This window comes from Somniosus microcephalus, chromosome 5 (genome assembly GCF_052327205.1).
Source record: "Somniosus microcephalus isolate GS21.2 chromosome 5, FLI_Smic_1.0, whole genome shotgun sequence".
Classification (NCBI taxonomy): Eukaryota; Metazoa; Chordata; class Chondrichthyes; order Squaliformes; family Somniosidae; genus Somniosus; species Somniosus microcephalus.
In genome coordinates, this window is record NC_140991.1 from 60,540,200 (window position 1) to 60,827,689 (window position 287,490).

Here is a 287,490-nt window from a genome sequence, read left to right on the forward strand (position 1 = left end):
CGCATGGGAGACTGGTCAAGAAGGTAAGAGCCCATGGGATCCAGGGCAATTTGGCACATTGGATCCAAAATTGGCTTAGTGGCAGGAGGCAGAGGGTGATGGTCGAAGGTTGTTTTTGTGACTGGAAGCCTATGTCCAGTGGTGTACCGCAGGGATCGGTGCTGGATCCCTTGCTGTTTGTAGTGTACATTAATGATTTAGATATGAATGTAGGAGGTATGATCAGTAAGTTCGCAGATGACACAAAAATTGGTGGCGTGGTAAATAGCGAGGAGGGAAGCCTCAGGCTACAGGATGATATAGACAGGTTGGTCAGATGGGCAGAACAGTGGCAAATGGAAAAGTGTGAGGTAATGCATTTTGGGAGGACTAACAAGGCAAGGGAATACACAATGAATGGTAGGACCCTAGGAAGGACAGAGGATCAGAGGGACCTTGGTGTGCATGTACATAGATCCCTGAAGGCAGCAGGACAGGTAGATAAGGTGGTTAAAAAGGCATATGGAATAGGCTGGGGTTGTTTTCTTTGGAACAGAGAAGGCTGAGAGGAGACTTAATTGAGGTGTATAAAATGATGAGGAGCCTAGATAGAGTGGATAGGAAGGATCTATTTCCCTTAGCAGAGAGGTCAATAACCAGGGGCATAGATTTAATGTAATTGGTAGAAGGATTAGAGGAGTTGAGGAGAATGTTTTTCACCCAGAGGGTGGTGGGGTCTGGAACTCACTGCCTGAAAGGGTGATAGAGGCAGAAACCCTCATCGCATTTAAAAAGTACTTGGATATGCACTTGAAGTGCTGTAACCTACAAGGCTACAGACCAAGAGCTGGAAAGTGGGATTAGGCTGGATAGCTCTTTTTCATCCAGCACAGACACAATGGGCCGAATGGCCTCCTCCTGTGCCATAAATTTCTATGATTCTATAATTCTATGACTGAAGGAAGTGCCTCTGATGGTGAAGCAGAGGGAGTGGAGAACTAGCAGTAATCTACAGTTGGGATACATGCAGAGATGTGTTGCTGGAGAAAAATTCTGAGATGAGGTGAAGTCAGGCCATCATCGTGATCATTTTGTATCTTCTCACTCTCCCCTTGGAGAACAGTGTGAAGTAGTGGGAGGATCCGCAGGCTGATTAACAGTCTGACAGGCCACGACGTGAACGCTCCTTCCATGGCCATAACCATCTTTAGACCAGCCGATAGGGTGGTTAGTCCTATACGGCGGGAGGGTTTTATGGGCTCCCACAACCCATACAATGAGGGAGGACCATCCACACCCACTGGACGCGAGTATCCTGCTGGATGTCAACCCAGAATTCAGAGCTGGTGCTTCGACTCCACTCGCCAGGACTGTCTGGAATGGGGTTCAAACTCTGCACCTTCTGGCTCAGAGGCCAAAGGCTCGTTCCAAGTCAGGCCATGAAGGGATTTGAAAATGAATATGAAGAACTTGAAATTGATCAAACCTGCTGAGCATCAGTAAGAGAGAATTGGAACTCTGCTGTTGTCTTGGCATTGGTGGCACTTTACTGTGTCTACACTAGTGCTGGTTATTACCAATTGATGATCTATCTTGCCTCAGATAGCAGCTTTGCAACAGTTAGCTCCTTATTTAGGTTTAGATCAAATGTTCTATTGTACTGAAGAGCATTACTATTGCAAAAGTACATCATCTCCAGGGTAAAGTAAACCTGTCTCACATGATCTAGTCTAACATCCATTAATTGTTCAACAATCCAAAATGTGGTGAACTCTCTTTCACAATAAGAGGAATGGCCAACACAAATGTTTAGAAATATTGAGACTTGGCTGTTATAAGACACTTATCTCTATTGTAAATTTTCTGCCTCTTCCTGTTTAAAAGTCTGTAGGAACATGAGGCCCTGCTTTCACAGTTGATCTGTATTGAAACATCAAGAATGAGTGATATTTACCTCTGGGTTGTGTAGGACCTTTGGGCATTTCGTATCATGAAGGGTGTGTTTTTCATGGTCTTTCTGGTGGCCAATCTTCTTATCTTTAAGTTTTGGAAAAGACTGTTTCCTCCTTTGATACAGCACTTGAGAAATACAGCCATGGATAATAGTAACTTAGAGCGATTATTATTGTATACTTGGGTAAAGAAGCTTAATCTGGGGTCAGCTGGAGGCCATATTGACTCAAAAAACAGATCAGTGGGGCATATGTGACCAAGCTGCATAGGAACTATTTGAAGCAAGGCAGCAGTTAATGAATGAACTGGCACTAGTTCCTTGGCATAGTCAAGTCTGGCATAAAATAGTGTTGATCTGTTTGTTTCAAATGTTATGCGCCTATGTGGGCAAACATCTTTATTTGTGTGGTGATGTCATTGTGTAAGTAGCTTTAAGTCATTGGCTGAATGCAACTCCTGTGGGGCGTGGGAGTACTGGAGCTGAGTGGGGGGGCAGCTGGTGATTTAGAGCTGAATTGTCAGTCCTTCCACTTGGAAACAGGGCAGTAGCTCCAGGAAAATGGTGGGCAATGACTTACCGCCCCATTCCCATCATAACTGTGCCCGCGGCAATGTTCACCAGAGCCTACGGTTCACCAGGCCTTACAAGCACAGCCTTGGAAATAGAAATCGGGAAAGTTGTAAATGGGCTGCCGACTGGCTATCATCCGCTTTACACTATCGCTCAAAGTCAAGATCTACCTCTTTGCCCCTACCTGACCCTGCAAGGCTTTGTAATCTCCATAAACACATAAACACAAGATAAGTGCACCTTCTTTTATTGCAACTAATTTCATCCTACTCTTGCGGATTGTACTTTCCCAGGGTGTATAGATGTGATCTCTCCATGGCCTTGCACCCTCCCTATCTCTGTAATCTCCTCCAGCCCTACAACCAATGTTCCCTGTAAGCTGTGCGGCCGCGTGGCTACGCAGCGCTCCAGGGACACCACACAGCCGGCTTGCCGGCTTTTCAATGCAAAAACCGCGCATGCGCGGTATTTTGAATAGCCCACACAGCCCCTTAAAGGGGCTGCACGGCACCAATAAAAATTACAGGGAACATTGTCTACAACCCTCCGAGAGCTCTGCATTCCTCCAATTCTGGCCTCTTGTGCATCTCTGATTTCCTTTGCTCCACCATTGGCGGCCGTGCCTTCTGCTAATCTCTGGAATTCTCTCCCTAAACCTCTCCGCCTCTCTCTCCTCCTTTAAGACGCTCCTTAAAACCTACCTCTTTGACCAAGCACCTGTCCTAATAGCTCCTTATGTGACTTGGTGTCAAATTTGACTGATAACGCTCCTGTGAAGCACCATGGGATGTTTTACTACGTTAACGAGGCTAGATGTTGATTTTATTTTTCTTATTCTAGTGCTTCTCCGAGATGCAACCTCCGGGCCAATGTCACAAGAGGTGGTTGACTGTTCTTCTGATACAAAAAGCTCATTGGATTGAGGTGACCCTCTGCTCATGGCAGCTTAATCCTGGGAAGAACCTGCTGTGGCAGCATTTTCTTGACGTTCTGCATGGGTAGACTGGTCTCGCCTCCTATCGGCCAGTTGCGGGAGGGGAGAGGCAGAATGTCTGACATGTGCTGCTGTCTGAGAAATGGCAGTCTCATGGAGGTCACCCCCGGCCATCATCATTGCCCTGGGCCCTGGTTATTTTTGTCCACTGATTAGCGGAATGGCTGGTCCAACGGCAACTATCAGATCCTGAAATCTCTGAAAGGCAGCAGCCTGCATTCCGCCCCCAAGTGACTGAAAGCCAGTACAGAGGGTCCTGTCTAATGAGTCTCCCACTGCCAACAGGGCAGCAGTCTGTACTCCTTTGGAGGCAGAGGGGCTGTGGACTCCAGACTCACGCCTGTCAGTGACTCAACATCCTTTGGAGACTGAGCTCAGAGCCTGCATTTACGTGTGATGTCATTTGAACATCCTTTTCAAGCGAGTACTCTTGAGTACTCCCTGATCTCAATGCAATGACAAATGAATGGGTGTAGTGTTCAAGAGCAGAGTTCGACAGATTCATTATGCAGGCACGTATGTTGCTATACTTAGAATGCTCCTTTTTGATCACCCACAATCTAATTTCATTTACACTAGATACACTGGATAAAATGATAGAAATCTAGGACCTAAGAAGCATCTTTGATGTGTTTTCTTTTAAGACATTGTTATGTGGTGGTATTAATATTTGCCCTTTATCTCTGTAACCCCAATTTGGATAGAGCTCAAATAAAATAGACTAACCAGGGTGGCCTGGAAGTTTGAGCAGTGGGAGTGCTTGACTCCCAAGAATATCGTAAGTCCAGAGTTGCCTGAAACTCCAGCTCTCTTGCCTTGCTCGGGTGAACATCGCCAGCTTTCATCCAGGCCACTGAACACCAAAAGGAGGCAAAGTGCTGTAGCTCTACGGAAGGAAAGTTGACAAAGACCAGCCTGATTCTTCAGATCTCTTCCTTAATAATCAGCGAGCTATGTTGACAACTGCTCTTGATGTACAGAGGGCAATTCTCCACTGCCAGCCACCCGTTTCTTGTCTGAAAAACGAGCAGCCTGCAATTATAAATTAGAGAGGTGGGACACCTCAGCTGTCCAGGGCCTGCCTGTTGCAGTTTTCAGGTGGGCCTGTAAATGGGTGAGCAGCACACCCATCTGAAGCAGGTGGGAGGCGGCTTAAATATGCAAATAGGGCTCCTATCCCTGATTGCAATTTTCAGCTACAAATGGGAGGAATGGGCACCCAGTTGTACCAGGCACTGAACAGCCTTAAAGGACACTGAGGTCAAAAAACAGCCCGGGAAGCTATTACATTTTTTTCAATGCTCCACCTGGGCTCCCAAAAAAACTCTGGGTCACTGCCGGTGCTTCCCCCCCTAGGCCCAACCTGCTGGCCAATTCACTGAGAGTCAGCCGATTTCCTGCCCTTTCAGAACTGGTGAACTGCAGTGAGGCACCCACTTGGCGCCTGCAGCTCGCTGGCGGCCTGTTAATGAGGCCCGAGCCTCGAAATGGCTCGGATCTCACGCTGGTGGATCGGTCGTACTGCCAACTTCACACCTGTTTTGAGCGCTACTGGAAAATCACACCCATAGTGTCATTAAAAATAAGGGGTGGGGGAAGCGATATAGACTAAAAAAAAATTAATTTGCTTTATTTCTTTAAGAAAATGGTTTGATAGGAATGTGGTAAAGCAATGAACGTTACAGGGCTCAAAATAAATTTTAGACCGGCTTCTAATTAATGTTCATCCTCGTCCTTCTGAAAAAAATCAGCTCAGTGAAAATACAGCAACCAGAAGAACAGAAATAGGTTGCTGGAGACAGGTTTATTGATGATTTTGAGTGTAAGGCAGAGATTTCAACTTTAGTATTGAATGCGGTGACTCATGTAAACAACATGTCTGGAAATTGTTATATTCCCTTCTGCATAAATGTATGATTTTGGATTAACATTCTTTTGCAAAGAACTGATTTATATCTCATGTCAGATCCAAGATAATCTGTCTGCTATTTCTACAAGGACATGAACTGAGCTTCAAACTGTCATAAGCCAGCCGTCATGGCTGTTATTCAAGAAAAGTTCAAACCAAAATGGAAACGTTGCTAAACTGCTTAGTCAGTGAGCCAAGAGTAAGTACTTATTAGGGGTGACAACGTGCACAATGATTGCTCTCTGACCCTTAGTAAATAATATAGATAGTGCAGTCATACAGTCATATCAAACGCCCACTGCTGAGCACTGTGAAAATAGGGATCTCGAGTCGGATTGTGCTAGTGATATATGCTGGCAGGAGGGAAAGGCCGAGATGTACCATGGGTGATTTAAATGTGTAGGTGGTCATGAAAGCATGCCAAACACTGTATTAATAGAGGAATGGTAATAAATGAACGACAGAGAAAAAGTGGGAAGATTTGACAGGGTGTAACCACACTCTGGGGTGCTAGTTTGGGCTACGTGTCAATTGAGAAACACAGGCGAAGGGCCAAGAGCCATAATTCAGGACTCCATCAAAGCTGAAAAGAGTAGGACAGAAGATGAGTCAAATTGAGAAGCAATAATTAGCGGAGGGTTTTAAAAAGCCTGCAAATTGTAAAAGGAAGGGGAGCCTGAGGGAAGTTAAGAGGTGCCACAGTTTTGAGGGACTGGTAAATAAAGGGGGAGGATTTGGTTAACGCTGAACTATGGCGTGTTGCCAGCTTGCACTCACCCCACTCTTGTTTGCCCCCTCCCCACCCCATGGACCGACCTGATGGTCACTGCCTGCAGTATTGCTGTGGAGCCAGGAGGAAAACCCCTGTTTCTCCTGGTTTCACATTCTGGTAAGTTAACAACGCCCATAGTTGAGTGCTAAAACTTTGTCTTCGGCGGCTTCAGCGGTCCCTTTAAGGATCGCTGGTTAAGGCCACCACTGAGCCCAGTTTTTGATGAATTTTGGAGATGGGTTCTTAACAGGCGTTGGGCCCCTCATTGGCATATGCAAGGGGCATAATGCCTGTTTGAGGCAGCTGCCAGAGGCGCCTGAATATTGCCCGAGTCAATATGGCATCAGATGTATATTAGGGGCCCTTGGGCACGAGATATAGCTGGGCGAAACAAGGTCCAATTTTGCCCCCAATGTGTTAGAATTGGAGGCAGTGTGAACTCAAGAAGCAGGCCAAGAAAAACAATGCTGTGTGTTTCTAAGAAATGTTTTACGGTGTTGCTAACAATGAAACCATCAGAAATGAATGTGTGGGTTATTGAGAATGTTGTAACCATTACAATAATTAAGTTACTCTGCTTGTCCTCATTATGACATGGTAGCTATGGATTTAATATATCCTAATTTTCAAGCCATTTTGTTCATTTTCTCTGATCTCTCCATATCGCACTATGTATTACAAACTTTTAAATCCCAGTAGTCTAAAGATGAATCAGTACTTTTATTACACATGAAAATCACTGGGTCTGGCTAAATAGCTTGTGTAGTCTTGTATGACAGTATTATTACAGATAATATTGTTCTACACTTTTATCAACATATTAGGATGTGTACATATGCTTAAGATATTTTATTGTAGCACAGATTCGGCCTCTACAGAGCAAATCAAATGTATTAAAAAAAAATCAGTAACATTGGTGCCTTAAATTTCTTGCTCGCAATGCATTAAGTTACAAGGGGGATCATAACGTGAAGTTATGATGGATTTGCAGGAAAGGAGGGTACACGCGAAGAAGGGTAAATATAATCCCCTTGACAGTAAGGAGATAAAGAAGGATATGAAAGCTTATGCCTGTGTCCTGCTCCACAGAGTTGCCATGGCAATTGTGCAAATGTGTATCTACTAACCTGCCACTGGCAGTGTGCCAGTGACCTCGCCACCTCTCACATCCAGTGCAGAGAACCTCCCCAGCAGCTCAATGGCCTGCTCCTGGTCTGGGCTGAGGTCTTTAATGTTGGAGATGCCTTCTCTGGTTCCGTGGCTGTCGAAGACATTGTGCGCAGGTTTCTCCTGCAACAAGACTGAGTGAATTAGGTGAAGGGTACTAGCAATTGGGGATTGTCTTCCCAATGGCATCATACAGCTGATCATAAAATCATACAAGCAAAGAAGGAAGTCATTCAGCCCATCGTGTCTGTGGTATCTTGAGCTGGCCATAGATGGAGACAGACACAGGTTAACTCCGTAACATGGTTTAATCAACACTTGCACATAAAAGCTTCTGCCATGAGGCAGCAAAAAACAAAGAGTACAACCAGTACAGATCAGACTTAACTCAGGAGAGCAATTGCCACAGCACCACCTGGTGGATCAGATTACACATAACCTCCCAGGTTACTACACTCCTCCCCCCTTAAGATTGCCGTATGCAATTCTTAAACAATAACCCTTACTAGGTGCTACGTTTTAACTAACCAGTATGCTCTAACCATGGTTAACCCCTGACTAATTTAACAGGTTTGTATAAGTCTTTCTGGTTGCTTGCAAATCCTTTGTGAACGTCTTAATTCCACTTGTGGTGGATTCTCAGATTCATTCGCACTTGAGATTGGAGTAGTCTCTGATGTTGGTTTTACTCTGTCCCGCTGTGGCCTGGCAGTACCAGTGTCCACTGGCACCTTATAAGCCGTGCTGGGTCCTGGAACAGCCTCCTCTACTGCCCTTTGTTCCATCTGAGGCAGTTCCCCCTGCTGCCAGCTGAAAAGCTGATCCACATGCCGACAAACCGCTCGACCATCCCCTAGTAACACGGAGTACGACACAGGTCCTGTAATGTCCTGGATTAGTCCTGATATCCATTTAGGTCCATAACCGAAGTTCCGGGTGTACACAGAGTCCCCTATGGCGAAATGGCGAGCTTTAGTATGTTTGTCATGGTACGCTTTTTGGTTTGTTTGTTTTGTCTCAACCTTGCTTTTGAGATCTGGGTGTATCAGGTCTAACGTGCACCGCAACTTTCTCCCCATCATCAACTCAGCCGGAGAAAGCCTCGTGGTAGCTTGGGGTGTTATACGATAATTAAACAAGGCTCTATTGAGCTTGGTCTCCAGGGTGTCACCTGAGCTCTTCCTCATGAGCTCCTTAAAAGTCTGCACGGCTCACTCGGCTAACCCATTTGAGGCTGGGTGATATGGAGCCGAGGTGACATGTGTGATTCCATTCCTTACCATGAATTCTTTGCTCCCTTCACTAACAAAACACTGTGCATTGTTGGATACAATCATTTCTGGAATACCATGCGTGCTGAAGCTGTTCCTGAGACAATTCAGTGTGGCATCAGTCATTGCAGAGCTCACTGGATAAACGTCGATCCACTTTGAGTGAGCGTCAACCAGCACCAAAAACATTTTGCCCATAAAAGGTCCCGCATAGTCTATGTGAATTCTCCTCCAGGGTTTGCTGGGCCACTCCCAGGGATGGAGTGGTGCCCCGGCAGGTGCTTTCCTCTGTTCCTGACATATAGTGCATGACTTTACCTTTGACTCAATTTCAGCATCCAAGTTAGGCCACCACAGTCCTTTCATTCTAGTCATTCCTGGGTGCGATTGATGCAACTGTTCCATCAAAGTAGAGCGTCCCCGCTCTGGGACTATGATGCGTGCTCCCCATAGCACACATCCATCTTGGACACTGAGCTCGTGCTGTCTCTGTCTGTACGGCGCGAACTCCGGTCCCTCACGGTGATCTGGCCAGCCTTTCAACACATACTCACGGACCCTTGACAGAATGGGGTCCTTGGCTGTCCAGCCCTGGATTTGCGCTGAAGTCATCAGGGGACTGATCTCCTGATCCAGCATCAGGACGTGCTCCTCAGGGGAAGTACTGCGAGGAGATTTTGAGAGGGGCAGGCGGCTGAGAGCATCCGCGTTCCTGTTTTCCTTGCCGGCTCTGTACGTGATCACATATTCATAGGCTCTTAGCATTACTGCCCATCTCATTATTCTCTGTGATGCCATTTGAGGCACCGCTTTCATCTCATTCAGTAAGCTAATAAGAGGCTTGTGGTCAGTACTGATTACAAACTTCCTCCCATATATGTACTTATGGAATTTCTTTACTCCAAATATAATGGCTAACCCCTCTTTATCAAGCTGTGAATAGTTCTTTTCCGCAGCTGTGAGCGTGCGTGAAACAAACCCGATGGGCCTTTCCGCTCCATCTGGCATGCGGTGGGCCAACACTGCCCCCACTCCATAGGGTGATGCGTCGCAGGACATTATCAGCTCCTTCTTCTCGTCATAATGCACTAACACCCTGCTGGACTGAAGTAGCTCCTTTGACTGCTGAAACGCTTTCGCTTGCTCTGGCCCCCAACGCCATGGCTCCTCCTTTCTCAGCAGTTTGTGCAGGGGTGCCAGCAGCATCGATAAGTTTGGAAGAAACCGGTTATAATAATTCAGGAGCCCTAGATAGGCTTTCAGTTCAGTCACTGAGGTGGGTGCCGGTGCATCCTGCACTGCCCGCACTTTCCCTGGTAATGGATGGAGGCCTGTGGCATCCACCCGATGTCCCAGGAATGTAACTTCCTTCTCCATGAAACTACACTTACTCCATTTCAGGCGTAGCCCCGCCTCTTCCAGCCGCTGTAGCACTTTGTCCAGTGTTTTTAAGTGATCCTGATCATCACTTCCTGTTAGCAGAATATCATCTAAGTACACGGCCACCTTTGGAATGCCCTGCATAACGGAATAGTCCGTTGGAATATTGCTGGGCTAGAACTGACACCAAATGGTAACCTGGCATACGTGAACAGCCCCTTGTGCGTGTTCACCGTGACAAACTTTTTTGATTCTTCATCTAGCAATATCTGCTGATACGCATGACTCATGTCCAGTTTGCTGAATCTTTCTCCCCCAGCGAGCGATGTTAACATGTCCTCCATTCTCGGAATGGGGTACTGTTCCAGTGATGATACTCTGTTCACTGTTAACTTATAGTCACCAGACACCCTTACGTTACCGTCGGGCTTCAATACCGGGACTATTGGTGCCGCCCAGTCTGAAAATTTCACTGGTTCTATTACTTTGTCCTTTAGCAGGCGATCTAGTTCCGCCTCAACCTTGGTTTTCATTGCAAAAGGTACCGACCTTGGTTTAAAGAAACGAGGCGTGGCATCACTGGCTACATGAATCTTGGCTGTGGCTCCCCTTAAGGTGCCCAGTTCATCCTTGAACACTAACTCATGCTTCATCAGCACTTCTTGCAGTGCCTCTGTACTGTCCTCCATTTTATTCATTGCCTGCCAGTCCACACTCAACTCACTGATCCACCCTCGCCCTAACAGGTTTGGCCCTGACCCTGCTACCACTACCACTGTAAGCTCTTTGGTGACTCCTTTGTGTTCCACTTGTACTTCGGCCGCCCCCAAAATGTCCACCTTCTGTCCTGTGTAGGTTTTGAGACTAATGGGGCATGTACCTAGCTCTGATAATTTTGCTTCCCCCCGTAGCTTGGCGTACTCAGTCTGCGACATTATGGTTACACTACATCCGGTGTCAATCTCAAACTTTACTTGACCTCCGTTCACTATCAAATACTGAGTGAGAGGGGGTACGTTGGGCCTTGAAGTGTCTATACTGTATATAGTGAAAACCTCCTCACTAGACTCACTAGACTCTTCCCCCTCTTGTATGTAATTTGCCCGCTTTGTGTACTTCTCCCTCCCCCCTTTAGCATGCTTTGCCCCTTTAGCACTGCTTCTCTCACTCACTGCCCTTTTACAGACTTTCTTTAAGTGCCCTATTTTTCCACAATTGTGGCACTTTGCCTTTGCAAACCTGCAGTCCTTTGCATAATGGCTTGTCCCGCCACATCGGTAGCAATCCCCAACCCCGACTGGTGGACTTTTTGCGCCAGCTTCCATCTTGAAAACAGCTCCTCCCACTGGTTTACTCCATTTCTCCTTGCTCATACTGTTTAAGTCCTTAATGTCCTTGTTAGTCATCTCCATGGCTTGTGCTTTTTTAAGTGCCGTCTCAAACATTAATCCTTCTTCTGACAGCAACCTTTGCTGTATACTGTCGTCGTTAACTCCGCATACTAGTCTGTCCCTTAACATGACTGTGAGCGTATTTCCAAAATTACAGTCCTGTGCGAGCTTCTGAAGCTCCTCCACATACTCAGTAACGCTTTCTTCCAGCCTCCTAATTAGGGTTGCAAAGGGGTGGAAAGTTTCCGGTAAATTTCCGGAAATTTTCCACGGGAAGTTTAGCTTGGGAATTTTGCCCAAAAAAGCAAATGCTAGCATAATATTGTTTTTTTGTATTTCTTTCTTTTTTTTCCCCACAGGTCCTCTCTTAAAATTACTAACAGAGATGGAATCTTAATTATTAAGGAATTTCTTAATCAATATATGTTTATCTTCTTACTTGGCTTGTTTTAATAATTATAAGTTTTGTGTGTGACTGTGAACAAATGTGTCCTGATTGGTTGGATGAGTGGATGAGCGATTAGCTCCCTCTATTTGTAATATTTGCATATCGAATTGTGATTGGCCTGCAGGCATCTGTAAGACTGCTATAGTTTTTTTAAGATCCAGGTTAGGGGTCCTGAGGGAAGTCATTTTGTTTTCTGCTGATGTTGTGATGTTGCAGTAAGTAAATCAGACTTTATACCAAATAAACCAGTTACTTGTTGAACTCTGTTGTCCTTCAATTTAAAATATACAAAATAATACACTATTGGTGATGTAGCGTCGTGTGTGTACAGGTCATGCTTCCATCACATGGAGCATCAGCAAAAATGTACTCACCCTGTTGCAATCGTGCTGATCGACCGCAGTTCGACACAGAGATGAATGCCCTTTATTTCTCTGCAAAGAACAATGCCACGTTTACCGTCGGATGTGTGGAAGCATTTTACCCCAGGCATTAAAGATGGAAAGACTGTGTACATGTGCAAACACTGTAGAAAGCCATATGTAAAGAATGCCACAAAGATGCAGCAGCATTTATCCAACGATCTTGGATCACAAAAGGTCTTTGCAGTAGTTACTGACAATGCTGCGAATATGAAGGCTGCTTGGGCTCAAGTGGAGGAGGCCTACCCTCATATTACGTCTATTGGGTGCGCAGCTCATGGGCTTAACCTGCTCAAGGGCATCATGGGTTTGAGAACCATGGAAGCACTGTACAAGAGAGCCAAGCAAGTTGCTAAGTATGTCAGGGGAAAACAGGTAGTTGCAGCAACCTACAACTCCAAGCAAATGACAAAGAACAAGAACACCACACTGAAGCTGCCCAACAACACTAGATGGGGTGGTGTTGTCATAATGTACAACAGCCTTCTGGAGGGTAAGGAGTCGCTGCAAGAAATGGCAATATCCCAGTCTGGGGATATGGAAACCACCATCAAGAAAATACTGCTGGATGATGTGTTTTGGGAGAGAGTGGTTAGCAGCCTTAAACTACTCTCACCAGTAGCATCTGCAATTGCTCAGATTGAAGGAGATGACGCTGTCTTGTCAGATGTTCTCAGGCTTTTTACTGATTTAAAAGAACAAATCAGCATTGCCCTACCCACATCCCTGCTGCTCAAAGCAGAGGAGAAGGCAATTGTTCAATTCATACAGACGCATCAAGAATTTTGTGTCAAGCCGATTCATGCTGCAACATACATGCTGGACCCAAAGCATGTTGGGAGACCAATACTTTCTGGAGAACAGATCAACAGCGCTTACAGTGTGATTTCTACCCTCTCACACCATCTCAATCTGGATGTGGACAAAGTTCTGGGAAGTCTGGCAAAGTTCTCTACCAAGCAAGGTCTTTGGAATGGGAATGGGATATGGGAATCATGCAAGCATATCAGTGCACATACCTGGTGGAAGGGACTTTGTGCATCTGAGGCCCTGTCACCTATTGCATCGGTAATACTCCAAATCCCACCTTCATCAGCGGCCTCTGAACGAAACTGGTCACTTTTTGGGAATACGCATACAAAGGTGCGCAACAGGCTGATTAACAAGAGAGTGGAGAAACTGGTGGCTATCCGGGCGAACCTACAACTTATTGAGCCAGATACAGAAGTGTCCACCACACAGCTAGACACTGACACAGAGGAGGAAATGGACACGTCAGAGCCAGAGTCAGAGAATCAGGAGGAGCAATGAGGAGTAGAAGACTCAGAAGACTCATGAGTAGAAGACTCAAAGGGACAAAATAAAGACAAATTACAGGCTAAATAGGCTGACGCTCTTTTTATTTTATTTTAGATCGGTCTTTTTTGTGGGGGTTCAATAAAGTTCAAAATTATAACCTAAATAAAGTTTTGAAAGCCTGTTTTTATTTGTATGGAACAGTATGTCTATTTTGACGACAAAGATAATATAAGGGTCAGAGACAAAAACCATCAGTGTGCAAAAAAACTCAAAATTCCCATAAATTCCCAAAAATTCCCATGGAAAGTTTCCTCTTTTAAAAATTCCCAGAATTTTGCAACCCTACTCCTAATCCTCGAATTGAATTTCCATCTCTGTACTATTTCACTGGGTTTCGGATTGAAATGATTCTTTAGTAGACTCACCAACTCGTCAAAAGATTTTTCTCCTGGCCGCTCTGGGCTCAGCAGATTCCTCATCCGTGTATAGGTTTGCGCTCCCACACAACTCAGTAAAATGGCCCTTTTCTTTTCAGCACTGTCCACCTCGTTTGCCATAAAGAAATGGCTCAGTATTTCACAATACTCCTCCCAAGACTGCGACTTGCTGTCAAAAGGTGCCACGGAGCCTACCGTTCCTGCCATCCTTGGAGTCCGGTCACTTCAGCCAAAAAATCAAACTCCGTTTCGACTCCCGCGGCCTAGCCTCGTGCTTTTCCGACTAGTTTGCTAACCAACCCGAGCACCTCTTCCGAATACTCCAAAACTTTTCCGTCCTTTATTCTCGTCGCCATATGTGGTATCTTGAGCTGGCCATAGATGGAGACAGACACAGGTTAACTCCGTAACATGGTTTAATCAACACTTGCACATAAAAGCTTCTGCCATGAGGCAGCAAAAAACAAAGAGTACAACCAGTACAGATCAGACTTAACTCAGGAGAGCAATTGCCACAGCACCACCTGGTGGATCAGGTTACACATAACCTCCCAGGTTACTACAGTGTCTGTGCCAGCTCTTTGAAAGAGCTAATGTAAGAGATCTGCTGGTGTCACGTGTTAACATGGAGGAAGGAGTTTTAAGGTTCTGCATTCAAGTAATGGCTATTAAATCCTGAGTTAGTGGCTCACTTAACTAGAGTGAAGGTTTAAATAAGAATATGAAATAGGAGCAGGAGTAGGCCATTTGGCCCCTCGAGCCTGCTCCACCATTCAATAAGGTCATGGTTGATCTAATCTTGGCCTCAACTACACTTTCCTGCCCGCTCCCCATAACCCTTGATTCCCCTGCTTTTCAAAAATCTGTCTATCTCCGCCTTGAATATATTCAATGACCCAGCCTCCACAGCTCTCTGGGGTAGAGAATTCCAAAGATTCACGACCTTCTGAGAGAAGAAATTCCTCCTCATCTCCATTTTAAATGGGCGACCCTTTATTCTGAAACTATGCCCCCTAGTTCTAGATTCCCCCACGAGGGGAAACATCCTCCCTGCATCTACCCTGTCGAGCCCCCTCAGAATCTTATATGTTTCAATAAGATCACCTCTCATTCTTCTAAACTCCAATGAGTATAGGCCCAACCTGCTCAACCTTTCCTCATAAGTCAACCTCTTCAACTCAGGAATCAATTCTGAACTGCCTCCAATGCAAGTATATCCTTCCTTAAATAAGGAGACCAAAACTGTACGCAGTACTCCAGGTGTGGTCTCACCAACGCCCTGTACAGTTGTAGCAAGACTTCCCTACTTTTATACTTCATCCCCCTTGCAATAAAGGCCAATATTCCATTTGCCTTCCTAATTACTTGCTGTACCTGCATGCTAACTTTCTGTGTTTCATGTACGAGGACACCCAGATCCCTCTGTACTGCAGCATTCTGTAGTCTCACTCCATTTAAACAATATTTTGCTTTTTTATTCTTCCTACCAAAGTGGATAACCTCACATTTTCCCACATTATACTCCATCTGCTAAATTTTTGCCCACTCACTTAACCTATCTACATCCCTTTGCAGACTCTTTGAGGTAGGTTTTGCCGAACCTGTTGGGAAGAAGGCGGGACTTCCCCTTTCGGGTTTTTGACCCGCCTACTTCAACGTCCGGCCAATCCGCGTGATTTTCCCTTGATTGACCTTGTTAAGCCCGCCCAGCGGGCTCAGCAGGCCAATTAAGGGCCACCCGGCAACAGGTGACGTCACAGACTGAAATTTTATCTGTCAAGAGTTCTTGACAGATGAAATATCAGTGTCTCACAGCTGTTTGAAGCTGTCAAACACTGACACTCTGAGTTCTAAGCTGAGTCATTCTGCACAGACTCAGTTAGAACTCTCACTGGCACTCAAAGCTGAAGGCTGTCACTTTTGACAGATTGCAGCAGTTCAGCTTTCAGTTCCGGCTGAGTGATGCACTCCCGACGGCTACAGGAAGAAAGGCTGTTAAGGTAAGTACAGGTAAGTAAAAGTTCTTTACACACTTTAGACACACCAAACACACTTACCTTTACACTCATGCACCCATCACTCACCTGAGCACTGACATCGCGACCCCTCCAACTCCTTCAACCCGACGGCCCGCCTGCTCTAACCTGGCGTGGTTTGGAGCCGTCGGGAAACCCATACGAAACCCCTCAAAATAGGGATTAGGCTAAAAACTGCCTGTTAACTACCTGTTAACAGGCAGTTAATTGGCACTAATCCCTTCCCACCTGGTTTCGGCAGGTCCCAGTACAGGGCGGGTACCCGCCGCCCCTGAAATTTACGTGGGGCGGGGTTTTGGGCGGGATGGTGTCGGGACCCCCGAATTCGGGATTCCCCCCCCCCACACGCCTGAAACACCGCCTGACGGCTCCCCGAAAATCTAGCCCTTTGTGCACTCCTCACAACTTGCTTTCCCACCTATCTTTGTATCGTCAGCAAATTTGGCAACAGTACGCTCAGTCCCTTCATCTAAGTCATTAATATAGATTGTAAATAGTTGAGGCCCCAGCACTGATCACTGTGGCACCCCACTAGTTACAGTTTGCCAACTTGAAAATGACCCATTCCGACTCTGTTTTCTGTTAGTTAGCCAATCCTCTATCCAATCTAATATATTACCCCCAACACCATGAGCTCTTATCTTGTGCAGTAACCATTTATGTGGCACCTTATCAAATGCTTTCTGGAGTTTTGCAGCTCATTATTTTAGAGACTGAAGAATGTGTTGGTGAGTCTTTTTTTTTTGCAGCTTCTTCCCATGTAAATCCAACACTTAGGCCGGAAATTTCCCACTGTGGGTTTGGAGGCGGGTCGGCAGTAAAAGTTGCAGAAAATGCGAGTGCGTCGGGAACCCGCCGTCATCCTGTCTCCTTGCGCCTTTAACTCGGGCTCGTTTGCAAACACGCCACAGATCCAAATGGCAGAGGCGGACGACCTAATTAAGCTCATTAAATCCTTGTTGTGATACCCTTAACAGAGGTTTTAACCAGACCTTTTTATTTTCGCTGGATGACCACAGGAATCACGCAGCTCGGGAACCACGTCTGTCAACCTGAGACGGAAGCTCAGTGGCCATTGTGCGAGGTCATTAATGGAGAACAGGGAAAGCGCAATAAGTACTCCCACATGACACCTCATTACTTGTCTAAGGGAAAGGCTCTTGCTGACTCCAATTTGAGCACAGATTTAGGTGCCTAGAGTTTGCAAGTCTTCTGAAACCTCAGAAGCCACTCCTACCACATTGCTAGTCAGTATCACAACATTGACAGATTGCTCCTCTGATCTCTACTTGACCTGCCATCTATTACATCAGCATGGGTGCCGCTTATACTGTCTCACTGTGGACCTCACAATCGGATCAGGATGAACCCCACCACCAGCAGCAGCAGGCACACCACCAACCTCCTTCTCAAAAACCTAATGCTGCACAGGATGGAGGGCAGTAGTGCAGGGCTGCACCGCGCCGGAGGCGATACCCCCAGTACAGGGTGTACAGACAGAGGATGAGCTTCCTCAAGGTGACTGAGCAGCAGTGCCAAAGGAGGCTCAGGCGATCGCGCCAGGTCATCGCAGACATTTGTAGCTTGCTGGAACAAGACCTGCTTCCCAGAGGTCCTGATGGACATGCCTTACCAGAGACTGTCAAAGTCACCAGTGCCCTCAACCTCTTCACTCAGGTTCCTTCCAGGGATCTGCAGCAAACATTTGCGGCATCTTACAGTCGGCCACCCACAGATGCATCACACAGGTCACTGATGCCATGTTTAACAAGTCAGCCAATTATGTGAACTTTGCCACTGATGAAGCCAGTGTTACTGAGTGGGCGCTGGGCTTTGCGGCTCTGGCTGGCTTCCCACGGGTGCAGGTCGTCATCGACTGCACACATGTGGCCATCAGGGCAACCCCACATCACCCAGGAGTGTTTGTGAACTGCAAGTGCTTCCACTCCCTCAATGTGCAGCTCATCTGCAAGTTCATCATGCATGTGTGCGCCAAATTCCCTGGCAGCTGTAATGACTCTTTCTTCCTGCGCCATTCCACCCTCCCTCAGCTCTTTGCATCACCAAACACACTAACCGGCTAGCTGCTTGGAGACAAGGGCTATCCACTGAACATGTGGCTCATGACATCCTTGAGGAGGCCAAACAATGAGGCTGAAGAATGTTATAATGAGAGCCACATGTCCACCAGATGTGTCATACAGCAAGCAATAGGCATGCTGAAGATATGCTTCAGATGCCTTGACAGAGCTGGAGGAGCCCTTCAGTACACACCAGCCAGGGTCTCCAGAATTGTCGTTTGCTGCGCGCTGCACAACATAGCGCAACAATGAGGATTGGAGCTGCATGAGGAGCAAGGCGCAGAGCACACAGCCTCTTCAGAGGAGGAGGAGCATTAGCTGGAAGATAAGGAGGGGGAGCAGGAGGAAGCTGAGGTCCAGTTGGCACCAGCACCGGAGCACATTGCAGCCCGGGAGGCCAGGGATGGCCTCATCATGGCCAGATTTATTTAACTTCCTGCATTGCACCCATACGGCTGCCACATGCTGTTCCAAGTTCCCCCCACAACAGCACCATAAAGCATCCCTACAATGAACAAGCCATTCCTTTCACACTGACCACCATTGCTGGAGGTAACATTATGTCTCACCATTCGTTCCAACTCACAAAGCCACTTCTAAAGTAGCAGACAAAAATGGGCATGACCGGAATGTGGTGAAAATAAATAGATTTATCTGTGTGATAACAGTAACGGAACCTTAACAATAACACTTCTTTATACACCTATGTGCTTACCCATGTGCATCTACTTCTGTGTCATTTTTCTTTTACACGTGTTTCTACGAGGTGCACCCCCATGGCTTTAGCAGAGGTAGAGGCAGGCTGCTCACTTCTCTGCTGCGACTGCACAGACACTTTTGGTGGACATCCTCTGGGTTTTGGAGCATGTGAGGGCCCCGCCAAAGTCTGCTCCTCCTGCGATTTTGCTGGGGCAATCTTGGCCATTGCTGTCCGAGGAAGCATCTGGGGCTCTTACTGGGTGGGGGAGGGCAACGGAGGGAGAAGTGGGAGCGCTTTGAGAGGAGTCCCCCCTTCCATGTCCCCTCTCACCATCATCCCTTTCATGGGCCACGCCCACTTCCCTGCTAGCAAGGTGCTGGAGAGCACCTTGCTGCACAGCAGTGGGGCCATGAGGACCCAAGTCTACGTTTACATCCCTCCTAGATAGGAGGTCTATGAGCCTCTGCCATCTGTTCTCCATAGCTAGCACGTGCTCATGTGAGTGGTGCATAGCTGCCCCATGCAGGTGGCCATCCTTTCCATGGAAGAGCATATCATCGCCATCGCCTGCGACACGGTGGTGCTCATGTTGGAGATAGACTCCTTCATTCTCTGCACATTTGCAGACATCGCAGCTGCAAAACCTGCCAGAGCCTCCTACATTTCTTGTTGCCCCTCCAGGATCACCATCTTTCTCGATGGCCCCCGATGCTTAGCGTCTGCATACAGCTGAGCAGAGCTTGGAGCATCCTGCGCCTTCCAGCGAGGAACCTCCACTGCTGTCCCTGTCTCCATCATCTGCTCTTGTTCACTTGTGAAGTGTGAGACACCAGGTGGCAACACTACTCTATCTCGTACAGGACCCACCGAGGTGTGTGTATCTGCGCTGGTGCTGGGTGCGCTTGGGTCTGCTGACGGTGCACCCTCAGAGGCTGGAGGCTCCTCTGCAGAGTCATCTTCCTCCTCTGGCTGGACAGTGTGGGGTGCTCTTGATGGACCAGTGGGAGAGTAAAGAGATGATTTAGAAATGTTATATTTAAGAATGGGTAACGTTACCATTATGCATGTAATGAACATTCACTGGCTGCTGACATCAGTCACCATATGAGTGACTGCTATATGCTATGTGGCTGTATGAGATGCAATTCTGTCACCAGGTTGCTGAGAGGTTCCCCGCTCTCTGACTCCCACCGCCAGCAGCTCTGCAACTCTTGAGACCTCCAGAGCCACCTCCTCTGCTGCAGTTAAGGTACTGAAGGATGGCCACCTCCGGTTCCCTCCCTTTTCCTGTTGTTGTGGGCTCTCTTCTCCTGCAAGGAGGGAAAAGAAGAGAAGTTTGAGTGAGAGTGATGGAATGAGTGTAAGGGATGTGTGGGTTACATCTGTAGAGGGGTAAGGGAGTGTGGTGCCATTGCGAAATGGACTCCTTCTGTGGTGTTACTTAGTATGATTACATTAGGATGAGGGTGAGTGTAAGGTATTTTTGTCAGATGGGGATGTGATAATGTAGATAGAGAGAGAGGGATGGGTGGGCATGCAAGGTATGTTGGTGTGAAGAATGATGTGCAGGAGCAGGCTTGGGAAGGCAGAGTGATGGGGATGCGGTGACAAGTACATCAGGATGAAAGTGAGTGTGGCTTTGCACTCATCTTTCCTGATCTCATCAGATCTCTGAAGCACTGCACCCAGGTCCTCCTCATCACGTCCCTGCTGTTCACCTCCTCTGTAATTTGGAGCCAGGCTCTTTTGGTCTTTTGGGGAGGTCTCTTCCGCCCATCAGCAGGGAAGAGGACCGCCCTGCATGCTCTGACTACCTCCACAAGAATATGTAGTGATTCATCGAAAAAAACAGGGTGCAGCCCTCTGTCTTTGTGAAGTAATTTTTCTATTTCTCCACAACAAGACACTCCTCTCCAATCCTCCCTCCACACTCCTACATCAACCTTCAAATGCAATATGGCCAAGGCTGCTTTAAATATCCCCGCTGGAAATGAGTCATCGATGACATCATCAGACCCGCACCATTTAATAGGGCCAGGTCTGCCTTAATAGGAGCCATTACGCTAAAGTTGCTCTGAAGAGCGGGCTGATCAATACGTTGCGGTACCGACCCGCTACGCCGCCCGCACACACCCGACCCAACTCGGCCTTAGTTTCTCTCTCATCTGCTAAGTCTCCTCAAGGAGGGATTATAGGACGGTCTCGTTGAATTTATGCGATCTTCTTAGGTACTTCTCTGAAATATCCTTCTCTCTAATTTGACTGTCTCTGCCAGATCCTCCAGTGGAAGGTATTCTTAAAAAGTGGGACAAAATCACCCATAAGCCATCCAGTGCAGCTACTTCATTGTCACCTCAGTGAGATAAATACTTTCCTATTTGCCTGCTGCTCCCTTGCTGCAACCTTCAGCTAGACCAGGCTGTTTAAAAGGTTACACTCGAATTTCCAATCACCCTCAGCGCAGTAGTCCTGGTTTTTCTTCGAGGATTTGTGCTGTTGTAGAACCATCAATGGATATTCCAAAGATCTGCCCCAGCAAATTATAACAGGATCGGTGCTGCTGAGCATCAGCAAGCGCAAGTTGGGCCTCATTGGCACAAATGCGGTGCAATTTGCTAGATGCAATTTTGGGGCCTATATGTGTGTGACTCCAATTCCCACTCAGTAGAACTGAGCACGCTCTCTTGAATAAGGAGATAGTCCCACTGGATCGCCTTCTGATTATTACAACAACTTGCATTTACATAGCATCTTTAGCCTAGTAAATTGTCCCAAGGCACTTCACAGGAGTGTAATCAGAAAAAACTGACACAAGCCCAAGAGGGAGATAATAGGACAGGTGAGCAAGAGAGGTAGATTTTAAGGAGCAGAAAATCCCCAAACCATTGTTCTTTCCAGGTATTCACAAATATTAGATTGGGACTGTGGGGCAATGGGAGATTTCAAGCACTGCCATGTGGTTTTTTTTAACTGCTGTACTTCCTTAAGCGAAGATGTATATGAATTTGTTGGAATGGGACTATTAGTTACTCAAGTCACCATCTTGGTATTTCCACATTAACACCTGTTGACAAATGATAGTTGATATGATAGTTAACAAGTTGTCCTGTTTATGTGTTGTTTTCATAGTTGTTCCCCAAAGTTTCATTTGGATGTTTGACAGAATCGCTTCTGCTTACTATTAGTCTACTGACATTTTACTATTGATTGTTATTCTCAAAACAATGTGAACAAATGAAATTGTGAGAAGATGTGCACCAAGATCCTAAACCTGTTCTTTAGAAACATATTCATGATTTTGTTACACGCAGTTCACAGAGGCAAATCTTCCCCTAATGTTAGTTTTTGGTCAGAGATTTACTTTGTTGGGTACTTCTATATCTGAAATCCACACCTCATTTTTACAAACGTGCAAAGTAATTAGTAGCTGGGATTCATCTTATTGAGGTTTACTGACTATAATGGAGCTTCAGCTACAAATCAGTATGGTATGTTATGATGAATGTTTAACCGTTTAGTTTAGTTTGGTATAGTCCTAATTTTAAGCTCTAAGTCCCAAGTCCCCATCTGCAAAAGTATAGTCCTGATTTGGCAAGTCCATTGGTTTAAAAAAAAACTTTTGCTTAATTAGTTGAGCAGCTTATATCGACAGAGACAGTGTTGAAGCGTTGAAACAATATACAGGAGTTGGAGTGTCTCCCATACACTGAAAGTCATGAGCTGGATCCAAATAAAGATTCCAAAGTTATGAATTGTCTGGAAGTCTAAGTACTATGAAGGGTCAAGTATTCTTCATTATAAACAAGTACTTTGGTGGCCGACAGTGAAAATCTGACTGTGGGACATCAAACCACTTTTTAGCACTTCCAGACATAGCCTTAATATTGATTCCCTCCCCATATGGGTCTATATTTCTGTTAATCAGAAGTTGGCAACGTTGGTACCAGACAGTTTATAATAAGCTAACAGTCTGTTATAACAAAGATCAACACAAATTTAGCCTGGGGCTTTTGATCTACTTAAGAATTAGATGCCAATTCTTTTCTCAGTTTCAATTACATTTAAAGTTTGCTATTATTTTGGAGACAAATTCAAAAATGTACAACTTTAATTAGTTGATTTAGACTGAACACTCTATCCTGACAAGTTTAGTCTTACGTTAAGTTCTGTTCCAATTCTTCCATATTTACAATAACTTTATTAAAATGAAAACTGAAAAAGTAAATCAAAAACTGAGTTGTAGGAGCAAGCTTGGTTACCTTGCATTAATACTGTCACAAAGTGACTCCATGGGTAATTATAGACCAATTGGGATGTTTCCCTTGAGTTGCTTAAGCAAATATGAGTTTGTGGCGGAGACCACATAGGGACAATAACACAATTCACAATGTATAGCCAATGCGGTTATATGTACCTAAACACAATTCACTATGCATAGCCAATGTTGTTATATGTACATACTTGGTTGGGTTATCGGGGCAGGGTCCCTTTAAGAGCGTCGGTAGCGTGATGACGTCATGCGTCGGTAGCATGATGACGTCATAGCCCTGCAACGAGGCTGAGAACCTCAGTCCTCATGGAGAGTGAATAAAGTAACACGCGTTTTGCCTTTGCTGCAACAAAAGTCTCAGAGCCTGTTGATTTCTAGCGACTCCAACATTGGTGATCCCGCTGCTCTTTTGGACGATTCCAAAGACCGCATCCAAAATGGCGACGAACGCCGTTTCCATCAAATTACCCGAGTTTTGGGAACGACAGGCTGTCGCTCGGTTCGCCCAGGCTGAGGCTCAATTTGCACTCCGGCACATCACTGCAGATGACACGAGGTACTACTACGTCATCTCTGCTCTCGGCAGCTCCACCGCGGCCAGAGTCGTGAGCCTGCTCGAGAACCCCCCGGAGCTCAACAAATTCGAAACGCTGAAAACGCACCTCTTAGAAACTTTTGGACTCACCGAAGCCGAGCGCACACGCCGGCTTCTATCTCTACTCGGGCTTGGCGACTCCAAGCCCTCGGAGCTGATGGACCACATGCTGGCCCTCCTGGGCACACACAGGCTGTGCTTCCTCTTCAAGGAACTGTCCCTTCAACAGCTGCCAGGTCAGGTACGGTCGGCTTTAGCCAACTCTTCCAGTACCGATTTCCGCGACCTGGCCAAGGAGGCCGACAAATTTTTCTCCGCCAGGCAACAGTGCTGCGCGGCCACGCGGAGCCCTGCCCCCACCGATACAGCCCAATGGCGGCAGCCCCCAAGCCTCTGCTTCTACCATGCGCAGTTCGGCCCCAAAGCCAGGAAGTGCCGGTCCCCGTGCAGTTTTCCCGCGTCGAAACAAACGAAAGACCACTCGTCGGCCGCTATGGCTGTCGGCCGTTCAGGCAGTTTGTTATTTATTATGGACACCGACTCCGGACGTCGTTTTCTTTGCGACACGGGTGCCCAGGTGAGCGTCCTGCCCGCATCAACCATAGACATGCAAGGGGGGAACCACGGCCCCGTCCTCAAAGCCGCCAACGGCAGTTCCATCTGCACCTTCGGGAAACAGAGCGTGGCGCTTTGTTTTGGCGGGCAGCGGTTCACCTGGGACTTTGTCACGGCAAAAGTGTCCACCCCCCTTCTCGGCGCTGACTTCCTCTGCGCCAATGGCCTTTTGGTGGACATCAAGTACCGACGTCTCATCAACGCTGAGACTTTGAGCTCGCTCCCGTGTTCCCTCAGCGGGTCCAGCACGATGAAGTTGTCCAGCGCACTCTCGGCCTCCGATGAGTTTTCCTGCCTCCTCGCCGAGTTCCCGGACCTCACGAAGCCCACGTTCTAGTCCGCCGCCACCAAACACAGGGTAGAACACCACATCTCGACCACCGGTCCGCCCGTCTACGCCTGCACTTGGCGCCTCGACCCGGGGAAACTCGCCATCGCTAAAGCCGAGTTCGACACCATGGAGCGCCTCGGCATCATCCGCCGGTCGAACAGTCCATGGGCCTCGCCCCTCCACATCGCTCTGAAACCAGGTGGCGGGTGGCGCCCGTGCGGCGATTACCGGCACCTCAACGTCGCTATGACCCCCGACCGCTACCCGATTCCACACATCCAGGACTTTTCCACCTGCCTGGCCAGGAAAGTGGTGTTCTCGAAAGTGGACCTCGTCCGGGGTTACCACCAGGTCCCTGTCCGGCCGCAGGACATCCTGAAAACCGCGGTGATCACCCCGTTCGGGCTGTTCGAATTCCTCCGCATGCTATTCGGCCTCAAAAATGCCGCCCAGGCTTTTCAACGCCTAATGGACACCGTGTTACGGGACCTGACATTCCTGTTCGTACACCTGGACGACATCCTCATCGCCAGCGCCTCCAGGACGGAACATGTGTCGCACCTTCGGACTCTCTTCCAATGCCTCAGCCAGCACGGCCTAATCGTCAACCCGGCCAAGTGCCAGTTTGGGCTGTCCTCGATCGACTTTCTTGGGCACCGCATCACAAAGGACGGGGCAGTGCCACTGCCATCGAAAGTGGAGGCCATGATGGACTTCCCGCGACCCCTCACCGTGAAGGCCCTGCAGGAGTTTTTGGGCATGGTGAACTTTTACCATCGCTTCGTCCCCCGAGCAGCCCAGCTTATGTGGCCCCTTTATGAGGCCCTCAAAGGCAAGCCCGACAAGCTCGCTGTCAACTGGTCCGAGGAGATGGCCAATTCTTTCACGGACACGAAAAGGGCCCTGGCTAACGCGACCATACTGGCGCATCCGTTACCTGATGCGCCGATCGCTCTCACCACCGACGCCTCGGATTATGCGGTCGGCGCCGTCCATGAACAGTGGGCCAACGGCACCTGGCAGCTGCTCGCCTTCTTCAGCCGGCAGTTCCGCCCCAACGAGCGGAAGTACAGCACCTTCGATCACGAGCTTCTCGGCCTCTACCTCGCCGTCCGACACTTCCGTTTCCTACTGGAGGCTCGCCCATTCACAGCGTTCGTGGACCACAAACCGTTGACCTTTGCCATGGCCAAAGCTTCCGAGCCGTGGTCGGCCCGTCAGCAACGCCAGCTGGTCTTCATCTCTGAATTTACAACGGACATCCAGCATCTGGCTGGGAAAGACAACCCCGTCGCCGACTGTCTCTCCCGAGCCGTCGCCAGCGCCGTACACCTCGGCATCGACTACACCCGCATGGCGGTCGACCAGGCCTCCGACCTGGACGTCCAGGCCTACAGGACAGCGGTCACGGGCCTTCAACTAGCGGACGTCGCGTTCGACAATGCCGGCACCACACTCCTGTGCGACGTCTCCGTTGGGCAGCCACGTCCCATCGTGCTCGACGGGTGGAGACGGCAAGTTTACGACGCCGTCCATAATCTTTCCCACCCAGGCAGGAAGCCATCACAGAAGCTGATGGTGGCTAAGTTCGTCTGGCACGGGCTCAGGAAGGACGTTTGCGACTGGGCCAGCACCTGCGTGGTATGCCAACGCTCGAAAGTGCATCGCCATACTAAGGTCTCGTTGGCACCTTTCGCGGGACCCGACAGACGGTTCGACCATGTTAACGTGGACCTGGTGGGGCCCCTGCCGCCCTCCCGCGGGTTCACCCACCTCCTCACAATGGTCGACAGAACCACCCGATGGCCGGAAGCCGTCCCGCTGTCTTCAACGATCTCCGCCGATGTGGCTCGGGCGTTCATCAGCACTTGGTCACCCGGTTCAGCACCCCATCTGACATTTCCTCCGACCGGGGGCCCCAGTTCACGTCGGAGCTCTGGAACGCTGTCGCCCGAGGCCTCGGGTTGAGACTCCACCGCACCACAGCATACCACCCTCAGGCTAACGGACTGTGCGAATGGTTTCATCGCTCCATGAAGGCCGCGCTCCGGGCCAGCCTCCGGGACGACAGTTGGATCGACAGACTCCCGTGGGTCATGCTGGGACTCAGGACCGCCCCCAAGGAGGACCTCCAGGCCTCGTCCGCTGAGCTCGTCTACAGACAGCCGCTGCGGGTTCCCGGGGATTTTGTTCCCAACGCAACGGAACCTTGGTCCGCAGCCCGTCAGCGGTCCGCCCTCCTGGACAACACCAAGGTTTTCGCGCCGGTGCCCACGTCGCAGCACGGTCTCCCGCAGTCCCACGTTCCGCTCGACCTTCGTGCGGCGGAGTACATTTTTGTCCGCCACGACGCCCACCGGGGACCTCTTCAGTCACCCTACGATGGACCATTCCACGTCCTGGAAACCGGGGACAAGACCTTCGTAGTGGATGTCGGCGGTAAGCCGGACTGCATTTCCATGGACCGTCTTAAGCCGGCCCACCTGGATCTGGACCGACCCGTTGAGTTGGCACAGCCCCCGAGGCGGGGCCGACCTCCGGTTTCTGCACCCTCAGTCCACCACCGAGCGCCCGAGGTCCCTCCGACGAACCCCCCAGTCCCCGCCCCGGAATTGAGGAGCTGTTCTGGCCATGTGATCCGGCCCCCCCAACGACTGACATTGCCAGTGCTAGTGAATTCTGGGGGGACGTATGTGGCGGAGACTGCATAGGGACAATAACACAATTCACAATGTATAGCCAATGTGGTTATATGTACCTAAACACAATTCACTATGTATAGCCAATGTTGTTATATGTACGTACTTGGTTGGGTTATCGGGGCAGGGTCCCTTTAAGAGCGTTGGTAGCGTGATGACGTCATGCGTTGGTAGCGTGATGATGTCATAGCCCTGCAACGAGGCTGAGAACCTCAGTCCTCATGGAGAGTGAATAAAGCGTTTTGCCTTTGCTGCAACAAAAGTCTCAGAGCCTGTTGATTTCTAGCGACTCCAACAAGTTATCCTTTCAGCGATATGTCTAATGAAACCATAAGCATGTTTTTTTGATTTTGTTACACATTGTAAGTAAAGAAAATCATTACCAGTGGAAGCTCCTATGTTTGATCCTCAATCTGTGCTGAGATATTTGATCTCCAGCACAGCAGTAGTCAGGGCATTACAACTGGCGACAACATTTCTGAGCTGGGTGAGGAAGGAATCAACCTGGGTTGCTCTATGTGCTTGGTAACCAGTAACTCCTACTGGGAAATGAACCTGCGTGAACATGAGGTGTTGACAGGATCAAGCTTTGGTTTGATGTCTCCAGCAACCAATTAGCCTGCCAGCCCTGTCTAGACTCATACAAGATGAATGGGCAACTGGATGAGCAACTGGTGGCTTACCAACGCCACTAAAATAGCACTCCAGAAAGACTCTTCAACTTCAAGAGAGCACAGGGAGAGAAGGGGGAAAACATGGGGAGAAGAACATAGAAACATCGAAACATAGAAGATAGGAGCAGGAGTAGGCCATTCGGCCCCTCGAGCCTGTTCTGCCATTTAATGAGATCATGGCTGATCATCAAAACTCAGTACACTGTCCCTGCTTTCTCCCCATATCCCTTGATCCCTTTAGCCTTAAGAAATATATCTAACTCCTTCTTGAATATATTTAATGAATTGGCCTCAACTGCCTTGTGTGGTAGAGAATTACACAGGTTCACCACTCTCTGGGTGAAGAAATTCCTCCTCATCTCTGTCCTAAATGGCTTACCCCTTATCTTTAGACTGTGACCCCTGGTTCTGGACTCCCCCACCATTGGGAACATCCTTCCTGCCTCTAGTCTGTCTAGTCCAGTTAGAATTTTATAAGTTTAATTGAGATCCCCTCTCATTCTCCTAAACTCTAGCGAATAAGATCATAATAATAATAATCATAATCAACTTTATTGTCATTGTTAGTGCACAAGTGCAGTACAACGAATGTAGGCTTGCGGCTCCCGAGAGTGTACATTTAGATTAAGACATTTAAACATTCAACATTCATTTGGCTTGTAATACATTAACATAAACATAACCATAATAAAGTGCATTGGCAGATGTGCAGGCTTTAGAGTTTATTTGTGGAGTTCAGTAGGATGACAGCCCTGGGAAAGAAGCTGTTCCTAAATCTGGTTGTTCGGGTGCGAATGCATCTGTAGCGTCTCCCAGATGGCAGGAGGGCGAACAGACTGTGGCTGGGGTGGGTAGGGTCTTTGATGATGGTCCGTGACCTCCGTAAACAGCGTTTCTGGTATATGTGCTCTATGGTCAGTAGCCGGGTGCCGGTAATGCGTTGGGCAGTTTTGACTACCCGCTGCAGGGCTTTCCGGTCATAGTAGCTACAGCTGCCATACCATACTGTGATACAGTTCATCAGGATGCTCTCTATTGTGCAGCGGTAAAAGTTAAAGAGGATCAGGGGTGACAGGTTACATCCCTTCAGCCTCCTTAGGAAATATAGGCGCTGCTGGGCCTTCTTCACCAGAGAGGAGGTATTGAGGGACCAGGAGAGGTCTTCCGTGATGTGGACTCCGAGGAACTTAAAGCTGTCCACCCTTTCCACCACAGCCCCATGGATGTGGATGGGGGTGTGACTTCCGCCTTTAGACTTCCTGAAGTCCACAATGATTTCTTTGGTTTTCTTGATGTTAAGGGCCAGGTTGTTATTGGCGCACCGCTTCACGAGATACTGGACCTCCTCCCTGTAGGCTGACTCATCGTTGTTGGTGATCTGGCCTACTACCGTGGTATCATCCGCAAACTTGATGATGGTGTTGGAACCATGAACAGCCACATAGTCGTGGGTGAAGAGGGAGTAGAGGAGGGGGCTCAGCACACATCCTTGTGGGGCCCCCGTGTTCAGGGTCAGGGGGGGGGGGGGTGGGGGAGGTGTGGTTACCTAATTTGACAGACTGGGGTCTGTTTGTTAGGAAGTCCAGGGTCCAGTTGCAGAGGGAAGTGTTCAGCCCAAGAGTGTGGAGTTTGGTGGCCAGCTTGTTGGGGACGATAGTGTTGAATGCTGAGCTGTAGTCTATGAACAGCATTCTGATGTAGGTCTCTTTACCATCTAAGTGATTCAGTGCAGAGTGTAGAGCAGTTGTGATTGCATCCTCCGTTGATCTGTTTGCACGATAGGCAAACTGGTGTTGGTCAAGAGAGGCGGGAACACTGGCTTTGATGTGAGCCAGGACCAGTCTCTCGAAAAACTTCATTATGATGGGTGTGAGTGCGACAGGTCGATAGTCGTTCAGGCACGTCACAGCCGTTTGCTTTGGCACAGGAATAATGGTAGTGGTCTTGAAGCATGTAGGGACTACTGCCTGGGCCAGTGACAGATTGAAGATGGCGGTGAAGACATCAGCCAGCTGATCAGCACATTCCTTGAGTACCCATCCAGGGATGCTATCCGGTCCAGCAGCCTTTCGTGTGTTCACTCCGCGTAGAACACCCCTTACGTCGGAGGTCGACAGAGTGAGCACCTGGTCTTCCGGGGGTGGCAAGGCTTTGGTAGGCCGGCTCCCTGTTGTCCCTGTCGAAGCGAGCGTAGAAGTTGTTAAGCTCCTCCGGAAGGGAGGCATCGCTAACCGGGGGGCTGGTATTTTTGCTCTTGTAGTCAGTGATGGACTGGATGCCTTGCCACATGCGCCGGGGGTCTGAGTTGTTGTGGAAATGATCCTCTATCCGCAGTGTCTGTTTCCTTTTGGCAGTCCTGATACCCTTTTTTAGGTTGGTCCTAGCTGCACAATACAAACCCAATCGACCCAATCTCTCCTCATACGTCATTCCTGCCATCCCAGGTATCAGTCTGGTGAATCTTCGCTGCACTTCCTCCATGGCAAGAACATCCTTCCTCAGATAAGGTGACCAAAACTGCACACAATACTCAAGGTGTGGTCTCACCAAGGCCCTGTACAACTGCAGCAAGACATCCTTGCTCCTGTACTCGAATCCTCTTGCTATGAAGGCCAACATACCATTTGCCATCTTAACCGCCTGCTGCACCTGCATGCTTACCTTCAGCGACTGGTGCACAAGGACACCCAGGTCCCGTTACACTTCCCCTTTTCCCAATCGATTGCTGTTCAGATAATAATCTGCCTTCCTGTTTTTGTCACCAAAGTGGATAACCTCGCATTTTTCCACATTATACTGCATCTGCCATACATCTGCCCAATCACCCAACCTGTCCAAACCATACTGGAGCTTCTCTGCATCCTCCTCACAGCGCACACGCCCACCCAGCTTTGTGTCATCTGCAAACTTGGAGATATTACATCTAGTTCCCTCGTCTAGATCATTAATATATATTGTGAATAGCTAATGACATAATAACTTTGATTTTCGAAGTCCACGAGGATTGTCATTGCACCCATGCCTGGTGCAAGGAGGGCTGGCTGGCTGAAATTTCTGTCCCTTCACCTCATTTAAATGGGCTTCCTGTGTAGGGAAAATATATTTAGGGAGTGAGTCAATCAGAAAATTAGGTCAGTCAACAGCACTTAAAGGGCTGCTACTCGCCCTTAATGAGGAATTCACAGGCGTGTACTTGGCTGGAGTTAGAGCCACGGGTAAACTGGTTCTAATTTACACGAGGGTGGCCATGGGAAAGGCTCCAACATTGGAGGTCCTGATGGGGCAGGTGTGCAAAAGGACACTCTTGAAGCTAGGCATGGGAAGAGATCGCGGGGCAATTGAATGCTGTTTACCTGTGAACCATTGAGGTAAAGCAGCATCAGAAGACATGCCAAGATATGTGTACTCACTGCAGCATACATGCATATTCCTCCTTTGTTAAGGAGTGGCCCCAATGTAACTGACCATTTGTTGTACCCTCAAAGAGAGCAGCTGCAAAGGCACCACACTACATTGGCCTCTTGTTACTACACATCTTTATTCTACATAAGTTAGAGTCATAGAGTCATAGAGTTTTACAGCACAGAAAGAGGCCCTTCGGCCCATCGTGTCTGCGCCGTCCATCCATCCCTGTCCAGTCTAATCCCATTTTCCAGCATTTGGTCCATAGCCTTGTATGCAATGGCATTTCAAGTGCTCATCCAAATGCTTCTTGAATGTTGTGAGGGTTCCTGCCTCTACCACCCTTTCAGGCAGTGAGTTCCAGATTCCAACCACCCTCTGGGTGAAAAAGTTCCTCCTCAAATCCCCTCTAAATCTCCTGCCCCTTACCTTGAAACTATGCCCCCTGGTTATTGATCCCTCTACTAAGGGGAAAAGTTCCTCTTTATCTACCCTATCTATGCCCCTCATCATTTTGTACACCTCAATCAGGTCCCCCCTCAGCCTTCTTTGCTCCAAGGAAAACAACCCCAGCCTGTCCAGCCTCTCTTCATAGCTGAGGCACTCCATCCCAGGTAACATCCTGGTGAATCTTCTCTGCACCCTCTCCAAAGCAATCACATCCTTCCTATAGTGAGGCGACCAGAACTGCACACAGTACTCCAGCTGTGGCCTCACCAGCGTTTTGTACAGCTCCATCATAACCTCCCTGCTCTTATATTCTATGCCTCGGCTAATGAAGGCAAGTATCCCATATGCCTTTTTAACCACCTTATCTACCTGTTCCGCTGCCTTCAGGGATCTATGTACATGTACACCAAGGTCCCTCTGACCCTCTGTACTTCCTAGGGTCCTACCACTCATTGTGTATTCCCTTGCCTTATTTGTCCGTCCAAAATGCATCACCTCGCACTTTTCAGGGTTAAATTCCATTTGCCACTTTTCCGCCCATCTGACCAACCCGTTTATATCGTCCTGTAGCCTGAGGCTTTCCTCCTCGCAATTTACCACCCCACCAATTTTCGTGTCATCTGCGAACTTACTGATTCTTACGAACTGCGAAGTTGCATGGCATGTTGATGCTGGGGGACAGGATTTTCATTCATTAATTCTTCGCAGATCACACACAAAAGAGCATATATGCAACCTATAAAACTTGAATGAATGTGGAAGTGGAATGAAAAAAAACACCTGCAAGCCATCTTTAAATGAAGTACCAAAGCAGGCCAGGCTCGTTTCATCAAATGTTTCCATTTGTAGCAATGGGGAGATCACTGTGGGTGGAAACGTCATCCGAAGTCCAAAAAAAATCCAATGTGTGATCTTATTTGAATACTTAAATAAGGGTTAAGCAGGCTGACAGCAAAGGCCTACATTTTGGTAGAGAAAACGGCCATCAGAATATCCTACTTGGGCTGCCAACAGCATAACACAGGTTTAATTTTCTGACCTGCACGCATTGCTACAGAGGCTCTATGTCAGGTGCAGGGCCTTGAGAAATCTGCCCCAGTATGTATGGAATTCAACACTTCTCCCTATCATGAATTCTCAAGGCTCAAAATCAGCAATTGGTATAAACATGGTTCAATCTGAACTTCTTACAATTTCTTTTTAAAACTTCCTGACCTTGATTCAAGAACAAAGGGAAGCACTTGGAGTACAGAAATGGCACATTTCAAAGTCCTACTGCAACAGTACACATTAAACCTCTGTAAACTTAATAATAGACGACAGAATTTTCAGGACTATTGACTTCAGAGACTCGTTTGTTAAGTGGACACCAATTTGAGGGTGATCTTTTGCAAATAAATACTTTTATAGGGCTTATTTTTGTAAATTTTCTCTATGGCAAGAGCAACACTATCCTATTCAGCTCCTTCCAAACCTTCCATACCCTTGCCCCTGACTCTATCTCACTCTCTGGCTGCTTATTTAGGCCAAACCTGACATTCACAACCTCAGTTCAGTGTCTGAAAATCCTATATGCTAACAATCATCAAGACCACTTATTTCCATCTCTGCAACACTGCCCACTTCTGCCTTTGCCTCATCCTCACTACTGCTGAAACCATGCTTTCCTCGCTGGCCTCCTCCCAATTCTACCAAACTATGTTTCCTGTATTCAATCCTGCACCCACCCCCATTTGCGAAACCTCATTGGTTCCTCATCCATAAACACATTGAATTCAACCTCCGTGTTCTCATTTACAAATCCCTTCATACCCTACCTGCAACCTCGTCAGCCCTATGCCCCAGCCTTTGACCTTTAGGCTTCCGACTATGATTTCCTGTGTATCTTCGCTCCCTCCGCTCCATGACCAGTGGTAAAGCCTTCAGCCATCTCAGACATACTCTCTGGAATGCTCTCCCCAAATCTCTCTGCTTCTCTCCTTATCCTTAAAAGCTTTTTCAAAACCATGCTTTCAGTCATCTCCCTTAACTCTTCTACTTTCAGCTTTTATTTTTTTTTCTGGTTAGGCGGGCATCCATCTTTGGAATAGATTTAAACCCCCAAAATCCTTGCACAAAGGGAGAAATAGCTTGGGGTTGAATATAACCTCCAGGACCAAAGGATGGCATGACAGCGGCAAAATACTTAATGAAGTGCAGGGTAAAAACAGCCAGCAAAAGCATTCAAATACAAGAGGAACCGATTGAGGAGATCCTGGGAGTAGAAGAAGCTCTCTGAAGCTGCATGTAAGTTGGGGTAGTTTTTTTTAGCTTTGGAGATTAAGAGAGGGTAAAGGTAGAGCCTCCACAACTACATCCATTAATTTTTCCCAAAGTATCTAGAGGCATGAATGCCCCTCCTGGCCACAGAAAAATCTTCCCAACTGCTGCCGATTGCTCAGTGCACCCCCCCCCCCCCCCACCGCCCATCCTTAGACTATCTCCACCCCTCCCTTAAATGCCTAATTCCACATTGGCTTTGTGGAGGAGCCGCCAGATGTCCTGTTTCCTCCCACCCCCACCTCGATTGACGCGCTGCCTGCCTGCCAGCTCACCAAATGTATTGTAACGCGGCCTGACTGTGAAAATGGCCTCTCACTGGTGCCATCGGGCGGATGGCACAATCTCTCCGCCCACCGTAAGTTGAATGTGCACTCAAATCGAAAACTGCCCCTGCTGTATCTGTGTAGAACAGTAGCAAACTCTAATTGCTGTGATATATTTACATAAAATGAAACAGTGCAGAATGCATTCCTAATTGATTTGTTGCTGTTGTAACCTCTAGTCAAATCAATAAAATTCATCATGTAGTTACGACGGTGTTGTAACACACTGTAATACAATTTAATTCTAATCTCTCCACAGAAGACCCAGGACCTTCACTCCACAAACAGCACTACAAAGCACAAGCACCACCATTGGAAGAGATTCTAACTGCTGCACAAAACATGCTGGTGCTTCAATACTACATAAACGGGAAACTGGCACAGAAGACCTAATACTACCAGCAGAGGAACGCAAGTCAGAAAGAACCATATTTGGTTGGAGGCTTTGCAGGCCTAAGGCGTAAGGGTAATCAGCAAAGTTCCAGAATATCCATCCATCTTCACACCTCATTTTTCAACCCTATCTTCTGTCCTCTGGGCATCCACCCCACCCCCACAACACAGATGTTTACTGATGTTTACTGGTATTGTTTGTATTATAGATTCCTGAGCTAAGTCACTAGATCTGGAATCTAGTCTTCATTTGTGAAGAATCTGATTAACAAGTTTGCCATTCCCTAATCCTCTGTAATTATCTCTTTCCAACTTATCCGTGAATATTATCAACATTAATAAATAGGTTCAGGTGTACAACAGTTACTATACTTCCAATGGGATAAGATATATATATCATAGGATAATCCATCCAACTGGCAAAAACAGGGACAACAGCCCCTTCAAGAAATATTTTGGCAAGAATCTAGATGACTTTCCCAGAGCTCCAATTTCAGGTATTTTCACCATATGAGGTATTTTATAAGATTCAGCTGTAACAATATTTAGGTCCCATTTTGCCAATGATAAAAAAAATGATAAAATTTCACCAAAATAACACATTTTTATTATTTTATGGTGGATGGGGACGAATATTTTTTTCTCTCCTGGTAGATTATGGCCATTTATATTTTGACCAGAGTAACAGCTATATGTTTCTTTTTGGGGGTCTTGTATAAGAAATAAAATGGTTTACAGAACCAGTTGTGCACACTGCAGTAAAAAACAAAACAGCCCTGAGATTTGGCAGATGGTCAGGAGTATGGCGGTTGAGAAGTATAAAAATACAAAATGACACCAATTTTAAACTATGTAGGAGGTGAATTTCCTGACCGTTTTGGCTTATTTCCCGTGTATAATTGGAGCTAGTAAATTTTGTGGCGGGAAATTGGGCAGATGCGGTTTCTGTTTGTTTCCCACCATTAACTTAATTCCCCCAAGTTTCCTCGCACATTTTGGCCCTGCCCTTGATCCGTCCGCCAAGTCCCAAGTTCCCTCATTTGAATATATGGCCAATAGTGTTGCAGCTCCAAGTTTACTGCTTTTACATTCTCAATGCACTCAGTGTAGCTTAGACTGAGATTTATAATGGGCAGCTGTTGCCAGGCACCACTGAGCCAAGTGGAAGTGAGAAGTTTCTGAGTCTGAGGAGGCTGGCTAGCAATTTTTTTCAGATGAGAAACACTTTCTGCAGCGATTTTTCTACCATTCTCCCTACACACATTTGAATTTCTTTCTCTATGTTTCTGACGTGGTCAGACCGCAGGCAGATTTCCCCCCCCCCGCTCCTTCCCCACCAACCAACACATCCCCCATGCACCCTGCCCACAGTGAGGGCTTCCCAGGAGCAGGTATTAACAATGGGCATAGCCTTATATGGCCTCTCACTGGTGCAATCGCACCAACCGTCTTATATGTCAGTTGTCGCACATCCTTGGAAACTGGCCTCAGAGCCTGTGCGTAGGTACAATGTTTCTCGAACATCCTTCTGTTCAATCGAGTACCCATGGGTTCTGGATCACACAACTCTGAAGCCATGGAGAGCCTTCTCCTCTGCTTCCACTGGGAAGGTGGTACATCCCACTCTCTGGGTCCCACGTCCTCACCAATAGTATCTAATTGATCCCAATGAAAGTATCTGAGCTGGTGCATGGGAGTGAAGTAGAAAGTGATGCAAGGGGTGAGTTGAAGGGGGTTTCCTGGGATGTGGGCATCACTGGCAAGGCCAACATTTACTGTCCATCCCTAATTGCCCTTGAGAAGTTGTACCAGGGAAACACAAGGGCAGGAGTACTGTGCAGGAACTCAAGCTTTAGTCCACCTTCATCTCCCTTTTCATCATTGTTTTCCTCGCTTTCCACCTCCTCATCATCCTCATCATCATCATAGCTAACGAGAAGTAATTGTGTCTGTGTTGTTCTTCGTCCTCCCCATCCTTATCTTCCTCCTCCTGTGCTGCCTGTTCCTAGAACATAAGAACATAAGAAACAGGAGCAGGAGTAGGTCAATCAGCCCCTCGAGCCTGCTCTGCCATTCAATAAGATCATGGCTGATCCAATCTTGGCCTCAACACCACTTTCCCGCTCTCTCCCCATACCCCTTGTAGTTCAAATGTGTCAATCCCCTCCTTGAATAAATTCAATGACTCCGTCTCCACAGCTCTCTGGGGTAGAGAATTCCAAAGATTCACGACCCTCTGAGAGAAGAAATTCCTCCTCATCTCTATCTTAAATGGGTGACCCTTTATTCAGAAACTATGCCCCCTAGTTCTAGCTACCCCCACTAGGGGAAACATCCTCTCAGCATCCACCCTGTCAATCCCCTCAGAATCTTATATGTTTCAATAAGATCACCTCTCATTCTTCTAAACTCCAATGAGTATAGGCCCAACCTGCTCAACCTTTCATCATAAGACAACCCCATCATCCCAGGAATCCCTAGTGAACCTTCTCTGCACTGCCTCCAATGCAAGTATATCCTTCCTTAAATATGGAGACCAAAACTGTATGCAGTACTCCAGGTGCAGTCTCACCAGCGCCCTGTAAAGTTGCATCAAAACTTCCCTACTTTTATACTCCATACCCCTTGCAATAAAGGCCAACATTCCATTAGCCTTCCTAATTACTTGCTGTACCTGCATGCCAACTTTTTGTGTTTCATGTACTAGGACCTCCAGATCCCTTTGTACTGTGGCATTGTTCCTGTGGTGAATCTGCAGGAAAGGAGGGTAGAAGATAAGAATGGGTGAGCATTACCCCCTTGAGATTAAGAAGGCAGAGAAGGGGGTGGAAGGTTGCATCTGTCTGGACATTCATAGGAATGCCACAGTGACAGTGTTGGTATTCAGTCGCTAACCTGGCGCCAGCAATATGCAGCCAACCTCATCATCTCCCAGGGCAAGAACAGAATGCCTCCCCACAAGCACCAAGCACTTCTCCTCGGAGAGCATGTGTTGTTTTAAGGTGGGGATGCCTTCTCCGGTGACCTGCCTCTCACAGGCATCATGTACCCATTTCTCATACCAGAAGATTGAGTAAATGAGAGGAAGGCTAGCAGTTGAGGAGTGTGTGCCAAGTGGCATGGGAGAGCTGAACTAAGATTTGAGAGGGAACGAGCCTGTTAAAATGGAGGAAGCGGTTTTAGGGTTGTGCAGGTAAGTAATTGCTGTTCTTGGAGTTGGGTGGCCATAGTGCAAGATCCTGGGTTTGAGCCCCCCCTCCCCCCACCCTAACCAGAATTAGTTGAACAAGTGTTCTTTCTCAAGGGTGATGACTATACTGGTGCCCAGGTTGGACAAGTAAGAAAAGGGCAAGTGTTCAGTGTGTTATCTTGCCTTTTCATTGCGGGGTCATTGAACTTATTGTGGCACTGGTCTTTGGTCCTGGGGGTGAGATACTTGGCACCCAGTGCCAGCGCCACCTCTTTCCATGTGTTACAAGTGAGATTCCTGGCAGTTTTGCTGGAACAGGCTTCCACCAGTCTGCATCCATAGCTCTATTTCTTCCAGGAGGGCTTGGCGGTCCATGGTTGTAAAACTCTGGGTTCTTCTTCTATGCCCGAGTCTTACGCTCCGCTACCCCATTTGGTTGCTTGCTCCAGCAGTCCCAGCGGTAGATATTATTAAATAGTGTGCGAACAAGATTGATAAGACATGCAGTGAAGTTACCTGAGAGTCAACTGAGCGAGCCAAGCAGTGCTCCTTCCTTACCTGGCTGTCCCCCAGGTTTCTTGCAGTAGTGTTCAGCCAGAAGTGCCTTTTTAAAGGCGGCTCTCTAATTTTCCATGCACTCCAGTAGCTTACACCTGTTTTACACAGGATTTACGCCAATCAATATTCCAATAGGTATGCAAATGAGCTGACCCAGGAATGCCTCAAGTCTTTGTCTCCCCTGACCACCAGTGGGCGCAAATCGCAAGAAGTACTTCGTTGGCCATAAAGCACTTTGGGGCGTCCTGAGATTATGAAAGGCGCTATTTAAATGCAAGTCTTTCTTCCATTGGTGTGGCAGCGGCACAAATCATCACGAGAAAATTCACGCCTGTAAAAACTCCACAACAAAGCTCAATAATGCGCAACACAGTATTATAAACGAACCCAAGGAAGTGCCAGAACCAGAGAGAAAGCGGTTCTCTGAATACCAGCAAGTCTGAATAAAATATCAAACATGACTAAAAGAAATCTGTTAATCCCTGCGAATAGAGTGAAGCACCACAGGGATTTATCTCAGGCCGATGATCCCAATCCAAAAAAAAATGATTATCAACAATCCTGTCTGCCCGGGTTAAATTACCAATAGTAACAGTGAGTCAGCCCGCCTTCCTCTGAGGTGTAGGTTGGACAGCACTGCAAGGGTTACACTTACTCTACAAGCACAGTTAGCTTGCCTCCGTCAGTTCAGTAGTTCAGAAACAGCACTGAAAAGGATCAATTAACAGGAAATGCACGCACAGTTCTGGCATTTGCACCTCAACAAATACATTAAACACAACACTGGAAGGACAATATTATCAACAGTTAAGAAAAGACATGAACGTTTTCATCTTTTGCTAAAAAGTAAATGACAGGAGGTGGCTATTTCATAAGCATTAAAAATGACGTTATTCCCCTAGTTCTGTATTCCTGGTATTACCTCCCTCTTTTTCTCTGTTTTTCTCACCAGTATTAAAGGAGTCTCATAAAATCATGTGGAAAAAGAATCATGTATCTGTAGAGAGGCTTAAGTGAACAAAAAGCAAACATGTTCATTACTTTTAGTGTATAATCCTTAAGACAAAGTGTGTCTGTGAATTCTACCAATAAAACTCATAATTGTAACCTCTACAGACTGGTGAAGTATTGTGTAAATTACTGGAGAACTAATGAACATTCAATTAATGCACTAAGAAAAATGAAATGATGTAACATTTTCCACAGTATTGCAAGCACATTATCTCATCGGGATACTCCACTTCTTAAACAACAATAACTTGTGTCTGATTTTCCCAGCAGAAGATGAAGGTATAGGAAACAGTCTTGGGATTTACACAATAGCACAAACAATTCATGGAACTTTCTGTAGGAAGTGAGTCACGTCGTAATTAGTTGCACTTGTGGTCTTTTATTTTGTTCTAGCTTCAGATGGAATACTTGGCTGAACTGTTCTTTTAGCACAGCCACTACGTGACAGGTAATTAAAGCCAAGGCACAGCAGTGTTCTTCATGTAAAAGCGTCATTTGCAGGGCTTTTTATGCAACGCTTCAAGCACCGAGGAGCAAATTACTCAAATAAGTAAAGGAAATGCTGTAAATACACAGCAGGTCCATCAGCATCTGGAGAAAGAAGATTGGTTGGAGACCGACCCACTCTGCTGATATCAAATAATTGATGACAGCAGTAAAATGGGGTCGGCCATTTAGGACTGAGATGAGGAGAAATTTCTTCACTCAGAGGGTGGTGAATCTTTGGAATTCTTTACCCCAGAGGGCTGTGGAGGCTCGGTGGTTGAGTATATTCAAGACAGAGACCGATATATTTTTGAATATTAAGGGAATCAAGGGATATGGGGATAGGTCAGGAAAGTGGAGATGAGGTAGAAGATCAGCCATGATCTTATTGAATGGCGGAGTAGGCTCGAAGGGCCAAATAGCTTCCTCCTGCTCCTATTTCTTAAGTTCTTATGTTCTTAAAATGGTGGAGGTGGGAGGCTACTGCAGATGTGTTTACAGGTTTGTTAAAAACACACAAGAGAGGAAATTAAACCATTTGATTTTGACCTGAGAGGAGAAGGTGAAACACAGAGCATAATCGAGGAGCACCAAGTGCAGGTAGAATCGGAAGATTTACAACTTGCTATCTGGAGAGTCAACTTAAGGGCTCCAATGGCTGCTGAGCTCAGGGATTTAGAACTCACAGGACCCGCCTACCAGCACAGTTTAGTGGCTCAACATCAGCAATTCATATAGTCATTTGGGTGTATGTCAAGCAGCCTGCACAGTTTGGGGATGTGTATGGAAGAGCCCACGACATTCGTTTGTGCAATCCTGTAAGACCACTTCACTGAGCTACAGACCACCATGGAGAGTTTTTTAAAATTTGTTTATGGGATCAGGGCATCGCTGGCAAGGCCAGCATTTATTGCCCATCCTTGGTTGCCTTTGAGAAGGTGGTAGTGAGCTGCCTTCTTGAACTGCTGCAGTTCATGTGGTGAAGGTACTCCCACAGTGCTGTTGGGTAAGGAGTTCCTGGATTTTGACCCAGTGGCCATGAAGGAATAATGATATACTTCTAAGTCATGATGGTGTGTGACTTGGAGGGGAACTTGGAGGTGGTGGCGTTCCAATGCGCCTGCTACTCTTGTCCTTCTAGGGGTAAGAGGTCACGGGTTTGGGAGGTGCTGCTGAAGAAGCCTTGGCGAGTTGCTGCAGTGCATCTTGTAGATGGTACACACTGCAGCCACGGTACGCCAGTGGTGGAGGGAGTGAATGTTTAAGATGGTAGATGGGGTGCCAATCAAGCAGGCTGCTTTGTCCTGGATGGTGTCGAGCTTCTTGAGTGTTGTTGGAGCTGCACTCATCCAGGCAAGTGGAGAGTATTCCATCACACTCCTTACTTGTGCCTTGTAGATGGTAGAAAGGCTTTGGGGAATCAGGAGGTGAGATACTCCCCACAGAATACCCAGCCTCTGACCTGCTCTTGTTGCTACAGTATTTATGTGGCTGGTCCAGTTAAGTTTCTGGTTAATGGTGACCCCAGGATGTTGATAGTGGGGGATTCAGCGATGGTAATGCCATTGAATGTCATGGGGAGTGGGTTAGACTCTCACTTGTTGGAGATAGTCATTGCCTGGCACTTCCGTGGCATGAATGCTACTTGCCACTTATCAGCCCAAGCCTGAACGTCGTCCAGGTCATGTTGCATGCGGGCATGGACTGCTTCATTATCTGTGGAGCTGTGAATGGCGCTGAACACTGTGCAGTCATCAGCAAACATCCCCATTTCTGACCTTATGCTGGAGGAAAGGTCATTGATGAAGCAGCTGAAGATGGTGGGGCCTAGGACACTGCCCTGAGGAACTCCTGCAGCGATGTCCTGGGGCTGTGATGAATGACCTTCAACCACCACAACCATCTTCCATTGTGCTAGGTATGACTCCAGACAGTGGAGTGTTTTCCCCCTGATTCCCATTGACTTCAGTTTTACTAGGGCACCTTGATGCCATACTCGGTCAAATGCTGCCTTGATGTCAAGGACAGTCATTCTCACCTCACCTCTGGAATTCAGCTCCTTTGTCCATGTTTGGACCAAGGCTGTAGTGAGGTCGGGAGCCGAGTGGTCTTGGTGGAACCCAAACTGGGCATCAGTGAGCAGGTTATTGGTGAGTAAGTGCCGCTTGATAGTACTGTCGAGGACACCTTCCATCACTTTGCTGATGATTGAGAGTAGACTGATGTGGCGGTAATTGGCTGGGTTGGATTTGTCCTGCTTTTTGTGGACAGGACATACCTGGCCAGTTTTCCACATTGTCGGATAGATGCCAGTTTTGTAGCTGTACTGGAACAGCTTGGCTAGAGGCGCGGCTAGTTCTGGAGCACAAGTCTTCAGCATGGTAGCTGGAATGTTGTCGGGGCCCATAGCCTTTGCTGGATCCAGTGCGCTCAACCGTTTCTTGATATCACGTGGAGTGAATCGAATTGGCTGAAGAATGGCTTCTGTGATGGTGGGGACCTCGGGAGTAGGCTGATATGGATCATCCACTTGGCACTTCTGGCTGAAGTTGGTTGCAAACGCTTCAGCCTTGTCTTTTGCACTCATGTGCTGGGCTCCACCATCATTGAGGGTGGGGATATTCTTGGAGCCTCCTCCTCCCGTTAGTTGTTTAATGGTCCACCACCATTCACGACTGGATGTGGCAGGACTGCAGAGCTTTGATCTGATCCGTTGATTGTGGGATTGCTTAGCTCTGTCTATAGCATGCTGCTTCCACTTTTTAGCATGCATGTAGTCCTGTGTTGCAGCTTCCCCAAGTTGGCACCTGATTTTTAGGTACGCCTGGTGCTGCTCCTGGCATGCTCTTCTACACTCTGTCAAGGTTGGTGTCAAAGGGGCCGTGTAGAAACGGGGCCGTGCTGTCCGGGCAGATAGACGAGGAGAGAAGCAGGTATGCAGTCTTAAATAAAGGTACTTTACTAGAATCACACAGGTAAACAGTACAAACATAGGAGCTCAAGACAAGCTACCACATAGGCAAATGGCTAGTCAATATAGGAACTCAAGACAAGCTACCGTGAGGCAACCGGCTTGTCAAGACTGAGCTCAAGACAAGCTACCACAGGGCAACTGGCTTGTCCAAACTGAGCACCTTATCAAGACCGAGCAACTTGTCAGCACCTTGTCAAGACCGAGAACAAAGGGAAAAACCACAGAACTTAAATACAAGCAAAACATAACACAGATAAACAGTTATAGACATAGGAGCTCAAGACAAGCAACAACTAAGGCAACCGGCTTGTCAAGGCAAGCTACCACAGGGCAACAGGCTTGTTGAGACTGAGCACCTTGTCAAGACTAACTCCCTTGTCAGGACTGAGCACAGAGGGAAGAAACCACAGAACTTAAATACCAGCAAAACCAGGTGAAACCAATGAACCAGATAAAAGGCAGTTAACTAATAAACACAAGAGACTAGAAACAATTAACAAAGGGAAACAAACAAGTGAAGGTGCCATCTAGAGGTTACTGAAGGAACTGATCGGCACCCTCACACACTCATTGTTGAACCAGGGTTGGTCGCCTGGCTTGATGGTAATGGTAGAGTGAGGGATATGCCGGGCCATGAGCTTACAGATTGTGGTGGAATACAATTCTGCTGCTGCTGATGGCCCACAGTGCCTCGTGGATGCCCAGTTTTGAGCTGCTAGATCTATTCTGATTCTATCCCATTTAGCACAGTGGTAGTGCCACACAACACGATGGAGGGTGTCCTCAGTGTAGCCACTTCAGGACTGTCTGCAGTGCAGCTCAGCCATAGCTTCCTTAATGCATGCTATGCTTGATGTTTGAGAGATCTTGGTCTCCAATGTACAGCGGTTTGACTTCTCTGCCTTCATCATGAACTGGCATGAAATAATGGAATCATTGACAAGTGCCAAGGTAGCTGGCATTCATGTGCATGAATCTGATTACTTTTGGTCACAGACAAGCTGAAATCTCTTATTGCTCACGAAGGAGGCAGCACTGGGAATACATTTCAGTAGGCCTACATGTGTGGCATCACCATGGCTACCCAGCAGTACCATGTATTGGCTAGATGACCCACTATTGCATGTCACAATGTGTTTCCTGTCAATCTGTTCCACATTTACTGCTTACCCAAGCCATGCCCTCACACCTCTTTCCTTGCATCTCAGACATACCCATACTTCAGCTGGGCACACATTCACGATGCAACATACAATTAAAACTTTGCCACACTCACAGCTTCCATGAGCCTAACAGCTCAAGTCTTTGTAAAATAACCTAACTACATGATGCACAGTCACTCACTGACATTCGGGTTGGCATGCAGGCTGTGCACATTTCTGTCACTGTGTATGTGCTCCCTCAACTTCCAGCATCTGAAGTCTACCTTTCTGCTTGTACAACAAGATGGCATCTCAAGGGCACAATCCCAACCTGGAGAAAGACCTACCTGGTTAAGAGCACTTGCTGAAGGTGAGTCCTCTCATGCCCAGATGGTTCTGATGAAGTTGAGTGAACCCATACACTTGGATAATTGCAGTTCTGTGCAGCCCACCTCAGGTAAAGGCAGACCTCACTCTGATCATTCCTCTGGAACTCCTTGTTTTGTAGTTTCCTGAGGGCAAGAGGAGTTCCAAAAGGACTACCCATCCTACCAGCGGCAAACGGTTGCAAATCCCAGTGAAATTGCGAACGACAAAATAAAACTAAAATGCAAAAAGATTTTGGAGTAAGTAGTGTGTAAAGTGAAGTAAGGTCCCCAGTGTATTTAATATTCTAACTTAGAGGAAGTAAAGGGAGCAAATTAAGGGTAGGACATGGCAGGGCAGCTTGGCTGTGTGGAGTGCTCCTCCTGTGCTTTGTGGGAAGTCAGGGACACTTTCAGTGTCCAGGGCGAACACGTATACAGGAAGTGTCTCCAGCTGCAGCTACTTGAAATCCGCGTTTCGGAGCTGGAGCTGCGGCTGGAGTCACTGTGGAGCATCCGCGAGGCTGAGATCTTCGTGGATAGCACATTTAACGAGGTGGTCACACCGCAGGTAAAGAGTGCATAGGCAGAAAGGGAATGGGTGACCACCAGACAGAGTAAAAGAACTAGGAAGGTAGTGCAGGAGTCCCCTGGGTCCATCTCCCTCTCCAACAGATTTTCCATTTTGGATACTGCTGGGGGAGATGGTTTCTCATGGAATGCAGCAAGAGCCAAGCCCATGGCACTACGAGTGGCTCAGCTGCACAGGAGGGGAGGAAAAAGAGTGAGAGAGCAATAGTAATAGGGGATTCTATCGTAAGGGGAGCAGATAGATGTTTCTGTGGCCGCAGATGTGACTGCAGGATGGTATGTTGCCTCCCTGGTGCCAGGGTCAAGGATGTCACTGAGTGGTTGCAGGACATTCTGAAGCGGGAGGGAGAACAGCCAGAGGTCGTGGTCCATATCGGTAATAACGACATAGGTAGAAAGAGGGACAAGGTCCTGCGTGCAGAATATAGGGAGCTAGGAATTAAATTAAAAAGCAGGACCTCAAAGGTAGTAATCTCAAGATTACTCCCAGTGCTAGCGAGAGCAGAAATAGGAGAATAGACCAGATGAATGCATGGCTGGAGAGATGGTGTAGGAGGGAGGGATTTAAATTCCTGAGGCATTGAGACAGATTCTGGGGAAAGTGGGACCTGTACAAGCTGGACGGGTTACACCTCGGCAGAACCAGGACCAATATCCTCGCAGGGGGGTTTGTTAGTGCTGTTGGAAAGGATTTTAACTAGTTTGTCAGGGGGCTGGGAACCTAAGTGTGGGCCCAGAATGGAGAGAAACAAAGCTGGAAGTGCAAGTTAGAAAAGTAGTCAGCAAAACTAGTAGGGAGCAGAAACAAAGGCCAACAGTAAAGAGGGTCAAAGTGCAGAAAAATATTAAACAGGCAAAGTTGAAGGCACTTTATCTAAATGCACGTAGCATTCGCAACAAGGTGGATGATTTAATGGCACAAATAGAAGTAAATGGGTATGATGTAATTGCCATTACAGAGACTTGGGGTCGATTTTCCTGAAGCTGTCGGGAAGGAGGCGGGACTACAACGTTCAGGTTTTACACCCGCCTACTTCGACGTCCGGCCAATCTGCGCGATTTCCCCTTGATTGACCTTGTTGAGCCCACCCAGCGAGCTCAGCAAGCCAATTAAGGGCCGCCCGGCAACAGGTGATGTCACAGACTGCAATTTCATCTGTCAAGAGTTCTTGACAGATGAAATATCAGTGTTTCACAGCTGTTTGAAGCTGTGAAACACTGACAGTCCGAGTTCTAACATGAGTCCTTCTGCACAGGCTCAGTTAGAACTCACACTGGCACTCAAAGCTGAAGGCTGTCACTTTTCACAGATCGCAGCCGTTCAGCTTTAAGTGCCGGCTGAGTGATGGGCTCCCGATGGCTACAGGAAGAAAGGCTGTTAAGGTAAGTACAGGTAAGTAAAAGTTCTTTACACACTTTAGACACACCAAACACACTTACCTTTGCACTCATGCACCCATCACTCACCTGAACACCGACATCGCGACCCCTCCAACTCCTTCAACCCGACGGCCCGCCTGCTCTAACCTGGCGTGGTTTGGAGCCGTCGGGAATCCCACACAAAACCCCTCAAAATAGGGATTAGGCTAAAAACTGCCTGTTAACTACCTGTTAACAGGCAGTTAATTGGCACTAATCCCTTCCCGCCTGGTTTCAGCGGGTCCCAGTGCGGGGCGGGTACCCGCCGCCTCTGAAAGTTGCGTGGAGTGGGGTTTTGGGCGGGATGGTGTCGGAACCCCCGAATTCAGGATTTTCCCCCCCACACGCCTGAAACCCCGCCTGACGGCTCCATGAAAATCGACCCCTTGGTTGCAGGGTAACCAAAGCTGGGAACTGAATGTTCCAGGGTACTCAACATTTAGAAAGGACAGACAAAAAGGAAAAGGAGGTGGCGTTGCGCTGTTAATAAGGGATGAGATTGGTATGGTAGAGATAAAAGATCTTGGCTTGGCAGATCGTGATGTAGAACTAGAATCAGTTTGGGTGGAGCTAAGAAACAGCAAAGGGCGGAAAACATTGGTGGGAGTTGTGTGTAGGCCACCAAACAGTAGTGGTAATGTAGGGCACAGTATCAATCAAAAGATTAGAAGTGCATGTAACAAGGGCAATACAGTAATCATGGGGGACTTTAATTTACATATTGACTGGGCAAATCAAATTACCACTAATGGTGTGGAGGACAAATTCTTGGAATGCATGCGAGATGGTTTCCTGGATCAGTATGTGGAGGAAACAACCAGGGAACAGGCTATTCTGGATCCGTGTAATGAGAAAGAGCTAATCAATAATCTTGTGGTAAAGGGGCCTTTAGGGACAAGTGACCATAATATGATTGAATTTTATATTAAGCTTGAGAGTGATGTAGTCCAATCTGAAAATAAGGTCTTCAATCTAAACAAAGGAAACTACAAGGGTATGAGGGACAAGTTGGCCATGGTAGATTGGGAGACTACACTAAAAGGTATGAAGGTGGACATACAATGGCTAACATTCAAGGAAATAATGCATAATTTGCAACAAACATATATTCCTCTAGGGCATAAAAACCCAAAGGGAAAAGTGATCCAACCATGGCTAACAAAAGAAATTAAAGCTAGTATTAAGTCAAAGGAGGAAGCTTATAAAGTTGCCAGAAAAAGCAGTCAGCCTGAGGATTGGGATCTTTTTAGAAATCAGCAAAGGGGGACCAAGAAATTGATAAAGAAAGGGAAAATGGAATATGAGCATAAACTAGTGAAAAATATAAAAACGGATTGTAAAAGCTTCTATAGGTTTGTGAAAGGGAAAAGACTGGCGAAGGTAAATGTAGGTCCTTTCCAGTCAGAGACGGGAGAATTTATAATGGGGAATGAGGAAATGGCAGAGAAATTAAATAAATACTTTGTTTCTGTCTTCACAGAGGAAGACACAAAAAACCTCCCAGAAATACGAGAAAACCAAGGGTGTGGCGAGAATGAGAAACTTAAAGAAATTATTGTTAGTAAAAAAACAGTACTAGCAAAATTAATGGGACTCAAAGTCAATAAATTCCAAGGACCGGATGACCTACATCCTAGGGTTTTAAAAGAGGTGGCCATTGGGATAGTGGACGCATTGGTTGTTATCTTCCAAAATTCTATAGATTCTGGAATGGTTCCTGCAGATTGGAGGATAGCAAATGTAACCCCGCTATTTAAGAAAGGAGAGAGAGAGAAAACGGGGAACTACAGACCTGTTAGTCTCACATCAGTAGTTGGGAAAATGCTGGAATCTATTATAAAGGATGCAATAACTGGGTACTTAGAAACTAATAGTAAGATTGGGCAGAGTCAACATGGATTTATGAAAGGGAAATCCTGTTTGACAAGCCTACTGGAGTTCTTTGAGGATGTAACTAGTGGAGTAGACAAAGGGGAACTGGTAAATGTGGTGTATCTGGATTTTCAGAAGGCCTTCGATAAGGTCCCACATAAGAGGTTGGTGAACAAAATTAGAACACATGGAATTGGGGGTAATATACTAGCATGGATTGAGAATTGGTTAAAAGACAGAAAACAAAGAGTAGGGATAAACGGGTCTTTTTCAGGATTGCAGGCTGTGACTAGTGGGGTAACGCAAGGATCGGTGCTTGGGCCGCAGCTATTCACAATCTATATCAATGATTTGGATGAGAGAACTAAATGTAACATTTCCAAAAAAGCTGATGACACAAAGCTAGGTGGCAGTGTCAGCTGCGAAGAGGGTGTGAAGAGGCTTCAAGGGGATCTCGACAGGCTCAGTGAGTGGACGAGAACATGGCAGATGGAATATAATGTGGATAAATGTGAAGTTATCCACTTTGGTAGAAAAAACAGAAAGGCAGAGTATTTCCTAAATGGTGAAAGATTGGGGAATGCAGATGCTCAAAGGGACCTGGGTGTGCTTGTACATGAGTCACTGAAAGTGAATGTGTAGGTGCAGCAAGCCATTAGGAAGGCAAATGGTATGCTGGCCTTCATTACAAGAGGATTTGAGCACAGGAGTAAAGAAATCTTACTCCAATTATATAGGGCCTTGGTGAGACCACACCTGAAGTACTGTGTACAATTTTGGTTTCCTTACCTAAGGAAGGATATACTTGCCATAGAGGGTGTGCAACGAAGATTCACAAGATTGATTCCTGGGATGGCAGGACTGTCGTATGAGCAGAGATTGAGTAAACTAGGCCTGTATTCTCTTGAATTCAGAAGAATGAGAGGAGATCTCATTGAAGCATACAAAATTATTACAGGGCTTGATAGGGTGGATGCTGGGAGAATGTTTCCCTTGGCTGGTGAGTCTAGAACCAAGGGCCACAGCCTCAGGATAAAGGGTAAGCCATTCAGGACTGAGATGAGAAGAAATTTCTTCACACAGAGGGTGGTGAATCTTTGGAATTATCTACCCCACAGGGCTGTGGAGGCTCAGTCATTGGGTATATTCAAAACAGAAGTCAATAGATTGCTGACTAGTAAGGGCATCAAGGGACATGGCGATAGGGCCGGTGAATGGAGTTGAGCCAGAAGATCAGCCATGATCTCATTGAATGGTGGAGCAGGCTCGAAGGGCCGAATGGCCTACTCCTGCTCTATTTCTTATGTTCTTATGATCCAGTGCACATCAGGCCTCTCCGCTTCCTGATGCCTGATGACCCACCAGCGGATTTTGCAGTCAGCAACAAACGAATGGCGCTAGCTGTTCATTACACTTACACTTGCCCACAGACTTTCCATGGGCTTTTACACTGGAAGTTGCGGTTATTAGAAATCAAAAACAGCGCAACGCCCTCTACAGGGCATCTGGGACCTGTGTGAACAGGACAAGCAACGGTGTGTTTCCTTAACAATCAGATTGAAGAACCCTTACAGCGCAGCGCCGAGTCTAAACCAGGAAGTGTAAATTAGAATAGTTAATACAATGTATAGAAAGCTAAATAAAGAGAGGGAAGGAAAGATGGGATTAAGAAAGAAAGATAAAAGAGACAGAAAGAAAAAGTAAATCTAAAGTATTTATATTTTTTACATTTTACATTTTAAAAAAATCTCCAACAGTAATTAAATTCTGAAGGAATGAGACCCCACACTTGTAAAAGTTAATTTTCAGTGCCAGAAAGGTTGTTTGACAGTAATTAAGACTTATCACACAGTTAAAAATAAACTTACACTTGAATGGACCAGCCCTAGTTTTTTCTGGCGTGTTTAGTGGGCATCTAGTGGGTAAGTACAGCAACTTAATGCCCTTCATGTGTTTTAATGCTGAGTCTCTCAGCGAGGTACCGGTATCGCGAAGCTTGTGTCTGATTGTTTCCCTGCTATCTGCCACAGGGAAAGTCATCGCAAGAATCCTCCTCAATCGCCTTCTCCCAGTGGCCGAAGAGCTCCTCCAAGAGTCGCAATGCGGATTCCGCCCACTAAGGGGCACAATGGACATGATCTTCACCACACGTCAATTACAAGAGAAATGCAGGGAACAGCACCAACCACTGTACATGGCCTTCTTTGATCTCACAAAGACCTTCGACACTGTCAACCGTGAGGGATTATGGAGTGTCCTCCTCAAATTCGGCCGCCCTCAAAAGTTTGTCACTATCCTCCACCTGCTTCACGATGACATGCAAGCCGTGATCCTGACCAACGGTTCCACCACAGACCCAATTCACGTACGAACCGGGGTCAAGCAAGGCTGTGTCATCGCACCAACGCTCTTCTCAATCTTCCTTGCTGCAGTGCTCCATCTCACCCTCAGTAAGCTCCCCACTGGAGTGGAGCTAATTTACAGAACAAACGGGAAACTGTTCAACCTCCGTCGCCTCCAGTCCAGATCCAAGGTCATCCCATCCTCTGTCATCGAATTACAGTATGCAGACGATGCTTGCGTCTGCGCTCACTCGGAGGTCGAACTCCAAACCATCGTAAGCACCTTTAGCAAAGCATACGAGAGCATGGGCCTTACACTAAACATCCGTAAGACAAAGGTCCTCTACCAACCTGCCCCCGCCACACAGTGCTGTCCCCCAATTATCAAAATCCACGACAAGGCCTTGGACAACGTGGACCACAAGATACAGACTTAGCGAACATAGCCTAGCGATCGAAAAAGGCAGACACAGGCAGACCAGGCTGCCAAGAGAAGACAGGATATGCTCTCACTGCAGTCAGGGAGTAGTGGAGACAGAGATGCACTTCCTCACAGCCTGTGGAAAATATCAGGGCATCAGGGAGAATTTCTACCAAAAATTCTCACAAATATGCCCTGAATTCAGAAATCTGAATGACAACCAAAAACTCCCATTCCTACTGGGGGAGGAGAGAAGCTGTGTAACACTGGCGGCACACTATGTTACAGCTTGCCATGAACAGAGGGACAACCAGTAAATTAAGAAAAGAGTATATATAAACAAGGCGAATGTATATTTATACACTCAGGGATATACCTGTTTATACACTGTATGAATAGAACTGCGTTTATGTGGTCAACCATAAATGTATTTTGATGCTTTGGCAACATAAGATGTACCTTATCATGCCAATAAAGCGATTTGAATTTGAATTTGAATTTGAATTCCATACCTCGGGAGCCTACTGTCAACAAGGGCAGACGTCGACGACGAAGTCCAACACCGCCTTCAGTGTGCCAGTGCTGCCTTCGGTCGCCTGAGGAAGAGAGTGTTTGAAGACCAGGACCTCAAACCCGGCACTAAGCTCATGGTCTACAGGGCAGCAGTGATACCTGCCCTGCTGTATGCCTCAGAGACATGGACCATGTACAGCAGGCACCTCAAAGCACTGGGGAGGTACCACCAACGCTGCCTCCGCAAGATCCTGCAAATCCATTGGCAGGATAGGCGCACCAACGTCAATGTTCTTGCTCAGGCCAACATCCCCAGCATCGAAGCTCTGACCACGCTCAATCAGCTCCGATGGATGGGTCACATTGTCCGCATGCCCGATACGAGACTCCCAAAACAAGCGCTCTACTCGGAGCTCCGGCACGGCAAGAGAACCCCAGTTGGGCAGAGGAAATGCTTCAAGGATACCCTCAAAGCCTCCTTGAAAAAGTGTAACATCCCCACCGACACCTGGGAATCCCTGGCCCAAGACCGCACAAAGTGGAGGAGAAGCATCCGGGAAGGCGCTGAACACCTCGAGTCTCTTTGCTGGGAGCAAGCAGAAGCCAAGCGCAGGCAGCGCAAGGAGCACACGTCAACCCAAGCACCCCACTCACCCGCCCCTTCAAACACCGTCTGCCCCACCTATGACAGAGTCTGTAGGTCCCACATTGGACTCATCAGTCACCTGCGAACTCATTTTTAATGTGGGAGCAAGTCATCCTCGGTTCCGAGGGACTGCCTAAGAAGAAGGAAGAGCAGGGCAACTCGGACAGAAACGTCCTGATTTCCACGTTTAACTGCGCGTGTGCCGGAAGCTGTCCAATTTACTCCTTAATAATGGTAAGCACTGATAGTCTCACCGTTATCCCTACTGCAAAATCTGGGCTTTTATTAGCCCTCAGATGTCTCCTGTATGGTTTGTAATGTATCCTTATTTGTAAAGTCCTCTTGTGACCTCTAGTGGTAAACCAAGTACTAATCAAGTATTTTTTAATGAATCTTCACAGGTGATTTGGGTGGGTTGAAATTTATCTTGGGATGGATCACTTTCTCATTTTACATGATGTATTAATAGAAAAGCTATAATAAAATGTGTTTAATGCCGTAATGACCACATGACTTATAATGCCACATGGTTAGCATGAAACAATCAACAGGGCTACAAGCACTCTGCCATTATACACTTTCTACAATCTTTTTTTTGGATTCGTTTATGGGATGTGGGCGTTTCTGGCAAGGCCAGCATTTATTGCCCATCCCTAATTGCCCTTGAGAAGGTGGTGGTGAGCCGCCTTCTTGAACCACTGCAGTCCGTGTGGTGAAGGTACTCCCACAGTGCTGTTAGGGAGGGAGTTCCAGGATTTTGACCCAGCGACGATAAAGGATCGGCAATATTTTTCCAAGTCAGGATGGTGTGTGACTTGGAGGGGAACTTGGAGGTGATGGCATTCCCATGCGCCTGCAGCCCTTGTCCTTCTAGGTGGAAGAGGTCGCGGGTTTGAGAGGTGCTGCCGAAGAAGCCATGGCGAGTTACTGCAGTGCATCTTGTAGATGGCACACACTGCAGCCACGGTATGCTGGTGGTGGATGGAGTGAATGTTTAAGGTGGTGGATGGGGTGCCAATCAAGCGGGCTGCTTTGTCCTGAATGGTGTCGAGCTTCTTGAGTGTTGTTGCAGCTGCACTCATCCAGGCAAGTGGAGAGTATTCCATCACACTCCTTACTTGCGCCTTGTAGATGGTGGAAAGGCTTTGGGGAGTCAGGAGGTGAGATACCCACCGCAGAATACCTAGCCTCTGACCTGCTCTTGTTGCCACAGTATTTATGTGGCTGGTCCAGTTAAGCTTCTGGTCAATGGTAACGCCCAGGATATTGATGTTGGGGGATTTGGCGATGGTAATGCCATTGAATGTCACGGGGCGGTGGTTAGACTCTCGCTTGTTGGAGATAGTCATTGCCTGGCACTTCTGTGGCGCGAATGTTACCTGCCACTTATCAGCCCAAGCCTGAACATCATCCAGGTCTTGCTGCATGCGGGCATGGACTGCTTCATTATCTGAGGAGTTGTGAATGCCGCTGAACACTGCAGTCATCAGCGAACACTCAATTTCTGAACCATTTTCCTTTGTGCTAGGTATGACTCCAGCGAGTGGAGAGTTTTCCCCCCGATTCCCATTGACTTCAGTTTTACTAGGGCTCCTTGAGGTCACACGCGGTCAAATGTTGCCTTGATGTCAAGGGCAGTCACTCTCACCTCACCTCTGGAATTCAGCTCCTTTGTCCATGTTTGGACTAAGGCTGTAAGGAGGTCGGAAGCCCAGTGGTCCTGACAGAACCCAAACTGGGCATCAGTCAGCAGGTTATTGGTGAGTAAGTGCTGCTTGATAGCACTGTAGATGACAACTTTCATCACTTTGCTGATGATTGAGAGTAGACTGATGGGGCAGTAATTGGCCGGATAATCTTGCATTCTTAACAGTCACAATACACTTAATAGTATACATGCAACTAATATACAGAACACTTCTCTGCTAACTTTCTAGCAACAATTTGCTTTTAGTGTTAATATTTCCAAACAAGTGGCAGCTTTGGAGATATGTCATCAGATGACAAAAGCCATACTACTTGCTGCTGAATAAAATATAGAGAAAATAGGAATTGTATGTACTTCCATTTTTTTTTTATTTGCTTATGGGATGTGGGCGTCGCTGACAAGGCCAGCATTTATTGCCCATCCCTAATTGCCCTCGAGAGTGTGGTGGTGAGCCGCCGCCTTGAACCACTGCAGTCCGTGTGGTGAAGGTATTCCCACAGTGCTGTTAGGTAGGAAGTTCCAGGATTTTGACCCAGCGACGATGAAGGATCAGCGATATACTTCCAAGTCGGGATGGTGTGTGACTTGGAGGGGAACTTGGAGGTGGTGGTGTTCCCATGTGCCTGCTGCCCTTGTCCTTCTAGGTGGAAGAGGTCGCGGGTTTGGGAGGTGCTGCCGAAGAAGCCTTGGCGAGTTGCTGCAGTGCATCTTGTAGATGGTACACACTGCAGCCACGGTACGCCGGTGGTGGAGGGAGTGAATGTTTAAGGTGGTGGATGGGGTGCCGATCAAACGGGCTGCTTTGTCCTGGTTGGTGTCGAGCTTCGTGAGTGTTGTTGGAGCTGCTCTCATCCAGGCAAGTGGAGAGTATTCCATCACACTCCTTACTTGTGCCTTGTAGATGGTGGAAAGGCTTTGGGGAGTCAGGAGGTGAGACACTCGCCGCAGAATACCCAGCCTCTGACCTGCTCTTGTTGTCACAGTATTTTTGTGGTTCATCCAGTTAAGTTTCTGGTCAATGGTGACCCCCCCAGGATGTTGATGGTGGGGGATTCGGCGATGGTAATGCCGTTGAATGTCAAGGGGATGTGGTTAGACTCTCGCTTGTTGGAGATAGTCATTGCCTGACACTTCTGTAGTGCGAATGTTACCTGCCACTTATCAGCCCAAGCCTGAAAGTCGTCCAGGTCTTGTTGCATGCGGGCATGGTCTGCTTCATTATCTGAGGAGTTGCGAATGGCGCTGAACACTGTGCAGTCATCAGCAAACATCCCCATTTCTGACCTTATGTTGGAAGGAAGATCATTGATGAAGCAGCTGTAGATGGTTGGGCCTAGGACACTGCCCTGAGGAACCCCTGCAGCGATGTCCTGGGGCTGTGATAATTGACCTACTACCACCACAACCATTTTCCTTTGTGCTAGGTATGACTCCAGCCAGTGGAGAGTTTTCCCCCCAATTCCCATTGACTTCAGTATTACTCAGGCTCCTTGATGCCACAATCGGTCAAATGCTGCCTTGATGTCAAGGGCAGTCACTCTCACTTCACCTTGCAGGGGCTTCCACTGCCAAAAATTACAGCGCAAAATGGGGCAGAGATGCATTTAAAGGGATGTTAGATAAACACATGAGGGAAAAAGGAATAGAAATTTATGCTGATCGGGTTAGATGAAGAGGTGGAAGTAGGCTCGTGTGGAGCATAAATGCCGATTGAGCCTAATGGCCGGTTTCTGTGCTTTACATTTGGTAAAATTCTTTACCCTTGTACTCTGAACCCCTATTTATAAAACATAAAATGATTGTTTTATGGCTCTATGTGCCTGCACTCTCACTTTGAGGGAATTATGTATTTGAGCCCTTAGGTCTCTCTGTTCTGTCACCCTTCAGTATCTTACACTTCTTCATGTTAAATTACATTTGCCACCCATTCTGTCTGCCCATTCCGCTAACCTGTCTAGATCCTCCTGAAGGCTTTTACATTCGTCCTCACTGTTTGCCAACCCCACTAGTTTGTGTCACCAATCCCCCAACCTTAGTTTAGCTTTTGGTACATTGACATGAAAGTTAAGGCCTACAATTGTTCTGTTATTGTTTGTTGATTTGTTCTAGTTTTTACTGTGAGGTCAGTGTGAGCTGTTGGTGTTTTGTTTCATGCTTAGCCTGTGTGCTTTTTGTGTTTCTTGGTTTGTTGTTATGGTTATTGTCAATAGGAAATTGTGTGGCAGGAATTGGATTCTGTTTGCCAGGTCAAGAGTATTACAGGTTGTATTGGGAAGCTGCTTTACGATTGAGCTTGTGCATTAGTGTATAACCTTTGACCCATTAACTGAATCCAGCCATGTTACATTGGCCCGGCGAGGCATTCCATCATTCTACACATGTGCGCATAGCAGACGACAGTAAATTTAAAATTGTGTACACTCCTTCCAGATGCTGCCCATTCTGGGAAGGTTTCTAAAATGGTCCACATGTCTCTGCATTCAGGACTTCTCTTCCAATACTCCCCTGCCTTGGTCAAACTCTCATTATCTTCAAAAGCTTGCTCAAAACCTATCTCCTGGAGCAGCTCTTCAACCTCCTCCTCAACCCTGCTCCTAACTCCTGCTCTCTGTCTATTCCTCTCAACCCCCTCATCGCACCCTCTTAAACATTGTGGGATGTTTTGTTATGTTAAAGATGTTGTTGTATTCATAGACAATTTGTTCTTGCAAGGACTCTACCACATTCATTCAATGGCTTGTAGGGGGTGGTGTTTGGGGTCAGCTTCACTTCTGACTTATGAGCGGTTCGAATCACTCCCACTCCCTTGGTTCTAGACCTTGGACTTATTTGGGGGTTGTGATAAAAGTGCAGCAAACTGATTTTGGTGCAAGAACTTTGATTTTTATTTGAGGAAGAAAATACAACACAATAATAACATTCTAATAAAATGGGTAAACACTTCGACATACACGAGGGAAAAATTACAGTCGTCAAATCTCTCACCCCTCCCAATCCCACCTTACTAGCTAAGTTAAGCTCACCAAAACGATTCCTTGACAGTTGAGCTGGTTCGCGATTTTGGGGTTCACTTGATGTGTTGGTTGGGACCTGCCGTACCCCGGACGTGGTAGAGGGCTTCACCTGCGTAGCTGGTCAGTCTTCGCGAGTCCGCTAATGTGGTAGGGTGCGTATTGGATCTATCAGGTGAGTACCCAATTTTCTTTGGTTAGAAATAGGGCCTAGAGTCTTTTGGGATAAAATCTTACCCAGGGGTAAGTCAGGATAGATTGTAGAGTGGAACAACTTGCGGATCTTCGGTTTCTTCCAAGTTGGTTTTTCGTTGGTCGTGGTGGCCCAATATTACCCAGTTGGCTGTGGGTGATATTCGGTTGGTTGTTTCGTGGGGCCCTTGCTGCCGCGAGGTGTCCGTTGGTGTGTTACTTCTTCGAGAGAGAACTGCTTCGAGATGTTTGCTCCTTGACCTTGCTCGGCGATGGCTCTCCTTGAACTTGTTTCTTCTGTTTCGATTGAACTGTGCTGTACTGCTCGACTCCGCCTTGCTGAACTTGAACGTACTGTTGAACAGGCCCCCAATTATACTAATCGAGGCCTGCTTATCTACACGCCAAATCTATTTAGGTGTATTGTTAGTGTAATACCCACTGGAAATGTTATGTACGCTAAGTATGGTTAGCAATCTTTAACTTAGACACTGTATTATCATTGTTATAAATCCCTGGGTTAAAGTTGCCCATGTGAAGGTACGGCAAGAACTTTTAAGGACACAATGTGACTAAGAGCAGACTTTCCATAATTCTGCACCAGTATCAACTGTTGCAGACAGTGAGGCTGCGCAGTCTCCAGGCAGAAACCCCAGGAGGAAGGGGTGGAGTCGGGTTTCTTCGAGCAGGAAACGGAAGCGACTGCAAGAAGAGGGCAGGAGCTCTGAAAAGAGGGCTCAGGAGGCAAATGGCTGCCGCATCCCGTCCCGGGCTTCCAAACTCGGCCGCCGCCCTTCGTATTAGTAGCTCTGCATCCAGAACTCAAAGTGGGATTCAGTGATCGTGAAGAGAATTCAACGAAGGGGTTCGGAGTCGTAAGTCTTGCAGACATTATACATACCATGAGCTCCAACTTAAGCGCGCCAACGAAAGAGTGCACTCGAATTTGGACACAGGGACAGATTCTCCTTTGAATCCATATAAATGGAGAATGTATGTTTATTATGTCTAGATTCATTCTAATGTATGGAAGTGTCTAATTTAGGTCATTGACCCGTAATCTTCTTATACTGTCTGACGTTAAAACTATAAAGTAAGATAATTAGAATTAAGCCATTGTAGTAGTGATCTCCTTACTGGACTATAGAATACTGTCTACAACAGAGACCACATCTCACATATATCTAGAGAACCGTGAAGGGGTTACATTAGATTTTGGCAGGTTCATTAATATTAAGTTGTGTAAATTGTTTAAGCGGTTTCGAGGTGGCTTCCTGAGTTGTTGAAGTAGTTTGAAAATGTGAAGTAGTTTCGGGATGGTTTTCCTGAGCTGTTGAGCTCTTACCTAATTGTGGTGAATTGTCCTCAAGCTTTGAGTTTCCTGTGGGGCCCGAGATTCTTTGTAGGTTGGCTAAACAATTTGTTTTATGCATGTTTTTGGATGGGTTCTGTGAGGCTGTTCTTCCATGGGTCTATTGTTAGCATGTAAATTTCTTGATAGGAGCTGAGTGACATTTACAGTTCCCCCAGACAGTTTGACTATCTTGAATACTCAAACTGTCTACTGCATAGGTAGATCCCAAATTCTGTAACAGCCTTTTCCCCAAACATGCCTGAACATGTCCTTTTAAAATGCCAAGTCTGTTTCTGACCTTGAATCTCCTTGCTAGGCCCAACGTGCCTTTTATCCTCCTGAGGTTTTTAGCAAGGGTCCAAAGTCAATTTTAATAGGGTTATACTTTGTTTCGGGGGATCTGTTAATTTTGAGAATCTTACAGGCTTGAGTGAAAGTTCTGCATTAATATTTGATCGCAAAGGTAATTGTGCAGCATGCTAAATTATTCATCCACCTGCGACCTTCCCTCCTCCTGGGCCTAATCTTAGCCACACAGGAGCCCCTGTGTCCAATGGAATATTGGATTACCTCAGCCTACGTACCCATCCTGTACCCTTCCAGCTTGTCCACGCCAGATGTTTATTCTGTTCCATTTTGAAAACTCAATTGCAAAAGTGGGTTCCTAAATCATCCTCAATTATAGATTTTGGCTGACAGGATTATTCCATCCCTCTCCTTTGATGTAACCAAATGATAAAATCTTTAGCTCCAATTTGAGTGAGAAATGGGGTTGAGATGTTATAGAAGGGGTCTGGATCTTTCTGCGTAAATAACCAAAGACAGATAATATTTATACTTGGACAGTAAAGGGTATGGAATCACCAGATATGCCTATAAACAGCCATATAAGTAATTTAAAAGGACTACCACTAAACTAGGATTGTTATTTTTTGTGCTGCAATTGGCCTCAGCATCCCCAGGCTAGAGAGCAGGAGCATCCAAGCAATTTGTCCTTGTGGGTCATTAATCAACCACCCGCCCTAAAACATTTGTATCTGTGGGTCTCAGCTGAGGATAGGTTTGCACTTAGCTGTGATGCCGCGGGAGTTATACATAAAGTTTAAATCCACATTCACATTAATTTTCTGATAAAGAAAGACTTGCATTTATATAACGCCTTTCATGACCTCAGGACATCCCAAAGTGCTTTACAGACAATGAAGTGCAGTCACTGTTGTAATGTAGGAAACACGGCAGCCAATTCGCGCACAGCAAGCTCCCACAAACAGCAATGTGATAATGACCAGATAATCTGTTTTAATGATGTTGATTGAGGGATAAATATTGGCCAGGACACCGGGGATAACTCCCTTGCTTTTCTTCGAAATAGTGCCATGGGATCTTTTACGTCCACCTGAGAGAGTAGACGGGGCCTCGGTTTACCGTCTCATCTGAAAGACGGATACTCGTAGATCTTGTTCTTCTGATGTAGGCTATATCCACCAATGAGGCAGTAGCACAAAGAACAGCCCTTTCCAAATCTCCATGCCCACAAAATCCAACAGTAAGAAATATAAGTCCAAACAGAATTGAATTGGTTGGACTTCTTTGGTTACATTGCCTGGGGCTAGGGGATCACACGGGGCTAAGGAGCCACATGGGGCTAAGGGGTCACATGTGGCCCAGTGGCCATAGTGTGTCTATGGAAGCAGGAAAAAAGAAATTGGTCCAGGGTTGCAACTTTCATCCAGAGACCCTAATAGAAGTGTATGTGGGTGGATGTCAGGTGAGGACACAATTGGTCTTGGTTGTGATGCATGTCCTTCCTACGGAGTAACCTGGGGTCACACAAGAAGAATGGTTACTTGGTTGAGGTACTGGAAAACTGCTTCCAGCTGTGGAAGCATAACCGAGCATCAACTGCCATCTTCAGGAGAGTAATTAGAAGAAAATGAATAAATGCTGTAAATATTTTTTTAAACATTATTTATAAGGAGAATGGGAACAGCAGGAATCAAGTGAGATGATGGCCATGTACCATCACCACTGCAATGTTTTTTCAGTTTACTCCTTTCAGTGAAATCATCCTGTCGTAGTATCGAGGACAGGATTGCACTTGGCCGTGATACCTCCCATGAAGGAACAGCCTGTTCACCTATTGGCCAGGTGCACACATGAGAAATGGCTGGCACTCCTGAAACTTTATGCTAGCAAGAATTAATGGCTTCAGGAGAGAAAGGGGGAAAATTGGGGTGGGGAGGAGAGAAGGGGAAGAGAAAACCAAAACATTGCAAATGCGTGTCTACATGCAGTCCTATCTATTACATTCCACAAAGATCGGGGAGAAATCTAATCTCAGCACTAAGCAGGCCAGTGCATTTCTAACACAAGAAGCTGTGCTTTTAGTAGTTTCATTTGATTCTTAAAGTTTCTAGAAAAGCCTATTTGCATAAGTGTCACTTCACTAAACCGACATTTCCTTTCAAACTCACTGGCCACAGAATTTGAAGTTACTTTAAATGCGGGTTTTCTAAAGGCGAGGTAATTTTCAGAGGCACTATGATTTTGCTTATGATTTTGCATTGGATTATGAACAATCTATTTAATGGCACCATGTGTTGGAGTATCAGCTCGCGGCACCAGTAAGAGGTGGGACACAAATCAATCGCTGCTTAGCTGCATGCGTGAGTGGCACATGGAATCTTTCCACAGAGAGAGAAGCAGGAATGCTGTACGCCCGCTATTCTTACCCATCTCCCACAACAGGGGTGCCCAAACTGTGGCCCTGGAGTCACATGCGGCCCCCAACCCCTAGCAAGATGGTCCTTGAAACCCAGGCAACTGGGTCATATTTGCGCTTACATTTCTTATTCACTGGTTTGTGTTGTTTTGAACTTCATGGGCCTGGAGGTTTGGAAAGGCTGTTCTTAATGCTGTTGTTTGAACGGTGGATAAATCCTAAATTAGACCACCAAGAGATATATCGTAGGAGTCTACGTACTCCTAGCAAAAAATACTGAACTCGGAGAGGTTCAACAGAAAAGGTTTAATTGTTGAGGCTGCATGCTGAACACAAAATGGAGTCAGAGACTACACAAGGTACAACTCTCTTTCATCAGTGCACAGCTTCGACTGCTCCTCCCCTGCTCTGGGCTTAACTATGTTGCAGATCGAGTTTCTTAAAGGTGTGATCCTTCTTAAAGGCATGACGCCTGAGTTATAGTCTATGGACCGGAAAGCGGATTGTGTCCGTTCTGTGATCGGTACGCCACAATATACAAATTAATGGGGACAAAGATTTAAACTTTGTACCTGGATTGCCAGCTTCATGGTATACACCTATACAGCCGTCATAGACAAAACCCTGACCTGGAGCTGGGCCAACAGGTACTGGCAATGGCCAGCAAATCATCCACTATCTCAGTGCTGGTACGTTCATGGTCTGATGAAACCAGAACTGCTAAAAGCAAGAGGGTAACAGATCCCCAAAAAATCTTACTAAAGACACAATCACGCTCCCAGTTTAATGTCAGTACAAATCACTTTGCAGCAACATTAAACTGGTAGTGTGAATCTGGATTCATGGTCCAATCTGCTTCCAGAGTGAAGTACAGTGAAACACAGATTCATAGAATGGTTACAGCATGGAAGGAGGCCATTCGGCCTGTCGAGCCCGTGCCGCCTCTCTGCAAGAGCACTTCTGCTAGTCTCGCTCCCCTGCCCTTTCCCTGTGGCCCTGCAAATTTCTTTCCTTCAGATACTTATCCAACTCCCTTTTGAAAGCCATGATTCAGGCAGTGCATTCCAGATCTTAACAACTCACAGCGTAAAAAAGTTTTTCTTACGTCGCCTTTGGTTCTTTTGCCAAATCATCTTAAATCTGTGTCCTCTGGTTCTCGACCCTTCTACCGATGGGAATAGTTTCCCTCTATCTTCTCTATCCAGACCCCTCATGACTTTGAACACCTATATCAAATCTCCTCTCAATCTTTTCTGCTCCAAGGAGAACAACCCCAGCTTCTCCAGTCTATCAACGTAACTGAAGTCCCTCATTCCTGGAATCATTCTCGTAAATCTTTTCTGCACCCTCTCTAAGGCCTTCACATCCTTCCTAAAGTGTGGTGCCCAGAATTGGACACAGTACTCCAGTTGGGGCCAAACCAGTGTTTTATACAGGTTAATCATAATTTCCACACTTTTGTACTCGATACCTCTATTCATGAAGCCCAGGATCCCGTAAGCCTTTTTAACTGCTTTCTCAACCTGCCCTGCCACCTTCAACAATTTGTGCACACATACCCCCATGTTTTTCTGTTTGTGCACCCCCTTTAGGATTGTACCATTTAGTTTATATGTCCTCTCCTCATTCTTTCTACCAAAATGTATCACTTTGCACATTTCTGCGTTAAAATTCATCTGCCACGTGTCTGCCCATTTCACCTGCCTGTCTATGTCTTCCTGAATTCTATCGCTCTCCTCCTCACTTTTCACCATACTTCCAAGTTTTGTGTCATCTGCAAATTTTGAAATTGTGCACCCATGTCCAAGTCATTAATATATATCAAGAAAAGCAGTGGTCCTAGTACCAACCCCTGGGGAACACCACTGTATACCTTCCTCCAGTCCGAAAAACAACTGTTTACCACCACTTTCTGTTTCCTGTTACTTAGCCAATTCCGTATCCATGCTGCCACTGTCCCTTTTATTCCATGGGCTTCAACTGTGCTGGCAAGCCTATTATGTGGCACTTTGTCAAACGCCTTTTGGAAATCCATGTACACTACATCAACTGCATTACCCTCATCAACCCTCTCTGTTACTTCATCAAAGAACTCAATCAAGTTAGTTAAAAACGATTTGCCTTTAACAAATCTGTGCTGGTTTTCCTTAATTAATCCACACTTGTCCAAGTGACTGTTAATTTTGTCCCTGTTTCTAAAAGCTTCCCCACTATCGAGGTTAAACTGACTGGCCTGTAGTTGCTGGGTTTATCTTTACACTCTTTTTGAACAATGGTGTAACATTTGCAATTCTCCAGTCCTCTGGCACCACCCCCGTATCCAAGGAGGATTGGAATATTATGGCCAGTACCTCTGCGATCTCCTCCCTCAACATCCTAGGATGTATCCCATCTGCTCCTGGTGACTTATCTACTTTAAGTACAGCCAGCCTTTCTAATACAAAAGTAAAATACTGCAGATGCTGGAAATCTGAAATAAAAACAGAAAATACTGGAAATACTCAGGTCAGGCAGCATGACCTGCTGAGTATTTCCAGCATTTTCTGTTTTTATTTCAGCCTTTCTAATACCTCCTCTTTATCAATTTTTATCCTATCAAGTGTCTCCACTACCTCCTCCTTCACTATGTCTATGACAGCATCCTCTTCCTTGGTGAAGACAGATGCAAAGTACTCATTTAGTACCTCAGCCATACCCTCTGCCTCCATGCATAGGTCTCTTTTTAGGTCTCTAACCAGCCCCACCACCCCTCCTCTTACTACCCTTTTACTATTTAATATGCCATGTAGATTTTCCACTTGACAGTGCTTTCATTGGACCTCATGAACACTTTGTAAACTCATCTAACTAGCATGACAACCACTAGGTCACTCTACTTTAATGGGTAGCCTAGCAGCTCTGGTACCGGACTAGCAACCTGAAGGACAGAAATACTGCCTCACCAGTGCTGCACGCACCCCAAATACTAAAAAAGTACACATTGGGTAAAAGGCATGTGATTGATTAATAAGGGCAGAAAATTAATTTTAAACTCTGAATTATTGGGTTCGCTGATCGTTCAGTGCGGTTGTGCAGCTGAATCATACACTTAATCCAGCTGAGACTCAAAAGGATCAAATCTGAGGCCTTCTTGTCTATGTGGTTAAGTACTAGACCAGGTGGTGCCTTTAGTCACTAGGCCATCAGGGGAAACATTCCAACAGCGCTTCACGTTGAAAATATTCCTCACTAAATTTACATTCTTATTTCATTTAACAGTTGTACAGAGAAGAATGGAAATTAACGCCATTATGTAATGAACTCTAACCTGGCTCCAACTCAGATATTCTGATGGAAATCAACATTAGCCTTTAAGTTATAAAAACAGAAAATACTGGAAATACACATACACGCTAAGCACTGGGATTTTTAAAACGTCAGTCAGTATGTCACGTTGTTGGGGTCTTATAAGGAAAATCAGCTTTTTTAACTGGCATTGGCGTTTGATTGATACTGACAGTCAGATCATTTGGAAGGGCACGGTAGTGTAGTGGTTATGGCACTGGATTAATAATCCAGAGAATGGGAGTTCATAATCTCACCGCAGCAGTTTCAGAATTTGAATTCAGTTAAAAAGAAATATAGAAATGAAAAAGCTGGTATCGGTAAAAGTGACCACAAAGCTGTCAGATTGTCGTAAAAATCCAACTGGTTCACCAATGTCCTTTAGGGAGAGCAACCTGCTGTCCTCGGTCTGGCCTATATGCGACTGTCAGTCTCCCACCAATGTGGCTCACTCTTTAACATCCTCTGGAGCGGCCCAGCAAGTCACTCAATTGTATCAAAAAAAAGACACTACAAAGAATTGCAGCGGTTCAAGAAGGCATTGGCCGGTGGGATGGAGCCTGTCAGAACAGGATGGGACTGAAACCAATTGTTCTGCATAAATTTGAGGCAGAGAAATTTAAAATGAGCTCTTGGTATCTGAGAATGCCAGGTGTGTTAATTTAGTGTTTATCCCCAAAGAAGTTACATATAACAAATAAGATGCTAAAATGCAGCTTCTGTAAGCTTATTTCCCTCAGAAGGAACATTCTGGGGGTGCCTGGCTGTTGCCTTATGTGAAGGTTTAATTTCGTTAATACTGGTTTCAGATTATTTTTTGAGATCAGATGGATGTCCTCTGGTGTGACTGCATTAACTGGCTTGATTTGAGCATTCCTGTCACTTAATCTGTGGAATTACCATGGTCTGGAAATAAAATAGGGAGTGAAGTTGGAGTGTTGATGGATTACTTAATTTAAAAGTTATACTGAGATTCACATCCAGAGTTGACATAATGTACCAAATTAGGTGTCAAAAGACTGGGGGGGGGGGGGGGGGATGGATGGGGGGAGCATACACCCACAGAAAACAACTCATACCTTCAACATTCACATCTTTCCCTTCAGTAATCTCTAAATCACCCCGCTGTTAACTGTGCTTTTATTCACTGTAATGAAAATGACGGGTGTACCAGCAGCATTGGTTATACTGAGCTCAAGTCTCTCTGTACTTTCAGTCTACCTCCCTACTTCCTTGTGATAGGTTTCTACTCTCAACTAAATTTGAGCCGTCAGTTTTTGGGCAATGGTGCTAGCATTTTTGAAGCTGTTGGTCAGCATTTACTAGTTTTCAAGGATGGTACGTCTGAATGCACAGAGAGTCAGTCATCTTCTGTAAAGAAAAGCGAGCGCTTTATTGACCTTTAGCTATTTTGTTGTGCAAATAAAATGACGTTAAACTGTGGGAACAGCAAAATCTTAAACTTGATGCCATTGCATTAGGTTCCCTGTTCCCCACCCTTCCTGATCCTAGCACTAATGCCAGCTTTCTCCAGCAGTGCCAGCTGCTTTCCTAGAGCCTACAACAATTTGCTATTGATAGTATTAGTAAGAGTCACGAGAGGTCACAGAGCAAAGCCAGCAGTCACAAGCAAATGCATCACGACAGGAGGGTAGTTACTGAAATGCTCACTTCCAAATGAACAATGCAGCTTTTTCCCCACAAATGTTTGTGGTTTTTATTATCTGACTACATTTTGCTTTGTGTGTAGCATTCACAGGACTAGGCCAACCCAGGTCACAATGTGATCTACAGCCTGTGAATATGGCCTGCCGTGAAGTTGGTTACTATCCAATGTGACTGGCAGCAGGTCACAACATTCACACTGTGCTACTACTGACCTTTAACAATTGTCTGGTTGAATAGAAGTGACATCATCTTTTGGATGGCAGCTCACTACAATCTGTCCATAGCACAATCCAAATCCATCTACCCATCTAATGTAATGTAACACAATCCAAATCAATCTACCCATCTAATGTAACACAATCCTAATCCATCTACCCATCTAATGTAACACAATCCTAATCCATCTACCCATCTAATGTAACACAATCCTAATCCATCTACCCATCTAATGTAACACAATCCTAATCCATCTACTCATCTAATATAACACAATCCTAATCAATCTACCACATTTAAGGTAATTGGCAAAAGAACCAGATGCGACATGAGGAAAAAAATTTTCATGCAGCGAGATGTTATGATCTGGAATGCACCACCTGAAAAGGGTGGTGGAAGCAGATCCAATGACGACTTTCAAAAGGGAAATGGATAAATACTTGATGGGAAACATTTTGCAAGGCTATGGGGAAAGAGCAGGGAGTAGGACTAATACAAAGGTTTTGGTTCCATATTTTGAAGCTGGTTTTATCTTTTGGGCAGTAAATAGGAAAATGGTTTAAGCTGCACAGAAACATCTTTTGGCAAAGCACAGAACAAGTGTCAGAAGCCTTGTTTATAGGAGGATCATGAGTAACCTCAGTGCTGGGCATCGCTTACATGTGACTGCAGAGGAGATTGCCCAGAACAGGAAATGCTCTCTCAAATGTGCAAGCAATTTAACTGGAGATACGATCCTTTCAAAAGGGAAATCATAATCACTTTAAGGGATAAGAAAGTACCCTTGAGTCATTAGGCAAAACAAAAAATGAATTTGGGATTGCTGATCATTGTGTTGACTCAAAGCCAATCCATCTCAGAGGATGGCTTTTTAACTGAAGCAAGTAAACTAGTATTGGGAATGTACAACAATCTCAACCGCCAATGCAGAATTTTGAGGATGCTGAGACCGATGAGGATCCTGAGACCGATGAGGATCCTTCTCCCTTTATTCTAATGACATTTAGAAAGGAATGAACTAATTGGGTACTGTCAGCAAGGGTTTGCAAAGGGGCATATTTTGCCTGACTAATTTAATTGCGTTCCTCAGGAAAATCAAAATGACAAAGGGAACGGCATTGTAAGATGAAATTAGAAATGATATAACTGCATTTAAAATAAATAGAAATATTAAATAAACCAATCAAACTGAAAGAGGATAAAACCCCTAGTCTGGATGGATTGCATTCACGCATTTTAAAAGAATCTAGGGAAGAGGTAACAAAGGCACTATTACATAAATATGATAATTCATCAGAAAAAGCTTAGTACCAGAGGACTGGCGGATAGCTATATTATTCATCTATATTTAAGAAGGGAGATAGAACATGTCTAGGGAACTATAGACCAGTCAGATTAACATCGGTGGTAGGAAAGATAATGGAATCCCTACTAAAGGAGAAAGTAGGGAAAACAGTAATAGTCACCATGGATTTCAAAAGGGAAAGTCTTGCTTGATCAGTCTCATTTTTTTTAATTTGTTTATGGGATGTGGGCATTGATGGCAAAGCCAGCATTTATTGTCCATCGTTAATTGCCCTTGAGAAGGTGGTGGTGAGCCACATTCTTGAACCGCTGCAGTCTGTGTGGTGAAGGTACTCCCACAGTGCTGTTAGGGAGGGAGTTCCAGGATTTTGACCCAGCGACGATGAAGCATCGGCGATATACTTCAAAGTCAGGATGGTGTGTAACTTGGAGGGGAACTTGGAGTGGTGGTGTTCCCATGTGCCTGCTGCCCTTGTCCTTCTAGGTGGAAGAGGTCGTGAGTTTGGGAGGTGCTGCTGAAGAAGCCTTGGCGAGTTGCTGCAGTGCACCTTGTAGATGGTACACACTGCAGCCACGGTATGCCGATGGTGGATGGAGTTGATGTTTAAGGTGGTGGATGGGGTGCCAATCAAGCGGGCTGCTTTGTCCTGGTTGGTGTCGAGCTTCTTGAGTGTTGTTGGAGCTGCACTCATCCAGGTGAGTGGAGAGTATTCCATCACACTCCTTACTTGTGCCTTGTAGATGGTGGAAAGGCTTTGGGGAAGTCAGAAGGTGAGGCATTTGCCACAGAATACCTAGCCTCTGACCTGCTCTTGTTGCCACAGTATTTATGTGGCTGGTCCAGTTAAGTTTCTGGTCAATGGTGACTCCCAGGATGTTGATGGTGGGGGATTCGGTGATGGTAATGCCGTTGAATATCAAGGGGCGGTGGTTAGATTCTAGCTTGTTGGAGATAATCATTGCCTGGCACTTGGGTGGCGCGAATGTTACCTGCCACTTATCAGCCCGAGCCTGAAAATCGTCCAAGTCTTGTTGCATATGGGCATGGACTGCTTCATTATCTGAGGAGTTGTGAATGGCACTGAACACTGTGCAGTCATCAGCGAACATCCCCATTTCTGACCTTATGTTGGTTGGAAGGTCATTGATGAAGCAGCTGAAGATAGTGGGGCCTGGAGAACTGCATTGAGGAACTCCAGCAGCGATGTCCTGGGGCTGTGATGATTAACCTTCAACCACCAAAACTATCTTCCTTTGTGCTAGGTATGACTCCAGCCAGTGGAGAGTTCCCCCCACCCCCCTGGATTTCCATTGACTTCAGTTTTACTAGGGCTCCTTGATGCCACACTTGGTCAAATGCTGCCTTGATGTCAAGGCCAGTTACTCTCACCTCACCTCTGGAATTCAGCTCCTTTGTCCATGATTGGACCAAGGTTGTAATGAGGTTGGGAGCCGAGTGGTCTTGGCAGAACCCAAACTGGGCATCAGTGAGCAGGTTATTGATGAGTAAGTGCCACATGATAGCACTGTCGACGACACCTTCCATCCCTTTGCTGATGATTGAGAGTAGACTGATGGGGCGGAAATTGGCTGGATTGGACTTGTCCTGCTTTTTGTGGACAGGACATACCTGGGCAATTTTCCACATTGTCGGATAGATGCCAGTGTTGTAGCTGTACTAGAACAGCTTGGCTAGAGGCGCGGCTAGTTCTGGCGCAATAGTCTTCAGCATGATAGCCGGAATGTTGTCGGGGCCCATAGCCTTTGCTGTATCCAGTGCGCTCAGCCGTTTCTTGATATCATGTGGAATTGGGTGCAGACTGGCTCCTGTGATGGTGGGGACCTCAGGAGGAGGCCAATATGGACCATCCACTCGACACTTCTGGCTGAAGATGGTTGCATACATTTCAGCCTTGTCTTTTACACTCGCGTGTCAAGGGGCGGTGTCTAGACTCTCACTTGTTGGAGATAGTCATTGCCTGGAATGGAACTGAAGAACTGTGTAGTCATCAGCGAACATCCCCATGTCTGACCTTATGTTGGAGGGAAGGTCATTGATGAAGCAGCTGAAGATGGTTGGGCCTAGGACACTGCCCTGAGGAACTCCTGCAGCGATGTCCTGGGGCTGAGATGATTGACCTCCAATAACCACAACCATCTTCCTTTGTACTAGGTATGACGCCAGCCAGCTTTCCCCGATTCCCATTGACTTCAATTTTACTAGGGCTCCTTGACGCCAGACTCGGTCAGACGCTGCCTTGATGCCAAGGGCAGTCACTCTCACTTCACCCCTGGAATTCAGCTCTTTTGTCCCTGTTTAGACCAAGGCTGTAATGAGGTCTGGAGCCGAGTGGTCCTGGCGGAACCCAAACTGAGCATCAGTGAGTGGGTTATTGTCAAGTGCCACTTGATAACACTGTTAACGACACCTCCATCACTTTGCTGATGATTGAGAGTAGACTGATGTGGCAGTAATTGGCTGGATTGGACAGACGGGATGTTGTCAGGGGCCCATAGCCTTTGCTGTATCCAGTGCGCTCAGCCGTTTCTTGAGATCACGTGGAGTGAATTGAATTGGGTGAAGACTGGCTTCCGTGATGGTGGGGACCTCAGGAGAAGGCCGATATGGATCATCCACTTGACACTTCTGGCTGAAGATGGTTGCAAACGTTTCAGCCTTGTCCTTTACATTTGCGTGCTGGGCTCTGCCATTATTGAGGATGTGGATATTCATGGAGCCTCTGCCTCCCATTAGTTGTTTAATTGTCCACCACCATTCACGACTGGATGTGGCAGAACAGCAAAGCTTTGATCTGATCTGTTGATTGTGGGATTGCTTAGCTGTCTATAGCATGCTGCTTCTGCTGTTTAGCATGCATGTAATCTTGTGTTGCAGCTTCCCCAGGTTGGCACCTGATTTTTAGGTACGCCTGGTGATTCTTCTGGCATGCTCTTCTGTATTCCTCATTGAACCAGGGTTGGTCCCCTGGCTTGATGGTAATAGTAAAGTGAGGGATATGCTGGGCCACAACGTTACAGATTGTGATGGAATACAATTCTGCTGCTGCTGATGGCCCACAGCGGCTCATGGATGCCCAGTTTTGAGCTGCTAGATCTGTTCTGAATCTATCCTATTTTGCACGGTGATAGTGTCATACAATACGATGGAGGATGTCCTCAGTGTGAAGATGGAGCTTCGTCTCCCCAAGGACTGTCCGGTGATCACTGCTACCAATGCTGTCATGGACAGATGCTTCGGTAACAGGTAGATTGGTGAGGATGAGGACAAGTAGGATTTTCCCTCGTGTTGGTTCTCTCACCACCTGCCACAGGCCCAGTCTGGCAGTTATGGCCTTCAGGACTCTGCCAGCTCGGTCAGTAGTGATGCTACCGAGCCGCTCTTGCTGTTGGATATTGAAGTCCCCCACCCAGTGTACATTATGTGCCCTTGCTGCCCTCCGTGCTTCTTCCAAGTGGTGTTCAACATGGAGGAGTAGATTCATCAGCTGAGGGAGGGCGGTAGGTGGTAATCAGCTGGAGTTTTCCTTGCCTATGCTTGACCTGAAGCCATGAGACGTCATGGGATCTGGAGTCAATGTGGTGGACTCTCAAGCCCCCTCCCCCCCGACCGACTTTATACCAGTGTGCTACCACCTCTGTTAGGTCTGCCCTGCCTGGTGGACAGGACATAACCAGGGATGATGATGGAGGAGTTTGGGATATTGGCTGAAAGGTATGATTCTGTGAGTATGACATATGTCAGGCTGTGCTTGACTCATCTGTGGGACAGCTCTCCCAATTTTGGCACAAGTTCCCAGATGTTAATGAGGACTTCGCAGGGTCGACTGGGCTGGGTGTGCTGTTGTCGTGTCCGAAGCTGGTGCCGAGGTCGTTCGTCCGGTTTTTCTTATTGTTTGTCGTAGCGGTTTGTTATAACTGAGTGGCTTGCTAGGTTAGGGCAGAGGGCATTTTGCAGTGGATGTCAACCACATTGCTGTGGGTCTGGAGTCACATATAGGCCAGACCAGGTAAGGACAGCAGATTTTCTTCGCTAAAGGACAATAGTGAACCAGAAGGGTTTTTACTACAATCCGATAGTTTCATGGTGACCATTACTGATACTAGCTTTTTATTCCAGATTTATTTAATTAACTGAATTCAAATTCCCCAGCTGCCGTGGTGGGATTTGAACTCACATCTCTGGATCATTAATCCAGGCCTCTGGATTACTAGTCCAGTAACATAACCACAATGCTACAGTTTCTATGCTATGCATACCCTATTCCACATTCATGCTATTTTACAAATCCTTTGCTGTGACTCTTTTAAACATAAAACAAAGTGATTAAAGGGCAATCTTACCTTCTTTCTATTCAGTTTCCTTCTTGCATAAAGTAGGTAGTGGTTACCTGACCTCATGGTTGCTATGTATCTTTCCAACACTTGGTGGCAGTAACTCACTGAATGACAGCAAGTCCAGGGATTTCATTGTATATGATTCCTTACTCCCAGAGACTTCTTGGCATAATATATTTCTGTAAAATTACTTCACATTCTTTTTCACATGTAAATAGTTTACAATGACAGACAGGTAAAGACCCTCTGGTCCATCCAGACTGTCCCACAATTGATACCTTAGCACAGCTTTTCTGGTCAGTGACAAAGTGACGGTGCTCGCCGCTGACCTCGAAGAAAGCTGCCCACAAAGATCCAGCAATCTCTGTGGCATTGATTTCACCTCTCCTGACATTAATTTGATTCTGGCGCCAAGTCTAGGCATTAGGGACAAAGCTGGCTGTATGTGAGACTGTAGCTGTGCAAGCAGAAGAGCAGCAATGTGATTGCAGCTGCCTATAGCAGTGAATGGGTTGCAAGAATCATCCTCTCCATTTCCTCCCTTTCATCAACTTAGTAGTGTCCACCACACTTATGTTCCCCAACAGCCCAGGTAACTGTGCTACTTATTGGGTGGAATCTCATGGCCCCATTTGCTCAAAGTCCCAGTTTTACCCCCAGGTAGGTTAGATGTTTACTTTCCATGGCAGATGCTGAAGGATATCAACCATTCAACCTCCGAGAAGATTCCCAATACTAACCAGCTAAGCTGCAACTTTTTCTACAAGACAGGACACTTGTTTTTTAATTTGCCGATATTCTGCAGCTGCAGTCTGTCATGTTATTACAATATATTACACATATGACATTGTGTGGAGATGCCAGAATTGGACTGGGGTGGACAAATGTAAGAAATCACACAACACCAGGTTATAGTCCAACAGCTTTATTTGAAATCACAAGCTTTCGGAGCGCTGCTCCTTCTTCAGGTGAAGTGGAGAAATGCATAAAGACACAGCTTATATAGTCAGAGAATCATGTCAGTTCCGACGGGCCACAGCGAAAAATCGCATAGACCTCCTCAGAAGACAAACACGGGACACAACCAACAGAGTACCCTTCGTCGTCCAGTACTTCCCCGGAGCGGAGAAACTACGCCATGTTCTTCGCAGCCTTCAACATGTCATCGATGACGACGAACACCTTGCTAAGGCCATCCCCACGCCTCCACTACTCGCTTTTAAACAGCCGCCTAACCTCAAACAGACCATCGTTCGCAGCAAATTACCCAGCTTCCAGGAGAACAGCGACCACGACACCACACAACCCTGCCACAGTAACCTCTGCAAGACATGCCAGATCATCAACAGATACCATCATCACACGTGAGGACACCACCCACCAGGTACATGGTACATACTCATGTGACTCGGCCAACGTTGTCTACCTCATACGTTGCAGGAAAGGATGCCCCGGAGCATGGTACATCGGCGAGACCATGCAGACACTGCGACAACGGATGAACGGACACCGCGCAACAATCACCAGGCAGGAGTGTTCCCTCCCAGTCGGGGAACACTTCAGCAGTCAAGGACATTCAGCCTCCGATCTTCGGGTAAGCATTCTCCAAGGTGGCCTTCGAGACACACAACGCAAAATCGTCGAGCAGAAACTGATAGCCAAGTTCCGCACCCATGAGGACGGCCTTAACCGAGATCTTGGGTTCATGTCACGCTACATGTAACCCCACCTGATGCAGGGTCATCCAGACTCGAGTCGACATTGGCTTGTTCTCTCTACACAGATGCGGCTGGACCTGCTGTGATTTCCAGTTAAAAAAAAAAATGTTTTTTGTGTTTTTTTGTTTTTCATACAGACCCCAGCATCTGCAATATTTGACCTTGTGACCCCACCTCATTGTTCTTTGATGTAATGTTTCCCTGACTGAGCTGTTTGGACACCATTCACACCTTTGACTGCTGTGATTATCTCTCTGCCGAGGTGTGATAAATGGCAGTTGGAAAGGTTACCTGTAAACATCTGACATGATTCTCTGACTATATAAGCTGTGTCTTTATGCATTTCTCCACTTCACCTGAAGAAGGAGCAGCGCTCTGAAAGCTTGTGATTTCAAATAAAGCTGTTGGACTATAACCTGGTGTTGTGTGATTTCTTACATATGACATTGTTATCCACTATCCAAGCTTGACATCTTGTATACGGTTATGGTTGGAGTTACCTTTTGTGGTGTTTCCTTTTTGGAGAGTGGTGTCAGAAAGTCATTGCTGTAGATTCATTTCATTTTTTTAAAACTGCGTCCTTGTTGCAGTTGGGAGGATCACGCCAACCTTTCTGCTTCAGTGAGGGTGCTGCTGAGCTGAAAATCTCCAACCTCTACACGTGGTGATTTTGGACTGGGCCATTTTTCAGTGCCCTGCAATGTTCGGTCTCCTACATAAAGGTAGCCCAGCAGATTCTCCACGATGAGCCTATTGGTATTACGAGGACTCAGGGGGTCAGTGACTGTAAAACAGCCTAAACATACCAATAATGCAGCCTAACTGGAAATTTTAACTACAGCAACTCAGTCATGTGATCCAATTTCTTCACTAAATGAAGTTCTTCCCGTCACCTAGCAACAAATACTGTATATCCACAAACATTGGCAGTAGGAGCCTATATCTAAAGATATGGGAGATAATTGAACTTTTGATTCACAATATCTAATCAAGTTTATGGAGATTAAACTCAAAATAGTGGGACCTATATTATCTACCACTAATCAGAGGCTTCATGGTAAATAATGGAAACTGGCAAATAATCGCGACTTCCTAAACTTTGGCGTTACATGTACAGCACAGCAATATGGTAGGCATGGGATAAAGATATACAGTAGAGAAAATAAATATTGTGCTATTTTATTCACCAAGGAGATGAAATCAAGAACAAAAATAAGCAGTGCAATGAGTCAATGCAAGGCACTGCCAGTGAAAGTTCTGTCAGATAGTTAAAATGATGGACAATGGGAGTGTATATAAGAAAGGTTCCATTGCAGTGACTATTACACACTGAACACATTAATAGAAAGGACAAACAATTTGGAGGCTTATTAGGAGTGGAGTAACAGTAGTCCACTCTTCCATATATTTTACCAATGTCAAGTAGTTATTCAGCATTTCTGAGACTTCATTTGATTACAACCAGTTAGTAGGCTCAGAGTTCCTGATGAAACCCAATCTGCAGTGTTGGCCTACCAATAGAGAATGCACTGACATTATACAAACATTAAAGGTACTATCTGCAGCCTGAAAATACCACACAACACATTGGACGTTATAACCATGGAGGAAAATAGTTACAATTAATACAGCGTCTCAATTAAAATCCGAGTACAGCCTTTTCTTATTAACCAATGATTTTCACTACATTTTAGATGATCAACTTATCCCTCCTTATGCTGACAGTGAGTACTAATCATATTTCAATTCCCTTCACTCAAGATCAGACTATTATCCTACATTATAAGTGACTATCCTTCAAAAGTACCTCATTGGCTGTAAAGCGCTTTGTGATGTCCTGAGGTCATGAAAGGCGCTATAGAAATGCAAGTCTTTCTTTTTATGCAATGCATTGCTTTGTTAAGTAATTAACCGCCTTGATATGAACCGTATTGTCCAGGCCATGATCACGGGCTTTGCTCTTCTACAAGGCCACTTTGTCAGTACATACGGAAGCAGTCCGATACTTGTTTCAATCTTCATCTGGATGCTTTAGCAAAATCAATGATTTATTTGATTTTAGAATTTTTGTGTGTGTGTTTAATTTGAGCTGATTTGTACAAAGCTGAGTGAATTGGTTCCAGTGTTGCCACAACCTCTTCCTTGTGAAGCAAACTGAAATGGATTCCATTGGGAAAAGGAAGTCAGACATTTGTAACAGACTGAAGTACAGGAAACTTTCGTTTAACCGGAGGTTAAATGTCCGGAAAGCTCTATCTACTGGCAAAATTCAGGAGCCGTTTCCTATAAGTTTTTTTACTTCTCGTTGCTTTTTTTTTTTCCAGTCGTGGCTCCCAAGCGTCTAGCTGAAGCTGTTGCTTAGCTACAGAGACGCTTTTAAACTGTGGCCGACTGTTTTGAAGCAACAGGGTTTGTTGTTTCATACGGAGCTGAGAAGCTCCGTATGTTTTAACATTAGCGCTGGTTTATACGGCAGTTTTGATGGGACGGCACCAACTCGGTCCCATCAGTGCCGGATACCAGAAAGTTTCCTGTAATTACAAACCAAGTGGATTACTAAATCCAGTCTTGAGTGAGACAATAATTTTGCAAATTGTAAATTATAATTCACATTTTTATGAACACAGGTCCAATTGGAAATGAACAAATGCAAAGGAACCAAATGTTTAAAAAGGTTGTAAACTTTTACTGATCACTATCCAGCAGTTTATTTAAAATGTACCTGCTGGCAATATAAATTTACAACGTGAAACATTTGTGGATTCAGCATCTTTCTAAAAATAAAGTCTGGACACACCCAGTAAGTTTCATTTGGGCAAGTAGAAGCATGTAGGAATGGTCTCATTAGCTCACCTGTTGGATTCCAAGCCAATACTGTTTAAAGATTTGTCTTCAAATTATTAGCTACAGTGCCATCCAGTTCATGCACTATTCTCCAATAAAACACATCCAGATTAGAAATTTCGAAACTTAAAATCAAGTGAGCTCTTACTGCCAATTGGCTGCATCATTCAATAATTCTTGCAGCACTTTGTATAAATGCATTAATTTAAGAGTCTTGAGATTTCTACTGTCTTAGTGCTCACAGTGGTTGAATGATGTTTATGCAGAGACAAATTCATTTATTTATACAGAGGGCTGCTACCGAGCAACAGTGCAAATATACCTTCTACCACCATTTGACCTGTTTAAATTGTCACTGGCTTGTTTGTTTGTCTTTAGTGAATCCAACAAACTTTTAATCCTCTCACTAGCTGGTTGCCTCCTCTTCTTTTTGCTCTTCCCCCCAGAGGGTTGTGTGGTAGGAAACAGCAGGGCTGCAAATCCCCAGGGCTTAGTCTTGGGCACAGGGCGTTTCAGACCTTCCTGCTGTAATATCCAGGCACTCTCTCTCGCTGCTGTCACAAACTTCTCCAGCTGGGTTTGATTGACATTCTTGCTTACATTCAGAGCCTGTTCAAATGGGTTCTGAATGTACAGTGGAGATGCTTCAGCTTTATTGTGTTCTTTTCCCTGGAATGATTTCAGAATTTAAAAAAAGAAAATGAATTTAAAGCATCTACTAGGTTTAATATTGTCCAAAAGAAAAAAACACTGATATTCACTGAAGGAATTCACAGTATTGTCTGGCTCGTTTATGGATCCTGTTGATTTATTTCTCTCCCATGTACGGGAACAGCTCAGTGCAGAAGGGAGCCGAGCTGACTGAACCGACATCGAGAACTTCCAGAAATCCACAGAAGTGCAAATAAGCAAATTCCCAAATCTTGAACTTGTTCCTGACTTTGTAGTGATGCAGTTAAATTTACATCCAAGTTTAAAGTTTTTTCTCATCTGCATACAACAGGACTCTTTATTCCAGACATTATTTTACATATATTTTAAAACAGAAAAAGCTGGCCATCTTCGAGAAGGAAGCAGATGCAGTATAACGTGGATAAATGTGAAGTTATCCACTTCGGTAGGAAAAACAAAAAGGCAGAGTATTATTTAAATAATGATAGATTGGGAAATGTTGATGTACAGAGGGGCCTGGGTGTCCTTGTACACCAGTCACTGAAAGCAAACATGCAGGTGCAGCAAGCAGTTAGGAAGGCAAATGGTATGTTGGCCTTCATTGCAAGAGGATTTGAGTACAGGAGCCAGGATGTCTTACTAGTTATACAGGGCCTTGGTGAGACCACACCTGGAGTACTGTGTGCAGTTTAGGTCTCCTTACCTAAGAAAGGATATACTTGCCATAGAGGGAGTGCAGCGAAGGTTCACCAGACTGATTCCTGGAATGGCAGGACAGTCGTATGAGGAGAGATTGGGTTGACTAGGCCTGTATTCACTAGAGTTTAGAAGAATGAGAGGGGATCTCATTGAAACATATAAAATTCTGACAGGGCTAGACAGACTGGGTGCAGGGAGGATGTTTCCCCGGGCTGGGGGGTCTAGAACGAGGGGTCACAGTCTCAGGATACGGGGTAGGACATTTAGGACTGAGATGAGAAATTTCTTCACTCAGGGTGGTGAACCTATGGAATTCTCTACCACAGAAGGCTGTGGAGGCCAAGTCACTGAATATATTTAAGAAGGAGATAAGATAGATTTCTAGACACAGAAGGCATTAAGGGGTATGGGGAGAGAGCGGGAATATGGTATTGAGAGAGGATCAGCCATGATTGTGTTGAATGGTGGAGCAGGCTCGAAGGGCCGAATGGCCTACTCCTGCTCCTATTTTTCTATGTTCTATGTAGTTTTGCCCTGTGTAAGAAAACTGGAGTTTTCCCTGAAATTAACTGGTGTGTTTGGAATTCTAAGCTTGTTTAAATTTTACAGAAGTAGGCTTTTGGCATATTCATCAAACTCTATACGTCATCTAATGAACCCAGAGGTCACTCCAAATAGTTCAGGAATTATGTAATAACAGTCTTAAAGCAGTATTGTCACAGCATTCCTTGTTCAAACCCACATACAGCTCCTGTGGATTTAGAACAGTATTGGCTGCATTTAAAATGCTGGTGCCACACACTCGAAATGAAAGCTGCATCCCACCATCACTCAATTTTATCTTACAGGACCTAATGCCAGTACATACTTCAAATATTTAAAAAATATATTCTAAAAATGCATTTGACAATTGCTTGCTTTATCAGAATATATTTTGCTAGTGGCTGTATCTATGCCTAGCAATTAAAAAAAATAATACAAGTTGAAAATGACAGACAAATTGTTATGAATACTGGTCTGAGGAAACTACTGTATTGTGAATTTTAAGAAAATACCATTATCTTGGCCTAAACTGAAAAAAGACACAATTGCTTCATTAACACGTTGAAAAAGCTCAAAGCACATCCATCCTTCAGATGAGATATTAACGGAGGTCCTATCTGCCTACTGTGGTGGTTCAAGTGGATGTTAAGGATCCCATGCGAGAAATAAAGCAGCTTTCTCCTGGTGTCCTAGAGAACAATGCCCCCTCAACCACCACTACCATAAAGAGATTATCTGGTCAGTCATCTCATTGCTGTTTACGAGATAGTACTCATGCAGAAAATGTCACATTTTCCGACAAAAATCATTTCACTTCAAAGTAACTAACTGTTATTAAAGATTATTCAAATGAGTTATTATTGATCATTTTTAAATGAAAATTTTAAAATTGACGAACCTATGTTTATTATTGTGACTCCGGTCATGTAGCTGCCACTGCAATGATGGAATAAAAAATGTTGGAGATTTATGCACAAGGGAACAGTTGTGATTTTAGTTTTAGTAAACAGTGCCTTGGTGTGACCTGAGGCAGCCTTTGATTGTTGCCCTCAGTGTTAAAGGGACCATCAGTGTGGTAACTGCCAGTGCAGTGCTAACCTTGTTCCACACCTAACTGAGTATTAAAGACTAATGTTTGCTGCAGTATTGAGAACGTAGACATCACAGCAGTACATAATGATGATTCAAATCCCCTTAAAAAAAAAAATCCAAATTACATAGCTTACATTTCTTTTCCTGTTGGAAAATAGGCTCCGGAGAGGTGCACACATAGAATCGGTGATATCAGCATGGCATACACCGTGTGTGATGAGGCCACAGATGTGACGTACATGCACCTCCGGACCTTAATTTTTTATAACAATGAGAAATTTCAGATTTCTCTCTCAAATTCAGGAGGATTCACTAACAAAAAAAAAATCCAGGAATTTATTAGTGGAAATCTGTAAAAACTGATTTTGATGATCCTTATTCGAGGAATCAAAACACTTTGGTATTTCAACAATGTGATACAGCACTACATAAATTCAAAGTATTTCTTTCACTTTCTTTATTTGCAACTTCAGTGGAAAAACAAATGTTGCAAGTTACTTGGACACCTATGTGAATCCAGGGTAGGTCTGCGCTATGAAAACCTGGTTCTTCCATAGATATTTCACTGAACTTTAATAGGGAAATGATCAAACTGGAGTTAACACATTGGTTGTTCGAGCGTCGATTGAACTTGCATCATCAGCTACAAACGATGTAACTGCTGCTCTATCCCAACTATGTTAAATATTGCAGCTTACTGACATTACAAAACGAACCATTTTTTTTTTTTTTAGAAAGGACATACAAGAGAACGTTGACCCCCCACCCCTGCCAAAGTCTATCTCCCTTCCTTTCTCTCACACCTGCATCTGCTACTCATTTCTCATTTCCCTTCCATGCCTTCACCCCCGTCCCTGGCCTGTGATTCAGCACTGCTCCCTTTCATTGTTTCTCAAGTGAGTGAAAAGGGAAATTAAGAGTCAGAGGTATTCCACCTTCCTGAGCATGAATGAACATGGTCTATTACCGATAGTGGTACTATATTATTAATAGAGCCCTTTCTTTTGCATTGCCATAAAGTACAGAAGCATTACTTAGTCTGTTTTACCAGATATGCGATTGTTTAGTCTTATGTTGAAGCATTCATTGCTATGGTTTGCTTCATGTTTTATATACAGATGCCTCATCATTCATGGTCATTAGATCAATTTTTAAAAACTGATTAACACCAAATCATATTATTCCAGCGTGTTCTCAACTTCCTCTTGCAGCTACTTGTGAATAGTGAGGACCATCCCTAAATCACAGCAGCACCAGCCATAATATTTAAAACCGAGACACAGACAACATCATTGTAGATACCATTACAACATTCTCCGAGTAGTCCAAGAGTTTTATAACCCTATTTTAATCAGGTGCTCCCGAGGTCACTATTACATAGCACTGAATGTAATTGCTATACACTCCACAGCAAAAGTTTGCTTAGGTTTATTATTTGAATGGCAATAGATTGGGAGAAGGGGAAGTACAAAGAGACCTGGGTGTTCTTGTGCACCAGTCGCTGAAGGTAAGCATGCAGGTGCAGCAGGCGGTTAAGAAGGCAAATGGTATGTTGGCCTTCGTAACAAGAGGGTTCGAGTACAGGAACAAGGATGTCTTGCTACAGTTGTACAGGGCCTTGGTGAGACCGCACCTTGAGTATCGTGTGCAGTTTTGGTCACCTTACCTGAGGAAGGACGTTCTTGCCATGGAGGGAGTGCAGCGAAGATTCACCAGGCTAATACCTGGGATGGCAGGAATGACGTATGAGGAGAGATTGTGTCGATTGGGCTTATACTCACTGGAGTTTAGAAGATTGAGAGGGGATCTCATCGAAACCTATAAAATTCTGTCAGGCCTGGACAGACTAGATGCAGGAAGGATGTTTATGATGGCCGGGGAGTCCAGAACCAGGGGTCATAGTCTAAGGATAAGGGGTAAGCCATTTAGGACTGAAATGAGGAGGAATTTCTTCACCCAGAGAGTGGTGAACCTGTGGAATTCTCTGCCACAGAGGGCGGTGGAGGCCAGTTCATTAAATATATTCAAAAGAGTTGGATATATTTCTTAAGGCTAAAGGGATCAAGGGATATGGGGAGAAGGCAGGGACAGGGTACTGAATTTGGATGATCAGCCATGATCTCATTAAATGGCGGAGCAGGCTCGAAGGGCCGAATGGCCTACTCCTGCTCCTATCTTCTATGTTTCTATGTAGAAGTGGTTCTGTATTCTGATTTATTCCCTCCCCACTCTTATTTTTAAACTTCAAACATTTTAAATGAATACATTACAAGTTGAAACGGGAAACTTTTAACAATTATTGGAGCACGTATAAATAAGATTTTAAAATGCAACATTTTCAAAAACTTTTTTTTTTTTAAAGCAGAAAATTGTACCCTGGTTTTCCGATTGGGTACAGTACTGGTTCATATTTTCAACACAGCATTTATAGGAGGGGCACTGATGACCTCGCTGTGCATATTTGTACAGTAATATGCTCATATATGCCAACCCAGTAAACACTGACCAACAGTTTCTGAAAAACAGACAGCCGTTAAGAATGGCCCCGACATATGAAAACAAGTATTTACACGGACTTGGTAATATTCCAATATCCTTTCATTTGCAATAGAGGGGAAAAAAGACAAGTACACTAAAGCCTGAAGAGGAAATCTAAATGATGAAGACAGAACATTGGTGGAGCATTTCTCTGGGAGTTTGGGGCAGGCTCCATAAGAAAATTCTGAATTTTTACATTAGAAGTGATACACGCTGGTTCAATTTAAGCACATTTATACTTCACAATTAATAGATTTTAAATCTAAAAATGAAAAACAGTGACATTTGGAATTTTAGCAGGCCATCAGACCATCATTTACCCAAACGTTCACCTCAACATTCACTCTTGCACACCCAGCATCTCTGCCCTCACTACTGCAGTTCACAAAGGCACTCTTCTCACTCCAGACCCAGTTCCGAGACACTTACCCGATCCAACTCCCTAACCTTTCACAGAAGCACGCTCTCCTCCAATCTTCCTAGTTTATACTGGTGTTCTTCCCTCCCCCCAGAGTTCAGCCTGGGATCTTTGCCCACTTTTCCCCCCACATTTCAAGCTAGGGTTCTCCGCCCCACTCCATCTCAATTAATGTTGCCGCCCTTCCCCACCCTAAAGCACTGTTCCCAGCTTCTCCCCCACCTCAGTCATTTCTATCCATTTCCCCCTTCATTGCCAGCCATTCCCACCGCTTCTACTACCATCCACTTTCCTATCTTTGACTGCCTGCCATTTGCTTGCCCACTTGCTGTTGCATGATTCTGGTAGCTAATGCTCTTTTCTCTGAAAGTTGCTTCTGGTGCTAATGCCAGGGTTTGCAGCCTGTGGATACTGTAGGTGGCAAGGCCCGTTCCCAGTGACTTTTGTCAACAAACACTGCCTGCTTGATTGCACACTTAAGAGGATACGAGGTGGGGATGGCACAGCCAGACAGGGGTACACAGCGACCATCCCATCCCCTCCACTTATTAAAGTCTTGGGAGAGGTAGAGGGTACTTTTTGTTCAGAATATTTCACCACTTTATAAAAGAAAATGTTACTATCTAATGAATATATTTTTAAATTGGAATCTCCGAATGATTTGGAAGTCAAACTCATCAAGGTGTGTTGTATAATCTTGACATTTATACAGCATTGAGATATGCACTAAAGAAGAATGGCTAGTAGCACCTGGCATCTCTGAAATGTCCTGCCTTTGCCATATCCTGTGGTTGACATGAAGTTACAGATTATGCTAAGTCGTTAGTCTAAGATTGAGGTTACTGGAACTGGTAACTGAAACACGTGCAAAGGTATAGATGTGTTAGAAAGTGTCACCAGACTATCAGCAGCTGCACTGGTTGTCAGCATACACAGTTGTTGAACGCAACAGCAAAGATGGAGAATGACAAATCACTGGAACAAGTGGCACAAGGTTAAATAATGTGACGGAAGAATGCCATCAAATGGCCTCAATGGCTGCTACCTCAGGGAGGAAGTTGGGAGAGATGGGCTGATTCCAGTCATTTCAAGATCCTGACCTGTACGCTCAACTACAGACCAGCTGCAGACTGTGGTCATGGTCGCACCCAACTGGCTGTCTGAAAACACTACAAACTTTACTTCCTACAGCTAATTAATTCAAAAGAAAAATCAAGGTTCGATTTTCAAATTAGGGTTATCCTTAAAAGTGATTCAGAATGATTTCTCTTAACAACTGTCCAGTTCTACAGCTTGAAGAGGCTCTGACTAACAGGTTATCTTTGGGCTGATCTAGCTCTGACCTTTCTACTTTAATGTCTTCCCCATGATTCACACAAACTCCCAATAGCGATCATTTTGATGCACCAAGATCTTGTTAAAAGTTCCACTGTAACAATGTCAGGTATTGTTTAAACAAAACTAGATCGTAAGAACCTCCACATTAGAAAAATCAAAGAAATATAAAAATTCCAAAGTCTGCAACATACTAACCTTTCTGATATTGATGGACATTTTATTGAAAGCAAAAGTGCCATAAAATTCAAAGAATTCTTGTAGGAGTTCCTCTGTAAAGAAACCCAAACTGAAAGTCATTTAATTTGCAAACCAGAATTACATATTACTTTATATATGGTCAATTCTACAACTTCTTACTTACCCAGTGTCTCTGTATTTTGCGAAGGCTTTATTTTGTAATCAGAAACAAATGTGCAGTCATGATTTTCAATAACATATTTATCTTTTGCTTCTGAAAAAGACAATCAGTGGCATGATCAGTGTTCTTGATATAAAAGGATATAGGGAGAGGGCAGAGAAACAGGATTACAGTCAGCAGCTCTCGTTAAAGCTCGAACATTGGCACAGGTACAATGGGCTGAATGGCCTCCTGGGCTATAAATTCCACAATTCCTCAAAATCCTTACACACCAAAAAGCAATAGCAATGGATTAACACAGGAAGACAGCAGATGGGCTGGAAGGTCAGGGAGAGAATGGAAATGTAGCTACGGTCGTCTTTGTTCTTTTAATATTGATCATTCTACATATTCAAATGAATGGGGGTTATAAAAATTGGCCGGGGTGGGGGAGGAAATAAAATATTGTGCCCCTGTCCCTTTAATAGCAGTACCATAATTTATCTTTAACTTTCTCCCCTGAACCCTCTTCTCAAGACAGCATGACTCATGAAACATGGTCTCACACAACATGATTGCAGCCCTCCTGCATTTCACTCAAGTGGTCATGACTTATGAGAGAGCTTAGGCAGTGAGGTAATAGACGGTGGGGAGCGTATTGAAACTGAGCCTGAACCTGCCCTTGCCTGAAGACTGCACAATGCACTTCCAACAGAGATCTTTGAGGAGCAGTAAGTAGTGGTTTAGTTAAGTTTTTTAGCCTAGGAATCCTGGGGCCAATTGTAAAGCTCCCACAGCAGCCTCTGCTGATGTTGGCACCTGCATCACAGGCCAGAGATCATACTTGGCACCGTCCTGGACTAAAGGCTCACTGTCACGCCATACAATCCATTTGCCCACTGAGCTGCAGCAAGTTGAACAGCATTGCAAAATTGGGTTTCCCCTTCACAATGACATTCAAGACCCTTAGGTCCACGATGAGCCCAAAGCTACCCAGCTCTCCAAAAACATAAGGTAGGAGGTGTTTAATGCTGAATTTTCATGGCCTACAGCTACCTTCTTCATTACCTGGGAAAGCAGAAACCTGTGCCTTTCTAGGACCAAAAATTCTTTGGTTGCACTGCTGTCTGACTTTCCCAGGAAAAGTTATCCCCTTCAATCTCAGCAGCATTTCTTGCAAAAAAAGGAATGAACCTCCCCCCAGAGTCTTCCCTCACCAGTCATCTCGAAGTCTGGTTTCTGGGAAAATCTGGAACACTAAACCAGGCACTGCTACAAAAGTAAGATTCTCTGGGGTAAAGTTAATGGCCTAGAAATTGGCCTGAGGCGCCCAAGCGGCGCAAAGTTTGCCTGGGCGCTGGAACTTGCGCCGCGATCGCCGCAAATTCAGTTGAAGTGCCCCTAGAGGGAGACGGGGCACGGCTCGAGGCGCTCCGCGTTCCTCTTAGGGCGCTGAAAGTGAATTTCGCAGCGCTACGTGCCGCAGCGCCACACGCTGCGGCACGGCACGCTGCGGTACTGCAGGCCTTCCTCCCACTGTTAAGGGGGAGGGGCCTGCAACAGCGCGAGCCCCGATCGCGAGTGCCGGCAAAAGAGCCCAGCACCAAGGAGAAGTGCTGGGCTCTCGAGAAACAGCCGGCAATGCCGCGGGGGGGGGGGGGGGGGGGGGGTGGGGGATCAGGAGGCCGGGGACGGAGGTGCTGGCAGGCGGCCGCCCCGCACCTCCACCTTAACTTGCGCCTCTGCCGGCGCAGCAAGGCCCCGTGAACCGGGCAGCGAACGGCGCTACAGCGGCGTTCGCTACCAAATATCGCGATCGGGGCGCTGTGCACACCGATGACGTCATTGGTGGCGGCGCAGCGCAAAAGGCTAACGCCACCATTAGTGCCCCTGCTGAATATCGCGGGAGGCGCAGCCAGTGGCGCTACAGCCACTGACTGCCTCTTTAGGCGCTAACAGGTGGTGCTACTCACCCAATTTTTCCCCCAATATGCCATAAAATTCTTGCACTGGGTTTATGCTGTCCACCAGCAACAGAACTGCCCTGAATAATGTTCAGGGCGGCAACAACGTGTGATTTATTGTGGATAAATATAACCCAGTGGTAATATGCAATCCTCAGCTGGTGTTCCTGGGAATACAGACACCTTCCCAGCTAAAGTTTTGGACTTTTTTTCTGCAGTTATACAACCAATTGCAGTTTTTAGTCTGTACTTTTTGTGACATACAAAATCGCCTTAATTCTTGGAAGAGAGGGCATGTGGGATGAAGTCATCAAAAGATGACTTCATCCCAGTCATATGGCACTAACTACATCAGATTTAAATCAGCTTTAGCACAAAAAATATATTTCTTTCACTGTGAATTTCGCAGTGAATTAAGTAAATATATAAAGAAACTATGAAGTATCCTTATTTCATTTTAGATTCTCTCACATATATTCAAAGAGAAAGAAAAAATGACAACTACTATTCTAAAATAACAGAAAATGCTGGAAAAACTCAGCAGGCCAGGCAACATCCGTGGAGAGAGAAATAGAGTCAACGTTTCGGGTCGAAACCCTTCGTCAGGACTGAAAAAACACAGGAACTGAAACAGATTAAAGGCCAGTTTCATTTCCTGTGTTTTCTCAGTCCTGACGAAGGGTTTGACCCGAAACATTGACTCTTTCTCTCTCCACGGATGTTGCCTGGCCTGCTGAGCTTTTCCAGCATTTTCTGTTGTTATTTCAGATTTCCAGCATCCGCAGTATTTTGCTATCGAACTACTATTCTATTTGGTTCTGTATAATTGAAGAGTTAAACATGAGTTTACATTAATTAAAAGTATATATATTTCTGTAATAGTTGGATGAGAGTAGAGATTTGCAAGCTCTAAAATCTGTTTGAAAGAGGCCTTACCGATGTCGTAATGAGAATCAGCAAAGCGCTGCAGCATAATTAGGGCTGGATTTGGTGCAGCTTGATATCCCAGACAAACCCTGGGGACTAGATTTACTGAGCTGGATTCTTCTCTCCACACTACCTAAATATGTAGGAAAATTGGGCGAGGAGGCCCACTGCCACATCACCATCTCCTATCAGGTCAACCTCAATTTATGTCCCACCAAGCCCATGCCCAGATCACCAGAACACTGGGAGGCAGGGCCCCAAGAACCTGGCCGATTTCCCTGCCTCCCACCGCTGATTCCAGCCACCTCAGGGCTGCCAGCGGAGAGGGGGCGGTAGACCCGAGGCAGCTGTGGAAGGCCCGTTGATGCCCCTTTTGGAGCGAGAGGCACCTCTTCCTCTCTGCGGATCCCAAGTACTCACTGCATGAGCCAAGGCCTTAACAAAAGACTCCACGCTGGTTTCAGGGACTCTTGCTCCATTTAAATGAAGCTCCTTCTTTTATGGAGTGCAACAGATAGAGAAGACAGCCTTCTTTTCCCTATGCTTACATAGAAACTACAACACAGACAAAATCAAAGAGGTAATACTAAACCTGTATAAAATATTAGTTAGGCTATATGGAATGATAGAATCTTACAGCACAGAAGGAGGCCAATTCTCAATCATAAAATGTAATAAAGGAGTCATTAACAGTGCTATCAAACAGCACTTACTCCACAATTACCTGCTCACAGATGCTCAGTTTGGGCTCCACCAGAACCACTCAGTTCCAGAGTCTTATTACTTCCTTGGTCCAAACAAGAGTTAAATTCCAGAGGTGAGGTAAGAGTTACTGCCCTTAACATCAAGGCAGCATTCGACCAAAGAGCCCTAGTAAAACTGAAGTCAATGGGGATCAGGGGGAAAACTCTCCAGTGGCTGGAGTCATATCTAGCACAAAGGAAGATGACGGTGGTGTTGGAAACAATCATCACAGCCCCAGGACATTGCTGCAGAAGTCCCCTAGGCCCAACCATCTTCAGCTGCTTCATCAATGACCTTCCCTCCATCATAAGGTCAGAAGTGGGGATGTTTGCTGATGATTGCACAGTGTTCAGCTCCATTTGCAATTCCTCAGATAAAGCAGTCCATGCTCGAATGCAGCAAGATCTGGATAGGGCTGATAAGTGGCAAGTAACATTTGTGCCACACAAGTGCCAGGCAATGACCATTTCTAACAAGAGCATAACCACCTCTTCTTGACATTCAGTGGCATTACTATGACCGAATTCCCCACCATCATCATTCTGGGGGTCACCATTGACCAGAAACTCAACTGGACCAGCCATACATGCGGTGGCTACTAGAGCAGGTCAGAGGCTGGGTATTCTGCGACAAGTGGCTCACCTCCTGACTTGCCAAAGGCTCTGCAATACCTGCCAGGCACAAGTCAGGAGTGTGATGGAATACTCCCCCGTTGCCTGGAGAGGTGTAGCTGCAACAACACTCAAGAAGCTAAACACCACTCAGGACAAAGCCGTTTGCTTGATCGTTTTCACCGCCCCCCCTTCAGCTTAAACATCCACTTCCTCCACCACCGGTGCATCATGTCTGCAGTGTGTATTATCTACAGGATGCACTGCAGCAACTCTCCAAGGTTTCTTCGGCAGCAACTCCCAAATCAGTGACCTCCACCACCTAGAAGGATAGGGCCAGCAAGTGCATGGGAACACCACTACTTCCAAATTCACCTCCAAGTCACACACCATCCCGATTGGACATATATCGCTGTTCCTTTATCGTCGCTGGGTCAAAATCCTAGGACTCCCTACCTAACAGCATTGTGGGAATACCTTCACCGTATGGACTGCAGCGGTTCAAGAAGGTGGCCCACCACCACCTGCTCAAGAGCAACTAGGGATGGGTAAGATGGCTTGCCAGCGATGCCCATATTCCGAGAATGAATAATAATTTAAAAAACAGGAATGAGAAGCATTAGTTATGAGGAGAAACTAAAGAAACTGGACCTCTTATCATTTGAACACCTCAACAAGGTCTAACGAAGAGAGATTTGATAAGGTAAATAAGGAAAAACTATTTCCAGTGGTCAGTGAGTCAGTAATTAGAGGCATAAAGGAAGAGGTTAGAAGATTTTTTATTTGTATGCAGAGGTTTGTTAGGGCATAGCTTTTAAAAAGCATATAAATATTTGAAGAAAATGTTGGGGTATATGGGTAAAGAGTGGAGGAATGGGACTGAGCTCTTTCAGAGGTGACACAGGCATGACGGGGCACATTCCTTCCTTTGGTGCTGTAACGATCTATGACTCTAAATTGATATGTGACTGTTGCAAGCTGCTGTGAAACAGTGACGTGTAAAGGATACTGAAATCTCTTAGCCTGCATTACCTGCTAGGTCTTTGAGCTGGTCTAGTGTCGGTATGATTGGCGGACTTCTCCTCTGCAGCAGGAAAAGAACCATCATGGTCAAGGAGAAGTTAGTGATCCAGGCTCCGGGAATACTGCTGGTGATCCCTTGAACACGGGCCCAGCACCGAACACCAAACACCAGGGCCCGTACCCGAGGGTCGATATTAGAATACATATAAAAGAGTTCTGTGCTTCTCATAGCAATTCTATAACAAAAGTAAAAAATCAATTAGCATATTTTTTTAAACGGAGTTAAAGAAAGATTATCAACTGTACTTTTTAAATTCTGACAAGTCGATGAAACCCTATCCATACCTTCAGTTTTAAAAATGGTGCTTTCTTGATCTGAATGGAACGTGAACATGTCATAGGTTAAGCCTAAGCCTTGCTAACCTGAACAGGTGGTCATGAATCATTCTGCCCAACCTCAAGTCAGAAAGAACTTATCATTTTGGCAAGATAATTAAATAAATAAGTGTAGATTTATTATTTTGAACGGTTTTGAATCACGGTTTAATTTAAAGCAATACGTACCTTGTTCACAGTAAATTTCGTGATTCGCTGGCCTGTTACAGGAAAACAAACTACCTCAGACAGGTCTCTTGGAAAATTATTTAAAAATATGAAGCAACTGTCAGGATTAGTTTAATGTGCTTATATAACAGGTCAGAACTGACAATATTTACTGTGAATAAGGTATTGCTTAGAAGTAAACTCCACAGTAATCATTTTTCAATAGGGTTTTGCTGCATATCGTTATTTTAACCTCAACCTTCCTTCTATCTATTTAGAAAGGTGCTCACATTACACACACTTAACTACTGGTATACCTTGCTGTTGCATTTACTGAGGCAGCGTGTATTCTCATTGGCAGCACCTTGCTTTCATAAGTCAAAGCAAGTGGGGTTCTTCACAACTCCGATAACATGGGGTCAAAAGCATTCGAGTTTTGTAAAAAGAAATAAAGTCAGAGGCTGATATTGAAAGTGTGTGCCACTCCATAACAGCTGGGGATGAAATAACAGTTAACACTGAAAGGAGGAGTGCTTTAATGCAGAAGGATGCTTACGAGGCTGGCCAATGCAGACAACTGCTAGAGAGGTTAGCTGCAATAAGGATGACTGTTGAAACTCCGCCTAAAGTAATACATTTTAATTGGGAGATAAATGGACAGCTGGGAGAGGGGGTGGATACAGTGGGGAAAGAGGAGACAAAAATAGAATTATGAATGATATTTGACACAATTCTTGAAACTGTGTGTTAGCACGGAGTAGAATCAACAACAATTCAGCTGGAGCAGATTTACTCAATGCAGACGGATATTGGCCGTATGCAAACAGCAAAATACTGCTAGCTGATTACAGGTGACAATGACTTCCAAAATCAAAACATCGGTGAAAGCCAAGTAAAACTTATCAAAACTTTTATCGAACCCAAAAGCAACAGACCTGTAAAACTACAATAATAATATTATTGCAGAAAACACTTAATGGTGAACTCAAACCTTGTCCGTTTCCTAGAACACAAACTGTTTCTTTCAACAGAAGAGAGAGAGTTAAAAGGTGCAGTTCAGAGTGAGGCTTTGGAGCAGGGAAGACCACTAACCAAAGAAGCCACGTAAAAATGTAAAGTTCCTAAAAGGGACAGAGTCGCAAGTCTCTTTCCCTGTTAGACATACATATTCTACTTGTTTGTGGAGGTTAAACAAATTAGAAGAATTGAACATTTTCATCTCCGCAATACAAGGGCAGAAATGTTTTTTTCACATTGAAAGCTATTTCAATTTCTAATCTTTTTGCTTCCTCTCCCTCATAAGCATGGTTAAAATATAAGTGCACATATAAATATAGAAAACAAAGAGCTACACAAGAAACAGACTAAACAACAAGCGTAAATACAGATTCCAGATATTTCTTATCAAGCTTATATTTCAAACTTCAATAGATAAAGAACTTGCATTTATATAGCACCCTCCAGGGCATCCCAAGGCAGAGTTAATGAAATACTTTTGACATGTAGTCACTTGGTGTAATGTAGGGAAATGCAGCAATATAGTTGCACACAGCAAGATCCCACGAACAACAATGTTGGCTGAGGGATAAGTATTGACCAGGACACCAGGAGAACTTCCCGGTTTTTCTTCATCTAGTGACATGGGATCTTTTACGACCACCTGAGAGCACAGACGGGGGCCTCCGGCTTGAGATTGTGTGCTCAAGTCTCAAGTGTAGCTTGAACTCACGACCTCGGACTCAGAAGCAAGAGTGCCAACATTAAGCCCAGGACGACTCCTCGGCTGAGTTATAGCACTCTCGCCTCTGAAGTAATGAGAATCTATGTGCCACACCGATAAATAAGAGCAGTTGCTTAAAAGTAATCTTTAAAACATAAATCTCCTTTCTTACTCTATTTAGATTCACATCCATGGTCCACATATATCCTTCAGAATGGACACCTGTAATGATCCATTTGCAATGACCACATTAACCAGTATGGTGTCATGGGTGTGGGTCTAAACCAATCCCAGTTCCTAATGGTTCACCCTGAGTAGGGGCTATTCTGGATACTCATTTTCTTTTTCGCACAGCAAGAGCCATAAGGCAATACACATGAACGGATTATGGTGTTCCTCACCTATTATTGGCAGTGAGGTCACACTGAAATCCTGAAGGCTGATGAGAAAACCGCACCAATGGGCAACGAGCATTGAGTATCTTCTGCATTCCTGTACATCCTGGGGCAAACTGATCAATGCATTCCCCTATCACTGAAAGGGTGTTTTGTGTTGCCACCCGCTCTGATGCCACTCTTTTTGTTTGGTATTCCATGGAGAAGGCACCTCCTGTCTAAAAAAAAAAGAAACTAGTAAGCAAATAACACCTTTGACACTTTGACAATGTGGAGGAAAGTTACGGTGCCCAGCCCTTCCATCACACACCAGATGCCACGCTTCATTACAGATGCAAAATAGTCTTTCAAAAATAAAGAGAAAGAGGCAGTCATTGACTTGAAGCCTTAAATTTACAAGCACTTTCCAATCTGTAAAAAACAAACTCTGATTGACCGGAGGTGGCCTTAAAAGGGATAAATCTCCACCTTAACAGAATAATACATTGTGCATTACACAGTATAATACTCCTACCCTTATAAAACAGCTCGTCATTTGATTTATTGTAAGCAATGCCATGGGAGATCTGCTCATTGTTTTACATGCTGATTTTACAATATAGACAGCCATGGGGGGAACACAGGAGAAACAAAACTGAATAAAGCCAGTGAGCTTTTCTCAAAATAACAAAGGAATCATGGGATTCTAAAATATCAGACATTAGCACTATAAAAATTAGTGTCATTTTATCCAAAATAGAAGGGAAAACATTGCAAACACTGGAATTAAATAAATGCAATCCTTTCAGATGCTAATGGCCCTGTTGCGTACTTCCAGCATTTTTGCATTTAATGTCATCTAAGTCAGGGGCTCTCAAACTTTTTGCTTCTGAGGCCCCCCCTCCCGTGTTATTAAAAATTCCACGGACCCCCTGTAACAACACAAGTATTTTTTCTGTATAAAAATTACAATTAAACATCGATATTTATTACTTGTTTTACTTACTCTGTGAAACATTGCACCTTAATGAGAGAACGTATTACGTAACCTGTGAACATGTTAATTTCTGCACTTTCAGCATGTAATAAACACGCACCAACTAGGGACGGGCATAAATGCCAGCCTTGCCCACATCCCAAGAATCAAAATATATATAAAAACTATCCCATCCCTCACCTGAATGGTGAGTAAAGCATGGTATCCCAACCGCAAATGGGCGAACATACCAGATACCCCACATGGATGAGCAAAGCATCAGACACCCCAGGTGGGTGAACAAAGGATCAGATACCCCATCCCCTTCTGAAGAAATGTTGCCTTCTCTTCCTGTAGATGTTGACTAACCTGCTGTTTCCCAGCATGTGTACTGTTGTAGTAATTTGCTTTTTACCTCCCTGTAAAGGGGGCGCTTTGATAAGTCATATTGTGAACCTGCACCACATTAATTCCAGCTCTAGGGAGGTGCTGCATGATGTGTTGCTGGGTCCGACCTCCTGCCTCACGAGTTATTGGAGCAGGGGCCTGCAGATGACTAAACAGTGACCCCAACACAGCTGGAGTCTGGACAGGGGAAGGCAAAACCTCTCTGCAGGGGGAGGGGAGGGCCGGGGTGCAACTCGTTTGGTTAACCATCAACATCACCACCCCCCCCCCCACCCCCCCAGAGGGGAACTGGGATTTACCTACAAGTCGCGGCCTTACTGTCTCCAGGTGAGTTGCGAGGACTATCCCAACATGCCTCTGTCTGTCTCCGCGCACTGTTTTATAACAGTTTGCCTTTCTCAAATATAGAATAATCATAATACAGCAAAGAGGCCATTCGACCCATTGTGCCTGTGCCGGCAATAAATACAGCCTCCAATTCAGCTCGAATAGCAATGAGTTCGAGCCAATAATTGTATTGCCCTCCAGAAAGCAGCAATGACCCTCATTTCACCATCGATGCCCCATAAACACCCAACAAATGCTGTAAATCCCCCTCCAGCCGATCCCTCAGTATGCAACTGGTCTTTCTGCTATTTTGGAGAAGAACAACGGGATCCGTCCCTTCTGCACAATCTAGCGCTGCTGGAGCATGGCAAAAATTGGAAGTTAAGCAGTCTCAGGAAGGTCTAGCGCTGCTGGAGCGTGGCAAAAATTGGAAGTTAAGCGGCCTCGGGAAGGATTTCCCTTGGCTGTGTGACTGTTCCTGGAGCTAGATCTCGGCACCAGTGCATGAAGCCACAATCAGGCTCCAGTCTCCTCTTTAATAAAACCCTGTCGCCAGGTTTTTCCAGTAATCAGCAGCCTGTCCTCAAACATTACATCACACAGCAACCTGTCCCCGATACATCTGCAGGAGCCAAAGAGTGTAGGACAGTTCATTGCACAGGACTCCATCCCTGCTTTTAATTAAACATTGTGCTGCTGCTGGTGGCTTCCAATCGCCGTCCAGTTTCCAGTGACCTCACGATACTGCATGCGCACTGTGGAGCTGCGCTGATTTGAGAATGGGTGCCACCATATTTCTTTAGGGCAAAAAAGTGTATTATTTTTTGCCTACACATTAACGGACCCCTTGAAATCTTCTCGCAGACCCCTGGTTGAAAACCCCTGGTCTAAAAAAGATTGCATTTCAATAATAGTCCTGGAACCTGAAAGGTGGGGAGCACAGATATTAATGCTTAAACTGCATGCAGAATTTCTTCAAAATAAAACATTAATTTCAAAGTCATAAGTCAAATTTGATGACCTGCCTCCTGTCTCACTAAACTTGCTGTCATGAACATTAATAGGACCAAGTCTTCTTGAGCTGCTTCCTGGGTCTGTAAACACCTGAAGAAAATGCAAGGTGGATAGTGCATAGTCAGTGTACAAGATGGACTTTTTAACCAGGATGATTTAAAACTATTTTTTATAAAATGTAATTCTTTGTACAGTAGAATAACAAAAACAAATCCTAATTTAAACAAAAGATTAAGAGGTTGAAATCAAGCCAAGATACCCCATTCTTGAGAAAAACCATGTAGTGCTGGTTCCTCAGACATTGGCCAATGAATGCAGTGTGGGGTCTTTTTGTTACAATACGTATCGACATGCCACTGTACGCATGTAGCTTACTGATGTTCTAAGTCACCTTTTGAATAAAGTCACAGCGCTCTATTTGGTCACAAACCTTGTGAGATAATAACGCCTGCAACATTAGGAAAGCAGAAAACATTCCGTGGCGCTCCACCAATAGCTCAGCAAACAGAATCACCATGTGGTGCAGTACTAGGAAGACTCGGAAGGACCAAGTGGGACCTCTGTGCTGAGAGCTGGTCTCTTCTGAGAGAGAGTGCTAATATATGTGCTAGGATGGAATAGAGATTAAAACTGCCCTAGTTTCCTCCTCTTGACCAACATCCAGCCAGTCACGTTAGAACAGTATATGGACATCAATGGAGACAAGATCGGGCCTTGGCTGTAATGGTCCCGTAATCTCACACACAGCCCATAAAGGGATGGATGACCAATTGAGTAAAGTATTCCAGGAAAAGAGACACGGTCTTCAAAAGAGGAAGCTTAAAAGGAAGACAACTGGAGCAACAAGGTTGTTTTTATGACAAGATCTGTTAATTATTCATAGGTTTTATCAGTTTGTTCAATTGCAGAAAATATTTATCCTAAATGATCAAATTACAAGAGCTCATATAACCTCACCCAGTCAGAATGACCTCATCGGTTTATTTGCTTTGTTTTCCATCGTTGGAACCAGTTTCTTTTAGTCTTGTCTCTTATTTTGAATTTATAGTCTTTATAAGAAATGTAATCCTAATTTTAGTCTAGTCTTGTGTTCCAATTTTAAATTTTATTTTAGTTTTAGTCAAAAATTTGGTGTTTTGCTTTCCATACTCAAGTTTAGTCTTCCAATTTTCCCCCCAAAGATTTATATTTTTAAAAGGTGCTCTAATTTTTTGTTCCGCTTCTCACGCAACGTACAAAAAACATTAAGTATTGATAAATTGCTGCTTGAATGAACAGTGAGACTTTATTCATGTTTCAATATCCAGCATCTGTTCCTAAAGTTGTGAACTATTGACCTTTGTTATTTTAGTCCTAGAAATTGTATTAACTTTAGATTTAGTCACATCTCTATTTTAAATTTTAGTCTTTAGTTACAACCTTCATAGAAAATTTAGGGTAATTTCCCCCCACCCCTCCACCCCACAAAAATACAATAAATTTCAGCAATTCATATTTTTGCCGATAATAGGTTGCAAATAGGTAGCACATTTTGCTCAGTCAGAAATTCCTTTCACAAAAGCAAAATACTGATGCTGGAAATCGGAAATAAAAACAGAAAATGCTGGGGACACAGGTCAGGCAGCATCTGTGGAGAGAGAAATAGAGTTAACGTTTCAGGTCGGTGACCTTTCGTCAGAACTGGTCCTCGTTCTAGTAGAGTTCTCTCGACAGATGCTGCCTGACCTGCTGAGTATGTCCAGCATTTTGTGTTTTAATTCCTGAAATTCCTTTCACTGGGTTTATTTTTCAGCAAACAAGTTTGTAGTCCGTGAGTTAATCTTGTTTTGAAAATAAGGAACATCACAAAACACAAGAGGTGTTATTTTAAAAATACTAACCATTACTGCTTTCAATAATTAATGTTGTAATGCAGTAATTATGCTAAAGTTCAATAAGAGAGTTATTCCTGGTCCTCTAATACAAAAGCAAAATACTGTAGTTGCTGGAAATCCGAAATAAAAACAGATAATGCTGGAAATACTCAGGTCAAGCAGATGCTGCCAGACCTGCTGAGTATTTCTGGCATTTTCTGTTTTTATTCTTGCTCCTCAATGGCTCAGCTGGTTATGAAAGCAAGTAGCAACTGAACCAGAGAGACTGGAATAATCCCAAGTTTGATCCTCTATCCAAGCGGAAATTACTCTTTCAATTAATTCTCAAAAGGGACGGTTTAATTATATTTATTCATTTTTAACACAACCAATTGGTACGTGTCAACTTTTGTTAGACCAAGTGATACAAAATTGTCGAGTTTTGTTTCAAGTTTCTGTTAAACACGTCTTGAAACTATTTTTAAAATGTCCAGAGATGCCAACAATAACATGCAGGAAAAATGTGAACTATTTAAAAGGCTGAAGAGGGTTGTGATATCTCGTATCATGGCATACAATTATGTGACATTTGGCAAAATAACTGGAACATAGATTCACTTGTATTATGTGAGGATGTGCTGATTAATGTTGGATTTTGCCTAGACTTCAGAGCTCATTAACCCTCAAGCTACCAATCATTATTCATTTTTAAAAAGAGCTATATTTTGTTCTTGCCGTTACCTCCTGGAGCACACAGTATTAGAAATCCAGTAGGGATTACCCTCAAATATTTATAAAAGATGCACAAGTGTCTGAACCCACTTTCCTTTATCGTGGGAGCATCCTAAAGTCATATTTTGGCGAGAAATAACAACTCAACTCAGTACCTCACACAGATGTATTTTAAACTATTACACAGCCACCATGGGAGACATTACCTTAATTCTATCACCGGGAGTCAGTATATATACACACCGTTATATTTTGAAAACCCTTGTAGCATGTAAAAGTAACTGAACTACTCTGGCACTTACACCACCGTATTTTGAGACAGACGGTTGCCATACAGTTTTTTATGCCTCAAAGCATTTCAGAAGTGCACTGTGTTGGTATGTACGCAAATGTGGCAGCCATTCTGTGCTAGCAACATTCCACAAACAGCAGAGAGATAAAGGGGGGAATTTTAATCTCCCAGGACAGGTAGGAGAGGAGTGGGGGGGGGGGGGGGGGGGAGGTACATTTTTTAAAGTGGGAAACCCAACCCGCCACAAACTACCTACTCCTACTTCCGGTTTAACAGAGGCGGGTGGGAGAGGGGGCTGGGCGAGAGTAACCTGCTCTCAAGAGGCGAGACAGTAATTTTAATGTGTTAATGAGGCTGCGCGCCTCGGATTTTAGCAGCCATTTGGATTTAGCGGCTGCGGACCGGGTTTCCCAGGGCACGGGAAACCCAGCAGCTAAAGGGAGGCGAGAAGGGCTAGGTCCAGCAGGCAAGTGCTTTTCCAGCACTGCTTGTGGACCAGGAGGAGGAGGAGGAGGAGTGCTTTGGACCCGGCCCCCCCAAGCTAACCTGCCACAATTTGGCTCCCTCCCATGTAACGATCAATAACATGTCATTCTATAGTGGACACTAGGTGGAGCCGTAGAGCTGTATATAAGACTACACTACCCAGCTGTATATATATTAAGACTACATTACCCATGAGGCACTAGGCTACCCACAAGGCAACAGTCAAGATGGCAGCCTGCACACAGGAGCACACATGCTGCATCTCTACAGATACTGTACCTAGAGAACGTGTACTGAATAAATGACTAGCTAGAAGCTAGCTGTGTTCATAAGAAGAATGTCTATTTATTAATGAACATAATATCCCGGTGATCCGATCTCAACCCGCCGCGGTGATCCGATCCGCCACCCTTCCTCCCCTGGTGATCTCTCCCTCCCTCGTCCGTCTCCGGCTGCAGCCTTCCACCGCAGGCCTTCCCGTCCTACAGCCGGCCAGCCTCTCAATCTGGCCAGATGCTGGGCGAGAAACAGAGAAAAAAAGTTCCAGGACAATGAACCCCACTGCAGTGAACTGATGTCATTTAAACAGTCAGTACAAAGGCTAGCTCACTCTTTATATATCCTTGTTTGTACACCTTATCTAGAGATGTTGATCAATAATAATGAAATAAATGAGGTAAAGCAGTAGTTTAACCATATTAAGAATAACTAGAACATAGAAAAGAGTGAGAAAAGGCTTGTCCCAATTTACCCTTTACATTTTCTAAAACTTCTTTTCTAGGACTCCCAATCCTCCCTATTTTTAGTTTGCTCGTATCATTTAAGGTATGGGATTTGGGCAATATGTACTTGGGACGAACATGCATCCAAATCACAAGTTATGTATCTGAAACATTAATTGTAGTATCAAGTTACATCGAGTCTACAGCACAGAAACAGGCCATACGGCCCAAATGGTCTATGCTGATGTTTATTTTCCACAAAGCCTCCTCTTCCTCTAACCCCATCAGCATATCCTATTCCTTTTTCCCTCATGTGTTTATCTAGCTTCCCCTTAAATACATCTATGCTATTCACCTCAACTACTCCTTGTGGTAGCACGTTCCACATTCTTACCACACTCTGGGTAAAGACATTTCTCCCAAATTTCCTATTGGATTTATTAGTGATTTCTTTTATTTATGGCCTCTAGTTTTGATCTCCCCCACAAGTGGAAACATTTTCTCCATGTCTACCCTATCAAACCCTTTCATAATCTTAAAGACCTCTATCAGGTCACCCTTCTCTTTTCTAGAGAAATGAGACCCAGCCTGTTCAGTCTTTCCCGATACAGGAAACTCTCGATTTACCGGCACCTAAATAACCGGAAACCTCTGTTAACTGGCAAAATTCAGGAGTAGGTTCAGGTAAGTTTTACTTCATATTAGTGGCCGTTCCTGGATCTGTGGCCGTGTAACCGGGGTTCCTGCACCTGTTGCTGTGCAAGAGGGACGCTTGGTCTGTGGCCGGGGTTCCCGCACCTGTTGCCATGCAACAGGGATGCCTGGATCTGTGGCCGTGTACGGGGCTCTCGTACCTTTTACTATACCTCTCTGTAATCCGGACTTTTTGATAAACCGGCACCACGCCAGTCCTGTCGGTGCCAGATAAAAAAAGAGTTTCCTGTGGTTATAATCTCTCAGTTCTGGTATCATCCTTGTGAATCTTTTTTGCACCTTCTCCAATGCATCTATATCCTTTTTATAACATGGAGGCCAGAGCAATATACGGCCTCCTTATTCTTCCTACCAAAATGCACCACCTCACTTATCTATATTGAAAATCATAAGAACATAAGAAATAGGAGCAGGAGTAGGCCATTTGTCCCTTCGAGCCTGCTCCGCCATTCAACAAAATCATGGCTGATCTTCTACCTCAACTCCACCTTCCCCGCACTATCCCCATATCCCTTAATTCCTCAAAATTTATCGACCTCCATCTTGAATATACTCAACGACTGCTCTCTGGGGTAGAGAATTCCAAAAATTCACAACCCTCAGTGAAGAAATTTCTCCTCATCTCAGTCCAAAATGGCTGACCCCATATTCTGAGACTGTGACCCCATGTTCTAGATTCCCCAGCCAGGGGAAACATTTTCTCAGCATTAACCCTGTCAAGCCCTTTAAGAATTTTATATGTTTCAATTAGATACATATAAATTATTTTCCAATGAAACACTCAGGCCTAGAAATTCAGTTGTTTGCGCCAGCCGCTAGCGCCTTAGGAGGAGAAGTGGGGTGCTAAGCGGCTAGTGCCCGGGCGCAGCGCGATCTGCGCCTCTCGCGAACTTCAGTTAAGATTTAGCGGTGGCGCAAAACCTTTGCGCGCGCTCAGCTGCGCGCGCGCAGATCCTGACGTCATTTCATGGTGCAACGCCCTTTGTGCACCCCGAACCAGAAATTCAGTGGCGCCGGCCTATTGTGCGCCTGGCGCCCCTAGCGACTGGTAGAGGGGAACGGTTCCCAGTCGCTGCGGGGGACGCTAATTAAAGGGGACTCCTCCTGCAGTACAAATGGCAGCCATTTTGCACCACTCCTTCTTTGTGAGAGACGGATCTTTGGAGAGAGACAAAGGTAGAGAGCTTTGTGGTTTGGCTCAACACTCGCACAGGTACTTGTGGCTTCAGGCCACAGCTTTGCACTTGTCTTCAACTTCAGTGTCATAGCATTGATTGGAAACATATAATGGGGGCTGCAATGGGTGGAAACGTTGGGCTTCTCCATTGCATTCAAAGGGCTCAGAGACACCGTCAGAGAGTGCCAGTCATGGCCAGACGGAGAAGGGGCAACAGGCGTCGGCAAAGGAGGCCTTACCCACCCAGGGTATACCGCCAGCAGTTCTCATATCTGAACATGTCTGAGGAGCAGTGTGTTCGGAGGCTGCGATTCAGAAGGGCGGTGGTCACTGAGATCTGCCACCTGCTTTGCGGAGATCTGCAGCCACAGCTGAGGAGCAGGATGTCTGTCGGTGGCAGTGAAGGTGACGGTGGCTCTCAACTTCTATGCCACCGGCTCCTTCCAATCCACTACTGGGGACATTTCCAACATCTCCCAGTTTGCGGTACATTGCTGCATCCGCCAGGTGACCAATGCCCTTTTCAGAAGGAGACGTCAGTTCATCTCCTTCCCCATGACCGTTGACAAGCAGCAAGAGCGTGCAATGGGCTTTGCAGCATTAGCGGGCTTCCCCATGGTGCATGGCGCCATTGACTGCACGCATGTGGCTTTGCGGGCACCTCTGGAGAATGCCGAGGATTACCGCAACCGGAAGGGCTACCATTCGCTCAACGTGCAGTTGGTGTGTGACCACAGGCAGCTCATCCTAGCTGTCAATGCCCGCTTTCCAGGCAGCAGCCACGATGCCTTCATCCTGCGCCAGACTTCTGTGGCAAACATGTTCGAGGTCGAGCCTCACCCACGAGGATGGCTTCTCGGGGACATAGGCTATCCTTTGTGCACCTGGCTGATGACCCCGCTCCGTGCGCCCAGCACCCCTGCTGAAGAGGGATACAATGACAGCCATCAAGCAACCAGGAACATCATTGAACAAACAATCAGCATGCTGAAGCAACGGTTCCGCTGTCTGGATCGTTCCGGGGGAGCCCTACAGTACTCGCCTGAGCGAGTCTCCCATTTAGTTGTCGTGTGCTGCATGCTGCACAACCTGGCTATCCGCAGGACTCAGGCACTGCCAGCAGACATTGGAGAACCACCAGAGGAGGAGGAGGAGGACCAGCACAGGAGGGAGGCAGAAAGTGCAAGGGCTGCCCGTCGGCGGCTTATTGCAAGTCGGTTCTAGGCCCCCTCTCAGGGAATGGCTTGGGCCAATGGCAGAAGATGAATGTAGCCGCTCCACAAGCCCTCAGCCGAGCAAGGCAACCAGGACTTCCAAAAGAAAGCATGGACAGTGCGATTTAAGAATTTTTTTTACTGTGATACCTCTGTGCCCTTCCCACATGACAAACTAATGGAGAGAAACCCCCCCCCCAAAAACACAAATACACCAGTCTCGGCCTTTACAAGTAAAATAAATACACCAGTCTCGGCCTTTAAATATGAAACAAATACAGCAGTCTCGGCTTTTATAAGTAAAACAAAACATTTGGCCACACCTTCTACTTTTTCCCCTGCGAGGGTGATCCATTTCGCTTCCGTGACTGGCCCCTACCCGCCCTGCAGCTCCTCCTCAATGGGACCCCAGTGGCTGCAGCAAGGCTGGGGGAAGGCTGCTGAGGGTCAGATGATGAGACGGCAGATGCCCTTGGGGGTCGGCCTGGACCAGCTCTGGGACTGGTGGGGCCGGCTGTTGACTGCTCCAACTCTGCTTGGGCGGCAGCAGTCTGTCCAACAGCTGGTGGCAGCTGCAATGGAGGAGTGACAGTGTTGGCTGCAGGAATGCTGCCAACCTGACAGATCACAGGCACTCCCTGGTCGGCTGATACATTGGCACGCGCACAGGCCAGCACTGCAGCATGCGCAGCAATCTGCTGAGGCACAGACTGCTGGGCTGCTGCGGCACAGCGAGTGCCCCGGCGATGCCTGGCCGATCCAGCGAGTGTGGCAGCAGTTAGTGCCCGTGTGGCCCTGGTCTGTGTCTGCATGACAGCAGCCAGTGAATGCACGGCACGACTGAGCACTTGGCTAGAAGCCGCCTGTGAAGCAGCGAAGTCCTGCTGACTCCTAGCCTGTGCTGCCGCGATGTCCTGCAGACTCCTGGCCTGTGCTGCCCCGAATTCCTGCACACTCCTTGCCAGTGACTCTATGGAGTCAGGCATCCTTGCCACTGCAGCCATGAGCTCAGTGTGCCTGCGCTCAGCCTGGGCGCCCATTTCCGCTAGGAGCCGCACCTCCTCTGCGCTCACCGTAGCAGGACTAGAGGCCGCACTCATCCTCCGGGGAGAAGGCTGCCGAGCTTCCCCACCCTTCCCGCGTTGCTGCAGCCCGCTGGTCCCCGGAGCTTCACTATCCTCCGACCCTTCCCCCCTGCTCCCCTCTAAGGAAGACGTGTCACCATCATGGCCATGGGCTGCCTCGGCTGAGGGTGTCCCTGATGGGCTGGCTTCCTCTTCCTCCTCCTCTATGTCTGACTCGGACACAGTGCCAGCTTGAGGGGCCGCCTCCTCACCTGGCGAGTCACCATCTGAAAGCAGGGAGGCATAAGAGTTGCTTTAGAGTGAGGACAGGGCGGCAGCGAGGGAGGCATGAGTGCTGCTGTGCACTGCATTGGTTCGATAGTGGCAAAGGATGCTGGTGTGAGGCGCAAGTGGAAAGGGAGAGGTCAAAAAGGTGATGACCTTACCATTGGTGCCCAGAACAGGGTCAGCATCTCCAGTGGCGACAGGGCCACTCAGCCGGCCTGCCATGATCGGCTCCACTCGCGGTCGCTCAGCTGTTTCAGGTCAGGACGGCCTCCCCCGGTCTGTCGCTGCTGTCTTCTGTTATGCGCCAGCTTGGCCTGCAAGAGAAAGGACCGCCTCCAAGTACAGCGTCAAGCCCTGATCTTGCCCGCACTGCCTCCCATGTTCGATTAGCCCTGACAGTGTCTAAAGTCCTGATTGCGCAAGTGCTTTTCATGACAGTCCCATAGCTGCTGGATGAGGGCTGGCCATTAGGGCTTTCAGACCTGTTTGGCCATAAAGTGAGGTGCATATGCAGGGATGAGGAGGATACTGGAAAGGGTACTCACCCTGACAACCCGAGTGAGATCGTTGAAGTTTTTCCGGCACTGGGTTGGTGTCCTGCCAACCACGCTGTTGGACGTGACCCTGTTTGCCACATCCCTCCATGCTTTCCGATATTCGGCGGGCAGCGGCCTCCTGCCACCCTCAGGGAAGAGGATATGGCGCCTGCGGTCCACTGCGCCAACCAGCAGCCTCAGGTCACCCTCGCCGAAGCGCCGCGCTCTCTCCCTGGCCTTCTCCATTCTCCTGGGCGTGGAGCTGTTCCAGAAGCAGTGTTCAGGCCTTGCCTTAGGGCTGCAGTGTGCAGGGCATGGCAGCCAAGCAATTCCACCCTCCCCCTTTAAGTGCTGACCGGCGCCTGACCGTCTGCCCTCAATGAGCACCTCGCCGCACCTGCGCTGTGCCCGCCTTCGGTGTTTGCGCCCCGGATCGCCGGCTTAGCGCCTAATGATAGTCGTGCATCGCCTGCTTTAGCGCAGCAGCAACCTCTTGGGGCGATGCAACTGAATATCGGCGAAGGTGGCGCTAAGTTGCGCCGGGCACAAAAGTTAGCGAACGCCATGCTGTAGCGCCCCAAACGTGGCTATACTGAATTTCTAGGCCTCATTCTGCAAGTTTGTTAATGCTTTGCAGACATTTTATTCAATGAAAAGACATCCCTGCCTAAATTTGAATTAAATGCTAAAGAACTGAAGGCAAATCAATGATACAGCACTCTGAAATATTATGTTGTTGAATAGGGAGCAACGTTCAGACACAGACTGTGCTAACACCATAAACATCATTCTTTTTTAAAGGAGATCCTACAGAATGCTTTCCATTATGTAAAAACACAAATTGTGCTGATAAGTATTGTTGCACATCATATACATTGTGGCTATCTTATTTCTTGTCCCTTCCCAAAATGGCAGATTACAAATAGGGTCGCCAACTCTGGTTGTATATATTCCTAGAGGTTTCATCACATGACCTCCAATGTTCCCTGTAATTTTTATTGGGCTGCGTGGCCCATTCAAAATTCCGCGCATGCGCAGTTTTTTCAATTTAAAAGCCGGCTCACCAGCTGCGCGGGACCCCCGGTGCGCTGCGCGGCCACGCAGCTTAAAGGGAACATTGATGACCTCCCAATTGTACCAAGTGGGCAAATCCTCAAACCATCCTAGGGGTTGCATGAGCATAAAGCTGACCTAATCCACCGCCACTGCCAGGTACCGACTTTCCACTGGCTACTCATACTTGTAAGCTATTTTCTATTGGCCAGCTCCAGCCATGACCTCGGGACCATAATGTGCTTCTGCTCTTGGGCTACATTGCCTGCAACCCCTGACTGCATGCCCACAACTCTGAAAGGGAACAGTGACTGAGGTCAGAGAAGAGTGGCCTGTGTATAGTATCAGGTGCCAAAAGCAGACCGCAAGAGCAATCAATGAGCAACTGCAAACTGAGCAACTCCAGCCTCCCAATCTGTTTACATCAGTAGAGGTTTAACTAAAGAGCAAGGAAAAAGTGCCAACTTAATTGTACGACCATCCACCAAGGACTGCTACAATGGATGACAAAACTTTGTACTCGTGCCTTCACATACTACTTATTTCCTCAACGCTCATGGACAGGAAGGTCCTGGTAAATGCCCGAGGAAATGCTGGCTTGAAAATAATGTTTTTGAAATACTAATATGAATGTCAATTGCAAGAAAAATCACAGATTGAGCAGCTACAATGCGAGAGGGAAGACTGAATAACCCCTCATTTTCATATAACTATTGTGTTTTAAATGCAACGGCATCTTATTCATCGTCACCAAGTCTTTTTGCAAATTTTAAGTGTTTACTGAGCAAAATTAAGAACTTTTTTTCCCTCTAGTTGTAAGAGTTAAATGAAATAACCCATTTAGAATGGGTTTCCTGTGTCTGGTTGGAAAATGCAGTGTTTTTACATTTTCTCTTTTTGCTTTATCTAACAACTACTGGGGGGGGGGGGGGGGGAAGAGGTCAGTTTTTTGTAGCAGTTGGAGGAGGGGGGACGCACTCTTCCTTGGTTTCAGAATCCCGGCTCTACACTTTGCTGCAAATTAATTACATTTGTTAATAATGTACAGTACAAGTTTGTAGCTGCTGCTTGTAATTCCTCAAAATAATTTCAGCTAAATAGCTCATGATTATATACATTTTAGTTTTATACCAAAGGAGGGGCATTTTCAATATGGTCAAAAGTACAGTAAGTAGTGAAGCAGAATGCTGTAATAATACCACTCACTACCTCCTACATTTTAGAAAATAATTTGTAGTTACTTCACCTTTTGACAGTTGAATTATCCAACTCATTAACAATGAATTTAGTGTCAATTTGGCACGCATTTTCCTCCATTTTGTTCACAAAAGAAATCAAATTAGTAACTATTTTCTTGCTACTACAATGGGCAGTGCTCCTCTGCACCTTCCTCTTTTGTTCCTTCTGAACTTCAAATATAGCTTTTCTCGTGCTTTTCTTTTTTCCAACACCCCAATTGTGTTGAAAACAACAATCACCCCTATACCAAATTATTCATTTCCAGGAAAATGTGGCGCTCCTTACTCCTCTCAAACTTTCCTTCCTCCTACAATCTGAAGGTTCGAAATCCCAATTTTGGAGTTGCCTACTTGTAACTTTCTGACTCACCGCGCCTTTTCTGTCATTCTTTTCAATCTTGATGGTGTCATGCACTATGGTCGTGGCCCTTCATTGTTGGTCTCACAAGCATTTAACGTGATCAGTGTTTTCTGACACTTCATCTGATGCTTTCTGATAGCCAAGCAATAGAATTCCAATCCGATTCTATTCATTCATTAATTACATTTTTTTAAGAAAAATCCCAGTGCATTTGTTAGGCAGGCCCTCTTGTATAGTTTTTTTATTACTACTCTATTTTAATAGGTGGACCAGAATTGGTTCAATAACCCTATGCCCAAGTCACAGAAAATGTCTGCAGGGCACATTACTGCCCTGTGAAGGCTGAAATGGAGGGGAATTTATACATTGTTTACAAACAATAAAGTGCAGCTGCAGTGTTGCTGTACAGATATGGTCCCACGGCAACTAATAGGCTGTACCACAGCAATGAGGAAGCTGGAAGGTCCTGAAACTGTCCAGACTATGCCGAGAACCATCTTCCTGCGAAGGACTAGTCATGTCTTGACTCTGGCTGGTTTTCCACTATTGCTCCCAGTCTACAAGAATTCCAGTACCCGCTGCAACAACATTGTGCAGTGCCTCGAGACATAACTCTGGCAAATTCAGTGCCTAGTTAAAGACATATGCAATTGTAGCAGCCTTTGTCAGACAGTCATACAATGGATGACAAAAGTTGGTATTCATGACTTCACATACTAATTATTTCCTCGAAGCGCACGGACAGGAAGGTCCAGAGGAAAAGGCTTCTCAAATTCAGTTAGGAGTCTAGAGTTCAGGGATTTCGAGGTGAGCAAACATGCATACCAGGTATAAATATCTATGGAAGTCTCAGTCCCTTGGGTGTTGGTTGGACCATTCGGTGTCACCATCTGATAGCTGACAGGGTCGCCAGAACATCTGGTCGTCATTCATTGGGAGCCTCCTCCCTCAGAGAGTGTCAGTTTTATTCCAGAGGGGATGGGTCTTGCCGGGATTTTAAAGTATGTATATTCTGATTAGGAAGCCTAAGGGGGCTATGAGGTGTTATTTACAAATGGAAGGTAGGAGAGGGATGCTATTTCGATAGCAAAATACTGCAGATGCTGGAAATCCGAAACAACAACAGAAAACGCTGGAAAAACTCAGCAGGCCAGGCAACATCTGTGGAGAGAAAATACTATTTGGTTGATTCCATAAGCAACTGGTGGGAGTGGCTGATGCCCAGGTTTTTCTAAAATCCTTTTCATCATAGGGATATACTTGCATTCTTCACTGCATGTCAAATACAAGAGAAATGCAGGGAACAGCACCAACCGCTGTACATGGCCTTCTTTGACCTCACAAAGGCCTTCGACACTGTCAACGGTGAGGGATTATGGAGTGTCATCCTCAAATTCGGCTGCCCTCAAAAGTTTGTCACCATCCTCCGCCTGCTTCACGACGACGTGCAAGCCGTGATCCTGATCAACGGATCCACCAGACCCAATTCACATATGGATCAGGGTCAAGCAAGGCTGTGTCATCGCACCAACGATCTTCCTTGCTGCAATGCTCTATCTCACCCTCAGTAAGCTCCCCGCTGGAGTGGAGCTAATCTATAGAACAAACGGGAAACTGTTCAACCACCGTCGCCTCCAGTCCAGATCCAAGGTTGTCCCATCCTCTGTCATCGAATTACAGTATGCAGACGACGCTTGTGTCTGCGCTCACTCGGAGGTCGAACTCCAAACCATCGTCAACACCTTCACCGAAGCGTACGAGAGCATGGGCCTTACACTAAACATCCGTAAGACAAAGGTCCTCTCTCAATCTGCCCCCGCCACACAATACTGCCCCCCGATTAACAAAATCCACGACAAGGCCTTGGACATCGTGGACCACTTTCCATACCTCGGGAGCCTATCGTCAACAAGGGCAGACGTCGAAGTCCAACATCACCTTCAGTGTGCCAGTGCAGCCTTCGGTCGCCTGAAGAAGAGAGTGTTTGAAGATCAGGACCTCAAACCCGGCACCAAGCTCATGGTTTACAGAGAAGTAGTGATTCCCGCCCTGCTGTATGCTTCAGAAACATGGACCATGTACAGCAGGCACCTCAAAGCACTGGAGAGGTACCATCAACGCTGCCTCCGCAAGATCCTGCAAATCCATTGGCAGGATAGGCACACCAACGTCAGTGTTCTCGCTCAGGCCAACATCCCCAGCATCAAAGCTTTGACCATGCTCGATCAGCTCCAATGGACGGGCCACATCGTCCGCATGCCCGATACGAGACTCCCAAACAAGTGCTCTACTCGGAGCTCCGACACGGCAGGAGAGCCCCAGGTGGGCAGAGGAAACGCTTCAAGGGCACCCTCAAAGCCTCCATCCCCTCCGACACCTGGGAATCCCTGGCCCAAGACCGCTCAAAGTGGAGGAGAAGCATCCGGGAAGGCGCCGAACACCTCGAGTCTCTTCGCCGGGAGCAAGCGGATGCCAAGCACAAACAGCGGAAGGAGCGCCCGTCAACCCAAACACCCCACCCACCCGCCAAGTCAACCACTGTCTGCCCCACCTGTGACAGAGACTGTCGGTCCCGCATTGGATCCATCAGTCACCTGAGAACTCATTTTTAGTGTGGAAGCAAGTCATCCTCGGTTCCGAGGGACTGCCTAAGAAGAAGACGACGACACTCTTAAGAATAACTTTAAAAGGATAGTCATTTTTCCTTTTGTTTTATTTTCTACTTCGATTTTCAAGCTTAATCTTCCAGAGAGCTTTTCCCATAGCTCAAAATATGCAGACCAATTCCTAATCAACCCTTGTGGACGGCTAATCACTAAATCTAATATAGTTCTACTCAGTAAGGCTCTCTACATGATGTATTAAGAACAAAGTTCAGAATGAGGCCACGTATGATTATTTTATCACACGCTTCTTCCAAAACAAACTTCATTTCCTGCAGGAGAATATTTACCCATGTAACTCGAGCACAAAACCTATAACAAAAGGCTCAACAGGGAATTCCCCAAGGTGAATAGAGAAGAAAATATTCTGGTGAGTCATTGGGGACTGCATGCTACGACAACTGATTTCTGTGATTCAGTCTCACTGTCCTAACTTTTTGTGGTTATTTTGGGCGCAGGTATGTCCTCTCCTGCCTCTGCACTGATGAGTAGCCAGTAGTTTATATTTCAGTTGTTTATATTAATAGATAAATGCATAAACCCGAAACTTGCGAGGCACTTTAGGCACCGGAAAATCCAGGCCATTGTCTCAATGGCTGTAAACGGTTACACAATTAATCTATGTTGAAGTGAAAATGTATGGAAAGTGTTTATTGAATCGGCTGAGAACTGGTTCATTGACAGCAACTCTTACAACATGCACACTTTCCCCAATTTAATAGTAAAGCCTTCAGTAACCACAAATGATCAAGTTAAACCTTAGTATCTAGAACATACACTAACTTGAACTATGCATTTGGTTCATGATTCTCTCCTACAAATAATGATTAGTTTGGAAAACATACTGCAGCACAGAACACAAAGCACTGTAAAATACAATGCCTTAGTGTGTTCTTACAGGCCTTATTTTTCCCCTACATATTCCCATCTAGGTCCCTGCATCATTGGCACTCTCCTTCCTTTAGTGGGAGGGTAAGTCAAAGCCATTGACCTCATGCTGTTAACTGGAGATGTGCTTTACCAAGTAGGATTGATCTTGCCCGTCTTTTCCTCTGAGACTGGACAGGACTTTGCAATGGCTGAAGATGACCAAGTAAAAAAAGTTGAGAACAGAGAAATACTCACAACAAGGCTGGCGAGTTGGACTTTAAACTCTCAACCTGCAGTACGGAACCCACTGCTTAATTATTACAGCACCTTCCATAGTGTTTAATACAGTGTTGTATTTGACATGCCCAGCAACAGCAAATCCTGTCCCTATATAAAAGCCTATGGGATCCAAGGGAAAGTGGCAAGTTGGATCCATAATTGGCTCAGTGGCAGGAAGCAGAGTAATGGTCAACGGATGTTTTTGTTTTTATGACTGGAAGGCTGTTTCCAGTGCGGTTCTGCAGGGCTCAGTACTAGGTGCCTTGCTTTTTGTGGTATACATTAATGATTTAGACTTCAATGTAGGGGGCATGATTGAGAAGTTTGCAGATGATACAAAAATTGGCCGTGTGGTTCATAGTGAGGAAGAAAGCTGAAGACTGCAGAAAAGTATCAATGGACTGGTCAGGTAGGCAGAACAGCGGGGAGACAGGTAAAAAGTAATCAAAGTGTGATGTCACCAGGAAACAGGCAAGTGATTGGTTGGTGAGTATTTCTCTCTTTTTTAAGCTTCAACTCTGGTTTATAGTTACTATAAGGTCTCTCTGGTGTAGCGGAGACTGTTGGTAAACCATTTAACTGTAGTGTAATTAGTGGGATTGATTGATTTAATTTAATTTAAATTAAATCAAGGGTAAGTCATGGCAGGAGAGCCCGGCCCCGTTGTATGCTCCTCCTGCAGTATGTGGGAACTCAAGTGTCCCTGACAACTACATGTGCAGGAAGTGCATCCAGCTGCAGCTACTGACAGACCGCATTGCGGCACTGGAGCTGCGATTGGATGCATACTGGAGCGTTCACGATGCTCAGGACATCGTGAATATCACATTTACGGAGTTGGACACACCGCAGGTAGAGGTTGGACAGGAAGAAAGGGAACGGGTGACCAACAGGCAGAGTACTAGGTGCAGGCAGGTAGTGCAGGGGTCCCCTGTGGCCATCCCCCTCTCCAACAGATACACCACTTTGAGTACTGCTGGGGGGTATGGCTTATCAGAGGAAGGCAGCAGCAGCCAACTTCCTGGCACCAGGGGTGGCTCTGCTGCACAGAATGGGAGGAAAAAGAGGGGTAGAGCTATAGTAATAGGGGATTCAATTGTAAGGGGAATAGATAGGCGTTTCTGCAGCCGCAAACGAGACTCCAGGATGGTGTGTTGCCTCCCTGGTGCAAGGGTCAAGGATGTCTCCGAGCAGCTGCAGAACATCTTGGAAGGGGAGGGTGAACAGCCAGTTGTTGTGGTGCATATAGGCACCAACGATATAGGTAAAAAGCAGGAGGAGATCCTAAAAGTGGAATATAGGGAGTTAGGAGATAAATTAAAAAACAAGACCTCAAAAGGTAGTAATCTCAGGATTGCTACCAGTGCCACGTGCTAGTCAGAGTAGAGATAGAAGGATACTTCAGATGAATACGTGGCTAGAGGAATGGTGCCAGGGGGAGGGATTAAAGTTCCTGGGACATTGGAACCGGTTCTGGGGGAGGTGGGACCAGTTCAAACCGGACGGTTTGCACCTGAGCAGGGCTGGAACCGATGTCCTAGGGGGAGTGTTTGCTAGTGCTGTGGGGGAGGGTTTAAACTAAAATGGCAGGGGGTTGGGAACCTGAGCAGGGAGACAGAGGAAAGGGAAACAAGGATAAAAGCAAAAGATAGGAAGGAGAAAAACCAAAAGTGGCAGTCAGAGAAATCAACGGTTTAAATCAAGCATGGCCACAGTAAATAATAATTCTAATAGGTCTAAGAGCGTTAAAAAAACAAGCCTGAAGGCTTTGTGTCTTAATGCAAGGAGCATTTGTAATAAGGTGGATGAATTGGCTGCGCAAATAGAGGTAAACGAATATGATTTGGTTGGGATTACTGAAACGTGGCTCAAGGATGGCCAAGACTGGGAACTCAACATTCAGGGGTATTAGATATTCAGGGAAGATAGGCAAAAAGGAAAGGGAGATGGGGTAGCATTACTGGTTAAAGAAGGGATTAACACAATTCTAATGAAGGATATTAGCTCTGATGATGTGGAATCTGTATGGGTAGAATTGAGGAATACCAAGGGGAAAAAAACGTTAGTGGGAGTGGTATATAGACCTCCAAACAGTAAGGCAGAGGTTGGGGATGGCATTAAAAGGGAAATTAAAGAAGCATGCAATAAGGGCACAGCAGTCATCATGGGTGACTTTAATTTACATATAGATTGGGCCAACCAAATTAGTAACAATTCTGTGGAGGAGGAATTCCTGGAGTGTTTACGGGATGGTTTCCTGGACCAATATGTCGAGGAACCAACCAGAGATCAGGCCATCTTAGACTGGGTATTATGTAACGAGAAAGGATTAATTAGCAATCTTGTTGTACGAGGCCCCTTGGGTTGGAGCGATCATAATTTGATCGAATTCTTCATTAAGATGGAGAATGAAGTAGTTGAATCAGAGACTAGGGTCCTCAATTTAAATAAAGGAAACTACGATGGTCTGAGGAGCGAGTTGGGTAGGATTGATTGGGGAATGGCACTCAAAGAGTTGACGGTGGATAGGCAATGGCAAACATTCAAAGACCGAATGGATGAGCTACAGAATTTATTCATCCCAGTTTGGCATAAAAATAAAACAAAAAAGGTGACTCAACCGTGGCTAACAAGGGAAATTAGGGATAGCATAGCATAAGATCCAAAGAGAGGACATATAAATTGGCCAGAAAAGCAATAATCCTGAGGATTGGGAGCAGTTTAGGATTCAACAAAGGAGGACAAAGGGATTAATTAAGAAAGGGAAAATAGAATATGAGAGTAAGCTTGCAGGGAACATAAAAACTGACTGTAAAAGCTTTTATAGATATGTGAAGAGAAAAAGATTGGTGAAGTCAAGCGTAGGTCCCTTGCAGTCAGAATCAGGGGAATTTATAATGGGGAACAAAGAAATGGCAGACCAACTAAATACATATTTTGGTTCTGTCTTCACAAAGGAGGACACAAATAACCTCCCAGAGATGCCGGGGAACATAGGGTCTGATGATAGGGTGGAACTGAAAGAAATCAGTATTTGTAGGGAAATGGTGTTAGGAAAATTGATGGAACTGAAGGCCGATAAATCCCCAGGGCCTGATAATCTACATCCCAGGGTACATAAGGAAGTGCCCTAGAAATAGTAGATGCATTGCTGGTCATCTTCCAGAACTCGATAAGACTCTGGAACAGTACCCATGGATTGGAGGGTAGCTAATGTTACCCTACTATTCAAAAAAGGTGGTAGAGAAAAACTGGGGAATTATAGACTGGTAAGCCGGACATTGGTAGTGGGGAAAATGCTAGAGTCCATTATAAAAGATGCAATAGCAGAGCACTTGGCAAGCAGTGACAGGATCGGACGAAGTCAACATGGATTTACAAAAGGTAAATCATGCTTGACTAATCTACTGGAATTTTTTGAGGATGTAACTGGTAAAATAGATAAGGGACAACCAGTGGATGTGGTGTATTTGGACTTTCAGGAGGCTTTCGATAAGGTCCCGCATAAGAGATTAGCGTGCAAAATTAAGGCACATGGGATTGGGGCAAGGTATTGACTTGGATAGAGAACTGGTTGGCGGACAGAAAGCAAAGAGTTGGAATAAACGGGTCGTTTTCCAAGTGGCAGGCAGTGACTAGTGGGGTACCGCAAGGATCGGTCCTAGGACCCCAGCTATTCACAATATATATGAATGATCTAGACGAGGGAACTAGATGTAATATCTCCAAGTTTGCAGACGACACAAAGCTGGGTGGGCGTGTGTGCTGTGAGGAGGATGCCGAGAAACTCCAGTATGATTTGGACAGGTTGGGTGATTGGGCAGAAGCATGGCAGATGCAATATAACGTGGATAAATGCGAGGTTATCCACTTTGGTGTCAAAAACAGGAAGGCAGATTATTATCTGAATGGCAATAGATTGGGAGAAGGGGAAGTGCAACGAGACCTGGGTGTCCTTGCACACCAGTCGCTGAAGGTAAGCATGCAGGTGCAGCAGGCGGTTAAGGCGGCAAATGGTATGTTGGCCTTCGTAGCGAGAGGGTTTGAGTACAGGAACAAGGATGTCTTGCTGCAGTTGTACAGGGCCTTAGTGAGACCACATCTTGAGTATTGTGTGCAGTTTTGGTCGCCTTATCTGAGGAAGGATGTTCTTGCCATGGAGGGAGTGCAGCGAAGATTCACCAGGCTGATACCTGGGATGGCAGGAATGACGTATGAGAGATTGGGTCGATTGGGCTTATATTCGCTGAAGTTCAGAAGAATGAGAGGGGATCTCATTGAAACTTATAAAATTCTAACAGGACTAGACAGACTAGATGCAGGAAGGATGTTTCCGATGGTCGGGGAGTCCAGAACCAGGGGTCACAGTCTAAGGATAAGGGGTAAGCCATTTAGGACAGAGATGAGGAGGAATTTCTTCACCCAGAGAGTGGTGAACCTGTGGAATTCTCTACCACAGAAGGCAGTAGAGGTCAATTCATTGAATATATTCAAGAAGGAGTTGGATATATTTCTTAAGGCTAAAGGAATCAAGGGATATGGGGAGAAAGCAGAGACAGGGTACTGAGTTTGGATGATCAGCCATGATCTCTTTGAATGGCGGAGCAGGCTCGAGGGGCCGAATGGCCTACTCCTGCTCCTATCTTCTATGTTTCTATATTAAAGGAGAATTGTGGAGAACTTTTTTCACCCAGATGGTGGTGGGGGTCAGGAACTCACTGCCTGAAAGGGTGGTAGAGGCAGAAACCCTCCGCATTTAAAAAGTACTTGGATATGCACTTGAAGTGCTGTAACCTGCAGGGCTACGGATTGAGCTGGAAAATGGGATTAGGCCAGAAAGCTCTTTTTTGGCCAGTAGACACGATGGGTCGAATGGCCTCCTTCTGTGCCATCAATTTCTATGATTACAATATGCAAGTTAACTTAGTATAGCTTACTCATAAAAATCATGCATCTTCATTAGTATAGTTTCCCAACTGAACTGAAACCTCAGGATTTTGGTTAACTGTGTACTTTATCCACATACATGACTAAGTTACACTAAACAATCAATCAATCAGACTTTCCTTACAGTCTCTGTATACAATACAGCAAGCTCCAACCTCCCACTATTATACCATTTGAAGAATTTCAGGTACGTTCTTATGACTTTGGTTTATTATTTGCTTTAAATAGACCCTATACCAATGTACTGCTACTGAGAAAAGTGCTCCTGCAATAATGGGCACACTTCTATTTATACTGCACTGCCATTCAAAGAAACTGGACATATCCATTCCTGGCTAGCCTTCCTGCCAAACATAAATGTGTAAGTTATACATGCAGATTATTGCACCTGCTTTTACCACTGTTTTATGAGCAATTCCTTGTCCACGCTGTTCTGGAGAAAATAATGCTGCTTGGTCATGTCAAAGGCTAAATTAAATGTTATAAAAACTCTAGTTAATGGCAAGTAGTCAAAGAAAAACATTGGTCCAGATGTTCCAGTTGATAGCACTGAATTATCAAGGACAAGGATATACAGTAGATGGTCAATCTCAAATTAACAGGATATCACAAATGATAACAAATGATAAGAGACATTGTAACTCTGGATAAAGTTCTGCCTACAACATTCATTTCATTTAACCATTTACTGACATATGACTATTATAAAGAAGTGAAAAACAGGTTCCAAATCGGTATAATTTGAATATTTTCCCTCCTTTCCCTTATCTACACTTGCGGTCCCTCAGCAATACCATAGGAACAGGAGTAGGCCATTTAGCCCCTTGAGCCTGTTCCGCCATTCAATGAGAGCATGGCTGATCTGCGACCTAATTCCATATCCCTTAATACCTTTGGTTTACAAAAATCTATCAATCTCAGATTTAAAATTAACAATTGATCGAGCATCAATTGTCATTTGCAGAAACATAGAAGACAGGAGCAGGAGTAGGCCATTCGGCCCTTCGAGCCTGCTCCGCCATTCAACGAGATCATGGCTGATCATCCAAACCCTAGCACCCGGTCCCTACACCGACAGCCATCCCACCCAAACCCTATCCCCGTAACCCCTTAACCCCACGTATTTAAGCCCCCTAACACTAAGGGCCAATTTTTTTTTATCATGGCCAATCAACCTAACCCGCACATCTTTGGACTGTGGGAAGAAACCGGAGCACCCGGAGGAAACCCACACAAACACGGGGAGAATGTGCAAACTCCACACAGACAGTCACCCGAGGCCGGATTTGAACCCGGGTCCCTGGCGCTGTGAGGCAACAGTGCTAACCACTATGCCACCGTGCTGAGAGTTCCAAACTTCTACCACCCTTTATGTGTAGAAGTGTTTCCTAATTTCACTCCTGCTATAATTTTTAGACTATGTTCCCTAGTCCTCAACTCCCCAACCAGCAGAAATAGTTTCTCTCTAGCTACACTATCTGTTCCCCTTAATATCTTGAAAACTTCGATCAAATCACCCTTTAGCCTTCTAAATTCTAGGGAATACAACGTAATCTCTCCTCATAATTTAACCCCTGGAGTCAGGGTTTCATTCTGGTAAACCTACGCTGCACTCCCTCCAAGGCCAGTATATCCTTCCTAAGGTGTGGTGCCCAGGACTGCTCACAGTACTCCAGGTGTGGTCTAACCAGGGCTTTGTATAGCTGTAGCATAACTTCTATCCCCTTGTATTCTAATCCTCTAGATATAAAGGCCAACAATCCATTAGCCTTTTGGTTATTTTCTGTACCTGTTCATGACATTTTAATGATCTATGTACCTGAACCCCCAAGTCTCTTTGGACCTCCACTGTTTTTAGCTTTCCACCATTTAGAAAGTACCCTGTTCTATCCTTTTTAAGTCCAAAGTGGATGACTTCACATTTGCCTACATTGAAATCCATTTGCCACAGTTTTGCCCATTCACTTAAGCTACCAATATCCCTTTGTAATTTTATGCTTTCATCTACACTGCCTACAATGCCGCCTAGCTTTGGGTCTTCAACAAATTTGGATATGTGGCTTTCTATGCCATCACCTAAGTCGTTAATAAATATTGTGAATAGTTGAGGCCCCAATACAGATCCCTGTGGGACACCACTAGTCACATCCTGCCAATTAGGGTACCTGCCCATTATCCCTACTCTCTATCTCCTGCCGCTCAGCCAATTTCCTGACCAGGTCAATAATTTGCCTTCAATTCCATAGGCTTCAACCTTAGTTAACAGTCTCTTAGGACTTTATAAAATATATTCTAGAAGTCCATGTAAATAACATCCATAGACAGTTCCCTGTCCACTACTTTGGTCACCTCTTCAAAAAATTCAATCATGTTTGTCAGGCATGACCTACCTTTCACAAATCCATGCTGGCTCTGATAGCTGAAAATTTTCCAAGTCACCCTACCCTTAATTATAGACTCTAGTAATTTCCTGACAACAGATGTTAGGTTAACTGGTCTCTAAATCCCTGGTTTCCCTCTCTCGCCATTCTTAAATAGCATAGTGACATGCGCAATTTTCCAATCTAAAGGATGGTTCCTGAATCGAGAGAACTTTGGAAGCTCATAGTTATAGTTAGAGCACCTGCAATGTGCTCACCTACTTCTTTAAAACCCTGGGATGGAAACCATCTGGTCCTGGGGATTTGTCACTCCTTAGTGCCATTATTTTCTTAATTACTGTTATTTTACGTATGTTAATTTTATTGAGTCCCTGTCCCTGATTCAATATTAGTTTCCTTGGGAGTTCCAGCATGCTATCCTCTACTGTAAATACTGGCGCAAAATAATTATTCAACATGTCCGCCATTTCCTTATCACTGATAATATCACCGATCAGTTTTCAAAGGACCAGCATTGCTCTTAACCACCCTCCTTTTCCTTATCTAATTGTAAAAAAAAGTGTTGATTTTGATATCCCTTACAAGTTTATTTTCATACTCCCTTTTTGTAGCTCTTACTATCTGTTTTGTCACCCTTTGCTGTTCTTTGTATCGTTCCCATTCACCAGGATGGTTGTTATTTTTTGCATTTTTGTATGGCTTTTCCTTTTCTTTTCATGCTGCCCCCTCCTGTTTAGTTGTCCGTGGCTGTTTTTTCTGGCAAGTAGAGCCCCTCAGGGGCATAAACTGGTTCTGTATCACGGTAAATTCTTTTTTGAACATCTCCCACTGATCTTCTGTCGTTTTACCCATTAACAGATTTGCCCAGTTTTTGACAGTCTCTGTCTCATCACGTTGAAGTCAGCCTTACCTAAATCTAGACTCTTAGTGGCCGTTTCGCGTTTCTCCCTTTCAAACACTACGCTGAACTCGACCATGTTATGAACGCTATTAGACAAATGTTCACACACCGTTAGGCTGTTAGTTAAATCTGGCTCATTACTCATTACTAAATCTAGTATGGCATGCCCCCTTGCTGGTTCTAGGACATACTGTTGCAGAAAACACAAGAAATGTACTACCTTTCTGACCGGTGCTTAATCATCCTTAATCACTAAGGCTACTCCTCCCCTCTACCATTTCTCCTATCTTTCCTGTAGACCTTATAACCTGGTATATTTAATTCCCAGTCCTGGCCGTCTTGTAGCCATGTGTCAGTAATGGCTACCATGTCATACCCTCCAAGTTGAATGTGTGCCTGCAGTTCATTCAATTTGTTCCTTATACACCGTGTTTGTATAAAGAACACTTATTTGGGCCACACACACTAGCCTGTCCTTCAGCTCTAATGTTTTACTCACAATTTTCTTATTTCCCTCTCCTGGTTTAATCACCTTACATCTTAGTTAGGCTAGACAAGCATATGAGGGAAAAGGGAATAGAGGGTTATGCTGATAGATTTAGATGAGGAAAGACAGGGGGAGGCTCGTGTGGAGCATAAATGCCGGCATGGACTGGTTGGGCCGAATGGCCTGTTTCTGTGCCGTATATCCTATGTAATCTTATGTAGTTTTCCCTTTATCTGTAGTGCCTAAAGCAGTTTCTGACTTACTCTACCCTCTTCCCTTTTGTTTGTTTTTGAACCATTATTTGTACTACAATTTCCACCTGAGCCCTCCCCCCCCACCACATTTACTAGTTTAAAGTCCTTGTGACCGCCCTATTTATCCTTTCCACTAGGACCCTGGTCCCAGACCAGTTCAGGTGGAGCCCGTCCCAACGGTACAGTCCTTCCTGTCCCAATACTGTTGCCAGTACCCAATGAAATGGAACCCCGCTTTCCCACTCCACTCCACTCCACTCCTTCAGTCACATGTTCACCTCCTTAATCTGCTTATCCCTACGCCAATTTGCACGTGGCTCAGCTAATAATCCAGAGATTATGACCCTTGTTCTTTAATTTGGCTTCTAGTTCCTGGTACTCCTCAAACAGGACCTCTTGCCTACTTGTCCCCATGTTGTAGGTCCCAACATGGACCACAATGACTGGATCCTCCCCCTCTCTCCAATATCCTTTCATGCCAGTTCGAGATGTCCCTCACCCTGGCACCAGGTAGGCAACATACCACGTAGGCTGCACGGGACCAGCAGAGAGCTGCGTGGCCGCGCAGCTTATAGGGAATGTTGGCCTGAACTGGACCTTTTGTAACCTTGGTGTCCTGTTTTACTTTAATCTGTTATTCATTACCAAGATGCCTACATCCACCTCTGCAGCACTGTCCACTTCAGCCCCTACCTCAGCCGCTCCACTGAAATCCTTATACAGGAAACTTTGAGATATCCGGCACCGACGGGACCGAGCTGTTGCCGTTAGATCAAAACTGCCGGACATGTTGAAACATACGGAGATTTTCAGCTCCATGTGAATCAACATACCCTGTTGCTTCAAAACAGTCGGCTGCAGCTTAAAAGCGTCTCTAGCTGAAGCTGTTGCTTAGCTACAGACCTTGCAGAGCCTGACTGGGGAAAAAAAAGCAACGAGAAGTAAAAATACTTGTAGGAAACGGCTCCTGAATTTTGCCGGTAAATAGAGCTTTCCAGACTTTTAACCTCCGGATAACCCAAAGTTTCCTGTATGTGCTTTGTCACCTCAAGACTTGACTACACTAATGCTCTCTGTGCTGACCTCCCATCCGGCACCCTCCAGAAAGACCAACTTGTCAAAACTCTGACGCATGTATCCTGTCCACACGCCTATCAATGCCATTCTTATGGACCTATATTGGCCCCCAGTCCCCCAACACATTCAATTTAAAATCCTCATCTTTGTATCTCTCCATGAGCTCGCACCACCCTGTTTCTGCAACCTCTTCAGGCCCAATATCACCTGCCAAACACTCTGTTCCCATGACTCATGCCTTCAGTGCATTCCCCCTTGCCGCTGCTCCAACACTGGTAGCAGAGCCTTTAACTGCCTCGGTCCTACTTTATGGAACTTCCTCCTTAAGGCGCTGTACCTCTTTATCCACCTTCTCAAAACCCATCTGCCCCACCAACTTTTTGATTACACTTCCCCTATCCAATTTCTCTTCCTGTTTGAATTTTTCTGTGGCACTAAAATTTCTGATTAAATTTCAGAATGGCACAAAATAATTCAAATGCAGTGTTTCATTTGAATAATAAAGGAAGAACTTGCATTCGTATAGCGCCTTTCAAGTCCTCGGCACAGGACCTTCACAGCCAATGTATCACCTTTGAGGTACAGTCACTGTTGTTTAGTAGGCAAAGACAGCAGCCAACTTGTATTCAGCAAAGTCTCAAACAGCAATGAGATGAATGGCCAGTTAATCTAGTACCATGGACCCTTTATGCCCACCCGAACAGGCAGAGAGGGCCTCGATTTAACATTTCATCCGAAAGGCAGCAGCTCTGACAATGCAGCACTCCCTCAGAACTATACTGCAATGTCAGCCTAGATTATGTGCTCAAGTCCAAGAATGGGGTTTGAACTCATGATCTTTTCAATTAGATGCAGAAGTGTTACCCCTGAGCCACATTTGAATGGCTAAATTAGCACTGAACTGCACAAGAAACTGATCGTTCTAATGTCGTTATATCTATCTCAGGCCCTTCATTGATCCACTCTAGCAATGTAGTTATTCTTAGAGCAAGCAGTACAGACTAGTTATTAATTCTCGAGATATTATTGCCCAGTAACAAAGGAAAAATTTAGCTACATTTATTGCATCAATTATACAAAATGTCACAGCTCTGAAACAGTCTAGGAAAAACAGAGTAAACAATTATACATAATGCTGTTCTTAATGACGTTGGAACAACTGTAAATGTTCATTTTGTACCACCAAAAGGGTTAACAAATGGTATAAATGCACAATAGCTACCAGTAACTATTCATGAACAGCAACTAGTTATGCTGATAAGCACAGATCAACTATCAATTTCTGGCTACCAATAAATACTGTAATAAATTGCATAATCCGTAGTTGCCCATTTTGTATCCACTCCTTGCAAGCAAAAATCTGCAGCTAATATAAATTTACAAATTCAAACATTAACTATAATATTAAAAAAACACAGGTAATTAAACCTGTATCTCGTAGTAAAATATCTACTAAAACATACTGGCGAGGCACAGTTTTAATGAAAAGTGCTTAGTAAGTCTTTCTATCTGGCAAGCCAGAAAAGTCGTGCGTCATTTTCCTCATGACAGTGTCGCACACAATTGATGGACATCATGTTGAAGTGCATAATTACATCACTGTGTTGCTGCTTACATTATAAATTTTTTAAGGATTTGCCAAATGCTTTAAGGCAGCTGCACTCCTTTTACAGTGACTGTTTAAATTCAAAGCACTGCTAAAATACTATTTCCCCAAAGGAACTTAACTTTGAATAATTTGCCCAAACAGCTTTGAAATTTTTATAGCCCCAATATCATTTAGTTTAGTCTTGTTTAAAAGGAGGAAGTAATACAGAGATCGGGAAGATCATTCTGATGCAAATGTCAATTTCTATGTGCCCTACATCATTAACTTTTAACGGTCTAATTTCTTCACGGAAGGATCCTTGGCAAAGCTCTTTTGTAAGGCCCAGAACACAGGCATTTTATTCAGCCAGCAGTATACTGGACATGGGCCAATGATGTTGGACAGAAAGATCCTCATTAAGCTTCTTGGTGATTATGGTCACGTAATCCAGGCCGACACTCCAGTGCAGTGCTGAAGAGTTGCTGTACTGTTGGAGGTGCTGCCGTTCAGATGATACATTAAACCGTGTCTGCCTGTTCAGGCGACCATTTGAAGATCTCATGACACTATTCGAAGAAGAGTGGGGAGTTTTCCCGGTATCCTGGTCAATATTCTTTTCCTCAACCACCACCATCTTGGGGGGGGGGGGCGACAGTGGAAGAGAAAGGCCAGGGCCGGCAACTAGAAAGCAGTATGCCCTGGCCAAATAGTGGAACACTGCTGGGTGGAGATGGGCTTTTTTTCTACATTTAATTTTTAATATGCCTGTAACCAGCTTTCTGCTGGAATCAATCTTACACTTCTTGAAGATGTTTTAAGCCATGATATAGCATAAGTGTCCTAAGGCTCACTGCGGGAGGGGGACGGGGAGAGCTTTATAGCCCTGATTGGTAGAGTGACAGAGCAGCATGAGACAGAGCAGCTGAGGAGGTGTGGGAGAATGTGAAAGGCACAGAGAGCAGCACAGATGTGTGGGATGGAAAATACAGTGCCTTTTATCCCCAGTGTTGCAAAACCAAAATAGATCATTAGAAAGCCCATGCAGGCCTGCCCCTATATTTTTGAAGCCTACAACTCCCTTCATCACCTCCTTCAACCACTTGCTTCCTGCCCGCCCCTGCATTTCCCAAGCAACTGTCTGCTCCTCTAAGCCACCTCCCACTGCACCCTTTCTCTTCAACTCTTGTGCCTCACACCAACCAACAATTCCACACACCTCCCTACTCCTACTTGTCCTTGCCTCAATTTCCTCTTTTTTCCCTCATTGAGACTACCTTCCCCAAAGGACAACTCTCAAACTTGCCACTATTCCCACTTCGCATTTGCCTTTGGCCTAAACCGCCCACCACCCGAGCTCACCAAACCCCACTGCTTCTGTTGAAAAGCCACTAAAGTTACCACTTGCTAAATGTCTCATGAAAACTCTGCTTCCTATTGCAAAATTGCCCTAACACATCAAACGACCAGTGCTGTCAAGTCACAGAGCAGCGGCGTCACTGGTTTGACCACTAGTCATTCAAGTACCTAAAAAGAGTCCATTTTTCTTTTCAATTGTATATGTATTATCATTTATTATTGGAGAGCACAGAAATCCAATTCCCCTATTAAAGTAATGTGCTTATTACCTTAGTATTATTTCTTCCACTAATGCTGTCCAGATCCAGAAACATGTCTAGGTCACAGCCCATCTTCCCAAAATTATTTACGGATGATCCAAAAGGTTTAATTGAGCATTCTGGAAAGTAAGCAGCTGCAATGTCCTTTACTAGGGAGCACACAAGAAAACGAAGACGGGTATTCTCTTCAGTAAGCTGGTACTCCTTGCAGACTGTGTATAATTGTTCGTCTATCTGAGAGAGAAAAGATAAAAAGATAGTAGCAAACAGTCAATTTACAGCACTCAGACAGCATGCCTACTGACTGCAAAATTAGCAGACTTTGATAGATTCATAAAACGATCTTGTCTTTTCGTTGTAATCTGACAGAAACTGGGGCATATATCGTAACCATTTTTGAATTGTAATACAATTGGTCAACTTTATTTTTCAACAAGCACTATTGTATTTATATGGCTAAGAGCTGTAATTTAAAAAATTACACAACAGACTAAGCCATTAATTACAGTGAGATCTGGGCTTCTGACGATGAAAGATGTATTTTCACAATTCAAATAAGAAAACATGATACTCAAGCAGTTGCTGTGTTGTTAGTAGGCCTATTTATCATGTGATAGTCTTTGTTTTTTCTCACTCCCCTCCCTTTTCTCACTCCGCTCTCCTCATCTTCTCTCCCAAGGTTACAGATTTGCTGTATAGTTCCAAGGACACAGGTCACCTCCTGTACCTCACCCAAGTGGCCATTAGTCGTGTACAATTCTCAATATTTAATGATGATTGACTATTCAACATCAGGGACATCACACCCAGTTATTTACACACCAGCACTTCCAGTAAAGGGTCACTGGATAGCGCTCAGGAGCAGGAAACCTGGCTGATTTTCCCCTCCCTGAGCGGAGGTTGATTGTAGCATTTCTACCGCCACTGCGCCCACGATCAGCTAACTCAGCGCCACCTTTCGTGGTCTGAATCAACTACTCACTGAACAAAGTGTAACACTCAAAGGTATCACCTGAAATTGTACCGAATATTGCTGCTGCCTGTACTTCATCCAGATCTTACATAGTTCAAAATGCTCGCCACAACCCGAGTTTGGAGGAGCAAAATCTAACTGTACTGCTGCTTGTTTTCCACAATCCAATTGGGTATAGTACAAAAAACTTCACACTGCCATCATTACCAATCCTAGTCATACTGATTTAATAATACTTTAGTACAAAACATAAATTAGTCAAAGAATGTTAATCGGGATTTCAAAGTAGCAAATTCAAAAATTATTAAAATGTAACACCCACAGCAAAGCAGTGATCAAAAAATCTAATCTTGTCACATTAATGTGATTAAGTAGGTTAATTTAGTTCTCCAAGTCTCACTGTATTTCAGTAATCTGACGATAAACTTACACTCTCAGCCCCAGAAAGCTTCCGTAAAAGTTCATTAAGAGGGATGACAGATTGTTTAAGGCGTGGTACAGAAGGCTGTGCAGCAGTCAGCTCCCCAGGATGGTTATTTCTTAAGTTGAAAAACCTGGATTTGAACGGAACGGCACATTCATGCTCGAGGCTCGGAATACTGGACAAACCTTTGAGTGTTCCTATACTTTCCTTATCAGAAAACTCCACCACTGCGTAAATACCCTGTGGAGCAAAAAGAAATCAATAAAAATTGCAACAATTTACAAATTTATATGAGATGACAAAACAACGATTAGCAAAACGGTAAAGTGAATATCATGCTGCTAAAGCCAAGTTGTGTAACATTTCAATATATTCACATTAGCTACGCTAAAAAGAAATCCATGCTCAGCGAGTTTGTGGCACGAGTGGCTAAGCCATACAGACCATGAAGTTCCAAGTTTGATCCACGGTGATGACAAGGGTGCTGCAACTGAGCTCAATGCCCCTGGGTTAAGAAGGGGGGGGGGGGGGAGGTTAAATAAAACCTTATCCAACGGCCACTGTTGAAAGAATGCTTGCGTGAACTTTGGGCGAGGGCAGGAGCAGGCTTGGCCGTGATACCCCCCAGCATTAAAATAATGAAAGGTTTGATAGGGTAGATATAAAGAAAATGTTTACACTTGTGGGGGAATCCAAAACTAGAGGTCATAAGTGTAAGATAGTCACTAAAAAAATCCAATAGGTAATTCAGGAGAAACCACTTTACCCAAAGAGTGGTTAGAATGTGGAACTCGCTATCACAAGTAGTTAAGACAAAAAGCATAGATGCATTTAAAGCTAGATATGAGGGTGAAAGGGATGGAAGGATATGCTGATGGGGGTGGGAGGAGGCTCTTGTGGAGCATAAAGACCGGCATAGACCATTTGGGCTGAATGGCCTGTTTCTGTGCTGTAGACTCGATGTAACTGGCTGACACTCGCCGTCAAGGCTCACAAATGAACCATAACCAATTAGGAAAGATACCGGGGGGCACCTAGTTCAATGGAAGCATACCTCAGTAAAAGAGTCAACACTGGAGGAGGAGGAGAGAAGACTTAGTAGAGAAATAAAAAGCTCTTGGCTTTTTCTAGAACCTTTGCAGAATATTGTACATGATATGGATAGTGCTGGAACTGTGAAAGAAAAACAGAAATGTTGGAAAAACATTAAAAGCCCTTATAGTACAGCTCTCTCACTCGGGATAGTGTAAAATCTGACAGCCGAGTTTGAATCCAGCCCAACTAGATGGGCCAAAAGTAATCCCTCTCCAACACCCAAAGATTATTGTTTGGCATCATTTTCCAAGGTGTGGAGATGCTGGTGTTGGACTGGGGTGGATAAATGTAAGAAGTCACACAACACCAGGTTATAGTCCAACAGCTTTATTTGGAATCACAAGCTTTCAGAGCGCTGCTCCTTCGTCAGGTGAAGTGGAGAAATGCATAAAGACACAGGACACAGCTTATATAGTCAGAGAATAATGTCAGATGTTTACAGGTAATCTTTCCAACTGCCATTTATCACACCTCGGCAGAGAGATAATCACAGCAATCAAAGGTGCGAATGGTGTCCAAACAGGTTAGTCAGGAAAACATTACATCAAAGAACAATGCGGTGGGGTCACAAGGGGTCAAATGTTGCCGATGCTGGGGTCTGTATGAAAAACAGACAAAACACATTTTTTTTTGCTGGAAATCACAGCAGGTCCGGCCGCATCTGTGTAGAGAGAACAAGCCAACGACGACTCGAGTCTGGATGACCCTACATCAGGTGGGGTTACATGTAGCGTGACATGAACCCAAGATCCCGGTTGAGGCCGTCCTCATGGATGCGGAACCTGGCCATCAGTACTTCCCCGGAGCGGAGAAACTACGCCATGTTCTTCGCAGCCTTCAACATGTCATCGATGACGACGAACACCTCGCTAAAGCCATCCCCACGCCTCCACTACTCGCCTTCAAACAGCCGCCTAACCTCAAACAGACCATCGTTCGCAGCAAATTACCCAGCTTTCAGGAGAACAGCGACCACAACACCACACAACCCTGCCACAGCAACATCTGCAAGACATGCCAGATTATCAACACAGATACCATCATCACACGTGAGGACACCACCCACCAGGTACATGGTACATACTCATGTGACTCGGCCAACGTTGTCTACCTCATACATTGCAGGAAAGGATGCCCCGGAGCATGGTACATCGGCGAGACCATGCAGACACCGCGCAACAATCGCCAGGCAGGAGTGTTCCCTCCCAGTCGGGGAACACTTCAGCAGTCAAGGACATTCAGCCTCCGATCTTCGGGTAAGCATTCTCCAAGGCGGCCTTCGAGACACACGACAACGCAAAATCATCAAGCAGAAACTGATAGCCAAGTTCCACACCCATGAGGACGGCCTCAACCGGGATCTTGGGTTCATGTCACGCTACATGTAACCCCACCTGCCGTAGGGTCATCCAGACTCGAGTCGTCGTTGGCTTGTTCTCTCTACACAGATGCGGCCGAACCTGCTGTGATTTCCAGCAAAAAAAATGTTTTGTCTGTTTTTTTGTTTTTCATACAGACCCCAGCATCTGCAACATGTGACCCCACCGCATTGTTCTTTGATGTAATGTTTTCCTGACTGACCTGTTTGGACACCATTCGCACCTTTGATTGCTGTGATTATCTCTCTGCCGAGGTGTGATAAATGGCAGTTGGAAAGATTACCTGTAAACATCTGGACATTATTCTCTGACTATATAAGCTGTGTCTTTATGCATTTCTCCACTTCACCCAAAAGCTTGTGATTTCAAATAAAGCTGTTGGACTATAACCTGGTGTTGTGTGACTTCTTACATCATTTTCCAACAATTGGGTATTGTGAAATGTAGCTAGTGATTCTCCATTCTCTATACAGTTTTGGGTTTTAAACCAGTTTGTTTCTTGATTTAAAGCCTTCATGTCAAGTGAAACATTTAGCAGTTTCATCGTTTTACAGTCTGACACCGTACCATCAAGTTGAGTTTCACAGACTCTTCGGGGTTTATTTTGGCACAGCTGATGTGAAATTAAGCAAAAATATTCCATCAGCATTGAGGGGTTTACATTTCTGAAATAACAATTAGCACATTCCAAATGCCATCATCTACCACAACAAGTAGGAACCAGCTTGAAGTATTTCACTGTCTTACATCATGCTCCCCCATCTGCAATAAATTAGGAAAGTGAGCAATGTTCACAAAACCCCCACCCATATGAAAAATGCAGATTGAGAAAATTCAAACTTTTCTCGAAGAGCTCATGAGCAGTGTACATTACAGACGTGCAAGTGTCCTTATAAACAATTTTCTAATGCTAGTATTTTGGTGCAAAACACATCTGTGTTGCTTCAGAGAAAGTGGATCAGTCTGAAATGCAAAACCACATTCATTGTTGCCATGATGTGAATTTAACACAAATTACATCAGTAACCCAATTTAAGAAATCTGATGAAACGTTAACTCTGTTTCTCTCTCCACAGATGCTGCCTGACCTGAGTATTTCCAGCATTTTCTGTTTTTATTTAAGAAATCAGCTGTCGCTTGTCCACAAAATGAAGAGTTCGCATTCTGCTAAGAGATAAACTTTAGTTAACCAACATATTGGCCCGTAATTTGCGGTCAGCGGCGAAGCAATGGCATTCGCCGCTGGCCGCGAAGTAAACTTCCCACAAGGATCTTGCGATCTCTGTGGCGAGAAATTGGCTTTTCCGAAATGCAGTTGAAATAAGCGCAAGTTAATGGGGAACCCCAACGCGAGCTGCTGTGACAGCAACAAGCTGTCTAAGCAGCCAATCAAAATGCAGAATTCTCACAAACCAAGAACCAGGAAGTGAGTAGGCTCCTTTGATTCTAACTTTTTTTTAAATGTTAGAGAGCAAAGCAAATATAGGGGCTCACATGGGGAAAAGGTAAATCTGATATAAAGATGAACAAACTTTTTTTTTTTTAAATAAAAAAATGTAAGTTTCTTAAAAATTGTAATGTTATTAAAATGTGTAAATTTGACACTCCACAAAATTAAAATTAGTTTTCCAGGGCCATAACATTTGTTTAGCCGTCAATACTGTACACCGTTAAAACCCCAATTACACCTAATCCAAAAGGATCTAACTTTTAATGGGGTATTTAACAGCGGAAGAACTGAAGATTTTGACTGTTTCCCTAATTTCACAGATTACAGGCTGTGAGGAGGGGGGTGGGACACAGCATAGCCAGTGTCTGAGCAGTGAACGACTAGGAATTCCATGTTAGGATACGCATGCACTTAGGGTTGCAAAGGGGTGGAAAGTTTTCGGTAAATTTCCGGAAATTTTCCACGGGAAGTTTAGCTTGGGAATTTTGCCCAAAAAAGCACATGCTAGCATAATATTGTTTTTTTTGTATTTCTTTCACTTTTTTCCCCCCACAGGTCCTCTCTTAAAATTGCTAACAGAGATGGAATCTTAATTATTAAGGAATTTCTTAATCAATATATGTTTATCTTCTTACTTGGCTTGTTTTAATAATTACAAGTTTTGTGTGTGACTGTGAACAAATGTGTCCTGATTGGTTGGATGAGTGGATGAGCGATTAGCTCCCTCTATTGGTGATGTAGCGTCGTGCGTGCACAGGTCATGCTTCCGTCACATGGAGCATCAGGAAAAATTTACTCACCCTGTTGCAATCGTGCTGATCGACCGCAGTTCGACAGACAAATGCCCTTTATTTCTCTGCATAGAACAATGCCACGTTTACCGTCGGATGTGAGGAAGCATTTTACCCCAGGCATTAAAGATGGAAAGACTGTGTACATGTGCAAACACTGTACAAAGCCATATGTAAAGAATACCACAAAGATGCAGCAGCATTTATCCAAATGCAACAACTTCACTCAAAGCTCACAGCAGTCAGCCCAGAGTTCCTCTGCTTCCATTCAAGATGATGGTTCACATTCAGCATCAGGCTCCTTATCATCAGCAACTCCTGGCCCACTTGGAAGGTTCTTTGATACAATGGATAACCATAGCCAGAAGAATGCAGATGAGTGCCTTGCTCGAGCTGTATATGCGACAGGCTCACCCCTCATGCTCACAGCCAATGTGTACTGGAAGAGATTTTTCAATGTTATTCGCCCTGCATACTGTCCTCCCACCAGACATGCTTTGTCTACTTATTTGCTGGAGGCTGAGTATAACAGAGTCTAAGGAAAGCTCAAAGAAACGATAGGGATGGCAGACTGTGTTGCAGTTATCTCCGATGGGTGGTCAAATGTACGAGGGGAGGGCATCATAAACTACATAGTCTCCACTCCTCTCCCAGTGTTCTTCAAGAGCACAGACACGAAGGACAACAGACATACAGGCACATACATTGCTGATGAGCTGAAAGCAGTCAATGATCTTGGATCACAAAAGGTCTTTGCAGTAGTTACTGACAATGCTGCGAATATGAAGGCTGCTTGGGCTCAAGTGGAGGAGGCCTACCCTCATGTTATGTCTACTGGGTGCGCAGCTCATGGGCTCAACCTGCTCCTCAAGGGTTTGAGAACCATGGAAACACTGTACAAGAGAGCCAAGCAAGTTGTTAAGTATGTCAGGGGAAAAAAGGTAGTTGCAGCAACCTACAACTCCAGTCAAACGACAAAGAACAAGAACACCACACTGAAGCTGCCCACACTAGATGGGGTGGCGTTGTCATAATGTACAACAGCCTTCTGGAGGGTAAGGAGTCGCTGCAAGAAATGGCAATATCCCAGTCTGGGGATATGGAAACCACCATCAAGAAAATACTGCTGGATGATGTGTTTTGGGAGAGAGTGGTTAGCAGCCTTAAACTACTCTCACCAGTAGCATCTGCAATTGCTCAGATTGAAGGAGATGACGCTGTCTTGTCAGATGTTCTCAGGCTTTTTGCTGATTTAAAAGAACAAATCAGCATTGCCCTACCCACATCCCTGCTGCTCAAAGCAGAGGAGAAGGCAATTGTTCAATTCATACAGATGCGTCAAGAATTTTGTGTCAAGCCGATTCATGCTGCAGCATACATGCTGGACCCAAAGCATGTTGGGAGACCAATACTTTCTGGAGAACAGATCAACAGCGCTTAGTGTGATTTTTACCCTCTCATGCCACCTCAATCTGGACATGGGCAAAGTTCTCTACCAAGCAAGGTCTTTGGAATGGGGACGGGATATGGGAATCATGCAAGCATATCAGTGCACATACCTGGTGGAAGGGACTTTGTGCATCTGAGGCCCTGTCACCCATTGCATCGGTGATACTCCAAATCCCACCTTCATCAGCGGCCTCTGAACGAAACTGGTCACTTTTTGGGAATACGCATACAAAGGTGCGCAACAGGCTGACTAACAAGAGAGTGGAGAAACTGGTGGCTATCCGGGCGAACCTACAACTTATTGAGCCAGATACAGAAGTGTCCACCACACAGCTAGACAGTGACACAGAGGAGGAAATGGACACGTCAGAGCCAGAGCCAGAGTATCAGGAGGAGCAATGAGGAGTAGAAGACTCAAAGGGACAAAATAAGGACAAATTACAGGCTAAATAAGCTGATGCTCTTTATTTTATTTTAGATGGGTCTTTTTTGTGGGGGTTCAATAAAGTTCAAAATTATAACCTAAATAAAGTTTTGAAAGCCTGTTTTTATTTGTATGGAACAGTATGTCTATTTTGATGACAAAGATAATATAAGGGTCAGAGACAAAAACCATCAGTGTGCAAAAAAACTCAAAATTCCCAAAAATTCCCATGGAAAGTTTCCTCTTAAAAATTCCCAGAATTTTGCAACCCTACATGCACTACATCTTCAAGTTGCAGTCAGTTTCAAAGGAGTAATAACAACGAATGCTGTTCATTCGCTGTTATTAACCACCACATATTCCGGGCCATTATATAGAACAGAAAAATATGCACATTTTCAGTTACAAACCTAATTCTTCAAAATTTGACTTTGCCATATTTTATGATTATGATTAAAGTTATTTACCATAGCCTGATAAAGACTACTGAAATAACCCATGCTGTTGATTATTTTAGTGCAAATGGAGTTTGTGGCTTTCTGTCTTTTCGAAGATTTGGAGTAGCTCGGAATATAAATACAGTAAGTCACTGGGAACATGTATAACCTCTACAATCAGAGGTAGGCTGGATTTAAAGGCAGTGACACGATCTCAAGGCTCATGATGTGCATGACCTACTCGAGCTTTGCTCTTACAAAATTAGGGGACGTCTGAATATTGAACCGCGTTATTATCCTCACGTCCTTTCCTGCGGACTTGCCATTAGTCTATCTGTGCAGTCAAAGAAGCATTTTATTAAACTTATATACACACACATGGATTCATACTGGGAAATGGCTCAACATTCAGGCTTTGGTCTGCAACACTTACAAAAGTTTCATAGAAGAAATATCTATTGATCGTTCCATGGCTTGATAAGTATTTGTAGAATTTCTTTTCATTGATATTAGGAGGACAGCTAATCAAAATGGTCCGTTCTGCTTGTTCATGCCTTTCTGCTTGCAATGCAGAGAATGTCTTTGCAGTAGTTTTCTCAGACAAATCTGAAAATATAAGGTTGGTAAGTGCTCAAAAATGAAATGAGATACACGTTTAACAATAGTCTTTTTGATGGATCTTAAATAAAGAGACTAACATACGTAATAAATTGCACTGTGCAATATCAGCATACAAACACAATCATACAAGATTCCTTTGTTTGTCAATTGAATGTGTTCCTTTACCTGTTTATTTTGAACATGCTAATGCCTTTGTTAAAATAGCAGCCAGAGGAATTAGATGAGAACATGTTTGCTCATAATAGTGTGATTTCACTCATTATACTGAATACACAGCTCCTTTCTTACTGACCAGCAGCAACTCTTTACAAAGCAGTGCCGTTTCCTGCTCTCGCACTGAACTAGACAATTTCATTCACTTTGCCTCCAATTTCCACCCTTCCCTCACCTTCACATGGTCCATCTCCGACTCTTCCCTTCCTCAACTTCTCCGTTTCCATCTCTGGGGATAGGCTATTGACCAACATTCACTACAAGCCCACTGACTCCCACAGCTACCTGGACCACACTTCCTCCCACCCGCCTCCTGTAAGGACTCTATGCCATTCTCCCAGTTTCTCCGTCTCCGCCGCATCTGCTCCGACGATGCCACCTTCCACGCCAGTGCTTCCGACATGTCTTCCCTTTTTCCTCAACCGGGTCCGTTCTACCTCCCGTACTTCTTCCCTCACCCCTGCCCCTCCATCCCCGAACCACAATAGGGTTCCCCTTGTCCTCACCTTTCACCCCACCAGCCTCCACATTCAACGGATCATCCTCTGCCATCTCAAATGTGATCCCACCACCAAACGCATCTTCCCCTCCCCTCTCAGCATTCCGTAGGGATCGCTCCCTCCGAGACACCCTAGTCCACTCCTCTATCACCCCCAGCACCTCTTCCCCTTCGTCCGGCACCTTCCCGTGCAAGCGCAGGAGATGCAACACATGCCCTTTTACCTCCCCCCTTCCCACTGTCCAGGGCCCCAAACACCCCTTCCAGGTGAAACAGCGATTTACTTGTACTTCTTGCAATCTAGTATACTGTATTCGCTGCTCATGATGTGGTCTCCTCTACATTAGGGAGACCAAACGCAGATTGGGTGACCGCTTTGCGGAACACCTCCGTTCAGTCCGTAAGGGTGACCCCGAGCTTCCGGTCGCCTGTCGTTTCAATTCACCGTTCCATTCCCACTCAGACCTCACCGCCTGCGGCCTCTTGCATTGTTCCACGGTAGCTCAGCATAAGCTCGAGGAACAGCACCTCATCTTCCGATTAGGCACTTTACAGCCTTCCGGACTCAATATCGAGTTCAACAATTTCAGATCATAACCTCGGCCCCTATTATATTTTCACATTTTTTATCCACACTTTTGGTTTGTGCCTTTTCCTTTTTTCTCTCTCTCTCCCACATGGCAGCTGTCTCTCACTCTGCCGGCGCATTTCACACTTCATCTAGAGCCATTGTCTGTTTCTTTACCTGTCCTATTACTATCTCGTCTCACCTTGAATATCTCTTAATGTCTCTTCTTTCATCCCCTCCCCCATTTCCCAGCCCCCAAACTGCCTTTTAATGTTTCATTTCCTGCCTTTTTTTCCTCAGTTCTGAAGAAGGGTTTCGACCTGAAATGTTGACACTATTTCTCTCTCCACGGATGTTGCCTGGCCTGCTGAGTTTTTCCAGTGTTTTCTGTTGTTATTTCGGATTTCCAGCATCCGCAGTATTTTGCTATCATCTTTACAAAGCTTACTACAAGAGGTAAATGAGTCACTGCTTACGTTTCATTTACATAGCTAGGCTACTTACAAGGGGCTTTAAAAACCTTCATTAACCCATCTTCAACTTAAAGACAATGTTTAATTTTCAACACTAACTTGAATGTTTCTCATCTTCAATGCTGCTAAAATCGGATAACTTATAGATCTATCCATCTACTGTCGTAAATCTTTACACAGAGAAAATGGGTAAAAGTGCAGGTTGAAGCATCTTCAAATAATTAGGCTTCATCAGCGATGAGAGATTTGAAAGTGTAAGTAACACACAGAATACAAATTATTTACCTTATATGAGATTGAATAACTCTCACAATCAGGAAGTGTATGCACTAGAAGATTTCAGACCTGAAGGTAATGTGTTTTGTTTGGGGGGGTTTTATCTGTTTTTGGGATGTGGGCGTCGCTGGCAAGGCCAGCATTTATTGCCACCTTCTTGAACCGCTGCAGTCCGTATGGTGAAGGTATTCCCACAGTGCTGTTAGGGAGGGAGTTCCAGAATTTTGACTCGGTGACGATGAAGGAACGGCGATATATTTCTAAGTCAGGAGGGTGTGTGACTTGGGGGGGAACTTGGAGGGGATGGTGTTCCCATGCGCCTGCTGCCCTTGTCCTTCTAGGTGGTAGAGGTCGCGGGTTTGTGAGGTGCTGCCGAAGAAGCCTTGGCGAGTTGCTGCAGTGCATCTTGTAGATGGTACACACTGCAGCCACAGTACACCGCTGGTGGAGGAAGTGATGTTTAAGGTGGTAGAGGAGGTGCCAATCAAGCGGGCTGCTTTGTCCTGGATGGTGTCGAGCTTCTTGAGTGCTGTTGGAGCTACACTCATCCAGGCAAGTGGAGAGTATTCCATCACACTCCTTACTTGTGCCTTGTAGATGGTGGAAAGGCTTTGGGGAGTCAGGAGGTGAGACACTTGCCGCAGAATACCTTTACATTTACAATAACTATTCCGAAAATAAACCATTTTATCACAAACTCATTTTAAAATTTGGATCACCCCTTTTAGTTTCCCTACAACCACATTCCCCATTTCAGCATCAAAAGCAGAACATTCTCCAATGCACAGATCATCAATGCAGCCCAGGATGGGAGGGCTGCTTAGCAGGTCTGCAAACAGACAGATCACACCCGATGAGAATTGGCCAGTTTAAACGTTAGTCGAGGTTAGGACTAGCAGTGTTGTAATTAGCAATCCAATGTCTTTCAAATAAATCTACCATAAAAAGATTATATTTATTGTTTCTTACTATAATGAATGATATTCAGATAACCCCTCCTATTGTACTTTTTTAAAATTGCAATTACAGTAGCACTAAATAAGAAAAAGGAAAGAATATTGAATATAAAGAGCTTTATGAAAACTTGGGTGGAACTTAAATTAGGAGTTACTGGCCGAACAGTTTTGTCTCTAAGGCCAGTTGGTAATCTAAATTTAACAATCAGTTAAAAAGATGTTTAAGATAAAACAATTTACTCTGGGAATAGTTACTGTAAACATCACCTGCAATTCTGTAATCTGCAACAAGTGCATACAGGTATGTTACTCTTCCTCAGTGTAACTCAATGGAGTGACGTCTGACTGGGAGAGAGAGATTTGGGCAGTCTCAACACAGTTTCTTATGAGCATATGCCCATTTCACAAAGTTTGCGCCAAATCAACAATTGCACTCAGAGCCTTTACAAGTATAGCTTGTGTACAAAACTGAAATATCATACTGGTACAGTCGGGTATAATGCATATTGTTATGATTCCATGACCTGAGAGAGAAGTGGGCACCGGAATCTGAACACTGTTCCATTCTCCTGTGCTAACATGACCTCATTACAGCCTTGGTCTAAACATGGACAAAGGAGCTGAATTCCAGAGGTGAGGTGAGTGACTGCCGTTGACATCAAGACAGCATTTGACCGAGTGTGGCATCAAGGAGCTCTAGTAAAACTGAAGTCAATGGGAATCGGGGGGAAAACTCTCCACTCGCTGGAGTCATACCTAGCACCATCTTCAGCTGCTTCATCAATGACCTTCCCTCCAACATAAGGTCAGAAGAAATGGGAATGTTCGCTGATGACTGCACAGTGTTCAGTGCCATTCACAACTCCTCAGATAATGAAGCAGTTCATGTCATCATGCAACAAGACCTGGACGACGTTCAGGCTTGGGCTGCTAAGTGGCAGGTAACATCTGCGCAACAGAAGTGCCGGGCAATGACTATCTCCAACAAGTGAGAGTCTAAACACCGCCCCTTGACATTCAATGGCATTACCATCACCGAATCCCCCACCATCAACATCCTGGGGGGGTCACCATTGACCAGAAACTTAACTGGACCAGCCACATAAATACTGTGGGAACCAGAGCAGGTCAGAGGCTAGGTATTCTGCGGCGAGTGTCTCACCTCCTGACTCCCCAAAGCCTTTCCACCATCTACAAGGCACAAGTAAGGAGTGTGATGGAATACTCTCCACTTGCCTGGATGAGTGCAGCTCCAACAACACTCAAGAAGCTCGACACCATCCAGGACAAAGCAGCCCGCTTGCTTGACACCTCCTCTACCACCTTAAACATTCACTCCCTTCACCACCGGCGTACTGTGGCTGCAGTATGTACCATCTACAAGATGTACTGCAGCAACTCGCCAAGGCTTCTTCGGCAGCACCTCCCAAACCCGCGACCTCTTCCACCTAAAAGGACAAGGGCAGCAGACACATGGGAACATCACCACCTCCAAGTTCCCTCCAAGTCACACATCATCCTGACTTAGAAGTATATCGCCGATCCTTCATTGTCGCTGGGTCAAAATCCTGGAACTCCCTAACAGCACTGTGGGAGTACCTTCACCACATGGACTGCAGCGGTTCAAGGCGGCGGCTCACCACCACCACCTTAAGGGCAATTAGGGATGGGCAATAATGCTGGCCTTGTCAGCGACGCCCACATCCCATAAAAACAAATTTTTAAAAACTTGCCTTGCGGATTAAAATAAAAGCACCTAAAAAGTTACCTTTTTAAGATACCATACAGTTAAGAGTACAATAAAAATGACAACAGTGGGTTATGAACAGAGCCAGAAATCCCTCCATGAATCAAAAGCTATGCAAAAGATGTAAATTTTCCAACAAAATAGAATGTTGAATATAAGTGAGGAGGTTGTGATCAAACTGTACAATGCAGCTTTGTTGGCGGCACAGGCTTCAGTTGACCCAGCCTAACTCTCGAAACCTCCCTCCCTAAACCGCTTCAACTTGCCACCTTTAAAAACATCTTTAAAACTTGTCAACTGTGCTTTTGGCCATCTTCTAACTGAGGGACTGCTCTCCATATGCAAAGTGCTTATTATATTAAAGGAGCTACATAAATGCAAGTTATTGTTAAAGAGCCCACATTTTGTGGCACTGTTTGGAGAAGTGCAGAGTTCTCCTAGTAGACTGGTCAGCATTCCTCCTTCATCTACCACTGAAGACCAACCAGCCATTCATTGCAACTGTCTGGGAATGGCAACTGCATGTTTTTTTATTCATTCATGGGATGTGGGTGTCACTGGCAAGGCCAGCATTTATTGCCCACCCCTAATTGCCCTCGAGAAGGTGGTGGTGAGCCACCTTCTTGAACCACTGTAGTCCGTGTGGTGAAGGTACTCCTACAGTGCTGTTAGGTAGAGAGTTCCAGGATTTTGACCCAGCGACGATGAAGGAACCGCGATATACCTCCAAGTCAGGATGGTGTGTGACTTGGAGGGGAACTTGTGTTCCCACGAGCCTGCTGCCCTTGTCCTTCTAGGTGGAAGAGGTCACGGGTTTGGGAGGTGCTGCCGAAGAAACCTTGGTGAGTTGCTGCAGTGCATCTTGTAGATGGTACACACTGCAGCCATGGTACGCCGGTGGTGGAGGGAGTGAATGTTTAAGGTGGTGGATGGGGTGCCAATCAAGCGGGCTGCTTTGTCCTGGATGGTATCGAGCTTCGAGTGTTGTTGGAGCTGCACTCATCCAGGCAAGTGAAGAGTATTCCATCACACTCCTGACTTGTGCCTAGTAGATGATGGAATGGCTTTGGGGAGTCTGGAGGTGAGACACCTGCTGTTGAATACCCAGTCTCTGACCTGCCCTTGTTGCCACAGTATTTATGTGACAGGTCCAGTTAAGTTTCTGGGCAATGGTGACCCCCAGGATATTGATGGTGGGGGATTTGGCGATGGTAATGCCGTTGAATATCAAGGGGCGGTGGTAAGATGCTTGCTTTTTGGAGATAGTCATTGTCTGGCACTTAAGTGGCAGGTAACATCACGCCGCACATCAGCCTAAGCCTGAATGCCTAAATTTGCTGATATAAAAGTAACCGTACTTCAAAAGCAATAGATTGTGCGAGGCATTGAGATGTTTAGTGGTGATTAAGCAAGAATTAATTAATTACAAAATTTAATACTCACTTCCAGCCATTTATAATAATTTAATCCATAAATATAGACATTGATGAAATGTGATAATCCCAATGATTACCCCAGAAGATTAATTCAACAATCTGGTAAAACCCAGAAACATCACCATCGCAGGCTGCAATTCTGGTGTGAGGCACACATCCACTTTCCCAGTTATGCTAAGGAAGCACTTCATATCCTCTTGGCACTGATGAACTCCACTGACATCATGTACAGATAGCAGAACTAAGCACCATGAGAGAGAGGAGGCAGCTAAAAATGCAAACCTACTTATTTTAACATTGTACTTTGTAAAGATAGTTATATATTTTAAATATTTTGTTTTATTTGTTCCTTCCAAATTAATTGATTAAACTCAATGAAGCCAGTTTTTGACAACAAATATTCTTTCATTTTGACCCCAAAATCATTTTAGTTCACAGCTATTTTGCCATGCATTGAGAAAAAAAAAAGGCCTATCTATATTAAGTCCCATTAATCCTTTCTCCTTCCTCTTGCTATTTTTGTTGCTATGTCTTAACATGAACAAACCAAAACTTCACTTCCCTTCCATGTTATACATTCTGTATTTAAGTACAGTAACAGTATTTCCATGTGTCTCAAAATATGACCATCAACAACAAAAACATGCATTTATCTATTGCCTTGAATGTAAAAAACAGCCCAAGTTACTTCACAGATATGTCATCCAAAAAAATGGCCACTGAGCCAAATGAGGAAATAGCAAGAGGGGTGATCAAAAGCTTGATCCTCAAACCCATTTCAGCTGCAGACCTCGCTGATCTGACCTGACCCTCCTGCCAGTGGAAACAGTTTCTCCCTAGCTGCACTATCAAACAGACGCAACATTTTGAACACCTTTATTAAATCTCCCCTTAACCTTCTCTGCTCTAAAGAGAACAATTCCAGCTTCTCCAATCTCTCCACATAACTGAAGTCCCTCATCCCTGGTACCATTCTAGCAAATCTCTTCTGTACCCTCTCCTTGAAGTGTGGTGCCCAAAACTGGACACAATACTCCAGCTGGGGCCTAACCAGTGATTTGAAATCCATTGATAGTGTGTTTCTTTTCAAGTACATCAAAGTAAATCACATTAAACCAAAATGTATGGAGGCTATTCCCAGTAACCAACATTTGCCCTGACCTTTCTACCTTTAAAAGACTTGCATTTATATAGCACGTTTCATGGCCACCGGACGTCCCAAAGTGCTTTGGAATAAACGGGTCTTTTTCCGAGTGGAAGGCAGTGACTAGCGGGGTACCGCAGGGCTCGGTGCTAGGACCCCAGTTATTCACAATATATATTAATGATCTAGACGAGGGAACTAGATGTAATATCTCCAAGTTTGCAGACGACACAAAGCTGGGTGGGCGTGTGTGCTGTGAGGAGGATGCAGAGAAACTCCAGTACAATTTGGACAGGTTGGGCAGATGCATGGCAGTTGTGGGCAGATGCATGGCAGTTGTGGGCAGATGCAGTATAATGTGGATAAATGCGAGGTTATCCACTTTGGTGGCAAAAACAGGAGGGCAGATTATTATCTGAACGGCAATAGATTGGGGAAAGGGGAAGTGCAACGAGACCTGGGTGTCCTTGTGCACCAGTCGCTGAAGGTAAGCATGCAGCTGCAGCAGGCGGTTAAGAAGGCAAATGGTATGCTGGCCTTCATAGCAAGAGGATTCGAGTACAGGAACAAGGATGTCTTGCTGCAGTTACACAGGGCCTTGGTGAGACCACACCTTGAGTAGTGTGTGCAGTTTTGGTCGCCTTATCTGAGGAAGGATGTTCTTGCCATGGAGGGAGTGCAGCAAAGATTCACCAGACTGATACCTGGGATGGCAGGAATAACGTATGAAGAGAAATTGGGTTGATTAGGCTTATATTCGCTAGAGTTTAGAAGAATGAGAGGGGATTTCATTGAAACTTCTAAAATTCTAACAGGACTAGACAGACTAGATGCAGGAAGGCTGTTCCTGATGGCGGGGGATTCCAGAACCAGGGGTCACAGTCTAAGGATAAGGGGTAAGCCATTTAGGACTGAGATGAGGAGGAATTTCTTCACCGAGAGTGGCGAGCCTGTGGAATTCTGTACCACAGAAGACAGTTGAGGCCAATTCATTAAATATATTCAAGAAGGAGTTAGATGTATTTCTTAAGGGATATGGGGAGAAAGCAGGGACAGGGTACTGAATTTGGATGATCAGCCATGATCGCATTGAATGGTGGAGCAGGCTCAAGGGGCCAAATGGCCTACTCCTGCTCCTATCTTCTATGTTTACAGCCAATGAAGTACTTTTGAAGTGTCACTGTTGTAATGTAGGAAACATGGCAGCCAATTTGCGCACAGCAAGTTCCCATAGACAGCAATGTGATACTGACCAGATAATCTGCTTTAGTGATGTTGGTTTAGGGATAAATATTGGCCAGGACACCAGGGATAACTCCCCTGCTCTTCTTCGAAATAGTGCCATGGGATCTTTTACATCCACCTCAGAGAGCAGACGGGCCTCGGTTTAACGTCTCATCCAAACAACAGCACCTCCGACAGTGCAGTGCTGAGGGAGTGCTGCACTATCGGCCTAGATTTTTGACTGGAGTGGGACTTGAACCCACAACCTTCTGACTCAGAGGCGAGAGTGCTACCAACTGAGCCACGACTGGCACTTTATATTTGAAGTGGAACTGAAAGAAATCAGTATTTGTAGGGAAATGGTGTTAGGAAAATTGATGGGACTGAAGGCCGATAAATCCCCAGGGCCTGATAATCTGCATCCCAGGGTACTTAAGGAAGTGGCCCTAGAAATAGTAGATGCATTGCTGGTCATCTTCCAGAACTCGATAGACTCTGGAACGGTACACATGGATTGGCGGGTAGCTAATGTTACCCCACTATTCAAAAAAGGTGGTAGAGAAAAGGCGGGGAATTATAGACCGGTAAGCTTGACATCAGTAGTGGGGAAAATGCTAGAGTCTATTATAAAAGATGTAATAACAGAGCACTTGGAAAGCAGTGACTGGATCGGACAAAGTCAACATGGATTTACAAAAGGTAAATCATGCTTGACTAATCTACTGGAATTTTTTGAGGATGTAACTGGTAAAATAGATAAGGGAGAACCAGTGGATGTGGTGTATTTGGACTTTCAGAAGGCTTTCGATAAAGTCCCGCATAAGAGATTAGCGTGCAAAATTAAGGCACATGGGATTGGGGGCAAGGTATTGACTTGGATAGAGAACTGGTTGGCGGACAGAAAGCAAAGAGTTGGAATAAACGGGTCGTTTTCCGAGTGGTAGGCAGTGACTAGTGGGGTACCGCAAGGATCGGTCCTAGGACCCCAGCTGTTCACAATATATATTAATGATCTGGACAAGGGAATTGGATGTAATATCTCCAAATTTGCAGACGACACAAAGCTGGGGGGGAGGGTATGCTGTGAGGAGGATGTCGTGAAACTCCAGTATGATTTGAACAGGTTGGGTGATTGGGCAGAAACATGGCAAATGCACTATAATGTGGATAAATGTGAGGTTATCCACTTTGGTGGCAAAAACAGGAAGGCAGATTATTATCTGAATGGTAATAGATTGGGAGAAGGGGAAGTGCAAAGAGACCTGGGTGTTCTTGTACACCAGTCGCTGAAGGTAAGCATGCAGGTGCAGCAGGCGGTTAAGAAGGCAAATGGTATGCTGGCCTTCGTAGCAAGAGGGTTCGAGTACAAGAACAAGGATGTCTTGCTGCAGTTGTACAGGGCCTTGGTGAGACCACACCTTGAGTATTGTGTGCAGTTTTGGTCGCCTTACCTGAGGAAGGACGTTCTTGCCATGGAAGGAGTGCAGCGAAGATTCACCAGGCTGATACCTGGGATGGCAGGAATGACGTATGAGGAGAGATTGTGTCGATTGGGCTTATACTCACTGGAGTTTAGAAGATTGAGAGGGGATCTCATCGAAACCTATAAAATTCTGTCAGGTCTGGACAGACTAGATGCAGGAAGGATGTTTCTGATGGCCGGGGAGTCCAGAACCAGGGGTCATAGTCTAAGGATAAGGGGTAAGCCATTTAGGACTGAAATGAGGAGGAATTTCTTCACCCAGAGAGTGGTGAACCTGTGGAATTCTCTGCCACAGAGGGCAGTGGAGGCCAGTTCATTAAGTATATTCAAGAAAGAGTTGGATATATTTCTTAAGGCTAAAGGGATCAAGGGATATGGGGAGAAGGCAGGGACCGGTACTGAATTTGGATGATCAGCCATGATCTCATTGAATGGCGGAGCAGGCTCGAAGGGCCGAATGGCCTACTCCTGCTCCTATCTTCTATGTATCTATGAAGGGGTTCCGAAAGACACGTCGTCAGGGAGCAGTTTGAAAGCAGAAAGAGCGAGTCCCGGCTGATCCGCCACATTAACCCAGGCCCCGGGCTCACGGCCCGAGAACCGTCCTCCCCCGGAATTAGCCGTTACCTGATTCCTCGCTGCCGTCTAGAACCGGCGCTGTCTCAGCCGAGCTGCCGCCGCTCCGCCTGTGGGAGCCGGCGAGCCGCAGCTGCCGCCCCGCGGCCCCGAATCCCCGCCACCAAATGGAGGACGCCATGTTGGGCAGCCGAGCCGCACCGCGCCTGCGCACACTCTGTACGGACCGCAGCAGTTGTCAAAATGAAGTGAAACCGCCCGTTGTGAGTTGACAGCGCTCCTGATCAAGTCAGCTCTTCCAACAATAAGACCACATAAAGACAAGGGAAGACATTTCAAAGCGCTAAAAATGGAAACACAATAACTTGCATTTATATAGCATCCTTCACACACAAAAAAATGGCAGAGAAACAGGCCATTCGGCTCAACCAGTCCATGCCAGCGTTTATGCTCCACTCGAGCCTCCTGCATTTCCCACATCTAACTCAGCATAACCCTCTCCTCTTGTGTGAAACCAAATTAACAAATAAATTGTAACTAAAAACCAATAACCCCTTAAATAAACCTTAACCCCTCAAATTAAAATTTGATTATTTGAACTAATTATGCACTCCAGTCCCCGCGGCGCCCACCGGTCACGAAATTGCTCGAGCGTGCCGGCGGAGACCGCGTGCTCCATCTCCAGGGCCACCCGGGCGCGAACATGGCCGCGGAAGGGCGGGAGGCAATCAGGCCGGACGACCCCCTCGACCGCCCGCTGCCTGGACCGATTAATGGCTTTCTTGGCCAGGCCCAGGAGCAGGCCCACGAGGAGGTCCTCCAACCCGCCCGCTCCCCTCCGCACGGGGTGACCGTAGATCAGGAGCGTGGGACTGAAGTGCAACCAAAATTTGAGGAGCAGCCCCTTCAAAAAATGGAAGAGGGGCTGCAACCTCTCACACCCCATATATACGTGGAACACGGACTCCTCCAGACCGCAAAACAAACAGGCGGTCTGGGAGTCCGTGAACCTATTTAAAAATCTATTGCACGGAACTGCCCTGTGCAACACCCTCCAGGCCAAGTCCCCGATAGAACAAGGGAGGACTCCCGCATAGAGAGACCCCCATTGGGGACCTCCGTCTCCGTCCGGAGGTAAAACGGCACGCCACGGCGTGTCCGGACGGCAGGCGAAGATGGCAGCATAACCCTCTATTCCCTTCTCCCTCATATGCTTGTCTAGCCTCCCCTTAAATTCATCTATACTATTCGCTTCAACCACTCCCTGTGGTAGCAAGTTCCACATTCTCACCACTCTTTGGGTAAAGAAGTTTCTTCTGAATTCCCTATTTAATTTAATTTAATTTAATAAAAGGAAAGAGAGGTGAAAGGTGTAATGTATATACCGTTAAGGGGGGGACTATGTTTTACAGCTCATGTATACTGCAGTACCGGCAGTGACCACACCTGTATATAACACTGAGTAGTAATCTGTACAGATCAGTTGCAGTCTGAGGCAGTTCTCCGCAGTCTGTGTCTTCTTATACATGGACGTAACATTGGCGACGAGGCAGGTTCGAACCCACCTGCAACTCTGCATCACCTGCCGGGGATTTGTTCCTGGAGATCAGTGGATTGGAGGTCAAGGCCAGAGACTCGGGCGTCGACCACGGGCAACCGCCCAGTCATCCAGCAGAGACTTGAGAATTGCGGGGGAGGCTGTCGAGAGCCAGGCTTGGCTTTCCAGTTGAGGTGGTCCAGCGAAACGGGCTGGCAACAGGTAGTGCGCAGACCCTTCCCGGACAGCGGCGGGCTAGGGCCCGACCGAGCGGCACAGCAAAGGGCCGAGGAGCGTCGACGGGGGAGAGAGAGGGGGGGCAGAGCGCACAGGGCGCAGCCGGTGTTCAGGGGCCGAGCAGCGTCGGAGAGAGGGAGAGAGAGATGCGCAGAAACCCGCGAGGCGCCGCCATTGCCACGAGGACCGCCGAGAGCGGCGTTGGCAGCAGCGCAGGAGAAGCGCGCGAAACCTACAAGGTGCCGCCATTGCCACGAGAACCGCCAGGAGCGGCGTCGGCAGCAGCGGGGAAGGAAGGAAAGCGCGGGAGACGCCATTTTAAGCCATTGGGAGACGCCATTTTAAACCACACCCAAAATGCTGAAGAGTGGCAATATCACCGCATTTGACAATGAAGTCGAAGATTGGACTACATATGTCGAACGAATAGAGGTGTACTGCGAGGCAAATGAGGTGTCAGATGACAAGAAAGCGTCGGTATTGTTAAATTTAATGGGTGCAAAGACGTATGGTTTATTACGAAATCTAGTAACCCCAACGAAGCCAATGGAAAAGAGTTTTGAAGATATAGTAACGATACTAAAGGAACATTTAAACCCCACACCGCTGCTGATAGCAGAAAGATTCAAGTTTCACAAACGGAACCAGCATAAGGATGAAAGCAATGCTGATTATTTAACAGAACTGCGCAAACTATCGAAACACTGCCAGTTTGGAGCGGGACTGGCAGATACCTTAAGGGACGAGTTTGTGTGTGGGCTTCAAAGTGAAGGAATCCAGAAACGGCTTTTATCTGAAAAGGACCTTATGCTGGAAAAGGCTTTCAGCATTGCGGTATCATATGAAGCAGCAGCACGGGGCGCTGCAGAGATACAACAGAAACCGCAAGAATATGGCACAAACGAAATGTCATATGGAACAGAGAAGTGCTATCGCTGTGGCAGAACAACACATGACCAGAATGATTGCTGGTTCAAAGACAAAGTGTGCAGACAGTGTGGAAAAGTAGGACACATAGCACGAGTCTGCAGGTCGGGAAAGAAAACCAGCAATAAGAAACCGACCAAAGGAAAGTACAAGAAGGTACATAAGATGACGGAGAATAGTTCAGATGAACAAAAGAGTGATAACGACTCCGAAAGCAGGGAACTGAGTTGTCTGAAACTACATAATGTGATCACAATGGAGGATCACCGAACCATTTGGGTCACTCTCAAGATAGCAGGAGTCCAGGTAAAGCTGGAATTGGACACAGGATCAGCCCTAACAGTCATAAACCGACGGGACTACGAGCGGCTATTCTCACACATACCCTTGAGAGACACAAAAATTATTTTGAAGATGTACACGGGGCAGAAAGTCTGCCCCAAAGGAAAAATAAGGGTGACCGTTATATATAACGGTAAGGAAACACCAAAACTAGACCGAAATAACAACAGAAAATGCTGGAAAAACTCAGCAGGTCAGGCAACATCCGTGGAGAGAAATTTGAGTTGACGTTTCGGGTTTGACCCTTCTTCAAAACCCTCACCGTCCTTGGCGTTCCTCGAGTTTACGTTGAGCTTCCGTGGAACAGTACAAGAGGCCAAGGACGGTGAGGGTTTTGAAGAAGGGTCAAACCCGAAACGTCAACTCAAATTTCTCTCCACGGATGTTGCCTGACCTGCTGAGTTTTTCCAGCATTTTCTGTTGTTATTTCGGATTTCCAACATCTGCAGTATTTTGCTACCAAAACTAGACCTGTATGTATTGCAAGATGGAGGACCACCATTACTGGGACGTGAATGGATCCGGAAAATACAACTGGATTGGCATTCCATACAGGCACTGACTGTGGCTGACAAAAAGGATGACGACGTCACACCTGGGCGACTGTCAAAGATCCTAACTGACGCGAAAGAAGTGTTCCAGCAAGGACTCGGAACACTAAAAGGCATGACAGCGATGATTAAAATTGAAGGAAACGCAAGCCCAAAATTTTTTAAGGCCAGACCGGTACCTTATGCGATCCGCCCAGCCGTCGAAGCAGAGCTGGAGAGTCTGGAATATTCAGGTGTACTGTCCAAGGTAGACTGGAGCGACTGGGCTACACCCATCGTCCCTGTGATGAAAAAGTCATTGAGCAGCACGCCTGGGGAACCAAGGAAGGTTCGCATCTGTGGGGACTTTAAGGTAACAGTGAACCCGGTCCTTCACACCGTACAATATCCACTTCCGCAGATTGAAGATATTTTTGCCTCGCTATCTGGAGGGAAACGCTTCACTAAGATTGATCTGGCCCAGGCGTATCTGCAAATGGAGGTAGAAGAAGCATCAAAAAAATACCTCACAATCAACACCCATAAAGGTCTCTACCAATGCAACCGGCTGGTATTGGGGATAGCATCAGCTCCGGCTATTTGGCAGAGGGCAATGGAACAAGTCCTGCAAGGGATCCCAGGGACCCAGTGTTATTTGGACGACATCCTGGTCACGGGCGAAAATGACAGCGATCACCTTGCCAACCTGGAGCAGGTGCTCACTAGATTGCAGGAATATGGGCTCCGAGCTAACCGCCCCAAATGCGAGTTTTTTAGAAAACAGATCTCGTATTGTGGCCACGTTATCGATAAAGAGGGGTTACATAAGTCCCCAGAGAAGATTGAGGCAGTAGTCAAGGCTCCAGCACTGGAAAATGTGTCACAACTGAGGTCGTTCCTCGGGCTGGTTAACTACTACCATAAGTTCTTGCCAAATTTGTCTACAATACTACACCCACTGAACACCTTACTGCAAACTGGGGTGCCATGGAAGTGGAGTGACGAATGTAGACGAGCTTTCCAGAAGAGCAAAACACTAATCACATCGAAAGAGGTATTGGCCCATTACAACCCAGCATTACCAATTTGGTTGGCATGTGATGCGTCACCCTACGGCATTGGAGCGGTGCTGTCGCACAAACTCTCGGACGGCTCAGAGAGGCCAATAGTCTTCGCGTCACGATCACTAACCTCAGCCGAGCGTAACTACGCCCAGATTGACAGGGAGGCCCTCAGCCTAGTGTGGGGAGTGAAAAAGTTCAATCACTATCTGCACGGGCAGAAATTCACCTTGCTGACTGATCACCAGCCTCTTGTCTCCATTTTTAATCCGAAGAAGGGCGTTCCGGTGATGACTGCGCAATGACTACAAAGATGGTCACTTTTTCTAGGAGCGTACCACTATGAGATTGAATATAAGGGCACGAAACAGCATGGAAATGCTGATGGGTTATCACGCCTGCCACTGCCTACTGCGGAGGAAGCACCAGCAGTGGATCCTGTCGAAATATTCCATTCGACTATAGTTGAATTCCTACCGGTAACTAACGCTTGTGTCGAAAAGGAAACCCGAAATGACCCGACACTGTCTCGGGTATATGATTTGACGGTGAAGGGATGGCCAGCACATGGCGACTCACTGTTAGCTGTTCTCTGCTTGTGCAGAATGCTGGCGTCAGTGTGCCGGGGGACCTTGATGTGTGGATCCGAGTGGTAATTCCACCCAAGTTAAGGGATAGAGTGCTCAATGAGCTTCATGAGGGTCATCTGGGAGGGGTAAAAATGAAAAGCCTAGCCAGGGCTTATGTGTGGTGGCCGGGAATCGATAAACAAATTGAGGACCTGACCAAGAGCTGCTCAGGATGCCAGAAAGTCCAAAATGCACCACCACAGGCCCCTCTACAACCATGGGAGTGGCCCTCATCTCCATGGCAACGGGTGCATATTGATTTTGCTGGTCCATTCATGGACTCATTGTTTTTAATAGCCGTGGATGCGCACTTGAAATGGCCTGAGGTCATCAAAATGTCCTCCACCACCACGGAGAAAACTATTGCAGTCCTACGGACCATTTTTGCGAGGAATGGCTTGCCAGAACAGATTTGCTCCGACAACGGACCACAGTTTGTGTCCGAAGAGTTCCGGAGGTTCTTGAAAAAGAATGGGGTAAGGCATTACACATCCGCCCCGTATCATCCAGCCACAAATGGATTGGCTGAGAGGTTCGTACAAACCTTTAAGAAGGCCATAAAGGCTATGTACAATGACAACATTCCGCTGCAGCATAACGTGGACAATTTCCTGTTCGCCTACCGGAATGCGACACATGCAGTCACCAACCAGGCCCCAGCCATGATGTTCTTTAACCGAAGGTTAAGATCTCGCCTGGATTTGCTCAGACCAAACGTACGAAGAGATGTTGAGAGTAAGCAATTCCAGCACATCCATGAGAAGCCAACAAGGAGCTTCAATGTAGGGCAACCAGTCTTGGCCCGCGACTACCGAACAGAAAAATGGCAGCCAGGAACAATATGCACACGGCAGGGCCCACTAATGTACACAGTGGACGTTGGGGAGAACATCATGAGACGCCATGCTGACCAGATCCTAAAGTCACAGGAACAAGTCAACCCCATGCCTCGCCCATACGTACCTGGTGATGAACCCGACGTACAGGTCGCATCTACCCCAGAAAGAGTAGCATCGGAAGCTGATGAACCAACCGACGACAGGGGGCCAGAATCGCCTCCGCACCAAGAGCAAGACACTCATGGAAAGGCGCTATCCAGAAAGGATCAGGAAGCCTCCCCAAAGACTGAATATATAAATAGACTATTTTCAGCTAATGTTGCATGTTAAAAGTATTAATTGTAATTAGTTTGATATTTAATTGTTAAATGAGTGTTATGGTACTGTTAATCTAAAAGGGGAGGAATTGTAATGTATATACCTTTTAAGGGGGGGGACTATGTTTTACAGTTCATGTATACTGCAGTACCGGCAGTGACCACACCTGTATATAACACTGAGTAGTAATCTGTACAGATCAGTTGCAGTCTGAGCCACGTTGAGTAAACACCTGTTGTACCGTTCTCCGCAGTCTGTGTCTTATTATACATGGACGCAACAAAAGGGATTCCAGAGAGTGGGACCCAGACAGCTGAATGTTCTAGTGCCCATGGTGGAGCAGGGAGTTCAGGTGTTGGGGTGAGTGAGGAGGGGGGGGGAGAGGGCGGTGGGAGGTGAGGTGGTATAAGTTGGACGAGAGTGTGGAAATAGGGCTGGGTAAGGCCATGGATTGGAAGGATTTAAAGATGAGAGTGAGGATTTTAAATTCAGAGCTGAACAGTGTGGTTCAGTCTGAGAGGGTGGTCGGAGAGGAGGATATAATCTATGACAAGGGAGTGGAGTCTGTGGCAGGAGCTGAAGACAATGATTTAAGTTTTCCTAATTTTGAACAACAGGAAGCTAAGAATCATCCAAGGTTAGGTGTTGGAAATAAGTCTAGGTCCCCATAGCATGGTCCTCCTAGAATGCTCAGGAGTTAGAATAGGGCAGTGGGATAAATATTGAATTGCTCAAGCAAAGAGCTTGCCCAGACACGATTGCTCAAATGACCTCCTATGCTGTAAACTTCTATGTTTCTAAACTTCTTAAGAAATAGTAGAGGTTCCAACCATAATATTTCAAACATTATTTTATATGGAAGTCGAGTCAGAAAACTGTTCATTAAAGGAAATGGGGATAAACCAAATAACTATAGACTTAATGGGCAGGATTTTCATTGAGCCGTGGAGGCGGGATTGGAGGCGTGTGGGGTGTTAAAACCTTGAAATCGGGGGGCACGAACCCATCCCATACCCAACCCGCCTCCATGCCAGTTTCAAAGGAGGCGGGTACCCGACCCGCGCTGGGACCCGCCTCCCCGAGGCGGGAAGGGGATTGGTGCCAATTAACTGCCTGTTAACAGGCAGTTTTTAGCCTAATCACTATTTTTATTGGTGAAGTGTGGGATTTACGACGGCTCCAAACCACGCCAAGTTAGCGAGGTGGGCTGTTGGGATGAAGGGCTTGGAGGGGTCGAGATGTCAGTGTTCAGGTGAGTGATGGGTGCATGAGTGCAGAGGTAAGTGTGTTTGGTGTGTTTAAAGTGTTTAAAGAAGTTTTACTTACCTTTACAGCCTTCCTTCCTTCAGGTCTCGGGAGTCCCTCATCTCACCGGCACAGAAAGCAGAATGGCCGCGATCTGTCAAAAATTGCAGCATTCAGCTTTCTGTTCCAGGGAAATCTCTAAATCATCCTGAGAGGAAGGAATTAACTTAGAGTACAGATTGTCAGTGTTTGACAGCTTCAAACAGCTGTGAAACACTGATATTTCATCTGTCAAAAGCTCTTGACAGATGAAATGTCAATCTGTGACGTCACCTGTTGCCGGGTGGCCCTTAATTGGCCTGCTGAGCCCGCTGGGTGGGTTCAACAAGGTCAATCAAGTCAAAATCACGTGGGTTGGCTACAACTCGATGGAGGCAGGACTACAACCCTGAAAGTTGTCGTCCCGCCTCCTCAATGAAAATCCAGCCCAATGTCTCTTAATCTCTCCTGCCTTCCATCCTATCACAGACCTTCCCTTTTGTTCTTTCCTCCCCTCCCCCCTTTCCCTGCCCCTGCACTTGCTTAAAAGTCTGTTACATCTCCAGCTTTTTCCAGTTCTGACGAAGGGTTATCGACCTGAAACGTTAACTCTGTTTCTTTCTCCACTGATGCTGCCTGACCTGCTGCGTATATCCAGCATTTTCTGTTTTTATTCCAGATTTCCAGCAACCGCAGTATTTTGCTTTTGTAACTATAGACTTAATGTCAGTAGTGGAAATGTTTCTAGAGGCATAATATGGAATAAAATTAATACTTAGAAAGATGGGTTAATTAAGGGCAGACAGTGTAGAGTAATAAAAAGCAAATAATGTCTGAAAATTTTAATAGTGCCCTTTGAGGAAATAATGGAGTGTAATGATGAAGACAATGGAGTGGATGTTGTGTATATTGATTTTCAAAAAGCATTTGATAAGGTGTCACATAGGAGACTTAATAATACAAGTAAGGTGCAAAGTATTAAAGGGAGTGTGGCAGCATGGATAGAAAGTTGAATCAAGAACAGAAACCAAAGTAGTAGTTAATAGAAAAGCAAAATACTGCAGATGCTGGAAATCTGAAATATAAACAGATAATGCTGGAAATACCCAGCAGGTCAGGAAGCATTTGTGGCGAGAGAAACAAAGTTAATGTTTCAGTTCAATGACCTTTCATCAGAACCGGAAAAGGTTGGAGATGTAACAGGTTTTAAGGAAGTAAAGAGGCAGGGAAAGGGAGAAGGGGAGGAAAGAGCAAAAGAGAAGGTTTGTGATAGGGTGGAAGGCAGGAGAGATCAAATGACAAAAGGGTGATGGTTTCCTCGTTCTTACATGGTGCAAGGCAAAAGGGAATGGTAATGGGACAAGTAAAGAAACAAAAGATGGGTCTAAAGGAGGTGTAAATGACAACAGCAGAATCATTACCAACAACAGTTGTCTGAAAAAAAAAGGGGGCAGTGGTTATGATCAGAAATTGTTGAACTCAATGTTGTGTCCTGAAGGCTGCAAAGTGCCTAATTGAAAGATGAGGTGCTGTTCCTCGAGCTTACGTTGAGCTTCATTGGAACAGTGTAGGAGGCCAAGGACAGAGAAGTCAGAGTGGGAGTGGGGTGGAGAATTAAAATATCAGATGACCGGAAGCTCGGGGTCACGCTTGCAGACTGACGGAGGTGTTCCGCAAAGCGATCACCCAATCTGCGTTGGTCTCCCCAGTGTAGAGGAGACCGCCTCATGAGCAGCGAATACAGTATGCTAAATTGAAAGAAGTACAAGTAAGTCACTGTTTCACCTGGAAGGAGTGTTTGGGGCCCTGGACGGTGGGAAGGGAGGCGGAAAAAGGGCAGGTGTTGTATCTCCTGCGCGTGCACGGAAAGGTGCCATGGGAAGGGGAGGGTGTCATAGATAGAGTCATAGCATTATACAGCACAGAAAGAGGCCCTTCAGCCCATTGTGTCTGCGCCGGCCATCAAGCCCTATCTATTCTAATCCCTTTCTCCAGCACTTGGTCCATAGCCTTGTATGCTATGGCATTTCAAGTGCTCATCTAAATGCTTCTTGAATGTTGTGAGGGTTCCTGCCTCTACCACCCTTTCAGGCAGTGAGTTCCAGATTCCAACCACCCTCTAGGTGAAAAAGTTTTTCCTCAAATCCCCTCTAAACCTCCTGCCCCTTACCTTGAAACTATGCCCCCTGGTTATTGATCCCTCTACTAAGGGGAAAAGTTCCTTTCTATCTACCCTATCTATGCCCCTCATAATTTTGTACACCTCAATCAGGTCTCCCCTCAGCCTTCTTTGCTCTAAGGAAAGCAACTCCAGCCTGTCCAGCCTCTTCATAGCTGAAATGCTCCAGCCCAGGTAACATCCTGGTGAATCTCCTCTGCACCCTCTCCAATGCAATCACATCCTTCCTATAGTATGGTGACCAGAACTGCACACAGTATTCCAGCTGTGGCCTAACTAGCATTTGTACAGCTCCATCATAACCTACCTGCTCTTATATTCTATGCCTCGGCTAATGAAGGCAAGTATCCCATATGCCTTTTTAACCACCTTATCTACCTGTCCTGCTGCCTTCAGGGATTTATGTACATGCACACCAAGGTCCCTCTGATCCTCTGTCCTTCCTAGGGTCCTACCATTCATTGTGTATTCCCTTGCCTTGTTAGTCTTCCCAAAATGCATCACCTCACACTTTTCAGGGTTAAATTCCATTTGCCACTGTTCTGCCCATCTGACCAACCCGTCTATATCGTCCTGTATCCTGAGGCTTCCCTCCTCGCTATTTACCACTCCACCAATTTCCGTGTCATCTGCAAACTTACTGATCATACCTCCTACATTCATATCTAAATCATTAATGTACACTACAAACTGCAAGGGACCCAGCACCAATCCCTGCGGTACACCACTGGACACAGGCTTCCAGTCACAAAAACAACCTGCGACCATCACCCTCTGCCTCCTGCCACTAAGCCAATTTTGGACCCAATGTGCCAAATTGCCCTGGATCCCATGTGCTCTTGCCTTCTTGACCAGTCTCCCATGCGGGGGTGACAGGAGTGGATCAGGGTGTCACAGAGGGAATGGTCCCTTCAGAATGCTGAAAGTGGAGGGGAGGGGGAGATGTATTTGGTGGTGGGATCACGCTGGAGGTGGCGGAAATGGTGGAGAGTGATCCATTGAATGTGGAGGCTGATGGGTGGAAGGTGAGGACAAGAGGAACCTGATCATGGTTCTGGGAGGGAGGGGAAGGGGTGAGAGCAGATGTGTGAGAAATGGGATGGACATGGTCGAGGGTCCTGTCAACCACAGTGGAGGGGAATACTCGGTTGGGGAAAATGGAAGGCATATCAGAAGCACTGGTATGGAAGATGGCATCGTCAGAACAGGTGTGATGGAGACGGAGAAAGTAGGAGAATGGAATAGAGTCCTTACAGGAAGTGGGTTGGGAGGAAGTGTAGTCAAGGTAGCTGTGGGAGTCAGGGGGCTTATAGTGGATATTGGTCGATAGCCTATCCCCAGAAATGGAGCTAGAGAAGTTGAGGAAGGATAGGGAAGAGTCGGAGATTGACTATGTGAAGGCGAGGGAAGAGTGGAATTTGGAAGCAAAGTTGATTAAATGTTTCAATTCGGGGCGAAAGCAGGAAATGGCACTGATACAGTCATCAATGTACCAGAAAAAGAGGTGAGGGAGAGGACCTGAATAGGTCTGGATCAAAGAATATTCCACATATCCCACGAAAAGGCAGCATAGCTAGGACCCATACATGTTCCCATAATAACACCTTTTATTCGGAGGAAGTGAGTGAAGTCAAAGGAGAAGTTGTTCAATGTGAGAACAAGTTCAGCCAAGTGGAGGAGGATGGTGGTGGATGGGGACTGGTTGGGCCTTCGTTCAAGGAAGAAGTGAAGGGCTCTCAGGCTATGTTCTCTGTAAGGTGTGCCTCACAGCGATCTGTTAGATCCCGTGCACTTAAATTCACAGGCCACGCAGTGAGCTGAAGCGGGTGGAGGGGCTCCAATACCAAACGGCAAAGCGCGAGCGGGCAAAAGTCAGAGAGATGAGAGATTGGCGGCATCGGTGCCCCAGAAAAAGATAGCGGCGGGAGTGATTACGGTGTTCCGAGTCCCTCTGCACATGCTGGAGACTGTTTTGGTACCGCGCATGCACACCCAACCGATAAGCCAATACTGAACATCTTATTTCGAAAGGTGCCAACAGTGCAGCCACATCCAGCAGACGAGCTCCGAACCCCCGAAAGCGTTTTTGGCACAATGCGGCCCCAGGCCCCATGAACAAGGATTCCACACCAGAACCGGGCCTGAACCAGAACCCCACCGCAAGCCGGTTAAAATTCCCTACGCAGAGCTCAGGCTGGGGTTGGGCTTCCGCCAATGTGCCCAAAAGCCAGTGAACAGGCTATGGCCCAAGGTTTTCTCTCTCCTTCTATGCCCTTCACCTCACACGACCCTGGGACAGGATTCGAGCTGGCACGGGAGCAAAGGCCACAGTGTCGGTCGCATTTAAAAATAGCAATGCTGGTTGTAGGTTTTAGGCCTCACTTTAGGCCCAAAATCCTCTGTGACAGGAACTATGCGACCGGTGGCCCTCTGGGTCTGCACTTTCCCAACTACCGGGCCCAGGAAAGGGCGGCAGCGCCCGAACCACAGCGGGTAACAAAAAGAGTGTGAGGTTGGGGCCCTGTGGTCCCCGGGATCCCCAGCAAGATGTTCAAGTAAAGCCCGGTAGTTCGGAGCTGCCGTGCCAGGACGGCCCGGGATGGAGAATTCATCTCATTTAATCTGCACACTCACTGAGGACTCGTTTGGGCGCTGGGATTCTCTCAGTGTTGGTTAAATTACCACAGACTCAGGGGAGGGAGGAATTCAAGTTTAAATCTAAATGGATCAAGTTTATTTTACAGGTTCCCCTCAAACGGTTCGATCGAGGGAGGAGGGAGAAAGTGAGAAATAAAGTTAAAGGGCATCCCATTGACACCTATTTCCTGTGGGATTTATAACCAAACTGAAGTTACTAAATGCCAGTTTATCAAAAACACACACCCCATCTACCCTTCAAATAAAAAATAATCATAACTTGGGACGGGGAAGCCTGAGCTGATTTAATACCTTTGGGAAACTAACTTTTTCTACCCACCAAAAGTACAGACTCTTTATAATAAAAACAGAAAATGCTGGAAATACTCAGCAGGTCGGGCAGCATCCGTGGAGAGAGAAACAGATTTAATGTTTCAGGTCGATGACCCTTCATCAGAACTGGAAAAAGCTGGAGATGGAACAGGTTTTTAAGCAAGTGTAGGGGCAGGGAGAGGGGGGAGGGAAAGAAAGAACAAAAGGGAAGGTCTGTGATAGGATGGAAGGCAGGAGAGATTAAGAGACAAAAGGAGACTTTATATTTCATGTTGCACTTCAATTGGACACAACTCTTGGTTCTTGAAGCGGCGCCCCTGGGTCTCCTGTTTAAATGCAAGTGTTTCAGTGCACTCTGCCACACACAATTGCTGCCTGTTGATCAGATGATGTGGGGACTGCAAATGAGCTGAAGAGAGAGTTTATCCAGAGATTGATCTGCTTTAAACACAAATCTCATCTGTTTGGATGGGAGGACTGTTCTCACACGCAGAGCAGGTGAACGATACTTCCACTTTCTGTGGTCTGGCAAGACTGGATGAAATTACACATTGCAGGGTTGTCTACAACAGGCAGGATCTAATTACACATTCCAGACAAACTGGGTGTATCTTATCCTCCGAGGGGACCAATCCAAAATCTGGTCTTGTTCTCCAAGGGGACCAAACAGGAATCTGGTGTCGCAAATCGTTGTAACCATGAACAAAGCAGCAGGCCCCCCCGTCCCGCCTAAATATGGCAGTACTCACGCTCTGGACAGTAAAAACGGCTCTAGCGACCCGCACAAAGATAGCTGCAAGGTCTTTTCCGTTGGGTGGTTGGCGCCATTGCAGTTCCCTTACTAGAAGTGACGCTTGGTGAGTTTCAGTGGGAGTCCAGAGTCCGGAGGGCAGCAGCTGGAGGGCCGGTTACTATGGGACTGAGCGGCGAGGGGAGCAGCCCGGCCAGCGGCCTGCAGGAGCCCGAGCAGCCCAGCACGGTAAGGAGCAGGTCCAGCACTAGTCAGCTTATTTCCTGTCAACCGCGCTCCACATTAGCGCAGCTCCACCCGGGACCCCGCACCTACCGGGCCCAGCCGGGACCACTCCAGACCCTGGTGGTGAGGGGGTATCTCTGGGTACCGGGGGCTGAGTTAGAATATATTTACTTTTAGGTTAACTTTTTTTTTAAATACAAATTATCCCAATCTCTAGACAGTGAGTGTCTTGGTGAACCGCTTCAGGCAAAATTTTTGTTATGTTTCACGATTCAATTCATGTGCTGTAATGCAGACAAGGGTGAGCTGTGGATGTGTCACCCAAGAAGACGGCCCTGAACTGGAAATGTTGATGTGAATGTGTGTCTGACTAAAGCTAAACAATAATAAGGTGGGAGGAGGAGGGAAGCAATTTTTAATCTTAAATTAGGCCGCAGTTCTACAAGACCTTTTGTGCCCGTGGAAACTGGTTTTGGGTACACTTCAATGAAAAAGTGGTGGTTTAACCCAAAAGATAATTGAGGGCAGTAAAGGTGTGAGGCATGAGTGTCATACGGGTTTATGTTTGCACTGAGTGCACGTTAACTCCAGCTTTAGTTTCTCACCACCTCCCAACAAATGTTGGAAACAAAGTTATTGCTAATGTCTGATGAAATAAGAAAACTTAAGAGAACAAGTCATTTGGTTCATCAAGTTTTTTCCTTCCAGCAACAATATCCAGTCTATTTGTTTTTGGGATGAGACGTTAAATCTGCCCCTGTGGTTCAGATGGATTAATAAGGGACAGCCAGCACGGATTTGTTAAAGGCAAATCATGTCTGACTAACCTGATTGAGTTCTTTGATGAAGTAACAGAGAGGGTTGATGAAGGTAGTACAGTAATGTTGTATATATGGACTTTCAAAAGGCATTTGATGAAGTACCACATAACAGACTTATTCGGAAAATAGAAGCACTTGGTATTAAAGGGACACCAGATTCCTGATTGGGTACATAAATGGCTAAGAGATAGGAGGCAGAGAGTAGTGGTGAACGGATGTTTTTCTGACTGGAGGGAAGTATGCAGTGGGGTTCCCCAATCGTTGGTATTAGGATTATTCCTTTACTTATATATAAATGACCTGGACTTGGGTATAGGGAGTATAATTTTGAAGTTGCGGATGATACAAAACTTGGCAATGTAGTAAATAGTGATTTGAGTCGGTGGGGTGGCAATATGGCATTACTGTATATACGCTTTTAAGCGGTTGTTGTTGTAAAAGTTGTTGTTGTAACATTTGCCCACGGATTAAAAAGGTCGTGCTCAAAGGAGCTCGTGGCCCGCTCAGTACTAAAAGAAATAAGGGACAGTTGGGAATTGTAGCATAGTGGTTATATTACTGGACTAGTAATCCAGGGGCCTGGACTAATGATCCAGAGACGTGAGTTTAAATCCCACCATGGCAGCTGGGGAATTTAAATTCAGTTAATTAAATAAATAGTATCAGTAATGGTGGCCTTGAAACTATCAGATTGTCATAAAAGAAAGAAAGCCTTGCATTTATATAGCACCTTTCATGACCACCGGACGTCCCAAAGCGCTTTACAGCCAATGAAATACTTTTGAAGCGTAGTCACTGTTATAATGTAGGAAACGGGATAGCTAATTTGCGCACAACAAGCTCCCACAAACAGCAATGTGATAATGACCAAATAATCTGTTTTTATTTGTTATGTTGATTGAGGGATAAATATTGGCCAGGACACCAGGAATAACACACCTGCTCATCTTCAAAATAGTGCCATGGGACCTTTTATGTCCACCTGAGAGAGTAAATGGGGACTTGGTTTAACGTCTCATTCGAAAGACGGCACCTCCGACAGTGCAACAGTCCATCAATAAAAACTCATCTGTTTCACTAATGTCCTTTAGGGAAGGAAATCTGCCATCCTTACCTGGTCTGGCCTATATGTGACTCCAGACCCACAGCAATGTGGTTGACTCGCTGAAATGGCATAGCAAGCCATTCAGTTGTAATAATAAGAATAAAACCAGATGGACCACCCGAACTAGGCACTGGCTTCAGACACAACAACGGCACACCCAGCCCAGTCGACCCTGCAAAGTCCTCACTAACATCTGGGGACTTGTGCTAAAATTGAGAGAGCTTTCCCACAGACTAGTCAAGCAACAGCATGACATAGTCATACTCACAGAATCATACCTTTCAGCCAATGTCCCAGACTCCTCCATTACCATCCCTGGGCATGTCCTGTCCCACCGGCAGGACAGACCCACCAGGGGTGGCGGCACAGTGGTAGAGTCGGGAAGGAGTGGCCCTGGAGTCCTCAACATTGATTCCGGACCCCATGAAGTCTTGTGGCTTCAGATCAAGCATGGGCTAGGAAACCTCCTGCCGATTACCACCTACCACCCTCCCTCAGCTGATGAATCAGTACTCCTCCATGTTGAACACCACTTGGAAGAAGCACTGAGGGTTGCAAGCACTGTTCCCTCTGAGGCCCCTGACCTCCCGCGCACTTCAATTCCAAGACCGCAAGGGAGCTGGACAGCGGGGCAGCTGGAGTGGGGGAGGGGCCCAATACACTATGGCCCGGAATGCAGACAGAGAGTCGTTTGCAAGTGTTGCAACCTCAGAACTGAACCTAAATGGAAATCAACAGAAGAGTTGGGGCAGCGGCGACATGATAAGGGAGTGGGTGATATGTTGGTTGTGTCACCCTCTGGCAAGTTCCACATGCTGCAGGCAAATGTAACCCCGCTATTTAAGAAAGGAGGGAGAGAGAAAATGGGGAACTACAGACCTGTTAGTCTCACATCAGTAGTTGGGAAAATGCTGGAATCTATTATAAAGGATGCAATAACTGGGCACTTAGAAACTAATAGTAAGATTGGGCAGAGTCAACATGGATTTATGAAAGGGAAATCCTGTTTAACAAACCTATTGGAGTTCTTTGAGGATGTAATTAGTGGAGTAGTTGGATTTTCAGAAGGCCTTCGATAAGGTCCCACATAAGAGGTTGGTAAACAAAATTAGGGCACATGGAATTGGGGGTAATATACTAGCATGGATTGAGAATTGGTTAACAGACAGAAAACAAAGAGTAGGGATAAATGGGTCTTTTTCAGGATGGCAGGCTGTGACTAGTGAGGTACCGCAAGGATCGGTGCTTGGGCCCCAGCTATTCACAATCTATATCAATGATTTGGATGAGGGGACTAAATGTAACATTTCCAAATTTGCTGATGATACAAAGCTAGATGTCAGTGGCAGTTGCGAAGAGGATGTGAAGAGGCTTCAAGGGGATCTCGACAGGGTCAGTGAGTGGGCGAGAACATAGCAGATGGAATATAATGTGGATAAATGTGAAGTTATCCACTTTGGTAGAAAAAACAGAAAGGCAGAGTATTTCCTAAATGGTGAAAGATTGGGGAATTGAGATGCTCAAAGGGACCTGAGTGTCCTTGTACATGAGTCACTGAAAGTGAATGTGCAGGTGCAGCAAGCCATCAGGAAGGCAAATGGTATGCTGGCCTTCATTACAAGAGGATTTGAGTACAGGAGTAAAGAAATCTTACTCCAATTATACAGGGCCTTGGTGAGACCACACCTGGAGTACTGTGTACAATTTTGGTCTCCTTACCTAAAGAAGGATATACTTGCCATAGAGGGAGTGCAACAAAGGTTCACGAGATTAATTCCTGGGATGGCGGGACTGTCGTATGAGAAGAGATTGAGTAAACTAGGCCTGTATTCCCTTGAATTCAGAAGAATGAGAGGGGACCTCATTGAAGCTTACAAAATTATTACAGGGCTTGATAGGGTGGATGCTGGGAGAATGTTTCCCTTGGCTGGGGAGTGTAGAACCAGGGGCCACAGCCTCAGGATAAAGGGTAGGCCATTCAGGACTGAGATGAGAAGAAATTTCTTCACACAGAGGGTGGTGAATCTTTGGAATTCTCTACCCCAGAGGGCTGTGGAGGCTCAGTCATTGGGTATATTCAAAGCAGAAGTCGATAGATTTCTGACTGGTAAGGGCATCAAGGGATATGGCGATAGTGCTGGTGAATGGAATTGAGGCAGAAGATCAGCCATGATCTCATTGAATGGCAGAGCAGGCTCGAAGGGCCGAATGGCCTACTCCTGCTCCTATTTCTTATGTACTTATGTTCTTAAGCAGTAGAGGAGACACGCTCAGCCGATTCCCATGGTGATGAGTGCAGCTTGTCCCTCCTTCTCCTTTGGCACCATGGTTCCGGGGACCTGTGTTATAGAAACTCTGCGGTCCCCCCGAGGTCAATTCGGAGCAAAGCAAATCGGAGCAAAGCAAATCGGAGCGGGGCAGCTCAGTGCAGCCAGACGCTGGACGAAGCTTTAAAAATCAATGGGAGAGATCGGTAGGTAAACTATGTGTACCTCATCTTATTAAACCTATATAGGTGAGTGAGTTGCCGAGTTTTGCCTGCAACAGGTAAGTAAGAAAGTAAATAAAAACAGAAAATGCTGGAAATACTCAGCAGGTCAGGCAGCATCTGTAGAGAGAGAAACAGAGTGAACGTTTCAGGCCCTTCGTCAGAACTGGAAAAAGTTGGAGATGGAACAGGTTTTTAAGCAAGTGTAGGGGCAGGGAAAGGGGGGAGGAGAGGAAAGAACAAAAGGGAAGGTCTGTGATAGGATGGAAGGCAGGAGAGATTAAGAGACAAAAGGGATGATGGTGCAAGGCAAAAGGAGATGGTAATGGGACAAGTTAAGAAACAAAAGATGGCTCTAGATAAAGTGTAAATGGCAATGGCAGAATGATAGACAGCTGCCATGTGAGAGAGAAAAAAAATGATAGGTCAGAGGTTATGGTCTGAAATTGTTGAACTCGATGTTGAGTCCAGAAGGCTGTAAAGTGCCTAATCGAAAGATGAGGTGCTGTTCCTCGAGCTTACGTTGAGCTTCATTGGAACAGTGTAAGAGGCCGAGGACAGAGAGGTCAGAGTGGGTGTGGAGCGGAGAATTAAAGTGACAGGCGACCGGAAGCTCGGGGTCACCCTTACGGACTGAACGGAGGTGTTCCGCAAAGCAGTCACCCAGTCTGCGTTTGGTCTCCTCAATGTACAGGAGACCGCATCGTGAGCAGCGAATACAGTATATTAAATTGCAAGAAGTACAAGTAAATCGCTGTTTCACCTGGAAGGAGTGTTTGGGGCCCTGGATAGTGGGAAGGGAGGAGGTAAAATGGCATGTGTTGCATCTCCTGCACTTGCACATGAAGGTGCCGGGCGAAGGGGAGGGGGTGTTGAGGGTGATAGAGGAGAGGACCAGGGTGTCGCGGAGGGAGCAGTCCCTGCGGAATGCTGAAAGGGGAGGTGAGGGGAAGATGTGTTTGGTGGTGGGATCACGCTGGAGGTGGCGGAAATAGCAGAGGATGATCCATTGAATGTGGGGGCTGGTGGGGTGAAAGGCGAGGACAAGGGGAACCCTATTGTGGTTCCGGGAGGGAGGGGAAGGGGTGAGAGCAGAAGTGCGGGAAATAGAAAGAAAGTACTTTGTTGCTGTCAGATGGCAGTGAAATGTTTTAGGAGAGGAAATGAGAAACGAGTTTGTGTGAATTTTGAGCTGTACGTGAATCGGCTTTTTAAAATAAAATGATCCTACTGCAGATGGGTTTGTAAGATCAGGTTTTCAATCATTAGGTGAAGCAAGGATGCATTTTAGCAGAAGGAAGAAGAGTGATTAACACAAGCTTAACTTATTTTATTTGCTACTTTTGAATAAATCCAATATTGCTCCAGAGGTGGATTTATGGTTTTAGAGTTGTTGCTGATGAAAGTTAATAAAAACCATAATAACATAAAAAGTCGGGAAAACTGGAACTTACTTTTGAAAATCAGAATTCTGGCATCAGGTTTATATTTTTAGAAATGTTGAGGCACCTGACTTTCTACAGGCCAACCCAATTAGCACATCTGCCTGCTGAAGAATTCAAACCGCCTGGGCAACAAAGGTTGCCTCTTGTATTGCATGGTAGAGTGAGTGTGGCCAGCTGAAGGCACGGCCGTCAATGGTGGAGTGATTAGAATCAGGAATGTGCAAGAAGCCCGAATTGGAGGCGCGCAGAGGTCTCGGAGGGTTGTAGGCACTGTTCCCTGTAAGGTGTGCGGCCGCACAGCGATCTGCAAGGTCCAGCACACTTAAGTTCAAAGGCCGCACAGTGAGCTGGAAAGCTGGAGCGGGGGGAGGGGCCCAATATGCTATGGCCTTGAAACTGCAGTGTCTGTGATGGCATACTCTCAGAAACACGGAACCTGCGGCCTGTCAACATACGTGTTGACAGGCTATCCGCGGGGGCTCCGAGAAAGCAATCACTGCCGCTAAGTTGGGCTATTTGCCCAGCGACTGGCCAGCAATTGCCCACGTAAGTCTTACGGTTGATGCAAGCAGGCCTAGGGCAATTTCTAGGCCCGGCCCGGGAATCCTCACAGAGAGTTGTTTGTGACCTCAGAGCTGATCCGAATTGGAACAACATTTGCTAAGATACTGAGCCCTGGAACTCGGCAAGCGTTGTCTCAGGATTCTGTCAGCAACTTTTTTTCTGTGGAGGCGCATGTAATCCGTTCCCGGGGACTGAACGGCGGCCGCACTTTGGAACAACACAGGTGGAGGCGCAGCACATGTACAAAGTACAATGGCCACTGGAGGGAGGCTAAAGCAAACAATTTTTAGGCCCCCGGTGAAACAAAAATATGAGAAGAATTTTTTTTTTATTGTTTAAGCCAGAAAAAAATACGGGAAAGTGATGTTGAATGTTCCGTGGTAAGTTCCAGTTAAATTTTGCATGTTGTTGCCCCCTTTTTGAAAGAGTTTATCAGGGTTATTTAAATCTTGAGAGAGAGGGGGAAAAATTTGTGACCCCGTTTGTACCTCAGAGTCTGTGAGAGACAGCAGCAGAAAAAGAGGAATCAACTTCTCCAAAACTGATCCCAACTCATCGCCAGGGCCGGGGATAGATAACACCACTGCCTTCTTAGGATTGGGGAATTTAACCACTTTATTCACTTTCTTATTTGAGCTCTGTTTGGAATTAGAGTTTATCTTTTTTTTATTGTTGTATGTTTAATGACAACATTGAAGAGGGAAAGACAAACTTGGAGTAACTTCTTCTGTCAAAGCTGCAACGAGACTTGAAAGAATTTAAAGATTTTTATAAAATCATAGAATCATAGAATGGTTGTGTAAGATTCGAAATTTTCAGCAATAATCACGCAAGAAAACAGGATAAAATAAGACAGTTTATTGACCAAAGTAAGCTTGCACAGAAAAACCTTTGATAAAAGGGCATACAAAATGGCCGCCGGGCCTCGTGATCAGTTTCTGGACCATTTGATTTCTGTTACTGCAAGCCAGACAGGCTTGTGGATTGAAGACAGTAAGCCCGCGAAAGCCAGTATCGGGAAACCGAAACTCAGGGAAACAGCATACATATTCAATGGATTCTAAGTACAAGACAGTTTCAGGCAAACAGGATGGGGCCCATCAAGATATGGGCGGACAATGCATGAACACTTAAACCCATTTAATGTACAAAGGAAAAACCGTTTAACAGCCATCAAGGGAAATCTCCAGACCGATCAATATGCGAACCGAGTCACGGTGACAATGTAAAAGACATTAAAAGACATTATCGGCCAGGAAGGCCAGTTAAGTTATCACCGGCTCCCGTTACAAGACAAAGCGCCCCTGCAGAGATTTCTGCCCGCCAAAATATTACAAAGACTGGACTATGATCTGGCGGGAGATAAGGCTGGCCCAAAAAGGGTATAAATATGGATTTTGAAAAGTCCATCAGCGCCTCTTCTACCTCGGTAGCTTCGGAGTCGATCAAGACGCTTCTTCTTTTAAAGACGCTTCGGACGGACAATTTCGGTGAAAAGACAACGTGGTCGGTGTTCAGCCAGACAAGGCTCGGCCACGACGGGAAGACGACAAGGGTGGCCCGGGTGCTGTTGTCGGGAGATCATCGACGACCCAGGCCGAAGGAGAAGACACCCTCGGGAAAACGACGATCCAGGCCGGAGAAAAGGACACTCCGGGCCTAGCACCCCAGTGCCTCAACAACACAGGTTTACAGGAAGCCAAATCCAGACAGAATCTTGGTGGATTTCAGCCATGACGAGCGCTCACCGAGGCTGTGTCCACTACCTCATCGCCTGAGAGAGAAAAACAAGCTGCGCCAGAAGTTTCCAAATCCACGTGACGACGGAAAGCTGTGCCAGAAAGGCTGCGAACCCCTCCTTTTTGCGACTCTGATAGTGGTGAGCATGATCCCGAGTTCCTCAAGTCGAAACTTAGTTTAGGTATTAGGGGAGGGAGTAAGGTTAAATCGTAATGTGTTTCCCCTTTTACGACGTGCTGTGTGTTCCCCATTTCCATAGAGTCAAGTTCATAAATTTGTGCATGATTGTAGTTACTTTAATCTGTGCCTATGACATGTATTTTGTAATGCTTCAAACTGTTTAAAAATAAAAGTATCCATTTCGTGCTATTCAACCTGGTCTATTGAGTCCTTTCTCTGCACTACAGTTCTCTGCATCTAAGTCCAAGGTCTAGAACCGTAGGGGAGAGTGGGTCGAACCACTCAAGGGTAATTATTGCACAAAGCCTGGCAGGAGACCAGAACGAGCAAGAGAAACCCCCTACAGTTGCAGCACGGAAGAAGGCCATTCAGCCCATCGAGCCTGTGCTGACTCTCAGCTAGTCCCACTCCCTTGCCGTTTCCCTGTAGCCCTGCAATTTTTTTAATGAACTTTTCACAAAAAAATTAGTGTTAAAAACACTTTTTCCCCTAAGTTTCGAATATGATTTTGGAAGAAACATGCAAAAATCAATTTCCCCTCATCTAAACAAGTTTCAACCAGGTCTTGAAGTCCAAATACTTTTAAAGATGCTCTGAAATGCTTAAAACTTTTTTTAATCGAAATTTCTCAATATTTGATTTTGAGCGATTGAGTGAAGTGTGCATGTGTATACAAACATGCAACCATGCTGTTGAGGAAGGGGAGGGTAGGGGAGGATTTGTAGGAGTTGCATATTACTTTTTGTTGACTTTTTAAAAATATATCATTAAGACATTTAGCAAGAGAACCAAAAAAGGGGACAACACAACCATTTTATTTTGCCTGTTGTTCTATAGTCCTAACAAGTCCCAGGAATAATATAAATATAGATTTCCTCTTAAACATTTGGTGGAGTATTAATAGAAACAAGAGTTATGTAATGATGTATAAAAATTGCAGGAAGCTACTTTAGAATAAACCACTATTTGTTTATTGAGAAAGACATAGAAATTATTTGATTAAACTGATAATGTACAATTCCGATTTGGTATAAATAGGAGATTAAAAATTGAGAGTACAATGAAGTTTGTTTCCTGCTATTTAATTGCGAATTACCTAAAACAATTCAACATTTTTCATGATAAAAACAGGGATTAATATTGTGGAGAATGTTTGAGAGAAAAACATAAGAAGTGAAATTCGTAAATTAACATCTTTACGTCACTATATTAATAAACTTTTCCAAGTCAGTCTGATTGATTTTCCTGTCCAGGAAGAACGATGAATGTTTATTTCTGTTAAATCATAGCTTTTCCAGCTTTTTGTTTTTAATTCCATGATGCAAAGTGTGTATGTGTTTTTCTGCACTTGTAAATAAGTGCTGCATTTCTGACATGTTAAATGGGAGGTGCTGGTTCAAGAAGGCAATGTTTATTCATGGAAGTGATTGAAGTTGGAAATACGGATATGTGTTTTTGTTCAGTTCTTTTTAATACTGCGAACGAAAGAACTACAGTACTTTATACTAGTTGGTTGTCTGGTTGCACTGTGACTCATATTCTAATACTTATGTGGATGTACAGCATGTCAGCGCCATAGGAAAGCCACTGCTCCTGCTGCTAGTGCAGCCATTGCTATAGTGACATGAGGGATGGGCTATCACATTGAAAACTTTAAAATGAATACTTATTGCGCAAATAGATTTGCCACTTTCAGCTCACCTTGGGCTTTTGGATTGTCTGTCGATGCATAACCGTGTAACTGAGTGACGTTTCTGAAGTGTTAACGCATTATTCTGCAGTTCTTTTATATTCCAGTCATTTCTGGCAAGTAATTTTATTTTTAAAATAGAGTTTGTAGATGACGAACTTTTCAAGGGACCTGAATTTCCACTCGGAGGCTTCCATTGGGCAAAGGCCTCCGACCAGCAAAGTAAATCCGCATCGACCTGAAGTCTGCTCCCACACGGAGAGCTGTGCTTTGAGTCTGCAGGGTCCTGGGCAGTGTATGACGTCACGCCGCCCAGGAGCGCAGCGTGTGCGGAGCCTCGGACTTCATTCATAAGTGAGACCCGTCAAAGACCTGTCAAAATTCCACATTTGCATAGGCCACGCCCCCCAATTTCTTTTTAACTGTGCAGAGCCTTTAGAAAACATAGAAAAATAGGAGCAGGAGTAGGCCATTCGGCCCTTCGAGCCTGCTCTGCCATTCAATATGATCATGGCTGATCCTCTCTCTCAATACCATATTCCCCCTCTCTCCCCATACCCCTTGATGCCTTTTGTGTCTAAACAATTGAAAGCATTGAAAGCAGCTGTAATTCTCAATGGTAAGCCTTTTTTTTATAGTTTTAAAAACCTTTTGTACACTTTTAGAAAATTTTAAAGACTTTTACATGGATTTGAAATTTTTTAAATAGTTTTAAAGACTTTTAAAGGAGATTTAAAGCAATTTAAAGAGTTTTTAAACCTTGAAAGAATTTTCAATAATTTTAATTAAACAGCAAAGTGAAATGGAAGGAGCAAGCACAGTTGTGATGATGAAGAGAGCTCAGAATTTCACTGATGATGACATCAGCACGCTCTTCAATGAGGTTGAGGCAAAATGCCTGTGGCTCATTGGGGCCGAGAAGTCCAGAGCGCCGTGCAAAGGACAAATGACAGCTTGGACAGAAGTTGCGCAGGCTGTTAGAGGAACAATGCCGCAAAGAATTGAATGATTTGATGCGATCTGCCAATGTTTGTACAGTAATTAGAAATATCAAATGTAAAATTTGATCAAATTTAACTTTACTATTTTAAAACACGTTTAATTGCAGAGCTGTTGTGAAGTGACTTAATTATCTAGGCATCTGAGCTAGTTGTAAGAAATTGCTGTTAGATTCAAAGATAGGTTTTAATTCTTAGAACAGAGACAGACAACATGCAGCCGGGAACAGATAGCAGAAATGCCAGCAAGGTCGAATAACAAGCATCAAAAGGCAAATAGAAGTGATAAGGGAATCGCAAAATGCAAAACACAGGGTGGTGGGATAATAGGCAAAAATGGAGCCGAAAAGTCATAACATATCCTTCAAGAAACATAACAAAACATTCCTCAGAAAGATAAGAGGGAGGCCTCGTCAGCCATGCAGAAAGGGACGGCGAGGGATGCCTTCCCGCTTCACCATTGGACAATAGGATGGGGGATCAAATGATTGACATCAGGTGATTACCAGCCTACTGAAATAACTATAAATATAGACGACCGAGAGAGGAAATCAGGCAGTCAGGGGTGAAGGCGTCCCCGAGGTGGCTACGGTCTAGCACCTTGGTGAAGTTTAGCCTCTGAGGTGGCTGACGGCCTAACACTTCCAACAGCTCGAGGGATGACCCAACGGAAGTGACCGCTGCAGCAGACTGCAGGAATCCACCCAATCCGAGACCACCGTACTGTCTCCCCCTCCATCCGGTCATGGCATTCCGATTCGGGAGTCATAGATCGCTCTCTACTGTCACGGGTTGTATGTCTAATATACTCAGCTTAAACCATATGCAATATCTGATTATGCTTTAAAACTGTAGCTCTTTAATAAAAGCCTTGCAACTCCTAAAACCCTTTGGGTAATCTGTGTGTGACCTGTGATCCAAATCTTACATAGTCATAAAATTTAATGGCTTCAGAGCCAGTCAGGGTCATCTATTGTGCTTGTAAACATCTTGGGGGAGAAATTCAGTGGCGCCCCCTTTGGGGTACTAACTTCACCGGCGTGCTCCTTTTAGGAATTTGTGGAGTGTCAGCAAGTGGAAACATAGAAGATAGGAGCAGCAGCAGGCCATTCGGCCCCTCGAGCCCACTCCGCCATTTAATGAGATCATGGCTGATCATCCAAATTCAGTACCCTGTCCCTGCTTTCTCCCCATATCCCTTGATCCCTTTAGTCTCAAGAAATATATCCAACTCCTTCTTGAATATATTTAATGAATTGGCCTCCACTGCCTTCTGTGGCAGAGAATTCCACAGGTTCACCACTCTCTGGGTGAAGAAATTCCTCCTCATCTCAGTCCTAAATGACTTACCCCTTATCCTTAGACTGTGACCCCTGGTTCTGGACTCCCCGGCCATCAGGAACATCCTTCCTGCATCTAGTCTGTCTAGTCCTGTTAGAATTTTATAAGTTTCAATGAGATCCCCTCTCATTCTTCTAAACTCCAGCGAGTATAAGCCTAATCGACCCAATCTCTCCTCATATGTCATTCCTGCCATCCCAGGTATCAGTCTGGTGAATCTTCGCTGCAGTCTCTCCATGGCAAGAACATCCTTCCTCAGATAAGGCGACCAAAACTGCACACAATACTCAAGGTGTGGTCTCACCAAGGCCCTGTACAACTGCAGCAAGACATCCTTGCTCCTGTACTCAAATCCTCTCGCTATGAAGGCCAGCATACCATTTGCCTTCTTAACCACCTGCTGCACCTGCATGCTTACCTTCAGCGACTGGTGCACAAGGACACCCAGGTCTCGTTTCACTTCCCCCTTTCCGAATCTATTGCCGTTCAGGTAATAATCTGTCTTCCTGTTTTTGCCACCGAAGTGGATAACCTCGCATTTATCCACATTATACTGCATTTGCCATGCATCTGCCCAATCACCCAACCTGTCCAAATCATACTGGAGTTTCTTGGCATCCTCCTTGTAATAATAATAAATAACTTCCGGTTGAAGTTATGTGCACACCATTTCCTGTGAACTGTGAACTGTGAACTCTGTGCATACCTCACTTCCTGTGTTTGGACTAGTATAAATACTGAACTGCTCAGTATGTAAAAGGGCTTCTACTAGAGGCATGGTGAAGACCGCACTTGTATATAGTATAATTATAAGTTGCTTAAAGCTTACTTTAAAGTTCCTTGATGTGTGAGACTTTTTATTACATCACTCCTCACAGCACACATGCCCACCCAGCTTTGTGTCGTCTGCAAACTTGGAGATATTACATCTAGTTCCCTCGTCTAGATCATTAATATATATTGTGAATGGGAGGGTATGGACCCTAGGTGGCTGCACACCACCGATCCATCTCCTGGCCCCTCTGGCTCTGTGCGATGCACAGATGACTGTTATTCCACAGCCAGACCCAACCTCATACTGCAGAGCAGGTGGGAGAAGTAGCAAGATGCCATAGAAACTCAGGTGCAACAGGTTGAAGGGTTGAAGCAAGATATGCTAACTCTCTGTGCGAAGAAATGTGACTCTCTTGCCTCTATCAGGCAGGGGGTTGATGTTATTGGGAGCAATATAGGCAATAAGTTGGACATAGTTGCACAGAACATCAATCAGTTCGGCACAACTGCAAAAACGGTTGGTAAAGAACTCGCCAATGTTCATCTGGTGCTTAATCCGATTAACGAGGCTCTCGTTCAACTAATCCAGTTGAAGACAACAGGTTCTGCTGCCATTAATTTGACTGCCACAGAACCCTCCTTGCCTGCCCCCAGCACAGAAACAGTGCAGGCCCACGAGACAGCAGCTCCGCCAATTGTGTTGGAAGCAAATGTTGCCTTTCAGCAGCAGCAACCCTGTCACGAGACCAACTGCTGAAGGGCAGGAGATGGTACACGGGGATCTTTGACTTGGCAGCAGAGGGCTCCAGTCACAGGGAAGGGGAAAGCTCAGAAGACAGTAGGGTGCCACCTTTTGCACAATCCACCTCCTTCGACCCTCAGGCACAGATGCGAGGGGGCATATCTGTCAATTCTTTAATGTTTGCTATTATTTAAATGTTGGTGTTGTGTTATTTCTTGAACTTTATATTTGTGACTGATAAGAAATAGGAGCAGGAATAGGCCACTTGGTCCCTCGAGCCTGCTCCTGCTCCTGATAGTGCATTTAACCATTTTGTTTCATATGTATAGCCTCTAGTCACTTTAAAGTTTCTTTCAACTTTTTTTTATTAACAACCAATTTAACATTACAACTGTTTAAAAAGTAGAAAATAGCTAGTTTACATCGTGAATGTAAAGGGGTAAAAATTGGGTACTTCGCTGGGGCGCAAAAATTAGCGGTAAGTCGGGGGGGTGCCACCTAATATTCCAGCTGGGGTGCGAGCGGGAGGTGTTAGCGGTGCTGCGCCCAGGCGCTAGTTATTGGCGCCCCGTTAGCGCCAATCAAACAAATTTAGCCCCCAAAGTGCAATAAAAACTCCCCAAAGCCTTTCCACCATCTACAAGGCACAAGTCAGGAATGTGATGAAATACTCTCTACTTGCCTGGATGAGTGCAGCTCCAACAACACTCAAGCTCGACACCATCCAGGACAAAGCAGCCCGCTTGATTGGCACTCCATCCACCACCTTAAACATTCACTCCCTCTACCACTGGCGTATCATGGCTGCAGTGTGTACCATCTACAAGATGCACTGCAGAAACTCACCAAGGCTTCTTCGGCAACACCTCCCAAACCCGCGATCTCTACCACCTAGAAGGACAAGGGCAGCAGGTGCATGGGAACACCACCACCTGCAAGTACCCCTCCAAGTCACACACCATTCTAACTTGGAAATATATCTCCATTCCTTCATCGTCGCTGGGTCAAAATCCTGGAACTCCCTCCCTAACAGCACTGTGGGAATACCTTCACGGCATAGACTGCAGCGGTTCAAGAAGGAGGCTCACCACCACCTTCTCAAGGGCAATTAGGCCTTGCCAGTGATGCCCACATCTCAGGAACAAATTTTTAAAAATTAGAGGGACATTGCTCTCAGGGCATCCTGGGGATGGAGGCGTAGAGGATTGTACATCTGTGGTGAAATGAAGACTTTAGGGAACTGGAATGCAATAGCAAAATACTGCAGATGCTGGAAATCTGAAATAAAAACAGGAAATGCTGGAAATACTCATCAGGTCAGGCAGCATCTGTGGAGAGAGAAACAAAGTGGTTAATAGGCTTGGTGGTAGAGGTCGCAGGCGAGAGAAGTCCAGTTGAAGTTACCTTGGTGAGTTGCTGCAGTGCATGTTATAGATAATACTTACTGTAGCCATTGTGTGCCAGTAGTGAAGGGGGTGCAAATTGCATTATTAATTCTGTACTGTTTTAATGCATTCAATTCATCAGGATAGAAGAGGGGGACAGTGAGAGAGAATTTCTGTGGTGTAGTGGGGACAGTTGGTAAATAAAGCACCCTAGAGTATACCTGTAACTGGGGTATGAATAAATTTTTTAATTAATTAATGGAGTAAGTCATGGCAGGAGAGTTCAGACCCGTGTTCTGCTCCTCTTGCTCCATGTGGGAAGTCAGGGACGCTGCCAGTGTCCCTGACAACCATGTGTGTGGGAAATGCATCCAGCTGCAGCTACTTGTAGACCGCATTGCGGCGCTCGAGCTGCGGGTGGATGAATTTTGGAGCATGCGCGATGCTGAGAGGGTCGTGGATAGCACGTTTAGTGAGTTGTTCACGCCTCAGGGTAGGGCAGCACAGGGAGTGACCATCAGGCGGAGCAACAAAGGCAGGCAGGTAGTGCAGGGAACCCCTGCGGACATCCCCCTTTCAAACAGGTATACCAAGTTGGATACTGTTGAGGGGGATGACTCACCAGGGGAAGGCAGCAGCAGCCAGCTTCCTGGCACCAGGGACGCTTCTGCTGCTCAGGAAGGGAGGAAAAAGAGTGGGAGAGCAATAGTGGTAGGGGATTCTATCGTAAGGGGAACAGATAGGCGTTTCTGTGGCCGCAAACGTGACTCCAGGATGGTTTGTTGCCTCCCTGGGGCCAGGGTCAGGGATGTCACTGAGCGGCTACAGGGCATTCTTAAGGGGGAGGGTGAGCAGGCAGAGGTCGTGGTCCACATTGGGACCAACGACATAGGTAGGAAGGGGGATGAGGTCCTGCATCAAGAATTTAGGGAGCTAGGTAACAGATTAAAGAGCAGGACCTCAAAGGTTGTAATCTCTGGATTACTCCCAGTGCCACGTACTAGTGAGTATAGGAATGGGAGGATAGAGCAGATGAATGCGTGGCTAAAGAGTTGGTGTAGGGGGAAGGGTTTTACTTTCCTGGATCACTGGGCCTGCTTCTGGGAAAGGTGGGACTTGTACAAGTCGGACGGGTTGCACCTGAACCAGAGCGGGACAAATATCCTTGCGGGGAGGTTTGCTAGCACTGTTGGGGGGGGTTTAAACTAACTTGGCAGGGGGATGGGATACAGAGGGGAGCTGAAATAGGGGGTGATGTGCTGCCAATTATAGAGAAAAAAACAAATCAGCTTGGTAGACAGGGCAAATATATAAGGGCAAGGCTGGATGGCATCTATTTTAATGCAAGGAGTCTTGCAAATAAGGTGGATGAACTGAAGGTGTTGATAAACACATGGGAGTATGATATTGTTGCTATCACGGAGGCATGGTTGAGGGAGGGGCAAGACTGGCAGCTCAATATTCCGGGGTACAGAATCTTCAGGCGAGACAGAGGGGGAGGGAAAAGAGGAGGGGGTGTCGCAATATTAATTAAGGAGTCAATTACTGCAGTAGGGATGGATGATATATTAACAGGTTCCTCTAATGAGGCCATATGGGTGGAGCTTAAAAACAAAAAGGGGGCAAGCACTTTGCTGGGAGTGTACTATAGGCCTCCAAACAGTCAGGGGGAGATAGAGGAACAGATATGTAGGCAAATCTCAGAGAAATGTGCAAATAATAGGGTAATAATAATGGGGGATTTCAACTTCCCCAATATTACCTGGGATAGTCAGAGTGTGAAAGGCTCAGAGGGTGTAGAATTCTTAAAGTGCATCCAGGAGAGCTTTTTGAGCCAGCATGTAGAAAGTCCTACAAGAGAGGGGGCGGTACTGGACCTAATTCTAGGGAATGTGGCCGGCCAAGTGGAAAAAGTGCTAGTAGGTGAGCACTTTGGTGACAGTGACCATAATATGGTAAGATTTAAGGTGGTCATGGAAAAGGACAGGGATGGGCCGGAAATAAAGGTTCTAAATTGGGGGAAGGCCGATTTTAATAGGATAAGGCAGGATCTGGCCAAAATGGACTGGGATCAGCTACTTGTAGGAAAATCCGCATCAGAGCAATGGGAGGCTTTCAGAAGGGAGATTGAGATCATACAATGGCAACATGTTCCCGTAAAGGTCAAGGGTGGTTCCAAAAACCACAGGGAATCTTGGATGTCAGGGGATATACGAGAATGGATTAGGAAAAAAAGGAGGACTTTTGGCAGATACAAAAGGCTAAAGGCGGAGGAAGCCCTAGAGGAGTACAAAAAGTGCAGGGGGATACTTAAAAAAGAAATTAGGAGATCAAGGAAGGGCCATGAAATAACACTGGCGAGCAAAATAAAGGAAAATCCTAAGATGTTTTATAAGTATATTAAGGGTAAGAGGATAACTAGGGAAAAAATAGGGCCCATTAGGGACAAAAGTGGCAATCTGTGTGTGGAGCCGGAAGATGTAGGAGGGGTTCTAAATGAATTTTTTGCATCTGTTTTCACTATGGAGAAGGACGATGTATACATAGAAATAGGGCGGGGGGACTGTGATATGCTCGAACATATTCACATTGAGAGGGAGGAGGTATTGGCGGTTTTAGCTGGCCTAAAAATGGATAAACCCCCAGGCTCGGATGAAATGTATCCCAGGCTGCTGTGTGAGGCAAAGGAAGAGATTGCGGGGGCTCTAACACATATATTCAGGGTGTGGAGATGCCGGAGTTGGACTGGGGTGGACAAATGTAAGAAGTCACACAACACCAGGTTATAGTCCAACAGCTTTATTTGAAATCACAAGCTTTCGGAGCGCTGCTCCTTCTTCAGGTGAAGTGGAGAAATGCATAAAGACACAGCTTATATAGTCAGAGAATCATGTCAGATGTTTACAGGTAACCTTTCCAACTGCCATTTATCACACCTCGGCAGAGAGATAATCACAGCATGTCTGACTAATTTGATTGAATTTCTCCACTTCACCTGAAGAAGGAGCAGCGCTCCGAAAGCTTGTGATTTCAAATAAAGCTGTTGGACTATAACCTGGTGTTGTGTGACTTCTTACATATATTCAGGACCTCTCTGGCCACAGGGGATGTGCCAGAGGACTGGAGAACCGCTAATGTAGTACCATTATTCAAGAAGGGAAGTAGGGAAAAACCAGGGAACTACAGGCCAGTGAGCCTAACATCAGTGGTAGGAAAATTATTGGAAAAAATTCTGAGGGACAAAATTTGTCTCCACTTGGAGAGGCAAGGATTAATCAGGGATAGTCAACATGGCTTTGTCAAGGGAAGATCATGTCTGACTAATTTGATTGAATTTTTTGAGGGGGTGACTAGGTGTGTGGATGAGGGTAACGCAGTGGATGTGGTATATATGGATTTCAGTAAGGCCTTCGATAAAGTCCCGCACAGGAGACTGGTCAAGAAGGTAAGAGCCCATGGAATCCAGGGTGCCTTGGCACATTGGATACAAAACTGGCTTAGTGACAGAAGGCAAAGGGTGATGGTCGAAGGTTGTTTTTGTGACTGGAAGCCTGTGGCCAGTGGGGTACCACAGGGATCGGTGCTGGGTCCCTTGCTGTTTGTGGTCTACATTAATGACTTGGATATGAATGTAAAAGGTATGATCAGTAAGTTCGCGGATGATACAAAAATTGGTAGGGTGGTAAATAGCGAGGAGGGTAGCCTCAGTCTGCAGGACGATATCGATGGGTTGGTCAGATGGGCGGAACAGTGGCAAATGGAATTTAACCCGGAAAAGTGCGAGGTGATGCACTTTGGGGGGACTAACAAGGCAAGGGAATACACAATGAATGGTAAGACCCTAGGCAAGACGGAGGGTCAGAGGGATCTGGGTGTGCAAGTACACAGATCCCTGAAGGCGGCGGAACAGGTGGATAAGGTGGTAAAAAAGGCATATGGGATACTTGCCTTCATTAGCCGAGGCATTGAATATAAGAGCAAGGAGGTTATGATGGAACTGTATAAAACACTGGTTAGGCCACAGCTGGAATACTGTGTGCAGTTCTGGTCGCCACACTACAGGAAGGATGTGATCGCGTTGGAGAGGGTGCAGAGGAGGTTCACCAGGATGTTACCGGGGCTGGAGCGCTTCAGCTATGAAGAGAGACTGGGCAGATTGGGTTTGTTTTCCTTGGAGCAGAGGAGGCTGAGGGGGGACATGATTGAGGTGTACAAAATTATGAGGGGCATAGATAGGATGGATGCTGAGGAGCTTTTTCCCTTAGTAGAGGGGTCAATAACTAGGGGGCATAGATTCAAGGTAAAGGACGGGAGGTTTAGAGGGGATTTGAGAAAGAACTTTTTCACCCAGAGGGTGGTTGGAGTCTGGAACTCACTGCCTGAAAGGGTTGTGGAGGCAGGAACCCTCACAACATTTAAGAAGCATTTGGATGAGCACTTGAAATGCCATAGCATACAAGGCTACGGACCAAATGCTGGAATATGGGATTAGATCAGGCAGGGCTTGATGGCCGGCGCGGACACGATGGGCCGAAGGGCCTCTATCCGTGCTGTATAACTCTATGACTCTATGACTCTAATTTTTCTGGGGCCGGATCAAATTGGTGGCATGAAAGTATCCTCTGTCAATGAGCTGTGAGGGTCCGATATAAATTAAAAACAAGAAAAAGTCTAACTGCCTCCCCTTGACATTCAATGGCATTACCATTGCCGAGTCCCCCACCATAAACATCCTGCGGGCCACCATTAACACCATACCAGAAACTGAACTGGACCAGCCACATGAAAGCTATGGCTACTAGAGCAGGTCAGAGGTTGGGTATTCCACATTGACTGTCTCACCTCCTGACTCCCCAAAGCCTCTCCACCATCTACAAGGCATAATTCTGGAGTGTGATGGAATACTTTCCACTTGCCTGGATGGTTGCAGCTGCAACAACACTCAAGAAGCTCAACACAGGACAAAGCAATCCACTTGATCGGCACCTCAACCACTAGCCTAAACATCCACTCCCTCCACCACAGGATGCACTGCAGCAAGTCACCAAGTCTTCTTCTGCATCACCTCCCAAACCTGCGACCTCCACCACTGAGAAGGACAAGGGCAGCAGGTGTATGGGGACACCATCACCTCCAGGGTTCCCTCCAATCACACACCATCCTAACTTGGATATTTATTGCTGTTCCTTCAGCGCCCAAACCCTGGAACTCCCTACCAATGTTCCTGTTAATGTTTTTTGTGTGTGTGGCCCCCTTAAGAGGCTGTGTAGCCCATTCAAAATACCGCGCATGCAGGTTATTTACCGTTTAAAAGCCGGCGAGCCGGCTGCGTGGGCAGAGAGCACGGCCGCACAGCTTAAAGGGAACATTGCTCCCTACCTAACAGGGAGCACCTTCACCACACAGAATGCAGCAGGTCAGGTCAAGTTCTCAGGGCAACTAGGGATAGGCAATAAAGGTGAGAATTAATAAAAAAAATATTTGGACAGTTTCAGCTTTGTTCCGAGTGGATGTAGATTCACAGCAACAACAAAAAAAGTGCCCTTAATTTGACAGAAGACAAAAAGCCATAAAGACACAAAGGGGGAAAAATTGAGTCCTTTGGGGCGCTAACTTCGCCAGGGCACTACTTTTAGTGACCCGAAAAAATTAGCACTCCCGCGACCAACATTGAGTGGTAGCGCCCCAAGAGGGAAGCAGGGCATTACTGGAAGCGCCCTGCCTCCCCCTTGGGGCACTGCGAGGGAATATCTCGGTGCTACGTGCCGCAGTGCCACGTGTTGGGGCATGTCGCGCCGTGTTATTGCAGGTCTTCCGCCCCTTCTTAAAGGGGAGGGGCCTTGCGCAACGCGACTCAGGGCACAGCTGGGCCACCGGGATCGGAGTGCCGGCAAAAGAGCCCGGCACTCAAGAGAAGTGCCTGGCTCATGGAGCGCAGCAGGCACTCCATGGGGGGGCGGGTCAGGAGGCTGGGGATGGCAGTGGAGGCAGGTGCTGGCAGGTGGCCAGCAACAAAAATGGCCGCCCGACACCTCGCCTTTAAATGGCACCGCTCTGGCTGCAGGTAGGCCCCCCTGACCCCGTTGGACATAGCGTCCGCTGGTAAGTCAGGGGGCGCTACCGAAGATCGCGGCCGGGGCGCTGCGCACGCCGATGACGTCATCGCCAGCGGCACAGCTCCGCGGGGCGCTAACGGTCACCGCCGCCACTAACCTCCCGCTGAATTTCGTGGGAGGCATTGGTGGCATCGCTAACGGGAGGTGCAAAGCAACCAAATTTTTCCCCCCCAAGAGCCTTAGTTTGTAGTGAGGTGTACTTTACCTGAGAGAGCTTGTTGCTGTCACGGGGAAAGCGATCCATTTCTCAACGCTATCACATAACAGGAAGGCTCCGCCAGAAACCCCCAGCTGATACCAGAGCAGTCGGGTGGTTGGAATCCCTGCGCTTTGTGATTTTACAGCAATATGGGGAAATTACTTCAGTTGTTTCTCATTGACTCAGGCCTGGGCTGATGGTTTCCTTTTCTTCGAATTCATGCTCGTTCCCTCCAGGCTTGCACTAAATCACAGGGGGCAGAGACTGATAGTGGAGTGTTGCGTTGTTTTGTGGTTTACGTGCAGGTTTCCTGTGCACCCTTCTTAAAAGGAACTCAAGTGCAAACTTGCCCTATTGGGCAATATTATGCTGCGGCGAAGCAATAGCAATGTATTTTCATTTTTTTTAATTTTAAAAGAAAGTTAGCAATTACAAATATTTAATATGGCACTGTACCCTCTTTTATATATAAGCATCATGACACTGCCCCTTTGAGAATGTAGTGTTTTTTAATGTATGAAAGCACAATGCAACCTCTTCCCTTAAAAGAATATTGCTTCTTCACATTTTTTTTCCTTTTTCAATTTACCCTTCTCTTTCCTCCCCTCCTCATTTGTCCAGGTGATTCTTGCTGAGTTATGGTTCAACAGGTGCTGTTAGCACTCTGCTACCTCAACAAAGCAGGCATTTTCCATGTGCCAACCTAGATGGTGAGTATCAGCAAACTATTCAACCATCTGGTTTTTTTTCTCCCCCTCCCTAGGTCAGACCGTGAGGCAAAGTGAATCAACCCTGATGGCCTTCTGACTTATTTCAACTATCTCAGGGATTGAAATCTGGATTTTCCTGGTCTGTATCACATGAAAGACGTGCATTTATGGTATACATGCAAGAAAGCAGCTGCTGATTTTTAAGTCAGTGGAAAAATAATCAGTAGCAATGTAAAATGGGCTGCCAATTCACTATCATTCGTTTTACACTATCATAGAAAGTCAAAATGTACCCCATAGTGGGTAATCTAGGCTTTGGAATCAGCCTCAGGCACTCCAAACTCAGATATAGCAAGGCTGGATGCAGAATGTGCTTCCCTCCCCTCTGCCCCAATAAATACCCACTACTGCACAAGTGTAACATTTTCCATTTCCAATATTAGCCATTCTGTAGACTCTTTGGTGGTTATTTTTGGCCAAAGGGTGAAAACAGGTGCTAAATGGGTGCAGTGTTAATAAGTCTAGCCTGTTTGAAAGTCCTGTTTTAGCTTACAATTTTGGTCCGAATTGCTGATTACCATAATCTGAACTTGCCTGGAGGTGCTAAACTAGACACCTGCAGGTTTAGCACTCAAGTGCTGATTAGATGCAATTTTTGTGGAGCAGTTCATGTGGTCTTCTTGCACCCACTTCCACTGAAGGTGTGGAGTGCTCTGGCTGGCACACGGCGGCACGTTGCAAGGTGGCCCAGGGAACGAGGGAGAGGGCGCACAGGTTCTCGGATGTGGCACTGGACGTCCTGGTGGAGGAGGTCCAGAGGAGGACGGAGGCCCTGTACCCCCAGGGGGGAAGGACACCACCTCGCCCTCCTCGCCTCCTGCCCCTCTCTCCTGCAGCAACTGGTGCTGCTCTGCCTGGCCTCATGTCCTCCTCCCATTCCTTGTCCAAACCAAGGGGGACCCCCATGACCAAGCACTCCCTTTCTCCTGCTGACTCCTATAAAGTGTCCAATAAGGTGGAGAAGCGCAGCACTCACTCTTTTTGGGTGAAGTCCTCAGAGAATTTCTGGAATAAATGTTGTTCGACTGCTGGTGAAGTCTTGACAATGTGTCCCAGAAAGTCACCCGATGTGTTTCAGAGGACCTCCTCACAGCTCCAGGAGCAATGAACATGAAATTCTGAGTATCCCTTTTAATAGCGCTTGAAATCGACATCAATGCTGTGTTTATTCCCAAACAGCTGGTCGCTGTTAGGAGAGGGCGTTAGTTAAAGTGCTAGCCACCAAAATACTGTGCAGCCTCTTTAATGAGCACCAGCAGGCATTTTAAGTGGCAATCAGCTGTTTACCGAGCCTCTGGGTGGCTGTTCCAGTTCTGGCTTCAACTCCTTTACCAAGATGGCGTCTTGCGCTAAACCAGTGTTTCAGCTTAAGACCCCAATTTGGCCACGTTGGAGAATCGTTAGCACCTGAATGCACTGCCAAAATTCCCCCTCCACCACCCCCCCCGCCCCCAACACCCCTGTGTGAGATTAACAATTAGTGCTGAAATTGGGGCTGTTTTTGCTGTGGATTCATGCCCACCAGAACCTGGGTTGAGTCTGTTCAACTTATTTCAAACCTTCATGCATCAGACAGTGAAGACTTTTGGTTCATTAATCTCGATTCAAACCCAGAGCACAGAGGTAAAAGATGTGCGCGAAGTTTCTGCAGAACGCTACTCCCATGCCACCTCCACCCCAACCCTACACCACCCCCCACAGAAAAAAACATTTTTCCACAGGAAATCCCATGGCATGTTGCATAGTATTACAAAGAATTTACAGCACAGAAACAGGCCATTTGGCCCAACAGGTCTATACCAGTGTTTATGCTCCACACACGCCTCCTCCCACCCCTCTTCATCTAACCCCATCAATACCTCCTTGTATTCCTTTCTCCCTCATGTGCTTATCTAGCTACCCCTTGAATGCATCTATGCTAGTTGTGGGTAGTTTCCATTTGTCTTATAATATTTGCATATACTATGCTATATAAAAATGTTAGAATCATTGCTTATGATATTTATTCAATACACAGACCAAGTGAAGTTTGTTATTCAGTGGGCTTCCATTGAATAAATGTTGTATCCTTAACATTTATACCTCCATGGTCAGAAACAAGGGGGTAGAAATTGGTCCTCATTGCACGCGTTTTCCAGTAGAAAACACGAGCCAAAAGAACCAATCCCAGATGGCTATATCCTGTATCCCAAGGACGCCTGAAATATGTCCAACGCCATATTTGCCACGGACAATATTCAGGCATCCCAGGCAGCTACCTTAAACAAGTGTTAGGCCCCTTGAATATGTTAATGAAGGACATAACGCCTGTTTAAGGACCACTTGAAGAAATTAATCAGCACCGTGCCTGCTCTGCTCAGGTTTTCAGGATTTTAGAAACATAGAAACATAGAGGATAGGAGCAGGAGTAGGCCATTCGGACCCTCGAGCCTGCTCCGCCATTCAATGCAATCATGGCTGATCATCCAAATTCAGTACCCTGTCCCTACTTTCTCCCCATATCCCTTGATCCCCTTAGCCTTAAGAAATATATCTAACTCCTTATTGAATATATTTAATGAATTGGCCTTAACTGTCTTCTGTGGTAGAGAATTCCACAGGTTCACCACTCTCTGGGTGAAGAAATTCCTCCTCATCTCTGTCCTAAATGGCTTACCCCTTATCCTTAGACTGTGACCCCTGGTTCTGGACTCCCTCGCCATCAGGAACAGCCTTCCTGCATCTAGTCTGTCTAGTCCTGTTAGAATTTTATGTTTCAATGAGATCCCCCCTCATTCTTCTAAACTCTAGCGAATATAAGCCCGATCGACCCAATCTCTCCTCATACGTCATTCCTGCCATCCCAGGTATCAGTCTAGTGAATCTTCGCTGCACTTCCTCCATAGCAAGAACATCCTTCCTCAGATAAGGCGACCAAAACTGCACACAATACTCAAGGTGTGGTCTCACCAAGGCCCTGTACAACTGCAGCAAGACATCCTTGCTTCTGTACTCAAACCCTCTCGCTATGAAGGCCAGCATACCATTTGCCTTCTTAACTACCTGCTGCACCTGCATGCTTACCTTCAGCAACTGGTGCACAAGGACACCCAGGTCTCATTGCACTTCCCCTTTTCCCAATCTTTTGCCGTTCAGATAATAATCTGCCTTCCTGTTTTTGCCACCAAAGTGGATAACCTCGCATTTATCCACATTATACTGCGTCTGCCATGCATCTGCCCAATCACCCAACCTGTCCAAATCATCCTGGAGTTTCTCTGCATCCTCATCACAGCACACACGTCCACCCAGCTTTGTGTTGTTGTGTCTTTTGATGTGGCCTAGCCAGCAGCTGCCAACAAAAGAGTTGGTTTTGCTTTTTAAAATGTACTTTGATGTGGAGCCATGAGCAACACTCCTGCTCCTCACGGCTCCACAGCACTACTGTGGGCCATTACCGTGCCTGCTCCTCCCGGCTCCACAGCACTACTGTGGGCCATTACCACTCCTGCTCCTCCCGGCTCCACAGCACTACTGTGGGCCATTACCGTGCCTGCTCCTCCCAGCTCCACAGCACTACTGTGGGCCATTACCGTGCCTGCTCCTCCCGGCTCCACAGCACTACTGTGGGCCATTACCACTCCTGCTCCTCCCGGCTCCACAGCACTACTGTGGGCCATTACCGTGCCTGCTCCTCCCGGCTCCACAGCACTACTGTGGGCCATTACCGTGCCTGCTCCTCCCGGCTCCACAGCACTACTGTGGGCCATTACCGTGCCTGCTCCTCCCGGCTCCACAGCACTACTGTGGGCCATTACCTTGCCTGCTCCTCCCGGCTCCACAGCACTACTGTGGGCCATTACCGTGCCTGCTCCTCCCGGCTCCACAGCACTACTGTGGGCCATTACCGTGCCTGCTCCTCCCGGCTCCACAGTACTACTGTGGGCCATTACCGTGCCTGCTCCTCCCGGCTCCACAGCACTACTGTGGGCCATTACCGTGCCTGCTCCTCCCGGCTCCACAGCACTACTGTGGGCCATTACCGTGCCTGCTCCTCCCGGCTCCACAGTACTACTGTGGGCCATTACCGTGCCTGCTCCTCCCGGCTCCACAGCACTACTGTGGGCCATTACCGTGCCTGCTCCTCCCGGCTCCACAGCACTACTGTGGGCCATTACCGTGCCTGCTCCTCCCGGCTCCACAGCACTACTGTGGGCCATTACCGTGCCTGCTCCTCCCGGCTCCACAGTACTACTGTGGGCCATTACCGTGCCTGCTCCTCCCGGCTCCACAGTACTACTGTGGGCCATTACCGTGCCTGCTCCTCCCGGCTCCACAGCACTACTGTGGGCCATTACTGTGCCTGCTCCTCCCGGCTCCACAGCACTACTGTGGGCCATTACCGTGCCTGCTCCTCCCGGCTCCACAGTACTACTGTGGGCCATTACCGTGCCTGCTCCTCCCGGCTCCACAGCACTACTGTGGGCCATTACCGTGCCTGCTCCTCCCGGCTCCACAGCACTACTGTGGGCCATTACCGTGCCTGCTCCTCCCGGCTCCACAGCACTACTGTGGGCCATTACCGTGCCTACTCCTCCCGGCTCCACAGTACTACTGTGGGCCATTACCGTGCCTGCTCCTCCCGGCTCCACAGTACTACTGTGGGCCATTACCGTGCCTGCACAGCACTACTGTGGGCCATTACCACTCCTGCTCCTCCCGGCTCCACAGCACTACTGTGGGCCATTACCGTGCCTGCTCCTCCCGGCTCCACAGTACTACTGTGGGCCATTACCGTGCCTGCTCCTCCCGGCTCCACAGTACTACTGTGGGCCATTACCGTGCCTGCTCCTCCCGGCTCCACAGCACTACTGTGGGCCATTACCGTGCCTGCTCCTCCCGGCTCCACAGCACTACTGTGGGCCATTACCGTGCCTGCTCCTCCCGGCTCCACAGTACTACTGTGGGCCATTACCGTGCCTGCTCCTCCCGGCTCCACAGCACTACTGTGGGCCATTACCGTGCCTGCTCCTCCCGGCTCCACAGCACTACTGTGGGCCATTACCGTGCCTGCTCCTCCCGGCTCCACAGCACTACTGTGGGCCATTACCGTGCCTGCTCCTCCCGGCTCCACAGTACTACTGTGGGCCATTACCGTGCCTGCACAGCACTACTGTGGGCCATTACCACTCCTGCTCCTCCCGGCTCCACAGCACTACTGTGGGCCATTACCGTGCCTGCTCCTCCCGGCTCCACAGCACTACTGTGGGCCATTACCGTGCCTGCTCCTCCCGGCTCCACAGTACTACTGTGGGCCATTACCGTGCCTGCACAGCACTACTGTGGGCCATTGCCACTCCTGCTCCTCCCGGCTCCACAGCACTACTGTGGGCCATTACCATGCCTGCATCGGCCTCCCTCCCATCTTCCTCCCCACCACCCCCCGACCACCCTCCTTCCAGGACATACTTTAGGGCCACTGCCAGCGAGGCAAGTGGGTAAAATTGGATCGGGCCACACAGGCAATCTGCCTTTCGAGACTTTTTAAAATTTGGTTATGGGATCTGGGCATTGCTGGCAAGTCCAGCATTTATTGCCCATTCCTAATTGCCCTTGTGAAGGTGGTGGTGAGCCGCCTTCTTGAACTGCTGCAGTCCGTGTGGTGAAGGTACTCCCAGAGTGCTGTTAGGGAGGGAGCTCCAGGATTTTGACCCAGCGACGATGAAGGATCGGTGATATACTTCTAAGTCAGGATAGTGTGTGACTTGGAGGGGAACTTGGAGGTGGTGATGTTCCCATGCGCCTGCTGCCCTTGTCCTTCTAGATGGTAGAGCTCGCAGGTTTGGGAGGTGCTGCCGAAGAAGCCTTGGCGAGTTTCTGCAGTGCATCTTGTAGATGGTACACACTGCAGCCACGATACGCCGGTGGTGGAGGGAGTGAGTGTTTAAGGTGGTGGATGGGGTGCCAATCAAGCGGGCTGCTTTGTCCTGGATGGTGTCGAGCTTCTTGAGTGTTGTTGGAGCTGCACTCACCCAGGCAAGTGGAGGGTGTTCCATCACACTCCTTACTTGTGCCTTGTAGATGGTGGAAAGGCTTTGGGGAGTCAGGAGGTGAGACCGTCACCGCAGAATACCTAGCCTCTGATCTGCTCTTGTTGCCACAGTAATTATGTGGCTGGTCCAGTTAAGTTTCTGGTCAATGGTGACCCCCAGGATGTTGATGGTGGGGGATTTGATGATGGTAATGCCATTGAATGTCAAGGGGTGGTGGTTAGACGCTCGCTTGTTGGAGATGGTCATTGCCTGACACTTCTGTGGCGCGAATGTTACCTGCCACTTATCAGCCTAAGCCTGAATGTCGTCCAAATCTTGTTGCATGTGGGCATGGACTGCTTCATTATCTGAGGAGTTGTGAATGGCACTGAACACTGTACAGTCATCAGCGAACATCCCCATTTCTGACCTTATGTTGGAGGGAAAGTCATTGATGAAGCAGCTGAAGATGGTTGAGCCTAGGACACTGCCTGGAGGAACTCCTGCAGCGATGTCCTGGGGCTGTGATGATTGACCTTCAATCACCACAACGAACTTCCTTTGTGCTAGGTATGACTCCAGCCAGTGGAGAGTTTTCCCCCTGATTTCCATTGACTTCAGTTTTAATAGGGCTCCTTCATGCCACACTCGGTCAAAGGCTGCTTTGATGACAAGGGCAGTCACTCTCACTTCTCCTCTGGAATTCAGCTCCTTTGTCCATGTTTGGACTAAGGCTGTAATGAGGTCGGGAGCCAAGTGGTCTTGGCGAAACCCAAACTGGCCATCAGTGAGCAGGTTATTGGTGAGTAAATGCCACTTGGTAGCACGTTCCATCACTTTGCTGATGATTAAGAGTAAACTGATGGGGCAGTAATTGGCCGGATTGGATTTATCCTGCTTTTTGTGGACATAAGAACATAAGAAATAGGAGCAGGAGTAGGCCAATCGGCCCCTCGAGCCTGGTCCACCATTCAATAAGATCATGGCTGATCTGATCCTAACCTCAAATCTTCTATCACTCTCCATCCCACCCGAACCCATGTGATCTCCCAGGAGAGGCGAAAAACCAGATAAAAAACCCAATGGCCAATTTGGGAGAAAAAATCTGGGAAATTCCTCTCCGACCCATCTAGGCGATCGAAACTCGTCCAGGAGATCACTCTGTCCCTATATTTTCTACAATACTTACCTTCTGTAAAGGCGCTCTCCACCCCAGCCAGGAACAGGAATAAAACCATCTCCTGAAATCTAACACAGAATTAGAACACAAGAAGTAGGAGCAGAACCAGGCTACACGGCCCCTGGGCCCACTCCACTACCCACAGGGCCATGACCATTCCGAACCTAGACTCATGTCCAATTTCCTGCCCGCTCCCCGTAACCCTTAATTCCCTTTACTTCTAGGAAACTATCTATTTCTGTTTTAAATTTATTTAATGATGTAGCTTCCACAGCTTTCTGGGGCAGCAAATTCCACAAACCTACCACCCTCTGAGTGAAGAAGTTTCTCCTCATCTCAGTTTTGAAAGAGCAGCCCCTTATTTTAAGATTATGCCCCCTAGTTCTAGTTTCACCCATCATTGGGAACATCCTCACTGCATCCACCCGATCAAGCCCCTTCACAATCTTATATGTTTCAATAAGATCGCCTCTCATTCTTCTGAACTCCAATGAGTAGAGTCCCAATCTACTCAACCTCTCCTCATATGACCACCCCCTCATCCCCGGGATTAACCGAGTGAACCTTCTTTGTACTGACTCGAGAGCAAGTATGTCTTTTCTTAAGTATGGACACCAAAACTGTATGCAGTATTCCAGGTGTGGTCTCACCAATACCTTGTACAACTGCAGCAATACCTCCCTGTTATTATATTCTATCCCCCTAGCAATAAAAGCCAACATTCCATTGGCCTTCTTGATCACTTGCTGCACCTGCATGCAATAAAAGCCAACATTCCATTGGCCTTCTTGATCACTTGCTGCACCTGCATACTAACTTTTTGAGTTTCGTGCACCAGGACCCCCAGATCCCTTTGTACTACAGTACTTTCCAGTTTCTTGCCATTAAGATAATAACTTGCTCTATGATTCTTCCTGCCAAAGTGCATAACCTCACACTTTCTAGTATTGTATTCCATCTGCCAAATCTCTGCCCACTTACTTAGCCTGTCTATGTCACTTTGCAGGTTTTTTATGTCCTCCTCACTCACTACTTTCCCTCCCATCTTTGTATCATCTGCAAACTTTGATATGTTACACTCGGTCCCCTCCTCCAAATCGTTAATATAGATTGTAAAGAGTTGGGGGCCCAGCACTGACCCCTGCGGAACACCACTATTTACTGATTGCCAGTCTGAGAACGAACCATTTATCCCAACTCTCTGCTTTCTGTTAGAGAGCCAATCCTCCACCCACGCCAGAATATTACCCCCAATCCCATGATTTTTTATCTTGAGCAATAATCTTTTGTGTGGCACCTTGTCAAATGCCTTTTGGAAGTCTAAATACACTAGATCCACTGGTTCCCCTTTATCCACCCTGTATGTTACTTCCTCAAAGAACTCAAGCAAATTTGTCAAACATGACTTCCCCTTCATGAAACCATGCTGAGTTTGTCCTATTAAATTATGTTTATCCAAATGTCCCGTTACTGTCTCCTTAATAATGGACTCTAACATTTTACCAACCACAGATGTTAGGCTAACAGGTCTATAGTTTCCAGCCTTCTGCCTACTACCCTTTTTAAATAAGGGTGTTACATTAGCAGTTTTCCAATCTGCCGGGACCTTTGCTGAGTCTAGGGAGTTTTGGAAAATTATTACCAATGCATCCACAATCCCTACTGCCACTTCCCTCAAGACCCTAGGATGTAAACCATCAGGTCCAGGGGATTTATCGACCTTGAGTCCCATTATTTTACCAAGTACCACTTCCTTAGTGATTTTAATTGTATTTAGCTCCTCCCACCCTAGAGCCCCCTCTGTCCAGTGTTGGGATATTCTTAGTGTCCTCTACCATAAACACTGATACAAAATATTTGTTCAGCGCTTTTGCCACCTCCATGTTTCCCACCATTAATTTCCCGGTCTCATCCTCAAAGGGACCAACATTTACTTTAGCCACCCTTTTTCTTTTTATATAATGATAGAAACTTTTGCTATCTGTTTTTATATTTTTTGCTAATTTACTTTCATAATCTATCTTCCCTTTCTTAATCAATCTTTTTGTTATTTTTTGCTGTCTTTTAAAGACTTCCCAACCTTCTATCCTCCCACTAGATTTGGCTACCTTATATGCACTTGTTTTTAGTTGGATACTATCCTTAATTACTTTACTTAGCCACGGGTGGCTACCTTTTCTTTTACACCCTTTTTTCCTCAGTGGAATATATATTTTTTGGAAGTTGTAAAATAACTCCTTAAATGTACACCACTGATCATGTACCGTCTTACCCTTTAATCTATTTTCCCAGTCCACTCTAATCAATTCCGCTCTCATACCTTCATAGTCTCCTTTATTCAAGCTCAGCACGCTTGTTTGAGATCCAATCTTCTCACCCTCTAATTGAATATGGAATTCAACCATGTTATGGTCACTCATTCCAAGGGGATCCTTTACTAGGACATTTTTAATTAATCCTGTCTCATTACACAGGACCAAATCTAATGTTGCTTGCCCCCTGGTCGGTTCAGTTACATACTGCTCAAGAAACCCATCCCTAATACACTCATAGAGTCATAGAGTCATAGAGTAATACAGCACGGATAGAGGCCCTTCGGCCCATCGTGTCCGTGCCGGCCATCAAGCCCTGTCTAATCTAATCCCATATTCCAGCATTTGGCCCGTAGCCTTGTATGCTATGGCATTTCAAGTGCTCATCCAAATGCTTCTTAAATGTTGTGAGGGTTTCTGCCTCCACAACCCTTTCAGGCAGTGAGTTCCAGACTCCAACCACCCTCTGGGTGAAAAAGTTCTCTCTCAAATCCCCCCTAAACCTCCCGCCCTTTACCTTGAATCTATGCCCCCTAGTTATTGACCCCTCTACTAAGGGAAAAAGCTCCTCAGCATCCATCCTATCTATGCCCCTCATAATTTTGTACACCTCAATCATGTCCCCCCTCAGCCTCCTCTGCTCCAAGGAAAACAAACCCAATCTGCCCAGTCTCTCTTCATAGCTGAAGCGCTCCAGCCCTGGTAACATCCTGGTGAACCTCCTCTGCACCCTCTCTAACGCAATCACATCCTTCCTGTAGTGTGGCGACCAGAACTGCACACAGTATTCCAGCTGTGGCCTAACCAGTGTTTTATACAGCTCCATCATAACCTCCTTGCTCTTATATTCTATGCCTCGGCTAATGAAGGCAAGTATCCCATATGCCTTTTTTACCACCTTATCCACCTGTTCCGCCGCCTTCAGGGATCTGTGTACTTGCACACCCAGATCTCTCTGACCCTCCGTCTTGCCTAGGGTCTTACCATTCATTGTGTATTCCCTTGCCTTGTTAGTCCCCCCAAAGTGCATCACCTCGCACTTTTCCGGGTTAAATTCCATTTGCCACTGTTCCGCCCATCTGACCAACCCATCTATATCATCCTGCAGCCTGAGGCTACCCTCCTCGCTATTTACCACCCTACCAATTTTTGTATCATCCGCGAACTTACTGATCATACCTTTTACATTCATATCCAAGTCATTAATGTAGACCACAAACAGCAAGGGACCCAGCACCGATCCCTGTGGTACCCCACTGGCCACAGGCTTCCAGTCACAAAAACAACCTTCGACCATCACCCTCTGCCTTCTGTCACTAAGCCAGTTTTGTATCCAATGTGCCAAGGCACCCTGGATTCCATGGGCTCTTACCTTCTTGACCAGTCTCCTGTGCGGGACTTTATCGAAGGCCTTACTGAAATCCATGTATACTACATCCACTGCGTTACCCTCATCCACACACCTAGTCAACCCCTCAAAAAATTCAATCAAATTAGTCAGACATGATCTTCCCTTGACAAAGCCATGTTGACTATCCCTGATTAATCCTTGCCTCTCCAAGTGGAGACAAATTTTGTCCCTCAGAATTTTTTCCAATAATTTTCCTACCACTGATGTTAGGCTCACTGGCCTGTAGTTCCCCGGTTTTTCCCTACTTCCCTTCTTGAATAATGGTACTACATTAGCGGTTCTCCAGTCCTCTGGCACATCCCCTGTGGCCAGAGAGGTCCTGAATATATGTGTTAGAGCCCCTGCAATCTCTTCCTTTGCCTCACACAGCAGCCTGGGATACATTTCATCCGGGCCTGGGGATTTATCCATTTTTAGGCCAGCTAAAACCGCCAATACCTCCTCCCTCTCGATGTTAATATGTTCGAGCATATCACAGTCCCCCCGCCCTATTTCTATGTCTACATCGTCCTTCTCCATAGTGAAAACAGATGCAAAAAATTCATTTAGAACCCCACCTACATCTTCCGGCTCCACACACAGATTGCCACTTTTGTCCCTAATGGGCCCTATTTTTTCCCTAGTTATCCTCTTACCCTTAATATACTTATAAAACATCTTCGGATTTTCCTTTATTTTGCTCGCCAGTGCTATTTCATGGCCCCTCCTTGATCTCCTAATTTCTTTTTTAAGTATCCCCCTGCACTTTTTGTACTCCTCTAGGGCTTCCTCCGTCTTTAGCCTTTTGTATCTACCAAAAGCCCTCCTTTTTTTCCTAATCCATTCTCGTATATCCCCAGACATCCAAGGTTCCCTGTGGTTTTTGGAACCACTCTTGACCTTTACGGGAACATGTTGCCATTGTATGATCTCAATCTCCCTTCTGAAAGCCTCCCATTGCTGCGATGCGGATTTTCCTACAAGTAGCTGATCCCAGTCCATTTTGGCCAGATCCTGCCTTATCCTATTAAAATCGGCCTTCCCCCAATTTAGAACCTTTATTCCCGGCCCATCCCTGTCCTTTTCCATGACCACCTTAAATCTTACCATATTATGGTCACTATCACCAAAGTGCTCACCTACTAGCACTTTTTCCACTTGGCCGGCCACATTCCCTAGAATTAGGTCCAGTACCGCCCCCTCTCTTGTAGGACTTTCTACATGCTGGCTCAAAAAGCTCTCCTGGATGCACTTTAAGAATTCTACACCCTCTGAGCCTTTCACACTCTGACTATCCCAATTAATATTGGGGAAGTTGAAATCCCCCATTATTATTACCCTATTATTTGCACATTTCTCTGAGATTTGCCTACATATCTGTTCCTCTATCTCCCCCTGACTGTTTGGAGGCCTATAGTACACTCCCAGCAAAGTGCTTGCCCCCTTTTTGTTTTTAAGCTCCACCCATATGGCCTCATTAGAGGACCCTGCTAATATATCATCCCTCCTTACTGCAGTAATTGACTCCTTAATTAATATTGCGACACCCCCTCCTCTTATACCTCCCCCTCTGTCTCGCTTGAAGATTCTGTACCCCGGAATATTGAGCCGCCAGTCTTGCCCCTCCCTCAACCATGTCTCCGTGATGGCAACAATATCATACTCCCATGTGTTTACCAACACCTTCAGTTCATCCACCTTATTTGCAAGACTCCTTGCATTAAAATAGATGCCATCCAGCCTTGCCCTTATATATTTGCCCTGTCTACCAAGCTGATTTGTTTTATTCTCTATAATTGGCAGCACATCACCCCCTATTTCAGCTCCCCTCTGTATCCCATCCCCCTGCCAAGTTATTTTAAACCCCCCCCAACAGTGCTAGCAAACCTCCCCGCAAGGATATTTGTCCCGCTCTGGTTCAGGTGCAACCCGTCCGACTTGTACAAGTCCCACCTTTCCCAGAAGCAGGCCCAGTGATCCAGGAAAGTAAAACCCTCCCCCCTACACCAACTCTTTAGCCACGCATTCATCTGCTCTATCCTCCCATTCCTATACTTACTAGCACGTGGCACTGGGAGTAATCCAGAGATTACAACCTTTGAGGTCCTGCTCTTTAATCTGTTACCTAGCTCCCTAAATTCTTGATGCAGGACCTCATCCCCCTTCCTTCCTATGTCGTTGGTCCCAATGTGGACCACGACCTCTGCCTGCTCACCCTCCCCCTTAAGAATGCCCTGTAGCCGCTCAGTGACATCCCAGACCCTGGCCCCAGGGAGGCAACAAACCATCCTGGAGTCACGTTTGCGGCCACAGAAACGCCTATCTGTTCCCCTTACGATAGAATCCCCTACCACTATTGCTCTCCCACTCTTTTTCCTCCCTTTCTGAGCAGCAGAAGCGTCCCTGGTGCCAGGAAGCTGGCTGCTGCTGCCTTCCCCTGGTGAGTCATCCCCCTCAACAGTATCCAACTTGGTATACTTGTTTGAAAGGGGGATGTCCGCAGGGGTTCCCTGCACTTCCTGCCTGCCTCTGTTGCTCCGCCTGATGGTCACCCCCTGTGCAGCCCTACCCTGAGGTGTGAACAACTCGCTAAACGTGCTATCCACGACCCTCTCAGCATCGCGCATGCTCCAAAATTCATCCACCCGCAGCTCGAGCGCCGCAATGCGGTCTACAAGTAGCTGCAGCTGGATGCATTTCCCGCACACATGGTCGTCAGGGACACTGGCAGCGTCCCTGATTTCCCACATGGAGCAAGAGGAGCAGAACACGGGCCTGAGCTCTCCTGCCATGACTTACTCCTTTAATTAATTTAAAAATTTATTCAATACCCCAGTTACAGGTATACTCTAGGGCGCTTTATTTACCAACTGTCCCCACTACACCAGAGACCCTAGAAATTTAACACCACAGAAGTCAAGCTTGTATTGAAAAGAGAGAAATACTCACCAACCAATCACTTACCTGCTCCCTGGTGACGTCACACTCTGATTACTTTTTACCTCTCTCCTCTGCTGTTGATTTGGTGTGCCTCACCTCGCCTCGCTGCTCCCTGTGGTCGGGCCTCGTTGGTGGAGCCGGTTTTTAAGCCGGGCTCCGCCTCACCTCGCCTCGCTGCTCCCTGTGGTCGGGCCTCGTTGGTGGAGCCGGTTTTTAAGCCGGGCTCCGCCTCACCTCGCCTCGCTGCTCCCTGTGGTCGGGCCTCGTTGGTGGAGCCGGTTTTTAAGCCGGGCTCCGCCTCACCTCGCCTCGCTGCTCCCTGTGGTCAATTAACTTATCCTCAAGGCTGCTCTGCCCAATTTGATTTGTCCAGCTAATACGATAGTTAAAATCCCCCATAATTATAGCTGTTCCCTTATTACAAGCCTCAACTATTTCCTGATTAATACTCCGTCCAACAGAGTTGCAACTGTTTGGAGGCCTATAGACTACGCCCACTAGTGTTTTTTTCCCCTTATTATTCCTTATCTCCACCCAAACTGTTTCACTATCCTGCTCCTTTGACCCAATATCATTTCTCTGTATTATAGTGATTCCTTCCTTTATTAACATAGCCACCCCACCTCCCCTCCCTTCCTGCCTGTCCTTCCTGATTGTTAAATAACCTGGTATGTTTAATTCCCAGTCATGGTCACCCTGCAGCCATATTTTTGTAATGGCCACAAGATCATACCCATATGTAGTTATTTGTGCCGTTAACTCATTCATTTTGTTACGAATGCTACGTGCATTCAGATAAAGAACTTTCAAATATGTTTTGTGTCACTTAGTTCCTGTTTTTTCCCCTTTTACTACTTTACCTTTTACTCCATACCTTCTGTCCCTTCCTGACACGTTCTGTTTTTTAATTTCCCCACTGCTACCTAAGTCTATATCTGTGCAGTTTTCCACATTGGCGGATAGATGCCAGTGTTGTAGCTGTACTGGAACAGCTTGGCTAGAGGCATAGCTAGTTCTGGAGCACAAGTCTTCAGCACAATAGCCGGGATGTTGTCAGTCTTGACAAGGTGCTGACAAGTTGCTCAGTCTTGATAAGGTGCTCAGTTTGGACAAGCTGGTTGCCCTGTGGTAGCTTGTCTTAAGCTCAGTTTTGACAAGCCGGTTGCCTCACGGTAGCTTGTCTTGAGTTCCTATCTTGACAAGCCGGTTGCCCTGCGGTAGCTTGTCTTGAGCTCAGTCTTGACAAGCTGGTTGCCTCACGGTAGCTTGGCTTGAGTTCCTATCTTGACTAGCCGTTTGCCTATGTGGTAGCTTGTCTTGAGCTCCTATGTTTGTACTGTTTACCTGTGTGATTCTAGTAAAGTACCTTTTATTTAAGACTGCATACCTGCTTCTCGCCTCGTCTGTCTGCACTTGGGTCCAGAACCTACCTCGCCCGGACAGCACGGCCCCGTATCTACACGGCCCCGTTGACAGCCACCCTGACAGGAATACAATTCTGCTGCTGATGATGGCCCACAGCTCCTCATGGATGCCAGTTTTGAGCTGTTAGACCTGTTCTGAATCTTTCTCATTTAGCACGGTGGTAGTGCCACACAACACGAGGGTGTCCTCAGTGTGAAGACGGGACTTTGTCGCCGCAATGATTGTGTAGTGGTCACTGCTACCAATACTGTCATGGACAGATGCATCTGCGACAGGTAGATTGGTGAGGACGAGGTCAAGAAGATTTTTCCCTTGTGTTGGTTCTCTTACCACCTGTCGCAGGCCCAGACTGGCAGCTATATCCTTCAGGACTCAGCCAGTAGTGTTGCTACTGAACCACTCTTGGTGATGGACATTGAAGTCCCTCACCAGAGTACATTCTGTGCCCTTGCTACTCTGTGCTTCTTCCAAGTGGTGTTCAACATGGAGGAGTACTGATTCATCAGCTGAGGGAGGGCAGTAGGTGGTAATCAACAGGAGGTTTCCTTGCCCATGCTTGAAGCCATGAGACTTCATGGGATCCAGAGTCAATGTTGAGGGCTCCCAGGGCCACTCCTTCCTGACTTTATACCACTGTGCCACCACCCCTGGTGGGTCTGTCCTGCTGGTAGGTGATGTAGGAGTTTGGGACATTGGCTGAAATGTATGATTCTGTGAGGCTGTTGAGTGACTAGTCTGTGGAACAGCTCTCCCAATTTTGGCACAAGTTGGTGAGGAGGACTTTGCAGGGTTGTTTGGGCTGGGCTGGGTGTGCCATTGCCGTATCCATATCCGGTCCATCCCATCCGGTTTCATTTTTATTATTTTGTTTCATAGCAATTTGTTACAATTGAGTGGCTTGCTAAGCCATTTCAGAGGGCAGTTAAGAGTCAACCACATTGCTGTGGGTCTGGACTCATATATAAGTACAGCAGATTTCTTTCCCTGAGGAACATTAGTGAACCAGATGGGTTTTTACTACAATCCGATAGTTTCATGGTTACCATTACTGACACTAGCTTTTTATTCCAGATTTATTTAATTAACTGAATTTCAATTCCCCAGCTGCCATGGTTGGATTTAAACTCACGTCTCTGGATCATTAGTCTAGGCCTCTGGGTTACTAGCCCAGTGACATTACCACTATGCTACCGTTCCCTTACCACATGACAGGTGCTGGCAGCTCACCCCAAATTGATTGGGCCTTGGGCCTACATCTTTGGGCACAGAGATCGTTGCCTGTGCCCAGTTTGCGCAGGCCTAGCAGTGTGAACATATTTCTACCCCATGTTCTTCTCTGGTCCTGTTATAGTTAATAATTACTTGGAAAGGGGATTGTTAAGCTTCTCCTAAGTTTATGAACTTAGAAGACTGAACAAATATTAAGCGCCGATTAGGAATCAAGCCTTCATAGTATATGTATTATATACAGTAGACAGCACAATGCATTAAATTATCAGTGGAGCCTGCAACTGTCTTTCATGAGCAGGAACTAGTGAACTTTGCAGTACTCAAAACGCTGCTTAGATGACTTTTCGCTAGCCAAGCATTCAAAAGCCTGTGTCTGTTGGATTTAATTTCTGATTAACACGGCAATTAATTTCCACAGCAAGATCCCTCAAACAGCAATGAGATAACTGACCAGATAACCTTTTTTGTTTTAGCGCTGTTGTTTGAGGGACACTAGGAGAGCTCCCCTGATCATCTTCAAATACTGCTGTGGGATCTTTTACATGCACCTGAACAAACGGAGCCTTGGTTTAATGTCTCATTTGAAAGAAGACACCTCCGCCAAGGCCGCACATCCCCAACACTCCACTGTGGTCACAGATAAAGACGAAATGATGAACAAAAAAAATCTTGAAAAATACAAGAGAGAAACAGAGAGGAGTGGGAATTAAATAAAGAAGTAGACAATCCCAACCTCCACAGTGGATGTGGCTAATAAACTTATTTGTCTCTGTTTGCTATGTGATACTGAGCATTCATATTTGCACATGAATAGTTTGTGGTTTTTTTGTTTTTAAACACTGTGAAAGTAAATATGACTTGATTGTAAATATATACCTGAAAATACTTTTAATTAAAAAGAGAACCGTTATGAAAAAATTAAAAGGGATAAAGTAAGTGTATTATATAAACATTTACAGCAGGAAATGCACAGAACCTTCAATCCTTCCAAACTTCTTCATAATCAGAACTCAGTTCATGGTAAAAGCAGAATATTGTTTGTTCCACTTCATGTGGGAGGTGAGCTCTGATTTGTTGTTATAGGTGAGGAAGTGATTGGGAGGGACTTTAAGACAGTTTCAAACAAGCAACTGAGTGTTGCACTGTCCTCTGAGGCTAGAATTTCTGTGGGGGTGCTCCCGATTCCCACCATAACTTTGACAAAATCCCTGGAGAAATGGCATAAAGAGCTAAAAATAGTCATTAATGCATTTTTTTCTTATGGGGTTCTGTTAGGGACTGAATCTCCTTACTTATAAGTTATTGCGCAAGATAATAGGGATCAAAGGCACTTATTCACTTTCATAAGAATTAAGCATACAATGATAATTATCACCATTAACTACACATATACAATGATAACCATTATTAAGAATAATTACACCTATATTTGAGACTTACGGTAAGAACGAATTACCGGAGAATTCACTGTGTCACACATTTTGAACTCTAGGGCAACAGTTGGCTAGGCCTTGTCAGATTCTAAAAAATCTGTTCCACTTACCCACCTTTTAAACGTTTCTTTCACCCTGGCTATGTGAGAATCCCCCTGTTTCCACATTACCTCATCCAATTAGTTGCAATAACTTCAATTTTAACAAGAATCACTCCCCAAGCCTTCACCTTGACTGAACTGTCAATCAAGTCATTCAACTGCAGACAGTTACAGGGACCCAAGACTCTCCGACAGGCAAGTTATCACTTGCCTTGCGCAGATGTGTCCTTGGAGGAGTTAATCCCTAGGAGGACAGTTGAGATATCGATGGGCTCGGACAAAGGAAGCTTGTAGCTGAATGCTTATCAGTTAAAGTCTCTGTCTGGTAAGTTTTAATTCCTACTCAACATTTCACTGGAAACAAAACAGACATTTCCGGCCTCCTAACAGAAACTTACTTAGCAGGCAAAAGCCAGAAATTAAAGAAATTAATATAAAAGAAATCAATATTAACCCATTTATTAGAGTTCTGCCAACGTTACGGCAGGAGATCGGGAGAATGCCACAGAAATTCTACTCCCTTATCTTTTGGTCGTGAGTTGTCAGCTTGGCTCAGTTGGTGGCACTTTTGCTTCCGGGTCAGAAGGTGCTGGGTTTAATCAGAACACTCAACTTCAGCACATATTCTAGATTGGCATTCTTACGCAGGACTGAGAGAGTTCTGCATTGTCAGAGGTGCCATCTTTCAGGTGAGGCATTATACTAAGCTTCTGCCCACCTGTTTAGGGATGATATAAGAACAACAACAACTTGCATTTATATAGTGCCTTTAACATAGTAAAATGTCCTAACCTATCGGAAGTTAAAATATAGCCACCACCACCCTCGTTCAGGTGTTCAGAGATATGGGGAACGAGCGGGGGAGTGGGACTAACTGGATTGCTCTTCAAAAGAGATGGCACAGACTCGATGGGCTGAATGGCCTCCTTCTGTGCTGTACTATTCTATGATTCTAGGATTCTACAGGTTGTAATTAGTGAAGTGCCGCAAGGATCAGTGCTTAGGCCTCAGCTATTTACAATCTATGTCAGTGACTTAGATGAGGGAACCGAGTGTAATATGTCCAAATTTGCTGACAATACAAAGCTAGGTAGGAAAGTAAGTTGTGAGGGGGATAAAAAGAGGCTGCAAAGTGATATAAACCGGTTAATGTTAGTGTTCAGAGGGATTTGGGGGTCCTTGTACATGAATCATGGAAAGTTGACATGCAGATACAGCAAGCAATTAGGAAGGCAAATGGTATGTTGGTCTTTATTGTGAGGGGGTTGGAGTATAAGAGTAGGGAAGCCTTGCTGCAATTATATAGGGCTTTGGTGAGACCACACCTGGAGTATTGTGTACAGTTTAGGTCTCATTGCCAAAGGAAGGATATAATTGCCTGAGAAGTGGTGCAACGAAGGTTCACTAGATTGATTCCTGGGATGAGAGGACTATCCTATGAGGAGAGATTGAGTAGAATGGGCTTATATTCTCTGTAGTTTAGAAGAATGAGAGGTGATCTCATTGAAACATAAAAGGTTCTGAGGGGAATTGACAGGGTAGATGCTGAAAGGCTGTTTCCTCTGGCTGGAGAGTCTACAACTAGGGACATAGGGGGAGAAATTCAGTATCGCCCCATTTGGGGCGCAATTATCGGCCGGGCGCAAAGTTTAGCGCCTGGCGCTAATTATCGCCTCTGACTGCAAACTTGGCTTTTATCGCCCCTGGAGGTGATTGGAGCGCTAAATCAGGCGCTTCACGCCTCTCTTAAGGCGCTAAGGCCGAGGAGCGAGGTGCTACCTCACAGCGCTGGCGAAGCTCATGTGATGTCAGTCAGCAATGGAACACAGACACACTGGCGCCGACCAGTTCTTAAAGGGGAGTTCTGACGAATGGTCATCGACCTGAAACATTAAATCTGTTTCTCTCTTCACAGATGCTGCTTGACCTGCTGAGTTTCTCCTGCATTTTCTGTTTTTATCTTAAAGGGGAGGGTTGATCTTGCTCTCCATCCACATCCTGCTCATTGCAGCCTTGAATCTCAGCCTGAATCTCAGCCTGGAAAGACCTGTACAATCAAATCTGCTGGAAAGAACAATGGAGAGAACCAGGGGAAGAGCTCAGAGTGCAGACCCCATAGTCTCTTCTAAATCGATACAAGGAAGGGCAAATCAAAATCAACCTGCAAAGTGCTGCTCAGTACCCAAAACTCCTTCACACAGCGTTGAATCTCTCTCAGAATGTGTGGCGCAAAAATGTCACCGACAAAAAAAGGCAGGAAGTGGTCGCCTTTAAATAGCGCTCCCCTAGTCCCTTTCTGACAGCATAATGCTCCCCTGAACCTGTCGTTGCTAGTGGCAGGTGGTAAGGCAGGGGGCGCCACTCAATATCCGGTCCGGGGCACTAATGGGGCGTTGCACACTCGACTGACGTCACGATCTGCCGGCGCAGGAGATCGTGGCGGTAGTGTTTAGCGCCGCCGCAAAATGTCTAGTTAATTTCGTGAGCGGCGCAAACATCGCTGCGCCCCCCGGGCGCTAGTTGCTTTGTGCCCCACTTGGCACCCTCTTAAGGTGCTAACGGGAGGCGCAAACAACTGAATTTTTCCCCATAGTCTCAGGATAAGGGGCCACTTAGGACTGAGATCAGGAGAAATTTCTTCGCTCAGAGTGTTGTGAATCTTTGGAATTCTCTACCCCAGAGGGCTGTGGATGCTCAGTTGTTGAGTATATTCAAAACTGAGATAGATAGAATTTTGGGCACTAAGAGAATCTACGGATATGGGGCTAGGGCGGGAAAGTGGAGGAGCTATAACAGATCAGCCATGATCTTATTGAATGGTGGAGCAGGTCCAAAGGGCCAAATGGCCTACTCCTGCTCCTAATTCTTGGCCTAGAAATTCAGTTGCGTGCGCCAGCCGTTAGCGCCATAAGAGGGGTAGATTTCCAGCGCTAGGCACTTAGCGGCCGGGCGCAGCGCGATCTGCGCCTACGCCCAACTTCAGTTGACATTTAGCGCCGGCGCAAAGTGTTTGCGCCCGCTCAGCTGCGCGCGCAGCTTATGACGTCATTTCGTCGTGCAACGCTGTTTGTGCGCTCCAAACCGGAAATTCAGTGGCGCCCGCCCAATGTGGGCGTGGCGCTGTTAAGAACTGTGAAGTGGAACGCAGCAGAGGCCCTGCAGGCCTCGGGGAGCGCTAATTAAAGGGCACTTACACTGAACTATAAAGGCCAGCCATTTTGTTGCAATGACTTTAGTGCTTTGGATTTCTGGACAGAGACCAAGGAACAGACCTTCCTGATTTGGGACAACATAGGAGAGGTATTTTTGGCTTCTGGCCAGAGCTTGGAACTTTCACTCATTGTGATTTCACTGTTTGCAAGTTTATTATGGGGGCTGCATGGGGTTCCAACCCTCAGTTCCAGCATTATGTGCGAAGGGCTCGCAGACGCTGTGTGAGAGGGCCAGCCATGCCTAGACGCAGAGGGGCCATCAGGCGTCAGCAACGTAGGCCTTACCCACTCAGGGAATACCGGCAGCAGGTGTCCTATCTCACCATGACTGCCGCGCATTGTGTTAAGAGGCTGCGCTTCAGAAGGGAGGTGGTTGCAGAGATCTGCCAGCTGCTTCACAGAGATCTGCGTCCACAGCTGATGTGCAGGACGTCTCTGTCGGTGGAAGTGAAGGTCACGGTGGCTCTGAACATTTATGCAAGCGGATCATTCCAAGCCGCTGCTGGGGACATAGCGAACATTTCCCAGATCGCCGTGCATCGCTGCATCCGGCAGGTCACCGATGCCCTTTTCGCAAGGAGACACCAATTCATCTCCTTCCCCATGACCCTAGAGAGGCAGGAGCAGCGTGCAGTCGGATTTGCCAGGATCGCCGACTTCCCCATGGTGCAGGGCGCCATTGACTGCACGCATGTGGCTATGCGGGCACCTATCGACAATGCCGAGGATTACCGCAACCGGAAGGGCTACCATTCCCTCAATGTACAGCTGGTGTGTGACCACAGGCAGCGCATCCTAGCTGTCAATGCCCGCTTTCCAGGAAGCAGCCACGATGCATTTATCCTGTGCCAGACTACTGTGGCTGACATGTTCGAGGCACAGCCTCCACCAAGGGGATGGCTTATTGGGGACAAGGGCTACCCTTTGTGTACATGGCTCATGACCCCGCTCCGCGCGCCCAGGACCCCTGCGGAGGAGGCATACAACGAAAGCCATCAAGCCACAAGGAACATCATAGAGCAAACGATTGGCGTCCTCAAGCAACGGTTCCGCTGCCTGGATCGTTCCGGCGGATCTCTACAGTATTCGCCGGATAGAGTCTCCCAGTTCATCGTCGTTTGCTGCATGCTGCACAACCTGGCTATCCGCAGGACTCAGGCACTGCCACCTCACGTTGGACCACCACCTCAGGAGGACGAGCAGGAGGACCATGAGGAGGAGGAGGAGGAGGAGGAGTACCAGCCCAGGAGGGAGCCACAAGGTCCAAGGGCCGTCCGCCGGCGGCTTATTGAACGGCACTTCTAGGCCCCCTGTCAGGGAATGGCTTGTGGCAATGAACGCACCTGAATGCAGCCGCTCCGCAAGTCCTCAGCCGGTTAACGCAACAACCACTTGAAACATGACACCTGGACAAGCTGAATAAATAGAAAGCTTTATTTAACAAACTCAGGGCCCTTCCCACATGAAACAGAGAAACAGACAAGACCCCCAAAAAACAGTCAAAAACATATCTCACTCCCACAACCTGGGGAGGAATAACAAAACTTGTCAATAACATTTGCCTTCATCCTCGGCCTTCCCAAAATAAGCCCCCGCCCCTCCAGAACACAACCACCCCCATATAAAAAAACATTTGCCTTCATCGTCGGCCTTCCCAAAATAAGCCCCCCCCCAGAACACAAACACCCCCATATAAAAAAAACAGTTGGCAACACGCTCTACTTGGTGTGCCGAGAGGGCGAGTCCTTGTGCAGGCTTCTCCGGCCCCTGCCCGACCTGTTGCTCCGCCTCAACCTGGGCCCTGTGGGTGTGGCAAGGCTGGGGGAAGGCTCCTGAGGGGCACACTGCGTGACGGCAGATGCCCTTGGGGGTCGGCCTAGACGAGGTCCGGCCCTGGAGGGGCCGGCTGCTGACTGCTGCAGCTGTGGCTGGGCAGCATCAGTCTCTGCATCAGCTCGTCGCACCTTGGCTGGGGGAGTGGCAGTGGCGGCTGCAGCAATGGGGGCAAGCTGGCTGATGCCAGGCGCTCGCTGGTCGCCAGAGACACTGGCACTCGGCCGGGCTGGCACTGCAGCAAGCGCAGCAATCTGGTGGAGGCCAGACCGCTGTGCTGCAGCAGGGCGGCGGGTGCCCTGGCGATGCTTCCGTGACACCGCGAGTGTGGCAGAAGTGAGTGCCCGAACTGCCCTGGTCTGTGCCCGCATCAGATCAGCCAGTGTCTGCACGGCACTACTCATGAACTCGCGACTCGCGTCCTGTGCTGCCGCGAGTTGGTCGACACCCCTGGCCTGTGCTGCCGCGAGTTGGTCGACACCCCTGGCCTGTGAGTCCCCGAAAGCGGCCACACTATGAGCCAGGGACTCAATGGCCTGAGGCATCTGTCCCACAACCCCCATGAACTCGTTGTGGCGCCGCTCCGAGGCCACGGACATTTCATCAAGGAGGCGCACCTCCTGGGCGAGGACCGTCTTCGGACTGGAGGGCGGGCTCTCCCTCTGGGGAGAAGGCCGCCGAGCTGCCCGACCCTTCCCGCGTGCCTGGATGCCACTGGGCCCAGCAACTGCCCTCCCCTGCAACACTTCCCCCCTCTGGGGAGAAGGCAGCCGTGCTGCCCGACCCTTCCCGCGTGCCTGGACGCCACTGGGCCCAGCAACTGCCCTCCCCTGCAACACTTCCCCCCTCTGGGGAGAAGGCAGCCGTGCTGCCCGACCCTTCCCGCGTGCCTGGACGCCACTGGGCCCAGGAGCTACACCCGCCTGCAACACTTCCCCCTGGCTCTCCTCCAGGCAAGACGTCTCCCCTCCATTGCCATCCCCTGGCGCAGATGAGGGTTCCCCCGATGTGCCGCCTTCCTCTTGGTCCTCGTCGTCCTCCTCTTCCGAGGGACTGGCACTCTCAGCTTCATGGACCTCCTCCTCACCAGCTGAAAGCAGGAAGGCACAAGAGTAGCTTTAGAGTGAGGACAGGGCGTCAGCGAGGGAGGCATGACTGGTGGCATTATGCGCATTGGTCGGACAGTGGCAAAGGATGTAGATCTGAAGCGCAAGGGGAACGAGAGAGGTCCAAACGGTCATGTCCTTACCATTGGGGCCCAGCACAGGGTCCGCATCACCAATAGCAACGGGGCCAACCGCCCGGCCACGCATGAGTCGAGCCACGCGCTCCTCCAGCTCACTGAGCTCCTGGAACTGGGCACGGCCTCCCCCGGTGACATTCCGGCTCTTCATATTCTGGGCCAGCTTGGCCTGCAAGAGAAAGGACGGCCTCTAAGTACAGTGTGGTGCCCTGTTGTTGTGTGCACTGCCTCCCATGGTGGAATAGCTTGGCCAGTGTGGTGCCCTGTTGTTGTGTGCACTGCCTCCCATGGTCGAATAGCTTGGCCAGTGTGTAAAGTGCAGAAAGTGCTATTGATGATCATGCCAGTGCCATAGCTGCGGGAGGAGGGATGGCCATTAGGCCTTTGAGGTCCCTTTGCCCATAATGTGAGGTGTACATGCAAGGATGAGGAGGACACTGGAAAGGCTACTCACCTTGACCAACCGAGTGAGGTCGTTGTACTTCTTGCGGCATTGGTCACCAGTCCTGGGGACATCGCTGGTGGCTGACACCCTGTGGGCGATTTCCCTTCAGGCTCTCCTGAACTGCCTCCTGGGAGCCTTCTTGCCACTGTCCGGGCACAAGATCTCTCTTCTCTTTTCCAAACCCTTAAGCAGCACCCACAAAGCAGGCTGAGAAGCGCTGCGCTCGTTCACGGGCCTTCTGCATGGCTTCAGGCGCTATTTGGGTCCACCAGCAGTGTTGAGGCCTAGCTGCAGGGCTCCACTATCCAGGGCGTGGCAGCAGACAAATTCGACCCTTCCCCCTTTAAGAGCTGGCCGGCGTCAGGGTGTCTGCTGTCAATCAAAACATGACCGCACCTGCGCTGCGCCCGGCCTCGGCGTTATCAGTCCGCACCGCCGGCTTAGCGCCTAAAGATAGGAGTGCAACGCCAGTTTCAGCGCTCGCCCAAACTCCTTGGCCAAATCTACTGAATTTCGGCGAAGTGGCCTACACTTTCCGGCGGGCGCTAACTTTAGCGACCGCCCGACTTTAGCGCCCCAAAAGTGGCGCGACTGAATTTCTAGGCCCTTATGTTCTTACGTTCGTAAAGACCAAAAATTGCTCAACCTCAACTACCCAAACAACGCATGATGTGGTGCTGAGAGATACCGATTAGGAAGACCAATCAGATCCCTGGTGGCAGTGGCGTGGTGCTACAATTGGCCTCAGCATTCTGGGAAAGAAAAATCAAACCATTGTTCCATTCCTACAGAAGAGCAAATGTGTATGCACGAGAACAATATTGTACTCTGTTGTGATGCCGCCACAGTTAAGTAATATGTCATCAATCACTGTCTAGACACACATATGAAGGATATCCAATGTCTATTTGGACAAGGTAAAGGGGAAAGTTACTATGGGGCTCCTGACTACTGTCACCCATGGACCTGCCATTGCAAGTCACTGGCTTTAGAAGAGGAAGGGAAAGAAATAATGTCTGTCATGAAAAATACAAATAGAAAATTCTTAAAGCGCTATGTTGTACATCGCACCAAGTGAGGTTGGGCGCTCTATGAATACTTTGGGATCATTACATCCTATGTGGTTCTTACACAGGCAGTCTATATGATTTGCTACCTCAACGTAGGAACAGGAGGTAGCCCCTCGAGCCTGTTCCACCCTTCAATTAGATCACGGATGATCTGTATCTTAACTCCATTTACTCGCCTTCTTTCTGTAACCCTTAATGCCCTTGCCAAACAACAACCTATCAAGCTCAGTTTTGAAAATTTTCAGCAGCTTTTTGCGGGGAGTGTTCCAGATTTCCACTATCCTTTGTGTGAAGAGGTAGTCTCCCACTGCTTGGCTGTGCACTGCCTGTTATGCAACTGCAGATGGTACAAAGCAAACTTAATGAAGTCCCCAGGCAATGCATTAATCTACCTGGGAATTTTTTAAAACCTTTTTTCTAAAATATTTTTAAGGTTAGCAAAACACTGACTGGATGGTGACTCTTTGTTGACAGTAAAAATAATTAGCATTCAGATGTCAGTGCACATGAGCTTTGTGTGTAGGTTGCAGGCAGGTATTCATGTGATTCTATACCCCAAGGCCAGAGAGTGATGCGAAGCTGGCTCAGGCAGGTTCCACCTCTCTAATCAGGTACTGTTTACAAATTACATCCTATGTGACTGTGACAAAGATAAACTATCCCTCCTCGTCATTCTCAACCTCTCTGCAGCCTTTGACACGGTTGACCACTCCATCCTCCTCCAACGCCTCTCCACCGTCGTCCAGCTGGGTGGGACTGCACTCGCCTGGTTCCATTCTCATCTGTCTAATCGTAGCCAGAGAATCACCTGCAATTGCTTCTCTTCCCACTCCCACATTGTTACCTCTGGTGTCCCCCAAGGATCTATCCTTGGCCCCGTCCAATTTCTCATCGACATGCTGCCCCTCGGTGACATCACCTGAAAACACAGCATCAGTTTCCACATGAACACTGACAACACCCAGCTCTACCTCATCACCACTTCTTTCGACTCTGCCACTGTTTCTAATTTGTCAGATTTCTTGTCCGACATCCAGTACTGGATGAACAGAAATTTCCTCCAACAAAATATTGGGAATACTGAAGGCACTGTCTTTGTTCCCCGCCACAAACTCCGTTCCCTTGCCACCCTCTCCATTCCTCTCCCTAGCATCTGTCTAAGACTGAAACAGACTGTTTGCAAACTTGGTGACATATTTGACTCTGAAATGAGCTTCCGACCACATATCCACGCCATAATTAAGACCGCTTATTTCCACCTCTGTAACATCACCCAACACCCCCCACCCCACCCTGCTTCAGCTCATCTGCTGCTGAAACCCGCATCCATGCCTTTGCTACCTCTAGACTTGACTATTCCAACACACTCCTGGCTGTCTTCCCACATTTTACCCTGCATAAACTTGAGGTCATCCAAAACTCTGCTGCCTGTGTCCCAACTCGCACCAAGTCCCGTTTACCCATCTCCCCTGCGCTCGCTGACCTACTTTGGCTCCTGGTTAAGCAATGCTTCAATTTTAAAATTCCCATCCTTGTTTTCAAATCCCTCTATGGCCTCGCCCCTCCCTATCTCCAGCCAAAGCCCCCCCCCACCCCGTCCCCCCAAAGATATCTGCGCTCCTCTAATTCTGGCCTCTTGAGCAGCCCTGATTTTAATCACTCCATCGTTGGTGGCCGTGCCTTCAGCTGCCAAGGCCCTAAGCTCTGGAATTCCTTCCCTAAACCTCTCCGCCTCTCTACCTCTGTTTCCTCCTTTAAGACGCTCCTTAAAACCTACCTCTTTGACCAAGCTTTTGGCCATCTGCCCTAATTTCTCCTTATGTGGCTCAGTGCCAAATTTTGTTTCATAACACTACTGTGAAGCACCTTGGGAAGTTTTACTATGTTAAAGGTGCTATATAAATACAAGTTGTTGTTGTACTAGTCGCGACCCACTTCCCGTCATATAATGACACTTTGAGATGCTGCAGGCACTCAGGTGGGGTGTACCTGAAGCAAGGTGCTGAGGTTCACGAATATAGTGAGAGCTGGGCTTTGTGTATCACCCATATTATTACAGGGTGCAACATAGAAAGTTCTGTTCTTGAGTACCACCAACCCTCACTTTTATTAATCCTTCAGAAACACTCAAAACTGAAGCAATGATCCATTCTCGAATGTCTTATTGAAACCCATGTGGAATGTAGGTTAAAGGGCGTTAGGTTTAGCAGAAACGAAACGAGGGACTTCCCATTGTTCATATTATAGCGGGGGAAGTACATGAGGAAACTACCACATCATTACCATTTTAGATATGCTTTCCTTCATTTAGATGGATTAACTGGATGAATAGATTTCCTATTATCAGGTGCTAGATTCCGGTGGGGGAAGCAACGGCACAGTTTCTGAATTAAGTTCCACTTAGATTTCTGCTCTTGCAATGTGGATTCATGTAGTATTGTAAACTTTGGCGAACATGGGCTGTGATTTTTATGCACTTCCTTACAACTGCTTTGCTAATGCGCCTTAACTGGTGAAACCAGCAGAGAAACCGAACCTCACTTAGTTTCGATTCGCTTCTGAAGGGCGTTAGTGTGGAGCTGACATCCATCAGACTTTGAACTGGTTCTCGGAGCATTTTCTCTGTACAGTAATGATCAGGGTGAGCCAAACACCTCGTGTCTTGAGATTATGAAATCTATGCGATTTTGAGAAAAAAATGACTCACTTTTATTATCTTAGAAATGTATGAGCTAATGTTTCTGTCTGTCCTGATGTGACCTTTGGGAACGAGGCTCACATGATGCACAGAGGAATCCAATCATTTCTGACTCCGGAGAGACAGACTCAGCAGTTCTTGGCTTCATGCGAATGATATATTAATATGCATCATATCGGGCCTATTCTTAAACATGGATTTGCACTGTCACTCAAAATCCACTCTGCTGCCGTGTTGGGTTGTATTGAACACACGCGCCTGGTGTTGTTCATTTCGTTAAACTAAGACATAAAAACATGGTTTTCAGACTTCAATGAATCCGCTAATTAAATGACCGGAACACACAGCAGTCCAAGTGTGAGAAAGGTCAATTCAAAATAGAATCAGTCAATCACGTACATCAGCAAAAAATGATATGTTTGTGCCTTTGAAGCAGCTAACCCAGATAAATGTCCAGACCTTCCAGAATCCAGCTCTGGAGCACAGAAGTGTGGTAGTAAATGGGTCAACTGCAGTGCAAAACCATACTCCAGAATTATACCGGGCTTTAGAGGGTTAAATTATGTGCACTGGTTGCATAAAGTTGGCTCCTCTTTCCTTGAGTATAGAAAATGGAGTGGCGACTTGATCGAGGGGTTTAAAATGTTAAAAGGGATTTGATAGGGTGGATACAGAGAAACTGTTTCTTCCAGTGGGGGTATCAAGAACCAGGGGACATAGGGCCAGAACTTCGGGTCCCCACGGGTGAGTACACGCTGGGTATTCACGCTTAGGCCCAACGAAAGTGCCAGTTTCGTGCACGCACTGCGCATGCGCGGGAAACCGGAACTTCCGTTCCCTTGAAGGGGTTCACAGGTCGAACGCGTGCGCCGCAGCGCGTGCGCATGGAACTTCCATTTTTTTTGCAGGTTTCTCCGGGAGGGTAAGTCTCCAGCAGCTACACTTCTAAAAAGCAGTTGCAAGGCCTGCATTTAATAAGGTAAGTGGTGAATTAAGTAAAATTAAAACATTTTTTGCACAGGTTTATTATTTTTAAATACTCTAAAGAAAGGTAAGTTTATTTTTAGCCCCGTTAGAAACTGTAATTAATTTTTTCAAAAATTTAAATTATTGTTTAAAATAGTTATTTTATGTAATTTATAGTTATTTTAAAAATGTGATTTAAAAAAAAATTATTTGAAGTTTTAGTTATGTTTTAGGGCTGAATTGTATTCATAGATTTGACAGGTCTTCCTTATCTTAGAATTAGAGCTAGGCATTTAGGAGGGGGAAAGGACGCACTTTTTCACACAGTTGGTAGTAGAAATCTGGAACTCTCGCCCCCAAAAGGCTGTGGATGTCACTCCCTATCATAGACCTATCCTTTTTTCTTTCCTCTCCTCCACTGTGGTTGACATGGCCCTTGACTGTGTCTGTCCCATTTCCTGCATTTCTGCCCTCACCCTTTCCCCTCCCTCCCAGAACCACAAGAGGGTTCACCTTATCCTCACCTTCCACCCCACCAACCTCCATATTCAACGGATCATCCTCCGCCATTTCTGCCACCTCCAGCGCGATGCCACCCCCAAACACATCTTCCCCTTTCATCATTTCAAAAGAAAAGAAAAAAAGACTTACATTTATATAGCGCCTTTCACGAACACCGGATGTCCCAAAGCGCATTACAGCCAATGAAGTACTTTTGAAGTGTAGTCACTGTTGTAATGTAGGAAACATGGCATTCAATTTGCACACAGCAAGCTCCCACGAACAGCAATGTGATAATGATCAGATAATCTGTTTTAGTGATGTTGATTGAGGGATAAATATTGGCCAGGACACCGGGGATAACTCCCCTGCTCTTCTTCGAAATAGTGCCATGGGTTCTTTTACGCCCACCTGAGAGAGCAGATGGGGCCTTGGTTTAATGTCTCATCCGAAAGACCGCTCCCTCCTCTCTTCAATCACCCCCAACACTCACTCCCCTTCCCACGGCACCTTCCCATGCAAACACAGGTGATGCAACACCTGGCCTTTCACCTCTTCCCTTCCCACCCACCAGGACCCTAAACACTCCTTCCAGGTGAAACAGCGATTTACTTGTACTTCTTTCAATTTATTATACTGTATTCGCTGCTCATGATGTGGTCTCCTCTACACTGGGGAGACCAAAGGCAGATTGGGTGATCACTTTGCTGAACACCTCCGTTCAGTCTCCAAGCATGAACCTGAGCTCCTTGTCATTTTAATTCTCCGGCCCACTCCCACTCTGACCCCTCTGTCCTCGGCCTCCTACACTGCTCCAATGAAGCTCAATGGAAGCTCGAGGAACAGCACCTCTTTTTTCGATTAGGCACTTTACAACTCAGCATCAAGTTCAACAACTTCAGATCATAACCACTGCTCCCATTTTCTGGACAGTAGGTGCTGGTAATGATTCTGCTGTTGCCATTTACAGCTTCTCCAGAACCATCTTTTGTTTCTTTACTTGTCCCATTACCATCCCCTTTTGCCTTGCACCATCATCCCTTTTGTCGTTAATCTCTCCTGCCTTCCACCCTCTCACAGACCTTCCCTTTTGTTCTTTCCTCCCCTCGCCCCCCCGTTCCCTGCCTCTGTACTTGCTTAAAACCTGTTAAATCTCTCCCAGCTCTAATAAAATGTTATTGACCTGAAACGTTAACTCTGTTTCTCTCTCCACAGATGCTGCCTGACCTGCTGAGTATTTCCAGTATTTTCTGTTTATATTTCAGATTTCCAGCATCTGCAGTATTTTGTGTTTGTATTAGATAGATCTTTGTTAGGCCAGGGTATCAAGGGATATGAAGCTAAGGCCTGCAAATGGAGTTACGACAGAGATCACCCATGATCTCATTAAATGGCAGAGCAGACTTGAGGGCTGAAAGGCGTACCCCTGTTCCTATGTTCCTATTTATCTAGCAGACTCTGCAAGTGCTGGAAAACCTGGTTTTGGAGAGACTGGAGCACTTTATTGGTAGGGGAGGACAGCCCTCTAACATGCAAAGGACGTGCCAAGCCTGACTATATGTCAGTGACAGCATCAGTGCTGCCTCCTGCACTGGGAGGAACTTTCAGGGGATTTGGAAGAAGGAAAGCAGAGAGCAAGGTATGAGTATTACTGTAAAATAAGAGAATATAGCTGTAAAAGATTTATGCAAAAAAATGCTGTATTGACACTAATGTATTGACTTTCGATGTGCATCTGTGGCACAACTTTGCACAAGGTTTTAGTGACTTCAACTGGCCTTTTCCCAAATGTTTCTAATAGGTGTGTTATAAATCTCATCATCATGAAGAAACGACTCATGAAATAACACTGGATGGCCAGCTGGTGGTGCTGTCCAAGGAGTATAAATACTCGGGCGTGGGCCCAGCTTGCCCAGGGACATTTTGTAAGACAGGAACTAGTGAAGTACAACCAGACCTCCATGTTTTGAAACAAGTTGATTAAAGCCTTGCTTTATACTCGAACCAAATGCGTAGTGAGCTTTATTACGTCAAGGTGTACATGATTTTGAGTACTGGGAATGCTTAGAGCATGGATGAGATGTTTAATCTGACCCTGCTTTTTCTTTGGATGAGTCTTTAAACTGAGAGTCTGTCCATCCCAGTGGTCCAGATAGATATTGAAGTTCTCATGGTACTATATTTTACTATTGGACTGGAGGAAGATACACAGTGGGGATCCCCAGGGGTTGATACCAGAACCACTGCTTTTCTTGATACATATTAATGACAGACTTGGGTGTACAGGGAACAATTTCAAAATTTGCACATGACACAAAGCTTGGAAGTATAGTGAACAGCAAGGAGGATAGTGATAGACTTCAAAAGGACATAGGCAAGCTGGTGGAACGGGCGGACACGTGGCAGATGAAATTTAACGCAGAAAAGTGCGAAGTGATACATTTTGGTAGGAAGAACGAGGAGAGGCAATATAAACTTAAGGGTACAAATCTAATAGGGTGTATGAACAGAGAGACCTGGGGGTATGTGTGCAAAAATTGTTGAAGGTGGCAGGGCAGGTTGAGAAAGCGGTTAAAAAAGCATATGGGATACTGGGCTTCATAAATAGAGGCATAGAATACAAAAGCAAGGAAGTTATGATGAACCTTTAAAAAAACACTGGTTCGGCCTCAACTGGAGTATTGTGTCCAATTCTGGGCACTACACTTTAAGAGCGTAAGAACATAAGAAATAGGAGCAGGAATAGGCCACTTTGCCCCTCGAGCCTGCTCCGCCATTCAATAAGATCACGGCTGATCTAGGGCTCAAAGCCACTTCCCCGCCCACTCCCCATAACCCTTCTGTAATGATCAATAACATGTCATTCTATAGTGGACACTAGGTGGAGCCGTAGAGCTGTGTAGAGCTGTATGTAGCTGTATGTATATAAGACTACACTACCCAGCTGTATGTATATTAAGACTACATTACCCATGAGGCACTAGGCTACCCACAAGGCAGCAGTCAAGATGGATGCCTCTACAGATACTGTACCTAGTCCACATGTGCTCAATAAAAGTGTCTAGTAAAAGCTAGCTGTGTTCATAATAAGAATGTCTATTTATTAATGAACATAAGATGGTACCAGGAGTAAATTGTGAAAAGCGACATGGAGAATTTGAAGCCACCAGAGCATTTGAAACTCACAGGAAACATAGACTACAATTGGCAGACTCTTAAACAACAATTCGAACTCTACATTGCAGCCATCGGATTCGGTACGAAGCCAGACGCAAGGAAGATAGCATTGCTGCTTATGGTTGCAGGCCCACAGGCGATAGAGGTATTTAATACATTTGTATTTAATCCAGAGGAGAACAGAGAGAAATTAGAAGATGTGCTAAAAAAAATTTGATGCACATTGCTCTCCCAAAAAGAATGAGACCTATGAAAGATACATGTTCTGTTCAAGGACACAGCAGCAAAATGAGACTTTTGATAGCTTTATAACTGATCTGAAACTGAAAGCACAGACATGTAATTTCTCTGAGCTGAAATCATCCATGATTCGTGACCAGATTGTGTTTGGTATTCATGATAAAAAAAGTCAGGGAACGACTGTTGAGAGAAACCGAACTAAATTTGGAAAATGCAGTGAAAATATGCCAAGCCAGCGAGCTAGCTCGAAAGCACGCGAAGACTTTCAGTGAAATCAATAATGATGCGATTGTAATGAGTGATAATGCTGCTGTCGGTGCTGTGTCCTACAAGGGGAAGAAATGTGGGCAGAACAGAAATGAAAAGCAATCGGAGGATGACATTTTTAATTGTAAACGCTGTGGTTACAAACACCAGTTAAGACAATGCCCAGCGTTTGGAAAAATGTGCACAAAGTGTAATGGAAAGAATCACTTTGCCAAACAATGCTTTTCAAAAGTACAAACTAAGAAAGGGCAACGGGTTAATGTAATTGAGGACACTGATTTAAGTGAGACATCTTTTGTAGGAATGGTGTCATGTGACAATATCAAAAAGGATACAGAAAATGTGCAGCCCTCAGAAATGGACAATGCTGAACATAAAGTTAATGCAGTAAAAGAGGACAAATGGATGATCCCACTGCAGGTAAATGGAGCATTAGTTACCTTGAAACTAGACACTGGGGCAAAAGCAAACTTAACCAGTATGAGTGACATTAACAATATGAAAGAAAAGCCCAAAATACAGAAAAAGTCAGTACTACTGAAGGACTATAATGGACAGAAAATAGATAGCTTAGGTGTATGCAGACTTAAAGTGACAGTCAAAGACAAAGTGCATCATCTCATGTTTTCTGTTGTGGCTGAAAGACTTGATTCACTACTGGGTGACAAAGCTTGTGAGGACTTAGAGCTGGTCAAGAGAGTCTACCGTATAAACTGTGCCATAAGCAGACCAGATGACTCGGTGGATTCTGCAGTGAATAATTTCCAGGATGTGTTCAAAGGATTTGGAGTTCCACCATTCATTTACAAGATCCAGCTAAAGGAGGATGCTCAGCCAGTGGTACATGCTCCATGAAGAGTTCCAGCACCCCTGCGTGACCGGCTCAAGAATGAACTGGACAGAATGACCACACTAGGAGTCATCAAGAAAGTCGAAGAGCCAACAGACTGGGTTAACGCCATGGTATGTGTAAAGAAAAAGAACAATGATCTAAGAATATGCATGGATCCAAAGGACTTAAATGCAAACATAAAACGTGAACACTACCAGATTCCCAAGTGAGAAGAAATCACCAGTGAAATGTCAGGTGCCAGATACTTTACAAAGCTCGATGCCTCACAAGGATTTTGGCAACTAAAACTGGATGAAGAGAGCACCAAATACTGTACCTTCAACACACCATTTGGCAGGTATTGTTTCCTCAGAATGCCTTTCGGGATAATATCTGCATCTGAAATCTTTCATAGAGCGATGGAACACATAATTGAAGGTCTGGAAGGAGTTTGGGTCTATGTTGATGACATCATCATCTGGGGCTCCACATTGAAAGAACACAATGAGAGACTGACTAAAGTGCTACAGAGCATACGCCAGAATGGACTGAAGCTCAACAAAGCCAAGTGTCAGTTTGGCGTCCAGGAAGTCACTTTCCTAGGAGATAATCTATCTGGTAAAGGAATAGAGCCAGATATGGAAAAAGTAAACGCCATACTCAAAATGCCCCGACCCACTGACAAAAAAGGAATGCTACGCATTATGGGGATGATAAACTTCATTGGAAAGTTCGTTCCTAACTTGTCAGCCAAGACAGCCTGTCTGCGAGACCTGCTACATAAAACAAATGAGTTTGCATGGACAGAAAGACATGAACAAGAGTGGATAAACCTCAAAACAGTGCTGACAACCACACCTGTACTCACCTTCTTTGACCCAACAAAAAGAATCAAAGTGTCAACGGATGCATCAAAAGATGGCCTAGGTGCGGTCTTGCTACAAGCAGAGGGTGAAGATTGGAAGCCTGTTGCCTATGCCTCCAGGTATCATGACTGATACTGAGTGTCGATACGCCCAGATTGAAAAGGAATGTCTAGGCTTGGTAGTTGGACTAGAAAAGTTTCATGGCTACATATATGGACTTCCCACCTTCACATTTGAGACAGACCACAGTCCTCTGGTTGCCATCATAAAAAAAAACCTGAATGAGATGTCTCCAAGGATTCAACGACTCATGATGAAGCTGCAAAGATATGACTTTGAACTGATCTACACACCAGGCAAATACATAGTGTTAGCAGATGCACTATCTCGAACACCCACAATGAGTCATGTGCGCTCTACTGAAGAAGACGTGGATGTTCATGTGAGTATGGTCACTGCTGCGCTGCCCGTGTCAGACACAAAATCAAAGCAAATAGCAGAAGAAACAGTAAAAGATACAGTATTACAAACAGTAATAGAGAACATTCATCATGGTTGGCCAAAAGGTTCCTGTCCAAAATATTTTCACATAAGGTCAGAATTGAGTGTCGCAAGTGGACTATTACTAAAACAGAACAGAATAGTCATTCTACAGGCTCTACATCAAGACATGCTCAAAAGGATTCATGAGGGACACCTCGGAATTGAAAAATACAAAAGGAGGGCAAGAGACACTGTTTATTGGCCTGGCATAAATAAGGACATTGAGAACATGATAGGCAAATGTGAGACATGTCAGAAACACCAAAACAAACAAGCAAAGGAACCAATGATAGTAGCTGACATACCAACAGCACCATGGCAAAAGGTTGGTATGGACCTTTTTCATTTAAATGGTAAAGACTATCTAATAGTGATTGACTACTATTCTAACTATCCTGAGATGGCACTGCTCTCAAGCACCACAGCAAGCAGTGTCATAATGCATGTGAAATCCATCTTCGCCAGACATGGAATTCCCAGGATTGCTGTTAGCGACAATGGTCCGTGCTTCAACTGTAAGGAGTGGCAACAGTTTGCAGCACATTATGACTTTCAGCACATCACATCCAGTCCTTTGTATGCTCAGTCAAATGGTAAGGCAGAGAAAGGTGTTCAAGTTCTCAAGCAGCTACTGAAGAAAGCGACAGAAAGCAAGTCTGATCCTTATCTTGCCCTGCTGAGCTACCGAGCCTCACCTTTAGACTGTGGTTCTTCACCTGCTGAACTACTAATGGGTCACAAGTTGTGTACCACGCTACCCTGCTGTGCAAAAGAACAGCAAAGTGAGGAACTGAGACAGAGACTTCAACTGTTAAAGCTGAAACAGAAATCATACTATGACAAGTCATCCAAAACTCTAAAACCATTGACAAGGGATGATGTTGTCAGGATTGAGGATCTAGATGCATGGAGCAGGAAAGCTGCAGTTCTTGAGGAAGTAGGACCAAGGTCATACACTGTTAGAACTGAGGAAGGACAGATTCTCAGGAGGAACCGCCGTTCCCTCCTAAAAACACAAGAGACTATTCAAGACCAAATTGATGACAATGCCGCAACTGCATCTTGTCATTCACCGTCAGAACAATCTCATGAAGACACATCAGACTTACCCGTGTTGAGAAGATGCACACGTGAAGTAAAAAAGCCTGATAGACTTAATCTTTGAGTACAATGTAAAGCTTTGAAAATGTGTTGACTGTTTTGAAAATGTTTATGTTTATAGAGCACTAACAAAAATGTTACTGATATTATCTGTATTGTTTTCTTGAAAGTTGATTGATATTGATTTTGTTAAACCTCAAGGAAAGGGGGATGTAATGATCAATAACATGTCATTCTATAGTGGACACTAGGTGGAGCCGTAGAGCTGTGTAGAGCTATATGTAGCTGTATTTATATAAGACTACACTACCCAGCTGTATGTATATTAAGACTACATTACCCATGAGGCACTAGGCTACCCACAAGGCAGCAGTCAAGATGGGTGCCTCTACAGATACTGTACCTAGTCCACATGTGCTCAATAAAAGTGTCTAGCAAAAGCTAGCTGTGTTCATAATAAGAATGTCTATTTATTAATGAACATAAGACCTTCAATCCCTTATCTTGCAAAAATTTGTCTGTCTCCACTGTAAATGTATTTAATGACCCAGCCTCCGCAGCTCTCTGGGGCAGAGAATTCCACAAATTTACAACCCTCTGAGAGAAGAAGTTTCTCCTCATCTCAGTTCTAAAAGGGCAACCCTTTATTCTGAGACTGTGTCCTCGAGTTCTAGATTTCCCCATGAGGGGAAACATCCTCTCTGCATCTACCCTGTCGAGCCCCCTCAGTATCATATGTTTTGATAAGATCACCTCTCATTCTTCTAAATTCCAATGAGTATAGGCCCAGCCTGCTCAACCTTTCCTCATATGTCAAACCCCTCATCTCTGGAATTAACCTAGTGAATCATCTCTGAGCTGTCTCCAATGCAAGTATATCCTTCCTTAAATAAGGAGACCAAAACTGTACGCAGTACTCAAGGTGTGGTCTCACCAATACCCTATACAGTTGTAGCAGGACTTCCCTGCTTTTATACTCCAACCCCCTTGCAATAAAGGCCAACATTCCATTTGCCTTTTTGATTACTTGCTGTACCTGCATGCTAACTTTTTGTGTTTCATGCACAAGGGCCCCCAGGTCCCTCTGAACTGTAGCATTTTGTAATCTCTCTCCATTTAAATAATAGTTTGCTTTTTTATTTTTCCTGCCAAAGTGGATAGCCTTGCACTTTCCCACATTATACTCCATCTGCCAAAATGTTTGCCCACTCACCTAGCCTGTCTATATCCCTTTGCAGATTCTTTGAGCCCGCTGTACAACTTGCTTTCCCACCCATCTTTGTATCATCCACAAACTTGGCTACATTACACTCGATCCAAGTCATTAATGTAGATTGTAAATAGTTTGGGCCCCAGCACTGATCCTTGTGGCACCCCACTAGTTACCGTTTGCCAACCAGAAAATGACCCATTTATCCCGACTCTCTGCTTTCTGTTAGTTAGCCAATTCTCTACCCATGCTAATATATTACCCCCAACTCCGTGAGCTCTTATCTCATGCAATAACCTTTTATGTGGCATCTTATCGAATGCCTTCTGGAAATCCAAATACACCACATCCACTGGCTCACCCTTGTCCACTCTGCTTGTTACATCCTCAAAGAACTCCAGCAAATTTGTTAAACATGATTTCCCTTTCCTAAAACCATGCTGACTCTGTTTGACTGCAGTATATTTTTCTAAATGCCCTGCTACTGCTTCCTTAATGAAGGACTCCAGCATTTTCCCAACGACAGATGTTAGGCTAACTGGTCTATAGTTTCCTGCTTTCTGTCTCCCTCCTTTCTTAAATAGGGGTGTTACATTAGCGGTTTTCCAATCCACTGGGACCTCTCCAGAGTCCAGGGAATTTTGGTATATTTCGACCATCTATCTCTGCAGCCACTTCTTTTAAGACCCTGGGATGCAGGCCATCTGGTCCAGGGGACTTGTCGTCTTTTAGTCCCATTATTTTACCGAGTACTATTTCCTTAGTGATAGTGATTGTCTTTAGTTCCCCACTCCCTGTGGCCCCTTGATTATCCATTATTGGGATGTTGTTAGTGTCTTCTACAGTGAAGACAGATGCAAAATATTTGTTGAGAGTCTCTGCCATTTCCCCGTTCCCCATTATTAATTCCCCAGTCTCATCCTCTAAGGGACCAACGTTTACTTTAGCTACCCTCTTCCTTTTTATATACCTGTAGAAGCTCTTACTATCTGTTTTAATGTTTCTTGCCAGCTTACTCTCATAATTCATCTTCTCTCTCTTTATTATTTTTTTAGTCATCCTTTGCTGTTTTTTAAAAATTTCCCAATCCTCTGGTCTCCCACCAATCTTGGCAACATTGTATGCCTTCGTTTTCAATTTGATACCACCGTTTACTTCCTTAGTTAGCCACGGATGGTGCTCCCTTCTCTTAAATTCTTTTTCACTGGAATATATTTTTGTTGAGAGTTATGAAATATCTCCTTAAATGTCCGCCACTGCATTTCAACTTTCTTACCCTTTAATTTGTTTTTCCAGTCAACTTTAGCCAGTTCTGCCCTCATGCCATTATAATTGCCTTTGTTTAAGATCAGGACACTGGTTTGGGATACAACTTTCTCACCCTCCAACTGAATTTGAAATTCAGCCATGCTATGATCTCACTCTTTCCTAGAGGATCCTTTACTATGAGATCATTTATTAATTCTGTCTCATTACATAGTACCAGATCCAAGACAGCCTGCTCCCTGGTTGGTTCCATTACATACTGTTCTAGGAAAACATCCCGGATGCACTCTATGAACTCCTCCTCCAGGCTACCATGGCCAATTTGATTTGTCCAATCGATATGGAGATTAAAATCACCCATGATTATTACCGTACCTTTTTTACAGGCCTCCATTATTTGTTGATTTATACTCTGTCCAACAGCATTGCTACTGTTTGCAGGCTTGTAGACTACGCCCACCAGAGACTTTTCCCCTTATTATTTTTTATTTCCACCCAAACCAATTCTACATCTTGATCTTCTGAGCCAATATCACTTCTCACCACTGCACTGATCCCATCTTTTACCAACAAAGCCACCCCACCTCTCTTTCCTTTCTTTCTATCCTTCCGAATTATCATATACCCTGGAATATTCAGTTCCCAGCCCTGGTCGCCTTGCAACCACGTCTCTGTAATGGTGATCAGATCATACCCATTTGTATCTATTCGTGCCATCAACTCATCTATCTTGTTACGAATGCTGTGTGCATTCAGATATACAGCTTTTAACATTGTCTTTTTACCATTTTTCCTTGTTTTGGCCTTTTTTCCTGTTACACTCTTATTTTTAAACATTCTGTCCCTTTCTGTCACTCTCTGGTTATTATTTCCCCTATCTCTAGCCTGCTCTATTGCTTTCTCATTTCTCATTGACTTTTTATTTTCCCGCTCACCTGGATCCTCCCCCACACTATTTAGTTTAAAGTCCTCTCTACAGCCCTAGTTATTCGATTTGCCAAGACTCTAGCCCTAGCATTTCAAGTGAAGCCCGTCCAAATGGAACAGCTCCCTCTTATCCCAGTACTGGTGCCAGTGCCCCACAAATCGAAACCCATTTCTCCCACACCAGCCTTTGAGCCACTCGTTCATTTCTCTGATCTTATTTACCCTATGCAAATTCGCTCGTGGCTCAGGTAGTAATCCAGAGATTATTACCTTTGTGGTTCTGCTTTTTAATTTAGCCCCTAGCTGCTCATACTCTCTCAGCAGAACCTTTTTGTCCTACCTATGTCATTGGTACCTATGTGGACCAAGACAACTGGATCTTCTCTCTTCAACTCCAAGTTTCTCTCCAGCCCAGAGGAGATGCCCTTAACTCTGGCACCGGGCAGGCAACACAGCCTTCGGGACTCACGCTCTCGGCTGCAGAGAACAGTGTCTATCCCCCTCACTATACTGTCCCCAATCACTACAACATTTCTTTTTACTCCCCCCACTTGAATGGCTCCCTGTACCACGGTGCTGTGGTCATTTTGCTCATCCTCCCTGCAGTCCCTGGCCTCGTCCAAACAGGGAGCAAGAATCTCATGCCTGTTGGACAAGGCCAAGGGCTGAGGCTCCTCCACCACTACCTCCTGGATCCCAATATCTGCCTCGCTTGTAGTCACATCCTCCTGTCCCTGACCATGGGACAAATTGGAAGTAATTATTCTAGTGGGTGTGACTGCCTCCTGGAACATAGTGGCCAGGTAACGCTTCCCGTCCCTAATGTGTTGCAGTGTCTGAAGCTCGGACTCCAGCTCATCAACTCTGAGCTGAAGTTCCTCGAGCAGCCAACATTTGCTGCAGATGTGGTCGCCCTGAACCTCAATGGTGTCCACGAGCTCCCACATGCAACAACAACAACACATTGCCTGGTCTCCCAACTCAATTAATTAATTAGTTTTAAAATTTGGAACACTTATATCTTTTAATCTACACCAAGGCACTTAAATTTAGGCGCTCAAGTTTGGGAAAAAAAGCGAGAAATAGAGAAACACTCAACAACCAATCACTTACCTGCTTTCTGGTGACGTCACACTTTGATTACCTTTTACTTCTTTACACTCACCGGTCCTTAGTATCTCAGCGTCTCCCGCTGCTCCCAACCTCTCCCGGGTTTTGGCGCTCTCGCTCTGCTCCCGCTGCTCCCAAACTCTCCCGGGTTTTGGCGCTCTCGCTCTGCTCCCGCTGCTTTTGAACTCTCTCGGGTTTTGGCGCTCTCGCTCTGCTCCCGCTGCTCCCGAACTCTCCCGGGTTTTGGCGCTCTCGCCCTGCTCCCGCTGCTTTTGAACTCTCCCAGGTTTTGGCGCTCTCACTCTGCTCCCGCTGCTTTTGAACTCTCCCAGGTTTTGGCGCTCTCGCTCTGCTCCCGCTGCTTTTGAACTCTCCCGGGTCTTGGCGCTCTCGCTCTGCTCCTGCTGCTTTTGAACTCTCCCAGGTTTTGGTGCTCTCGCTCTGCTCCCGCTGCTTTTGAACTCTCCCGGGTCTTGGCGCTCTCGCTCTGCTCCCGCTGCTTTTGAACTCTCCCGGGTTTTGGTGCTCTCGCTCTGCTCCCGCTGCTCCCGAACTCTCCCGGGTTTTGGTGCTCTCGCTCTGCTCCCGCTGCTTTTGAACTCTCCCGGGTTTTGCCGCTCTCGCTCTGCTCCTGCTGCTTTTGAACGCTCCCGGGTTTTGGCGCTCTCGCTCTGCTCCCGCTGCTTTTGAACTGTCCCGGGTTTTGGCGCTCTCGCTCTGGTCCCGCTGCTCCCGAACTCTCCTGGGTTTTGGTGCTCTCGCTCTGCTCCCGCTGCTTTTGAACTCTCCCGGGTTTTGGCGGTCTCGCTCTGCTCCCGCTGCTTTTGAACTCTCCTGGGTTTTGGCGCTCTCGCTCTGCTCCCGCTGCTTTTGAACTCTCCCGGGTTTTGGCGCTCTCGCTCTGCTCCCGCTGCTTTTGAACTCTCCCAGGTTTTGGCGCTCTCGCTCTGCTCCCGCTGCTTTTGAACTCTCCCGGGTCTTGGCGCTCTCGCTCTGCTCCTGCTGCTTTTGAACTCTCCCAGGTTTTGGTGCTCTCGCTCTGCTCCCGCTGCTTTTGAACTCTTCCGGGTCTTGGCGCTCTCGCTCTGCTCCCGCTGCTTTTGAACTCTCCCGGGTTTTGGTGCTCTCGCTCTGCTCCCGCTGCTCCCGAACTCTCCCGGGTTTTGGTGCTCTCGCTCTGCTCCCGCTGCTTTTGAACTCTCCCGGGTTTTGCCGCTCTCGCTCTGCTCCTGCTGCTTTTGAACTCTCCCGGGTTTTGGCGCTCTCGCTCTGCTCCCGCTGCTTTTGAACTGTCCCGGGTTTTGGCGCTCTCGCTCTGGTCCCGCTGCTCCCGAACTCTCCTGGGTTTTGGTGCTCTCGCTCTGCTCCCGCTGCTTTTGAACTCTCCCGGGTTTTGGCGGTCTCGCTCTGCTCCCGCTGCTTTTGAACTCTCCTGGGTTTTGGCGCTCTCGCTCTGCTCCCGCTGCTTTTGAACTCTCCCGGGTTTTGGCGCTCTCGCTCTGCTCCCGCTGCTTTTGAACTCTCCCGGGTTTTGGCGCTCTCGCTCTGGTCCCGCTGCTTTTGAACTCTCCCGGGTTTTGGCGCTCTCGCTCTGCTCCCGCTGCTTTTGAACTCTCCCAGGTTTTGGCGCTCTCGCTCTGCTCCCGCTACTTTTGAACTGTCCCGGGTTTTGGTGCTCTCGCTCTGCTCTCGCTGCTCCCGAACTCTCCTGGGTTTTGGCGTTCTCGCTCTGGTCCCGCTGCTCCCGAACTCTCCTGGGTTTTGGCGCTCTCGCTCTGCTCCCGCTGCTTTTGAACTCTCCCAGGTTTTGGCGCTCTCGCTCTGCTCCCGCTGCTTTTGAACTGTCCCGGGTTTTGGCGCTCTCGCTCTGCTCCCGCTGCTTTTGAACTCTCCCGGGTTTTGGCACTCTCGCTCTGGTCCCGCTGCTCCCGAACTCTCCTGGGTTTTGGCGCTCTTGCTCTGCTCCCGCTGCTTTTGAACTCTCCCGGGTTTTGGCGCTCTCGCTCTGCTCCTGCTGCTTTTGAACTCTCCCGGGTGTTGGCGCTCTCGCTCTGGTCCCGCTGCTTTAGAACTCTCCCGGGTTTTGGCGCTCTCGCTCTGCTCCCGCTGCTTTTGAACTCTCCCGGGTTTTGGCGCTCTCGCTCTGGTCCCGCTGCTTTAGAACTCTCCCGGGTTTTGGCGCTCTCGCTCTGCTCCTGCTGCTTTTGAACTCTCCCAGGTTTTGGCGCTCTCGCTCTGGTCCCGCTGCTCCCGAACTCTCCCGGATTTTGGCGCTCTCGCTCTGCTCCCGCTGCTTTTGAACTCTCCCGGGTTTTGGCGCTCTCGCCCTGCTCCCGCTGCTTTTGAACTCTGCCAGGTTTTGGCGCTCTCGCTGTGCTCCCGCTGCTTTTGAACTCTCCCAGGTTTTGGCGCTCTCGCTCTGCTCCCGCTGCTTTTGAACTCTCCCGAGTTTTGGTGCTCTCGCTCTGCTCCCGCTGCTTTAGAACTCTCCCGGGTTTTGGCGCTCTCGCTCTGGTCCCGCTGCTTTAGCACTCTCCCAGGTTTTGGCGCTCTCGCTCTGGTCCCGCTGCTCCCGAACTCTCCCGGATTTTGGCGCTCTCGCTCTGCTCCCGCTGCTTTTGAACTCTCCCGGGTTTTGGCGCTCTCGCCCTGCTCCCGCTGCTTTTGAACTCTCCCAGGTTTTGGCGCTCTCGCTGTGCTCCCGCTGCTTTTGAACTCTCCCAGGTTTTGGCGCTCTCGCTCTGCTCCCGCTGCTTTTGAACTCTCCCGAGTTTTGGTGCTCTCGCTCTGCTCCCGCTGCTTTTGAACTCTCCCGGGTTTTGGCGCTCTCGCTCTGGTCCCGCTGCTTTAGAACTCTCCCGGGTTTTGGCGCTCTCGCTCTGGTCCCGCTGCTTTTGAACTCTCCCAGGTTTTGGCGCTCTCGCTCTGGTCCCGCTGCTCCCGAACTCTCCCGGATTTTGGCGCTCTCGCTCTGCTCCCGCTGCTTTTGAACTCTCCCGGGTCTTGGCGCTCTCGCTCTGCTCCTGCTGCTTTTGAACTCTCCCAGGTTTTGGTGCTCTCGCTCTGCTCCCGCTGCTTTTGAACTCTCCCGGGTCTTGGCGCTCTCGCTCTGCTCCTGCTGCTTTTGAACTCTCCCAGGTTTTGGTGCTCTCGCTCTGCTCCCGCTGCTTTTGAACTCTCCCGGGTCTTGGCGCTCTCGCTCTGCTCCCGCTGCTTTTGAACTCTCCCGGGTTTTGGTGCTCTCGCTCTGCTCCCGCTGCTCCCGAACTCTCCCGGGTTTTGGTGCTCTCGCTCTGCTCCCGCTGCTTTTGAACTCTCCCGGGTTTTGCCGCTCTCGCTCTGCTCCTGCTGCTTTTGAACTCTCCCGGGTTTTGGCGCTCTCGCTCTGCTCCCGCTGCTTTTGAACTGTCCCGGGTTTTGGCGCTCTCGCTCTGGTCCCGCTGCTCCCGAACTCTCCTGGGTTTTGGTGCTCTCGCTCTGCTCCCGCTGCTTTTGAACTCTCCCGGGTTTTGGCGGTCTCGCTCTGCTCCCGCTGCTTTTGAACTCTCCTGTGTTTTGGCGCTCTCGCTCTGCTCCCGCTGCTTTTGAACTCTCCCGGGTTTTGGCGCTCTCGCTCTGCTCCCGCTGCTTTTGAACTCTCCCGGGTTTTGGCGCTCTCGCTCTGGTCCCGCTGCTTTTGAACTCTCCCGGGTTTTGGCGCTCTCGCTCTGCTCCCGCTGCTTTTGAACTCTCCCAGGTTTTGGCGCTCTCGCTCTGCTCCCGCTACTTTTGAACTGTCCCGGGTTTTGGTGCTCTCGCTCTGCTCTCGCTGCTCCCGAACTCTCCTGGGTTTTGGCGTTCTCGCTCTGGTCCCGCTGCTCCCGAACTCTCCTGGGTTTTGGCGCTCTCGCTCTGCTCCCGTTGCTTTTGAACTCTCCCAGGGTTTGGCGCTCTCGCTCTGCTCCCGCTGCTTTTGAACTGTCCCGGGTTTTGGCGCTCTCGCTCTGCTCCCGCTGCTTTTGAACTCTCCCGGGTTTTGGCACTCTCGCTCTGGTCCCGCTGCTCCCGAACTCTCCTGGGTTTTGGCGCTCTCGCTCTGCTCCCGCTGCTTTTGAACTCTCCCGGGTTTTGGCGCTCTCGCTCTGCTCCTGCTGCTTTTGAACTCTCCCGGGTGTTGGCGCTCTCGCTTTGGTCCCGCTGCTTTAGAACTCTCCCGGGTTTTGGCGCTCTCGCTCTGCTCCCGCTGCTTTTGAACTCTCCCGGGTTTTGGCGCTCTCGCTCTGGTCCCGCTGCTTTAGAACTCTCCCGGGTTTTGGCGCTCTCGCTCTGCTCCTGCTGCTTTTGAACTCTCCCAGGTTTTGGCGCTCTCGCTCTGGTCCCGCTGCTCCCGAACTCTCCCGGATTTTGGCGCTCTCGCTCTGCTCCCGCTGCTTTTGAACTCTCCCGGGTTTTGGCGCTCTCGCCCTGCTCCCGCTGCTTTTGAACTCTCCCAGGTTTTGGCGCTCTCGCTGTGCTCCCGCTGCTTTTGAACTCTCCCAGGTTTTGGCGCTCTCGCTCTGCTCCCGCTGCTTTTGAACTCTCCCGAGTTTTGGTGCTCTCGCTCTGCTCCCGCTGCTTTAGAACTCTCCCGGGTTTTGGCGCTCTCGCTCTGGTCCCGCTGCTTTAGAACTCTCCCAGGTTTTGGCGCTCTCGCTCTGGTCCCGCTGCTCCCGAACTCTCCCGGATTTTGGCGATTTCGCTCTGCTCCCGCTGCTTTTGAACTCTCCCGGGTTTTGGCGCTCTCGCCCTGCTCCCGCTGCTTTTGAACTCTCCCAGGTTTTGGCGCTCTCGCTGTGCTCCCGCTGCTTTTGAACTCTCCCAGGTTTTGGCGCTCTCGCTCTGCTCCCGCTGCTTTTGAACTCTCCCGAGTTTTGGTGCTCTCGCTCTGCTCCCGCTGCTTTTGAACTCACCCGGGTTTTGGCGCTCTCGCTCTGGTCCCACTGCTTTAGAACTCTCCCGGGTTTTGGCGCTCTCGCTCTGGTCCCGCTGCTTTTGAGCTCTCCCAGGTTTTGGCGCTCTCGCTCTGGTCCCGCTGCTCCCGAACTCTCCCGGATTTTGGCGCTCTCGCTCTGCTCCCGCTGCTTTTGAACTCTCCCAGGTTTTGGCGCTCTCGCTCTGCTCCCGCTGCTTTTGAACTCTCCCGGGTTTTGGTGCTCTCGCTCTGCTCCCGCTGCTTTTGAACTCTCCCGAGTTTTGGTGCTCTCGCTCTGGTCCCGCTGCTTTTGAACTCTCCCAGGTTTTGGCGCTCTCGCTCTGCTCCCGCTGCTTTTGAACTCTCCCAGGTTTTGGCACTCTCGCTGTGCTCCCGCTGCTTTTGAACTGTCCCGAGTTTTGGTGCTCTCGCTCTGGTCCCGCTGCTCCCGAACTCTCCCGGGTTTTGGCGCTCTCGCTCTGCTCCCGCTGCTTTTGAACTCTCCCAGGTTTTGGCGCTCTCGCTCTGCTCCCGCTGCTTTTGAACTCTCCCGAGTTTTGGCGCTCTCGCTCCGCTCCCGCTGCTTTTGAACTCTCCCAGGTTTTGGCGCTCTCGCTCTGCTCCCGCTGCTTTTGAACTCTCCCGGGTTTTGGTGCTCTCGCCCTGCTCCCGCTGCTTTTGAACTCTCCTGGGTTTTGGCGCTCTCGCTCTGCTCCCGCTGCTTTTGAACGCTCCCGGGTTTTGGCACTCTCGCTCTGCTCCTGCTGCTTTTGAACTCTCCCGGGTTTTGGCGCTCTCGCTCTGCTCCCGCTGCTTTTGAACTCTCTCGGGTTTTGGTGCTCTCGCTCTGCTCCCGCTGCTTTAGAACTCTCCCGGGTTTTGGCGCTCTCGCTCTGGTCCCGCTGCTTTAGAACTCTCCCAGGTTTTGGCGCTCTCGCTCTGGTCCCGCTGCTCCCGAACTCTCCCGGATTTTGGCGATCTCGCTCTGCTCCCGCTGCTTTTGAACTCTCCCGGGTTTTGGCGCTCTCGCCCTGCTCCCGCTGCTTTTGAACTCTCCCAGGTTTTGGCGCTCTCGCTGTGCTCCCGCTGCTTTTGAACTCTCCCAGGTTTTGGCGCTCTCGCTCTGCTCCCGCTGCTTTTGAACTCTCCCGAGTTTTGGTGCTCTCGCTCTGCTCCCGCTGCTTTTGAACTCACCCGGGTTTTGGCGCTCTCGCTCTGGTCCCACTGCTTTAGAACTCTCCCGGGTTTTGGCGCTCTCGCTCTGGTCCCGCTGCTTTTGAGCTCTCCCAGGTTTTGGCGCTCTCGCTCTGGTCCCGCTGCTCCCGAACTCTCCCGGATTTTGGCGCTCTCGCTCTGCTCCCGCTGCTTTTGAACTCTCCCAGGTTTTGGCGCTCTCGCTCTGCTCCCGCTGCTTTTGAACTCTCCCGGGTTTTGGTGCTCTCGCTCTGCTCCCGCTGCTTTTGAACTCTCCCGAGTTTTGGTGCTCTCGCTCTGGTCCCGCTGCTTTTGAACTCTCCCAGGTTTTGGCGCTCTCGCTCTGCTCCCGCTGCTTTTGAACTCTCCCAGGTTTTGGCGCTCTCGCTGTGCTCCCGCTGCTTTTGAACTGTCCCGAGTTTTGGTGCTCTCGCTCTGGTCCCGCTGCTCCCGAACTCTCCCGGGTTTTGGCGCTCTCGCTCTGCTCCCGCTGCTTTTGAACTCTCCCAGGTTTTGGCGCTCTCGCTCTGCTCCCGCTGCTTTTGAACTCTCCCGAGTTTTGGCGCTCTCGCTCCGCTCCCGCTGCTTTTGAACTCTCCCAGGTTTTGGCGCTCTCGCTCTGCTCCCGCTGCTTTTGAACTCTCCCGGGTTTTGGTGCTCTCGCCCTGCTCCCGCTGCTTTTGAACTCTCCTGGGTTTTGGCGCTCTCGCTCTGCTCCCGCTGCTTTTGAACGCTCCCGGGTTTTGGCACTCTCGCTCTGCTCCTGCTGCTTTTGAACTCTCCCGGGTTTTGGCGCTCTCGCTCTGCTCCCGCTGCTTTTGAACTCTCTCGGGTTTTGGCGCTCTCGGTCTGCTCCCGCTGCTTTTGAACTCTCCCGGGTTTTGGCGCTCTCGCTCTGGTCCCGCTGCTTTTGAACTCTCCCAGGTTTTGGCGCTCTCGCTCTGCTCCTGCTGCTTTTGAACTCTCCCAGGTTTTGGCGCTCTCGCTCTGCTCCCGCTGCTTTTGAACTCTCCCGGATTTTGGCGCTCTCGCTCTGCTCCCGCTGCTTTTGAACTCTCCCGGGTTTTGGCGCTCTCGCCCTGCTCCCGCTGCTTTTGAACTCTCCCGGGTTTTGGCGTTCTCGCTCTGCTACCGCTGCTCCTGAACTCTCCCGGGTTTTGGTGCTCTCGCTCTGCTCCCACTGCTTTTGAACTCTCCCGGGTTTTGGCGCTCTCGCTCTGCTCCTGCTGCTTTTGAACTCTCCCGGATTGTGGCGCTCTCGCTCTGCACCCGCTGCTTTTGAACTCTCCCGGGTTTTGGCGCTCTCGCTCTGCTCCCGCTGCTTTTGAACTGTCCCGGGTTTTGGCGCTCTCGCTCTGCTCCTGCTGCTTTTGAACTCTCCCGGGTTTTGGCGCTCTCGCTCTGCTCCCGCTGCTTTTGAACTCTCCCGGGTTTTGGCGCTCTCGCTCTGCTCCTGCTGCTTTTGAACTCTCCCGGGTTTTGGTGCTCTCGCTCTGCTCCCGCTGCTTTTGAACTCTCACGGGTTTTGGCGCTCTCGCTTTGCTCCCGCTGCTCCCGAACTCTCCCGGGTTTTGGCGCTCTCGCTCTGCTCCCACTGCTTTTGAACTCTCCCGGGTTTTGCCGCTCTCGCTCTGGTCCCGCTGCTTTAGAACTCTCCCGGGTTTTGGCGCTCTCGCTCTGCTCCCGCTGCTTTTGAACTCTCCCTGGTTTTGGTGCTCTCGCTCTGCTCCCGCTGCTTTTGAACTCTCACGGGTTTTGGCGCTCTCGCTTTGCTCCCGCTGCTCCCGAACTCTCCCGGGTTTTGGCGCTCTCGCTCTGCTCCCACTGCTTTTGAACTCTCCCGGGTTTTGCCGCTCTCGCTCTGGTCCCGCTGCTTTAGAACTCTCCCGGGTTTTGGCGCTCTCGCTCTGCTCCCGCTGCTTTTGAACTCTCCCGGATTTTGGCGCTCTCGCCCTGCTGCCGCTGCTTTTGAACTCCCCCAGGTTTTGGCGCTCTCGCTGTGCTCCCGCTGATTTTGGACTCTCCCGGGTTTTGGTGCTCTCGCTCTGCTCCCGCTGCTTTTGAACTCTCCCGGGTTTTGGCGCTCTCGCTCTGGTCCCGCTGCTTTAGAACTCTCCCGGGTTTTGGCGCTCTCGCTCTGGTCCCGCTGCTTTTGAACTCTCCCGGGTTTTGGTGCTCTCACTCTGCTCCCGCTGCTTTTGAACTCTCCCAGGTTTTGGCGCTCTCGCTCTGGTCCCGCTGCTCCCGAACTCTCCCGGATTTTGGCGCTCTCGCTCTGCTCCCGCTGCTTTTGAACTCTCCCAGGTTTTGGCGCTCTCGCTCTGCTCCCGCTGCTTTTGAACTCTCCCGAGTTTTGGTGCTCTCGCTCTGGTCCCGCTGCTCCCGAACTCTCCCGGGTTTTGGCGCTCTCGCTCTGCTCCCGCTGCTTTTGAACTCTCCCAGGTTTTGGCGCTCTCGCTCTGCTCCCGCTGCTTTTGAACTCTCCCGGGTTTTGGCGCTCTCGCTCTGCTCCCGCTGCTTTTGAATGCTCCCGGGTTTTGGCGCTCTCGCTCTGCTCCTGCTGCTTTTGAACTCTCCCGGGTTTTGGCGCTCTCGCTCTGGTCCCGCTGCTTTTGAACTCTCCCGGATTTTAGCGCTCTCGCTGTGCTCCCGCTGCTTTTGAACTCTCCCAGGTTTTGGTGCTCTCACTCTGCTCCCGCTGCTTTTGAACTCTCCCGGATTTTGGCGCTCTCGCCCTGCTCCCGCTGCTTTTGAACTCTCCCGGGTTTTGGCGCTCTCGCTCTGCTCCCGCTGCTCCTGAACTCTACCGGGTTTTGGTGCTCTCGCTCTGCTCCCACTGCTTTTGAACTCTGACGGGTTTTGGCGCTCTCGCTCTGCTCTCGCTGCTTTTGAACTCTCCCGGGTTTTGGCGCTCTCGCTCTGCTCCTGCTGCTTTTGAACTCTCCCGGATTTTGGCGCTCTCGCTCTGCACCCGCTGCTTTTGAACTCTCCCGGGTTTTGGCGCTCTCGCTCTGCTCCCGCTGCTTTTGAACTCTCCCAGGTTTTGGTGCTCTCGCTCGGCTCCTGCTGCTTTTGAACTCTCCCGGGTTTTGGCGCTCTCGCTCTGCTCCCGCTGCTTTTGAACTCTCCTGGGTTTTGGCGCTCTCGCTCTGCTCCTGCTGCTTTTGAACTCTCCCGGGTTTTGGTGCTCTCGCTCTGCTCCCGCTGCTTTTGAACTCTTACGGGTTTTGGCGCTCTCGCTTTGCTCCCGCTGCTCCCGTACTCTCCCGGGTTTTGGCGCTCTCGCTCTGCTCCCACTGCTTTTGAACTCTCCCGGGTTTTGCCGCTCTCGCTCTGGTCCCGCTGCTTTAGAACTCTCCCGGGTTTTGGCGCTCTCGCTCTGCTCCCGCTGCTTTTGAACTCTCCCTGGTTTTGGTGCTCTCGCTCTGCTCCCGCTGCTTTTGAACTCTCACGGGTTTTGGCGCTCTCGCTTTGCTCCCGCTGCTCCCGAACTCTCCCGGGTTTTGGCGCTCTCGCTCTGCTCCCACTGCTTTTGAACTCTCCCGGATTTTGGCGCTCTCGCTCTGCACCCGCTGCTTTTGAACTCTCCCGGGTTTTGGCGCTCTCGCTCTGCTCCCGCTGCTTTTGAACTCTCCCGGGTTTTGGCGCTCTCGCTCTGCTCCCGCTGCCTTTGAACTCTCCCAGGTTTTGGCGCTCTCGCTCTGCTCCCGCTGCTTTTGAACTCTCCCGGGTTTTGGCGCTCTCGCTCTGCTCCCGCTGCTTTTGAATGCTCCCGGGTTTTGGCGCTCTCGCTCTGCTCCTGCTGCTTTTGAACTCTCCCGGGTTTTGGCGCTCTCGCTCTGGTCCCGCTGCTTTTGAACTCTCCCGGATTTTAGCGCTCTCGCTGTGCTCCCGCTGCTTTTGAACTCTCCCAGGTTTTGGTGCTCTCACTCTGCTCCCGCTGCTTTTGAACTCTCCCGGATTTTGGCGCTCTCGCCCTGCTCCCGCTGCTTTTGAACTCTCCCGGGTTTTGGCGCTCTCGCTCTGCTCCCGCTGCTCCTGAACTCTACCGGGTTTTGGTGCTCTCGCTCTGCTCCCACTGCTTTTGAACTCTCACGGGTTTTGGCGCTCTCGCTCTGCTCTCGCTGCTTTTGAACTCTCCCGGGTTTTGGCGCTCTCGCTCTGCTCCTGCTGCTTTTGAACTCTCCCGGATTTTGGCGCTCTCGCTCTGCACCCGCTGCTTTTGAACTCTCCCGGGTTTTGGCGCTCTCGCTCTGCTCCCGCTGCTTTTGAACTCTCCCAGGTTTTGGTGCTCTCGCTCGGCTCCTGCTGCTTTTGAACTCTCCCGGGTTTTGGCGCTCTCGCTCTGCTCCCGCTGCTTTTGAACTCTCCTGGGTTTTGGCGCTCTCGCTCTGCTCCTGCTGCTTTTGAACTCTCCCGGGTTTTGGTGCTCTCGCTCTGCTCCCGCTGCTTTTGAACTCTCACGGGTTTTGGCGCTCTCGCTTTGCTCCCGCTGCTCCCGAACTCTCCCGGGTTTTGGCGCTCTCGCTCTGCTCCCACTGCTTTTGAACTCTCCCGGGTTTTGCCGCTCTCGCTCTGGTCCCGCTGCTTTAGAACTCTCCCGGGTTTTGGCGCTCTCGCTCTGCTCCCGCTGCTTTTGAACTCTCCCTGGTTTTGGTGCTCTCGCTCTGCTCCCGCTGCTTTTGAACTCTCACGGGTTTTGGCGCTCTCGCTTTGCTCCCGCTGCTCCCGAACTCTCCCGGGTTTTGGCGCTCTCGCTCTGCTCCCACTGCTTTTGAACTCTCCCGGGTTTTGCCGCTCTCGCTCTGGTCCCGCTGCTTTGGAACTCTCCCGGGTTTTGGCGCTCTCGCTCTGCTCCCGCTGCTTTTGAACTCTCCCGGATTTTGGCGCTCTCGCCCTGCTGCCGCTGCTTTTGAACTCTCCCAGGTTTTGGCGCTCTCGCTGTGCTCCCGCTGATTTTGAACTCTCCCGGGTTTTGGTGCTCTCGCTCTGCTCCCGCTGCTTTTGAACTCTCCCGGGTTTTGGCGCTCTCGCTCTGGTCCCGCTGCTTTAGAACTCTCCCGGGTTTTGGCGCTCTCGCTCTGGTCCCGCTGCTTTTGAACTCTCCCGGGTTTTGGTGCTCTCACTCTGCTCCCGCTGCTTTTGAACTCTCCCAGGTTTTGGCGCTCTCGCTCTGGTCCCGCTGCTCCCGAACTCTCCCGGATTTTGGCGCTCTCGCTCTGCTCCCGCTGCTTTTGAACTCTCCCAGGTTTTGGCGCTCTCGCTCTGCTCCCGCTGCTTTTGAACTCTCCCGGGTTTTGGTGCTCTCGCTCTGCTCCCGCTGCTTTTGAACTCTCCCGAGTTTTGGTGCTCTCGCTCTGGTCCCGCTGCTCCCGAAATCTCCCGGGTTTTGGCGCTCTCGCTCTGCTCCCGCTGCTTTTGAACTCTCCCAGGTTTTGGCGCTCTCGCTCTGCTCCCGCTGCTTTTGAGCTCTCCCGGGTTTTGGTGCTCTCGCTCTGCTCCCGCTGCTTTTGAACTCTCCCGAGTTTTGGTGCTCTCGCTCTGGTCCCGCCGCTCCCAAACTCTCCCGGGTTTTGGCGCTCTCGCTCTGCTCCTGCTGCTTTTGAACTCTCCCAGGTTTTGGCGCTCTCGCTCTGCTCCCGCTGCTTTTGAACTCTCCCGGGTTTTGGCGCTCTCGCTCTGCTCCCGCTGCTTTTGAATGCTCCCGGGTTTTGGCGCTCTCGCTCTGCTCCTGCTGCTTTTGAACTCTCCCGGGTTTTGGCGCTCTCGCTCTGGTCCCGCTGCTTTTGAACTCTCCCGGATTTTAGCGCTCTCGCTGTGCTCCCGCTGCTTTTGAACTCTCCCAGGTTTTGGTGCTCTCACTCTGCTCCCGCTGCTTTTGAACTCTCCCGGATTTTGGCGCTCTCGCCCTGCTCCCGCTGCTTTTGAACTCTCCCGGGTTTTGGCGCTCTCGCTCTGCTACCGCTGCTCCTGAACTCTCCCGGGTTTTGCTGCTCTCGCTCTGCTCCCACTGCTTTTGAACTCTCCCGGGTTTTGGCGCTCTCGCTCTGCTCTCTCTGCTTTTGAACTCTCCCGGGTTTTGGCGCTCTCGCTCTGCTCCTGCTGCTTTTGAACTCTCCCGGATTTTGGCGCTCTCGCTCTGCACCCGCTGCTTTTGAACTCTCCCGGGTTTTGGCGCTCTCGCTCTGCTCCCGCTGCTTTTGAACTCTCCCAGGTTTTGGCGCTCTCGCTGTGCTCCCGCTGCTTTTGAACTCTCCCGGGTTTTGGTGCTCTCGCTCTGCTCCTGCTGCTTTTGAACTCTCCCGGGTTTTGGCGCTCTCGCTCTGCTCCCGCTGCTTTTGAACTCTCCTGGGTTTTGGCGCTCTCGCTCTGCTCCTGCTGCTTTTGAACTCTCCCGGGTTTTGGTGCTCTCGCTCTGCTCCCGCTGCTTTTGAACTCTCACGGATTTTGGCGCTCTCGCTTTGCTCCCGCTGCTCCCGAACTCTCCCGGGTTTTGGCGCTCTCGCTCTGCTCCCACTGCTTTTGAACTCTCCCGGGTTTTGCCGCTCTCGCTCTGGTCCCGCTGCTTTAGAACTCTCCCGGGTTTTGGCGCTCTCGCTTTGCTCCCGCTGCTCCCGAACTCTCCCGGGTTTTGGCGCTCTCGCTCTGCTCCCATTGCTTTTGAACTCTCCCGGGTTTTGCCGCTCTCGCTCTGGTCCCGCTGCTTTTGAACTCTCCCGGGTTTTGGCGCTCTCGCTCTGGACCCGCTGCTTTTGAACTCTCCCGGATTTTGGCGCTCTCGCTCTGCTCCCGCTGCTTTTGAACTCTCCCGGATTTTGGCGCTCTCGCCCTGCTGCCGCTGCTTTTGAACTCTCCCAGGTTTTGGCGCTCTCGCTCTGGTCCCGCTGCTCCCGAACTCTCCCGGATTTTGGCGCTCTCGCTCTGCTCCCGCTGCTCCCGAACTCTCCCGGATTTTGGCGCTCTCGCTCTGCTCCCGCTGCTTTTGAACTCTCCCGGGTTTTGGTGCTCTCGCTCCGGTCCCACTGCTTTTGAACTCTCCCAGGTTTTGGCGCTCTCGCTCTGGTCCTGCTGCTTTTGAACTCTCCCGGGTTTTGGCGCTCTCGCTCTGGTCCCGCTGCTCCCGAACTCTCCCAGGTTTTGGCGCTCTCGCTCTGCTCCCGCTGCTTTTGAACTCTCCCAGGTTTTGGCGCTCTCCCTCTGCTCCTGCTGCTTTTGAACTCTCCCAGGTTTTGGCGCTCTCGCTCTGCTCCCGCTGCTTTTGAACTCTCCCAGGTTTTGGAGCTCTCGCTCTGCTCCCGCTGCTCCCGAACTCTCCCGGATTTTGGCGCTCTCGCTCTGCTCCCGCTGCTTTTGAACTCCCCCATGTTTTGGCGCTCTCGCTCTGGTCCCGCTGCTTTTGAACTCTCACAGATTTTGGCGCTCTCGCTCTGCTCCCGCTGCTTTTGAACTCTCACAGATTTTGGCGCTCTCGCTCTGCTCCCGCTGCTTTTGAACTCTCCCGGGTTTTGGCGCTCTCGCTCTGCTCCTGCTGCTTTTGAACTCTCCCGGGTTTTGGGGCTCTCGCTCAGCTCCTGCTGCTTTTGAACTCTCCCGGGTTTTGGCGCTCTCGCTCTGCTCCCGCTGCTTTTGAATGCTCCCGGGTTTTGGCGCTCTCGCTCTGCTCCTGCTGCTTTTGAACTCTCCCGGGTTTTGGCGCTCTCGCTCTGGTCCCGCTGCTTTTGAACTCTCCCGGATTTTAGCGCTCTCGCTGTGCTCCCGCTGCTTTTGAACTCTCCCAGGTTTTGGTGCTCTCACTCTGCTCCCGCTGCTTTTGAACTCTCCCGGATTTTGGCGCTCTCGCCCTGCTCCCGCTGCTTTTGAACTCTCCCGGGTTTTGGCGCTCTCGCTCTGCTCCCGCTGCTCCTGAACTCTACCGGGTTTTGGTGCTCTCGCTCTGCTCCCACTGCTTTTGAACTCTCACGGGTTTTGGCGCTCTCGCTCTGCTCTCGCTGCTTTTGAACTCTCCCGGGTTTTGGCGCTCTCGCTCTGCTCCTGCTGCTTTTGAACTCTCCCGGATTTTGGCGCTCTCGCTCTGCACCCGCTGCTTTTGAACTCTCCCGGGTTTTGGCGCTCTCGCTCTGCTCCCGCTGCTTTTGAACTCTCCCAGGTTTTGGTGCTCTCGCTCGGCTCCTGCTGCTTTTGAACTCTCCCGGGTTTTGGCGCTCTCGCTCTGCTCCCGCTGCTTTTGAACTCTCCTGGGTTTTGGCGCTCTCGCTCTGCTCCTGCTGCTTTTGAACTCTCCCGGGTTTTGGTGCTCTCGCTCTGCTCCCGCTGCTTTTGAACTCTCACGGGTTTTGGCGCTCTCGCTTTGCTCCCGCTGCTCCCGAACTCTCCCGGGTTTTGGCGCTCTCGCTCTGCTCCCACTGCTTTTGAACTCTCCCGGGTTTTGCCGCTCTCACTCTGGTCCCGCTGCTTTAGAACTCTCCCGGGTTTTGGCGCTCTCGCTCTGCTCCCGCTGCTTTTGAACTCTCCCTGGTTTTGGTGCTCTCGCTCTGCTCCCGCTGCTTTTGAACTCTCACGGGTTTTGGCGCTCTCGCTTTGCTCCCGCTGCTCCCGAACTCTCCCGGGTTTTGGCGCTCTCGCTCTGCTCCCACTGCTTTTGAACTCTCCCGGGTTTTGCCGCTCTCGCTCTGGTCCCGCTGCTTTGGAACTCTCCCGGGTTTTGGCGCTCTCGCTCTGCTCCCGCTGCTTTTGAACTCTCCCGGATTTTGGCGCTCTCGCCCTGCTGCCGCTGCTTTTGAACTCTCCCAGGTTTTGGCGCTCTCGCTGTGCTCCCGCTGATTTTGAACTCTCCCGGGTTTTGGTGCTCTCGCTCTGCTCCCGCTGCTTTTGAACTCTCCCGGGTTTTGGCGCTCTCGCTCTGGTCCCGCTGCTTTAGAACTCTCCCGGGTTTTGGCGCTCTCGCTCTGGTCCCGCTGCTTTTGAACTCTCCCGGGTTTTGGTGCTCTCACTCTGCTCCCGCTGCTTTTGAACTCTCCCAGGTTTTGGCGCTCTCGCTCTGGTCCCGCTGCTCCCGAACTCTCCCGGATTTTGGCGCTCTCGCTCTGCTCCCGCTGCTTTTGAACTCTCCCAGGTTTTGGCGCTCTCGCTCTGCTCCCGCTGCTTTTGAACTCTCCCGGGTTTTGGTGCTCTCGCTCTGCTCCCGCTGCTTTTGAACTCTCCCGAGTTTTGGTGCTCTCGCTCTGGTCCCGCTGCTCCCGAAATCTCCCGGGTTTTGGCGCTCTCGCTCTGCTCCCGCTGCTTTTGAACTCTCCCAGGTTTTGGCGCTCTCGCTCTGCTCCCGCTGCTTTTGAACTCTCCCGGGTTTTGGTGCTCTCGCTCTGCTCCCGCTGCTTTTGAACTCTCCCGAGTTTTGGTGCTCTCGCTCTGGTCCCGCCGCTCCCAAACTCTCCCGGGTTTTGGCGCTCTCGCTCTGCTCCTGCTGCTTTTGAACTCTCCCAGGTTTTGGCGCTCTCGCTCTGCTCCCGCTGCTTTTGAACTCTCCCGGGTTTTGGCGCTCTCGCTCTGCTCCCGCTGCTTTTGAATGCTCCCGGGTTTTGGCGCTCTCGCTCTGCTCCTGCTGCTTTTGAACTCTCCCGGGTTTTGGCGCTCTCGCTCTGGTCCCGCTGCTTTTGAACTCTCCCGGATTTTAGCGCTCTCGCTGTGCTCCCGCTGCTTTTGAACTCTCCCAGGTTTTGGTGCTCTCACTCTGCTCCCGCTGCTTTTGAACTCTCCCGGATTTTGGCGCTCTCGCCCTGCTCCCGCTGCTTTTGAACTCTCCCGGGTTTTGGCGCTCTCGCTCTGCTACCGCTGCTCCTGAACTCTCCCGGGTTTTGCTGCTCTCGCTCTGCTCCCACTGCTTTTGAACTCTCCCGGGTTTTGGCGCTCTCGCTCTGCTCTCGCTGCTTTTGAACTCTCCCGGGTTTTGGCGCTCTCGCTCTGCTCCTGCTGCTTTTGAACTCTCCCGGATTTTGGCGCTCTCGCTCTGCACCCGCTGCTTTTGAACTCTCCCGGGTTTTGGCGCTCTCGCTCTGCTCCCGCTGCTTTTGAACTCTCCCAGGTTTTGGCGCTCTCGCTGTGCTCCCGCTGCTTTTGAACTCTCCCGGGTTTTGGTGCTCTCGCTCTGCTCCTGCTGCTTTTGAACTCTCCCGGGTTTTGGCGCTCTCGCTCTGCTCCCGCTGCTTTTGAACTCTCCTGGGTTTTGGCGCTCTCGCTCTGCTCCTGCTGCTTTTGAACTCTCCCGGGTTTTGGTGCTCTCGCTCTGCTCCCGCTGCTTTTGAACTCTCACGGATTTTGGCGCTCTCGCTTTGCTCCCGCTGCTCCCGAACTCTCCCGGGTTTTGGCGCTCTCGCTCTGCTCCCACTGCTTTTGAACTCTCCCGGGTTTTGCCGCTCTCGCTCTGGTCCCGCTGCTTTAGAACTCTCCCGGGTTTTGGCGCTCTCGCTTTGCTCCCGCTGCTCCCGAACTCTCCCGGGTTTTGGCGCTCTCGCTCTGCTCCCACTGCTTTTGAACTCTCCCGGGTTTTGCCGCTCTCGCTCTGGTCCCGCTGCTTTTGAACTCTCCCGGGTTTTGGCGCTCTCGCTCTGGACCCGCTGCTTTTGAACTCTCCCGGATTTTGGCGCTCTCGCTCTGCTCCCGCTGCTTTTGAACTCTCCCGGATTTTGGCGCTCTCGCCCTGCTGCCGCTGCTTTTGAACTCTCCCAGGTTTTGGCGCTCTCGCTCTGGTCCCGCTGCTCCCGAACTCTCCCGGATTTTGGCGCTCTCGCTCTGCTCCCGCTGCTCCCGAACTCTCCCGGATTTTGGCGCTCTCGCTCTGCTCCCGCTGCTTTTGAACTCTCCCGGGTTTTGGTGCTCTCGCTCCGGTCCCACTGCTTTTGAACTCTCCCAGGTTTTGGCGCTCTCGCTCTGGTCCTGCTGCTTTTGAACTCTCCCGGGTTTTGGCGCTCTCGCTCTGGTCCCGCTGCTCCCGAACTCTCCCAGGTTTTGGCGCTCTCGCTCTGCTCCCGCTGCTTTTGAACTCTCCCAGGTTTTGGCGCTCTCCCTCTGCTCCTGCTGCTTTTGAACTCTCCCAGGTTTTGGCGCTCTCGCTCTGCTCCCGCTGCTTTTGAACTCTCCCAGGTTTTGGCGCTCTCGCTCTGCTCCCGCTGCTTTTGAACTCTCCCGGGTTTTGGTGCTCTCGCTCTGCTCCCGCTGCTTTTGAACTCTCCCGAGTTTTGGTGCTCTCGCTCTGGTCCCGCTGCTCCCGAAATCTCCCGGGTTTTGGCGCTCTCGCTCTGCTCCCGCTGCTTTTGAACTCTCCCAGGTTTTGGCGCTCTCGCTCTGCTCCCGCTGCTTTTGAACTCTCCCGGGTTTTGGTGCTCTCGCTCTGCTCCCGCTGCTTTTGAACTCTCCCGAGTTTTGGTGCTCTCGCTCTGGTCCCGCCGCTCCCAAACTCTCCCGGGTTTTGGCGCTCTCGCTCTGCTCCTGCTGCTTTTGAACTCTCCCAGGTTTTGGCGCTCTCGCTCTGCTCCCGCTGCTTTTGAACTCTCCCGGGTTTTGGCGCTCTCGCTCTGCTCCCGCTGCTTTTGAATGCTCCCGGGTTTTGGCGCTCTCGCTCTGCTCCTGCTGCTTTTGAACTCTCCCGGGTTTTGGCGCTCTCGCTCTGGTCCCGCTGCTTTTGAACTCTCCCGGATTTTAGCGCTCTCGCTGTGCTCCCGCTGCTTTTGAACTCTCCCAGGTTTTGGTGCTCTCACTCTGCTCCCGCTGCTTTTGAACTCTCCCGGATTTTGGCGCTCTCGCCCTGCTCCCGCTGCTTTTGAACTCTCCCGGGTTTTGGCGCTCTCGCTCTGCTACCGCTGCTCCTGAACTCTCCCGGGTTTTGCTGCTCTCGCTCTGCTCCCACTGCTTTTGAACTCTCCCGGGTTTTGGCGCTCTCGCTCTGCTCTCGCTGCTTTTGAACTCTCCCGGGTTTTGGCGCTCTCGCTCTGCTCCTGCTGCTTTTGAACTCTCCCGGATTTTGGCGCTCTCGCTCTGCACCCGCTGCTTTTGAACTCTCCCGGGTTTTGGCGCTCTCGCTCTGCTCCCGCTGCTTTTGAACTCTCCCAGGTTTTGGCGCTCTCGCTGTGCTCCCGCTGCTTTTGAACTCTCCCGGGTTTTGGTGCTCTCGCTCTGCTCCTGCTGCTTTTGAACTCTCCCGGGTTTTGGCGCTCTCGCTCTGCTCCCGCTGCTTTTGAACTCTCCTGGGTTTTGGCGCTCTCGCTCTGCTCCTGCTGCTTTTGAACTCTCCCGGGTTTTGGTGCTCTCGCTCTGCTCCCGCTGCTTTTGAACTCTCACGGATTTTGGCGCTCTCGCTTTGCTCCCGCTGCTCCCGAACTCTCCCGGGTTTTGGCGCTCTCGCTCTGCTCCCACTGCTTTTGAACTCTCCCGGGTTTTGCCGCTCTCGCTCTGGTCCCGCTGCTTTAGAACTCTCCCGGGTTTTGGCGCTCTCGCTTTGCTCCCGCTGCTCCCGAACTCTCCCGGGTTTTGGCGCTCTCGCTCTGCTCCCACTGCTTTTGAACTCTCCCGGGTTTTGCCGCTCTCGCTCTGGTCCCGCTGCTTTTGAACTCTCCCGGGTTTTGGCGCTCTCGCTCTGGACCCGCTGCTTTTGAACTCTCCCGGATTTTGGCGCTCTCGCTCTGCTCCCGCTGCTTTTGAACTCTCCCGGATTTTGGCGCTCTCGCCCTGCTGCCGCTGCTTTTGAACTCTCCCAGGTTTTGGCGCTCTCGCTCTGGTCCCGCTGCTCCCGAACTCTCCCGGATTTTGGCGCTCTCGCTCTGCTCCCGCTGCTCCCGAACTCTCCCGGATTTTGGCGCTCTCGCTCTGCTCCCGCTGCTTTTGAACTCTCCCGGGTTTTGGTGCTCTCGCTCCGGTCCCACTGCTTTTGAACTCTCCCAGGTTTTGGCGCTCTCGCTCTGGTCCTGCTGCTTTTGAACTCTCCCGGGTTTTGGCGCTCTCGCTCTGGTCCCGCTGCTCCCGAACTCTCCCAGGTTTTGGCGCTCTCGCTCTGCTCCCGCTGCTTTTGAACTCTCCCAGGTTTTGGCGCTCTCCCTCTGCTCCTGCTGCTTTTGAACTCTCCCAGGTTTTGGCGCTCTCGCTCTGCTCCCGCTGCTTTTGAACTCTCCCAGGTTTTGGAGCTCTCGCTCTGCTCCCGCTGCTCCCGAACTCTCCCGGATTTTGGCGCTCTCGCTCTGCTCCCGCTGCTTTTGAACTCCCCCATGTTTTGGCGCTCTCGCTCTGGTCCCGCTGCTTTTGAACTCTCACAGATTTTGGCGCTCTCGCTCTGCTCCCGCTGCTTTTGAACTCTCACAGATTTTGGCGCTCTCGCTCTGCTCCCGCTGCTTTTGAACTCTCCCGGGTTTTGGCGCTCTCGCTCTGCTCCTGCTGCTTTTGAACTCTCCCGGGTTTTGGGGCTCTCGCTCAGCTCCTGCTGCTTTTGAACTCTCCCGGGTTTTGGCGCTCTCGCTCTGGTCCCGCTGCTTTTGAACTCTCCCGGGTTTTGGTGCTCTCGCTCTGCTCCCGCTGCTTTTGAACTCTCCCGGGTTTTGGCGCTCTCGCTCTGCTCCCGCTGCTTTTGAACTCTCCCGGGTTTTGGCGCTCTCGCCCTGCTCCCGCTGCTTTTGAACTCTCCCGGGTTTTGTCGCTCTCGCTCTGCTTCTGCTGCTTTTGAACTCTCCCAGGTTTTGGCGCTCTCGCTCTGCTCCCGCTGCTTTTGAAATCTCCCGGGTTTTGGCGCTCTCGCTCTGCTCCTGCTGCTTTTGAACTCTCCCGGGTTTTGTCGCTCTCGCTCTGCTCCCGCTGCTTTTGAACTCTCCCGGGTTTTGGTGCTCTCGCTCTGCTCCCGCTGCTTTTGAAATCTCCCGGGTTTTGGCGCTCTCGCTCTGCTCCTGCTGCTTTTGAACTCTCCCGGGTTTTGTTGCTCTCGCTCTGCTCCCGCTGCTTTTGAACTCTCCCGGGTTTTGGTGCTCTCGCTCTGCTCCCGCTGCTTTTGAAATCTCCCGGGTTTTGGCGCTCTCGCTCTGCTCCTGCTGCTTTTGAACTCTCCCGGGTTTTGTCGCTCTCGCTCTGCTCCCGCTGCTTTTGAAATCTCCCGGGTTTTGGCGCTCTCGCTCTGCTCCTGCTGCTTTTGAACTCTCCCAGGTTTTGGCGCTCTCGTTCTGCTCCTGCTGCTTTTGAACTCTCCCAGGTTTTGGCGCTCTCGCTCTGCTCCCGCTGGTTTTGAACTCTCCCGGGTTTTGGCGCTCTCGCTTTGCTCCCACTGCTCCCGAACTCTCCCGGGTTTTGGCGCTCTCGCTCTGCTCCCGCTGCTTTTGAACTCTCCCGGGTTTTGGTGCTCTCGCTCTGCTCCCGCTGCTTTTGAACTCTCCCGGGTTTTGGTGCTCTCGCTCTGCTCCCGCTGCTTTTGAACTCTCCCGGGTTTTGGCGCTCTCGCTCTGGTCCCGCTGCTCCCGAACTCTCCCGGATTTTGGCGCTCTCGCTCTGCTCCCGCTGCTTTTGAACTCTCCCGGGTTTTGGCGCTCTCACCCTGCTCCCGCTGCTTTTGAACTCTCCCGGGTGTTGGCGCTCTCGCTCTGCTCCCGCTGCTTTTGAACTCTCCCAGGTTTTGGTGCTCTCGCTGTGCTCCCGCTGCTTTTGAACTCTCCCAGGTTTTGGTGCTCTCGCTCTGCTCCCGCTGCTTTTGAACTCTCCCAGGTTTTGGCGCTCTCGCTCCGGTCCCACTGCTTTTGAACTCTCCCAGGTTTTGGCGCTCTCGCGCTGCTCCCACTGCTTTTGGACTCTCCCGGGTTTTGGAGCTCTCGCTCTGCTCCCGCTGCTTTTGGACTCTCCTGGGTTTTGGCGCTCTCGCTCTGCTCTCGCTGCTTTTGAACTCTCCCAGGTTTTGGCGCTCTAGCTCTGCTCCCGCTGCTTTTGAACTCTCCCGGGTTTTGGCGCTCTCGCTCTGCTCCCGCTGCTTTTGAATTCTCCCGGGTTTTGGTGCTCTCGCTCTGCTCCCGCTGCTTTTGAACTCCCCCAGGTTTTGGCGCTCTCGCTCTGCTCCCGCTGCTTTTGAACTCTCCCGGATTTTGGCGCTCTCGCTCTGCTCCCGCTGCTTTTGAACTCTCCCAGGTTTTGGCGCTCTCGCTCTGCTCCCGCTGCTTTTGAACTCTCCCGGGTTTTGGCGCTCTCGCCCTGCTCCCGCTGCTTTTGAACTCTCCCGGGTTTTGGCGCTCTCGCTCTGCTCCCGCTGCTTTTGAACTCTCACGGATTTTGGCGATCTCGCTCGGCTCCGGCTGCTTTTGAACTCTCCCGGGTTTTGGTGCTCTCGCTGTGGTCCCGCTGCTTTTGAACTCTCCCGGGTTTTGGCGCTCTCGCTCTGCTCCTGCTGCTTTTGAACTCTCCCGGGTTTTGGCGCTCTCGCTCTGCTCCCGCTGCTTTTGAACTCTCCCGGGTCTTGGCGCTCTCGCCCTGCTCTCGCTGCTTTTGAACTCTCCCGGGTTTTGGCACTCTCGCTCTGCGCCCGCTGCTTTTGAACTCTCCCGGGTTTTGGTGCTCTCGCTCTGCTCCCGCTGCTCCCGAACTCTCCCGGGTTTTGGTGCTCTCGCTCTGCTCCCGCTGCTTTTGAACTCTCCCGGATTTTGGCGCTCTCGCTCTGCTCCTGCTGCTTTTGAACTCTCCCGGGTTTTGGTGCTCTCGCTCTGCTCCCGCTGCTTTTGAACTCTCCCGGGTTTTGGCGCTCTCGCTCTGTTCCCGCTGCTCCCGAACTCTCCCGGGTTTTGGTGCTCTCGCTCTGCTCCCGCTGCTTTTGAACTCTCACGGGTTTTGGCGCTCTCGCTCTGCTCCCGCTGCTCCCGAACTCTCCCGGGTTTTGGTGCTCTCGCTCAGCTCCCGCTGCTTTTGAACTCTCCCGGATTTTGGCACTCTCGCTCTGCTCCCGCTGCTTTTGGACTCTCCCGGGTTTTGGTGCTCTCGCTCTGCTCCCGCTGCTCCCGAACTCTCCCGGGTTTTGGTGCTCTCGCTCTGCTCCCGCTGCTTTTGAACTCTCCCGGATTTTGGCGTTCTTGCTCTGCTCCTGCTGCTTTTGAACTCTCCCGGGTTTTGGCGCTCTCGCTCTGCTCCCGCTGCTTTTGAACTCTCCCGGGTTTTGGCGCTCTCGCCCTGCTCCCGCTGCTTTTGAACTCTCCCGGGTTTTGGCGCTCTCGCTCTGCTCCCGCTGCTTTTGAACTCTCCCGGATTTTGGCGCTCTCGCTCGGCTCCGGCTGCTTTTGAACTCTCCCGGGTTTTGGCGCTCTCGCTCTGCTCCCGCTGCTTTTGAACTCTCCCGGGAGTTGGCGCTCTCGCTCTGCTCCCGCTGCTTTTGAACTTTCCCGGGTTTTGGCGCTCTCGCTCTGCTCCCACTGCTTTTGAACTCTCTCGGGTTTTGGCGCTCTCGCTCTGCTCCTGCTGCTTTTGAACTCTCTCGGGTTTTGGCGCTCTCACTCTGCTCCTGCTGCTTTTGAACTCTCCCGGGTTTTGGCGCTCTCGCTCTGCTCTCGCTGTTCCGAACTCTCCCGGGTTTTGGCGCTCTCGCCCTGCTCCCGCTGCTTTTGAACTCTCCCGGGTCTTGGCGCTCTCGCCCTGCTCTCGCTGCTTTTGAACTCTCCCGGGTTTTGGCACTCTCGCTCTGCGCCCGCTGCTTTTGATCTCTCCCGGGTTTTGGTGCTCTCGCTCTGCTCCCGCTGCTCCCGAACTCTCCCGGGTTTTGGTGCTCTCGCTCTGCTCCCACTGCTTTTGAACTCTCCCAGGTTTTGGCGCTCTCGCTCTGCTCCCGCTGCTTTTGAACTCTCCCGGATTTTGGCGCTCTCGCTCTGCTCCCGCTGCTTTTGAACTCTCCCGGGTTTTGGCGCTCTCGCTCTGCTCCCGCTGCTCCCGAACTCTCCCGGGTTTTGGTGCTCTCGCTCTGCTCCCGCTGCTTTTGAACTCTCCCAGGTTTTGGAGCTCTCGCTCTGCTCCCGCTGCTCCCGAACTCTCCCGGATTTTGGCGCTCTCGCTCTGCTCCCGCTGCTTTTGAACTCCCCCATGTTTTGGCGCTCTCGCTCTGGTCCCGCTGCTTTTGAACTCTCACAGATTTTGGCGCTCTCGCTCTGCTCCCGCTGCTTTTGAACTCTCACAGATTTTGGCGCTCTCGCTCTGCTCCCGCTGCTTTTGAACTCTCCCGGGTTTTGGCGCTCTCGCTCTGCTCCTGCTGCTTTTGAACTCTCCCGGATTTTGGCGCTCTCGCTCTGCACCCGCTGCTTTTGAACTCTCCCGGGTTTTGGCGCTCTCGCTCTGCTCCCGCTGCTTTTGAACTCTCCCAGGTTTTGGCGCTCTCGCTGTGCTCCCGCTGCTTTTGAACTCTCCCGGGTTTTGGTGCTCTCGCTCTGCTCCTGCTGCTTTTGAACTCTCCCGGGTTTTGGCGCTCTCGCTCTGCTCCCGCTGCTTTTGAACTCTCCTGGGTTTTGGCGCTCTCGCTCTGCTCCTGCTGCTTTTGAACTCTCCCGGGTTTTGGTGCTCTCGCTCTGCTCCCGCTGCTTTTGAACTCTCACGGATTTTGGCGCTCTCGCTTTGCTCCCGCTGCTCCCGAACTCTCCCGGGTTTTGGCGCTCTCGCTCTGCTCCCACTGCTTTTGAACTCTCCCGGGTTTTGCCGCTCTCGCTCTGGTCCCGCTGCTTTAGAACTCTCCCGGGTTTTGGCGCTCTCGCTTTGCTCCCGCTGCTCCCGAACTCTCCCGGGTTTTGGCGCTCTCGCTCTGCTCCCATTGCTTTTGAACTCTCCCGGGTTTTGCCGCTCTCGCTCTGGTCCCGCTGCTTTTGAACTCTCCCGGGTTTTGGCGCTCTCGCTCTGGACCCGCTGCTTTTGAACTCTCCCGGATTTTGGCGCTCTCGCTCTGCTCCCGCTGCTTTTGAACTCTCCCGGATTTTGGCGCTCTCGCCCTGCTGCCGCTGCTTTTGAACTCTCCCAGGTTTTGGCGCTCTCGCTCTGGTCCCGCTGCTCCCGAACTCTCCCGGATTTTGGCGCTCTCGCTCTGCTCCCGCTGCTCCCGAACTCTCCCGGATTTTGGCGCTCTCGCTCTGCTCCCGCTGCTTTTGAACTCTCCCGGGTTTTGGTGCTCTCGCTCCGGTCCCACTGCTTTTGAACTCTCCCAGGTTTTGGCGCTCTCGCTCTGGTCCTGCTGCTTTTGAACTCTCCCGGGTTTTGGCGCTCTCGCTCTGGTCCCGCTGCTCCCGAACTCTCCCAGGTTTTGGCGCTCTCGCTCTGCTCCCGCTGCTTTTGAACTCTCCCAGGTTTTGGCGCTCTCCCTCTGCTCCTGCTGCTTTTGAACTCTCCCAGGTTTTGGCGCTCTCGCTCTGCTCCCGCTGCTTTTGAACTCTCCCAGGTTTTGGAGCTCTCGCTCTGCTCCCGCTGCTCCCGAACTCTCCCGGATTTTGGCGCTCTCGCTCTGCTCCCGCTGCTTTTGAACTCCCCCATGTTTTGGCGCTCTCGCTCTGGTCCCGCTGCTTTTGAACTCTCACAGATTTTGGCGCTCTCGCTCTGCTCCCGCTGCTTTTGAACTCTCACAGATTTTGGCGCTCTCGCTCTGCTCCCGCTGCTTTTGAACTCTCCCGGGTTTTGGCGCTCTCGCTCTGCTCCTGCTGCTTTTGAACTCTCCCGGGTTTTGGGGCTCTCGCTCAGCTCCTGCTGCTTTTGAACTCTCCCGGGTTTTGGCGCTCTCGCTCTGCTCCCGCTGCTTTTGAATGCTCCCGGGTTTTGGCGCTCTCGCTCTGCTCCTGCTGCTTTTGAACTCTCCCGGGTTTTGGCGCTCTCGCTCTGGTCCCGCTGCTTTTGAACTCTCCCGGATTTTAGCGCTCTCGCTGTGCTCCCGCTGCTTTTGAACTCTCCCAGGTTTTGGTGCTCTCACTCTGCTCCCGCTGCTTTTGAACTCTCCCGGATTTTGGCGCTCTCGCCCTGCTCCCGCTGCTTTTGAACTCTCCCGGGTTTTGGCGCTCTCGCTCTGCTCCCGCTGCTCCTGAACTCTACCGGGTTTTGGTGCTCTCGCTCTGCTCCCACTGCTTTTGAACTCTCACGGGTTTTGGCGCTCTCGCTCTGCTCTCGCTGCTTTTGAACTCTCCCGGGTTTTGGCGCTCTCGCTCTGCTCCTGCTGCTTTTGAACTCTCCCGGATTTTGGCGCTCTCGCTCTGCACCCGCTGCTTTTGAACTCTCCCGGGTTTTGGCGCTCTCGCTCTGCTCCCGCTGCTTTTGAACTCTCCCAGGTTTTGGTGCTCTCGCTCGGCTCCTGCTGCTTTTGAACTCTCCCGGGTTTTGGCGCTCTCGCTCTGCTCCCGCTGCTTTTGAACTCTCCTGGGTTTTGGCGCTCTCGCTCTGCTCCTGCTGCTTTTGAACTCTCCCGGGTTTTGGTGCTCTCGCTCTGCTCCCGCTGCTTTTGAACTCTCACGGGTTTTGGCGCTCTCGCTTTGCTCCCGCTGCTCCCGAACTCTCCCGGGTTTTGGCGCTCTCGCTCTGCTCCCACTGCTTTTGAACTCTCCCGGGTTTTGCCGCTCTCACTCTGGTCCCGCTGCTTTAGAACTCTCCCGGGTTTTGGCGCTCTCGCTCTGCTCCCGCTGCTTTTGAACTCTCCCTGGTTTTGGTGCTCTCGCTCTGCTCCCGCTGCTTTTGAACTCTCACGGGTTTTGGCGCTCTCGCTTTGCTCCCGCTGCTCCCGAACTCTCCCGGGTTTTGGCGCTCTCGCTCTGCTCCCACTGCTTTTGAACTCTCCCGGGTTTTGCCGCTCTCGCTCTGGTCCCGCTGCTTTGGAACTCTCCCGGGTTTTGGCGCTCTCGCTCTGCTCCCGCTGCTTTTGAACTCTCCCGGATTTTGGCGCTCTCGCCCTGCTGCCGCTGCTTTTGAACTCTCCCAGGTTTTGGCGCTCTCGCTGTGCTCCCGCTGATTTTGAACTCTCCCGGGTTTTGGTGCTCTCGCTCTGCTCCCGCTGCTTTTGAACTCTCCCGGGTTCTGGCGCTCTCGCTCTGGTCCCGCTGCTTTAGAACTCTCCCGGGTTTTGGCGCTCTCGCTCTGGTCCCGCTGCTTTTGAACTCTCCCGGGTTTTGGTGCTCTCACTCTGCTCCCGCTGCTTTTGAACTCTCCCAGGTTTTGGCGCTCTCGCTCTGGTCCCGCTGCTCCCGAACTCTCCCGGATTTTGGCGCTCTCGCTCTGCTCCCGCTGCTTTTGAACTCTCCCAGGTTTTGGCGCTCTCGCTCTGCTCCCGCTGCTTTTGAACTCTCCCGGGTTTTGGTGCTCTCGCTCTGCTCCCGCTGCTTTTGAACTCTCCCGAGTTTTGGTGCTCTCGCTCTGGTCCCGCTGCTCCCGAAATCTCCCGGGTTTTGGCGCTCTCGCTCTGCTCCCGCTGCTTTTGAACTCTCCCAGGTTTTGGCGCTCTCGCTCTGCTCCCGCTGCTTTTGAACTCTCCCGGGTTTTGGTGCTCTCGCTCTGCTCCCGCTGCTTTTGAACTCTCCCGAGTTTTGGTGCTCTCGCTCTGGTCCCGCCGCTCCCAAACTCTCCCGGGTTTTGGCGCTCTCGCTCTGCTCCTGCTGCTTTTGAACTCTCCCAGGTTTTGGCGCTCTCGCTCTGCTCCCGCTGCTTTTGAACTCTCCCGGGTTTTGGCGCTCTCGCTCTGCTCCCGCTGCTTTTGAATGCTCCCGGGTTTTGGCGCTCTCGCTCTGCTCCTGCTGCTTTTGAACTCTCCCGGGTTTTGGCGCTCTCGCTCTGGTCCCGCTGCTTTTGAACTCTCCCGGATTTTAGCGCTCTCGCTGTGCTCCCGCTGCTTTTGAACTCTCCCAGGTTTTGGTGCTCTCACTCTGCTCCCGCTGCTTTTGAACTCTCCCGGATTTTGGCGCTCTCGCCCTGCTCCCGCTGCTTTTGAACTCTCCCGGGTTTTGGCGCTCTCGCTCTGCTACCGCTGCTCCTGAACTCTCCCGGGTTTTGCTGCTCTCGCTCTGCTCCCACTGCTTTTGAACTCTCCCGGGTTTAGGCGCTCTCGCTCTGCTCTCGCTGCTTTTGAACTCTCCCGGGTTTTGGCGCTCTCGCTCTGCTCCTGCTGCTTTTGAACTCTCCCGGATTTTGGCGCTCTCGCTCTGCACCCGCTGCTTTTGAACTCTCCCGGGTTTTGGCGCTCTCGCTCTGCTCCCGCTGCTTTTGAACTCTCCCAGGTTTTGGCGCTCTCGCTGTGCTCCCGCTGCTTTTGAACTCTCCCGGGTTTTGGTGCTCTCGCTCTGCTCCTGCTGCTTTTGAACTCTCCCGGGTTTTGGCGCTCTCGCTCTGCTCCCGCTGCTTTTGAACTCTCCTGGGTTTTGGCGCTCTCGCTCTGCTCCTGCTGCTTTTGAACTCTCCCGGGTTTTGGTGCTCTCGCTCTGCTCCCGCTGCTTTTGAACTCTCACGGATTTTGGCGCTCTCGCTTTGCTCCCGCTGCTCCCGAACTCTCCCGGGTTTTGGCGCTCTCGCTCTGCTCCCACTGCTTTTGAACTCTCCCGGGTTTTGCCGCTCTCGCTCTGGTCCCGCTGCTTTAGAACTCTCCCGGGTTTTGGCGCTCTCGCTTTGCTCCCGCTGCTCCCGAACTCTCCCGGGTTTTGGCGCTCTCGCTCTGCTCCCACTGCTTTTGAACTCTCCCGGGTTTTGCCGCTCTCGCTCTGGTCCCGCTGCTTTTGAACTCTCCCGGGTTTTGGCGCTCTCGCTCTGGACCCGCTGCTTTTGAACTCTCCCGGATTTTGGCGCTCTCGCTCTGCTCCCGCTGCTTTTGAACTCTCCCGGATTTTGGCGCTCTCGCCCTGCTGCCGCTGCTTTTGAACTCTCCCAGGTTTTGGCGCTCTCGCTCTGGTCCCGCTGCTCCCGAACTCTCCCGGATTTTGGCGCTCTCGCTCTGCTCCCGCTGCTCCCGAACTCTCCCGGATTTTGGCGCTCTCGCTCTGCTCCCGCTGCTTTTGAACTCTCCCGGGTTTTGGTGCTCTCGCTCCGGTCCCACTGCTTTTGAACTCTCCCAGGTTTTGGCGCTCTCGCTCTGGTCCTGCTGCTTTTGAACTCTCCCGGGTTTTGGCGCTCTCGCTCTGGTCCCGCTGCTCCCGAACTCTCCCAGGTTTTGGCGCTCTCGCTCTGCTCCCGCTGCTTTTGAACTCTCCCAGGTTTTGGCGCTCTCCCTCTGCTCCTGCTGCTTTTGAACTCTCCCAGGTTTTGGCGCTCTCGCTCTGCTCCCGCTGCTTTTGAACTCTCCCAGGTTTTGGAGCTCTCGCTCTGCTCCCGCTGCTCCCGAACTCTCCCGGATTTTGGCGCTCTCGCTCTGCTCCCGCTGCTTTTGAACTCCCCCATGTTTTGGCGCTCTCGCTCTGGTCCCGCTGCTTTTGAACTCTCACAGATTTTGGCGCTCTCGCTCTGCTCCCGCTGCTTTTGAACTCTCACAGATTTTGGCGCTCTCGCTCTGCTCCCGCTGCTTTTGAACTCTCCCGGGTTTTGGCGCTCTCGCTCTGCTCCTGCTGCTTTTGAACTCTCCCGGGTTTTGGGGCTCTCGCTCAGCTCCTGCTGCTTTTGAACTCTCCCGGGTTTTGGCGCTCTCGCTCTGGTCCCGCTGCTTTTGAACTCTCCCGGGTTTTGGTGCTCTCGCTCTGCTCCCGCTGCTTTTGAACTCTCCCGGGTTTTGGCGCTCTCGCTCTGCTCCCGCTGCTTTTGAACTCTCCCGGGTTTTGGCGCTCTCGCCCTGCTCCCGCTGCTTTTGAACTCTCCCGGGTTTTGTCGCTCTCGCTCTGCTTCTGCTGCTTTTGAACTCTCCCAGGTTTTGGCGCTCTCGCTCTGCTCCCGCTGCTTTTGAACTCTCCCGGGTTTTGGCGCTCTCGCTCTGCTCCCGCTGCTTTTGAACACTCCCGGGTTTTGGCGCTCTCGCTCTGCTCCCGCTGCTTTTGAAATCTCCCGGGTTTTGGCGCTCTCGCTCTGCTCCTGCTGCTTTTGAACTCTCCCGGGTTTTGTCGCTCTCGCTCTGCTCCCGCTGCTTTTGAACTCTCCCGGGTTTTGGTGCTCTCGCTCTGCTCCCGCTGCTTTTGAAATCTCCCGGGTTTTGGCGCTCTCGCTCTGCTCCTGCTGCTTTTGAACTCTCCCGGGTTTTGTTGCTCTCGCTCTGCTCCCGCTGCTTTTGAACTCTCCCGGGTTTTGGTGCTCTCGCTCTGCTCCCGCTGCTTTTGAAATCTCCCGGGTTTTGGCGCTCTCGCTCTGCTCCTGCTGCTTTTGAACTCTCCCGGGTTTTGTCGCTCTCGCTCTGCTCCCGCTGCTTTTGAAATCTCCCGGGTTTTGGCGCTCTCGCTCTGCTCCTGCTGCTTTTGAACTCTCCCAGGTTTTGGCGCTCTCGTTCTGCTCCTGCTGCTTTTGAACTCTCCCAGGTTTTGGCGCTCTCGCTCTGCTCCCGCTGGTTTTGAACTCTCCCGGGTTTTGGCGCTCTCGCTTTGCTCCCACTGCTCCCGAACTCTCCCGGGTTTTGGCGCTCTCGCTCTGCTCCCGCTGCTTTTGAACTCTCCCGGGTTTTGGTGCTCTCGCTCTGCTCCCGCTGCTTTTGAACTCTCCCGGGTTTTGGTGCTCTCGCTCTGCTCCCGCTGCTTTTGAACTCTCCCGGGTTTTGGCGCTCTCGCTCTGGTCCCGCTGCTCCCGAACTCTCCCGGATTTTGGCGCTCTCGCTCTGCTCCCGCTGCTTTTGAACTCTCCCGGGTTTTGGCGCTCTCACCCTGCTCCCGCTGCTTTTGAACTCTCCCGGGTGTTGGCGCTCTCGCTCTGCTCCCGCTGCTTTTGAACTCTCCCAGGTTTTGGTGCTCTCGCTGTGCTCCCGCTGCTTTTGAACTCTCCCAGGTTTTGGTGCTCTCGCTCTGCTCCCGCTGCTTTTGAACTCTCCCAGGTTTTGGCGCTCTCGCTCCGGTCCCACTGCTTTTGAACTCTCCCAGGTTTTGGCGCTCTCGCGCTGCTCCCACTGCTTTTGGACTCTCCCGGGTTTTGGAGCTCTCGCTCTGCTCCCGCTGCTTTTGGACTCTCCTGGGTTTTGGCGCTCTCGCTCTGCTCTCGCTGCTTTTGAACTCTCCCAGGTTTTGGCGCTCTAGCTCTGCTCCCGCTGCTTTTGAACTCTCCCGGGTTTTGGCGCTCTCGCTCTGCTCCCGCTGCTTTTGAATTCTCCCGGGTTTTGGTGCTCTCGCTCTGCTCCCGCTGCTTTTGAACTCCCCCAGGTTTTGGCGCTCTCGCTCTGCTCCCGCTGCTTTTGAACTCTCCCGGATTTTGGCGCTCTCGCTCTGCTCCCGCTGCTTTTGAACTCTCCCAGGTTTTGGCGCTCTCGCTCTGCTCCCGCTGCTTTTGAACTCTCCCGGGTTTTGGCGCTCTCGCCCTGCTCCCGCTGCTTTTGAACTCTCCCGGGTTTTGGCGCTCTCGCTCTGCTCCCGCTGCTTTTGAACTCTCACGGATTTTGGCGATCTCGCTCGGCTCCGGCTGCTTTTGAACTCTCCCGGGTTTTGGTGCTCTCGCTGTGGTCCCGCTGCTTTTGAACTCTCCCGGGTTTTGGCGCTCTCGCTCTGCTCCTGCTGCTTTTGAACTCTCCCGGGTTTTGGCGCTCTCGCTCTGCTCCCGCTGCTTTTGAACTCTCCCGGGTCTTGGCGCTCTCGCCCTGCTCTCGCTGCTTTTGAACTCTCCCGGGTTTTGGCACTCTCGCTCTGCGCCCGCTGCTTTTGAACTCTCCCGGGTTTTGGTGCTCTCGCTCTGCTCCCGCTGCTCCCGAACTCTCCCGGGTTTTGGTGCTCTCGCTCTGCTCCCGCTGCTTTTGAACTCTCCCGGATTTTGGCGCTCTCGCTCTGCTCCTGCTGCTTTTGAACTCTCCCGGGTTTTGGTGCTCTCGCTCTGCTCCCGCTGCTTTTGAACTCTCCCGGGTTTTGGCGCTCTCGCTCTGTTCCCGCTGCTCCCGAACTCTCCCGGGTTTTGGTGCTCTCGCTCTGCTCCCGCTGCTTTTGAACTCTCACGGGTTTTGGCGCTCTCGCTCTGCTCCCGCTGCTCCCGAACTCTCCCGGGTTTTGGTGCTCTCGCTCAGCTCCCGCTGCTTTTGAACTCTCCCGGATTTTGGCACTCTCGCTCTGCTCCCGCTGCTTTTGGACTCTCCCGGGTTTTGGTGCTCTCGCTCTGCTCCCGCTGCTCCCGAACTCTCCCGGGTTTTGGTGCTCTCGCTCTGCTCCCGCTGCTTTTGAACTCTCCCGGATTTTGGCGTTCTTGCTCTGCTCCTGCTGCTTTTGAACTCTCCCGGGTTTTGGCGCTCTCGCTCTGCTCCCGCTGCTTTTGAACTCTCCCGGGTTTTGGCGCTCTCGCCCTGCTCCCGCTGCTTTTGAACTCTCCCGGGTTTTGGCGCTCTCGCTCTGCTCCCGCTGCTTTTGAACTCTCCCAGATTTTGGCGCTCTCGCTCGGCTCCGGCTGCTTTTGAACTCTCCCGGGTTTTGGCGCTCTCGCTCTGCTCCCGCTGCTTTTGAACTCTCCCGGGAGTTGGCGCTCTCGCTCTGCTCCCGCTGCTTTTGAACTTTCCCGGGTTTTGGCGCTCTCGCTCTGCTCCCACTGCTTTTGAACTCTCTCGGGTTTTGGCGCTCTCGCTCTGCTCCTGCTGCTTTTGAACTCTCTCGGGTTTTGGCGCTCTCACTCTGCTCCTGCTGCTTTTGAACTCTCCCGGGTTTTGGCGCTCTCGCTCTGCTCTCGCTGTTCCGAACTCTCCCGGGTTTTGGCGCTCTCGCCCTGCTCCCGCTGCTTTTGAACTCTCCCGGGTCTTGGCGCTCTCGCCCTGCTCTCGCTGCTTTTGAACTCTCCCGGGTTTTGGCACTCTCGCTCTGCGCCCGCTGCTTTTGATCTCTCCCGGGTTTTGGTGCTCTCGCTCTGCTCCCGCTGCTCCCGAACTCTCCCGGGTTTTGGTGCTCTCGCTCTGCTCCCACTGCTTTTGAACTCTCCCAGGTTTTGGCGCTCTCGCTCTGCTCCCGCTGCTTTTGAACTCTCCCGGATTTTGGCGCTCTCGCTCTGCTCCCGCTGCTTTTGAACTCTCCCGGGTTTTGGCGCTCTCGCTCTGCTCCCGCTGCTCCCGAACTCTCCCGGGTTTTGGTGCTCTCGCTCTGCTCCCGCTGCTTTTGAACTCTCCCAGGTTTTGGAGCTCTCGCTCTGCTCCCGCTGCTCCCGAACTCTCCCGGATTTTGGCGCTCTCGCTCTGCTCCCGCTGCTTTTGAACTCCCCCATGTTTTGGCGCTCTCGCTCTGGTCCCGCTGCTTTTGAACTCTCACAGATTTTGGCGCTCTCGCTCTGCTCCCGCTGCTTTTGAACTCTCACAGATTTTGGCGCTCTCGCTCTGCTCCCGCTGCTTTTGAACTCTCCCGGGTTTTGGCGCTCTCGCTCTGCTCCTGCTGCTTTTGAACTCTCCCGGGTTTTGGGGCTCTCGCTCAGCTCCTGCTGCTTTTGAACTCTCCCGGGTTTTGGCGCTCTCGCTCTGGTCCCGCTGCTTTTGAACTCTCCCGGGTTTTGGTGCTCTCGCTCTGCTCCCGCTGCTTTTGAACTCTCCCGGGTTTTGGCGCTCTCGCTCTGCTCCCGCTGCTTTTGAACTCTCCCGGGTTTTGGCGCTCTCGCCCTGCTCCCGCTGCTTTTGAACTCTCCCGGGTTTTGTCGCTCTCGCTCTGCTTCTGCTGCTTTTGAACTCTCCCAGGTTTTGGCGCTCTCGCTCTGCTCCCGCTGCTTTTGAACTCTCCCGGGTTTTGGCGCTCTCGCTCTGCTCCCGCTGCTTTTGAACACTCCCGGGTTTTGGCGCTCTCGCTCTGCTCCCGCTGCTTTTGAAATCTCCCGGGTTTTGGCGCTCTCGCTCTGCTCCTGCTGCTTTTGAACTCTCCCGGGTTTTGTCGCTCTCGCTCTGCTCCCGCTGCTTTTGAACTCTCCCGGGTTTTGGTGCTCTCGCTCTGCTCCCGCTGCTTTTGAAATCTCCCGGGTTTTGGCGCTCTCGCTCTGCTCCTGCTGCTTTTGAACTCTCCCGGGTTTTGTTGCTCTCGCTCTGCTCCCGCTGCTTTTGAACTCTCCCGGGTTTTGGTGCTCTCGCTCTGCTCCCGCTGCTTTTGAAATCTCCCGGGTTTTGGCGCTCTCGCTCTGCTCCTGCTGCTTTTGAACTCTCCCGGGTTTTGTCGCTCTCGCTCTGCTCCCGCTGCTTTTGAAATCTCCCGGGTTTTGGCGCTCTCGCTCTGCTCCTGCTGCTTTTGAACTCTCCCAGGTTTTGGCGCTCTCGTTCTGCTCCTGCTGCTTTTGAACTCTCCCAGGTTTTGGCGCTCTCGCTCTGCTCCCGCTGGTTTTGAACTCTCCCGGGTTTTGGCGCTCTCGCTTTGCTCCCACTGCTCCCGAACTCTCCCGGGTTTTGGCGCTCTCGCTCTGCTCCCGCTGCTTTTGAACTCTCCCGGGTTTTGGTGCTCTCGCTCTGCTCCCGCTGCTTTTGAACTCTCCCGGGTTTTGGTGCTCTCGCTCTGCTCCCGCTGCTTTTGAACTCTCCCGGGTTTTGGCGCTCTCGCTCTGGTCCCGCTGCTCCCGAACTCTCCCGGATTTTGGCGCTCTCGCTCTGCTCCCGCTGCTTTTGAACTCTCCCGGGTTTTGGCGCTCTCACCCTGCTCCCGCTGCTTTTGAACTCTCCCGGGTGTTGGCACTCTCGCTCTGCTCCCGCTGCTTTTGAACTCTCCCAGGTTTTGGCGCTCTCGCTCTGGTCCTGCTGCTTTTGAACTCTCCCGGGTTTTGGCGCTCTCGCTCTGGTCCCGCTGCTCCCGAACTCTCCCAGGTTTTGGCGCTCTCGCTCTGCTCCCGCTGCTTTTGAACTCTCCCAGGTTTTGGCGCTCTCCCTCTGCTCCTGCTGCTTTTGAACTCTCCCAGGTTTTGGCGCTCTCGCTCTGCTCCCGCTGCTTTTGAACTCTCCCAGGTTTTGGAGCTCTCGCTCTGCTCCCGCTGCTCCCGAACTCTCCCGGATTTTGGCGCTCTCGCTCTGCTCCCGCTGCTTTTGAACTCCCCCATGTTTTGGCGCTCTCGCTCTGGTCCCGCTGCTTTTGAACTCTCACAGATTTTGGCGCTCTCGCTCTGCTCCCGCTGCTTTTGAACTCTCACAGATTTTGGCGCTCTCGCTCTGCTCCCGCTGCTTTTGAACTCTCCCGGGTTTTGGCGCTCTCGCTCTGCTCCTGCTGCTTTTGAACTCTCCCGGGTTTTGGGGCTCTCGCTCAGCTCCTGCTGCTTTTGAACTCTCCCGGGTTTTGGCGCTCTCGCTCTGCTCCCGCTGCTTTTGAATGCTCCCGGGTTTTGGCGCTCTCGCTCTGCTCCTGCTGCTTTTGAACTCTCCCGGGTTTTGGCGCTCTCGCTCTGGTCCCGCTGCTTTTGAACTCTCCCGGATTTTAGCGCTCTCGCTGTGCTCCCGCTGCTTTTGAACTCTCCCAGGTTTTGGTGCTCTCACTCTGCTCCCGCTGCTTTTGAACTCTCCCGGATTTTGGCGCTCTCGCCCTGCTCCCGCTGCTTTTGAACTCTCCCGGGTTTTGGCGCTCTCGCTCTGCTCCCGCTGCTCCTGAACTCTACCGGGTTTTGGTGCTCTCGCTCTGCTCCCACTGCTTTTGAACTCTCACGGGTTTTGGCGCTCTCGCTCTGCTCTCGCTGCTTTTGAACTCTCCCGGGTTTTGGCGCTCTCGCTCTGCTCCTGCTGCTTTTGAACTCTCCCGGATTTTGGCGCTCTCGCTCTGCACCCGCTGCTTTTGAACTCTCCCGGGTTTTGGCGCTCTCGCTCTGCTCCCGCTGCTTTTGAACTCTCCCAGGTTTTGGTGCTCTCGCTCGGCTCCTGCTGCTTTTGAACTCTCCCGGGTTTTGGCGCTCTCGCTCTGCTCCCGCTGCTTTTGAACTCTCCTGGGTTTTGGCGCTCTCGCTCTGCTCCTGCTGCTTTTGAACTCTCCCGGGTTTTGGTGCTCTCGCTCTGCTCCCGCTGCTTTTGAACTCTCACGGGTTTTGGCGCTCTCGCTTTGCTCCCGCTGCTCCCGAACTCTCCCGGGTTTTGGCGCTCTCGCTCTGCTCCCACTGCTTTTGAACTCTCCCGGGTTTTGCCGCTCTCACTCTGGTCCCGCTGCTTTAGAACTCTCCCGGGTTTTGGCGCTCTCGCTCTGCTCCCGCTGCTTTTGAACTCTCCCTGGTTTTGGTGCTCTCGCTCTGCTCCCGCTGCTTTTGAACTCTCACGGGTTTTGGCGCTCTCGCTTTGCTCCCGCTGCTCCCGAACTCTCCCGGGTTTTGGCGCTCTCGCTCTGCTCCCACTGCTTTTGAACTCTCCCGGGTTTTGCCGCTCTCGCTCTGGTCCCGCTGCTTTGGAACTCTCCCGGGTTTTGGCGCTCTCGCTCTGCTCCCGCTGCTTTTGTACTCTCCCGGATTTTGGCGCTCTCGCCCTGCTGCCGCTGCTTTTGAACTCTCCCAGGTTTTGGCGCTCTCGCTGTGCTCCCGCTGATTTTGAACTCTCCCGGGTTTTGGTGCTCTCGCTCTGCTCCCGCTGCTTTTGAACTCTCCCGGGTTTTGGCGCTCTCGCTCTGGTCCCGCTGCTTTAGAACTCTCCCGGGTTTTGGCGCTCTCGCTCTGGTCCCGCTGCTTTTGAACTCTCCCGGGTTTTGGTGCTCTCACTCTGCTCCCGCTGCTTTTGAACTCTCCCAGGTTTTGGCGCTCTCGCTCTGGTCCCGCTGCTCCCGAACTCTCCCGGATTTTGGCGCTCTCGCTCTGCTCCCGCTGCTTTTGAACTCTCCCAGGTTTTGGCGCTCTCGCTCTGCTCCCGCTGCTTTTGAACTCTCCCGGGTTTTGGTGCTCTCGCTCTGCTCCCGCTGCTTTTGAACTCTCCCGAGTTTTGGTGCTCTCGCTCTGGTCCCGCTGCTCCCGAAATCTCCCGGGTTTTGGCGCTCTCGCTCTGCTCCCGCTGCTTTTGAACTCTCCCAGGTTTTGGCGCTCTCGCTCTGCTCCCGCTGCTTTTGAACTCTCCCGGGTTTTGGTGCTCTCGCTCTGCTCCCGCTGCTTTTGAACTCTCCCGAGTTTTGGTGCTCTCGCTCTGGTCCCGCCGCTCCCAAACTCTCCCGGGTTTTGGCGCTCTCGCTCTGCTCCTGCTGCTTTTGAACTCTCCCAGGTTTTGGCGCTCTCGCTCTGCTCCCGCTGCTTTTGAACTCTCCCGGGTTTTGGCGCTCTCGCTCTGCTCCCGCTGCTTTTGAACTCTCCCAGGTTTTGGCGCTCTCGCTGTGCTCCCGCTGCTTTTGAACTCTCCCGGGTTTTGGTGCTCTCGCTCTGCTCCTGCTGCTTTTGAACTCTCCCGGGTTTTGGCGCTCTCGCTCTGCTCCCGCTGCTTTTGAACTCTCCTGGGTTTTGGCGCTCTCGCTCTGCTCCTGCTGCTTTTGAACTCTCCCGGGTTTTGGTGCTCTCGCTCTGCTCCCGCTGCTTTTGAACTCTCACGGATTTTGGCGCTCTCGCTTTGCTCCCGCTGCTCCCGAACTCTCCCGGGTTTTGGCGCTCTCGCTCTGCTCCCACTGCTTTTGAACTCTCCCGGGTTTTGCCGCTCTCGCTCTGGTCCCGCTGCTTTAGAACTCTCCCGGGTTTTGGCGCTCTCGCTTTGCTCCCGCTGCTCCCGAACTCTCCCGGGTTTTGGCGCTCTCGCTCTGCTCCCACTGCTTTTGAACTCTCCCGGGTTTTGCCGCTCTCGCTCTGGTCCCGCTGCTTTTGAACTCTCCCGGGTTTTGGCGCTCTCGCTCTGGACCCGCTGCTTTTGAACTCTCCCGGATTTTGGCGCTCTCGCTCTGCTCCCGCTGCTTTTGAACTCTCCCGGATTTTGGCGCTCTCGCCCTGCTGCCGCTGCTTTTGAACTCTCCCAGGTTTTGGCGCTCTCGCTCTGGTCCCGCTGCTCCCGAACTCTCCCGGATTTTGGCGCTCTCGCTCTGCTCCCGCTGCTCCCGAACTCTCCCGGATTTTGGCGCTCTCGCTCTGCTCCCGCTGCTTTTGAACTCTCCCGGGTTTTGGTGCTCTCGCTCCGGTCCCACTGCTTTTGAACTCTCCCAGGTTTTGGCGCTCTCGCTCTGGTCCTGCTGCTTTTGAACTCTCCCGGGTTTTGGCGCTCTCGCTCTGGTCCCGCTGCTCCCGAACTCTCCCAGGTTTTGGCGCTCTCGCTCTGCTCCCGCTGCTTTTGAACTCTCCCAGGTTTTGGCGCTCTCCCTCTGCTCCTGCTGCTTTTGAACTCTCCCAGGTTTTGGCGCTCTCGCTCTGCTCCCGCTGCTTTTGAACTCTCCCAGGTTTTGGAGCTCTCGCTCTGCTCCCGCTGCTCCCGAACTCTCCCGGATTTTGGCGCTCTCGCTCTGCTCCCGCTGCTTTTGAACTCCCCCATGTTTTGGCGCTCTCGCTCTGGTCCCGCTGCTTTTGAACTCTCACAGATTTTGGCGCTCTCGCTCTGCTCCCGCTGCTTTTGAACTCTCACAGATTTTGGCGCTCTCGCTCTGCTCCCGCTGCTTTTGAACTCTCCCGGGTTTTGGCGCTCTCGCTCTGCTCCTGCTGCTTTTGAACTCTCCCGGGTTTTGGGGCTCTCGCTCAGCTCCTGCTGCTTTTGAACTCTCCCGGGTTTTGGCGCTCTCGCTCTGGTCCCGCTGCTTTTGAACTCTCCCGGGTTTTGGTGCTCTCGCTCTGCTCCCGCTGCTTTTGAACTCTCCCGGGTTTTGGCGCTCTCGCTCTGCTCCCGCTGCTTTTGAACTCTCCCGGGTTTTGGCGCTCTCGCCCTGCTCCCGCTGCTTTTGAACTCTCCCGGGTTTTGTCGCTCTCGCTCTGCTTCTGCTGCTTTTGAACTCTCCCAGGTTTTGGCGCTCTCGCTCTGCTCCCGCTGCTTTTGAACTCTCCCGGGTTTTGGCGCTCTCGCTCTGCTCCCGCTGCTTTTGAACACTCCCGGGTTTTGGCGCTCTCGCTCTGCTCCCGCTGCTTTTGAAATCTCCCGGGTTTTGGCGCTCTCGCTCTGCTCCTGCTGCTTTTGAACTCTCCCGGGTTTTGTCGCTCTCGCTCTGCTCCCGCTGCTTTTGAACTCTCCCGGGTTTTGGTGCTCTCGCTCTGCTCCCGCTGCTTTTGAAATCTCCCGGGTTTTGGCGCTCTCGCTCTGCTCCTGCTGCTTTTGAACTCTCCCGGGTTTTGTTGCTCTCGCTCTGCTCCCGCTGCTTTTGAACTCTCCCGGGTTTTGGTGCTCTCGCTCTGCTCCCGCTGCTTTTGAAATCTCCCGGGTTTTGGCGCTCTCGCTCTGCTCCTGCTGCTTTTGAACTCTCCCGGGTTTTGTCGCTCTCGCTCTGCTCCCGCTGCTTTTGAAATCTCCCGGGTTTTGGCGCTCTCGCTCTGCTCCTGCTGCTTTTGAACTCTCCCAGGTTTTGGCGCTCTCGTTCTGCTCCTGCTGCTTTTGAACTCTCCCAGGTTTTGGCGCTCTCGCTCTGCTCCCGCTGGTTTTGAACTCTCCCGGGTTTTGGCGCTCTCGCTTTGCTCCCACTGCTCCCGAACTCTCCCGGGTTTTGGCGCTCTCGCTCTGCTCCCGCTGCTTTTGAACTCTCCCGGGTTTTGGTGCTCTCGCTCTGCTCCCGCTGCTTTTGAACTCTCCCGGGTTTTGGTGCTCTCGCTCTGCTCCCGCTGCTTTTGAACTCTCCCGGGTTTTGGCGCTCTCGCTCTGGTCCCGCTGCTCCCGAACTCTCCCGGATTTTGGCGCTCTCGCTCTGCTCCCGCTGCTTTTGAACTCTCCCGGGTTTTGGCGCTCTCACCCTGCTCCCGCTGCTTTTGAACTCTCCCGGGTGTTGGCGCTCTCGCTCTGCTCCCGCTGCTTTTGAACTCTCCCAGGTTTTGGTGCTCTCGCTGTGCTCCCGCTGCTTTTGAACTCTCCCAGGTTTTGGTGCTCTCGCTCTGCTCCCGCTGCTTTTGAACTCTCCCAGGTTTTGGCGCTCTCGCTCCGGTCCCACTGCTTTTGAACTCTCCCAGGTTTTGGCGCTCTCGCGCTGCTCCCACTGCTTTTGGACTCTCCCGGGTTTTGGAGCTCTCGCTCTGCTCCCGCTGCTTTTGGACTCTCCTGGGTTTTGGCGCTCTCGCTCTGCTCTCGCTGCTTTTGAACTCTCCCAGGTTTTGGCGCTCTAGCTCTGCTCCCGCTGCTTTTGAACTCTCCCGGGTTTTGGCGCTCTCGCTCTGCTCCCGCTGCTTTTGAATTCTCCCGGGTTTTGGTGCTCTCGCTCTGCTCCCGCTGCTTTTGAACTCCCCCAGGTTTTGGCGCTCTCGCTCTGCTCCCGCTGCTTTTGAACTCTCCCGGATTTTGGCGCTCTCGCTCTGCTCCCGCTGCTTTTGAACTCTCCCAGGTTTTGGCGCTCTCGCTCTGCTCCCGCTGCTTTTGAACTCTCCCGGGTTTTGGCGCTCTCGCCCTGCTCCCGCTGCTTTTGAACTCTCCCGGGTTTTGGCGCTCTCGCTCTGCTCCCGCTGCTTTTGAACTCTCACGGATTTTGGCGATCTCGCTCGGCTCCGGCTGCTTTTGAACTCTCCCGGGTTTTGGTGCTCTCGCTGTGGTCCCGCTGCTTTTGAACTCTCCCGGGTTTTGGCGCTCTCGCTCTGCTCCTGCTGCTTTTGAACTCTCCCAGGTTTTGGCGCTCTCGCTCTGCTCCCGCTGCTTTTGAACTCTCCCGGGTCTTGGCGCTCTCGCCCTGCTCTCGCTGCTTTTGAACTCTCCCGGGTTTTGGCACTCTCGCTCTGCGCCCGCTGCTTTTGAACTCTCCCGGGTTTTGGTGCTCTCGCTCTGCTCCCGCTGCTCCCGAACTCTCCCGGGTTTTGGTGCTCTCGCTCTGCTCCCGCTGCTCCCGAACTCTCCCGGGTTTTGGTGCTCTCGCTCAGCTCCCGCTGCTTTTGAACTCTCCCGGATTTTGGCACTCTCGCTCTGCTCCCGCTGCTTTTGGACTCTCCCGGGTTTTGGTGCTCTCGCTCTGCTCCCGCTGCTCCCGAACTCTCCCGGGTTTTGGTGCTCTCGCTCTGCTCCCGCTGCTTTTGAACTCTCCCGGATTTTGGCGTTCTTGCTCTGCTCCTGCTGCTTTTGAACTCTCCCGGGTTTTGGCGCTCTCGCTCTGCTCCCGCTGCTTTTGAACTCTCCCGGGTTTTGGCGCTCTCGCCCTGCTCCCGCTGCTTTTGAACTCTCCCGGGTTTTGGCGCTCTCGCTCTGCTCCCGCTGCTTTTGAACTCTCCCGGATTTTGGCGCTCTCGCTCGGCTCCGGCTGCTTTTGAACTCTCCCGGGTTTTGGCGCTCTCGCTCTGCTCCCGCTGCTTTTGAACTCTCCCGGGAGTTGGCGCTCTCGCTCTGCTCCCGCTGCTTTTGAACTTTCCCGGGTTTTGGCGCTCTCGCTCTGCTCCCACTGCTTTTGAACTCTCTCGGGTTTTGGCGCTCTCGCTCTGCTCCTGCTGCTTTTGAACTCTCTCGGGTTTTGGCGCTCTCACTCTGCTCCTGCTGCTTTTGAACTCTCCCGGGTTTTGGCGCTCTCGCTCTGCTCTCGCTGTTCCGAACTCTCCCGGGTTTTGGCGCTCTCGCCCTGCTCCCGCTGCTTTTGAACTCTCCCGGGTCTTGGCGCTCTCGCCCTGCTCTCGCTGCTTTTGAACTCTCCCGGGTTTTGGCACTCTCGCTCTGCGCCCGCTGCTTTTGATCTCTCCCGGGTTTTGGTGCTCTCGCTCTGCTCCCGCTGCTCCCGAACTCTCCCGGGTTTTGGTGCTCTCGCTCTGCTCCCACTGCTTTTGAACTCTCCCAGGTTTTGGCGCTCTCGCTCTGCTCCCGCTGCTTTTGAACTCTCCCGGATTTTGGCGCTCTCGCTCTGCTCCCGCTGCTTTTGAACTCTCCCGGGTTTTGGCGCTCTCGCTCTGCTCCCGCTGCTCCCGAACTCTCCCGGGTTTTGGTGCTCTCGCTCTGCTCCCGCTGCTTTTGAACTCTCCCAGGTTTTGGAGCTCTCGCTCTGCTCCCGCTGCTCCCGAACTCTCCCGGATTTTGGCGCTCTCGCTCTGCTCCCGCTGCTTTTGAACTCCCCCATGTTTTGGCGCTCTCGCTCTGGTCCCGCTGCTTTTGAACTCTCACAGATTTTGGCGCTCTCGCTCTGCTCCCGCTGCTTTTGAACTCTCACAGATTTTGGCGCTCTCGCTCTGCTCCCGCTGCTTTTGAACTCTCCCGGGTTTTGGCGCTCTCGCTCTGCTCCTGCTGCTTTTGAACTCTCCCGGGTTTTGGGGCTCTCGCTCAGCTCCTGCTGCTTTTGAACTCTCCCGGGTTTTGGCGCTCTCGCTCTGGTCCCGCTGCTTTTGAACTCTCCCGGGTTTTGGTGCTCTCGCTCTGCTCCCGCTGCTTTTGAACTCTCCCGGGTTTTGGCGCTCTCGCTCTGCTCCCGCTGCTTTTGAACTCTCCCGGGTTTTGGCGCTCTCGCCCTGCTCCCGCTGCTTTTGAACTCTCCCGGGTTTTGTCGCTCTCGCTCTGCTTCTGCTGCTTTTGAACTCTCCCAGGTTTTGGCGCTCTCGCTCTGCTCCCGCTGCTTTTGAACTCTCCCGGGTTTTGGCGCTCTCGCTCTGCTCCCGCTGCTTTTGAACACTCCCGGGTTTTGGCGCTCTCGCTCTGCTCCCGCTGCTTTTGAAATCTCCCGGGTTTTGGCGCTCTCGCTCTGCTCCTGCTGCTTTTGAACTCTCCCGGGTTTTGTCGCTCTCGCTCTGCTCCCGCTGCTTTTGAACTCTCCCGGGTTTTGGTGCTCTCGCTCTGCTCCCGCTGCTTTTGAAATCTCCCGGGTTTTGGCGCTCTCGCTCTGCTCCTGCTGCTTTTGAACTCTCCCGGGTTTTGTTGCTCTCGCTCTGCTCCCGCTGCTTTTGAACTCTCCCGGGTTTTGGTGCTCTCGCTCTGCTCCCGCTGCTTTTGAAATCTCCCGGGTTTTGGCGCTCTCGCTCTGCTCCTGCTGCTTTTGAACTCTCCCGGGTTTTGTCGCTCTCGCTCTGCTCCCGCTGCTTTTGAAATCTCCCGGGTTTTGGCGCTCTCGCTCTGCTCCTGCTGCTTTTGAACTCTCCCAGGTTTTGGCGCTCTCGTTCTGCTCCTGCTGCTTTTGAACTCTCCCAGGTTTTGGCGCTCTCGCTCTGCTCCCGCTGGTTTTGAACTCTCCCGGGTTTTGGCGCTCTCGCTTTGCTCCCACTGCTCCCGAACTCTCCCGGGTTTTGGCGCTCTCGCTCTGCTCCCGCTGCTTTTGAACTCTCCCGGGTTTTGGTGCTCTCGCTCTGCTCCCGCTGCTTTTGAACTCTCCCGGGTTTTGGTGCTCTCGCTCTGCTCCCGCTGCTTTTGAACTCTCCCGGGTTTTGGCGCTCTCGCTCTGGTCCCGCTGCTCCCGAACTCTCCCGGATTTTGGCGCTCTCGCTCTGCTCCCGCTGCTTTTGAACTCTCCCGGGTTTGGCGCTCTCACCCTGCTCCCGCTGCTTTTGAACTCTCCCGGGTGTTGGCGCTCTCGCTCTGCTCCCGCTGCTTTTGAACTCTCCCAGGTTTTGGTGCTCTCGCTGTGCTCCCGCTGCTTTTGAACTCTCCCAGGTTTTGGTGCTCTCGCTCTGCTCCCGCTGCTTTTGAACTCTCCCAGGTTTTGGCGCTCTCGCTCCGGTCCCACTGCTTTTGAACTCTCCCAGGTTTTGGCGCTCTCGCGCTGCTCCCACTGCTTTTGGACTCTCCCGGGTTTTGGAGCTCTCGCTCTGCTCCCGCTGCTTTTGGACTCTCCTGGGTTTTGGCGCTCTCGCTCTGCTCTCGCTGCTTTTGAACTCTCCCAGGTTTTGGCGCTCTAGCTCTGCTCCCGCTGCTTTTGAACTCTCCCGGGTTTTGGCGCTCTCGCTCTGCTCCCGCTGCTTTTGGACTCTCCCGGGTTTTGGTGCTCTCGCTCTGCTCTCGCTGCTTTTGAACTCTCCCAGGTTTTGGCGCTCTAGCTCTGCTCCCGCTGCTTTTGAACTCTCCCGGGTTTTGGCGCTCTCGCTCTGCTCCTGCTGCTTTTGAACTCTCCCGGGTTTTGGCGCTCTCGCTCTGCTCCCGCTGCTTTTGAACTCTCCCGGGTCTTGGCGCTCTCGCCCTGCTCTCGCTGCTTTTGAACTCTCCCGGGTTTTGGCACTCTCGCTCTGCGCCCGCTGCTTTTGAACTCTCCCGGGTTTTGGTGCTCTCGCTCTGCTCCCGCTGCTCCCGAACTCTCCCGGGTTTTGGTGCTCTCGCTCTGCTCCCGCTGCTTTTGAACTCTCCCGGATTTTGGCGCTCTCGCTCTGCTCCTGCTGCTTTTGAACTCTCCCGGGTTTTGGTGCTCTCGCTCTGCTCCCGCTGCTTTTGAACTCTCCCGGGTTTTGGCGCTCTCGCTCTGTTCCCGCTGCTCCCGAACTCTCCCGGGTTTTGGTGCTCTCGCTCTGCTCCCGCTGCTTTTGAACTCTCACGGGTTTTGGCGCTCTCGCTCTGCTCCCGCTGCTCCCGAACTCTCCCGGGTTTTGGTGCTCTCGCTCAGCTCCCGCTGCTTTTGAACTCTCCCGGATTTTGGCACTCTCGCTCTGCTCCCGCTGCTTTTGGACTCTCCCGGGTTTTGGTGCTCTCGCTCTGCTCCCGCTGCTCCCGAACTCTCCCGGGTTTTGGTGCTCTCGCTCTGCTCCCGCTGCTTTTGAACTCTCCCGGATTTTGGCGTTCTTGCTCTGCTCCTGCTGCTTTTGAACTCTCCCGGGTTTTGGCGCTCTCGCTCTGCTCCCGCTGCTTTTGAACTCTCCCGGGTTTTGGCGCTCTCGCCCTGCTCCCGCTGCTTTTGAACTCTCCCGGGTTTTGGCGCTCTCGCTCTGCTCCCGCTGCTTTTGAACTCTCCCGGATTTTGGCGCTCTCGCTCGGCTCCGGCTGCTTTTGAACTCTCCCGGGTTTTGGCGCTCTCGCTCTGCTCCCGCTGCTTTTGAACTCTCCCGGGAGTTGGCGCTCTCGCTCTGCTCCCGCTGCTTTTGAACTTTCCCGGGTTTTGGCGCTCTCGCTCTGCTCCCACTGCTTTTGAACTCTCTCGGGTTTTGGCGCTCTCGCTCTGCTCCTGCTGCTTTTGAACTCTCTCGGGTTTTGGCGCTCTCACTCTGCTCCTGCTGCTTTTGAACTCTCCCGGGTTTTGGCGCTCTCGCTCTGCTCTCGCTGTTCCGAACTCTCCCGGGTTTTGGCGCTCTCGCCCTGCTCCCGCTGCTTTTGAACTCTCCCGGGTCTTGGCGCTCTCGCCCTGCTCTCGCTGCTTTTGAACTCTCCCGGGTTTTGGCACTCTCGCTCTGCGCCCGCTGCTTTTGATCTCTCCCGGGTTTTGGTGCTCTCGCTCTGCTCCCGCTGCTCCCGAACTCTCCCGGGTTTTGGTGCTCTCGCTCTGCTCCCACTGCTTTTGAACTCTCCCAGGTTTTGGCGCTCTCGCTCTGCTCCCGCTGCTTTTGAACTCTCCCGGATTTTGGCGCTCTCGCTCTGCTCCCGCTGCTTTTGAACTCTCCCGGGTTTTGGCGCTCTCGCTCTGCTCCCGCTGCTCCCGAACTCTCCCGGGTTTTGGTGCTCTCGCTCTGCTCCCGCTGCTTTTGAACTCTCACGGGTTTTGGCGCTCTCGCTCTGCTCCCGCTGCTTTTGAACTCTCCCGGATTTTGGCGCTGTCGCTCCGCTCCCGCTGCTTTTGGACTCTCCCGGGTTTTGGCGCTCTCGCTCTGCTCCTGCTGCTTTTGGACTCTCCCGGATTTTGGCGCTCTCGCTCTGCTCCTGCTGCTTTTGAACTCTCTCGGGTTTTGGCGCTCTCGCTCTGCTCCCGCGGCTTTTGAACTCTCCCAGGTTTTGCCGCTCTCGCTCTGCTCCCGCTGCTTTTGAACTCTCCCGGGTTTTGGCGCTCTCGCCCTGCTCCCGCTGCTTTTGAACTCTCCCGGGTTTTGGCGCTCTCGCTCTGCTCCTGCTGCTTTTGAACTCTCTCGGGTTTTGGCGCTCTCACTCTGCTCCCGCTGCTTTTGAACTCTCCTGGGTTTTGGCGCTCTCACTCTGCTCCCGCTGCTTTTGAACTCTCCTGGGTTTTGGCGCTCTCGCTCTGCTCCCGCTGCTTTTGAACTCTCCTGGGTTTTGGCGCTCTCACTCTGCTCCTGCTGCTTTTGAACTCTCCCGGGTTTTGACGCTCTCGCTCTGCTCCCGCTGCTTTTGAACTCTCCCGGGTTTTGGCGCTCTCGCTCTGCTCCCGCTGCTTTTGAACTCTCCCAGGTTTTGGCGCTCTCGCTGTGCTCCCGCTGCTTTTGAACTCTCCCGGGTTTTGGTGCTCTCGCTCTGCTCCTGCTGCTTTTGAACTCTCCCGGGTTTTGGCGCTCTCGCTCTGCTCCCGCTGCTTTTGAACTCTCCTGGGTTTTGGCGCTCTCGCTCTGCTCCTGCTGCTTTTGAACTCTCCCGGGTTTTGGTGCTCTCACTCTGCTCCCGCTGCTTTTGAACTCTCACGGGTTTTGGCGCTCTCGCTTTGCTCCCGCTGCTCCCGAACTCTCCCGGGTTTTGGCGCTCTCGCTCTGCTCCCAATGCTTTTGAACTCTCCCGGGTTTTGCCGCTCTCGCTCTGGTCCCGCTGCTTTAGAACTCTCCCGGGTTTTGGCGCTCTTGCTTTGCTCCCGCTGCTCCCGAACTCTCCCGGGTTTTGGCGCTCTCGCTCTGCTCCCACTGCTTTTGAACTCTCCCGGGTTTTGCCGCTCTCGCTCTGGTCCCGCTGCTTTTGAACTCTCCCGGGTTTTGGCGCTCTCGCTCTGGACCCGCTGCTTTTGAACTCTCCCGGATTTTGGCGCTCTCGCTCTGCTCCCGCTGCTTTTGAACTCTCCCGGATTTTGGCGCTCTCGCCCTGCTGCCGCTGCTTTTGAACTCTCCCAGGTTTTGGCGCTCTCGCTCTGGTCCCGCTGCTCCCGAACTCTCCCGGATTTTGGCGCTCTCGCTCTGCTCCCGCTGCTCCCGAACTCTCCCGGATTTTGGCGCTCTCGCTCTGCTCCCGCTGCTTTTGAACTCTCCCGGGTTTTGGTGCTCTCGCTCCGGTCCCACTGCTTTTGAACTCTCCCAGGTTTTGGCGCTCTCGCTCTGGTCCTGCTGCTTTTGAACTCTCCCGGGTTTTGGCGCTCTCGCTCTGGTCCCGCTGCTCCCGAACTCTCCCAGGTTTTGGCGCTCTCGCTCTGCTCCCGCTGCTTTTGAACTCTCCCAGGTTTTGGCGCTCTCGCACTGCTCCTGCTGCTTTTGAACTCGCCCAGGTTTTGGCGCTCTCGCTCTGCTCCCGCTGCTTTTGAACTCTCCCAGGTTTTGGAGCTCTCGCTCTGCTCCCGCTGCTCCCGAACTCTCCCGGATTTTGGCGCTCTCGCTCTGCTCCCGCTGCTTTTGAACTCCCCCATGTTTTGGCGCTCTCGCTCTGGTCCCGCTGCTTTTGAACTCTCACAGATTTTGGCGCTCTCGCTCTGCTCCCGCTGCTTTTGAACTCTCACAGATTTTGGTGCTCTCGCTCTGCTCCCGCTGCTTTTGAACTCTCCCGGGTTTTGGCGCTCTCGCTCTGGTCCCGCTGCTTTTGAACTCTCCCGGGCTTTGGAGCTCTCGCTCAGCTCCTGCTGCTTTTGAACTCTCCCGGGTTTTGGGGCTCTCGCTCAGCTCCTGTTGCTTTTGAACTCTCCCGGGTTTTGGCGCTCTTGCTCTGGTCCCGCTGCTTTTGAACTCTCCCGGGTTTTGGTGCTCTCGCTCTGCTCCCGCTGCTTTTGAACTCTCCCGGGTTTTGGTGCTCTCGCTCTGCTCCCGCTGCTTTTGAACTCTCCCAGGTTTTGGCGCTCTCGCTCTGCTCCCGCTTCTTTTGAACTCTCCCGGGTTTTGGCGCTCTCGCCCTGCTCCCGCTGCTTTTGAACTCTCCCGGGTTTTGTCGCTCTCGCTCTGCTTCTGCTGCTTTTGAACTCTCCCAGGTTTTGGCGCTCTCGCTCTGCTCCCGCTGCTTTTGAACTCTCCCAGGTTTTGGCGCTCTCGCTCTGCTCCCGCTGCTTTTGAACACTCCCGGGTTTTGGCGCTCTCGCTCTGCTCCCGCTGCTTTTGAAATCTCCCGGGTTTTGGCGCTCTCGCTCTGCTCCTGCTGCTTTTGAACTCTCCCGGGTTTTGTCGCTCTCGCTCTGCTCCCGCTGCTTTTGAACTCTCCCGGGTTTTGGTGCTCTCGCTCTGCTCCCGCTGCTTTTGAAATCTCCCGGGTTTTGGCGCTCTCGCTCTGCTCCTGCTGCTTTTGAACTCTCCCGGGTTTTGTCGCTCTCGCTCTGCTCCCGCTGCTTTTGAACTCTCCCGGGTTTTGGTGCTCTCGCTCTGCTCCCGCTGCTTTTGAAATCTCCCGGGTTTTGGCGCTCTCGCTCTGCTCCTGCTGCTTTTGAACTCTCCCGGGTTTTGTCGCTCTCGCTCTGCTCCCGCTGCTTTTGAAATCTCCCGGGTTTTGGCGCTCTCGCTTTGCTCCCGCTGCTCCCGAACTCTCCCGGGTTTTGGCGCTCTCGCTCTGCTCCCGCTGCTTTTGAACTCTCCCGGGTTTTGGTGCTCTCGCTCTGCTCCCGCTGCTTTTGAACTCTCCCGGGTTTTGGTGCTCTCGCTCTGCTCCCGCTGCTTTTGAACTCTCCCGGGTTTTGGCACTCTCGCTCTGGTCCCGCTGCTCCCGAACTCTCCCGGATTTTGGCGCTCTCGCTCTGCTCCCGCTGCTTTTGAACTCTCCCGGGTTTTGGCGCTCTCGCCCTGCTCCCGCTGCTTTTGAACTCTCCCGGGTGTTGGCGCTCTCGCTCTGCTCCCGCTGCTTTTGAACTCTCCCAGGTTTTGGTGCTCTCGCTGTGCTCCCGCTGCTTTTGAACTCTCCCAGGTTTTGGTGCTCTCGCTCTGCTCCCGCTGCTTTTGAACTCTCCCAGGTTTTGGCGCTCTCGCTCCGGTCCCACTGCTTTTGAACTCTCCCAGGTTTTGGCGCTCTCGCTCTGCTCCCGCTGCTTTTGGACTCTCCCGGGTTTTGGAGCTCTCGCTCTGCTCCCGCTGCTTTTGGACTCTCCTGGGTTTTGGCGCTCTCGCTCTGCTCTCGCTGCTTTTGAACTCTCCCAGGTTTTGGCGCTCTCGCTCTGCTCCCGCTGCTTTTGAACTCTCCCGGGTTTGGCGCTCTCGCTCTGCTCCCGCTGCTTTTGAATTCTCCCGGGTTTTGGTGCTCTCGCTCTGCTCCCGCTGCTTTTGAACTCCCCCAGGTTTTGGCGCTCTCGCTCTGCTCCCGCTGCTTTTGAACTCTCCCGGATTTTGGCGCTCTCGCTCTGCTCCCGCTGCTTTTGAACTCTCCCAGGTTTTGGCGCTCTCGCTCTGCTCCCGCTGCTTTTGAACTCTCCCGGGTTTTGGCGCTCTCGCCCTGCTCCCGCTGCTTTTGAACTCTCCCGGGTTTTGGTGCTCTCGCTCTGCTCCCGCTGCTTTTGAACTCTCCCGGATTTTGGCGCTCTCGCTCGGCTCCGGCTGCTTTTGAACTCTCCCGGGTTTTGGTGCTCTCGCTCTGGTCCCGCTGCTTTTGAACTCTCCCGGGTTTTGGCGCTCTCGCTCTGCTCCTGCTGCTTTTGAACTCTCCCGGGTTTTGGCTCTCTCGCTCTGCTCCCGCTGCTTTTGAACTCTCCCGGGTCTTGGCGCTCTCGCCCTGCTCCCGCTGCTTTTGAACTCTCCCGGGTTTTGGTGCTCTCGCTCTGCTCCCGCTGCTCCCGAACTCTCCCGGGTTTTGGTGCTCTCGCTCTGCTCCCGCTGCTTTTGAACTCTCCCGGATTTTGGCGCTCTCGCTCTGCTCCTGCTGCTTTTGAACTCTCCCGGGTTTTGGTGCTCTCGCTCTGCTCCCGCTGGTTTTGAACTCTCCCGGGTTTTGGCGCTCTCGCTCTGTTCCCGCTGCTCCCGAACTCTCACGGGTTTTGGTGCTCTCGCTCTGCTCCCGCTGCTTTTGAACTCTCACGGGTTTTGGCGCTCTCGCTCTGCTCCCGCTGCTCCCGAACTCTCCCGGGTTTTGGTGCTCTCGCTCAGCTCCCGCTGCTTTTGAACTCTCCCGGATTTTGGCGCTCTCGCTCTGCTCCCGCTGCTTTGGAATCTCCCGGGTTTTGGTGCTCTCGCTCTGCTCCCGCTGCTCCCGAACTCTCCCGGGTTTTGGTGCTCTCGCTCTGCTCCCGCTGCTTTTGAACTCTCCCGGATTTTGGCGCTCTCGCTCTGCTCCTGCTGCTTTTGAACTCTCCCGGGTTTTGGCGCTCTCGCTCTGCTCCCGCTGCTTTTGAACTCTCCCGGGTTTTGGCGCTCTCGCCCTGCTCCCGCTGCTTTTGTACTCTCCCGGGTTTTGGCGCTCTCGCTCTGCTCCCGCTGCTTTTGAACTCTCCCGGATTTTGGCGCTCTCGCTCGGCTCCGGCTGCTTTTGAACTCTCCCGGGTTTTGGCGCTCTCGCTCGGCTCCGGCTGCTTTTGAACTCTCCCGGGAGTTGGCGCTCTCGCTCGGCTCCGGCTGCTTTTGAACTCTCCCGGGAGTTGGCGCTCTCGCTCTGCTCCCGCTGCTTTTGAACTCTCCCGGGTTTTGGCGCTCTCGCTCTGCTCCCACTGCTTTTGAACTCTCTCGGGTTTTGGCGCTCTCGCTCTGCTCCTGCTGCTTTTGAACTCTCTCGGGTTTTGGCGCTCTCACTCTGCTCCTGCTGCTTTTGAACTCTCCCGGGTTTTGGCGCTCTCGCTCTGCTCTCGCTGCTCCCGAACTCTCCCGGGTTTTGGCGCTCTCGCCCTGCTCCCGCTGCTTTTGAACTCTCCCGGGTCTTGGCGCTCTCGCCCTGCTCTCGCTGCTTTTGAACTCTCCCGGGTTTTGGCACTCTCGCTCTGCGCCCGCTGCTTTTGATCTCTCCCGGGTTTTGGTGCTCTCGCTCTGCTCCCGCTGCTCCCGAACTCTCCCGGGTTTTGGTGCTCTCGCTCTGCTCCCACTGCTTTTGAACTCTCCCAGGTTTTGGCGCTCTCGCTCTGCTCCCGCTGCTTTTGAACTCTCCCGGATTTTGGCGCTCTCGCTCTGCTCCCGCTGCTTTTGAACTCTCCCGGGTTTTGGCGCTCTCGCTCTGCTCCCGCTGCTCCCGAACTCTCCCGGGTTTTGGTGCTCTCGCTCTGCTCCCGCTGCTTTTGAACTCTCACGGGTTTTGGCGCTCTCGCTCTGCTCCCGCTGCTTTTGAACTCTCCCGGATTTTGGCGCTGTCGCTCTGCTCCCGCTGCTTTTGGACTCTCCCGGGTTTTGGCGCTCTCGCTCTGCTCCTGCTGCTTTTGGACTCTCCCGGATTTTGGCGCTCTCGCTCTGCTCCTGCTGCTTTTGAACTCTCCCGGCTTTTGGCGCTCTCGCTCTGCTCCCGCGGCTTTTGAACTCTCCCAGGTTTTGGCGCTCTCGCTCTGCTCCCGCTGCTTTTGAACTCTCCCGGGTTTTGGCGCTCTCGCCCTGCTCCCGCTGCTTTTGAACTCTCCCGGGTTTTGGCGCTCTCGCTCTGCTCCTGCTGCTTTTGAACTCTCTCGGGTTTTGGCGCTCTCACTCTGCTCCCGCTGCTTTTGAACTCTCCTGGGTTTTGGCGCTCTCACTCTGCTCCCGCTGCTTTTGAACTCTCCTGGGTTTTGGCGCTCTCGCTCTGCTCCCGCTGCTTTTGAACTCTCCTGGGTTTTGGCGCTCTCACTCTGCTCCTGCTGCTTTTGAACTCTCCCGGGTTTTGACGCTCTCGCTCTGCTCCCGCTGCTTTTGAACTCTCACAGATTTTGGCGCTCTCGCTCTGCTCCCGCTGCTTTTGAACTCTCCCGGGTTTTGGCGCTCTCGCTCTGGTCCCGCTGCTTTTGAACTCTCCCGGGTTTTGGAGCTCTCGCTCAGCTCCTGCTGCTTTTGAACTCTCCCGGGTTTTGACGCACTCGCTCTGCTCCCGCTGCTTTTGAACTCTCACAGATTTTGGCGCTCTCGCTCTGCTCCCGCTGCTTTTGAACTCTCCCGGGTTTTGGTGCTCTCGCTGTGCTCCCGCTGCTTTTGAACTCTCCCGGGTTTTGGCGCTCTCGCTCTGCTCCTGCTGCTTTTGAACTCTCCCGGGTTTTGTCGCTCTCGCTCTGCTCCTGCTGCTTTTGAACTCTCCCAGGTTTTGGCGCTCTCGCTCTGCTCCCGCTGCTTTTGAAATCTCCCGGGTTTTGGCGCTCTCGCTCTGCTCCCGCTGCTTTTGAACTCTCCCGAGTATTGGCGCTCTCGCTCTGCTGCCGCTGCTTTTGAACTCCCCCGGGTTTTGGTGCTCTCGCTCTGGTCCCGCTGCTCCCGAACTCTGCTGGGTTTTGGCACTCTCGCTCTGCTCCCGCTGCCTTTGAACTCTCCTGGGTTTTGCCGCTCTCGCTCTGGTCCCGCTGCTCCCGAACTCTCCCGGGTTTTGGCGCTCTCGCTCTGCTCCTGCTGCTTTTGAACTCTCCCGGGATTTGGCGCTCTCGCTCTGCTCCCGCTGCTTTCCAACTCTCCCGGGTTTTGGCGCTCTCGCTCTCCTCCCGCTGCTTTTGAACTCTCCCGGGTTTTGGCGCTCTCGCTCAGCTCCTGCTGCTTTTGAACTCTCCCAGGTTTTGGCGCTCGCGCTCTGCTCCCGCTGCTTTTGAACTGTCCCGGGTTTTGGCGCTCTCGCTCTGCTCCCGCTGCTTTTGAACTCTCCCGGGTTTTGGCACTCTCGCTCTGCTCCCGGTGCTTTTGAACTCTCCCGGGTTTTTGCGCTCTCACTCTGCTCCCGCTGCTTTTGAACTCTCCCGGGTTTTGGCGCTCTCGCTGTGCTCCTGCTGCTTTTGAACTCTCCCAGGTTTTGGCGCTCTCGCTCTGCTCCCGCTGGTTTTGAACTCTCCCGGGTTTTGGCGCTCTCGCTCTGCTCCCGCTGCTTTTGAACTTTCCCGGGTTTTGGCACGCTCGCTCTGCTCCCGCTGCTTTTGAACTCTCCCGGGTTTTGGCGCTCTCGCTCTGCTCCCGCTGCTTTTGAACTCTCCCGGGTTTTGGCGCTCTCGCTCTGCTCCTGCTGCTCCCGAACTCTCCCAGGTTATGGTGCTCTCGCTCTGCTCCTTCTGCTTTTGAACTCTCCCGGGTTTGGCGCTCTCGCTGTGCTCCGCTTCTTTTGAATTCTCCCGAGTTTTGGTGCTCTCGCTCTGCTCCCGCTGCTTATGAACTATCCCGCATTTTGGCGCTCTCGCTCTGCTCACGCTCTGCTCTCGCTGCTTTTGAACTCTCCTGGTTTAGGAAGGATGTGAAGGCCTTAGAGATGGTTCAGAAAAGAATTACAAGAATGGTTCCAGGGATGAGGGACTTCGGTTACGTGGATAGTCTGGAGCAGCTGGGGTTGTTCTCCTTAGAGCAAAGAAGGTTGAGAGGAGATTTGATAGAGGTGTTCAAAATCATGAGGGGTATAGACAGAGTAGATAGAGAGAAACTGTTCCCATTGGCGGAAGGGTCGAGAACCAGAGGACACAGATTTAAGGTGATTGGCAGATGAACCAAAGGCAACATGAGGAAAAACTCTTTTACACAGCGAGTGGTTAGGATCTGGAATGCACTGCCTGAAAGCGTGGTGGAGGAAGATTCAATCATAGCTTTCAAAAGGGATTTGGATGAAGGAAAAAAATTGCAGGGCTACGGATAAAGGGCGGGGGAGTGGAACTAGCTGAATTGCTCTTGCAGCGAGCAGGCATATGCTCGATTGGCCAAATGGCCTCCTTCTGCAGTGTAACCATTCTATGGGGGAAAAATTGGGTCGCGCCCCCTTTGGGGGGCTAACTTCGCCGGGGCGCTACTTTTACCACCCTGAAAAAATTAGCACCCCCGCGACCCAAAATTCACTGGTAGTGCCCCAAGAGGGAGGCAGGGCACTACTGGAAGCAGCCCGCCTCCCTCTTGTGAGTGAATATCACGGCACTATGGAAAAAGAGTGGGAGAGCAATAGTGGTAGGGGATTCTATAGTTAGGGGAACAGATAGGCATTTCTGTGGCCATAGATGTGAATCCAGGATGGTTTGTTGCCTCCCTGGTGCCAGGGTCAAGGATGTCACTGAGCGGCTGCAGGGCATTCTGGAGGGGGAGGGTGAACAGCCAGAGGTCGTGGTCCACATTGGTACCAACGACATAGGTAAAAAGAGGGATGAGGTCCTGCAGCAAGAATTTAAGGAGCTAGGTGGAAGATTAAAGAGCAGGACCTCAAAGGTTGTAATCTCTGGATTACTCCCGGTGCCACGTGCTAGTGAGTATAGGAATAGGAAGATAGAACAGATGAATGCGTGGCTAAAGGGATGGTGCAGGAGGGAGGGCTTTAGTTTCCTGGATCACTGGGTCTGCTTCTGGGTAAGGTGGGACTTGTACAAGTCGGACGGTTTACACCTGAACCAGAGGGGGACAAATATCCTTGCGGGGAGGTTTGCTAGCACTGTTGGGGGGGGTTTAAACTAACTTGGCAGGGGGATGGGATACAGAGTGGAACTATAGTAGGGGGTGATTTACAGCCAAATACGGAGGAAAAAACAAGTCAGCTGGGAAGACAGAGCAAATATGTGAAGGCAAAAGGGAATATGGCAAGGCTGGAAGGCATTTATTTTAATGCAAGGAGTCCTGCAAATAAGGTGGATGAACTGAAGTTGTTGCTGAACACATGGGAGTACGATATTGTTGCTATCACGGAGACATGGTTGAGGGAGGGTCAGGACTGGCAGCTCAATATTCCGGGGTATAGAATCTTCAGGCGAGACAGAGGGGGGTGTAAAAGGGGAGGGGGGTGTTGCAATATTAATTAAGGAATCAATTACTGCTGTAAGGAGGGATGATATATTAGCGGGTTCCTCCAATGAGGCCATATGGGTAGAACTTAAAAACAAAAAGGGGGCAAGCACTTTGCTGGGAGTGTACTATAGGCCCCCGAACAGTCAGGGGGAGATAGAGGAACAGATATGTAGGCAAATCTCAGAGAAGTGCGAAAATAATAGGGTAATAATAGTGGGGGATTTCAACTTCCCCAATATTAATTGGGATAGTCAGAGTGTGAAAGGCTTAGAGGGTGCAGAATTCTTAAAGTGCATCCAGGAGAGCTTTTTGAGCCAACATGTAGAAAGTCCTACAAGAGAGGGGGTGGTACTGGACCTAATTCTAGGGAATGTAGCCGGGCAAGTGGTGGAAGTGTCAGTAGGAGAGCATTTTGGCGACAGTGACCATAATTCGGTGAGATTTAAGGTGGTCATGGAAAAAGACAAAGACAGCCCGGAAATAAAGGTTCTAAATTGGGGAAAGGCCGATTTTAATATGATAAGGCAGGACCTGGCCAAAGTGGACTGGGAGCAGCTACTTATAGGAAAATCCACATCAAAGCAGTGGGAGACTTTCAGAAGGGAAATAGAGAGAGTACAACGCCAACATGTTCCTGTAAAGGTCAAGGGTGGGACCAACAAGCAAAGGGAATGATGACAAGGGATATACAAAAATGCATTAGGAAAAAAAGGGGGGCTTTTGGCAGTTACAAAAGACTAAAGACGGAGGAAGCCCTAGAGGAGTATAAAAAGTGCAGGGGCATACTTAAAAAAGAAATTAGGAGGGCGAGGAGGGGCCATGAAATAACACTGGTGAGCAAAATAAAGGAAAATCCTAAGATGTTTTATAAGTATACTAGCTGAAGTGCCCGGCGGTGCTGAGGCTTTTTCGAGGGCATGTTGTTGTTGGAAGAGAGAGAGAGAGAGTGACTGGGGGGGGGATGGGAGGGCGGGAGGGAGGGCGGGGGGGGAAGGGAGGGCGGGGGTGAAGGGAGGGCCGGGGGGGGAAGGGAGGGCGGGGGGAAGGGAGGGGGGAAGGGAGGGGGGAGAAGGGAAGGGGGGGAAGGAAGGGAGGGCGGGGGAAGGGAGGGGGAGGGCGGGGGGAAGGGGGGAGAGGGGGGGAAGGGGGGGAAGCGGAGGGAAGGGGGGGAAGGGATGGGAGGGAGGGCTGGGGGAAGGGAGGGGGGAGGGGGTGAGGCAGGGGGGAGGGAGGGAGGGCGGGGCCCCCCCGAGGGTCGCGGCCCCCCCCGAGATTGGCGGCCCCCCGAGGGTCGCGCCCCCCGAGGGTTGCGGCCCCCCCCGAGGGTCGCGGCCCCCCGAGGGTCGCGGCCCCCCCCGAGGGTCGCGGCCCCCCGAGGGTCGCGGCCCCCCCCGAGGGTCGCGCCCCCCCCGAGGGTCGTGCCCCCCCGAGGGTTGTGCCCCCCCCGAGGGTCGCGGCCCCCCCGATGGTCGCGGCCCCCGCAGAGGGTCGCGCCCCCCCCCGAGGGTCGCGCCCCCCCCCCCGAGGTGAAGACCGCCGATTGTGGCTGTGCGAGACGGCCGGCGGGCCCGGTTGCCAGGGTAACCGTTGACGCTCAGCAAGGCCCGCCCCCCGGCCGAGCCAGAGAGAGATGCCGCGTCTCAGCTCCTGCTGCGCGCACACCCTTTAGTAAGGTAGCGGCGCTGGGCTGAGGCCCGCCCCTGCAGCCATCGAGTGGGGCTGGGAGGTGCCTAGCTCGGGCGTGGGTGCGGAGGAGAAGCCGAGGCTTCGAGGCCTACCTGGAAAAACGGGGAAAGGTAGGAAAATTAATGAGATTAGATAAGTTAATTCGTTTCTAAATCATTTTTTTAAAAAACAATATGTGTTTTAAAAGGAACGTTTTTTTTAAAGACGCAGAAAGCGGGAAAAAGAAAGGAAAAGTTTGGAATCAAGATGGCGGCGACTCACCTCGGTTCAGAACGATAAAGCCCAGCCACACACGCACTGATTGGCCCGGCGGCACACACCAGCAACCCGGCGTACGATTGGTCGAGCTCGAGGTCACTCTGTCGCTAATGAGCGGATAATGAGATGCTAATGAGCGGAATGTTGAAGGTTTTTGGGATACCGCGGGCGCGATTTTAGCCCGGCCGAAACGTAAATATGCTTAAAACCGTCTCGGAAGCGTAAGCTTTCTTTGGAGGTAACGCGCGCGTAGGTACGCCCTGTAACTTTCGAGCGCATAGCCCGCCAGACGCACACGCGATGACAGACAGACAGACAGACAGACAGAATGACAGAATGACAGAATGACAGACAGAAGTACCGATTTATATATATAGATTAAGGGCAAGAGGATAACCAGGGAAAGGGTAGGGCCCATTAGGGACCAAAGTGGCAATCTGTGTGTAGAGCCAGATGATGTAGGCGGGGTTTAAAATGAATTTTTTGCATCTGTGTTCACAATGGAGAAAGACGATGTAGACATAGAAATCGGGCAAGGGGACTGTGACATACTTGAACATATTAGCATCGAGAGGGAGGAGGTACTAGCGGTTTTAGCAGGCCAAAAAGTGGATAAATCCCCAGGCCCGGACGAGATGTATCCCAGGCTGTTGTGTGAGGCAAAGGAGGAGATTGCAGGGGCTCTGACACAAATTTTCAGAACCTCTCTGGCCACAGGGGATGTACCAGAGGACTGGAGAACAGCTAACGTAGTACCATTATTCAAGAAGGGTAGCAGGGATAAACCAGGGAATTACAGGCCAGTGAGCCTAACATCTGTGGTAGGGAAATTATTGGAAAAAATTCTGAGGGACAAAATTGGTCTCCACTTGGAGAGGCAAGGATTAATCGGGGATAGTCAGCATGGCGTTGTCAAGGGTAAATCATGTCTGACCAATCTGATTGAATTTTTCAAGGGGGTGACTAGGTGTGTGGATGAGGGAAATGCTGTGGATGTGGTTTACATGGATTTCAGTAAAGCTTTTGACAAAGTCCCGCATAGGAGACTGGTCAAGAAGGTAAGAGCCCATGGGATCCAGGGTGCCTTGGCGCGTTGGATCCTAAACTGGCTGAGTGGCAGGAGGCAGAGGGTGATGGTCGAAGGTTGCTTTTGTGACTGGAAACCTGTGTCCAGTGGGATACCTCAGGGATCGGTGCTGGGACCCTTGCTGTTTGTGATCTACATAAATGATTTGGATGGGAATGTAAAAGGTATGATCAGTAAGTTTGCAGATGACACGAAAATTAGTGGGGTGGTAAATTGCGAGGAGGAAAGCCTCAGGCTACAGGACGATATAAACGGGTTGGTCAGATGGGCGGAAAAGTGGCAAATGGAATTTAACCCTGAAAAGTGCGAGGTGATGCATTTTGGACGGACAAATAAGGCAAGGGAATACACAATGAGTGGTAGGACCCTAGGAAGTACAGAGGGTCAGAGGGACCTTGGTGTACATGTACATAGATCCCTGAAGGCAGCGGAACAGGTAGATAAGGTGGTTAAAAAGGCATATGGGATACTTGCCTTCATTAGCCAAGGCATAGAATATAAGAGCAGGGAGGTTATGATGGAGCTGTACAAAATGCTGGTGAGGCCACAGCTGGAGTACTGTGTGCAGTTCTGGTCACCTCACTATAGGAAGGGTGTGATTGCTTTGGAGAGGGTGCAGAGAAGATTCACCAGGATGTTACCTGGGATGGAGCGCCTCAGCTATGAAGGAAGACTAAACAGGCTGGGGTTGTTTTCCTTGGAGCAAAGAAGGCTGAGGGGGGACCTGATTGAGGTGTACAAAATGATGAGGGGCATAGATAGGGTAGATAAAGAGGAACTTTTCCCCTTAGTAGGGGGTCAATAACAAGGGGGCATAGATTCAAGGTAAGGGGCAGGAGGTTTGGAGGGGATTTGAGGAGGAACTTTTTCACCCAGAGGGTGGTTGGAATCTGGAACTCACTGCCTGAAAGGATGGTAGAGGCAGGAACCCTCATAACATTCAAGAAGCATTTGGATGAGCACTTGAAATGCCATTGCATACAAGGCTATGGACCAAATGCTGGAAAATGGGATTAGACTGGACAGGGATTGATGGTCGGCGCAGACATGATGGGCCGAAGGGCCTCTTTCTGTGCTGTATAACTCTATGACTCTATGACTCTATGACTACGTGTCGCAGCGCCACGCTCTGCGGTACGTCACATCATGGTACTGCAGGCCTTCCTCTCCTTATTAAAGGGGCGGGGCCTAGCGCAGCACAACCTGGGGCCCAGCTGGGCCAGCAGGGATCGGAGAAGTGCCGGGCTCACGGAGCGTAGCCAGCACTCCGCGGCGGGGGTGGGGGTGGGGGGGGATGGGGGGGCTGCACAGGAGGCCGTGGACAGCAATGGGGGCAGGTGTTGGCAGGTGGCCAGCAACAAAAATGGCCGCCCGGCACTCCCCTGGCCGCAGGTAGGCCCCCCTGACCCTGCCTGACATAGCATCCGGCGGTAAGTCAGGGGGCGCTACCGAAGATTGCAGCTGGGGCGCAAGCAGGGCGCTCTGCATGGTGATGACATCATCGCCGGAGGCGCAGCGTTGCAGGGCACTAACGGTTACCGCCGCCGCTAACCTCCTGCTGAATTTCGCGGGAGGCGTTGGCGATGCCACGCTCTGGCGCTAGTTGCTTTGCGCTCTGTTAGTGCCCTCTTAGGGTACTAGCGGGAGGCACAAATCAACTGAATTTTTCCCCCATGATTCTATTTGGAGTTTGCGTGCTCTCACCTTGGAGTCAGAATGTCATGGGTTCACGCTCCATTCCAGAACTTGAGCACATAATCCAGGCTAAATGCAGCACTGTGCTGCTGAAGATGTTGCCATTTTAATGAGATGTTAGGTGGGTGTAAAAGATCCCACGGTACTACTGCATTTGAAGAAGAGTGGGGGAGTTATGTTTAAAAATTCATTCATGGGATGTGGGCATTGTTGGCAAGGCCAGCATTTATTGCCCATCCCTAGTTGCCCTCGAGAAGGTGGTGGTGAGCCATCTCCTTGAACCGCTGCAGTCCGTGTGGTGAAGGTACTCCCACAGTGCTGTTAGGGAGGGAGTTCCAGGATTTTGACCCAGCGGCGATGAAGGATCGGTGATATATCCTGACCTCTGGCCAACATTATGCCCTCAACAACAGCACTAAAATCGATTAACTGGTCATTATCTCATTGCTATTGTGGGATTTTACTATGTGCAGAATGGCTGCCACCTTTGCCCACATAACAGTCATTAAGGTAATTAATTGTATGAAGTGCTTTGGGACAATCATTTATGAGACATGATAACGTGTTCTGCAAAGGCAAGTATTTCTTTCCGTCCTAGTATGGCACCACTCTTTGCACAATGCCGATAATAATACAAAATCAGTGGGACCGCTAAATAAAAGCCAAATAAAGACACTTCCCAAATACTGTGAACATCTGTGACCGCTTCAATCGGCAAAATGTTGAATTATTAAAGCCCGTTCATGTATCCATTCTTTTCACGAGGCAAGTACTATTTCTATGTGGTGATGTCTGCGGTTTTCAATGCAAATTGAGGAATTGTACAGATCCAGATAGCTGAGGTTTTACAGGAAAATAAATCTTCTGTCAATGGAAAAAAAAGCTCTGCGTAATATTGACGTATTTAGGGCAGCGTCTTATTTCACACAAAGGGTTCAGTGAATGACCATGACAGAAAACAGGAAGCCATTTACTGGCAATGGGGAAAAAAGTCTTAAAGGTACACCGTCCCCTAGAGAGGACGCGTACCACAACCACCTCGTCGTTTGTAAATCAGAACAAAGTCCCAGTGCTACCTGCCACGCCGACTACCCACATGTTGCATTTTGCACCATTACATTAATATTAGAGCCCAATGAACTAAAAAAGCATTTGCATTATTAGGGTCTACCAGATGCAATATGATACTGACTTCAAACTTTATTAAGAGTGAAACCCTGCAACCAAAAATTCTATTAATAATAATACTCAAGGATTAGATTAACATTTTAAATGATGGGGATATTATTAATAGTAAATGATTACAACACGTTCACTAGAAAAATGAAGGCGAGCCAGTTCTAAGCTGGCTCACTGAACTGAGCCAGGCTCACAGCTGACTTGACTTTATTCGCCCCGGGTCACTGAGAATGTTGCCAACATTAACAGCAGCGGAAGAGTTAATGCCGCAGACGCTGTAACACTGTCGGTAACAGAGTGATAACCCCTCTGGTCTCACAGTAAAGGGCGGCGATCATGAGTGGACGTGGAAGTCGGCAGAGCAGGAATTCCCCATTCATTGCTCACGGGCCAGCGCGCTCGTCAACAGCATTTATTTTTCTTTTCATTTTACTTTTCCGTATAGTCAACGTACCGCCATGGTTCGGTTTGTTTTAGACAACAGTTGTAAACCTTTTTATTTTTACTCCGGAACTGTGGCCAGATTTCCTGTTTGTGTTATGTTATTTACTCAAATGACTTGCGTTGGCGAGTGTGCAGAGGAGTGAGGCGCCGGGGATGCTCATTAATGGTCAGTTTGCAATTCTCACTTTAATCATTTCCTCTTCTCCATCTTAACACTTTCCAGGTTTAACAGTTTCCCGAAATATTTCGCTGTGGTGACTAGGTACAGGATTCAAATATGAATGAATAAGTGAACCAGTTTGCATCGTGCTCGCTTTATATGTGTGGGTCAACAGCCGTTCCTCTCGGCTGTTACATAGAAGTACATACACCGAAACAGGCCATTCAGGTTTCTTCGGCAGCACCTCCCAAACCCACGACCTCTTCCACCTAGAAGGACAAGGGCAGCAGGTGCATGGGAACACCACCACCTCCAAGTTCCCCTCCAAGTCACACACCATCCTGACTTAGTATATCGCCGATTCTTCATCGTCGCTGGGTCAAACTCCTGTAACTCCCTCCCTAACAGCACTGTGGGAGTACCTTCACCGCACGGACTGCAGCGGTTCAAGAAGGCGGCTCACCACCACCTTCTCGAGGGCAATTAGGGATGGGCAATAAATGCAGTGATACCCACATCCCATAAACGAATTTAAAAAAATGTCTGTGCTGGTGTTTATGCTCCAGAGGAGCCGTCTCCCACCTTACTTCATCTTACCCTAGCATAACCTTCTGTGTTGAAGATTTTATTATCATTGGAATTAATTCTGATGATTATTTTAAAATTAAATAATCAGAAATAACTGTGTTTAAATGAGATGTTATTTTAAATTATGGGGATATTATTATTAATAATAAATTATTAGAACAACACTTGCATTGTTTTGAACACTGCCTTGACTGACATTGACAACATTCAGTGTAAGGTGTTTTCATGCTGCCCTATCAGATCTGGGGTAATCCCTGTCTCGGCCGGGGACCGCCTCCTTACGTCCACACACTGAGGTCGCAGTGGTTCCACGTACTGAAAGCCGAGAGCCAATAACGCCCCGCTCGTCCTCTGAGCCTGGGAATCTCTGCCGGCTGTGCGTCACATGTGCATTCTTCCTTGGCAGCAGTCCGCTCACAATGGCTTCAGCGAACAGCTGCGGTGTGCCCAGTGCCGTGAGCAGCCGTCGGCTGTGCTGATGCTGTCTGCTGCCTCTCTTTTTGTCAGGACAGACGGCTGTGATCGAAAGAAGGCGGCAATGGAGTACATGCTCACCGAAAGTCTCGATAACGCCAGGTTGGAATTGCTGCTGGAACAAGTGGGCGACGTGATGGATGTCCTGGAGGCGCTCTGCCCCTCGGAGGACACCGCGCTGTACCCGGGCAATCTGCTCTCGCTGGCGCAGGACTCGGATGGAAACGAGCAAGGAGTTCGAGCGGACGGTGCCAGGGACGGTCACCGGCCGCCCTTCCTCGCCTCTGTCAGATATGGAACAGTGGAGGATTTACTCAACTTTGCAAATCAGGTGTCAAATGCTTCCCGCGGTCTCCTCAAACACTTCAGAAACTGCGAGTCAGGAGTGATATTAAATAAGGTGAGGAATTTCGAAATTCAACAACGTTAGGTGCATGCAAGAGATTATTCATAATACAGTAGTTCGTGTTGCGTGGTTTAAGTATAGGCTTATGCTGCATAACCTTTTTGGACTGATAAAGATGGAAATTGCACTAAAGTGGATCCAGATTTTTTGAATATACTGAGTATTATAGAACAAAAAAAAACTTGCATTTTTATAGCGCCATTCGCTACCCCAGGACGTCTCAAAGTGCTTTACAGCCAATGAAGTACTTTTGTAGTGCAGTCACTGATGTAATGCAGGAAACACGGCTACCAGTGTGTGCACAGCAAGATCCCACAAACAGCAATGAGATAAATGGCCAGATAATGTTTTTTTTAAATGATATTGTTTAAGGGATAAATATTGGCCTGGACACCGGGGAGAACTCGCCTGCTCTTATATGAATAGTGTTGTGGGATCTTTAACGTCCACCTGAGAGGACAGGCAGGACCTCGGTTTAACGTCTCAGTCGAAAGACTCACCTCCCTCAGTGCTGCACTGAAATGTCTGCCTAGATTACAGTTCCAATGGAAAATGTTTTGCAGGTCAAAGTATTTTTAACCTATTTCTAAACTCACCGGAAGTGCTATTAATTTGTAAGTGTGCTTTTTTCCATTTACACTATAGTCCTGTGTTTCTCAAATTGACAGGGGAGGAAAAGGCTGAATTAATTTTCTGATTGCGGTCTTTGATTGTTCTTTCTCTTTTGCAGAAGGATATAGCTATTAAAAATGGACATTATCAGGTCAACTCAGAGGTCTTCTTGTTTCCATGGAAATTTGCCCATCGGAATATTGGTCCAGGCTACATTCCTCGAGGTACTTTTGGAAAGTGCCACCTTGCACAGGACCGAGAGACAAAAAAGCGAATGGCATGCAAATTGGTAAGTCGTGTAAAAGTTTTAAAAATAAATCACAGAAACCCCACAATGCAGATAGAGGCCATTTCGGCCCATCGAGCCTGCACCGACACATATCCCACCCGATCCCCGTAACCCCTACGCCAACACATATCCCACCCTATCCCCGTAACCCTACGTATTTAATCCCCCTAACACTAAGGGTCAATTTATCATAGCCAATCAACCTAACCCGCACATCTTTGGACTGTGGGAGGAAACCGGAGCACCCGGAGGAAACCCACGCAAACACGGGGAGAATGTGCAAACTCCACACAGACAGTCACGCGAGGCCGGATTCGAACCCGGGTCCCTGGCGCTGTGAGGCAACAGTGCTAACCACTATGCCACCATGCTGCCATCAATTCCTTTGATTACTGAAAGACATTTTCAACTTTCAAAGCACATAACTTTTTCTTATTGAATATTTACAAAACTACATAAGTCCACAAGAATTTTTAGTAATAGGAAAAGTCCATTGACCCAACAAGCCCATCCAATTTTGATTGATCTCAATGTCCTCAACTCGCTTTATCATCATATCCCGCAATCTCCTCTCTAGAAACACATCTAGTTATCTCTTAAACGCATTAATATTGTTCACTTTAATGGCCTCTTCTCGTAACTTGCAGCACAACACTGTGTGTAGAAATAGTTCCATTTGACGTCCCTTTTTTACTCCTAACTTCCTAATTTTGACTTGAGCCTCCTGGTATTTGAATCCAACACGACAGTTAACAATTTGCTTGGATCAGCTTTGTTATTTCCTTTCATAATCTTTAAAATTTTGATCAATTCGCCTAATGTTTGGTATAAAAGTAGGTAATTTAAATGGATGGAAAATTGGGCAGATTTCTTTAAAGATTCCTTTTTTTTAAAAATAAAATAAAATCTTTAAAAATTCCTTTGTCCCACTCAACTTTCTGAAATTTGCTGCACCTAGCCAACCCAATACTGGGCACAAATCCAGGAAAGTCTCCCCTGTATTCCTGTTGCCTGTTTGATTTTGGTGAAGGAATGCTGGTGTATCCCTGAAACCTATAGTAAAAACTGAATGTCCTGTATGTTGCTGAGCAAACTGGTCTGTGGAATATGAGACAAACCACAATCAAGCTACGACTCAGCACTGGTTTCACTTATTTTACTGCATGATTTTTGTTTTCAACAAGGAGTACTTTCTAAATATAAGGTATGAATAAAATGAATTAAAACACCAGAATGTCATTACCTTTATCAGATCAGTTAGTGATTAAAAAGTGCATGCATTTGCAAGTGTCTTGAATTGATTCTCCAAACATCTACATGTTACAATTAACAACAGTGGTAAAATGGCACACGAGTCCTTTTACAAAACTGTGTTGTAGTGCAGTGCGTTGGAGCACAGAGCAGCAGGATGAAACTTCATGCCGTAAGTCCCCATGTGGCGGATTCCCACTTTCAGATGTGCTGTCAGTGGAGGTGAAGGCCAAGCCCTTTCTTATATGAAGGGAGATGAAATTAGGAGGGAGGAGAGGAAATCACTTCAGCCCTCTTTCGTTTGCCTCCAGGGAATTGGACAAGAGATGACACTGTACAGGTGTGACAGACGGTTAGCCAGTGTGTGGCCGAGGGAAAGCTGAAAGGACAAATGATAAATTACCAAAAAGGAAAAGACAAATTAGGAGGAATGAGGGAAGACTTTTTAAAAATTTTCAGCCTATATTTTAAAGAAAATCCTATCTGTGATTTTAGCATACCCTTAATTTCTCTGAATTATTTTTGGGGGTTCCCCAGAGGGTTCTGTGGGTAAGTGCATGCTACATTACTGAGTTGTACAGACTACAAAGGAACCAGATCTGCCACTGGTTTGTGTTGAGTTAGCTGATGCAGTGGCAGAGGTAGGTACAGTTGGCCTCAGTATCCCTGGGTTAAGAATGGGAAAGGCTAGCCAGGATTCCCACTTCTGTTTGGTATCTAATAGTATTGCTGGAAAGTGTGCAGGTTTGTAGATGTCCGGTGAGGAGTGTATCAGGCGCCCCATGTGATAAAATAGCCTGCTGATGCTCGCAGTCTCTATTCTCACATCAATAATGGCCATTTAGGTGAGACATAATATTCCAGCATTAGACACTGCCTTCAGGAAAGGAGGCAAGAAAATTGGGGAAATAAATGTACTCTTTTTTTAAATTTTCTCTCTAATTATATGCAAATATATGCAAATCTTATGTTATGAGTCAGACAATGCATTTTGTTTTAAATCTAAGATTCCAGTGGAATACTTTAAGCCTGCTGACATACAAATCCAAGCACGGTTCCGCCATGAGAACATTGCCGAGTTATATGGTGCCTTGCTGTGGAATGAGACCATACACCTCTTCATGGAGGCAGGAGAGGGAGGCTCCATCTTGGAAAAACTGGAAAGCTGTGGGCCTATGAAGGAATTTGAAATCATATGGTTGACCAAACACGTCCTCAAAGCACTTGCCTTTCTGCATTCCAAAAAAGTCATACATCATGACATTAAGCGTAAGGTTTTTTTCCCTTTCTATGATTTGTGCAACAACAATTTTTTTTTTTTTAAGTCTGTCTGGCAAAAGGAACGTTGGAATGATGTTGTCTCATTTGGTTATTTCATCACAGCCAGCAACATAGTTCTCATGTCAACCAAGGCAGTGCTGGTAGATTTTGGTCTCACTGTCCAGATGACTGAAGAAATCTACATTCCCAGAGATATTCGAGGAACAGAGGTGAGAATGGTTATTGTGTTACTAACTAGGCCACAATTTAAAACTTTTTTTTACATCTATTAACTCTTTCAAACTAGTTTAGTTTAGTTATACAGTGCTCTGTGTATTTCTGGGACTTCTCAAATCATTCACAATTACTTTTGGCAAAATATCCAAATGACTTTTCCCCAAGTAGCATGCTTCTCTGGTTCTGTGCAGACTGCGACTACAAAATGGCAGTGCTGTTTCTCACGCATCATCTCAACTGTGGAGAAACTGTAGGAGTATTGAGATCTGTCATTTTGCATGTACTCAGAACTGAGGTTTCACTTCCTCAAGAAGGTTCTGATTTAAAAATAAACAGATTCGGCGTGCCGCTGGTTTAATGGCTTGGAGTGCATGTGCCTCTGGAATTGTGGTTTCTGTATTAGTTGCACATACCCATTGGATATTTTGTGACCGATTCTCTCCATCTTTGGTGACTGATTGCTTCATCTTTGGTGAACGATCTGTTCCATGCTTGGGGACATATCCATTTCACATTTTGTGATGGACATGGCTTGCTGATTGACACAGGAGGTTTTCAGAGAGGGTATAATACTGAAGAAGATGGTGTAATGAATAGTAGTGCAGTGCATCTGACCTATTTAGAACAAAAGTGCCCTCTTATCCGCAAACACTTGTGCACCAAAAGATCTTTTCACAAT

At 48.5% G+C, this 287,490-nt stretch overlaps 2 protein-coding genes and 1 long non-coding RNA gene across 7 annotated transcripts in view; 2 read left to right on the forward strand and 1 right to left on the reverse strand.

Annotated features, from left to right (window-relative positions):
- Window positions 1-7,285: 7,285 nt before the first annotated feature.
- On the reverse strand, window positions 7,286-143,843 carry mtpap (mitochondrial poly(A) polymerase). 3 transcript variants are annotated; one of them, XM_085987676.1, is made up of 9 exons: window positions 143,583-143,843; window positions 132,749-132,921; window positions 125,297-125,530; window positions 123,903-124,127; window positions 92,403-92,614; window positions 89,748-89,974; window positions 84,494-84,583; window positions 84,328-84,401; window positions 7,286-7,468 (listed from the first exon to the last, which is right to left on the reverse strand). In XM_085987676.1, exons 1-9 carry the CDS (start codon window positions 143,710-143,712, stop codon window positions 7,301-7,303), a joined length of 1,533 nt encoding a protein of 510 aa, XP_085843802.1. In that variant the 5' UTR covers window positions 143,713-143,843; the 3' UTR covers window positions 7,286-7,300. The 3 variants fall into 3 exon arrangements, with proteins under 3 accessions (XP_085843802.1, XP_085843801.1, XP_085843803.1); XM_085987675.1 differs by lacking the exon at window positions 7,286-7,468 and adding an exon at window positions 75,152-77,501 and having other exon boundaries at window positions 143,583-143,837; XM_085987677.1 differs by lacking the exon at window positions 7,286-7,468 and adding an exon at window positions 79,602-79,682 and having other exon boundaries at window positions 143,583-143,841.
- Window positions 143,844-168,960: 25,117 nt separating this feature from the next.
- Window positions 168,961-197,130, forward strand: LOC147117063 (uncharacterized). Of its 3 annotated transcripts, XR_015078361.1 has the most exons (3): window positions 168,961-169,185; window positions 179,570-179,797; window positions 196,680-197,130. It is a non-coding gene; the product is annotated as an uncharacterized LOC147117063 (long non-coding RNA). The 3 variants fall into 3 exon arrangements; XR_015078360.1 differs by lacking the exon at window positions 168,961-169,185 and having other exon boundaries at window positions 176,832-179,797; XR_015078362.1 differs by lacking the exon at window positions 168,961-169,185 and having other exon boundaries at window positions 176,832-179,658.
- Window positions 197,131-281,357: 84,227 nt separating this feature from the next.
- map3k8 (mitogen-activated protein kinase kinase kinase 8) overlaps window positions 281,358-287,490 on the forward strand; it is a 21,845-nt gene continuing 15,712 nt past the window's right edge. The window contains exons 1-4 of the mRNA XM_085987678.1: window positions 281,358-283,156; window positions 283,893-284,063; window positions 286,322-286,583; window positions 286,698-286,804. Coding sequence (XP_085843804.1) covers window positions 282,668-283,156; window positions 283,893-284,063; window positions 286,322-286,583; window positions 286,698-286,804 — 1,029 coding nt within the window. The 5' untranslated portion in view covers window positions 281,358-282,667. The remainder of the gene's footprint in view (window positions 283,157-283,892; window positions 284,064-286,321; window positions 286,584-286,697; window positions 286,805-287,490) is intronic.

Excerpts from the sequence above, each read along its gene's own strand:
- mtpap (XM_085987675.1), bottom strand. The coding sequence starts at position 143,712 with ATGGCGTCCTCCATTTGGTGGCGGGGATTCGGGGCCGCGGGGCGGCAG. Across the intron at positions 89,975-92,402 it reads GACCTCACTGCCAATAATAG|AATTGCTATGAGAAGCACAG; the intron begins GTGAGGAACACC and ends CTTTTGTTATAG. Across the intron at positions 84,402-84,493 it reads GCAAAATACAGAGACACTGG|AGGAACTCCTACAAGAATTC; the intron begins GTAAGTAAGAAG and ends GTTTCTTTACAG.